General features: G+C 50.6%; 1 protein-coding gene and 1 long non-coding RNA gene across 4 annotated transcripts; one reads left to right on the top strand and one right to left on the bottom strand.

Moving 5' to 3' along the window:
* Positions 1-10,172: 10,172 nt before the first annotated feature.
* LOC119563952 lies at positions 10,173-39,938 on the bottom strand. The gene is made up of 4 exons (XR_005222746.1): positions 39,884-39,938; positions 39,113-39,179; positions 11,537-11,717; positions 10,173-11,020 (listed from the first exon to the last, which is right to left on the bottom strand). It is a non-coding gene; the product is annotated as an uncharacterized LOC119563952 (long non-coding RNA).
* A 12,835-nt stretch (positions 39,939-52,773) lies between these two features.
* Positions 52,774-220,290, top strand: EPHB2 (EPH receptor B2). 3 transcript variants are annotated; one of them, XR_006286457.1, is made up of 16 exons: positions 52,777-52,836; positions 62,204-62,888; positions 142,817-142,972; positions 145,437-145,772; positions 176,678-176,802; positions 185,755-185,917; positions 186,288-186,396; positions 186,734-186,801; positions 189,421-189,543; positions 190,251-190,498; positions 191,956-192,171; positions 199,098-199,247; positions 205,586-205,779; positions 208,282-208,437; positions 215,960-216,937; positions 219,608-220,290. XR_006286457.1 is itself a non-coding variant. In XM_027820662.3 (15 exons), exons 1-15 carry the CDS (start codon positions 52,780-52,782, stop codon positions 216,066-216,068), a joined length of 2,895 nt encoding a protein of 964 aa, XP_027676463.2. In that variant the 5' UTR covers positions 52,774-52,779; the 3' UTR covers positions 216,069-216,976. The 3 variants fall into 3 exon arrangements, 2 of the variants coding, with proteins under 2 accessions (XP_027676463.2, XP_027676469.2); XM_027820662.3 differs by lacking the exon at positions 219,608-220,290 and having other exon boundaries at positions 52,774-52,836; positions 215,960-216,976; XM_027820668.3 differs by lacking the exon at positions 219,608-220,290 and having other exon boundaries at positions 52,774-52,836; positions 186,737-186,801; positions 215,960-216,976.
* Positions 220,291-286,809: the final 66,519 nt, after the last annotated feature.

Raw genomic sequence — 286,809 nt, forward strand, 5'->3', positions numbered from 1 at the left:
CCTGCAGGAGCAGGATTCTTCTCATGCACACTTTGGATCACTGCTGCTTGGCCCTCCCAGAGTCACCTGCCCCCATGTGCCCTCGTCCTTCAGCATGGGGAGCTGGGAGCGAGTGGAAAGCTACAATCTCTCTCATCCCCTTGAATACGCAGCCCCTTCCCCAGGAGTCCTTTCCTCCCCCAGGGGAACGGGCGGATTCTAGATGGGAAACGCTATCCTGGTTCGAAAGAACTCTCCTTTCATTATTTGGCCCAACGTTCCTTCGCTCTGCTGCTGTGCCACGAGCACTGGTGCGCCCCCTGTGGTGTATTACACCTGCAGCAAGGATTCCACTTGCCCCCGTATCCCCAGTGGTGCCTGGAGATGTCCTTCTGGTCTGGGAAATGAACTGTCTGAGGGGAGGTGGCTCATGAGAACACCTCTTTTTCTGAAGTGGAAATGCTGGAGAATCCCTCCCCTGAATAGACTGTAATTGCCTGGCAAAGGTCTAGGACAGTGGTTCTCAACCAGGGGTATGTAGAGATCTGACAGGGTGACATCAGCTCATCTAGATATTTGCCTGGTTTTACAGCAGGCTATGTAAAAACACTAGTGAAGTCGATACAGATGAAAATTCCGTACAGACAATGACTTGATTACCCTGCTCTGTATACTATCCACTGAAATGTACGTACACTATTTATATCAAGTTGATTTATTTTATAATTATATGGTATGAATTAAAAACTCAGCAGTTTTTTAGTAGTAGTGTAGCTGTGCCACTTTTGTATTATGTCCGATTTTGAAAGCAAATAGTTTGTGAGGTGAGACTTGGGGCTACGCCAGACAAATCAGACTCCTGAAAGGGGTACAGTAGTCAGGAAAGGTTGAGAGCCAATGGTCTAGGAGACTGTTGCAGGAACTACTCTAAACTAAACAATCCTTTATTTCAAAGCTGCTCTCCCTTTGGAGTGATCATTTGCATTCCCATATCCACTTCAAAAGACCGTCTGAGCCTAATGGGAATGACTGCTGTGGCCAGTCATATCTCCTTCTGCAGCCCAGCATCATGGATGGAGTAGTTTGCGGGAGAGGGAGGATTGCATCTTGCTACGCTGAGAAGGCAGTGACACCATTAGCTGCAGGTATGACATATACCCAGAAAGGCCCACAGCAGGTTTGTACGTTTTAGCAAGAACATGAGCTTCCAAAATTGCAAAAGTAATTAAAGATGCTCCCCTTGGCCTCATGGCTTTACCTAATGGAGCAATCCAGATGCCTTGGCTGTGACAGCTGCTTTAGTGGACTTTTTCAACTGTAAAATCGGAAGCATGGTTGTGGATAAAATGGCACATACTGGATACTGTGCAATGGATTCCACTCTGGCTTGTGTTCACACTGTTTGTTACTATTGAAATAAATGTGTCTACGGGGGAAATGCATGTGACCCAGTGATAAATAGCAAATGCTGGATACTATGGCCAGTGTGTGTGTGATGCCCTGCACCCTTGCTGACCAGTCCTTGCAGGAGGATAAAGGCAGCAGGAGCTCTCATAAGAGCTGGCCACTGTTAAAGCAGCCAGGCCTGATTTGGGTGGATTTGATTCCTGTTTGGAAACATCAAATACTAAACTGATACTGATGTGTAACAATGTTCACTCACCCTTGGAGTGCCTCCTTGTGGCTGCATTTAGGGATTAGCCCCTTTCAGGTCAAAAGCCTCGCTCTTCTAACAGTTGCTCACATCGTAACCCCCCACTCCCACCCTGTTCTCCAGAACTCTGTGCTCCTTCATGACTCAGCCCACTCGCCAGATCACTGTATAGTCCTCCCCTTCCAGGGGATCCAGGTGCCACTGGATCTGCGGTCCGCATGCCATTCTGGACAGTCTTCCAGCCCAAGGCCAGGTCTTATCACTTTCCCATTGGCTGGTAGGGGAATCTGGGCCCAGGCACAGTCTGCTTACTCCCAAGCCTTGTCGCTATTTCCAGGGACTCCATCCTACTTCCCTGCTCTGTCTTTTGTTTCCCCTACCGCTGGATTTACCAGTCCAAACTCCCTTCTCCCCAGGAGTGCCTGCAGACTACTTCCCCTGCAGCCCCCTTCTGTTCTAAGCTTCTCTCTTTATACAAGCCCATCCTGCTCCTCCTAGCTGAACTTCATTCTCCATTAGGCTTTATTAGTTCCTGGTTCTCCTTCAGGTGTTGCATATAAGGTTAATTGACCTAATATAACCTGCTCTGCCTTGTTTGGGTGGACACCCCATTGCATGATGGTTACCAATTAACAGTTATGACATGCACACAGTTGGCAAGGGAGGCTAAAGGTATCAATGAAAAACATGGCCAGTGGAGTAAAGGACAATAAGAAGGATTTTTTTTGGGGGGTGTATATCAGGAACACAAAAAAAAATCCTAGCAAGGGGGTAGGTCTGTTACTTGTTAGAAATGGTCAAATTGTCAATAATGATGCAGAAAAGCAAGACGTGCTCAATAAATTCTTTATATATTCATAAAGAACCTGGCTGGCGTGTACACATCTTGCAGTAATAATGAAATACTTTATTTCCTGATAGTATCTAAGGAGGATGTGAAACAGCGACTACTAAACATCTTTAAATTGGCAGGACCCAGATAACTTGCATCTAAGAGTTTGATAAGAATTGGCAGAGGACCTCTTTGAGCCATTGATGTTGATATTCAACAAATCTTGGAATCCTGAGGAAGTTCCAGAGGACAGGTTAAAAACTAATACTCTGCCAATATTTAACAAGCATAAATGGGATGTCCCAGGTAACTATAGGCCAGTTAACCTGACATAGATACTATGCAAAATCATGGAACAGCTGATGCAGGATGCAGTCAGTAAAGAATTAAAGGATGGTAGAAGAATTAATGCCAGTCAGTATGGTTTTATGGAAAATAGGTCTCGACAGACAAATTTGAAATTGACTTTGATATCACAGGTTTAATCGATAAAGGTAACACTGACATACTAGTACTTCAGCAAGGCACTAGACTGCCTACCACGAGTGTTCTGATGAAGAGTTAACATAAAATAAATGCAGCATATGTTAAATGGATTAAAAACTGATATCTTAAGAAATTACTGTAAATGTGGAATCATCATTCAGCAGGTATGTTTCTAATGTGGCTTGAATTTGCAGGCAATACAAAAACTGGCAGTGTGATAAACAGTGATGAGGACAGGTCATTTATACAGGATGATGAGGGTCACTTGGTAAGTTGAGCTCACTTTAACGACACGTGTGTTAATACAGCCAAATGGGATGTCATTCATCTAGGAATAAAGCTTACTGGATGCGGGCTGTATCCTGGAAAGCAGTGACTCTGAAAGGGACTTGGGTCATGATGGGTAACCAGCTGAGGATGAGCTCCCAGTGAAATGTGGTGGCCAAGAGGGCTAATGGGTTCCTGATCTGTAGCAGGAAAATACCGAGTAGAAGCGGGGAGATGGCATTACCATTGTATATGACATTAATGAGACCACAGCCAGTTCTGGTGTCCACACTTCAAAGGGGATGTTGAAAAAATTGGAGAAGATTCAGAAAAGAGCTACAAGAATGACTCAAAGTCTGGAAATCCTGTCTTATAATGTGGGTGAGGTAATATCTTTTATTGGACCAACTTCTGCTGATGAAAGACAAGCTTTTGAGCTTATATAGAGTTCTTCAGGTCAGCTGGTCTCTTTCACTAACAGAAGTTGATCCAGTAAAAGAGATTACCTCATCCACTTTGTTTCTCTAATATCCTGGAAACAACACTGCAAACTGCCTTAAAATGACATACTGAAGTAGCTTCTCCAGAAGGTTAAGTGATGACGTGATCATGGTTTATAAATACCTACAGGGGAAGAAGGTTGCTGATGGTAGAGGGTTCTTTAATTTAGTAAACAATGGCAGAACAAGATGGAGTAGCTGGAGGCAGAAGCTAGACGAATTTGGGCAAGTAAAAAGGCACACTTTTTAACAGTGTGGATAATTAACCACTGGAACCTTTCCAATAAGTCTGGGAACACTGAGGAAGGTCCCAGAGATTGGAAGATGGCTAGGTGTTGTGCCAGTGTTTAAAAAGGGTAAATGGAATGACCTGGGTAATCATGGGTTTGCCAGTCTGATTACGACCCTGGGTGAGAGGATGGAGCAGCTGATATGGGACATTTAATAAAGTATTAAAGGAGGGTAACATAATTAATGCCATGGATTTATGGGAAATAGATCCTATCAAACTAACTTGATACCATTTTTTGACAAGATGATGGGTTCGATTGATAAAGGTCCTAGTGTTGATATAATTCTATCAGATGTGTAGTTGCCTAGTCAAACAACATTTTGTTTAAAATAGGAAGATATAAGATGAATATGGCACATGTTAAATGGATTCGTAACTGGTAGGTCTTAATGTAATTGTAAACAGGGAATTGTCATTGGAGGGGAGGGCTTGTAGTGGGGTGCCAAAGGGTTTGGTTCTTGGCCCTACACTATTCAACATATTTATCAATGCCTTGAAAGACTATGTAAAATCATCGCTGATAAAGTGTGCGGAGGACACAAAGATGGAAGGAGTGGTAAATAATGAAGAGGACAAGTCATTGCTACAGAGTGATCTGATCGCCTGGTAAGCTGGGTGGGAAGCAAACAACGTGTGTTTTAATACAGCCAAATGTAAAGTTATACTTCTAGGGACAAAGAATGTAGGCCATGCTCTATCTGGCGAAGCAGTGACTCTGCCAAGAAAAAATAGGGATCATGGTGGATAATCAGCTGAGCATGAGCTCTCAGTGCATCACCGTGGCCAAAGGGGCCAATGCAATCCTTGGATGTCTAAACAGGGGAATACCGAGTAGGAAGGTTCTAGTTGTATTTGGCACTGGTGCTGCTGGTATACTGCATCCAGTTCTGGTGTCCACGGCTCAAGAAGGATGTTGATAAATTGGAGAGGGTTTAGCGAAGAGCCATGACAACGATTAAAGGATTAGAAAACCTGCCTTAGAGTGATAGACTCAAGGAGCTCCATCTATTAGCTTAACAAAGAGGAGGTTAAGAGGTGACTTGAACACACTTGGCTATCCAAGGCCAGACGGGATCATTGTGATCACTTAGTCTGACACCCTGTATGTCATTGGCCAGAGACCTGCCCCAAAATAAATCCTAGACCAAGTACCTACAGGGGGAACAAATATTTCAAATGGGCTCTGTAGTCTGGCAGAGAAAGGTATAACACGATTCAATGGCTGGAAGTTGAAGCTAGACAAATTGAGTGGAAATAAGGCATCAGTTTTTAACAATGAGAGTAAGCATTGCAGTAATTTACCAAGGGTTTTGCTGGATTCTCCATAATGCAATTTTTGAATGAAAATTGGATTTTTTTCCTAAAAGATCTGCTCTAGGAATTATCTGGGGGAAGGTTTATGGCCTGTTATACAGGCGGTCAGACTAGATAAGAGTGGTTCCTTTTGGACTTACAAAAAATAATCAGAGATTCTCATATTTTATCAAATATAATTCCAAGTCATGACATGTCACTCAAATTGCCTAACATAAAGAATTTACTGGGAAAAGAATTCTGAGTTGAATTTTATTTGCTGCATTTCAACTGTGCATGTTCTTGCTGGGAGGAGTGTCTTACAGAACTAATATTTCAATAGAAATACGCATCTTAAACAAGATATTTTGGTTTAAAAGTGTTCACTAATAAAACTATTGTAGTATGGCTGTAAAGTGCTTGTAAAACTGCAGCCAAGCAGGGTGAGACTTTTCTGTGAACAGTTTACATGTTCAGGTCAGCTGAAGGCATTCATGAATTTTCAGAGTAGCAGCCGTGTTAGTCTGTATTCGCAAAAAGAAAAGGAGTACTTGTGGCACCTTAGAGACTAACCAATTTATTTGAGCATAAGCTTTCGTGAGCTATAGCTCACTTCATTGGATGCATCACTTCATCCGATGAAGTGAGCTGTAGCTCACAAAAGCTTATGCTCAAATAAATTGGTTAGTCTCTAAGGTGCCACAAGTACTCCTTTTCTTTATTCATGAAGTTGGCACACAGTTTTGGCTGGGAAAAAGGAGGGGGAATTTTTCTGGAAAAGTCAATGGTTTTTTGTTTTGAAATTTAGCTAGATTCAGGGGGGGTGGAGGGAAACGAAAACAAAATGAAATGTTTTGTTCAACCCCAAAACCTTTTTCCCTGTTTGGTCAGTTCGAGGGCTAAAACCGATCTGTTGTTTGCCCAGCCACAAACCCTCCAGCGTCTGCTGTCGGATGCTACCTCCTATTTGCGACTGAAGGAGCCTCTCAGAGGGGATGATGCAGATAGGGTTGCCAGGCATGTGGCTTTTGATCAGAAAACTGGGCTGTTAAAAGTCCGGTCGGCAGTGCAGCGGGGCTAAGGCAGGCTCCCTGCCTGCCTGGCTTTGTGCAGTTCCCCAAAGCGGCCAGCATGTCCGGCCCTTAGGTGCAGGGATGATCAGGGAAGCTCTAAGTGCTACCTCTGCCCCCAGTGCTTGCTCTGCATCTCCCATTGACTAGGAACTGTGGCCAATGGGAGCTGCGGGGGCGGTACTGCCTGGCTGTGCCTCTGCCTAGGGGCCAGACATGCTGGCCGCTTCTGGGAGCAGCGTGGAGCCAGGGCAGGCAAGGAGCCTGCCTTAGCCCTGCTGTGTCACCAACCTGAGGTAAGTGCTGCCCGGCTGGAGCCCGCATCCTGAACCCCCTGCCCCAGGTCGGAACCCACTGCTGACCAGAGCCCGAACCCCCGCCTCAGGTCAGAACCCCCTCCTGCACCCAAACTCCCTCCCGGAGCCCCCTCCTCATCCTAACTCCCCCAGGCCCCAACCCGCCCCGCTACCCCAGCCCAGTGAAAATGAGTAAGGGTGGGGTAGAGCGAGCGATGGAGGGAGGGGGGCTCGAGTGAGTGGGGGCAGGGCCTCAGAAGGAGTGGGGCGGGGAAAGGGTGTTTGGTTTTGTGCAATGAAAAAGTTGGCAACCCTAGCACGCAGAACCAGGTTTGCAAGATGCAGAAGCATGACGTCATTGTGCTGCCGCCACTCCAGAGGGCGTCCGTGGCGTGGTGGGCTAAGCGAGGTGCATTGCCGGCTTGATCTCAGTGGTTTTGTGATCCGGAGTCGGGAGCAGTCTTTTCTAACGGCTCTATATGGTTGGATTTCTGTACAGAGCTGGGTCGCACGCTTTGCTTCTCCATCTCTGGTAGCTGTATTGGTCTTTGGCCAGGCTGCATGTAAAGCCTCTGGCAATGTGTTTGTAAGGCGCAGAGCTGAAGGGGGAAGGGTTTGAACTGGGGCTGCTGCTCAAAGCTTTGGACTCCTTGTCAGTGAAGAACTCCACCAGTGGTGTTGGAACAGATTGTATACTGGGGGTGCTAAGAGCCATTGAACTGAACTGTAAACACAGTCTGACGGAAACCACTGGAAGTAGGGGTGCTGCACCCCTAGTTCCAGCCCCCCTGCACTCTGAGATAGAAGCGAAAAGGGCTGTAGTTGATTCTCTGTCCCTCGGAATGGTTACGTCTTTCTCAAAAAGAGCTGCTCTAGTTTAAACAAAGCTATTGGACTGGAAACAGGAATTAATTCAGGGAAGTCCTGTGGCCTGTGCTAGGTAGGAGGTCGAACAAGGTGATTGCAAATCATAGATTTGTAATTCCCAAGCCAGAGGGACCACTATGATCATCTAGTCTGCAGTGCTTTATAACACAGGCCAGAGACCTGCCGCAAAATAATTCCTAGAGTAGATCTGTGAGGAAAAAAGTCCGGTCTTGATTTAAAAATGGCCAGTGCTGGAGAATCCACCGTAGCCCTTGGTAAATTGTTCCAGTGGTTACTTAACCTCCCTGTTAAAAACTGATGCCTGATTTCCAGTCTGATTTTTGTCTAGCTTCGATTTCCAGCCACTGGATCATGTCATGGCTTTCTCTGCTAGATTGAAGAGCCCAGTGAATGGTCCCTTCTGGCCTTAAAACCTATGAATCTGTGAATTGACCTTTGTTCTCTTGATACCTTGGTTGGGCACCTCCATGCTTGGGTGGCGAGTTAGAGTCTTGACAGCTGGCACGACCCCAGATACACCTGTGCTGCTGAAGCTTATCCTTGTGTGTCCGGGTCTCTGAAGCTGGATCCCGAGGCTCACATACTTCCAGGATCTCTATCTGCACAGTCCCAGGGAGTCTGGACCCATGGGCAGATCAGCTCTGGGGATTTGTCCACCAGAGCCAGCTGTACTGTGCCCCTCCAGCCCTGTCTTGTGGGACAGCTGGTCTGCTGTGCCTTGTGCAGAGCTGTGACCTCCACTTCCTCGGAGCAGTAAGGGATGAGAGCCTGTTCCCCAGCGCCTCACCCCTCTGTCCCTGTCTGGTGGTAGGGCTGGTCATTGTGAAGGCCGTTGCTGGGTCTGACTTGTGCAGATGGCAGGCAGGATGCTTAGAATTGCTGACCAGCTTCTGAGTGCCCATGTGCATGTTGCACAGAGCCTTGGTTTAATAAGCCGCTGCTAGTGCAGAGCGGGCAAAGCGGCTGTACCTGGTACAGTGTCTGGAAGCACTCACCATGCCGGTGGCACCTTCTCAGAGAGCCACACCCATGCTATGTCTGGCACCGGGCCGTTCCCCCAGCACATCCTCACACCCAGCTTGTGGATGTGCTTTGGAGATCTCTGAGGAGCCAAGCGGCTCAAGGCAAGCCTGGGCAGTTTCCTTTGGGAACACGTTTCTGCTCTGCCTACCAGGCTGTGGTCTGTGTTAGCACCACTGTCCCTGTCAGGCAAACTTGCTAGTATTTGGCTGGGAAGTTACTGGAGGGAAGCTGTAACTGAAGTTGAAAGCCTTACTAGTTGCCAAGGTGCAGTTACCTGGCTGTCGGTGGCTGTCATTCTCCACAGCAATATGGATCTTACCTTAGGAGACTTGTCCCTCCGCAGCCCCCTCTGCGCTCCCTGCTCCCCAGAGATCCCTGCATGGCTTGTGGACTGGACTGAACTGAATTCTGTGTACACAGTGCTGCCCCCCAGTAGCCCTTTCCATGAAGCTTTCCCAAGCTCCCAGGTGCCTGTTGTGAATGTGTTTTCTCATAGCTGGTCCAGAATAGCTGGATATCTCTGCCTCTGCTTGAACAGGGCTCACTGCTATCTGGGAGGGTGGATTAATGTGCAAGGTACCTTCTGAGGCTCACATACTTCCAGGATCTCTATCCACACAGTCCCAGGGAGTCTGGACCCATGGGCAGATCAGCTCTGGTTTGGGGATTTGTCCACCAGAGCCATCTGCGGTGTGCCCCTCCAGCCCTGTCTTGTGGGACAGCTGGTCAATGGCCAGCCTGTGCTCTGTGCAGCCCTCCACTTGCAATCGTGAGTTGGGGGTTACCAGTTCAGTTTCACCCTTGCTCCAGTTTTACTGGATTATTTTTATAACCACAAATTGCAAACCCGACCTGCTTAAATACCAACTCGCTCTAGGCGAGAAGAGTCACCCTTTAGGAATATTCAGCTAGTGGATTTTTATGATCTATAAAGCTGTGGCAACGTGTAACAAACAGGTGAAGTGATTAACCAGCCACCCAACATCTGTTTACTTGTTCCACGAGATGCAAGGAAGTGAGTGATCACTACAGTACCGTGGTGCAGCCTTCAAAGGCGAAGGGATTGTTTCAGTAGCAGAGGGTAACCGAATGCAGTCACAAGTTTGTATTCATTTTAAAAAAAAATATTCAAATATTCTGGCCTTGATTCCCAGCCATTGAATGTGTGTGTGTCCACAAGTCTGGGCGTGAGCATGTGTGTGTACACACAAGCATATTGCGTGCATGTGTGTTTGTACATCAGTGCATGTGTGTACGTACTTGTGGTAGTGTGTGCTTTGGTACTGTGCAAGTACTCCTGCCTGTGTGTGTCTGCATGTGCACAAGCGTGTGTGTGTGGAAGTGAGAGTGCATGACTGTGCATTAGGGCATGTGATGTCCCTCTGCGTCTACGTGCCCTTTCCTTGAATCCTCCCACTGGCTCCCTAGAGCTGACTGACTCTCCTCTCCCTGCTCAGTTAGAAGCTAGTGTGTGTGGAGAGATTATGGGAGGCGGTTAGGCCGGTGACACCCCCCCCCCCCCCCAGAGCAGCTTTCAGGCCCCAAGGGTTCTCCGTGAATAGCCAGGTAGGGGTTATGACAAGAGGGTTTATTATGGTGCTTAATGAACCAGGGAGCTGCCCAAGCAGCTTCTCCTCCTGTAAGTCTCTCCATTCGGGCCTTGTAACGAGAGCGCGACGCAGGCACCCTGATCTCCACTGCACTGTAAAGCCACCTGGGAAGTTACTTTCCCAGCCGCAGCTTCTCCGTGCAGCTGGCTTGGCATAACTCAGCAAAGCCGTCTCCCCGGGGAGCCCCATTCTTAGCGTGGCAGCAGCCGCATTCCAGAGGCAGTTCGCTTTATGTGCAGACAGATTCCGCCTGCTCCGGGGAGGAGCAGCACGCGGTCGTAGTAAATCATGAAGTGAAAAGCTGCCGGTGGCTGGGTGGCTCTTGCAGTGGGTTTGGTGGCTCTGAACTCTTCCCTCCACCTGACTCCACAAGTGTTCCTACACTTCTGATGTGGATTGCGGGGAAAGAGGCTTTCCTGTCACAGCACACCCACATCTCCCAGGTGTGGGCAGTGGTATTCTCTCCCTTCCCCCCCCTTTGATTTCCTGCAGCCGAAAAGCTGATGGGCAGGAACTGGTAAGATGGAGCTGTTAAGTTCTGGAGAGCTCCCAGTGCAATGCCAGGAAATAGCCCATGGATAGGCAGGTCTGCAGAACATGAGGGCCCCTAGCTCTTGCCCTACAAAGCTGTAGGGGGAAGCTCCAGGAGCCAAGGGCAGGGTGTACGTGGGATGAGCCCTCACTCGGGGAATCCATGGGAGCTGCAGTGTGGCCGTTCTCCAGGTGAGAGAGCCACGTTTCTCCATTCAGGTGGGCTGTGGGCCTTCTGAGATTGAATCTTTCCGACTCTTTCTTCGTCTCCGGTTCAGAGCAGCAGCGTGGAGTGTGAGCTGAAGATGGTAATTGGTGTCAAGTAAGCGTAGCTCCCATAGAAACACATGATCATAGGCGCCAACTTCTCCTGGCGCCGGTGGGTGCTCACGGCCCCCCGGCCCCACCCCGACTCTGCCCCTGCCCCTATTGACTCCTTTCCCCAAAATCCCTGCCCCAGCCCTGCTTCTTCTCTACCTCCTCCCCTGAGCGCACCATCTTCCTTCTCCTCCCCCTCCCTCCCAGAGCTTGTTATTCCGCGAAACAGCTGGGATGAGAAGCAGGGATGGCGCACTCAGGGGCGGAGGCAGTGATGAACTGGGGCGGGGAGCTGCTAGTGGGTGCAGAGCACCCACCAGTTTTTTCCCCATGGGTGCTCCAGCCCGGGAGCACCCACAGAGTCGGCACCTATGCACATGATCGCTTTGTACACCCCTGTGCAGAGCCCAGAGTCTGTGCTGAGCAGGATTCTTATTCAGTCTGTTTACCCCAGTATTCTGGCCAAGCTTCCCTTTGGGCAAATGCACTCTCCTTACCTGCAGTTTCAGTTGGGTACAGTGCTCTTTACTTCTGTCCTAAACTCTCGTGTAGTCTTGGCATGCCTGATAAAACTGCTGCCATGCTCCACTCCAGAGGTGGCTGCATTTCAGTGGTGGATGTTTTCTCCCAGAGGGATTTGGCACTGGATATCATGATGATGGGTGCAGTACAAGGAGCCTGAATAGAACAAAACAGAATGAAATAATGGAAAGTACTAAATTAGTGTGAAGTCTTATTATTTCCCTTGCAGGCTGTCTGGTATGGAGCTCAGCATGTCCAAGGAGAACAGCTAGATGCTCAAATGCAGCACCTGGAACACACCTGCAGGGCGTGAACAAAGAGCATAATGCTTTCTCATCTGCTTTTATAATGCAGAACTTGATATGCAGAGTCTGGTTAGCTCTGAGATTGTGAATGGTGTCAGTGAAAGGGGAATTGTATGTGAGGTGCATTCTCTGGCATGCTCTGAGAGCATAAACTCTTTCGGTCTTGGTCAGATTTACAGCTGGTTCCAGAGTCACGGCTGAAGTTCTAAAGGTCACTGGTGGGTGCCTCAGTTTCCCTGTCTGTAAAATGGGGACAGTGGTCTTGCCCTACTTTTGTGTCATGCATTGGATGGAAAGTGCTAGATCAGTGACAAGTCTTGGCTGGCGTTAATGAGCATTGAAGTGGGTTTGAAAATGTTGGCAAAACTGTTTTCTTGATTGAAAATTTCCGCAAGTGTGCAATGGTATTTCCAGTCAGTGAGAGAGATGCCCAGAATAGCCTGGTGATTAAAGCATTTATCGCCGATATGGGGGTTCAGTTCCCTGTGATGAACAGGGGTAGAGCAAGGGTTTAGAAGGCTACAAATCAGACTCTGGCTTTCTGGTTGGAGCCGTTCCACTTTGTATCACTAATTATTCGCTGACCAGGGAGACAGATGGACTCTCTGGTCTGGTGGTATGGGGACTCACCGGGGATGTGGGAGACTCATTTCCAAGGCCTGGTCTACACTACAAAGTTAGATAGACATGTAGCATCTTACCTCAACCTAATTATGTCCACACTACAGCCTTGTCCCGCCAATGTAAGTGCCCTACTACACCGACATTACTCTACCTCCACGAGAGGCGTAGAGCTTATGTCAGTGTAGTTAGGGCAGCACAGTGTCTGTCTAGACACCGGGGTTATTTACATCAGCTGTTGGGTGTCATTCTGGTCAATTTCATGGCTCTAGTATGGATCTGTGAAATTGACAAGAAAGCTGGGCTGTCACCCTGGGGTGTGTTGGGGGCTCCAGCTAGAGCCCGGCTATCCCCTGGGCTCCCTGCTCCAAGCTGGGCTGCACCCACCCCGCTCCCCACTTGGATCCAGGCTCCCCTCCCCCCCGGATTCTGGTTCCCCCAGCCACTGGGCTACCAGCGGAGGGGAGCTGTGGACCCGGGCTCTCAGTGCCCTCTGACTGCCCCTTTTAAGTCAGTGGAAGCGCTCCTGGTGAGGATACGCACCACCGACAGAAGAAGGGCAGGGGGGACAAGAGTTAAGTCTAACTATGTTAGGTCGACTTAAGTTCCTAGTGTAGATGTGCCCCAAGTCACTGCCCCAGAGCAAAGACTTTGAACCTGGGTCTCTCTCATCCTAGGCGAGTGCGCAGACCACTGTTCTGAGGACTCTCTTGTGCTTTTTTTTAACTTTACACACAACATTTCAAAAGTCTAATTGTTGTTCAACATGGGGATGAAAACAAATGTTGGGACCTCAGACTTTGTCACAAAACAGAACTGTAGTTTTCGGGCCTGCCCTCGTCACCATTGCTTTGTGCTCTGGGGAGCTGTGACTCTTCACTGGTCTTCTCTATGACACAATCTGTGCTTGGAAAAGGGGGAGGGGTGGGAAAGTGGAGCTGCCAGACTGGTTGGTGGCTCCGGGGAAGGGAGACATTTCTCTCTCGCAGATAGAGGATCTGCTGCATTGCTCCCTGTTCTGGAGAAGGGCATTGTCTCTAGGTGTGCGTCCGTAATCGTTGTTGGGTTGGTACATGTAGGTATGTGTTACACTGTGTGCTGGGGGTTTCTTTGCACTGAGGTGGGGTGGCTGTTGTGGGAGGGTCATGCAAAGGCATGTGAGGATTATCTAACAGTTACGTTGATAATTTATTGCTGTTATTACTCACAGCGCCAAGGGAGTGCCTGTCATTGACAGACCAACGGTGCAGACAGGCACAGGGGCTGATCAGTATGTATAGGTTGACCAGTTTATGGCTGGTGGAGCCTGTTCTGCCCTGGTGGCGTGTGTTATCTGTAAGGAGAGGGATCCTAGGGAAGATGAAGTGACATCTGTCTGGGGCAGACACCCAGTTTGAAGAATGTGGAAATCTCTGAAAGCTCTGCTCCTGTCCCTGAAACTCGCTGTCCCCCCTCACAGAACTCTGCTTCACTCCTTCCTACGTGACATTCTGATAAGTTAGATGGAGAAATGCGGGCTCGGCAGAACTGCCATGAAGTGGATACATAATTGGTTGAACAACCACAAACAAAGAGTAACTATGACTGGAATGATGTCGGATTGGAGGGAGGTGTCAAGTGGGGTTCCACAGGGATCTGTTTTGGGTCCAGTGTTTAACATCTTTAGTAGTGACCTAAATGTAGGACTAGAGCACGCTGATCAAGTCTGCAGAAGACACAAAGCTGTGGGGGTTGCCAACCCTTTGGAGGGTAGAGCTAAAATTCAGAGGGATCTGGATAAATTTGAGAACTGGGCTATAGACAACAAAATGAAATTCAGCGAAGACAAATGTAAGGAAGAAAAAACAAATGCACAATGGGGGATAACTGGCTTGGCAAGAGCAGGGCTGAGAAAGATCTGGGAGTTGTGGTGGATCACAACCTCAACGTGAATCAGCAATGCGATGCTGTTGCAAAAGAAGCAAATGCAATTTTAAGTTGCGTTAACGGAGGCATAGCATGTAAGTCCTAGGAGGTGATAGTACCATTCTGCTTGGCGCTGGTTAGGCCTCCGGTGGAGTACTGTGTCCAATTTTGGTCACTAATGAATAGAAAGGATGTAGAGAAACCGGAAAGGATCCAGAGGCAAGTGACAATGATCAGAGGGATGGAATGCAAACCATACGAGCAAAGGCTGAAGGAACTGGGTATGTTTAATTTGGAAAAGAGGAGATTAATGGGGACATGATAGCGCTCTTCAGATATTGAAAGGCTGCCATAAAAAAGATGAAGAAAAGTTGTTCTCTCTTGCCACAGAGGGCAGGACAAGAGGCCATGGGCTCAAACTCCAGCAGAGCAGATGTAGATTGAATCTCAGGAAAATCTTTCTAAACTGTAAGAACAGTCGGCCAATGGAACAGACGCCTCAGGAAATTGTGGAAGCTCCTTCACTGGAGGCTTTCAAAAGGAGGCTGGATAGTTACCTGCCTTGGATGGTTTAGACACGACGAGTCCTGCGTTCTGCAGGGGGTTAATTAGACTAGATGACTCCTGTGGTCCCTTCTAACCCCATAGTTCTAGGCATCACTCTCTTTGGACTCCGACCTGAGCAGGTACTGTACCCTTGTCCCACCATGTTACAGGGTCCACTTGCTGTAGGTGGCGCCTCCTGCTGGTCACTCTGGGGATTACCTTTTCCAGACGTTGCACTCTCCTCTGGTGGTTTCTCCAGCTGTCTCGTCTCACCCTGTGGCCGCTCTTGCTTCAGGAGCTGGAGCTTGCTCTTTGTGACTTGTCTGCTCAGGCAGTCTTCCTGCTCGCTGCCCCATCAGTGCCACCTCATCAGTGGCTGGTAGGGGGACCCGGGCCTGCCCTCTACCCTGGGTCCTGGCTCAGGGGCCCTCTTAACAGCAGCCAAGGTTTGCACTCTTATTCCTTGCTGCTTTTCCCCGGAGCCTTCTCCTGTCCTCCTGGCTCCCCCCTCTCTGGGTTCGCCTGCCTCCCTCTTCTCAGGGAGTGACCACAGCCTCCTTCCCTGCGGAACAGTCTCTTGCCAGTTTCCTGGCTTATAGAGGCCCCTTCAGCTGAGCCTGCTTTCAGTCAGTTCCCTGCTCCCTGGCTGCCTGCTCCTCCAGGTGCAGCCTGGGCAGCTAATTGGCCCACTTAGCACTTGTAACCTGTCAGGCCTTGTGTGGGGTAGACACCCATCACACGTCGGCTCATTATTTTCTGCCATTGTGCACAACCGTGCTGCGCTCTTGACCTGTGCGATCACCCTGCCATCACCCCAATGCTGAACACTGCCCTCTGCCCTCTCCTTGTGTCCCTGTCCGTATTGTCCTGACCTCTGCTCTGCTCCTCTGGCCCCTACCTTCACTCGCGGTGGTTGCACAGGCCTGAGGCTGCAGGCTCTGCCGTTCCTGGGTGCACAGGGATTCCTTTGGGTTCATTTCAGCCACATTTCTGTATGCCAGACCCAGACACTGAGTGGGCTCCTCTCAGTCCTTCATTTCATGGCTCGGGGTGGCTAGCTAGTACTCCCCAAAGCAGCCAGCCAGCTGGAAGGAAGGAAGAGAAAGATGGGGAGAGCAGGGCCTGTGTGCCTGTAAAGTAGCTTACACCTTGCTTCTTTAGGAACAGGGGCCTCTCTGCCTCAGCTTCCCCACTGCTCAATGGGGGGCCATGGGCCTGTCCGCCTTAGCACAGTGCTGTGAGGTGAAAGGGGTGGAGAAAAATGCCATGGGGTGATATATGTAACAAGGTCAAGGCAGTGACACCAGATTCCTTTGAGGAGAAACCCAGCGATTTTCTGTGAGGTAAACACTGCGCGTCTGTATTAGAGGGGTAGCCGTGTTAGTCCGTATCCACAAAAACAACGAGGAATCTGGGGGCACCTTAAACACTAACAGATTTATTTGGGCATAAGCTTCCGTGGGTAAAACCCCACTTCTTCAGATGCATGGAATAAAAATTACGGATACAGGCATAAATATAGAGTAACTCCTCACTTAACGTTGTAGTTATGTCCCTGAAAAATGTGACTTTAAGCAAAACGATGTTAAGCGAATCCAGTTTTCCCATAAGAATTAATGTAAACGGGGGGTTAGGTTCCAGGGAAATTTTTTTTGCCACACAAAAGACCTCTCTCTCTCTCTCTCTCTCTCGTTTTAAATAAACAATTTAATACTGTACTCAGAGATGATGATTGTGAAGCTTGGTTGAGGTGGTGGAGTCAGAGGGTGGGATACTTCCCAGGGATTGCCTTACTGCTAAATGATGAACTAGCAATTGGCTGAGCCCTCAAGGGTTAACTCATTGTCAGTGCAGCCTCACACTCTACAAGGCAGCAGGAATGGAGGGAGGGGAGACAGCATGGCAGACAGAGATGCACACCATGTGTGTGAGAGAGAGAGATGCGCGTTTCCCCTTAGATATGCTGACACCACTCTTAAATACACTACCTTGTTAAGTTAATCAGCAAGCTGAGACCGCAGCAGCTGCTTCCAGGAAGCTCCCTCTGTCCTGAGCCCTGCCCTGTGTCCCCCCTGCTCTTTGGAGATGGGGTAAGCAGGGTGCAGGAGCAGGGGGGAGGGGGACACCCTGACATTACCCCCCCCTCCCAGCAAGCAGGAGGCTCTGGAGAGCAGCTCCAAGGCAGAGGGCAGGAGCAGCACATGGCAGTGGGGGGAGGAACAGCTGAATTGCTGGCATTTGATAGCCTGCTGGGGGGCTGCTGCACAGGGAACTTAGGGGAGCAGGGAGCTGATGGGGGGGCTGCTGGTCCACCCTGGTTCCAAGCCCCCACCAGCTCGCTGCAATGGGCTGCTCTTCCTGCAAGCAGTGGACAAAGCAGGCGGCTGCCAGACGACCTTATAAGGGCGCATTGCGCAACTTTAAAGGAGCCTGTTCCCTCATTGATCAACAATGTAACAGTGTTAACTGGGACAACTTTAAGTGAGGAGTTACTGTACTGACACATGCAGAGAAGGGAGTTACCTTACAAGTGGAGACCTGGTGCTGACAAGGCCAATTCAGTGAGGGTGGATGTGGTCCACTCCCAATAATTGATGAGGAGGTGTCAAGACCAAGAGATGGAAAATTGCTTTTGTAGTGAGCCAGCCACTCCCAGTCCCTATTCAAGCCTAAATTAATGGTGTTAAATTTGCAAATGAATTGTAGCTCTGCGCTTCTGTGGACTGAGCAAACCCATCCAATTCCTGCAGGCACTCTGACCCCACAGGAGTGTGCGTGGGCACAACCGGCCCAGAGCCAGAGCAGCATGGAGGCCTCCACTTCCCTCTCCTTATATGAAGAAAAGGAGTACTTGTGGCACCGTAGAGACTAAGGTGCCACAAGTCCTCCTTTTCTTTTTGCGAATACAGACTAACACGGCTGCTACTCTGAAACCACTCCTTACATACGGATGAAAGTCTTCCTGCCGGCCCAGCGCAGTGTGTGTGAGGGTGGCTGCCCTGAGAGCAGGCGGGGCTGAGCCAGTGTCTCTGCAGTGCAAAATAAGGCCGGGGTGTGAGCGAGCTGCCTGTTTCTTTAAGGCCATCCTCTCCCCAGCAGAGCGAGTCTCTTTGCTGGGGGGTGGCAGCAGGATTTCTTGTGGCGGCAGCTGCCACGGGGAGTGAGGCCGAATGATCTTGTCCCAGTGAAATTTCATTTGAGTTGCTGTTTACAAGAATTGGCCTCTCAGGGCTCTGCAGTAGCTGGGAGCCAGCGCCCAAGCAAACGCTGGGCAGTGGGATTCCACCGCCTGTGGGGAAGGAAAAACAGAAGAGGATGGAGCGTGTGCACTCTGGCAGTGAGAGAGGGAGAGCTTTGCTCACATGCTGCAGCTCACTCCGAGGAAGTCTGAGTGGCTGGCCGGCCTGGGGGGGTGAGTGCGTGTGGAGGTGTGCATGCATGTGTTGCCGGCACCCAGTGGCCATGCCCCAGTGTCCCCAACACATGCGCTTGCCTTCCCAGACTACTCTGTAGCACCGATGCATGAAACTCAATTACCCGAGACGTAGAGGTTAAGGAGCAAATTTTAAATGCAAAGGTGCTGGCCCAATGACTTCATGTGTCTTTGGTGGTTCCTGCCTGGTCCTTGCAGCTGGGTGTTGCTGGGCTGTTCTGCTCCTACAGGGGCTGGCCATTGTTTCCTTGACCACGTTGGGTGGAGACGAGGAGCATCCTGGTGTGCAGGGAGGCCAGAGACTGGGTCACATGGTGCTGAGTTTGTGAGTTTAAAGAGAAATCGCATAGAATTACAGAGTTAAGGATGAGCATTTCCTGTGACATGGCTGGATTGCCCGGCCCATTTCCTTGGCAATCTTTGTGATGTTCCTTTTTATACTTAAAAAAAAAAAAAAAAAAAAAAGTGTTTGCTGGAGCCCCAGCAGTTGGGCCTCCACCCCATTGCTGGGGGACAGACCCTTGCCACACCACACCTTGCTGTCTGGGAGTTTTCCCTGCTAGTTAGCCCTGGTGTCCCTTTCTGAATTCTGTCCTCGTTACTCCCAGCTCTGCCTCGGGTGGCAGCCCAAACAGGTCCCCTCCCTCCTTGGCATTTACAGCGTCTCGTCCCTGCAGCCTCTTGTTGGGGCTGCCTTGCCCTGGGTTATACCCACTGGGAAGAATTAGCTCTTAATCATCCCTCATAACATATTTTTGTCACTAAAAGATGTGCTGGTTCTTAGCTGTCCATCAGCGGGGCCCAGGCAGCAATGTGCCCCACCCGCCCTCCTGTGTCGACCTGACTTCTCCATACTCGTACAGGAAGGGCACGGTGTTTGCTCCTAGAATGATAGTGGGGGAGAGTGCCGCTCCTGTCGGCTAAACACACTGGTCACAGAGAGCCTGGAGTCCACTTGGACCTGAGTGACTGAAAGCTGGAAACGCAGAACCGAGTCACTGGGCCACCGCCCCAGCGTGACTTCCACCCCTTCTGATCTGCGCTGGGAGCAGGGAAAGATCTACACATCCACCTTAGCCCCATGAATGGTCCTGTCTGCCAGGAAAGGGTTGCGGGGATGCAGAGTGGGATGCTCCATGTTTCCAGCCTAACTAAGGGATCATTTTCTTCTTCTGTTTCTGTCTTCCCCTGAGTCATTTATTATTGATCAGCCCCCCACGCTGCTGCTTTGCTTAGTACGTTTTCACTGCATGCCGACGAGGCCATTCCATATGGCAGACAGGATGCAGGAGCTTAATTTCATGGTGAGCCCTAACTTCCTGCTCCTAGGGACGGTTCTCTAAGCGGGGCTAGCCCGGCCTGGGTCAGTCCCAGAGGAGCCCATCTGCTACATCCCTGTGGAAAGTGTGAAGAAATGCCTCAAAGCAGGTTGAGGAGTTCACTTGGGCATGCAGGAGAATAAGAGGCTGAGTTGTTTGGGGCTGTTCAGAGAGGAGCTGGACCAGGCTCCTAGTTTGCCACACTGCAAATCACATCTTAACAGCCAGGTTTACAGGTCCCTTTCCGTGTGCCACTGTGTAGAATGCTTTCCTCCCCTCCGCAGTGGAACTGGCTTTCCCTTTACCCATTTGCCGTCAGAAGGGCAGCCTCTGCTCCCCTTCACCATTGCATGAGCCTTCCACCCCTGCCCAGGTGGCTGGATTCTGTGTACGGAGCGATCATCTCAGGAAACCCCTCCTTTGTTTTTTGAAATGCTGTCTAAATGTGGGTGCGTAGAAGTGCTGTTTCGGGTGTGCCGCTGAGGTTCTGTATGTAGTGCCCCTCACACAAGCCTATAAAGCAAGGGGGGAGGGATAGCTCAGTGGTTTGAGCATTGGCCTGCTAAACCCAGGGTTGTGAGTTCAATCCTTGTGGGGGCCATTTAGGGATCTGGGGCAAAAATTGGGGATTGGTCCTGCTTTGAGCAGGGGGTTGGACTAGATGACCTCCTGAGGTCCCTTCCAACCCTGAGATTCTATGATTCTATGAAATGACAAGTGAAGGCAGCCAGCAGCATAGACTCCCTGTCATAAATATAAAGGGAAGGGTAAACCCCTTTAAAATCCCTCCTGGCCCCTCTCACCTGTAAAGGCTTAAGAAGCTAAAGGTAACCTCGCTGGCACCTGACCAAAATGACCAATGAGGAGACAAGATACTTTCAAAAGCTGGGAGGAGGGAGAGAAACAAAGGGTCTTTGTCTGTCTGTATGCTGGTTTTGCTGGGGATAGAACAGGAATGGAGTCTTAGAACTTTTAGTAAGTAATCTAGCTAGGTATGTGTTAGATTATGATTTCTTTAAATGGCTGAGAAAGGAACTGTGCTGAATAGAATGACTATTCCTGTCTGTGTGTCTTTTTTGTAACTTAAGGTTTTGCCTAGAGGGATTCTCTATGTTTTGAATCTAATTATCCTGTAAGATATTTACCATCCTGATTTTACAGAGGTGATTCCTTTACTTCTATTTCTATTAAAAGTCGTCTTGTAAGAAAACTGAATGCTTTTTCATTGTTCTCAGATCCAAGGGTTTGGGTCTGTGGTCACCTATGCAAATTGGTGAGGATTTTTACCAAACCTTTCCCAGGAAGTGGGGTGCAAGGGTTGGGAGGATTTTGGGGGGAAAGACGTGTCCAAACTATGTTTCCCAGTAAACCCAGTTAGAGTTTGGTGGTGGCAGTGGATATTCCAAGGACAAAGGATAAAATTAATTTGTACCTTGGGGAAGTTTTAACCTAAACTGGTGAAAGTAAGCTTAGGAGGTTTTCATGCAGGTCCCCACATCTGCACCCTAGAGTTCAGAGTGGGGGAGGAACCTTGACACTCCCCATTGCCCTGCCTAGAGAGTAACCTTGTCACTTGTACAATGGCTGTGCCCTACAACCCTAACTCTGCCCCGGGCGGAACGGTAGCCCTTCCACTTGCCCAAATTCTGCCCACTCACCACCAGGCCTGTTAGCGTGACATTGCTACAGCTCTCAGGGGTAGGGAAAATCCATATACAGGCAGTACCGTGCTGCCCTAACTCTAACTCCTGTGTGGACCAGCTAGGTGGTGGACTGAAAAATGTTTCTGTGGTGTTCAGAGCGGTGGGGTTCCTACAGCAATGGAAAAGCCCCTTCCGCTCTGCCTTTGTAGTCCCCGTCGTGTAGACATGGACCCAGACTCCCCCTTTCCTGCTGTCTCTGCTGCACATTGCTGTCAAACTATACCCACTCCACTGTCGGGAAGTCTCTGGGTATCTGGTGTGTGTGATCAGCTTTCATGACAGAAAAAGTAACTGTCTGACCCTCCCAGCTGTGAAGAAAGGTTGGAAAGCCTGATGCCTAAGGGCTCAGAAACCAGAAGGCAAAGACAGGCCCCCAGTTTTAGCCTTTAAAATCTTTTTAAAATTTTGGGGGCCTGATTCATAGCTTGGGGCCAGCAGCACTGCAAGCTCTAAAAAGTGAACCAGCAGCATCACCCGGGAAGAATAAATTCACATCCTCTCTGGTTTCCATGTTAGCAGCTGGACCCTCGCTTCCTCACTGTTCATACAAGAGGGTGCACTGGGCATGCTGCCCACAGGTGGCAGGGTATGATCCTCTGTGCAGTGGCCAGCTCCACTAGCTGGCACTGATGTGGAGGGGACCCCGTGAACCCGCCCCATAGGTCATGCTAACTTCTGGCGAGTGGAAGGACTGCAGTTGTGCTTGGCATTCAGTGTCCCCTCCCTACATACTCATATCTGGGCTTTCTTGCAGGGTCAGGGCACAGGTGGGGTCACTGATTTCAATGAAAGCAGAGGTAGTGAGCCTGATAGAAAATCACCCCTCCCCCGGTGTTCTCAATAATACAGGGAAGGGGGTGAAATTCCCAATCACCAAGCCTCTGATGGTAGGAAGAGAGCGCTGTTTAAAGGCACATATCCTGTTTAAAGGCACATTGCCAGGTCAGCAACACTGCACCAGGTTTATGTAACATGCGAGCTCAGGTGTCATGTCTTCCTCTAGCGGCCGGCACACATTTGCAGAATTATAACCTACTACTACTACCAGCCAATGGAATTACTCCTTTAGCTCAAGTAGGAAGACCTGGGGTGAACATGCAAGGTTCTACCCCCACCACCAACCTTTGCAGGAGCCTTACGTTTATCAGTAAGGAATACCCATGCCGGGTGGGGGAGAGAGGGTGCCCTCTCATACGCCAGATGTAGAAGATAGAATTCATCCATAGCTCCCAGAGGAGCAAACTTCTGCAACTACACTGGAAGCAGCTATAGCTTCCAGCTGGCACATACACCGTAGCCCTCCGTGCAGCACACCTAGGGGCCCTTGTACATGCATACAGCGCGGTGCTTACAGAGCACAGTAGTAGCAGGACCTAACTCACATATAGCGCTTTCCCTCAGTAGGTCTGACAGCCCTTTGTAATCTTCAACATGGGTCTGTTTAGTTTGGAAAAGAGGCGGGGGGCGGAACATGATAGTGGCCTTCAAATACTTGAAAAGCTGCCATAAAAAAAATGGAGACAAGTTGTCCTCTCCTGCCGCAGAGGAGAGGACGAGAGGCAATAGGTTCAAACTACAGATTAAATCTCAGGAAAAACTTCTTAACTGTAAAACCAGTAGGACAACGGTCCAGACACCTATGGAGGTTGTGGAAGCTCCTTCACTGGAGGCTTTTAAAGGAGGCTGGATGGCCGTCTGTCTTGGATGGTTTAGACACAACAAATCCTGCATCTCGGCAGGGGCCTAGACTAGATGACCCTTGTGTTCCCTTCGAACCCTGTGGGCCTGTGATTCTAGCATGCTTAGCCTCACATCCCAATGCCCTGGGAGCCAGGGCAGTGCTGTTATCCCCACTGGGCAGGTGAGGAACTGAGGTTCAGTGACTTGCTTGAGATCACACAGAGAACCTGGGGCAGGGCATGGATCTGAACCCAGGTCTACCAAGACCTAGGCTACTGTCCTGAGCACCTTAGCAACAGGACCATTAGAAATTCAGGCAGATTGGGTAGCTGCAGTAATATATAGTGTAAAGTGCTCCTTCAGATTCTGGCTGAGGATCGTGTGTGGAGGAGCCCTTAGAAGGGGCCCCGCTGAGGAGTCTCCTCTATCAAGTCACTCTCAGCGGCTGGCGTCCTGCATAGTCTGTGCTGGGAATTTAGATCCTTGTAGCATTTGTGGTGTGGAGTCACTCCTGTGGCCCTGAGATCTAGTCCTGGACTTCCGTCATTGCCCTGCCTAGTCAGGGCACGGAGCGTTTCTGAGGTAAGAAGCCCTAATGTCTGCACTTTCAAACCTGCATTGGCTCTTCAGTTCCTCAGAAGTCGATCCTGGGTGGAGCTGCCAGCCAGCAGCAGAGGCACAGACCATCCATAAAAATATAGAAAAGCAGGAACATGGGGCTGTCAGCGAAATGTCAATAAAATGGGGAGAATCTGGCCGTGCTCCTGCCACATGCTGTGTATTTGCAGGACTCGTGCATGGGCTCTGTTAGTGAAAGGACCTGAGCCCTCACCCAGGGTGTAGTGGCACCTATGGATATTGACACCTAGGTCCCAAAACCGATGCTGCGCGGGGCAGATTGCTCACATGGTGCTGTGGGATTCTCCTTTCATCCAGCGAGCCCCTGTGCAGGACAGTTTCTGTGCTTTGCAGTGCTCAGCTGAAAGCTTGCCAGGCAAGGGCTGTAGCGTGGGTACATAATGTGCAGGTACATTTCTCCCCATGGGGTTGGCAGCCCTGACACTCGGCTGTCAGGGTCTTGGATCTGCTGGTCACTGGTGCCCACTTCAGTTAGTGGAGTGACAACTTGGAAGATGGAAATGTTCCCTTGGGCAGCCTAAATTCTGATACAAACAAAAGGACGCTTGAGCGATGGCTGGTCCGTTGGTGCTGTGACCTTCCTGCACCTTGCCCTGAACTTCCCTCTCCCTCCACAGCACTGCACTAGGGGGCACTGAATGTGCCCCTCCCACGGCTCTAAGAAGGCCACCAGAGAAGCCAGGAACCAAGCTCACTGAGTCCATGGTGCAGGCTGGGGCTGCCTAGTGCCCTTCACCAGCTCGGCCTCCTACCTGCATCCCCACCGCACCGCAGACGAGCTGGGAGAGGCAGTGTCGCTGGGATGCCATGCTGGCAGCCAGCCTGCAGTGGGGAGCAATAGGGAGTATCTGGGCCGTAGTGCTGAATGTGGCTTGCCGTGCTATGCACACTCTACCCAATACACCCAACACGGCTTCCTGAGGGGAAGGCTCCCCACTTGCTCTCAGCAGCTCCATGGAGCTGTCCTGTGCTCCTGCCCCTGTCCTGCACCCCTCTCTGGGCTGTTCCGTCAGGTCCCTTGGGGAGCTGCCACTATCAGGGAACCCCACTGGGCCTTAGGTGCATCCTATGTAGTGTCCTCAGGGCTGGGGCAGCTCTGTGCAGGGCTGGGAGCCGGAGGAACTGGTGTCTATTCCCAACTCGGTGATCCTGGGCAGGTCACCTGCTGTCTCTGCGCCCGGGCAGTGACGCTGCCCCACTCGCATGGATGTGCCTGAAGCACATGGGGGCTGCTGGGGGCTGCCTGCCGGGGCGTGTGACTGCGCGGCACCTCCTGCGGGTTGGGAGCCTGGGCTCTGTCCGGGGACTGGGCTGTATCGTGCCAGGGCCAGTGTTTACCCTGGCTGTGCGTCTGTCTGCCCGGCGCTCGCTCGCTCGCTCCCCCCTCACAGCCCCTGCTGAGTGCAATCTGGCCTGATCCAGCCCCTGCCCAGCTCCTGGGAGCTGCTGTGGACCCGTCCCGCTGCTCTGGCTGGCAGTGGCTGCTGGCTGAGACCATTGATTCAGGTCAGGGAGCCACTGGGCCTGCCTGGAGCCAGATCTGCGCTCTGGTTTCCTCCCCCTGTCCCGTCCCCAGCTGACAGTCACCAGCCATTTTAATTAGATGCATTTTTAAGAACAAGTGTCAGCCTCAGAGGCTTATGGGATTGATCACCCAGCATGGCTCTTCTCTGCTTGGGGCGACAGCTCTGTGCCCAGCCGAGAACTAATGAGGTGTGTGTGTGTGTGTGAGAGAGAGAGCAAAGGGGATGGGGCTGCCACTGCTGCCTCTGGGGGTGGGCGGGGAGTGGGACCAGGCAGAAAGGCCCCTTGCGGCAGCTGTTCAGGAGACAGAAGATAGGTGGCCTTAGGTGGCAGTACCAGCCTGCAGGCTGCCCAGACCCACTGCTGCCGAGGCTCCCGCCCGTGCCCAGCACAATGGGGTCTGGTGCCGTGAGGGGGAGGGGAAGCAAAGCCGCTGCTCGTGTGGCTGCCGGTGTCGCTGGTGCTTGCTGGGCCCTTGGGTTGCCTTGAACTCTCGTGCTCAGAGAGTCCAGGTGCCTCAAGCTCCCTGCCCCTGCAGTGCCCGTGGGGCCAGCGCTACGAGCCATACGCCGCTGTCCGGGGGCAGCAGCATGGCGCTGCCGGCTCTGGGTTTCCGTCGGGGGTTGGCCGTACTTACAGATAATCTTTTCCTTCGAAATGTTATTGCCCTGTGTGCATGCAAGGGGAGGGGCGCCGGGGGGAGGAGGTGGGTCACCATCTGTGTTTTCCAATAAAAAGAAATTAAAATGGAAGCCCATTAAGGGGAACTTGATTGGGATTCTGAGCAGGGCTCCAGAGCCTGCTGAGAGCGAGGAGCCGCTTCCAAATGACCCCACCAGGCAGGGCGACAAATCTCACTGAGCCAGGCCTCTCTGGCAAGCAGGCTCCCCTTGCACACCTGGAGTCACACCAACCCCAGTACCGGCAAGGGCTAGCTCAGCCCCTTGGCTGTGGGGTTTTGGTGGGGGGGGTGGCCCTGCCTGCCACTGGGAAGAGCCCTCTGTCCATCTGCTGGACCCCTGGGTCAGACAGGAGAAGGGGCTGAGGGCAGGGTCACAATGTTCCCCGTATATCCGGCTGGGCAGTGCAGCCCTGCTCATCCCATCCTAGGGAGCTCTGGCTTGCTGCCCACCGGCATGGTCAGGTGGCAATGGGGACTGCACAGACAGCCCCGCACTGGGCCTGGCCTGTGCTGAGAGCGCAGCTCCTAGATTTGCTGGTCTCGCTGCGGGCCTGGCCCTTGGCACTGCCCATTGAGCGGGCAGCTGGGGATGGCTCTGCTCACCAGCACGCGCCCCACTGGGGCCCAGCTGAGGCCCAAAGCTCGGAGGGGGCAGGGAGGCTGTTTCCATGCCTGCGTTAGCAGACGTGACTGGCCCTACTCGGAGCCCTGCTGGCTGATGGGTGGGGATTCGCTGGGCGTATGGTGGCTGCTGGATCACTGAGCAGAGCTGGCAGAGCTCACCTGGGCCTCCATGGCTGCGCTTGGTGGGGAGAAGGGGTTCCTCCAGCACCCCCCCCCCTCGCCTTTTGTGCCCCACCTATACCAGTGCTAAGGGTGTTAAAGTGCTCCTGGCTTGGGGTGTGGCTACACCTGCAGCGGAGCAGAGCTCAGTGAAGATGCTTCAAGCGAATCCCGCTCCCCGAGAGGCAGGAGCTGTGTCGACAGGAGAAGCCCCCCAGTTGACACAGCGCTGTCCGCACCGGGCGTGTGGTTGGTGTAACTGCATCGCTATGGGGGGGGGGGGGAGCGGGAGTGTAAACCCAGGCTCAGGGACGCTGCACTGCAACTGAAGGCGTGACTGCAGTGTCAGTAGCCATCCCCCGGTAGCTTTAACCGGGCTAGTACAGCTAACAATAGCAGTGAAGGCTGGGAGCGCGGCACCCTGACTATGTGTCCAGCTCCCCTGGCAGCCTTGTTCTCGGGGGGCTGGGTCCATGCTGCCGTGGCTTCACCTGTGCTAGCTAGTTGAAAGCTAGCCCAGGGCTGCCTACTCACGCTGCAATTACACCGCCGCCCGCGGCGTAGCTAGATCTTCCAGCTGGTTTGCAGTGTGCCCCAGGGGCTGGGCAGGAGGGAGCAGGCCCTGGTGGGGATCGATCCCCTTGACACCTCCGAAAGGAACCAGTGTGGGGAGGCCAGCTCGGGAGAGCTGGTTGGGAAGTGACGGGATGAGACTGGCCGCTCAGGTGACTGGCTTTACCTCCTGGCTGGTTCCCACAGTGATGGCCTGACAGGGGTGGCCTGGTCCCTGCTGTGCTCAGAGGGGGCCGACTGGACTTTGTTCAGAGCTCAGGGAGAGGCTGTTCAGGGCAGCAGCTAAAGCAAGACCCCCTCAGAGCCCTCCTCAGTCCATGGTCTTCCCCGGGGGGGCTGGGGAAGCCACCGTGCCTGAGAGGCTGCTCCTGGACAGATCAGGCCCAGTTGGCACGGTGCACCCGGCTCGGGGCCCGCTCGCCTACAGGTAGTGGCTGCTCGCTGGAACTCGGCAGCAAGACCGGTCCTGTTACCTTAAGCGACGAGCCCCATCCCTGCCCAGGGGAGCCACTGTGGACTGTCTGGTCAGCTGCCTCTACACGCAGGGTTTGTGTTAAGGAAAAGACACAAAAGCAAAGTGTCACATACCACTCCCCCCCGTAGCAATCGAGCGGCAGAACCCAGCTAGCTCACTGGGCCAACACATCCTACTCAGACTCAGGAGGCCCTGCCCTGTACAATGAAGGTGCTGATTCTTCCTTTCTCTCGATGGTGCTTGTCTGTTGAGACTGTGAGCTCTGGGGGCCCGGCTGGGTCTCCACTGGGGACCCTGATCTCAGCTGAGAACTACAGGGGTCACTTGAACACACACGATAGTGCAGAACAAGCACGTGTGACAAGGAGAGTATTGGAAACCCGTCTCCCCAGTGCCATAGCGCAGGCAGATGGTTTGAAATCAGCAGTGTCCCTTTAAGGCTGGGCACTGAACCCTAAAGGGTTGCACTGGGGTAAGAGTGCCATGCCAGGGTGCGACGTGCAGCACCAGCGCGCGTTCCGGCTGGGATTCGCCACATCCCCGGGAGTACGGTTGCTCGTGGAAATGGGGACCCTTGTCACAGCTCAGCCCCTCCGTGCTCCCAGAGAATCTAATCTGCAGGGCGCAGCACTTCCCCATCGGGTTGGGGATTGGCAGCCTCCACCCCGTCCCAGCGAGAGAAACGCACCCTGGACCAGAGCGACTGAGGGGGGCACGGCCTTGTCATGGTGCCAGCCAAGCCCCTGGGTCGCGGAGCGAGAGTGCTGGTGCTGTGGGGTGGCAGGCGCAGCTTCGGTTCCAGTCACTACTCCAGGCCTCTGGACGTGGCGGGGAGCAAACAGCATATCCGAGCGCTTCCTGATCCCAGAGCTGCTGCACTAGCCCCCCTGGGGCAGAGGGACAAAGGTTGGCCCAGGGTACCGAGTGAGTGAGTGCACCTCCGGTGGAGTCCATGGACCTGCGTCTCCTCCCATCAGGGCTGCTGAGCCAGAGCTGGACCCAGCCCATTTGAGGTGTGTATGCGCACGTGCTGGAGGAGATTCTACCACATGCAATTGACTTCGCCATTAATTTTCTTCCTGTCCCTGGCGGCTGTTGCAGTCCCCCAGTGTCTGTCTGTGAGGAATTGGTGCCCTGCACCCTGCAGCACCGCCGCCACCACCTGCTGTCTCGAGCAGCCATGTTGTTGGTGCAGAAATGAACAATGTCACCGGTGTAGCTTACAGCTGGGCTGAGGCTCAGGTACCAGGAGCTCACGGGTGTGGAGAGGAACATCAGCCCTTCTTGGCTTCATGGTGTCCCTCCTGCCCCTATCGGTCGTGAGGTGGGAAGGTAGGACCCTGGCTATGGGCCAGAGACTGGAAACGATGGGGCTGGAGTTTCAGCCTCTCGGCCAGGACTGTCATCAAGGGGACAAGTTATTCTGCTTAGGCTGGGGAACTGAGAGAGACCCACCCAACACTTAGGCAACCTGTGGAACTTCCTGCCACAAGATATCTTGGAGACCAAGTATTTCACAGGGTTGCAGAAAGGTTTAGCCATTTATATTGCTCTGATGGTTCTTAGGTTTTTTGTCAGACTGATGGGTAGCATTCGCTAGGATCACAGAGCTGGAAACCTTTCTGTAGCAGGGCATGCACCCGCCATTGCCTGCCTGGGGGGTTCTTGCACCTGCCTTGGAGGCAGCTGGGGCTGGCCACTTTTGGAGGCAGGAGACTGGGCTGGGTTGGCTCCTGGTCTGGCAATTGCTAGATTTACTGAGTGCACGTGCTAATGGGAGCAATGGGGGCAGCTTTTAGGACCCACCGAGGGGCAGACTGGCATCTCTCGTGGCACTTGGAAACCTGCACCTTGCAGGACTGGATGCAGGGGCTATGCAGATGGCTCGGATTCGAAAGGATTCAATGAGTGGAGATGGCAGATGGGAGCCTCCCTGCAGCCTAGGCAGTCATGTGTTTTCTGTCCCAGACGCATAGAATATCAGGGTTGGAAGGGACCTCAGACGGTCATCTAGTCCAACCCCCTGCTCAAAGCAGGACCAATCCCCAAATAAATCATCCCAGCCAGGGCTTTGTCAAGCCTCATCTCAAAAACCTCTAAGGAAGGAGATTCCACCACCTCCCTAGGGTTACCTAGGCATTCCAGTGTTTCACCACCCTCCTAGTGAAAAAGTTGTTCCTAATATCCAACCTAAACCTCCCCCACTGCAACTTGAGACCATTACTCCTTGTTTTGTGATCAGCTCCCACTGAGAACAGTCTAGAGCCATCCTCTTTGGAACCCCTCTTCAGGTAGTTGAAAGCAGCTATCAAATCCCCCCTCATTCTTCTCTTCCGCAGACTAAACAATCCCAGTTCTCTCAGCCTCTCCTCATAAGTCATGTTCCAGCCCCCTAATCATTTTTGTTGCCCTCCGCTGGACTCTTTTTTTCCAATTTTTCCACATCCTTCTTGTAGTGTGGAGCCCAAAACTGGACACAGTACTCCAGATGAGGCCTCACCAATGTCGAATAGGGGGGAACGATCACGTCCCTCGATCTGCTGGCAATGCCCCTACTTATACATCCCAAAATGCCATTGGCCTTCTTGGCAACAAGGGCACACTGTTGACTCATATCCAGCTTCTCGTCCACTGTAACCCCTAGGTCCTTTTCCGCAGAACTGCTGCCGAGCCATTCGGTCCCTAGTCTGTAGCGGTGCATGGGATTCTTCCGTCCTAAGTGCAGGACTCTGCACTTGTCCTTGTTGAACCTCATCAGATTTCTTTAGGCCCAATCCTCCAATTTGTCTAGGTCCCTCTGTATCCTATCCCTACCCTCCAGTGTATCTTCCAGGGAAGAATTAGTGGGAGAAGCAAAAGTGGACGGAAATCTGGGAGGCAGTGACCATGAGTTGGTTGAGTTCAGGATCCTGACACAGGGAAGAAAGGTAAGCAGCAGGATACGGACCCTGGACTTCAGGAAAGCAGACTTCGACTCCCTCAGGGAGTGGACGGGTAGGATCCCCTGGGGGACTAACATGAAGGGGAAAGGAGTCCAGGAGAGCTGGCTGTATTTCAAGGAATCCCTGTTGAGGTTACAGGGACAAACCATCCTGATGAGTCGAAAGAATAGTAAATATGGCAGGCGACCAGCTTGGCTTAACGGTGAAATCCTAGAGGATCTTAAACATAAAAAAGAAGCTTACAAGAAGTGGAAGGTTGGACATATGACCAGGGAAGAGTATAAAAATATTGCTCGGGCGTGTAGGAATGAAATCAGGAGGGCCAAATCGCACCTGGAGCTGCAGCTAGCAAGAGATGTCAAGAGTAACAAGAAGGGTTTCTTCAGGTATGTTGGCAACAAGAAGAAAGCCAAGGAAAGTGTGGGCCCCTTACTGAATGAGGGAGGCAACCTAGTGACAGAGGATGTGGAGAAAGCTAATGTGCTCAATGCTTTTTTTGCCTCTGTCTTCACTAACAACGGCAGCTCCCAGACTGCTGCGCTGGGCATCACAACATGGGGAGTAGATGGCCAGCCCTCTGTGGAGAAAGAGGTGGTTAGGGACTATTTAGAAAAGCTGGACGTGCACAAGTCCATGGGGCCGGACAAGTTGCATCCGAGAGTGCTAAAGGAATTGGCGGATGTGATTGCAGAGCTGTTGGCCATTATCTTTGAAAACTCGTGGCGAACGGGGGAAGTCCCAGATGACTGGAAAAAGGCTAATGTAGTGCCAATCTTTAAAAAAGGGAAGAAGGAGGATCCTGGGAACTACAGGCCAGTCAGCCTCACCTCAGTCCCCGGAAAAATCATGGAGCAGGTCCTCAAGGAATCAATCCTGAAGCACTTACACGAGAGGAAAGTGATCAGGAACAGTCAGCATGGATTCACCGAGGGAAGGTCATGCCTGACTAATCTAATCGCCTTCTATGATGAGATTACTGGTTCTGTGAATGAAGGGAAAGCAGTGGATGTATTGTTTCTTGACTTTAGCAAAGCTTTCGACACAGTTTCCCACAGTATTCTTGTCAGCAAGTTAAAGAAGTATGGGCTGGATGAATGCACTATAAGGTGGGTAGAAAGTTGGCTAGATTGTCGGGCTCAACGGGTAGTGATCAATGGCTCCATGTCTAGTTGGCAGCCAGTGTCAAGTGGAGTGCCCCAGGGGTCGGTCCTGGGGCCGGTTTTGTTCAATATCTGCATAAATGATCTGGAGGATGGTGTGGATTGCACTCTCAGCAAATTTGCGGATGATACTAAACTGGGAGGAGTGGTAGATACGCTGGAAGGCAGGGATAGGATACAGAGGGCCCTAGACAAATTGGAGGATTGGGCCAAAAGAAATCTGATGAGGTTCAATAAGGATAAGTGCAGGGTCCTGCACTTAGGATGGAAGAATCCCATGCACCGCTACAGACTAGGGACCGAATGGCTCGGCAGCAGTTCTGCGGAAAAGGACCTAAGGGTTACAGTGGACGAGAAGCTGGATATGAGTCAGCAGTGTGCCCTTGTTGCCAAGAAGGCCAATGGCATTTTGGGATGTATAAGTAGGGGCATAGCGAGCAGATCGAGGGACGTGAGTGTTCCCCTCTATTCGACATTGGTGAGGCTTAATCTGGAGTACTGTGTCCAGTTTTGGGCCCCACACTACAAGAAGGATGTGGATAAATTGGAGAGAGTCCAGCGAAGGGCAACAAAAATGATTAGGGGTCTGGAACACATGACTTATGAGGAGAGGCTGAGAGAACTGGGATTGTTTAGTCTGCAGAAGAGAAGAATGAGGGGGGATTTGATAGCTGCTTTCAACTACCTGAGAGGTGGTTCCAGAGAGGATGGTTCTAGACTATTCTCAGTGGTAGAAGAGGACAGGACAAGGTGTAATGGTCTCAAGTTGCAGTGGGGGAGGTTTAGGTTGGATATCAGGAAAAACTTTTTCACTAGGAGGGTGGTGAAACACTGGAATGCGTTACCTAGGGAGGTGGTAGAATCTCCTTCCTTAGAAGTTTTTAAGGTCAGGCTTGACAAAGCCCTGGCTGGGTTGATTTGATTGGGGATTGGTCCTGTTTTGAGCAGGGGGTTGGACTAGATGACCTCCTGAGGTCCCTTCCAAACCTGATATTCTATGATTCTATCTACCACTCCTCCCAGTTTAGTGTCATCTGCAAATTTGCTGAGAGTGCAATCCACACCATCCTCCAGATCATTAATGAAGATATTGAACAAAACCGGCCCCAGGACCGACCCTTGAGTCATGGTGGGCCTGAGATTTATTACTCCTGCACTGCCTGTGCCATGCTGAGAAACAGCTGTTCCAAGTGTCTATCCCTTGATCAAGGGGCAGGATACCATGGGAGGAGCAGAAACTCTCACTGAGCAGCTTTGAGAGGCAGATTTACTTTCTCCAGAACCTCTCTCCCCTCCCCGCAGCCATGTCCTACAGGAGATGGAAGGACAGGACAGAGGCAGGCAGGGAAGCCCTGGCACGCTCTGCACATCAGAGAAATTGTGTGTTACTTTCCCAAAAAGTTGGCCGTCTTGGATTCCTGAGGTTCCAGCTCCAATTTCTCAATTAGAGCTGGAATTTCTGCCTTTGCTCGCAGCGCTGGGGGGGTCTGACACAGCAGGCTGGTTCCTTGTAGTGATTATAGGGACAATGAGCCGGCGGGGGCTTTGGGACGTGGAGTCTGGGCACAGGCCTGCGAGGGGGAAGAAACGAGCCATCTCTGCCGGGCCCCGATGGCTGCCAGGCAGGCACCCTCCCTCTTGTCCCTGCCCATCAGGCAGAAGGAGAGCGGCTTTGCTGAGGACAGAGTGTGGAGTGCTAACCACAGGCTTTGCCCGGTTCATTCCTCATGAACCTCCACTCCCTTTGGTAGCATTGCCCCAGGGGTGAAGTCAGTGCTTTGAGTTTCTTGGAGGAAGGGTGTCCTGGAATTCAGGGCTATCCCCAGAGTAGAGCAGAAGGTCCCAGCCCAGCAAGGGATCATTGCAGGAGGGATCATTCCTCCGCTCTTGTTGCTTGTTTCTGTCAGAGTCCATTGGGCCATCAGTCGGTGCCCCAAAGGACTGTGTGTCTGGAGCACTCCTAGGAAGTGTCGTTGTGTTGGGTCTGCAGGAGCCATGGCCCCAGCCATCCCACTGCGTGGCTAGTACTGCCTTTAAAACCCAGCCAGATCAGTGGGAGGGTCTGTAATGGCTAACAGGCTGAGGAAGGCAAGCAGGCAGAGACACTGCTACCCAGGGAAGGGGCCATCTGGTATCCAGCCAGAGATACCCATCTCCCAGCCAGAGCAACCTCTGGGCACACAGAAATGCCAGGCCTCCCCTTCCAGATCAGATGCTGGGAAACCGTGCGTGTGTGCACATGTGCGTGTGCGCACTGACCTAGGCACTGGCATATCCGTGTGTGGTGTCTGTATTGTGTGACTGGGATGTGGGCGGTCATGCCTAGTGGTTAGAACTGGAGTTGGTAACCAGGAATTGGAATTGAGGGGCAGAGCTGGAGCCAGAGCCCAGGGTCAGAACCAGTTCCCTGGAGTGAGGCAAGGCTGGAGCCAAGGCTGGGGCTGGGAACAAGCCAGCTATTGCAGCCATGGGCCAATGCTTTGCGCGGCCGCTGAACTGCTGCTGGGTCTAAGAGCCAGTCTGTTGAATCTTCCAGCCAGTCAGGCAGCCTGCCACTCGTTAGATTGTCTGGAGACTGGCTCTGATGCAGGCCCCGATTCCTGACAGCATCCCCTCTTCAAGGGCATTTCCTAGGGGCCTCAGGGGCTGGTTTCTTGGGGTACTTCTGATGAAACTCTCGCAGTGGGTCTGGGGCATGGATGTTCTCTACCAGGTCCCAAGACTGCTCGTCCGAATCATAGCTTTCCCAGTCCACCACGTGCTGGAGCCTTCCCCTAACTCTCTGCGAGTCAAGAATTTGATAGACCAAGTACTCCTGCTGTCCATGGACTGTTATGGGTGGCAGTGGCAGACTGGAGAAATTTGGGTTCTTGCTGTACAGTTTTAAAAGTGAGATGTGAAAGACGGGGTGGATCTTCAAGAACTCAGGCAGCTATAACCTGAAGGCCACTGGGTTTACCTGTTCTATGGTCTTGAAGGGGCCCAGTATTGGTAGTCTAGTTTGGCAGATGGGCAGCTTGATTTGGGGCAGAGAGCCGCACCTTGTCCCCTATGGCCAGATGGGGGGCACCCTGACAGCCTTGGTCTGTGTGGTGGTGTTAGGATGACCAGATGTCCCAATTTTATAGGGACAGTCCTGATTTTGGGGGTTTTTTTATATATAGGCTCCTATTACCCCCTATCCCCTGTCCCGATTTTTCACACTTGCTGTCTGGTCACCCTAGGTGTTGATAAGTTTCTCTGACGGATGACAGGCGTTCTTTCAGGTCCTGGTGCACTGGTATAGGTGGGAGGCTAAATCCGCAGTGGCTGGTACTGGGGAACTCCTGGAGAAGTCCAGATGGAAGCAGGGGAGAAAGTTTGCGAAGAAGGGGCTGTGTCGGGTCGGGGTGTGGATTGTATTGTTATATGTGAATTCGGCACAGCAGGGGATGCAGAACATCAGACTGCCGTTGCTCATCCCGTTGACAGTGGCAGAAGGCGCACCACGAGATTCGAGAAATTCGTCTTTGGGGGATAGGGCCTCTGCTTTCCTGTTTCTTGTCCCTGGGTGATAGGTTACAACAAAGCTGAAGCAAGCAAAGAAAAGGGACCCGCAGATCTGGCGTCGGCTAAGACGTCTGGCAGTTTGTATGTACTCCAGGTTCTTGTGGTCTGGCAGGACTTGAATCAGAACTCGGCTCCTTTTTGGATGTGGTACCACTCCTCAAAAGCTGCCTTGATAGCCAATAGCTCCTTTTCCCAAATATTTTAGGATTTTTTCCTGCTTGGATCTTCGTAGGACATCTTGATGTAAAGTGTCCTCGTTCCCTGCAGCATAGGCATAAGCCTGATGCCCAGCATCGACTCTTCTCTACGTCAGAGAGGTGGGGCCAGGCTTGACTGACTTGTATGGGTTCTGTTGATGAGGGGCCGGAGCTGGAGGTGTTCAGCCAGGTGGTTGACTAAGCCTCCAGGCCGGGTGGGGATTCCACCTGGGCCAATTCATCTTTAGTATCATTGAGGCTGAATTGGAAATAACAGTGGGCATCCTCACTCCATTTGATGTATGTGCCAAGTCTTGGAACTCTGCTGCTTGTGTAGCGACTGGCCAGTGTCCCTTCTGCGACAAGTGATGGACAGCTTTGGCTGCGTGCTCACGGGCTGAGTCGTCAGCAATCAGTGCATAGCGCTAACCTAGTCCTCAAATTGTCCTAGAAGTGGGCTTGATTTTCCAAGGAGTGTAGATGCTCAAGCCAAGGCCTTCCCAGTAACCGGGCTGATAATCAGTCCCCTTCAGCTTGGTCAGTGGGATATGACTGTGGTCATGGCAGAAATAGGAGCCAACACTTATTTAGGAACCCACAAAATTTGTCACGATTGCAGGAACTATCGAGTTGTGTGCACTGAAAAGCCATAGGAAGGAATTGATTATGGGGAACACACTGGCTCGAATGACACTCGCTCTCTGTTGCTGAGGGCGATGCAGAAGTGGGGCACTCTGCACAGGGAGGGGCAGAGCTGTATGGGGGACTCACCCTTCTCTGTGAGCGGGCGTTCCCAGCTGGCACTGAGAAGGTGCGGAAACCTCCACTCCATTTGGCCAATCCATGTGCAGCGGGATAGGAGTTGTGTTGTGGAGAAGGAAGCATTACAGTCATAAGGGGGTGCGGGAGCAGCCCAGCCCAGCTCAGCTCTGCTCTGTGCAGACACCCCTCCACGGGGTCAGGACTCCCGGGAAAGATTCAGAAGCTATCATGAGAGATGGAGCCCCGGAGCTGGTGGGCATAGGCAGAGCAAGAACCCCTGAGTGAAATCGTCTGCCGCACAAGTGCAGCAGCCCCTTGATTTCCTCCCCGGCCTAGCACGGTGCCCTACACAATGCAGTCCGATCCTGCTCCCACGGCTAGCCTTCCACTGACTTGCGCGGCAGGAGGGGCAGACCTGGGACCCATCAAAATCAGCAGGAAGCAAGGCCAAGGGCAGGTGGGAGTCACTCTGAAGCCATAAAGAACCCAGCTAGCCAGGTGGGGCGGGGGGAGCCCGCGGGAGTCACGAAGCCAGAGGGAGGGTGGTGTGTACTGGTTAAGGATATCGGCACCATCCGGGGCCCTTTCTGATCCACACAGTGTGTGAGCAGACCGCTTCCCCTCCCCTTCCTGCTGGGCCCCTGGCCTGTCACAGGCAGATGGCATGCATGCCTCATCCTCCCCAGGGCTGGGAAAGTGGGCTCTTCTCCTGATATCCTGCAGCCTGGACTGAGTCCTCAACTCCAGTGATGCCAGCGGGGTGTCGGACTGCCCCTCCTCCGTGCATTGTTATTGCTGACAAGGACCCCACTCCTATGGTCTGAGCTGTGGGGCTGGCCACGCACATCCCACTGCAGGGTCAGGCCTGGGCCCGATGGTTACTGGGGTACGTGGAGTACTGCTGCATGGGCGTGAGGCATGGGCGTCGTTCTGTACTTGGTGTTTTCAAGGGCCCGTGCAGAGAAATTATACTGCCCCTGGCTGCCTGCTCCCTGCTGCCCCAGAGCGAACACTAACACCGCCAGTGCTCCTGCCAGTGCAGTAGTGCACTGCCACACCATGCCCTTGGCTTTCCTTGTTCCCTGAGGGCGTGTGTGTGGGGGCGGGGGGGATCCCATTCCAGATCAGTCATCGTTCATTCCCTTTCCCTATCAATCACTCTCTCCCTCTTGGAGGTTAAGTGGATCCCTGAGCAAAGTATCCCAAGTATCCTGTCGCCCCGGTTCACAATGCAGTGTGCCGTTCTGTGCTGACTGGTCGGCTGCGGGGATTGGGTTTCAGTTTGTTCCGCTGGCCCCAGGCCAGGCAAAGCAAAGCCTGGTGTTGTCGTGAAGGGCAAGCAGCTGCCTTTGGGTTTGCAAGACCCTCTTAGCTCTGACTGGTGAAAATATTATATTAGGCCCCAGTAAAGAGCAGGAGGCAGATAGGGGGCCTTTCAACTGCAGGGAGGATAAATACATCTGCAGGAAAGCTCCTTAGCCAAGCCCAGATGGATTCCTCATTAGCTACCCCTCCTGGGCAGGAGTTCGTGGCTGTGCACAGGCTGGCCTGGAGCACGCGTTCCCCTGTTTTGATGAGGGATTTTGTGCCACATCAGCATATCCGTGTGTCTGTACATCATGGAGCTTGCCACACCGCGGGAGATCCCAGTGCTCTGCTGAGAGGGAAGTGCCTGAGCTGGGCCAAGGGACGTCACTCAGCTCCGCTCATCACAGTGGGAAAGGAACCGGGAATGGGCCCCGTCTGTCCCTGGGGAACTCCACCACGTTTATGGGGATGGCCCAGTGTGTTGGGGTGCTAGGCCCTGGGGATTCCCAGGACATCCTTTTGGGTCTCGGGACAGCCCACCCTGCCCAGTCTATGTCTGTGCTCAGGGCTCAGGCCTGCATTCTTGTAGCTGTTTTTCTTCGGTCACTTACAGCGTTGCCGACTCTCGCCATTTTAATATGAGTCTCATGATATTTGGTGCATCTCTTAAAGCCCCAGCTCCTGGAGTCCTGGCACTCCGAGGAAGCCTTGCCTTTCATTTCTTTTTTTTAAAGGAAGTTCCCAGCCCTGCTAACTGTGGAGAAAAGCTTGAAAACGTCCCCCCCCCCGTCCCCCCCCGAATCAGAAAGCAAGTAACGAGAACCCCAGACGTATTGTTTCAAAGATCTCCTGAGCTCTAAGCTGATCTCGTGATGTCGGCGCTGGGTGTTGGCAGCATGGCACAGGCGGGGCCAAGGGCAGCTTTGGACTTGCCCCTCCTGGGAATGGTGGCGTCCCTCTCCCCACACACCTGCACCCCTTCCTGGGTGTAACAGCTCCCGCTAACCTGCTCCTGATTGGAATATGCTCAGGCCCACCAAAGGCCAAACTGCACTATGTCAGGGCAAAGCATGGCAGTGTGGGGTCGTTGCTCCCTTGGACAGGGCCTTGCTGAGGAGGGAGCATCACTGCAAGGCCGTTCCAGCACAATTCAGAGCCAGCCTTTGAGCCCAGTTCGTCTGCACCGAGGTCTTGGTGTTGGGCACGGGAGATGTCTGCACTGCCTGGAGGGCAGCCTGGAACTGGCCTGACAGATGCAGCTCATCGGCTACGTGCCCTCGTGCAGTGAGGTGCTGTAGGTCAAGTTTAGATTAATTTTGCTGCCTGCAACTCTTGGGCAATGCACCTTATGAGCTTTATGCTCCAAGGGCTGAGTTACCATCGATTGCAGTTGAGAGCTTTGATATCTTAAAAAGGGGCATTTAATTATATAGGCAATTACTTACCATCCAGCACCAACCCAGGAGGGAGTCCCTTCCAGTGTCCATGCAGAGGTCTATGCAGTCAGTAACGCTGAAGTGGGAGAAACTTTGGTTTATTCCCTACCCTGAGAAATAACTAGAGAAGCAGAACGAGGAAGAGGCTGCAGTGAGGAGGGGAGGGAGGGGAAGAAGGGATTAGAGATGTGAGAGGAGAAATAAAAGGGTGAACTCCAGCTGTTTGGTGCACTTTGCATCTGGACGTGAGTGCTTGTGAATGAGAAGTGTTTGTCACAACTGGTGAGAAACACAGGGCCAGATCCTCAATGTTTGTGAACTAGGCCATAGTGCGCACACATGCTCTGATGATCCCCTTCCCCTGTTTCCCCCCCCTTGCCAATGCCCCTTAATTTTGACCTTTAGCATCCCCTGCTAGTCCTGTCCTGCCTTCTCCTCCAAGCTCTGCCAATGACCCTCAATCCTCAACCAGCCAGCTGGGGAGAAGTGAGTCCCAAGCTCTTTTCACTTGTGACTTAAGTAGCAAGAGGCTAGTGTGCAAAACAAGGTGCCCCCCCCCCGAGGGTATCAACACGGGTGTGATTTTCACATGGTCCAGAGTAGGTTCTGGACCAGCTGGCGGCTGTGTACCAACGGTGCTGACCTGCGACTAACCGAGCACAGGCTTGTGTGGCAGAGTGGCTGTAATACTGTGGAAGTCCTTACAGGCCAGCCCCGTCAGCAATGGGCAGAAAGTTGCTCAGTGAAAGCATCTTCAAAGTGAAAAGGACAGGCACTTACCGTAACAGTGCCATGGGGAGCTGTGCGGTTTATGGTGGGAAGGAGTCCAGAGTTGTGTCTGCGAGTTCTGAACAGCTGCAGATTTATTTATAATGCCAGGTGTAGTGTGTGAGTCTGCAGATAAACACACGGGAGGGAATAACGCAAACAACAACATTGATAACAGGCTTCTTCTGCTAGAGGATCTCACTGAGCTGCAGCTATCGCCAGCCACCAGCGATGGGCCAGCAGCCAGAGACCCACTCCCTCCTGCTCCCTGCGGGCCCGCTTCGTACCCGGCATTGGCAGAGCACTGCTACGGCCAGGATGCAGGTCTGGGCTCTGCATGAGGCAGGCGCTTCCGGGCCTGCCAGGGCATTGCGACGCATCCAGCACCCACCATGGCATTCAGGTGGCGTCAAAGGTACTGAGCTGCCACTGTGCCGTGGGCCTTCCGTGAGCTCCCTTGTTCTTCTGGGACCCGTGTGACAGCAGCTGCCAGTTAGCAGGTGCCAGGCTGCTGCCGCCACACGAGGCTTTGGGGAAGGGTGAGCAAAGCAGCGAGTCTCGCTCCTGGGTGGGTAGAACGCTACCCGACCAGCCCCTCTGCTGAGGCAGCCAGTCGTCTGTATCGACACTGCCCGTGCTCCATACACTGTGCAAATAACCGGAGTTCACTCATCTAGCCCCTCAAACCAGCTGACAAAGCCAGGCCATGGCAGAGATTGAGACCCAGGGAAGGGACGAGACTGGCCCAAAGCACTCAGCAAAGCAATGGCAGAGCTGGCACCCTTATTTGCTGCTCTAGCCGCTAGACCTACCACCTCCCTTAGTTTGAGGCCCTTTCCTCTGGGGATCTCAAAGCACTTGACAACAGTTAGGCCTTGCACTCCCTTAGGAGGCAGGGGAAGATGCTGAAAATCTCACAGCAACTGAGGGGCAGAGCTAGGACTAGAATCCAGGAGTCCTGAATCTGGTCTGTCTGGGCACCACTTGGCTTTCCTCCCGGCCGTTCTGACCAGGCGTTAAGCCGGCGTTCCAGATACGGCCTCTCCTTCGTCCCCATCCCCGCGTGGCCGTCTCATTCCCACTCAGGGTCTCTTGGAGCCACTAGCAGCTCACCAGCTGTGCAGGCTGGGGAGGGGAGTGTGCTGGGTGGCAGGCAGTGCTGCTGGCCAGGAGCGCTGGGCTGGGCTGCAGGAGGCCATGGGCCTTCGCTGTGGATGGCATGCAGCGGCACATTGGGTGCGGGGCTCTCTGGCACAGTGCCCATGGAGTTGGCAGTCAGCCTATGCCCAGGAGGCAGTGGTGTGGCATTAGCAAGGATTGATGGCTGGGGACAATGGGGGATGGGAATGTTTGCTGTTGTCTTGCGAGTTCGAATCCTGCTGAGGGTAGGAGTGATTGCCGGTTGTTTGCGGCTGCTCAGCGGTCCCCTTGAGAAAGGAGCTGAGATCTCAGTCCAATTCCCATGAGCCGTTAGCGCCACCACACAAACACCCAGCTTCCCCAGATCAGTGGTCTGAAGGGGCATAACCCCACGTGCTTCAGGGGGTGAGCAACCACTGACTAGCTGAGCTCGGGAGGAAGCATCCTCTGGATCAGGCCACTGCCTGGTACAGGTTGCTGGGCTCATAGGCTGCTGGTCTGATCTCATCTGGCAATTCCTGCCTTCAGAACCATCCTCAAGTCACCTTTAAAACCTTGTCGTTGGCAGCTGTGGTGTTTGACCTCTGTCCAGTGGAGCGAAGAGCAGCAAGCCCCAAGGAGCGTGAGAGGCCAGGGCAAGCAATGCTGGGTTTTAGTGGGGTCCATGTGGATTCTTTTCAGATAACCTCTGGTTCCTTGCTGGTGCTTGCTGCGTCTGCACAACATCTAGCACAGTGGGGCCGCTCGGCACGACTACGGTGTGAGCTAGAGAGAGAGCTGGGGGCAGCAGCCTGGCAGCAAGACCCTGGGGGAAGTGTGCCTTGCCTGGCGAGAGAGGAGGGGCTGCTCCAGTCTGAGCCCTGCTGCTGCCCTCAGCCTTACCTTTTGCCATTGTTTCCTGCCAGCGCTCCATTGGTGCTGGTCCAGGGTCGGGGGGGAGCCCCCCACCAGGGTTAAAGAATCACAGTTTTAAACGTTAATTTATAGGACTGAGCCCAGGTCCCCCGAGCAGGAGTGTGTAGGGGCAGGCAGCCTGACCTGGCCGCCTCATGGCAAGCCAGGAAGAGCATGGTGAAGACCTCAGGGCTGCCAGCGGCTCCTCAGGACCTGACAGGTCGGGTCTGGTCAGGCCACAGAACTGCTGCGCTGATCCCACCATGGGTGGGCAGGGGGCCATCTTGGTTTTGGGGTGGGAGTCTGGCATCAGCCTGAATCTGGGAGTGAGCATGGGTCAGCAGGAAGATGGGAGCCCCAGTGGGGCTGGGGTGTTTACAGGAGCCCATTCAGGGTCGCTGTGGGTAAGGGTCCATGTCACTAGGATGGGCAGTGTACCCAGCTCTGTGCGCTGGTCAGAAGTTTTGCATCCCTGCTGCAGGATGGCTTGTGAAGATGCAAAAACATGCAGCCTTTCTGTGGTTTGGGGGCAGAAAAACTCAAAGGGAGGGGCAGGAGCCCTGCATGCTGTAGCTTATCGGGAGACATACTGCCCTGCAAGCCCTTATCTCAGCTCTGCGACTGAGTGCTGTTAACGGGGCTGTGGCTTGCCAGCCTCTCTCGTGCATTAGAGTCACACTCGTAACTGTCGTTCACCCATTCCACAGAGCAGGTAACTGAGACCTTACCCAAGATCACTCCAGACAGAGCTGGAAGTTCTGATGTAATAGAGCCATGTCTCCTCCACTTTGCCATTGTCTTTTAGGAGGAGAACGTCAAATAAGGTGCTTGTGTAGCCCACCTGACCCTGGTGGTGGTCTGTGTTACCAGATAGACTATATTGTATTGACTCAGGTACTGCTTCCCTGCTAAGAAGGTGGGTTCTTCAGCTCAAGTTGAAAACGCTCAGGCATTTATGCCCTCAGGTTGGTTCCCCGACTGTGATGGTTCGCTGGGGTGCAACCTGGAACTGGGGTACTGGTGAGTCCTCTGTCTTACCAACGTGGGCTCCCTCTCACACTGTGACATTGTGGCAAGCTGCAGACCCCTCCAGGTACTGCACTTACACAGCCACCCACAGGCAGGGATACACCCAACTGAGTTACATGAATGCTTTCGCCAGCCACCCATGAGCCAACAATATAGAAACTTCAGTCAATTCTCCCCAGCCTTGCATTCCAGAACTGTACCGTCTCGCCCTGGTCAGAAGCCTGACCAGTGTAAGTTTATAACCTAGTCTGCCCCTCACTCAGTGTGGAGAGGACAATGCACCAGCTCTTGTTTCTGAGCAGATTCCCCAAGCATTGCAAACAAAACCCACTGTTTTAGGTAGAATATGAAACAGGTTTATTAACTACAGAAAGATAGATTTTAAGCGATTATAAGTAGCAAGCTTACAGATCGAAGTTGGTCACCTAAGAAATAAAAGTAAAATCTCAATCTGAGTTCTATAATTATCCAGGATTTGAATCCAGCAGTATCTCACCCTGATGGTATAGCTCCTTCATACACAGGCTGGGATTCCTCTTTTCAGCCTGGAACCACCTCCCCCATTCAAAGTCTTTGTTCTCCAGATAGGTTTCCAGGTGTCGAGTTGTGAGGAGAGTGAGGACAAGCGACGATGTCACTTGCCCCTTTTATAGCTTCTTCCAGTTTGCTGAAAAGATCCTTTGCTCTGAGGTGAGTCAAGCAGTCTCCATTGTTATTGTGCTCTCTCTGAGAGGTCTCCATTGTATACAGTTCCTGCGGTAGTCCTTGTGAGTGTAGATTCCCCTTAATGGGCCATCAACACATCTCACTCCTCCACTGTTGCTCCTGAAAGGTTGGTTGTGGGTGTTTCCAACCTTACAACACATTTCAGTAACATACACATAGCAAAACTTTATAACTTCCCATCCAAAGACAGCACACACAATCCAACAGGGTATTAATGTTTAATGGATCAAGATGTTTAAAATGATACCTCACAAGGTATACTTTGTACAAAACATATTATAATTAAATCACCCTGGTGAATAGGGGGGGTTCCTGGCTGTTGCTTTGGGGTACAGGGTGTCACACACACATGCCCCAAACAGGTGTGGTGTTATATTCATTAGACCACAATCTGCTCCCAGAGTGAGGAACAGAGCCCAGGAATCCTGATGTCTAATATTGCACCTTGGCTCACAAGTCACCGTGTAACCTGCTGGCCGTGTGTTTGTTGCAGCTCCAGTTGGGGCGAGGCTTCATATATGACAGCAGCATGTAATCCTCCCCCCCCCCCCCCCCCGCCCTTTCCTGTTATTTGCTCCTGTAGGCAAAATGAAAGAGCTCTGTGTTGTAGCCTTCACGGACGTGGGGTCAGACACTGCCACTGGCCAATGCAGGAGTGCAACAAATATGCAACAGCCTGTAGTTATTTAGGGTTGCAGATGAGTGCTGGGTTGCACAATAGTTTGTTATTGGAGAGTTGTCTAAAGCACTTGGCTACTGATGCAGATCTTTTTACAGAGAAGAGCATTATCACTGTGGCACAGAGAGAAATCTGCCCCCTTCGCAAACAGATTATGGAGCAGGCTGGGAGTGTGGCTTTGTGGCGGAGCCTTTCCCGTTCAGAGATAATTAGCTCCGGGCTCAGCCTGGCAAGCCGATACCCAGCTCCACAGCAGACAGGCGCAGAGCATGGGGGAGTGGACTTGCTAGGCAGGATGGACAGTTTTCTGGTGCAGGTAGAGGATTATTAATAGATTCAGACTTTCCAGGACAAGGGGGACCTCTAGGACCATCTAATCCATTCTGCTGCCTAGCACAGGCCAGGCAACCTTGCCCAGGGCTTTCTGCATCCAGCCCAGAACTGCTTTTCTTTGAGAGAGACGTCCTTTTGCGATTTAAACTCTTCAAGTGCTGGGGGATCCATCATCTCTCTGGGTAAATCTCGGCACTGGTTAGTTACTCTCCCTGTAAAAAACTGGGTCTGCCTTCCAGTTGGAAGTTTGCCACTTTCAACGTCGAGACGCTGCCTCTTGTTCTGCCTTTCCCTGCTAGGTTGCAGAGCCCTCTGCTCTCAGATGCTTGATCTCTGGGCAGGTACTTACAGACAGTGATAAGTCACCTCTTAACCTCCTATTTGATAAGCTTACTCTGCCCCCGTGCAGCAATAAGACCTGTCCAATTTAAATAAGAACAGACCCTGAGGGACATTCAGGGTGGCTGGCTGGGGAGATGGGGTGGGGACAGGTTACACTTTTTCAAACCTTCACCGTTTTTTTGGTCACTAGTTTAGACTCCATGCCAGCATTTCAAGAAGAGACTCTGAAAACAGGGCCCACTGTGCCTTTAACTAGCTTGGTGCCTGGTATGTGGAGTGTCCTCTCTGGAGCAATCTGGCCATGCTAGCCTCTCACCAAGGATCCCGTTGTCGATCTGATGTGGAACCCGGGACGGAGGCAGAGCTAAGCCCTTTGCAGCCTAGGGATGCATGAATGGATTGCAAATCGCTCCTGATTCCATTTGCTGGAAATCAGAGAATTAACACCGTTACTGGGTTTGGAAGGAAACAATGCATAAGGAAAGAGTCGAGCGTGCTGCCCTGGAGTGCTCAGATGAGTGAAACTGATCCGGGGAGTGGAGCAGGAATGTACGACAGGCTGTACCCCTCACTGCAGAGCTGTGGACAGCAAGAAATAGAAGAGTGAGTGCTCACTGATCCCAGGTAGGGAATGCCTTCCAGACAGTGCTCAGCAATAGCAAGGCAACAAACGGGAAAATCAGAGGCTTGGAGCCAACTAGTTATTTATGGTTCCATTTTTGATTCACGTGCCAGAGAGGAGAATGGGAGAGCAGCATTTCAGCCAGTAAGCAGCCTCCCTCAAGGTTGCCTTCCCGAGCTGTTGATTGGTCTGATATTCTGCTGTTGCAATGGAAAGCTCGGATTGCCTAGCAAGGAGGTAATGCTTCCAAAGAGTTCTTCCTTGGTCCTCTAGGGCCAGTGTCTTCCCAGTGAGGTGTTTGACTTGATACCGCATGACACTTGGATTAAAAAACTACAAAGATATAATGTTAACATGGCACACAGTGGATTAAAAACTGGCTGATAGGTCTCAAAATGTAACCGTGAACAGGGAATCATCATCAAGCAGATGTGTTACCAGTGGGGCCCAGTGGGGGTCGGTTCTTGACCCTGCACTATTAACATTTTTATCAGTGACCTGAAAGAAGACATAAAATCATCCCTGGTAAAGTGTGCAGGTAACACAAAACTTGGGAGAATGGTAAATAATAAAGAAGACAAGTCACTGCTACAGAGCGATCTGGATCTCTTGATAAACTGGGCACAAGCAAACTGTACATTTTAATATGGCTAAATGTAAGCATGTACATCTAGGGACAAAGAGAGTAGCCCACAGTTACTGGACGGGGGACTCTATCCTAGGAAGCCATGACTCTGAAAAAGATTTGGGGAGTTATGGGGGATAATCAGCTGAACACGAGCTCCTGGTGTGACGCTGTGGCCAAAAGAGCGAATGGGATCCTGGGATGCATAAATAGGGGAATCTCGAGTAGGGGGAGAGAGATTATTTCACCTCTGGATTTGGCCCTGGTGGAATCCTGTGTCCAGTTCTGGTGCCCGCAATGCTAGAAAGAGGTTGATAAATTGGAGAAGGTTCAGAGAAGAGCCGTGACAATGATTAAAGGATTAGAAAACCTGCCGGATAGAGAGAGAGTCAAGGAGCTCCATCTATTTAATGCATGGACGATTAAGTGGGGTCAAAGTTCTTGGGCTCCTGACGGGTGCATCCTACTGTAGGGACACCAAAAAATCCTTAGGACACTTCCATCTGCCTCAGTAGGGATATCGAATACGCACTTGAGTTATAGTTCCTTGCCCATGTATAAACTCCTATGCCCCGAGTCCCTTTAGTGTGGAGCTGTGCTACCTGGCCAGTAGACCAGGGTCCTTTTCCCCCTGTAGGCCCGGCGGTGGGGATCTGGTAAATGGCCTTTCTGAGGGCAGTTCCCCGAAGACATTCAGGAGACTCCTTTTGGAGCTGTAGAGCCACCAACTGCTCTCTCCAAGAGCTGCCAGGCAGCTGCCGGGAACTTCCTCCTTTTCAGCCCTTATTCCACCCCGACATGATTGACAGGGCCAGAGGGGCGGGACCAGCCTTGCCCACACCCCTTCATCACTGGTTTGGGGTTTATAAATCCCATCATAAAGGGGTGACTTGATTACTGTCGGTAAGTATCTACACTGGGAACAAATATTTAATAATGGGGGGCTTGTCTAAACTATCGCTTAAGTTGATGTAACGTACATCACTCGGGTGTGAAAAAACCACCCCCGAGCGACGCAAGTTACATCGACTTAGAGTGCTGTCCACACCGCGCTGTCGGTGGGAGATGATCCCCCGCTGACACAGCTTCTGCCTCTCGTTGCGGTGGAGTAATTGCACCAATGGGCGAGTGCTCTCCCGTTGGCATAGCACGCCCTCACCAGATGTGCTGCCATAGCACATCTGCATTGATACAGCTGTGCCGATGTTGTGCGGTAGCGTAGACTAGCCCAGGCTCTTCGTACTAACAGAGAAAGGTCGAGGAAGTTGAAGCTAGGCAAGTTCCGACTGGAAATAAGGTCTACATTTTGAACAGTGAACCTTTGGAACAGTTTACCAAGGGATGTGGTGGAGTCTCCATTGCTGACAATTTTTAAATCTAGAGTGGATGTTTTCCTCACCGATCTGCTCTAGGAATGATTGTGGGGCAGGTCTCTGGCCAGCGTTCTACAGGAGGTCAGACTAGATGATCACAATGGTCCCGTCTGGCCTTGGAACCTCTGAGTAGCTGGGGGGTTAAATAAAGAGCGTTGGAGATGTCCAGAGGACAGCTGCTGGGGAGGATGCGGTGGCTGGTGTTAATGAGACAGTGCACCCTTGTGGCTGTGTTTGTGTAAGCCTCTGACTTTTTTCACCTTTTTGCTGCACATGGTGAGACCCTCTGACCACCTTCCCCCCTCTCCTTATGCTGGGTGCTAAAAGCAGAGAGGAATCCCATTGTCGGTGTTTGCCGCAGGGTGCTTTGATTCTTCACCTGCCAGGATCAAGCAGTAGGAGGCAGCATCTCTGCGATGCCTCCCAGGGGTGCTGGATTGTGGTTCCCATGTGACTGGCTCAGACTCTGCGATGAAATCAGTGCCATCTGCTGAGGCTGTAGAGTGGCAGCCTGCGATCTAGAACATGTAGAGAGTCATCTAACCGGGAGCTGACAGTGGGTGAAATAACGATTGATCGGTATCTCTGGTACAATGCCGCTGCATTTCCATGTGCAGCCACCCATGAGTCAGACGATGGCCTGAAATCACTGGTAGAGCAGGACAGAGATGTCAGCCATATGGCTGCTGCTAGCATAGTTTCAACCTTAGTGTAGATGGGGCTGCTGAGGTAGACCCGCTCTGACTAGCTGGACATGTTTTTAATTTCCTGCCCCCTTCCCCATCTATCCTGTCATGTCGCCTCCGCTCTCTGTTTTTAAGCTTTCGTTTGCTAGCCAGACCAGGGAGGGGACTAGGTATTTGTGATGCTGAGTGGGCAGCTGTGGAGGGAGGAGGAGTTGTGTTCTGCAAATATGGATATTATCAATGTGACTAGAGCTGAACAAAAAGTGACTCCAAAGGCCACGGTGCTAATGAATGCTGGGGGCTCTCTGTTGAGTGTCTGCCCTTCCTCTTTGCCGTGTCTAGGCAGTGCAAGCAGGAAAGGCAATGTGCCAGTTTCCAAGCAGAATAAGTTTCCCATTATAGCCAGTAAAACCAGCAGATCAAATAAACGTGTTAGTCTCTAAGGTGCCACAAATCCTCCTTTTCTTTTTGTGGGGGAGCTAGCGAGAGGGGTTGCATGGGGCTAAGGGAGTGAGGCTGGGGAGGTAGGTTGAGCAGTAGGACAGGGGAGTGCAGGCTCACTCCTACTCCAGCCCTTCGCTGCCTGGGCTTTGAGCTGGCTGTGGTGTGAAGGAGGCAATCTCTGTCAGTGTCCTTTGGCAAAAGTCACATAATGTGTCTCCTTTTTAATATAAAACTTGCTGGTATTGGGAATTCAGACCCTGGTCCAGCACCGTTCCAAAGCACTTGCAAAACTTCAAGCACGTGCTAAAGTGCTTTGCTGGATGGGGGCCTTAGTCTGGAGATGCGGGGGCCTAAAGTCTGAAGGGTCACTTCCCAGCCCTTTCGGAGCTGGAGGGAGTGGAGGAAAGGAGAGATCCCAGGCAGTGTTTCATGTGTAACTGCATCCAGCTCCTAAACTCCTCAACAGCTTGACTTCGAGCGTCCCTGAAAATGCACTCTTCACCGTGCGTGTGCGCTGTACATTAGCGCTGATGCACATTACTCAGACCAAAGAAAGGGATCTTATCCCTGCTATAACCGCAAACCTCAGTGCAGCCTTAGCCATAGACTCTCCGTCACACGCTGTCACAATGGACTGTCTGGGATGCTCTCATTAGGGGTCAGGAGGTATTTTCATCCAAAGCCTGTTTTCAGGCAATTAGAGCTTCTGCAGACAAGTCCCCTTTGGGCAGCCGTTTCAGAGAAGGCTGTGCACTAGTTAAGATACAGTCTGTCGTGGAAGCATCAGACTTTCCCTGAACCCAGCCCTCCAAGCGGGCTTTGAAGTTGGAGGAAATTTGTTTAGAAATAATGTAATTAAAATATTTTTTCCAATACATTTTAGCATAAAAGTTGAGCACAACACAGAAAGATACAGAAAGCACAGAGGCCAAGAGCAAACACAGCTACTCATATCTATGCTAAGGAGAGGACTCCTCCGAAGAAGAAATCATTGTTAGTACTGTCTCATCAGGAACCCATCTCATCATGGGTTTTAAGTCCTGCTTATACGCTGGGGTGACTAGATGCAGTTACGTTGCCAGTATTGTAAGGTATCTGGTTAATGCTTATAATACAGCGGTTTGCTAATATACAGTGCTAATAACACAGAGGACTGCTAGCTCTCCCCTACAAAAGGTATTAAGGAGAAATGGACAAGAACAAACCTTGAAGCATAAAATTATATTGTGTGTGGGGCATAGGCCCTGCGTTTTACTTTTCCCCACGGGGGAACGCCCGAGACCCCGCCCCACTCCACCCCCTCCCCCGAGGCCCAACACTTGCCCCATCTCTTCCTGCCCCCACTCCGCCCGCTCCTTGAGGCCCCCGCTCGTTGCTCTCCGCCCTCCCCCAAGCCCCTCCCCAAGTCGCCAGGCAGCTGTGCCTATGGTATGTGGCATGCTTGTCTGGTAACACTTCCAGAGGCAAATGGCAGCAGCATGGTATCTGGATCCCCCAGTGCAGACCAGTTAGCCTAGCTGTCCCTTATTGAGCTCTGTGGGTCTGGGCCCTCGCTGTGTCTCCCCCACTCACCCTCCCTGGGCCTGACTGCATGTGTCGTTGGGAGGCCGCCTGGAGGGAGCGTGCGTAATTCCACACTGCTAACCCGGAGCGGAGGGAGGGAGCATCTCTCCAGTTGGGGCCCCACCAGGGCCACAGCCTCAGATGCCTCTGTCTTCCCTGCCAGGACCACTGCATCGGAAGGTGCCCAGCACACCTGGCAGTGTTTAACGCTGCCAGCCCGTCCCCTGCTTTTGCCTTTGGGGCTCACCTGTCCCATGTTGTGCGTTGTGTGCGGGTTAACAGAACCCGTGCTGTGTGGTTCCATCACACAGGCTTCCAAGCGTACCTGAACCTAGCCTATTCCTAAACACAAAGAAGCAAAAATCAAAGGGATTCTGTGTTTAAAAATAAATAAATCCCTGAAAGAAAGGCTGAGATGGTAAAAACCCTGTGACCCATGTCACCCCCCAGCAGCCCCAAATCCAGCCCTCCCTGCCGTTGCCATGCTTGGCCCTTTGCAGTGGATGGGGGTGGGGGGCCCAGGCATGGGACTTACCTTGCATGCATGCAACTCTGTGTGGTAGAGTGCAGGGTGTGGGAGAACCTGGAATGGGATGTGGGGGTCTTCAGTTTCCCAGCTTCCCCACTCTGCAGCCGGGGGGGCGGGGGGGCACTGTGGAGGCTCCTGTGTATGCTGCAGCATCCCCACCCCATGTCCCACGGAGAGCGCTTGGTGTGGCTGTTTTTAACATGGGCACAGCAACAAAATTTTCCTAATTTTGTTCAGAGGAACGGCTGGACCGTTTTATCTGAAACCTCCCAGAACACGTCAGGCTGAGGCAGACACCTGGCAAGGAACGTTTCAGACTGAATGGTTAAATGTTGGCAAAGTTATAAGAAATTGAAAGAAGGATCTTATAATGGAAAGTATCTGGCAGCCTTAACGGTCATCATTGCTACCTGCACTGTCTGTAAAAGCTTGGTCTATTTTTTTCTCAGTCCTGATGGGCTGAAACATCATCTGACCTAAAGCCTTTGGGCCCAGATTGCCTGGAAAATCAGCCTTAATGTTAGTTTAAAGTTTAATGTTGTTTAAATCCTTAAATCAGGGTTTTTCCCTGTGCAATACAACGTGCTTTTTGGCAGTGCTGCTGACTATTATTCTTACTGTGCAAAGTGGTGGGAAAAAGTCATGTTCTTTTACATTTAAGCAGCTCTCTAAGCAGAGGTTAGCAGAGAAGCCTCTAGTACCGCTCGCTGGGCTGCAGCTCCTGCTCTGCCGTTTCCGAGCTGCCGCCACGTAGTCCATGAGGATTGGATATTTTTGAAGGGGAAACTCGCCCCTTGAGGAGCAGATTTCACCTGGGGATGGTGTGAAACAGCGGGGCTGCAGCCCCCTTCTCCGTACAGATTGTGGGTGAAGCAAGGCTGGCAGGGCCATGCTCAGAGGTGGACCAATGGCAGGGCCCTCCAAGGCTGAGCCTGAGCACCAAGACGGCTCAGGTACCTGCCGCTGCTTGTGCACACACGGCACTTGGGGACAGGTGCTGACCCCCAGTGCAGAATGGAGGTGTTCCTCTACGCAGAGGGGCAGGGTTGGCAGCACAATAACACTGCTGGACCCCGCTACTTCAGCACTGCCTGCATGCATGGAGTTTAGCTCCTGTTTGGGGCAAGGCAGACCAGGGAAGGGGTGGGGCAGGGGCCGTTCTAGCTTTAGGGAGACTAAGCAGCTGCCTAAAGCTGCAGATTTGGCCCAGCTGCCCCTCCGTCATGACAGAGAGCAGCTAGGCCAAATCTCTGTGTCATTGCGACCCTGTGTGCCAGGTCACAACACCACTCACTCAAATTTGGCCTGGCCACCCCTCCATCATGACTAGCTGCCCTAGGCCTAGGAGGAGGGGTGCAGCACACTGAAGTTTTGTCTACCACTCCAGATTGTCTTGAGTGGCCTCTGTCTTCCACTCTGTGGATCAGCCCATTATCAGCCTGAGGGAGGGACTGCAGAACAGCTCCTCATGCCACTGGAGAATTTCTCCCCAGCCCATGGTCCTGAGGGAGATCCCCAGTGCACGAGCTGAGCTGGGGCTGGACCTGGCGCCAGGCAAAGGGCAGGCTCTCTGTGGATCAGGCCCTACGTGAGCGTGGGCCCTCCTCCTTGCTGAGAGCTAGTGGAACTCCAGCTCTGGCGGAAGCCCTAGGCTCTGGAGTGGGTCATCAGTGGTATGTGAAGAGACAAGATGCTAACCTGGGGCGGACGCTGCTCGCTGCCCAGGATCATAGCTGGTTTCTGCACCAATCTGCTTGTTAAGGCCTCTGCCCTGAGCCGTGACTGGAGGCCTTCCTGGGGTGCGTGAATGGCTCTCCTGGTCCGGATCTTGCTGTGCTGCCCTCTTGGACCTGCCTGCTGAGGTTGCCTCCTGGTTCTCTCCCCTTGACGGCTCTCTTTTGTAATCTCCCCGCAGAAACGCTAATGGACTCCACCACGGCGACGGCAGAGCTGGGCTGGACAGTGCATCCTCCCTCAGGGGTGAGTTCTCTGTTCTTCTCGGGATTGAAGGGAACAGTGGTGTAGGACCCAGATTGGGGCAGATTAACAATCCTAGATGTTACTGTTTACTAAAAGAGATTCACTGAAATAGGGCCAAAACCAAAACAAGCAGACGGCAAAAATGTTCCCCCCCAAATTCCTGAATTCTGAGATTTTGAAAATGTTTGATATGGGGTAAGATTTTAAAAAGCATCTGCGTGATTAGGAGCCGAATTCTCATTGGCTGTCAATTGGACTGAAACGCCTAAGGGGCTAAATCCCTTTTGAAAACAGCGGTCAGGTGCTTTTGAAGCTGTAGCCCACTCTCCGTAGTCGCTGAAATGCTCAGAGCGGGGTGGGAGATTCAGCAAATGCTTCATCACAAAATTTCCCAGAACTTTTTTTTTTTAATTGTCAAAATGTGAGAAATGTCAGTTGTTCGGGTTGGAAAAAGGCGTGGCCAGGAACACTGAACCCAGACACATCCGCTGCAGGCCCAGGGCCTGGCATGAATTGGTGAGAATGGCAAGTGAAACTGGCCTGGCTTCTCTGGCTGGTCGGGAAGCAGCCAGAGCTAGACAGCTCAGCTCCTGCCAAGTAGCTGCAGAAGGCGTGGCAGAGGGGTCCTGCCTTTCCCCTCTCCATAAGGGATCATGGCATCTCCTCCTGGCAATAAGTGCTGCAGTCTTAGGAAATTAGCACCAAGGAAGCCAGTCACTGTGGGCCAGATCTGACAGTGGTGACGCCCTGTCTGCTCGCAGCAATGGGAGCTTGCTGGAGGAAGTACTGAGTAACACCCAGTAAGGGCCTGGGCACTTGGGTCTTTAAGTGGCGCACACGTCCAAGGAAGTTCAGTGGGGTAATCTGGACTCTCCCTACACTCCACTCCAACCAGACTACTCTCACGGTGAACCAGATCCTGGGGGCCTTACTCAGACAAACTCCATCCGACTTCCAGGGGTGTATGACTCCAGACTCAGCCCTGGCCTGGAGGTTGTGAAGGACACCAGAGAAGCGCTGGGTCTGTTCTGTGCTCTCCCATAACACAAAGATCCATTTGAAGAAATGAAGAGAAACACGGCGGCGCAGGTGGGCCTGCAGGGTTTGAGCACCGTGTTCACTTGTCCCTGCCTGGCAGCTGGGAGCAGCCCGTGTTCACTGCAGATGACTCTCTGGGGCTGGGGCGAGGTGTTGTCAGTGGAGGGCCCTGGATTCTGGGCTGTGCTGACTGAGCCCAGTTTGGTGACTGTGTGTGCGTTGAGAGACTCTATTCCGTCGGGTCTGTGGGGCTGAGCTGGCAGGCTCCAGGAGAAGTATGACAGGCACACGGAGGCCAGGGTGTGTCTGCATGGCAAGTGCAGAAGCTGTGCACCCGCCCCAGGGCTCACCCCAAAGCCATGGTGACAGAGACACCACGCCGGAGTACACATCCCTCGGCCATTTCCCCTTGCCTGGGGGAGGAGGAATTTCCTGTCCCGCAGCAGCAAACTACAAGACCCCCATGTTGGCAGTTGGCTCAGCTGTGACGGCAGAGCACTTTGGAGGAGAGCTCCGACTAAGGCTCTCATTCCCACCTGCTCCTGTGTCCTCACACCCAAGCAGTGTAAGGGGAGTTCTTACTACCGTGACTGGCACCTGGTGCCAGTGCTGTGGGATCTCAGCTGGACCGAAAGCCTCAATTCGAACCATTTGGCTCAGTGCAGGAAGTGCAGAGGCATATGACAGGCAGTCAGGGAAGCACTGGATGGTGACTCGGGAGAAGATCCAGATCTGAGATGTTGTTACTTAACCACCCAGTTCCTGGGGCTGTGCTGAAGGCCAGAAACCCTGCCACACCCAGACTGAATTCCCCTGCTGTAGTGCGGAAGGTCTTGGCGCTGACAGGAGGGAGTATGCTGGTGTGGTTAAAGCATGGGGTGCAAGGTGGGCCGATGTGGGGTCCATCTGCAGCGCCACCACAGACTGGGGAAAGGCGCGGCCCCTCTCGGCACCTCAGCTCCCTGGCCACAGGGCCCTGCCTCCTGTGCGGGAGGCTGCGTTGCTACGGAGGTGCTGTACCAGGCATGGTGTTATTGCCCAGCATCCACTGCAGTCTCCCACCTGCCTTGGGCACTGACAGGGCTCTCTGAGGGTGCGGGGGGATCTGCCCTAGAGCCAGGGGCCTGGCCTGCAGCCACAGCTGGGGCATTGCCAGGCCACTCGAGGAGCCTCACTAGGGATTCTTTCTGAAGGCGCAGACAACCCGCACTCTGGGCTCTCCAGCCCCGCGTCCCTGCTCCCCCACAGCTCTGGGATCACCAGGGACTGGAGACGGCCTGGGGAACACCAGAGGCACAGAGAGCTTGGCGGACCCCAGAGATGCAGGCGGCTTGGCTTCCCGTTGGCCTCAATTGCCCTGACCTGCTTTGCCCTAACCTGACATGTTCGATCACAGGGGCCTGGGCCAATACACACCCAGCATGTGTGAGGGGATGGGGACCGGGCCAATACACTCTCCTGCAGAACCCACCTGTATTTGTTGTGATTTTTCGGTTGCTTTTCTGTGCTACTTGCCCCTGTGATTTGGTGCCACTGCCTTTGTAAGACACCGGGACAGTTTTCTTCTGGATGATAATGCTGGAAGAGCTGTATTTCATGCAGGGCAGGGAAGTTCCCGTCAATAGATTTTGTGACTGAATGTTCATCTGCTTCCTCTTTATCCCTCCTGGCCACTCAGCATTGCTAACAGCCAGTGACTGAAATGTGTGGCAAAACCTGCTGCAGTTTTCCACTGCAATATAGATGATAGTGAGAAATAAAATCTGTGGAAGCAGATTTGTGGACAGTGCAAATGAGGAAAATTGGAACTATGTGAGGATCATGTGGCTGCCTTTATGTGAGTGCCTCCACTGGGTATTTAGCCTAAACGTGCGCGGCGCAATCTCGGTGCCTAGCACTGTAGGGCCTGAATGTCTCTCGTGAGGCTTTTCATAGCCTGAAGGGCCAGGGCCGTCGGGCAGGTGTGCTCTGGCAGCTCTCCGAGAGTTAGCATTGAATTTCTGCTGGCGGCAAGCGGTGGAGGGGTTCGCTCTGGGAATGATGAGAGCTCTGGCTAGTGCCTTGTGCTGGGTAAGGCAGTCCTGTTTTCAGGGAGGGCGTCTTCCCAACACATCAGGTTTCACGTCCATGGGAAACTGTTTGTTTGGCTTCTCAGTGAGCAGGCTTATGGATACGCCATTCCAGCTGCCTGGGATTTTGTCACTAGTGCCTACTAGATTCCCCCTCTTGCTGCACTCCAAGCTGTAGCTCACGAAAGCTTATACTCAAATTTTTTAGTCTCTAAGGTGCCACAAGTCCTCCTTTTCTTTCTCCAAGCGGAGTGTGCCGCTCAGCGTTTCCAAAGACTCTCAGTGCCTCATGCAGCTCCCCGCTTGCAGCAGGAACCTGGCAACCCTGGACCCCGCTGCTTCCTGCGGCTACAATCCATGGTGCTGGTTCCTGCCTGTGCCATGGGAAAGACGCTGGCTTAGGTGTTGTGGGTGGGATGGGGCCACCGCTGGATGCTGCACCCTGTCTGGCCTTGACAAAGCCATGGGAGGAGCTCTGCTTTCTTGGGACAGCTCAGTTGATGGCTAAGCCTCCTCCCAGCCAGTGTCCCTCTCACATCTGTGCACACCACAAATGAACAACTCGTGTGCCTGCCCCAGCCCCGGCCTGCTGGGTAGCCATGCGTTCCTGCTCCAGGGTGTGCTCAGCGCCACCTGTGCCGAAGGGAGACGTCCCCAAATGTTGACCGGTTTCTCCCCTGAGAAGGAGCCTTCAGGCCCCTGCAAGGATCCGGGAGCCAGGGGCAGCAGAGGGGCAAAGGGCTTTCTTTAGCAAGCACAAGGATTTGGGGCGTGTCCATTCACTCTGTGGCAAGGAGAACCGTGTCTTTCGCTTGCCTTCCACCTGGGCTCCATTGATGGCATGTTCAGCAGCAGCCTGGATATTCAGCACTGGGGTGGAGTTTTGCCACATCCAAGGCAAAGAGAACCTTTCTTTTGCCCTCTCTCTGGATGTACTGGGCTCTGTGGAGGGGAGGGAGCCCCACGCACAGACGAGGGAACATTGTTTGCGGGGCTCAGCTTTGTCAAATCAGTGCCTTTCCCAGAGCTGAAAGCCAGGCCTCCACTGCAGCATTGGTTCCACATTGGGAACCAGAGGCTGGAGAGAGCTTGGAGAACAACAGGTGCCAGGGGTTGGAAAACAAACCTTGCCAGGTGTGGAAGGCTCAGGGGACTGGGCAGGGTCAGTCTGGAGAGGAGGCAGCTAAGGGAGATGTAATAATGGCCTTTAGATCTGCCAGGAGACCTTGTGCAGGAGACAGACTCAGCTATTGCCGTTAGTCCCCAGGGATGGTGCCACAGCATGTGGATGAGCCTGCCACAGGGAAAGCCCAGGGAAATAGCAGGGGAAACATCCCAAATATGACTGCATAGGGAGACCCTGGTGTCCTCTCCACCACCAAGTCCCAGTCCCTGGGGGAGCTTTAGAAAGCATGCCATCAGCCCTGCACCCAGGCCCTGAGCAATGGATCAGTCACTAGGAGCCCAGATGTATTTCCTGGGTGTTACCTGGGTCCTGGGTCTCCTCTCTCAGCCCCTGGAGTGAGTTAGGAGGTGCTGAGGTGCTCGTCAAGCCAGCCAGCTCTGCTGGCTGTTGGGGTCAGAGTTTCAGCAGCCAGCCTCTTCCCTTGAGAACATCCAACCTGCTGGGCGCAGAAGGTCTTGACTGTCTGCCCCAGTGGGCTTGAAAACTGGGGACAAAGAACTGTTTTCCTGTGCGTCAGTGTAGCGTGTTGCCCAGACTGACCTGAGGGGCTGTGGAAAGAGGGAGCAGGGACACAGGACAGGGTGAGGTGAGGTCGGTGGGCAGTCAGTCTTGGTCAGGGTATTGCTGTTATTTATTTGGATTACCATCATGCCGAGGACAGTCCTGGCCCAGGCCCCCATGGAGCCAGGTGCTGTACGAACGTAGAATACCAGCAGGTCCTGGGCTCAAAGAGCTGCCTATCTAGATGAATTTGGTGGGTTTGGGGGTGGGGGCATGAGAGGTGGGGAGATTAGGGGAGGGGGATAGGAAGCAGCCATAAAACAAGAAGGGACCGTCCCAGTCACACATGCCAAATGTCTAGAGAGGTTGTTTTCCTTGTAGGTTTGTTCCATGTCCGATGTGAGGTGAGTTTGTGGCTCTCAGTCAGGGCAGTGGTCCCCAAACTGTGTGTGGGGGTGGAGGAACATCCGGGAGCACATGGTAGGACTCATGCCAGCCCCCATGTGGTGGCAGGGGCGGGGTGCACCACCCAGCCCCGCTCTGTGCCCAACTCCACTCCAGCCTAGCCCCCAGCTGCAGCTCTGGCCCCTGCTCAGCTCCCAGCCCTTGGCCACGGCCCTGCTCCTGGTCACAGCTCGGCCACTGGCCCCTGCTACTGGTCCCCGCTCCTGGCCGCGGCTCCACCCCCAGCTGCCGCCACCGGCCACAACTGTGCTCCCAGCCTGGGGAGGCGCGAACACATTCCATTACTGGTAAGAGGGGCGCGAGAGGAAAAGTTTGGGCACTGCTGGTTAAGGGCTCAGTGCCTTTTGCACAGGTCGGCCCTGACTCCCTTCCTTGCTGGCAGCCTCAGGACAGAGGCTGAGGAGTGACTGAGCTCCCCTCTCCTCTCCGAGGGGCCCCCCTGCCTCAGCCATGTGCTCAGCGTGGGGAAGCTTGGCTGCCCCCTCTGCTCATGTTGCTGCTGCTAAACCAGACACTTTCCATTTCCTGGGCTGCTAATCGGCGCCTTCCACTAGTGCTGACGGCCCTGGCCTCTCGGCCAAGGTTCAGCCTGGAAAAGGATTTTACCTCCAAGTTAGGAACTCCTGAGAAAGCAGGTTCCCGTGGAATGTCTGCCCCCTTTGTAACCACGGTGGGACCAGTGGGAGATATCTGCAAAAGGCATCGTGTTACTTTACTACGAGGCCGGACCGTTAACAGGCCCCTGCTGGAGAGGATCCCTGGTAAAGACATGACCTACTCGCAGATGGGATTCACGTCCCTGTCGCAGCCTCACCACACAGCCCCCAGAATGCCATGCACACACCACCCCCGATCCATCTCCTGGGAACCGAGCATGGGGCTGGGCATTAAACCCTATTCACAAACCAGAGCAGCTCCCTGCGGACAAGGCAGAGGCCGGGCCTCAGCCCAGGGGCTAAGTGTTTAATTAGGGTTTCTGCTACATTTCAAGCAGTTAAAGGAGCCCTGACAAGTAGTTTGGAGTGAATAGTTCTCCTTCAGCACCTTAACACTGGTCTAATCTGGATGGCGAATGCCCTTTGTGATGTGTTTGAACCCTACCCAGCCTGGCACTGGGATCAAAACTCTAGTCCCTGTTTGGGTTGGACCTACCCTGCCTAGCCCAGAGCTTTCCTGCTGGTGCAGCGGGAGCAGCATGTCCCAGGAGCTGTGCAAGCGTCCCGGGAATGCTAGCGCAGAGGCAGGGAAGCTTGGAAGGGGGAGCCGGGTGTCCCAGAGGGGAGAGTGAGTGATGTTCACCAGCCTGACCAGGCCAAAGCCCAGGTGGGTGGCGGGCGTGGGGTAGGGTGGGGAGGGGAGGGGAGGGATCTGTTTCAGCTTCCCAGGTGATGATCTCCCAGCCAGCGGGGAGCGAAGCTACAACAAACAAATGCCTGGCCCGGCTGGCCGTGCCCCTTGAAGGTGAGCAGGGCGGCCCCTGCTGACGGGTCCCTCTCCTCGTCAGGAATGGGACACACTCTGCCAGGCTCACTAGTTCTTGTCTCTGCAGAACGGGGCGGAGGCCTGCTCTCCCCCACCCACTACTTTGCAGGCTGTTCTTGGAAGGCTGTCCCAGAATGGGGTGTAAGGTGCCCCCGCCCCCCCATGGTAGGTCCTGCAAAATCTCAGGCTGCCTTTCCCGGCAGAGCGGGGCTGCGAGCGAGAAGGAACTACTGCACTGACATCCTAATGGCAAAGGGGCTGGCGGGGCAGCTCATTCCTTTAGCAGAGCCCACTTCCTGGGGGCACGGGGCCTCCTAAAACGTGTATCATTGTAACCCACTGCTGTGTGTGTTCCAGGTTCCCCTCGGGGAATCTGCAGAGGACAGGAGTCTGCTGCAGCCCGAGCCAGGAAGCTTGGCTCTTTAGTTCAGGCTGTATTTAGTTTTGGAGGGCCACAGTTCAGCACCTATGTGCTGGCCAAGAGAGCAGCCATCACATGCTGTTCTTATTGACTGTGCTATTGGGCCAGGGATCAGTCAGGGACTCTGGAGTTTCTCACTTCTTGGGTGCTGGGTGAGTCCAGCCCAGGCTGATGCCTTGTGTAAAATGAGCCAACAGGTCTCAATCTAGTTCCTAGTATCCCTGTTATACAAGGAACTGTCCCACGTGGCACTAATGGAACCCTTTATGGAAGGCTTTGAAGAGGCAATGGGCCCCGGAGCCCAAATTCCACTGTCAACCCCAAGCTTCAGGCCAAGGTTGCAGGCGGAGTGGGAGCTTGCGCTGCCCCCGTGGTGTCTGTTCTGTGTGGAACAGAGCCCTTTGGTCTGCACGGGCCCTGCTGATGCAGCACCTGGCACAGCGCATGCACGTTCTCTCACTCAGCTTCAGAAAAGGAAAGTAGACAATGATGCATTAGTAGCAGCATTGCCAGCAGATCGAGGGAAGTGATTATTCCCCTCTATTTGGAACTGGTGAGGTCCCATCTGGAGTATTGTGTCCAGTTTTGGTCCCTCTCCTACAGAAAGGATGTGGACATATTGGAGAGAGTCCAGCGGAGGGCAACGAAAATGATCAGGGGGCTGGGGCACATGACTTACAAGGAGAGGCTGAGGGAATTGGGCTTGTTTAGTCTGCAGAAGAGAAGAATGAGGGGGGATTTGATAGCAGCCTTCAACTACCTGAAAGGGGGTTCCAAAGAGGATGGATCTAGACTGTTCTCAGTGGTAGCAGATGACAGAACAAGGAGTAATGGTTTCAAGTTGCAGTGGGGGACGTCTAGGCTGGATATTAGGAAACACTATTTCACTAGGAGGGTGGTGAAGCACTGGAATGAGCTACCTAGGGAGGTGGTGGAATCTCCATCCTTAGAGGTTTTTAAGGTCAGGCTTGACAAAGCCCTGGCTGGGATGATTTAGTTGGGGATTGGGCCTGCTTTGAGCAGGGGGTTGGTCTAGATGACCTTCTGAGGTCTCTTCCAGCCCTAATCTTCTATGATTCTGTGTTACAGCCACATTTTTCTCTCTGGACCATGCAAGGCGCAGTGCTGGGTTGGGGCAGCGTCCTCTACAACACAGCATCCTTCCCATCTCGGGGTGGGGCCAGGAGGCAGAGTTACGGATGAGTTTATTCACCAGGCCCCCAGGACAGACAGGGAGATGCAGAGCTGAGACGGCATTTTACTTGGAGAAGAAATATGGAAACACACAGTACATTTCGGAGACATCTGTCTCCATCATAAAGGAGCATTGAAAGGCACAAATACACTGAAGTCAATGGGAGTTTTGCCATTCACTGCAGTGAAGCCAGGATTTCACCCCTGGAGTCTGACCGTCAGTTGTACCTGTGTAATGGTGAAACAGTCATTCACTCCCTTTGCCCAGCTGTAAGTGACGGCTCAGGGTGGAAGTAATGGAGACTCTGGCCCTTCTTGGTTTTCTTTGCAATTTACTTTTTAAAATATCAAGTACCCTTTTCCCTGTGACAGTGGAATGAGCCAGGAGGTGAGAGCCCTTCTAACAGAGGCCCAGGCTGTGCTAGACACATGTAGGTACTTTAATGACCTTGAAGAGTCTCCTCTGCCAATCAGTGCATGTATTTCCCACTAACACGAGTGGAAACCAAGTAACCACCCGGGAGAAGAGAGCCCCTAGCCAGTGTGGTGGCTTTGTCCTGTCCCAGCAGCGGCAGTGTAGCCTGAGTGCACCACGTATCCTTTGGCTGCTCCCTCCCCAGCTCCCTCCTTTACTGCATCAGCCATTCCCAGCACCTGGCTGCGCAGCGCGTTAGATGAGCATGAAGCATTTGAGGCTTGTGCCCTGGCTCAGGGAGCACGGAGACTGGGAGGGACCCAGTGTACGCTGGCATTGGACTCTGGGGTGGCTGCACCTAGCCACAGCCCTAGTGTAGATACAATTGACCCTGGTGCAGCGCAGTTTGTACCGATGCAGCTGACCCCACATTGAAATGGGCTTCTCCTCTACCTCCAGGCAGCCTGAGTCTTTGTCTATCAGGGGGTGGGGAGAGGCAGAGATGTGCCCCCACCGGGTATGTAAACGGGCGTAAGCCGACTGCCAGTGAATGTAAATGCAATGCAGCCCAGTGACTCTTTGTGTCCCATCCATAGTGGGAAGAGGTGAGCGGATATGACGAGAACATGAACACGATCAGGACGTACCAGGTGTGCAACGTCTTTGAGTCCAATCAGAACAACTGGCTGCGGACCAAGTACATACGGAGGAGAGGAGCTCACCGCATCCACGTGGAGATGAAATTCTCCGTCCGGGACTGCAGCAGCATCCCAAACGTTCCTGGCTCCTGCAAGGAGACCTTCAATCTCTACTACTTCGAATCTGACTTTGACTCGGCCACCAAGACCTTTCCCAACTGGATGGAGAACCCCTGGGCAAAGGTGGACACCATCGCGGCCGATGAGAGCTTCTCCCAGGTGGACCTGGGTGGCCGCGTGATGAAGATCAACACCGAGGTGCGCAGCTTTGGGCCGGTCTCCAAGAATGGATTCTATCTCGCATTCCAGGACTATGGGGGCTGCATGTCCTTAATTGCTGTCCGGGTCTTCTACCGCAAGTGCCCCCGAGTGATCCAGAACGGCGCTGTGTTTCAGGAGACGCTCTCTGGAGCAGAGAGCACTTCACTGGTGGCGGCCAGAGGGTCGTGCATTACCAACGCAGAGGAGGTCGATGTCCCCATCAAGCTGTACTGCAATGGGGACGGGGAGTGGCTGGTGCCCATTGGACGGTGCATGTGCAAAGCTGGCTATGAATCGGTGGAGAACGGGACCATCTGCAGAGGTAACCATTTTTCGTTGCTTTTGTTAGGATGCTGTGTCCTTAGCATGGGAACCTGTGATTGCGCCGGGCCAGGGCACATAGGCCACAGCCCCCTGGCTCTTGAAGGTGCCTCATCATGCTGCTTCTCCTGCAGCCAGAGGGAGGTTGGCTGCCACAGATTCGTTCACATGATGTTAGCAAACCTACCCTGCGCAGTGGCTTTGTCCTGCCTCTGCAGTGGCAGCATAGCCTGAGTGCACCATGTATCCTTTGGCTGCTCCCTCCCCAGCTCCCTCCTTCATTGCATCAGCCATTCGCAGCACCTGCCTGCCGGGCAGTGGCTCTTTGGCAAACTGTTGGTGACTGGGATTTGTAGGCGATATTGTAGGCCCTGCTTCCTGGCACTGGAGGCGGGTGGGAGAACCTGGGTTGCTCAGGGTGAGAATTAGGATTTGTAGCTTTAATCTGCAGCTCTGTCAACCTGACAGTGTCCTCCGCAGCCAGGGAGGGGAACAATAGGAGAACAGCCCAAACAAAGGCCCAAGGGAGCACACGCTCTGCCTAGAGCAACAGATGGGCCTCGCTGTGAGGGCTGAAGCAGTGTGCGTGTGCGGCTGGTCACTTCCCCTTTGTTCTTCCTATGGAGAGCTTTCCCTGCTCTTGCCTGCACTGGGCAGCACGATCCAGTCCCTTCCATTCATTCTGCAGGCTCTTCATGATCTCTGTGAGAGCTGGCCATTGGTTCTAAACATGCATCTGGCTGGCTGATCTCCATACACCTCTCTGTCGTTGGCTGATTTCCCATCACTATGGTCCCTGTTCATAGCCTGCTTGGACTGCCTGTCCTTGTGCCTCGGGACACCATGAACACATGCTCCTTCTAGCTAAGCTTCTGCTCACACCTGTGCACTCCTGTCTTTCTGAGCACGCCTGCCCATTTGTGCCTGAGTCGGGTGCCCGCTGGTGTGTACGGTGGCCAGGCTTGCACTCCCGAGCCATTTGAGGGACACGCACACACAGACATGGCGTGTTCCATGTTCAGTGCCCGCGCCATGCATGCTGATCTCCCAGATAATCTGCTGTGCTTCACCTGGGAAAATGCCAAGTGGAAGGCTCACCCTCGACTGGCTAGGGGGTCCTGGCATTGCCTGATTACAGTACCTGTGAGTCGTGCAACTCAAGGATGCCAGTAGCTCTTAGCATTGCAGGGCTGGGTTACGCTAGCCAATCAGAACAGGTGGCGAAAGGATGGGTGGCCAGAGTCCCTCCCTGCAGCAGCAGGATCTGAAGGGGAGTCCATTCTTAGGGAGAATTGTGATCCAAAGGAATTATGTTTAGACTGTAACAGGACATCCAGACTATGGAGCAATGTCTAACAGAGGTACTGCTAGGAGTGGCTGCAATCTGGTCCCTTACTGTGGCGGGGAGGGGAGAGCAGCAGGAGAGGGTCACCCAGGAATGAATAACTTTCATTTGCTCCCCCCGTAATTCTTTCTGGCCTTCCAGCCTCCTCCCCCAGTTCCACTGCTCTCTTCCCCCCATGTCTTCAGGTCCGCTCACACTCCTGGTGCCAGCTCCCATCTTAGCTGCTGCTTCTTGGAGATAAAGTTTCACTTGCAATTGCCTGGAGGCTCAGGGGAATCACACATTCCTCAGCAGATAGGCAGGCCCTGGGTGAACCAGCAAGGTACAAACACAGTAGAGACCACCAGGACTAGGGCCTCCTGCAGGCACAGAAAGTCAAGGTCTGCCAGTCCCACTCACTGCTCAGAGGAGAACTCTCCCTCAAGGTCCCAGCCAGCATGATCCTCCCTCGCTCTCCGCTGGCACTTTGTGTATCCCTGAGAACTCCACAATTCGCCCCTTCTGCCCCATGGGAAGGGTACTGGAGAGGGGCTGCACTGCGACTGGAATACAGCTGAATCAGCGTGACTTCCACTGGGGTTTGCTGAGGGTTCGGGCTGGAGCAGCTCTGCCTTCCCCAGTCCTGGGGTGTGGCAGGAAATGGGCTCGGGGTCACCTTGGCCTTCCCAATGGTCCGACAGAGCCCGGGTCTTGCTGCTCACAGCTCCTGCTAAAGGAACCTGAGTCATGTGCTGCAGGTGGGGTGGGGGCAGGGTGGGTGCTCTGAGTTACCTGGCTGGAGGCGTCAAGGATTTGGATGTGGTTGTTCACTGTTTTTCTGCTGTAACACAATAAGTGTAAGTCAAGTTTTTCTGTTCTCTGTCAGCTGTGGTCATTGAAGGGCCCAAAAGATCTGAGGGCTGGTTCTTTGGTTAATCACTGTGGGCATGTCTGGATTAACTCATCAGTTAATGGGAACATTCTACATCCTGGTCCTCAGTGCAGAACCCGCCTTTGTCTGCAGCGGAGGACTGAGGCATCAGCAGAGTTGTGCGTGGAGCTGGGTGGGCAGCTGCACGGCAGGGTGAGGGGCTTTGGTGGAGGAGCAGATGTACAGGGGAAGAGTGCAGAGTGTCCTTGCACTGTGCCAAACTCCAGCCGATTGTTTTGGTGACCAGGTGGAACCGTGGAGGGTCACCCCACTGTGTGCTCCCTTGTCTGTTTCCACCAGCCCCTCCAGAGTGCTGCCTAGAGCCCAACCATGGCGTAGAGGTGACAGTGCTGACGTAATAGACTTAGGCTTCTGCGAGGCGTTTGACTTGGTACCGTGGGACATTTTGATTTAAAAACTAGAGAGGTATAAGAGTATCATGGCGCACATTAAAAGGGTTAAAAGCTGGCTAACTGATTGGTCTCAAAATGTGATGGTCAGTGGTGAATTGTCATTGAACAGGTGGGTTTCTAGTGGGATCCCATAGGGATCAGTTCTTAGCCCTACATTACTTAATATTTTTATCAGGGGTCTGGAAGAAAACAAATTCATCACCGATAAAGTCTGCAGATGACACACAATTTGCTGGGGTGTGTTAAATAATGAAGAGGACAGGTCACTGATTCAGAGCGATCTGGATTGCTTGGTAAATTAGCCTCATGCTAAATGTAAATGTAGACATCTAGGAACAAAGTGGGTAGGCCATGCTTACGCGATGAGGGACTCTAACCTGGGCAGCAGTGTCTCTGAAAAAGCTTTTGCGGGCAGTGGATAATCAGCCGAACATGAGCTCCCAGTGTGACACTGTGGCCAAAAGGGCTAATGGGATCCTGGGGATGCATAAACGGGGGAATCTCGAGTAGGAGCAGAGAGGAGATTTCACTTCTGTACGTGGCACTGCTGCAACCGCTACAGGAATTCTGTGCCCAGTTCTGGTGTCCTCAGTTGAAGAAGGATGAGGCTAAACTGGAGAGGGTTCAGAGGAGAGGCAAGAGAATGATTAAAGGATTAGGAAACCTGCCTCATCCTGATAGACTCAAAGAGCTCAATATTTTTGTTAAGCTGGGACTTGATCACAGTCTATAAGTAGTTACCTGGGGAACAAATATTTAATAATGGGCTCCTCAGTCTTGCAGAGGAAGGTCTGATGTGATCCAATGACTGGAAGTTTCAAGCTAGACAAATTCAGACCGGAAATAAGGCGTATCATAGAATCATCATAGAAGATTGGGGTTGGAAGAGACCTCAGGAGGTCATCTAGTCCAACCCCCTGCTCAAAGCAGGACCAACACCCACTAAACCATCCCAGCCAGGGCTTTGTCAAGCCGGGCCTTAAAAACCTCTAAGATGGAGATTCCACCACCTCCCTAGGTAACCCATTCCAGTGCTTCACCACCCTCCTAGCATCCATTTTTGACAGTGAGGGTAACAAACTGTTCCAATGGCTAATCAGGGCTGTGGTAGATTTTCCATCACTGTCCATTTTTCAATAGAAGAGTGCATGTTTTTCTCACAGATCTGCTCTAGGAATTACTTTGAGGCAGGTCTCTGGCTGGTGTTATACTGGACGTCAGATGATCACAATGGGCCCTTCTGGCCTTGGAATCTGTGAATGTCTGACTCACTACCCTAGCCGTCACTATGAAGGAAATTGGTCACAGGTCTGTGCCCAAGGGACACAGTGACTTACCAATGGAGCAGGGCCTGGAGACCAATATTCCTGTTAGAAAAGGGACCGTCAGGAGAATTCAGCCCTGCCTAAGCCAGAGGAGGGGCAGTTATGCCCCCTGCTCTGGTGCTCATCTCAGTCCTGGTGCAGGGTAGGGCAGTCATCTGTGGGCCATTGATGTCATAACTTTCCAGCCTGTCCCCTCCTGCCTGCTCTCTTCCCGCCTCACAATGTCCCGTGCAGGGGGACCAGGTGCAGGGATGTTGCTGCAGAAGGTACCCTCAGGGCCATGCGGCTGCCAGATAGCCCGTTTGTACTGGGTGTGCCAGCACAAAGGTTCTGCAGGGCACAGTGACTGGGGCACACCATCTCTGTGATACTGTCTGTGCACCTGGAGAAATGAGGCTGTTCTCTCCCTCTTCTGCACGCTCATGTCCCTGCCCTCTCCTACCCTCACTCAGGCCTGCTCACACTGAAAAATTAGATCACCCTAGCTACGTGCTGGAGTTGGGTCGACCTAACCTTTGGTGTAGATGTGGCTAGGTCAACAGAAGGATTCTTCTGTCAGCTTAGCTACTGCCTCTTGGGGAGGTAGGTTACCTGCATCAATGGAAGCCCCGCTTCTGTTGATGTAGGAAGTGTCTCTGCCCCAGCAGCACCGTAGTTGTGCCGCTGATGTGGCCGTAGCATAGACATGTCCCAGGGTCAGCCCGGAGCCTGCTCAGAGGCTGCTGGAAAGGGAATGCTTCTCTCTGATAGACTTGGAGATGATGGTAGTAGCTGGGGTGCTAACAGGATGCAGCTGAGCGGCAGGCCAGGGCGGAGGTGTGGGAAGGGAATGTGACAGTCTGGTTGGAGAGAGAAGTACAGTTTTGCAGCTGTGTAATACACTGACAAGGGAACTCCCAGGCCCAGGAGCAGGATGGATGGTAGGGGAGAGAGAGCCAGGGAAGCTGCTGAGGTAACGGGAGGGAGGAAGAAAAGCGTGCGAGCCTGTGAAAAGGAGTGAAAAGAGGCAGCGCAGCCAGGGGGATCAGATTGGCTCCTGGGCAGACACAGTTATTGAAACATTTCATTCCAGCCAACAGAGCCGTCCCTTGTCCAAGCTAAATATAAAAATCCCATTACAGCCCCGATAGCATCTTGGCAATCGGTGTCAAGACGGTGTTTCTTCAAGATCAATTATAGATATGGTGGAGGGGATTGTGAAGGGAAAGGTGCATCCTAATGCACGCGCTGCGGGGTGGGGGAGTGCGTTGCCTCCCAGCGGGGAAGGGAGGGGAAGGACAGCAAGCCGGCCTTAAAATCCCTGAATCTCTGCGACAATTAAAGGGATGAACTGCCCTGGGATCAGAACGGGCCCTTTTGGGTCTGCAGGAAAGGCTGGCCCCTGGAGCACCCCGGGGCAGGCGCTGTGTTGCGCCATAGGCCTCCCCCACACCCCAGTGCAGGGGCCAGGCAAGCATGGGGCAGGGCAAGAGCAGAACACTGGGGAGAGTCTCTGGGGCTCTAGGTGGTGAAGTGGCTCCTGGGAAACTCCTGCGGGGGGCTTGCCTTCTGTGTTGCACTGTAAGCACTGCACCCTGGCAATTTGGGGCTGTCCTTGAGGCTGCTGATGCCCTTGGCAGAGATCAGTGCAGCCAGGACCTCTAATTACAGCAGCCTCCTGAGAGTGCCTGTAGGTTGCTCCACAACACCACAGACTGTCCTGTAGCACGGCCTCACCTGACATGCCTGACATGGTGTTGGGACTTGCATGGAGAGGGTGTGGGGGGGCCATCAGTATAAGGTGGCCTGGGACATACCAATGAAGTTCCTGCACTTGGGAATTCTCCATCAATCCCTTGTGTCTGTTTACAGCCTCTGTACCCTGCCACATCTTCTTGTAGGGGCCGGGCAGGGGACCTGAAACCTCAAGGCTGTGCCAGCCTCTCTAGGACATTATACCTCTCCCAGGTCCCTGGCTTTGGGCGGGACAGCGGGGTAAAGCTTTCTGTGCCAGCCTTGGACAGATACGGTGGGATTTGCTGGAGCCCCTACAGTGTGGGCAGAAGCCAGGAGGAGATGGAAGGGTTGAAGAGGACATGCAGGCAGATTCAGAGGCACGTGTACAACCCCCGTCTCAGGGAGGACAGACAATGAGTGAGGGATAGCAGAGGGAGATCCCTGTAGATATGAATGGTGTTGGGAAATGGACCTTCCAAGGAGGAATGTCCAGGTGTGGTAGTGTAGGTGCTTGTGATCACAGGTACCAATGCTCTCTGGGTGTCTCAGGGTCAGTGCTAGTGGTCATGGGGACCAGTGACCTCCAAGGGTCAGACATAGGGGCTCTGAGGACAAAAGAATGGGTAGGTTCTCCAGGATGAACCACCCAGCCCTCTCTCGTAAGTGGGTGGAGGGGGACAGTGGGTTGTTAACGAGACTCCCAAGGGACTGATGAGCACAGAGCCAGACTGGCTGCTGCCAGCAGTGACACACACTGTGTTTATACAGTTCCTAGCATGGGGGGGTCCTGGTCCACAATGGGTTCCTAGGTGCTTTGGTAACATAAATAATACTACAGAGCTGGAAAAGCCGCGCAAGGTATTGTCCAGCCTGCTCCAGAGGGCAGCTGGACATTGTTATGTCTGTTCTTGGGAAATTCTGAAAAAAATCTTCAATCTGAATCGAAACAAAAAACCAAAATTTCCCATGGAATGAAAATTTTAAAAAATCCTGTTGAGAACCATCAAAATATTTTGTTTCAAGTTGATTCCTTTTATTTTGACTTTTATATTATACAAACATATTAAATATAATACATTCTATGGATTATTAACTAAACTATAGAAATAGGATGAAATGTGATATTTTAATGTAATATAAAAGTCAAAACGAGGGCAAGTCGGATGAGAGTCAAACCCAGACATTTTTGCCTGATCAGAGTGAAATGTTTCGCCGCTATCCAATGGAAAGTAGGAATGATTCCTGTTGATTTTCTCTCGTAAAGAATTGTGTCAGCATCGACAGGCTTCCGGGAAATGTTTTGGGTTTGATGGCGCTGCAGTTCCCAATGTCAATGCTGGCCCAAGCAGCTCTCGCCAACCAGTACTGCCGGCACCTTGGTACAGTGACCTTAGAGTGTCAGGTGCTCGGGCTTCCGCCACTTGCCTGGGAGACTCATGAAGCCCGTGGCATGGCAGCCACAGGCTGCAGCCCAGTCTGATCTGGCTGAGAGGAGAGGAAGTAATTTGAAAGTGATCTAGAAAGTGAGTGAACCAGAGGAGGGGGAAGGAAACCAGAGTGGGGAGAGCGGGAGTGAGATGGGGGAGAGCCGGGTTGTGTCTTCTCTTTGTTTTCCTAGCAGCAGGATTTGGCGAGGTGCAGTGACTCAGTGCTGGTTAATAACATAGCGGCCTGCAATCCAGTCTTCTTGGGGCAGCTGGCTCAAGATCTGCACCACAGCAAGTGGGGGGCGTTCCCTTGGGCGCCATGCTGGCAGGGACTCAGTGACAGGGTGGTGGAGGGGTTGGAGCTGGAAGGTGTTTGGGGAAGGTGCCAGGCCTGACGGCCCAGCTTTGGATTCCCACGGTGGGCTGGGCTCCTGGAAAGTCCAGGGGGAATGGGAACAGGAGGGTGGCCAGCCACAGAGAGAGAGTGTGTTTGCAGGGATAACCATCCCCACCAGAGTCTGAGACCCAGGACTGCCCCATCCCCATGGGGCTGAGCAGAGTAGCCTGTGGGCAGGGTAAAATTTGGCCTAGACACCAATGGGAGCAAGGGCCCAGTCCTGCTTGTGTCTACAGAGCTGTCTCACTGAACAAAAAGGGCATGGGGGGGTCAGGGAGGGAGGGGTGTGAGGTGGATGGGGTTTGATGTGGGGGTTTGGGAGGGGAGGATATAGGGTACAGTGGTGAAGACTGAGGCAGAGGCATATGGCTTTGAGGCAGACGGAGGGGGCTGTGAGACCTCATGGGAAGTTGAGGATGGAGGGGGCTGAAAGAAGGGGGCTGGAAGAGAGAGGGAGGGAGTCCAGGGCTGTGGTCAGTGGGATCTGACCCATCTTGGGGAGGGGCTGTGTGTGTGACTCGGGGCGGGAGGAGGTTGTGCATGTCCGGCTGAGATGTCCTGGGAGCCTCTGTTTGCCTGGTGTCCCTGTCTCAGATCTCTTCCCCTGACAGAGCCACTGTGGAGAATACGGGATACAGGATCCCTTCTCTCCTACATGACGGCACACCAGAGCCTCTCCCAGGACTCCCTGGGGCAGAGCTTGGCCTGTCCATACCAGGTGCCCAGGCACAGTGCAAGGCAGGGAGGGCCTGGAAGAGCTCACAAGCCTTTGCTGTGGCCGTAGCCTGCCCCAGGAGCAGGCCTGCCACGGGCCTCACCCTTCTGCAGGAAGGTGCTGAGTGCTGCCAGCCAGGACTGTGGGGTACTGGGTCTGTGAACATGGGAGCCTCCAGGCCTGTCTGCCAAAGCCCGTGGCTGAGAGAGCTGGGCAGCGCAGCTGTCCCTGGGCTTAGTCACACCTGAGCTCTGGAAGGGCTGTAGGGAGAGCCCTTTGGGGTAGCTCCCTCCCTGTGGGGCACAGCTCAGCCCTGGCATCCCCTTCCTCTCGGCAGCCCCATTGCTGGGCCCCCACAGCAGGGGAGAGGGAAAGGATAGGTGATGGCACAGTGAAAGGGTCTTTGGTTCCCAACCTGCTTCTCTTATAGGGATCTGGGGAGCTGTGACCCCCTCTTTGCTTTCCCCCTGCTCCCCCCCCCCCCCCCCCTCTCAGTTCCCTCCTTAGCCTTGCCCCATCCCTGAGCAGCCTGGCCCAGAGCACTAACCCGCACATGTGGCTGGCAGGTTTTCCCATGTTTCCAGAGGTGGGAGGAAGTCTGGGCCTCTTTCCAACAGCAAAACACAAGCATATAAAAGCCGGCCCTCAGTGTGAAGTACTATCAGATGGCCCGGGCAGCCTGCACGGCACCCAGCCTGCAGAGGTGGAGCACTCCGCTTGCCTGCGCTGTATTATTAATGCGTTTCATTTGGAAGATGCAGCCCAAGTGATTAAAAGGCTCCAAACGTTGCTGAAAGAGCTGGGAAAGTTGCAAGCTTTCTCTGCTGGGCTTTTCATCTGGGTAATACAATGCAAACCTGCTTGAGGCACCATACAAGAGATATTTATTGAGGAAGTTCATGCATCTAACAGCTTAAGCTCTTCTAAGCTTGCAGCCATGGCACAAAAGGATTTGGGAGCAGTTAACAATTCTGTGTGGTTAAGAGATTTTCATTTCCCTGGGTCCTGCTACCCAATCCCACAGGGCCCCACAGGGGAGACTGAGTGAGTAGCACCGCTTGTCTCCTCCGTCCAGACACAATCACTTCCCTGCTTCTTCCCCTTGTGTTTGCAAGGGTCTCATTAACATGCTGCAGCCGAACGCCCCTCCCCCAGGCCTTCCCTCCAGAGACTCTGCATCCTGGCTTCTCCTTCTTCCTCACTTTCTCCTTCTCTCCGTCTCTGCCTCTGCGGTTTTTCTCCATGCCCCGTCCCTTTGTCTGCTCCCGCCCCACCCCATGCACTGTATTAAGCGCGTCTCTGTGTCTGCCTCTCTGGTTTATTGGCTCTGGGCTGGGATGGCAGAGGCAGTGCTATTGTTGTGCTCTCTGCTAGGTCTGGTTGTACCAGACTCTAAAATCAAGCGCTTCCTTTGATAGCAGTGTCCATCTGTCTGCTCGCAAAGGCTTCTGGCTAAACACTAAAGCCAGGCGCTAGGGCAGAAGCAGCTGCCCATGTACCCTAAATGGCATGAGCTGTGCGTGGTCCGTTGGCCTCCCCTTTGGATTACATGGTGTGTCTCAGTGTATACGTAACACTTCAATAGGCCTGGTGTTTCCATTCACGGAGACATGGCTCTTTGGGGCATGGACTGTCCTTTTGTGCTGTCTTGTACAGCGCACTGGGCCCCAGCCCAGCACCACTGCAGTAATGCTCCTTGCCCCATTGGAGTTAATAGGACATTCCCCTCAAGTTCAGCAGGGCTCGGATTTCACCCAGGGTCCACAGACTGTTCCCATGGCTCTCAGAGGTGTTTCTAGAGGAAGGCAAAGAACTCTTCTTTGACTGTCCCCGGGGGTGCTATACTCTGGGGTCAGATGTGGGCTCTCCAGAGTGGGATGCTGCACTTGGGGCAGGCCTCAGTCCCAGAGTTTTGTGTCAGAACCATGTTCTTTAACCCTTGACTGAGTGATTAGCTGCTTAGCCAGACACCGGCCAGTTGTGTTTGCTGCGTGGCTGCGGCTCTGGATTATGGCCCCATTCATCAGGCTGATCCACACAGAGACGAATTGTTGTGCCAGGCTACATGGCTGCTGTTGCTTCCTTGAGAGCCGTATGCAGAGCATTCTCCCCATGCATGAAGCCCCCCTAGCCCTCTTGAGGGAGGGACAATGCCACAAAAGGGTGAGCATTTCTCCCATGTCGGTGTGAACTTCCTGACACAATCCTGACATGGACAGGGACCCACGATGCTGCTGGGTACAGCTGTGTGCCCCCTGTGGCACAGAAGATCCTTGGCAGGTTTGTGTCACTTTGTCTTCAGACTGTTCTGTGGAGCCATACGCCAGAATGGGATTCATTCCAGGGTACTGGATGAGAATGGCATCGGGACATGGAAAGCATTCACCATGCACAGGTGGTGTTGTGCCCTGCGGACTAGCTATGTCCTCTGTGCATGGGCGCATATTAGCCACGTCCTCGTGTGGTCCCATCTGTGTGGACTGTGGTTTTGGCTACGTGACTCCTGGTGTGTGCTGGTTCTTGGGCTCTGGCGCTGCTGGAGTCTAGTGATGCGGGTCCCGTTCTCTGTGCTCCCCCCTTTGTCTCTGCAGGCAGAATGCGGCTCCGTTCTTTCCTCCTCCTCCAGTCTGGTCCCTCCTGTTTCTCACTGACCCCTGCGTGTTGTGAATCCAATTAGCACCGCGATGGGGATCACAGCTGCACAGCGTCAGGCTATTAACTCCACTGAGCATGCTCAGTGCCTCAGAGCCATGGGAGGTGCCAGCCTCTTCTGCTTGTAATTCTGGGGCAGCACTTGGGCTCCTGGCGATGGGAAAGGGGCTGGGGGAGGGGCAGACACACGAGTTAGGTGGCGTATGTCCCCTGTAAGTTCAGCTCCTAGCCAAGCCTGCGACGGGGATGTCCCTGAATAGTGAGGGCGCTCCCGGCTAGGGTGCAGGTTGCCCCCTGCTCACACTGTGCGCTGTGATGGGGGAGGGGAGGATTCACTTTCCTGGAGGGGCTTGGTCCTTTTCGATGGGGCGTGGGAGGCTGCTCGGTGAGGAACACAGCACTCTCAGGAGCGGAGGCTCTTCCCCAGAGGTTATACTGACCTTCCCAAACAGCCAGGGAAAGCAGGGACTCTTCAAGGAACTACTCTGTCAGTTTGCCTTTAAGATGCAGCATGTGGTCAGAGTTTTTCCAGCAAGGCGTGTGTGCAGGGCGAAATGGACCGGAAGAGCTGTTCTGGAATATCTCCCCATGCAGACACTTACTCTAGAATGCTTCTAGAGCTTTACATCCCTGCCCATCTTCCTGATGAGTTCTGGAGAGAGCTCTTCTCGATACCTGTTCTAGCACCACTAAGCTCTGCCCTCCTGCTGCATCGCAAACGGAGAAACCAAGACCTGGAAATCAAACCCAGAACAGCAGCCGTACAATCACTAAGAAAGAAACAATGTGAACGTAAGCATGGCTGGAGCAGGGGACTGACTGGGTGCTATGCCTGTGGGTGCTGCCACTGACGCTGATCTTAGACTAATTGTTTAACTTCTAACTCCCTGTCTGTAAAATGGAGGTGATAATACTTCCCAGACACCAGGGTGTGGGTTTGTTTGTTGTAATTCATCACTGCGTTGAAGCACTCTGAGATCCTCAGACGGAAGGTGCAGTGTTCTCTTCTGCCAGATGTATTCCCCTAGAAATGGACAGCACCACATTTGGGGAAATAGGAAACTCCACAGCTTGGCTAGTTCCCCCCAGGGGCTAATTTTGGGTGTGCTCGTGGGGGAGGTGGCTCTGAGGAAGCTCTGGAGATGACTATTTGGTGCTGCCACAGGTAGGTCTAAGGAGGGGTGCCTAAGGTGATGCTCAAGGGGCCCATTCTGTCACTCTCAGCAATGGACAAAGGACCACGGCCAAGAAAGGTGACTGAATTAAAAACAAATCAAGGCGGGGTTTGTTTCTACCCATCTAAGCCAGGACCTGGAGACTACAGCACAAGGGCCAGCCAAAGGCCCAAGATAGGGGCAGTCCCAACACTCACTAACAGGAGTCAGAGGGAATGGGGTAGGCATGTGCTGCAGGTGGGTGTCACAGTTCATGGCAGATGCCACCTGTATTTCCCCTCCATTCTTCACCAAGGGCACTCATTCCAGGCTCCTGGCTCTTCAGCCATCACCCTTCTTTGGCATAGACCCACGTCCCACTCCCGTCTTGGTTTTTCCAGGCTGCACCATAAGAACGGCCATACTGGGTCAGACCAATGGTCCATGTAGCCCAGTGTCTTCTCTCCAACAGAGGCCAGTACCAGAGCTTCAGAGAGAGTGTACAGAAAAGGGAAATTTTGGAGAGATCCACCCTTTTCTTCAGCTCCTGACTTTTGGCAGCCAGAGGTTTAGGGATGCCCCAAGCATGGGGTTGTCCCCCTGACCATCGTGGCTAATAGCTTTTGATGGACCTGTCCTCTATGAATTTATCTAATTCTTTTTTGAACCCTGTTACACTTTTGGCCTTCACAATATCCTATGGCAGTGAGTTCCAGAGGTTAACTGTGCACTGTGTGGAAAAAGTACTTCCTCTTTGTATTCAGCCTGCTGCCTATTAATTTCATCAGGTGACTCCTGGGTTCCTAATAGTTGTTAATAGTCTGTTAGCCCTTTTTGACCACTGCTGAGCACTGAGCTGAAGTTTCCAGAGCACGATCCACGCTCCAAGATCTTTCTTGAGTGGTATCAGCTATCTTAGAATGCATCATTATGTATGTGGAATTGGTATTATTTTTTTCCAATGTGCATTTCTTTCCACTTGCCACTGTGGAATGTCATCTGCCATTTTGTTGCCCTGTCACCCCGTTTTGTAAGATCCCTTTGTAACTCTTCGCAGTCTGCTTTGTAATTAACTCTCTTGAATAATTTTGTATCATCTGCAAACTTTGCCACTTCTGTTCACTTCCTTTTCCAGATCATGAATGAGTATGTGGAATAATAGCACAGGTCCCAGTACAGCTCCTTGGGAGACCCTCTTGTTTACCGGTCTCTATTGTGACAACTGGTCATTTATTCATGCCTTTGTTCCCTATTTTTCAACCCTTTACTGGTCCATGAGGGGATCTTCCCTGTTATTTCCTGATTACTTAGTTTCTTTAAGAGCCTTTGGTGTGGACCTTGTCAAAAGCTTTATGAAAGTCCAAGTACACTACAGCAACTGGATCACCCTCATCCATATGCGTGGTGATTCCATCAAAGAATTTTAATAGATTGGTGAGGCATGACTTCTCTTTCAAAAACCCGTGTTGACTCTTCCCCAACAAATCATGTTCATTTATATGTCTGATCATTCTGTTTTACTATAGCTTGTACCAATTAGCCTTGTTCTGAATTTCGGCTTACTGGCCTGGGATCGCCGGGATCGCCTCTGGAGCTCATTTTAAAAAATTGGCGTTACATTACTATCCTCCAGTCACCTGGTACGGAGGCTTGTTTCAGTGATAGTTACATACTATAGTTCGTAGTTCTGCAATTTCATATTTGATTTCCTTCAGAACTCTTAGGTGAATATCATCTGGTCCCGGTGGCTTGTTACTTTTTAATTTATCAATTAGTTCCAAAATCTCCTCTGTTCACAAATCAATGTGGGACAGTTGTTTGGATTTCTTGTCCAAAAAGAATAGTTCTGCTGTGGGTATCTCCCCCATATCCTCTGCAGTGAAGACCAATGCAAAGACTTCATTTAGCTTCTCTGCAATGGCCTTGTCTTCCCCAAGTGCTCCTTCAACACCTTGGTCATGTAGTGGCCCCACTGCCTGTTTGGCAGGTTTCTGGAGTCCTTAAAAAATTCTTACTGTTAGTTTTTGTATCTTTAGCAAGTTGCTTATCAAATTCTTTCTTGGCCTTATTATACTTTTACACTTAAGCTTCCAGGCTTTGTACTCCTTCTTCTTATCCTCACTAGGTTTTGATTTCCAAATTTTAAAGGATGCCTTTTTCCCTCTAATGACCTCCATTACTCTGCTATTTAGTTCCCTGCCTAAACTGCTATTCCCAGCAACCAGAGTGCCTACACAGGCCAGTTCTGGAAACCCTGGCACATGATCTTTCTAAAACAAAAATTGCTCCCCAGGACCCCATTCTTGTCAACAGTGACTGGAAGGGCCTGCAACTCCACCTTGCAGTTTGCCTCGGGCTGGGGACCCCAAAGCTTCTAGGCCAGCTTGGCTCCATGGGCTGTTCAACTACCAAGTGGGATCTCTGGCCTGAGGCACTCAGGAGTCAGAGCCCCTGGAAGCCTGTCCCAGGACTTCCATGGCAGGGGGCATCCCAGCCCCAGGCAGCTTGCATGGTGGGGCTGTCCTGGAGCCATGGACCTTGGAAGGCCCACCTCCCTAGTAGCTCCCCAGGTGAGCTGGCAGTGAACCAGGCAGCTCTTTTGGAACCCTGCCTGTGAGTCAATGAAAATTCGTTCAACCTGAACGGTCTTCGTGGAACATTTCAGGTTTGAGGAATTGGCAGGGGGGAACTGTTGCCTCCTGGTGTCCGCCTCAGTCCAAGTTGAAACGTACGTGCGGGCGTTGGCGAGGTTGGTAGGGCCCATAGCCATCGTGGCGGCCTCCAACATGTACGGTAAGGTTGTGTTCTTCCTAGCATCGGAGGCCGCCGCTCAGGAGGCGGTAGAGAAGGGCATGGCGGTGGGGGGCGTGTTTGTTCCCTTTGAACCCCTCGAGGACTTGGGCCTACGGGTGGTATTGACTTCCATCCCGCCCTTCCTGCCCAATGCTGCCCTGTCGCCTACCCTCTCCACCCTGCGGAAACCCATCTCCATCATCAGCCCTCTCCCGCTGGGCTGCAAGGACTCGCCCTCCACCATGTTTTGTCCTTCCGCCGGCAGGTGCAGATTCAAGTGCTGCTGGCAACGAGTGGCGGGATGGCGCTCGAGGGGTCCTTCTTGGTGCCCTATCAGGGGGCCCATTACTGGGTCCACTACTCAACAGGGGAGGCCTAGTGCTTCCTCTGCTGGGCGACTGGGCACGTCCGGAGGGACTGCCCCCTGGCCCGGCCTGGAGGAGCGTCCGGGACCCCCGAGACCCGGGAGGGTGCCGGCCCTGTCACCACCGGCGACCCTGGCAGCCCGGCTGCCACTGCCCCTCCTCCCGTGGAGGAGAGGGCAGCGAGACCTCTGCCGGCTGAGGGAGAGGGCCTGCCCCAGAGGGAGGTTTCCCTTCCTCCTGTTGCCCCGCCCTTGCCGCCCTGAGCCCTGAAACGATCATCCCTGGCCCTGCCCCTGCTGACCGGCCCTCCACCTCCACCTCGGAGGGCTGGGTGCTCGTCCGGGGGAAGCGCGGCGCCCGTAAATCGTGGGCTCGATCCCTCCCCTCTGACGAGGAGGGAGAGGAGGCCCCCCGAAAAATGCTGCAGGGGGCTGACGCTGTTACATCTTCTGCCGCGCCTCCGGATGGAGCTCAGCAGGGGACGCCGGCTACAGCAGCCATGGCAGCAGCCGGAGATGTCACCGCCTCCCTTGTTGAGTCCCCTCCCGAGGAGGCCTCTGTAGGAGTTCCCCCAGCCCCTTTGCCATCTGCGCCCCGTGCCGTTGTTGATACCGGGGCTATTACTGCCCTGGCTCCTGACGGGGAGGACTCTGGGGCCGCGGGGACTGGATTTACCTCCATATTTGAGGAGATCGAGGCCCTGGGTCTGACCCCGGTCACCCAGGGGGAAGACGACCCCCAGTCAGCGGGCCTCGATCTGGGTGGTGGCTCAGTTCCACCCCCCCCCCCCCTCCTTCTCCCTGCCTCTCACTCCCAACCGTAGCCCCTGCTCTGGTCCTGGGAACGCCCCTGGCTCTCCCTCTTTGCCCGGCCGCGGATGGCACCTCACCTGAGGCCGCCGAGCCCCTAGAGGCGATGGCCGATGCTGAGCGGTCGGGCCCCGAGCCTGTGGGCGTGCCCTCCAGTGCCCGGACGGAGCGGTTGGCTTCCCCTCCGGAGGGGGGCCTCACTGAAGTTTCCGTAGTGCCTGACGCCGTGGCTGTGGTGACGTACTGTCCACAGCTCCCATGCCCGGCATCAGCGAAGGCCCCTCTCAGACCCCTGTCACGTTGTCCCCCAATCCCGGCCGAGAGGAGCCGCACCCCGATAACCCGGCTACCGGGGACCATGAATCTGTCAGTGTCCCCACTCCTGTTCCTATCCCTGCTCCCAGCCCTCTTTCTGCCCCGGTCCCAATGTTGGCCCTCGTCCCTGATCCTGCCCCTTCTTCTGTCCTCGTCCCTGACCCCACCCCCGTCTCTGATCCAGTTTCCACCCCCGATGAGTCGCCCCTTTCCCTGCCACCGCCCATATTATTGCCGCCCCCGAGGTTGTCTCGTTTCCTCCGTCTACGGACAATTCTCAGGGGGCAGTTTTCGTGTCCCCTCTTCCCAACATCATGGGGGCTGCACTATTCTCTCCGCTGCCCCCTCCTGTGCCGAGGATGGGGACGGGCTGCCCGGCGCAACTGCGCCGGGGTTCCGCTCCATGCTTGCCCATCTCTACAGGCTGCGAAGATGTTTCAGGGGCCTCACCGGAGGACGGCAGCAGGTTGGCTGCTGCGTCCCCCTCCGCGCTGAGGGAAGAGCTGCGCCGTTTCCTGCAGAACACCCATGGCTCAAAGGGCAAGGTGCAGCTCGCCCTCCAGCACCGGGGGCACTTCCATCACGTCCTCCGGGCCATGAAGGGCCTTTTGGGAGAGGGGAGAGGGACCGGGAGGCAGGGCCTCGCAGCCTACCGGTGGGCCCGTAAATTCCACGACTCCCTGATGACCTTTGGGGCCGAACATGGGTTGTTGCGGGGCCTGCTGGAGGCCGTCGATTCCCCTGCCTGTGAGGATTCACCCTAGCCCTCCCTATGAAGGATACGATCTTTGCCACGCTGAACACCAGGGGCTGTAGCGTGGGTCTCCGCAGGAGCCAGGTGCTCTCCTTCCTTCGGGGCGGGGGGGTACTCTGTGATCTTCCTGCAGGAGACCCGCACGGCTCCAGCCGTCGAGGCTAGCTGGTGGCTGGAGTGGGGGGACGAGGTTTACTTTAGCCACCTCGGCGACTGTTCGGCTGGGGTGGCCACCTTGTTCTCCCCCGAGCTACGGCCCGAGGTGCTGGGGGTAGCCAAGGTCGTGCCGGGTCGCCTGTTGCACGTCCGGGCCTGCGTGGAGCGGCTGAGAATAAACCTGGTCAATGTTTACGCCCCGAACGCAGGCCCGGAACGAGTGCAGTTCTATCGGCAGGCGTCGGCCTTCCTCGGCACCCTGGATCCTCACAAGTGCCTGGTCCTGGGCGGGGACTTCAACACCACCCTCGAGGAGCGGGACCGCTCAGGAGTCGAGACATCCCAGGCAGCTGCGGGCGTCCTCAGGGAGATCGTGGATCATCACTCCCTGGTGGACGTCTGGCGTGACCACCACCCGTACGACGATGTTACCTTTACTTATGTCCGGGTGGAGGGGGATTGGTCGCGCCACTCCTGGTTGGACCGTATTTATATCTCACGTTTCCATCTGGCACGAGCCTACACCTTCGGCATCCGGCCGGCCCCATTCTCGGATCACCACTTGGTGACTGTGACAGCCTCTCTCAGTCTGGAGAGGCTGGGGCCAGCCTATTGGCATTTTAATAACAGCTTGCTGGAGGACGTGATCTTCGTGGCATTCTTCCGGGAGTTCTGGCTGGCCTGGCAGGGGCAGCGGCATGCCTTTCCCTCAGTGAGGCGGTGATGGGATGTGGGAAAGGTACGCGCACGGCTCTTCTGCCGCAACTACACCCAGGGCACCACCCGGCGGAGGGATGCGGTGATAGGGCAGTTGGAGCGGGAGGTTTTAGACCTAGAGAGGCGTCTTGCCTCTGGCCCCGAGGATCCACCCCTCCGCGCAGTGTACTGGGAGAAGCGGGAGGAGCTCCGGGCCCTGGAGGACCATCGAGCCCGGGGCACTTTTGTCCGATCCCGCATCCGCCTCCTTCGGGAGATGGATTGCGGCTCCCGCTTCTTCTATGCCCTGGAGAAAAGGTGGGGGGCCAAAAAGCACGTCACCTGCCTCCTGGCAGAGGATGGGACCCCCCTCACGGATCCGGAGGAGATGCGTGGAAGGGCCAGGGCCTTCTACGCTAACCTTTTCTCCCCGGATATGACCAATGCCAATGCCCGCAGGGTGCTCTGGACCGAACTCCCGACGGTCAGCGCGGGCGACCGGGACCGGCTGGAGCTGCCTCTCTCTCTCTCTCTGGCCGAGCTCTTGGAAGCCCTCCGTCACATGCCCACTAACAAATCTCCGGGCATGGACGGGCTGACCGTGGAGTTCTACCACATGTTCTGGGATGTCCTCGGCCCAGACCTTGTCATCGTCTGGGCCGAGTCCTTGCAAAGCGGGGTCCTCCCTCTCTCATGCAGGCGAGCTGTGCTCGCCTTATTGCCAAAGAAGGGGGACCTCCGTGACTTACAGAATCGGCGTCCCGTCTCGCTCCTCAGCACAGACTAGAAGGTCATAGTGAAGGCCATCTCGCTGCGGCTGGGGTCTGTGCTGGCGGACGCAGTCCATCCCGACCAGACCTACACCGTCCCGGGCCGGACCATCTTTGACAACTTGTATTTGATCCGGGACCTCTTGGAGCTGGGGCGTAGGGATGGTCTGTCGTTCGCCCTCCTGTCCATGGCCCTGGAGTAGGCATTCGACAGGGTGGACCACGGGTATCTCCTGGGCACCCTGCGGGCGTTGGGCTTCGGACCCCAGTTTGTGGGCTTTCTCCAGGTGCTGTACGCTGACGCGGAGTGTCTGGTCAGGCTCAACTGGACCCTGACCGAACCGGTCGGCTTTGGGCGGGGAGTACGGCAGGGGTGCCCCCTCTTGGGCCAGCTGTACACTCTGGTGATCGAGCCCTTCCTCCGTCTCCTCCGCTGGAGGTTGACGGGGTTGGTGCTTCGGGAGCCGGAGCTGCGGCTGGTCCTGTCGGCGTACGCCAACGACGTGCTCCTCGTGGTCCAGGACCCGGACGACCTGGTGCGGGTGGAGGCTTGCCAGGCCGTTTACTCGGCGGCCTCCTCCGCCCGGGTCAACTGGGTCAAGAGCTCTGGCCTGGTGGTCGGGGACGGGTGGCAGGCGAGCTCCCTCCCACCCGCGCTTCAAGCCATCCGGTGGAGCGCGGGTCCGCTGCTCTGTCTTGGCGTTTATCCGCCACGCATCCTCCTCCACCGGAGAACTGGCAGGATTTGGAGGCCAGGGTGGGTGATGGAGAGGACTGTTCCGGTGTCTCTCCCCGCGAGGGAGGGCGCTGGTGTTGAACCAACTGGTCCTGTCCATGCTCTGGCACTGGCTCAACACCCTGAGCCCAGCCCCAAGGATCCTGGCCAGGCTCCAGAGGGTGGCTCTGGATTTCTTCTGGCCGGGGCTGCACTGGGTCTCTGCAGGGGCTTTGAGTCTTCCCCTGGAGGAGGGAGGACAGGGCCTGGTCTGCTTGCTCAGCCAGGTCCATGTCTTCCGCCTCCAGGCCCTGCAGAGGCTCCTTTATAGTGCAGGTAGTCCGGCGTGGAGCACGTTGGTGCACACCTTCCTGCGCTGCCTCCGAGGGCTCCAATATGACCGGCAGCTCTTTTTTCTCCATCTGAGAGGCCTTCCACGAGACCTCTCCGAGCTGCCGGTCTTCTACCAGGACCTCCTCCGGACCTGGAAGCTTTTTTCGGCGACCAGGTCATTTGTGGCCACTGAGGGAGCGGACCTCCTCACGGAGCCCCTGCTACACAACCTTGACCTCCATGTGCAGGTGGCGGAGTCTCCCTCGGTGTGTGGGAGGTTGGTCCTGGCAGGAACCACCAGAGTTGGAGACCTCCTGGACTACGACAGGGGTGATTGGGTGGAGCCCCGCACACTTGGACGACGCATGGGCCTTTCCACCGTTCCGACCCCTAGGCGCGTACTCCGGGAGGTGAAGGCCGCCTTGTCACCCGATTCTCTCGCTTTCCTGTGGCGAGCCCTGCGAGAGGGCGTTCCCCGCCCACCCTTCACCCCTGGCCCTCCGGACATTCTTCTTGGGCCCCTGTTCCGCGAGCCCCCCCGGCCTCCCCGTTCCCACACTCCAAGCCGGCTGCTTACCCTGCAGCCGGTCTGGTTTCAAACTGCGCCCAGAAACCATCTGTACATGCTCGTGCTCCATACGTTACATTTCCTCACCCTCGTGTCCCGCCCTGACACCAAATGGCGGGACTATCTTCCACCTAAAGAGGGTGAGAAGCCCCGGTGGGCCAGCCTTTACTCCACCTTGGTCCCACGGCCCGCCGGGGACATTAGTTGGCGGCTCCTTCATGGAGCCATGAGCACGGGCGTGCACCTGGCGTGGTTCACCCCTACACCTGAGGCCTGTCCCTTTTGCGGCGTGAGGGGGAACCTGGCGCACGCCTATCTTGAATGCACCAGGTTGCAGCCCCTATTCCGCCTCCTCCAGAACCTCTTGTTGAGGTTCTGGCTGCACTTTTGCCCACACTTGTTCATTTTCGCACACCCTATCCGTGGCCCCACGGAGTCGCGAGACCTCCTCGTCAACCTCCTCCTGGCTCTGGCCAAAGTCTCCATCTACAATACCAGGAGGAGGATGTTGGACGAGGGGGTGCTCTGCGACTGCAGGGCCTATTTCCGTCCCTCCCTAGTTTCACGCATCCGGGCAGAGTTCCACTGGGCAGCGTCCGCTGGCTCCCTCAACAGCTTTGAGGAGCAGTGGGCGCTGTCCAGGGTTCTCTGCTCGGTGTCCCCATCCGGTATCCTCATTTTGAACCTTTGACCCTCACTCCGGTCCCTGTTTTTCATTCGTTGTCCCCCGTAATCAGTTGGTCCCTGGGTCCAGTAGTCCCTCCCACTAGGCTGGGGGAGGGGCCTTTAGCAGTGGGTGGGCTTGCGCCCACCCACTTCCTGGGTTTTCCAATACGACCCCGCTACAGGGAGGCAGTTGGGAATAACCATTCCCTTAAATGCAAACCCAAAGAGCTCTTTTAGAAGAGTGGCTGATCTTAGCAAAGCAACTCAAACCTTGTCAACAGCTGATTGCTGGCATTGCCTAAGAAACAGAAGCTCAAGGTGAAGAAATTTAGTTGCAACTTGAGAGCGTTTTCATATCTAAGGCTCAAGAAACTCACTCATGTGGCCAATTTTTGGAATTGGGCAATAAAGTTAGCCGCCTAGCTTTCAAAACCACGCCATCCCCTCTTGCTCTGTCCATTACACCTGCATCTGTAACAGAGGGCACGTCTACACTTAAAATGCTGCACTGGCGCAGCTGCACTGCTGTAAGGAGATAGGAGAGAGCTGTCCTGTCGGCCTAGCCAGTCCGCCTCCCGAGAAGCGGTAGTTTTGTCAATGGGAGAAGCTCTCCCACTGACATGGCGCTGTCTACATGGGGGGGTTAGGTTGGTATAACAATATTGCTCAGAGGTGTGGGTTTTTCACACCCCTGAGTGATGTAGTTATATCAATAGAGGTCAGTAGTGTAGACCAGATCTGAGACAATAAAAGGGCAACAGTTAAATAGCAGTAACATTTTTAAAGTTGTACAGAAAAAGTTTATTCCCCCTAAATGAACTCTTGCTACAATAGAAATACATAGTGGTATTGAAACCATCCACATCTTGGAGATTATTGAAGAACAGAAAGTGCAATCTGAAGCAGAGATATCAACAGAGAAACTACAAAATGCTATTCCAAAGGGTAATTCTCCAGGGCTGCTTGGCTTTAGCAGTGAGTTCTAGAAATCTGTTCAGGAGTTAGAATCATAGAAGATTAGGGTTGGAAGAGACCTCAGGAGGTCATCTAGTCCAACACCCTGCTCAAAGCAGGACCAATCCCCAACTAAATCATCCCAGCCAGGGCTTTGTCAAGCGGGGCCTTAAAAACCTCTAAGGATGGAGATTCCACCACCTCCCTAGGGAACCCACTCCAGTGCTTCACCACCCTCCGAGTGAAATAGTTTTTCCTAATATCCAACCTAGACCGCCCCCACTGCAACTTGAGACCATTGCTTAATCGTGCCTTGAATACGTTAAACATTCAGTCACTCCCCTGGAAAAGGAAAATTGCCCAATTCCTGTTTGGAAGCCCGTGTAACTGAACTCCTGAAAAATGATAAAAATCCAGAAGACTGAATCTCACACAGGCTAATTTTATCAATTAAACTAGACAATAAAGCACTGAAAAAGCCTCAGCAAACCAGCTGCCCCTAGCCCTGTCACTGCTGATTTTTACCAAGCACTCTCGCTTTATTTAAGGCAGAGCTACACATCACATTTGTCAAATGGCAAATATCGTTAAAGAAATGCAAACATCACTGCCTTTTTCTGGCATTGGCTATGGAGAAGGCATTCTACAGAGTGCTCTGGGGCAATCTCTTTGTAGTACTGGAGAGATTTAGTTTCAGACACCAACCAATTACCTCCATCAAACTGTTCCACCGCTCTCCACATGCCTTCCTTTATGTGAATATCTGCAGAGCAGAGAGATAGGGCCAGGTTCGTAAAGGCATTTTCGTTTAGAAAGATGCTGATAGGCACCAAGTGGGATTTTCAAAAGAGTCTAAGCAGTTTAGGTGCCTAACATCCATTGGTCAATGCAACAAGGTGCTTAAAATCAATGCAAGTTAGTGGCTGCACCTCCTTAGGTTCTTCTGAAAATCCCATTGGTGTCTTATCTGTATCTTCTGCCACCTCAGGACCTTTGAAAATCTCTAGCCTTTTCTCCTTAAAGAGCAGTGCAAAGCAAGGGGCCCTGGTTCCTGTGTCCATTGTGTATCCAGCTCCATCTCCTGTCTCCAGACAGTGCATCACAGTCACAATAAAGAACATAAAATGGTGTCTTGGCAGATGAATCCTATGTTAACTCAGTGAAATTGAACCTTCCAGGCAGCCGCGAGGCCTATAGCACTATAGCCAGCTTTCATGTAACTGTGACCAAGTCAGAGGCTTAGGCACCCGTCCAACAAGACTCTCCATTTCCATTTTCATATCTCTCATCCCCTGACAGATTCACATGCTCGGAGATATGAATCTGCAGCCCTTTCCATACACCTGCTGTCATGGCTTTCAGAGGTCTACCACTACTAGGAACTGGAGAACCTTTTGGGAAAGGAGAAGTCTACACAGGAAGGATGGGCTCCACCTAAAGCAAAACAGGACCAGACTGGTGACACACAAAATTAAAAAGGTTGTAGAGAAGTTTGTAAACTAAGAGCTGTGGCAGGAGAGCACACGGTTTGGACAGAGACATTCCTTAGAGCAGTAGTTCTCAACCTGCGCTCCGCAGATCCCAGAGGATCCACGGACTCTGTTTAAGGGGTCCGAGAAAGACTTAGACTGAAAACGGACTGAATAGAATTCAGCTATATTTACAGATGGTAGATTTCCAAAAGGGTCCACATCTCCATTCGAAATTGTGTAGGGGTTTGTAAATGAGAAAAGGTTGAGAACCACTGCCTTAGAGGAGGATTTATTAAAGGGGACACTCGATATCCCCAGAAAGTTGAGAGGATAGAAGTTGATAAAGCACAGGTAGGAACTGAAGAGAAAGTCAAACGAAAGAGAGTCACCATTCAGTTACATCACATAAAGGCAAATGTTATCCGTACTTGTATACAAATGCTAGAAGTCTAAATACTAAGATGGGTGAACTTGAGTGCCTGGTATAAAATGAAGATACTGATATAATAGGCATCTTAGTAACTTGGTGGAATGATGATAATCAATGGGTAATACCAGGATGCAAAACATATAGGCAGGACAGAGCAGGTTGTACTGCTGCGGGAGTGGCACTATATGTGAAAGAAAGCATAGAGTGAAAGATAGTAAAAATCTTAAATGGCTCAAACGGTATCATAGCATCTCTGTGGATGGAAATTCCATGCTTGAATAATAAGAGTAAAGTAGTAGGAATATACTACCGACCCCCTGGCCAGGATGATGATGGTGATTGTGAAATGCTCAGGGAGATTAGTGAGGTTACAAAAACATAAAACTCTGTAATAATGGGGGATTTGAACTACCGCTACATTGACTGGGTACATGTCACCTCAGGACGGGATGCAGAGATAAAGTTTTGTGATACCATAAATGACTGGTTCTTGGAGCAGCTAGTCCTGGAGCCCACAAGGAGCGCACAGGATCCAGTCCAAGAGATGAATAAACCTGAACTGCTCAGTAACAGCAACTGCAGTGTAATTAAATTTAACATCCTTGCGGGTTGCGGGGGGGGGGGGGGGGGGGTGAAATACCAAAGAAACCCACCACAGTAGCATTTAACTTCAACAAGGGGAACCACACACAAATGAGGAAGCTACTTAATTGGAAACTAAAAGGAACAGTAACAAGATGAAATGCCTGCAAGCTGCATGGAAACTATTTAAAAACACCGTAATAGAGGCTCCAGCTAAAATAATAAGAATAAAGCCATTAAGCCTAGGGCCAAAAAAAAATGCCAGAATGGCTAAAGAGCAGAGGGAAAGAGATGGTTAGAGGCTAGATGGTTAGAGTAGGATTTGACTTCCAATTTTTCCTTTAACAATTGGAAGTCAGATCCTACTGAGGAAAATAGGCACATAAACTCTGGCAAGTCACGGGTAAAAGTGCAACGAGCCAGGCCAGGAAAAGAATTTGAAGAGCAAATAGCAAAAGACACAAAAACTAACAGCAATTTTTTTTAAGTACATCACAAGCAGGAAGCTGCCAAACCGACAGGGGTCAGAGGAGCAGCCGTGTTAGTCTGTATCCGCAAAAAGAACAGGAGGACTCATGGCACCTTAGAGACTAACCAGTTTATTTGAGCATAAGCTTTCGTGAGCTACGGCACACATCCGATGAAGAGAGCTGTAGCTCACAAAAGCTTATGATCAAATAAATGTGTTAGTCTCTAAGGTGCCACGAGTCCTCCTATTCTCTTTTTGAGGTGCTAAAGGAGCACTCAAGACAGACAGGGCTATTGCAGAGACGCTGAATGGATTCTTTGCATCGGTCTTCACTGAAGAGAATGTGAGGGAGATTCCTACACATGAGCTGTTCTTATTGGGTGGGAGATCTGAGGCACTGGCCCAGACTGAGGTATCAGTAGCGAAGATTTTGGAACAAATTGATACATTAAACAGGAATAAGTCATCAAGGCCAGGTGGTATCACCCAAGGGTTCTGAAGGAACTCAAATATGCAATTGAAGAACTACTAACTGTGGTATGTAACCTATTGCTTAAATCAGCCTCTATGCCAGATGACTGGAGGATAGCTAATGTAATGCCTATTTTTATAAAGTGCTCCAGAGGCGATCCTGGCAATTAGAGGCCAGTAAGCCTATCTTCGGTACCAGGCAAATTGGTAGAAACTATAGTAAAGGACAGAATTATCAGACCTATTGATAAACATGATTTGTGGCGGAAGAGTCAAAACAGCTTTTGTAAAGGGAAATCATGCCTCATCATTCTATTAGCATTCTTTGAGGGAGGTCAACACGCAGGTGGTAAGGATGATCCAGCTGGTATGCTGTTCTTGGCCTTTCAGAAAGCCTTTGACAAGGTCCTTCATCAAAGGCCCTTAAGCAAAGTAAGCAGCCATAAGATAAAGAGGGACGGTCCTCTCTTGGATCAGTAACTGGTTAAAAGGCAGGAAACCAAGGGGTGAATAAATGGCCAGTTTTCACAGTGGAGAGAGGCAAACAGCTGGATTACCAAAGGGTCTGTATTGGAACCAGTGCTGTTCAACATATTCACTAATGTTCTAGAAATAGGAGTGAACAGTGAGGTGACAATGTTGTAGACAATACAAAATTACTCAAGATAGTTTAGTCCAAAGCCAGTTGCAAAGGGATCTCACAAACCTGGGTGACTGGGCAACAAAATGGCCAGTGGCATTCAACATGGATAAGTGCAAAGTAATGTACATTGGAAAACATAATCCCAACTACCCATACAAAATGTTAAGGGTCTAAACTATCTGTTACCATGCAAGAAAGAGATCTTGGAGTCGTCATGGATAATTCTCTGAAAATTTCAAATCAATGTGCAGTGGCAGTGAAAATAGTTAACAGAATGTTAGGAGCCTTAGGAAAGGGATCAATAAGACAGAAAATATCATAATGCCACTCTATAAATACATGGTATGCCCACACCGTGAATACTGTGTGCAGTTCTGCTTATCCCTGCTCAGAAAAGCTATGATAGAATTGCAAAAGGCACAGAGAAGGGCAACAAAAATATTTGGGAGTATGGAACAGCTTCTATATATGAGAGGAGATTAAAAAGACGGGGACGGTCCAGTTTAGAAAAGAGACGACTGTACTGGGATGTGACCAAGGTCTATAAAATCATGACTGGGTGGAGAAAGTGAACTGGGAAGTGTTATTTACCCCTTCACAAGAACCAATGAAATTAATAGGTAGGAACTTTAAAACAGACATAAGGAAGTACTCCTTCAAACAATGAACAGTCAACCTGTGCAGATCATTGCCAAAGGATGTTGTGAAGGCCAAAAGGATAACAGGGTTCAAAAAAGAATGAGATAAATTCATGGAGGGTAGGTCCATCAATGGCTATTAGCCAAGATGGTCAGGGAGGCAACTCCATACACTGAGTGTCCCTAAGATTCTGACTGCCAGATGCTGGATTGGATGACAGGAGATGGATCACTCAATAATTACTCTGTTCTGTTAATTCCCTCTGAAGCTGCTGGCATTGGCCATGGTTGCAAGACAGGAAACTGGGCTAGATGCACCATTATAGTCATACTTATTTCTTCACTATCTCTGTTTGGCTAAGTCAGCTTGATAAGAAACCTTCCACAAGCACCATGGTTCCTCCAAGCCTTCCCAGTACTCCGAGCTTCTTGATGATATCAAAATGCTGTGTGTGGTGCTATGGAAAATACTGAGACTCAGGCTTCAAAGACAGAAAGATTTGGAACTGATATATTTTACAAACACTCAAAACAATATCCTCATATCCCAAGCACAGAAGCTGTATATTGTTTTCCTTTTATTCTTTCCAATCTGATTTATGGACAAGATGCTTTGCATCTTCAGGAGATCAGATAACATCCTTTTCATGGGACGATGTGGCAAGTATGGAAAAACACAGTCAGATATCTTGGTTCAATGCCAAAATTCTCTCTGACTCCTTGGATATACAGGATCCCAGCTTTCCTGCAGGACAAGAAGATACCAACCCTAAAAGATGAGACATCAAAGAACTATCACCCTTTAGAGACTTCATCCAGGGCTTAACACTGCTGAACTTCGAACAGATCAGAATTCAATTTATATTGCCCTTTTGGGGTTTCTATACATACCTATCATTTGTACACTTCCTAGACATTGTTACTAAAGGAGAAGCAGCTCAAATGGAGAAGAACCAATTAGAAGAAGCGCTTGGTGAATGGTCTAACCCAAGTAAGCCCTTAACTCGACATCTTAGTTGAGAAATACTCTGAAGTGTGAGCTCCAACTTTTGTACCTGCGACTTGTGTTCTCCACATTCCTCTTAAGCATAATCAATGACAGAAATTATGTGAATGCCTTTAGGAGTTTCTATTTGCAGTGCTTACAAGTAAAAGTAAACATAGTATTTTCTGCTTTGCCATTTTCATTCCGTTTTAAAGAAAGCAAATGCAGTTCTGTATCTATGATGCCCTAACTGTGGTTTTCAATCACCCTGATTCATAAAGAGGTTATGGAACTGCCCTTCCACACTCCCATTTTGGACACTGATTCACTGCTTCATACATTACAAGTCAGCAATCATTTTGGTGTTTAACTCTTTATTTCATAGTAGCAGCCGTGTTAGTCTGTATTCGCAAAAAGAAAAGGAGTACTTGTGACACCTTAGAGACTAACCAATTTATTTGAGCATAAGCTTTTGTGAGCTACAGCTCACTTCATCGGATGCATTCAGTGGAAAATACAGTGAGGAGACTTATATACACACAGAACATGAAACAATGGGTGTTTACAGTGTGCATGATAAACGCCCATTTTTTCATATTCTGTGTGTATATAAATCTCCTCACTGTATTTTCCACTGAATGCATCCGATTAAGTGAGCTGTAGCTCACGAAAGCTTATGCTCAAATAAATTGGTTAGTCTCTAAGGTACCACAAGTACTCCTTAACTCTTTATTATATATTCTGGGGACAGACCCATGGGACCAGCTCTCTGGCACTGACTTTAGAGTGCAGAGCACAATTCCTATGGTGAACAAAAAGCCCAGCTGAAATCTCCTAACTACCCCAAATAAAACACCAACATTCCAGATTTGGCAAGGAAAAGTCCAAAGCTACCTTAACCTACTGAAAACACTACATTGGATTGGCAACACTGAAGTATCTTCTATAGACAGTGGAGTACATAGATCTGTCCTGGGGCTGTGCAAAGCAAAAAATCAATTCACTAACATAGACTTTAGAGAAACCTGAGTTATGTTCTGGTTAATCCGTCCGGTGCCCAGAATATTAGTATTTGGTGTTCAGATTTATAATGAAGATCAGTTGGCTAGAAGGGAAAGTTTATCATTTATCATTTTTAATTACTGTGCTACCATAAATATTAGGAGTTTGCAAAATGAACAACAACCTAAGTATTTGTACTTCTGGGGACCTTATAATATTGAACTGTTCTCTGCTTACTTGTGGGCTGGATAGAACCTCTGGGACTCAGCTTGGAAAAAAGATGACTAAGGGGGGATATGATAGAGGTCTATAAAATCATGACTGGTGTGGAGAAAGTGAATAAGGAAGCGTTGTTTACTCCTTCTCATAACACAAGGACTATGGGTCACCCAAGGAAATTAATCGGCAGCAGGTTTAAAACAAACAAAAGGAAGTATTTCTTCACACAACGCACAGTCAACCTGTGGAACTCATTGTGAAGGCCAAGACTATAACAGGGTCCAAAAAAGAACTAGATAAGTTCCTGGAGGATAGGTCCATCCATGGCTATTAGGCAGGATGGGCAGGGATGCAAAACCATGCTCTGAAGTGTCCCTAGTGTCTGTTTGCCAGATGCTGGGAATGAGCAACAGGAGATGGATCCCTTGATTGCCTGTTCTGTTCATTCCCTCTGGGACACCTGGCATTGGCCACTGTTGGAAGACAGGATACTGGGCTAGATGGACCTTTGGTCTGACCCAGTATGGCTGTTCCTGTGTTGTTGTTAATCATGAATTCAATAAAAATGAAAATGACCAGAATGAGAATAGGGTTCCGACTGAAAGGAAGCATGTCCTACCTCCTAGCTGCACATTTCTTCCCAAAGAAGACACCGGGTAGTTCTATATTTTTCTGTGATGGCAGAATGATTGTTAGGTCTGGGTACAAAAATGAGTAAGACTCCAGGATTGTCAGGGCAGCCCCCCATGCTTCCCAGGACATTGTCTCTGCTAGAGGCAGGGTCACCCTCATTCTCTAATTTGGCTTGATCCACACAGAAGACTCTTGGGTAAAGGGCCTTAATGTAAAAGAGAATCAGGCTTCCCCTGCTAATTAAATGCCAAAATAAAGCTGTTGCATCTGAAAGTCTGAGCTGTGAAATGCGCAGGCATCAGATGCAAGTCCTTGCAGCAGTACCAGCCCTGCCGTGTTGCACACATGTATTAAGGCAATAAAGCTACTGCTCGAGACAGGAATAGGGAATGTTCTGTACACAAAGGGGGCTGAATTACAGTTACTATGGGAACAAGAACTGTGAATTTCCTGAGGCTTGTGTGATTAAAATCTCGGTGTAGTGGGGCATTCCTGGGGCTCTCTACTCAGCAAATACACGAGCAGAGGAAACGGGGCGGAGTGTCCATAGGCAACGCAAGGCACCTTTCCGGGTGAGGCTTACCCCTGCTATGCCTGCCTGTGCCCTGGGGGCAGGTGGAGTGAGGAACCACTCAGTCCCAGGGAAGGAGGATGAAATGCTGATGCCCTGATCCTGTTCTCACTCATGCTGGGCTAAATCGGAGTCATGCCCTTGAAGCCCATGGCTGTCAGAGCACTGTGAGCGAGGCCAAAGCCGGCTCAGGGGCTCCAGGAGGAAGGGTATCAAGAGCAGACACAGATGTCTAACACGGAGGAGGGGGGTGATCAGCCCTTTCAATAGCAAGCACTATAGATCCCAGGCTAGCTGGTCTTTTGTGATGCCATCACAACGACAGAGAGGGCTTGGGGGAAGGAGGGAACCTGTGAGGCAGGGAGGGGCAGGATGAGTCAAGGAGGATCCAGATATCTAGAGTCAGGGTCAGATCTCCAGACCAATGCTTGTCACCAGCGGCTGGCCTGGGACAATACATGGAGGAGACATCACACACACATCCTGCCCCCAGCCATGAGAAGGGCTGCAGTTTTGCTCTGTGGAGGCCTGGAGTAGCCCTGTGCACTCCTAAAATGGCCCTGCCATAGGGAGAGACCTGGGCAGAGATGGGTCCTCTGGGGCTGACCCTCTCTCAGCGACCTGGGCCCTGCCCCACCCCCTGCTCCTTGCCACAGAGAGAGGCCCCAGCATCCAGCACCCTCTTTGTGCAAGGGAACCTCACTGATTTCCTGCCAAGGAGGCCCTTGCAGCCACAGTGGGGGCTGGAGTTTGCCCCTCAGCGAGCCCTGCCTGTGGTCAGGGGAAGTGGAGCTCATCCCCCAGCTGCAGGCCCCTTGCACTCATTCATAATGTCTCCAGTCCACAGCCAGTGTCTCTGCCATGCCCAGCTCAGCGTGGGATGGGGACCTGAGCATTGAACTCCACATGCTGTCACTGAGGGCACATCTACATTAAAATACTGCACTGGGGCAGCTGTGCCACTGTAGCCCTTTAATGAAGACACTCTACGCTGACGAGAGAGAGCTCTCCTGCCAGCGTCGTTAATCCACCAGCCCGAGAAGCTGTAGCTACATCGGCAGGCGAAGCCCTCCCGCTGACGTAGCACAGGGGTTAGGTCGGCATAATTATGTCACTTGGGGTGTGGATTTTTCAGGTCTGTAGAGTAAACCAGACCTGAGAATCAAAGTGCCTCTTGCCCTGGCCCGCAAGTCACAGCAGGGGTCTCTGCCCAGCTTTGGGCATGGCAGCAGGTCGTTTCTGTTCCCGCCGCTTGCTGCCGCCTACTGACTTCTGGCAGCGAGCTGCCTCCTAGTATTGCATCCCTTGGCAGGCTGACCTCCTTGCTGACATGTGGCACAATCTGATATCATCTCTGTATGAACCATGGAGGGGAGGGATGGGGCTCTGGGTTAAGGCGATGAGCATTTCCCATCGGAAGAGTCTCCAGACCATGGGGCAGTGTGGGGCAGGGAGCTTGTCCCAGACAGTGTGGTGTTGGGGAGAGTAGAGAGACGTGAATGGAAATACAGGCAGGTGCACAGCTCTGCAGTTCAATCATTCTGGGATGGGCTCCCGGGACACATCTGTCCCACTTCACCCGCCTGAGAGGAGTGGAAGAGACTGAAAGGGACCCGTGCACAGCTCTTCTCTCTGTAGCTGGGCCTTGTATGGACAGACACACAGACTCCCAGGTCCCATTCACTGGGATGGGTGGAAATTCTGGGGTTGTCATTATATTTTTATTTTGTGATTAGTTCACTTGCTAGAGGCCCAGGAAAGGTGGAAGTTACTCCCAGCTGCACTCACGACTTCTGAGTGCCCTGGCATAGGAGCAGCTGTGCCCTCTGGGTACCCTGGCACCAAATCCCCCTGCCCTCTCTCAAATGTTCAGCTGCTGAACTGTCAGGCCTCCTGAGGGAAGGTCTGTTTTGCGGCTGTGGCAGTGCTCAGTGCTGGAGCTGCTAGCAGGCTGGAAATGTCTTTTGTCAAAGCCTGAGATGCCTCCAACCTCCTTTAATTAAAGACAATTACTGCTTTCAGCCCCTCTTCACAGCTCAGCCTGGTTGTTTGCAAACACACAGCTGCAGGAGCCTTTGTGCCCCTCTCTGAGTCCCGCTTCCTTGGAGACACACAGAGATTTCTTTATTGTCGGCATTATGGCAGAGGGAAAGGAGGGGCGGGGGAGCCTCCCATTTGGGGACATTATGAAGTGCATGAGGGAGATTATACCCACTGTCCCATGAAACTCAGAGCAGCCCCAGCTTCCCTTTGCATCGGGTCTCTTCTTCCTAGCCCTCAACAGAGTTAAATAGCAGATGGCGACTGAGGGACCAAGCAGGTCCCCAGTGCGGATGGAGGGGTAAGAGCTGCGAGATATGAAGAGCCACGGAGCATGCAAGATCCAGGGAGACTTTGTTGCTGCAGAGGAGAAGGCTCTTGCCCCATGTGCAGTGCAGTTGTGTGAAGGGCCAGTGAGGCGGCTGGAGCAGGTGGGGAGGGAGGAGGGATGGGAGGGGCGTTCTGGGCATGACCTTCGTTCTGTCAGCGTAACAGGGCTGCTGGCCCAGTACCAGGCAGGCCAAGGCTGTGCTTTTCCACCCAAACCACTCTGGAGCTGTCAGACCCCTCTCGGAAAAACCTGAAACCTCCTGTAACCAGTAAACCCCTATTTCTGTGCTCAGATAACCCTGAGGCAGCCAAATGGAGCTTTACCAAACCTTCCAAAACAAGCAGCCCTGGCGCAAGATGAAGCAGGATCCGTTGCAGCCTTGTGGGATATTGTTTCCAAAAATGTGTGTGCCTGAGCATGAAAGTGTCTCTCAGGCCTGAGTTTCATAGTGCTCCAGTGTGGCTCTGAAGTGGAGTGTCCAACTCCAGATGCTCTGTCCAAGGCTGTGGCTCCTCCATTTTCAGGTGCTAATAGTTTCCTCGGGGAGAAATCGAGGAGGAGTTCTCAGCAGCTGAAGCGTTTGGTTGTTAAATTCATTGCAGAGGTTTGAATTGTAAGAGCTCAGCGCTTGGCCTCGGGGGAGCCAAGATCCTTTCTGAGCTCCTAAAGAGCTGACACTGCTCTGTCTTATAGTCATTTTGCAGCCATGAATCCCTGGTGAGCACTAATCACTGTATGAGGGGAAACGTCCCCCACAGATGGGAAGCCCAGGAGCTATTTCCTCTTAAACAGCCTGTCTCTGGCCATCTTTGCTCTGCTTCAAGGCGGTTTCTTATTCCACAGAAGGATCTTGCAGGCCAGCTGGAGAAGTGGGGAAGAAGTGCTAAAGCAGCTCTGATACCCGGCATGAATCTCTGATCTACCCAGACACACAAAGGGTCTGTTTTCACTGCAGAGTTAACCTGGGTGATTGGCACCTGGGTCTGAGCACCCAGGTTGGCCTAGCCCCCGCACTCCCTGTGGGTGAGTCAGGCCCCCGTGCTCCCGACAACTGACCCTGTGGGCGACTCAGGCCCCCGCGCTCTTGACAACCGACCCTGTCAGTGACTCAGGCCCCCACACTCCCGACAATCAACGCTGTCAGCGACTCAGGCCCCCGCATTCCCAACAATCGAGCCCTGTCGGCGACTCAGGCCCCCGCACTCCCGACAACCGACCCTGTCGGCGACTCAGGCCCCCACACTCCCAAAAATCGACCCTGTGGGCGACTCAGGCCCCCGCGCTCCTGAAAATCGACCCTGTTGGTGACTCAGGCCCCCGCATTCCCAACAATTGAGCCCTGTTGGCAACTCAGGCCCTCGCGCTCCCGACAACCGACCCTGTCGGCGACTCAGGCCCCCGCGCTCCCGACAATCGACCCTGTGGGTGAGTCGGGCCCCCGCACTCCCGACAATCGACGCTGTGGGCGAGTCGGGCCCCCGCGCTCCCGACAGTCGAGCCCTGTGCGTGAACGACCACACTGCAAAACCAGACTGAAATTACTGCACCCTCATAGGTGCTGTGTTCCCCGTGTGGGTTGCTCAGACTCCTGGAGGCACATCCCATGGTTCATAGCATGGCCCTGAGCAGTGCTGCTCTAGGGATTCTCTGGCAGCGTATTGTGGAGAACTTGTCTGGCCTTTCTGTCCCGGTGTGAGAGTTGCTCTGAACCTGCAGTGAACACACTCTAGATCTCTGTCTGCAGCCTCTGTTCCAGCCAGTGCCAAGGCCAGGATCCTGCTCAGGACGATGGCCTGTCCAGCTGTTAATGCAACTCTCATGTTGGCAAGAGGAGGTAGATACAGGTCGTGCAACTGGGTGGGGGACATGTTGGCACACTGCTCTATTTTCTATATCGATATCTATATCTGTGCTTATGCCTTGCCCTGAAAGGGAGGTTCGGGTTTATGCAGTGAAACATAGACCATAGCTATTTATTAGAAAATTAACGAGTATAAGTAACTAAAAGTCTCTTAACTCCCCTGCTGTCTCTCATGCAGAGTGACCTAGATCACCTGATAAGTTGGGCCCATTGAAACAAAATGTGTTAATACTGCCAAATGCAGTTATACATCTGAGAGCAAGGAATGCAGGCCATCCCTACAGAATGGGGCCTGTATCCTCGAAAGCAGTGACCTTACAAAGGATTTATGGGGTCAGAGAAAAAAGCCAGTTTGGGGTCAATTGAAACATTTCATTTAGTTGCAACCTTTTTTGTTTTTAAAAAAATTTAATATATAAAACAAAGTAAATTTTGAAACAAAACGTTGTTTTCAAATGAAACAAACACGTTTCCAATTTTTTTCAAAATGAAATTTGATTGCAATGAATATGATTTCATGAAAAATTACCATTTTGTCGAAACAGCATTTTTGATGGAAAACTGTTCTAAAAAATTCACACTCGGCTCTGCTGTGCAGCGCTGCTGAGAAAGCAGCCAGATGTGCAAAGCGGGAGCCCTCCATTTGCCGTGTGCTGATTTCAGAGGCTCCCCTTTCCTGGGCAGCCCACTGCGGGTGGGAAAGACTTGCATACTGTGCTGGAAGCTTCTCACTTGGCTGGAGAGACTATTGTCTTACAGGTTCCAGTTGAACTCTGTGAGCATTAACCCCTCAGTCCTTCTCACTATCCTGCTAAGCACAACAGCCCGTCTTTCTCAAAGCAATCTGCTGGCCGAGCTGCAGGATTTCGTGCCTAGAGAGCAGGACAGTGCGTGGAGTGTGTGTGCGTAAAGAGGATAATAGGGATATTTTGTGTTGGAGGTATACAGCATTGTGTAAATCCAGAGGGTTCGTGGGGTAGTGTATGCTATGGCCTGGGGTAAATTGAAGAGGTTTCAGTGTATGAAGGAGTGATTGGGATGGCGGTGTATAGTGTGGTATTGATGTATGTAGTATGGTTGTGTGTAGGTACAGTGTGCCGGGGTTGCAGACAGTACAGGATATATACATGAGTGCGGGGATGCATGGAATGTGTTTTCTAGGAAGTAGCCATGAGCAGCCCCAAGTGACGCTGACTCCTCCGTGCCTGAGTGGTTGGGGTAGCTTGGACGTACACGAACGCTTCCCTGCATATCATCTGAGGCAGCAAGGCCAGTGACCCCCGACGTTCCCAGCCTAGCCCTTTCCAAATAGAGTTTGGGGCTGTACTGCTCGGCCTCCCCAGTGAGCACGGCCCCAGCCTGTCTGAGCAGAGTTTGATGCTTTATGGATGTGCTTCAAAAGCCCAGCTGTAGGCTTCTAGCCCGTTGCCATGGAAATAGCTTTGGGTGGCCGGTCCCTCTGGTGTGGCTGCCACCTTGCAAAGCTTGCCAGGTGTGCTGGCTGCAACCCCTGCCCCCACACAGGATGCCCTGGAGGGCTGGGGCTCCCACCAGGCAGGCGGTCACCTACAGACAGGGGACAGAAGTCTCAGTGGCCTGGGAAGGTTGTTTATTTCTATGGCATTATGGGCTAATGAAAGGCTAGAGGTCAGCAGAGCAGTCCTGCATCTGTCCATATGTTTGCAGCCTGCCAAGTCCCCCCCACAGCACAGCGCCTCCTAGTGATGGGGACACTGTCCAGGTCAATGAGAACCTGTCCTGCCCTGTGCCCACGTCTGCCTGTGTCTGGGGGACGATGGCTCCCATCCTGCCTTCTGCCCTGTCATGCTAGTGGAGCTGGTGTAACGGGACTGTAAAACTGGCTGTGCTGGTGCCAGGAGACACCTCCTCTGCCTGGGGGAGGGTTCCCTGCTGGTGAAAAGTCAGTGGAATGGTGCTGCACCAACTCCCCAGTGGCCATGAGGAGCATGGTTCTTGGCAGGCCAGCTTTCGGGCTCATGCCCAGGACTAGACTGATCCTCAGCAAGCCCCAGGATGCAGTGGGGAGTGGGAAGGGGGCTGCAGAGGGCCATACAGCTGCCCTGCGCTTCTCCCTCGAGCTGCACTGCATGAGTTGCCCCCTGGCTGCAAGGCCATGTGTTGGAAGGTCCTCTACCAGTGATGCCCCCTGCCCACAGGCTCCCAGCCGCCTTCCCAGAGAGCAGCTTGCCCCAGCCATTGGGGAGTGGGCTGTCAGGGATTCAGGTCTTGCAGTAATCCTGCCAGTGGTGCTCCATATGCCAGGTCTCTCATGCTTGGCATGCTCTGTGCTAATGCTCAGTGGGTGGATGCCTGGAGAGAGCTGGGCTGATTCCAAACAGTTATGATATTAGAGGAATGCTGTTTGCTAATCCAGCTAGGGGACAGGGAGCAGATGGGCACGTCCCACACCCAGTCTCCCATCTCCTGCCCCAACATTAAAGAAGCCCCTTCTCCGACTTGTGCTGCAAGTGGCCACTGGAGCGGGACGTGACTGGGACTGTGCTTCGAGAGATAAAGATCAAACAGACACTTGCAGTCAGAAACACCTTCGCCTTCATGTAAAGAACAACAAAACAAGGAGGAACAAAGATAAAATCTTCAGGAGAGAGCACAGTCTGTGCATCTCTTCTGTAACAGTCTGCACTGCACTGAACACAGAACAGCTCTGGACAGCTAAGCCCCCAGAGTGTACCAGGAAAGCAAGGCATAACCATTTTACAGCTCAATATTCCACCCTCTAAGTTAATGCAGGTCTCCCTGGGGGTCAGAGGTTAAAATGTGGTTGTCAGGCTGAGTCATCCCTCCTCAATTCCTGCCCTCCATGAGGGTTCTTTAATTTTTACCTAATGGCAGAGTCCCACGTGGAAGCTCAGGTGTGAAAACTTCGCCAGAGACTAGAGACTGTTCATGGGCGATGGGATTTGCATGTCAGAGGTGAACAGAACGGTGGAGATTTCCTTTACAGTGTGTGCTTCTCCCTATGTTCAGAGCCTTGTACTAAAACTAGCTGGCTGGAAACCTCTCTCCCATGGAACCAGCCTGGAAACCCACGGTGTCCAGCAGAGGGGGGGAATCAGGGGCAAATGGGAGCCCGAGAGAGGGCTGGTTAGGAAAAGAATTTCCCTAAATCAGTAAAAACCTCAGTGCCTGTTACCGGGAACTCCAGCGCCTGCCAGACCCAACTGGGGACCACAGAAGGTTAGGCTGCTGCACAAGGAAAGCAACCAGCGGTTCCCCCCCCAGGAAGCTGCCATGACCTCTCCTCGAGGTGGGAGGTGGGGCCTCACTCTGTGCTGGCAAAGCCCCGGCATTGCCCCTCTTCTCAGGGGTTCTCTGGCTTCTTTGGGGCAGGGAGGGGAAGCAAGTATTCTGCTTAGGGCTCAGCTCTAGGTGGCAGGAAGCTTTGGGTTGTGTTACTGGCTCTGCTGCAGACTTGTAACAGGGAGCACAAACCATTCATGACAGTTGAGCCCTGTCAGTGATTCAGGCACCGGCACCCCTGACAGTAGGGCCCTCTCAGTGGTTCCGGTGCCCCTGACAATCGGGCCCTGTCAGTGACTCAGACAGTGACACACCTGACAGTCGAGCCCTGTCAAGCCCTATGAGCTGTAGGGAAAAAGCTGTGTGATCATGGGGGACTTCAATCTGAGAGTTGTGTTGGAGCTCTCGTGCTGCCAGTACCAAAACATCCTTTGTAATTTCTAAATATTATAGATGGCAATTTCCAAATTCAAAAAGTCTTGCACCCTACATGGGGGAGTCCTGTATCAGACCTTGTCTTGCAAGTGACAGAGGAACTGATCACAGAACTGAAAATTACTGGTAGCTTAGGTACAATGATATATATATCACAGGTACAGACCTGTCACATATAGATGTTTCACAAAGCTGAAAACAGTTATGAGCCAAATAGTAATTTTATCAGAAAAATGTGAATGATAATTAGGAAATAAGAGCACTTTATTAGATGCCCAGAGGTTAAGCGGAGACTACAACAGGTCACACTGAAAGGGGAACTGTCAGGCAGGAGGGAGGTTACTAGTGCAGTTCCTCAGGAACTGGTCTTGGAATCAATCTTATTTAATAGATTTATTACTGACCTTAGCACAAAAGCGGGGGTGTACTAATAAAATTTGCAGATGACACAAAGTTGGGAGATATTGCCAATATGGAGGAGGACCGGAATATCATACAAGAAAATCTGGATGGCCTTGTCAACTGGAGTAATAGAAATGGGATGAAATTTAATAGTGCAAAGTGCAAGGTCATGCATTTAGGGACTAATAAGAATTTTTGCTATAAACTGGGGACTTCTCCTTTGGAAGCAACAGAGGAGGAGAAAGAGCTGGGTGTATTGATTGATCACAGGATGACTGAACCGTCAAGATGATGCAGCCATGAAAAAAGGCTAATGCAGTCCTAGAATGCATCCAGCACGGTATTTCCAGTAGAGACAGGGAAGTGTTAGTATCATTATACAAGGCACTGGTGAGACCTCATCTGGAATACTGTGTGCAATTCTGATCTCCCATGTTTAAGAACGATGAATTCAAATTGGAACAGATGCAGAGAAGGGCGACTAGGATGATCCAAGGAATGGAAACCTACTTTAGGAGAGGACACTCGAACAGTTTGGCTTGTTTAGACTAACCGAACGAAGGCTGAAGGGAGCTATGATTGCTCTCTATAAATACATCAGAAGGATAAATACCAGGGAGGGAGAGGAGTTATTTAAGTTAAGCACCAATGTGGAAACGAGAACAAATGGATATAAACTGGCCATCAGCAAGTTCAGGATTGAAATTAGGTGAAGGTTTCTAGCCATCTAGGGAGCGAAGTTCTGGAACAGCCTTCCATGGGGAGCAGTGGGGGCAAAAAACCTAACTGGCTTCAAGACTGAGCTTGATAAGTTTGTGGAGGGGATCATAGAATCATAGAATATCAGGGTTGGAAGGGACCTCAGGAGGTCATCTAGTCCAACCCCCTGCTCAAAGCAGGACCAATCCCCAACTAAATCATCCCAGCCAGGGCTTTGTCAAGCCTGACCTTAAAATTATCTAAGGAAGGAGATTCCACCACCTCCCTAAGTAATGCATTCCAGTGTTTCACCACCCTCCTAGTGAAAAAGTTTTTTCTAACATCCAACCTAAACCTCCCCCACTGCAACTTGAGACCATTACTCTTTGTTCTGTCATCTGCTCCCACTGAGAACAGTCTAGATCCATCCTCTTTGGAACCCCCTTTCAGGTAGTTGAAAGCAGCTATCAAATCCCCCCTCATTCTTCTCTTCCGCAGACTAAACAATCCCACTTCCCTCAGCCTCTCCTCATAACTCATGTGTTCCAGTCCCCTAATCATTTTTGTTGCCCTTCGCTGGACTCTTTCCAGTTTTTCCACATCCTTCTTGTAGTGTGGAGCCCAAAACTGGACACAGTACTCCAGATGAGGCCTCACCAATGTCGAATAGAGGGGAACGATCACGTCCCTCGATCTGCTGGCAATGCCCCTACGTATACATCCCAAAATGCCATTGGCCTTCTTGGCAACAAGGGTACACTGTTGACTCATATCCAGCTTCTCGTCCACTGTAACCCCTAGGTCCTTTTCTGCAGAACTGCTGCTGAGCCATTCGGTCCCTAGTCTGTAGCGGTGCATTGGGTTCTTCCGTCCTAAGTGCAGGACACTGCACTTGTCCTTGTTGAACCTCATCAGATTTCTTTAGGCCCAATCCTCTAATTTGTCTAGGTCCCTCTGTATCCTATCCCTACCCTCCAGTGTATCTACCTCTCCTCCCAGTTTAGTGTCATCTGCAAACTTGCTGAGGGTGCAATCCACACCATCCTCCAGATCATTAATGAAGATATTGAACAAAACCGGCCCCAGGACCGAGCCTTGGGGCACTCCGCTTGATACCGGCTGCCAACTAGACATGGAGCCATTGATCACTACCCATTGAGCCTGACAATCTAGCCAACTTTCTGTCCACCTTATAGTCCAATTCATCCAGCCCATACTTCTTTAACTTGCTGGCAAGAATACTGTGGAAGACCGTGTCAAAAGCTTTACGAAAGTCAGGGAACAGCACATCCACTGCTTTCCCCTCATCCACAGAGCCAGTTATCTCATCATAGAATTAGATTAGTCAGGGATGGTATGATGAGACTGCCTATGATGGAATGTAGCCCATCCGTGACTTCCAGTAGCAAAAATCCCCAAAGACTGAAGATGGGTCACTAGAAGGGTAGGGCTCTGAGTTACTAAAGAGAATTCTTTCCCAGGTATCTGCCTGGTGGGTCTTGTCCACATGCTCAGGGTCTAATTGGTTGCCATATTTGGGATCAGGAAGGAATTTTCCCCAGAGACCCTGGGGGTTTTTTTTTGCCTTTCTCTGCAGCATGGGGCATGGGTCACTTGCAGGTTTAAATGAGTGTAAATGGTGGATTCTCTGTAACTTGAAGTCTTTAAACTATGGTTTGAGGAGTTCAGTAATTCAGACAGAGTTCAGCGGTCACAGGACTGGGTGGATGAGGTTCTGTGATCTGCAGTGTGAAGGAGGTCAGACTAGATGATCACTATGGTCCCTTCTGACCTCAAAGTCTATGAGTCTATTTAATAACAGGCTCTCCAGTCTAGCAGAGAAAGGTCTGGCATGATCCAATGGCTGGAAGTTGAAGCCAGACACATTCAGGCTGGAAATAAGGTGTACATTTTTAACAGTGAGAATAATTAACTGTTGGAACAATTTATCCAGGGGCCTGGTGGATTCTCCATCAGTGATAATTTTTCAATCAAGAGTGAATGTTTTTCTCACAGATCGTCTCTAGAAATTATTTTGGGGAAATCCTGTGATTTACAGGAAATTGAACAATGGACGGTCCCTTCTGGTGTTGGAATCTATGAATGTGTGACTCAGGCACTGCTGCCACTGTCAATCGACCCTGTGGGCGAGTCAGGCCCCCGCGCTCCCAACAATCGACCTGTCGGCGACTCGATCCCCCGCGCTCCCAACAATCTACCCTGAATCATAGAATATCAGGGTTGGAAGGGACCTCAGGAGGTCATCTAGTCCAACCCCCTGCTCAAAGCAGGACCGATCCCCGACTAAATCATCCCAGCCAGGGCTTTGTCAAGCCTGACCTTAAAAACTTCTAGGGAAGGAGATTCCACCACCTCCCTAGGTAACGCATTCCAGTGTTTCACCACCTTCACAGTGAAAAAGTATTTCCTAATATCCAACCTAAGCCTCCCCCACTGCAACTTGAGACCATTGCTCCTTGTTCTGTCATCTGCTGCCACTGAGAACAGTCTAGAGCCATCCTCTTTGGAACCCCCTTTCAGGTAATTGAAAGCAGCTATCAAATCCCCCCTCATTCTTCTCTTCTGAAGACTAAACATCCCCAGTTCCCTCAGCCTCTCCTCATAAGTCATGTATTCCAGTCCCCTAATCATTTTTGTTGCCCTCCGCTGGACTCTTTCCAATTTTTCCACATCCTTCTTGTAGTGTGGAGCCCAAAACTGGACACAGTACTCCAGATGAGGCCTCACCAATGTCGAATAGAGGGGAATGATCACGTCCCTCAATCTGCTGGCAATGCTCCTACTTATACAGCCCAAAATGCCATTGGCCTTCTTGGCAACAAGGGCACACTGTTGACTCATATCCAACTTCTCGTCCACTGGAACCCCTAGGTCCTTTTCTGCAGAACTGCTGCCGAGCCATTCGGTCCCTAGTCTGTAGTGGTGCATGGGATTCTTCCATCCTAAGTGCAGGACTCAGCACTTGTCCTTGTTGAACCTCATCAGATTTCTTTAGGCCCAATCCTCCAATTTGTCTAGGTCCCTCTGTATCCTATCCCTACCCTCCAGCGTATCTACCACCCCTCCCAGTTTAGTGTCATCTGCAAACTTGCTGAGGGTGCAATCCACACCATCCTCCAAATCATTTATGAAGATATTGAACAAAACCGGCTCCAGGACCGACCCCTGGGGCACTCCGGTAGATACCGGCTGCCAACTAGACATGGAGCCATTGATCACTACCCGTTGAGCCCGACAATCTAGCCAGCTTTCTATCCACCTTATAGTCCATTCATCCAGCCCATACTTCTTTAACTTGCTGACAAGAATACTGTGGAAGACCGTGTCAAAAGCTTTGCTAAAGTCAAGGAACAACAAGTCCACTGCTTTCCCTTCATCCACAGAGCCAGTTATCTCGTCATAGAAGGCAATTAGATTAGTCAGGCATGACTTGCCCTTGGTGAATCCATGCTGACTGTTCCTGATCACTTTCCTCTCCTCTAAGTGCTTCAGAATTGATTCCTTGAGGACCTGATGGCGAGTCAGGCCTCTGTGCTCCCGACAATCGACCCTGTCGGCGACTCGGGCCCCCGCGCTCCCGACAATCGACCCTTTGGGCGAGTCAGGCCCCCGTGCTCCCGACAATTGACCGTGACGGTGAGTCGGACCCCCGCGCACCCGACTATCAACTCTGTCGGCGAGTTGAGCCCCCGCGCTCCCGACAATCAACCATGTCGGCAAATCAGGCCCCCACGCTCCCGACAGTTGACCCTGTGGGCAAGTCAGGCCCCGGCGCTCCCGACAATGGAGCCTGTCGGCGACTCGAGGCCCCGCGCTCCTGACAGTCGACCCTTTGGGCGAGTCGGGCCCCCACGCTCCTGACAATCAACCCTGACGGCGAATCGGGCCCCCGCGCTCACGACAGTCGACCCTGTCGGTGAATCGGGCCCCCACGCTCCCTCACTGAGTCCCCCAAATTCAATGGTCACTTCTGAAAATGTTGCGAACCCTCCCTGCCGCCTGTCCCAGGCCTGTGCCACGGAGGGGTAGTGATGCTGACCTGCCGCGGGCTGTGAGCAGGGGCTCAGGTTTGCTCTTCGATGGGCGGTGGTGCAGACGTTGCCATGCTTATTGCACACCGGCAGCCGTGCTCCCCAGAGACACACTCCCCGCCAGAGCTGCCCCCTTGCACTGCCTGTGAACGGAGCTGGATCCCTCCCGCCTCAGGCTCTCCCGCTCTGAACATTTGACCAAGTGACCTTGCTGCCCTGGGATCAGATCTGCCTGGCCTCCGGGCACGGTGTCCCCAGCCCTGGGCCACGACTCTGGCAGGCATGACGGACCTGGCTAATTTCCTCTTGGATGTGTCCAGAGAGGAAGCTGGCAGCTTCTGCCGAGCGCTGGGTGCAGACTTGCACGGCCTGTTTGCCTCATGCTCCTGATCAGGAGGTGAAAGGCCAGGCCAGGAGCTGTGGAGTTGCCTGAGCAACGGAGACCTAGTTCAGTACTTGAGGCCTGGCTGGGAGCTAAAGGCACCTAATAGCGATGGAGAGCTTCGCTCCCCCAGCGACCTGCTGCCCCAGCGGAGATGAGAGAGGCTCATTCAGGCTGATTTGCTTTCATTAATTAGATTTGTTATTTTAATCTGTTAAAGTAAAAGCTAGTTGAACCTGCCTGAGACCCCTTGGAGTGGGGTCTGTTGGGACATGGGCTGAGGCAACAGGGAAGCCAGCCAGTCAGATAGGGAGAGCCCCCTCCCGCTTCTGCGTGTCCTGCCCCACCCCGCCTCCCTGCTGCTCCTCAGCCTTCCAGCCGCCCCTGCACCTTCCTGTCCCACACGCAACCTCCCTGCCCCCTCCGTCTCCTGCACCTGCCACCCAGCCTTCACTGAGTAGCTGCTGAGCTGCTTTTCTAAACGGGGTTATTTCCCATGAAGCACCATGATGATGCAGAAGAAGAATCTGTAAAAGGGGCCACTGCTGCTCTCGGTGACACTGCTGACATCCCAGGCAGCCCATCAGCTTCCGCCGAGCTGCCGTGGCTGCGGCTGAGAGCAGTCGGTGCTGCCATGCCCACGCCAGGCACAGATTCACTGCTCAGGCTGCTCAGGGTGGGGCATCTGCCACTGGAGTTTTGGTGGGTGAGGATTGTGCACAGCCTCTGTGCAGCTTCCCAAGAGGCAACAGGGAGAGCTCTGCTTTCTGCTCTGTGAAAGCCCTTTGGAAGGCGAGAAAGTCTCTGCTCAAGTAGAGCAGTGAGAGCAAACGCCCACAGAGACCTATGGGTCTGTGCCACATGTTCTCACCCTGAGAGCAAGCAATCCGGTTATGCCCCTCTCCTCCCATGACTTGCCCTTCCTTTATGGCCAGATGGGAGGGGTGCATTGAAGATGAGGCTGTGTAGGAGGAGAGGTTGGGTCCCTGCTCTATAGCAATCCCCCTGCATTCCCTTTATAGGCACCCATCGTTGCTTCTCTGTGCATGTCAGTAAAATGGACACATACCTATGGGGTATTTTCTGCACATTTCTATAACCCAGTCTGCAGCCTAGCCGCATGATGGATGGTGAAGGGGCCATCCTGGCAGAGCCCAGCTGTTTGGGAAGCACTTCTCAAATACTAGGAGAGGATCTGCCTGTCCTTCCCAGACACCCCTCATCAGGTTGGTATGTCACTTGGCTTTCTCAGAGACTGATTCTTCTGCCTAGGAGTGTAGCTCACGGCAGTGAGAGTCCATGTGTGCAGCGTGGGTCTCTGTCTCCTCATGGAGTCCCTTAGTTCTGAACTCCACATGGGAGTAGCTAATTTGTTGCCCAAAGGGTGACAGTGTGCTCCCATGGGCACCCCAGAGAGGGAAGGTGGTTTTGTGGCTAAGGTGCTGGCCTGGCACTCAGAGGTTCATGTGTTCAATGCTTAGCTCTGCCACAAACTGCCTGTGTGACCCTGGGCAAGTCATGTAATCTCCCTGGACATGGTCTTTAACAGTCTTTTTGTAGCATGAAGGATCTGGCTCTGGGTCACGTCAGCATCCAAATGGAGAAGAGCAAATGAACGGAGTTAGCATAGCAAGCTAGTGGAGTATGGCAAGAGTTGGGATCTCCTTGTGAGATCCTCCTGTAGGCCTTGGCCGCCGTGAGCAAGAACCATGCCATTGACCTGTACTTCTGACTTTGCTTTTACGTTACAGTCCAAATGCAGCCTGGGGAGCGTCAGGCAGCCTGTGGAGCTCATGAGTGCTGCCCAGGCCAATCTGCATCTTATTACTGAGCCCACCAGGAGTACAGGTCCCAGCATGATTGGAGAGGTCATGCTGCATTGCATGCTGGGACCTCTGCCCCTTCACCTCTGCAAGCAAGATGAGGGCAGGTGCAACCAACACCATGTTATGTAACTTACGTGACGGGTTGAGTGGCCAACGCACTCCACTGCTGGTGGAACATACAGAAGGATGGGCACCCAGGCATGGCAAACCAATACATAGCAGGCAGGCTATGCAAGATCAATAAACAGCCAGCCAGGGAGATCACATATGTCCATGAAGGATACAGGCTTCAGACAAGGTCTTTCTACACTGTTCTCTGCATCTAATCAGAAATATAATCAGACTCTTCCTATTTCTAGCACCTTTCATCTGAGGGCCTGAAAGGAAGATAAGGATCAGTAACCCTGTTTTTTTAATGTGAGGTAAACTGAGGCACTGAGGGGGTAGTGGTTTGCCTGAGGTTACCCAAGGAGTCAATGGCAGAGCCCAGAACAGAACCCAGGAATCCTGGGCCTCGGCCCTGTCCTCTAACCCAGGGTTCTCAAACTTTATTGCACTGCAACCCACTTCCAACAACAAAAATTACTGCTCTACCCCCATACCCTGTGTTACTCTAGATTCTAGAGTCTAGGATCAGGGCTGGCGTTAGGGGGTGGTAAGCGGGGTGATAAGCAGGGCGATTGCCCAGGGCCCCATGCCACAAGGGGCCAAGCGAAGATAAGTTGCTAAGGTGTCGGCTTCAACCCCGGGCGGCGGAACTCGGGCTTCAGCTTCAGACCCGGACTGCAGGGAGTCCAGCCCTGGTGACCCCATTAAAACAAACTCGCAACCCACTTTGGGGCGTGACCCACAGTTTGAGAACCGCTGCTCTAATCACTACACAGGCTGCCCTCCATTCCGTAGCATGGGTTTTTTGATTTCTTGGTGCATTAAAGCTTTTTGCCCAAGGAAAAAGGGATCATGCAAATGATTTGCCCCAGGGGGTTTACAGAGGTTGTTTAAGCCAGCAGATTCCGCCTCCTCCCTAGCTGTGCCATGCAACGCAGTATTGCTTATGAGTTCTCCTCCCCTACATGCAGAGTGCGGCTGACAGATGTGGACATGCAATCACTGTCCCAGGAGAGAGCAATTAAAGCTACACTGGACCCTTCTAAGTCACGCATTAGTGTCAGGAATTTCTAATCAATCAGCTCAGTGCCTTGTGGGGTCAAAAGTCTCTTTGAAATTCCAGTGCGGAACAGCTCCTAATGGGTTTTATGTTGATTGCTATAAACTGATTTGTGTTAAGAAAAGCAAGTTTTGTTTCCTTCTGAAAGCCCTAAATACGCTCTGGGGGCAGGACGAGCAGTGGAGTCAGATCTCTTCCTGTCTTCACTTAGCTTCTGTCCCTCGCCAACATGCACCATACACATACAGAGTCCTAGCTCCAGAGCCTGCTAGGGAAAGCTCAGTCTTCAGCACTGGCTGTTGGCTGAGATCCCTATCTGGTCACTGCTTGCAGAAGGCCTTGCAGACTAGGGGCTGAAGAGGGATGTGCCATGTTGTCTCTAGCTCTGTAGGGCAGGGTTGTACTCAAAGGACCTATGCATTGGAGCGTTTTGCTGGGAAGTGGTGTTTTGCACTCGAATGCACTGTGGTGAGACACAGACGTACATGGCAGGCTAACACACTAGAAACCTCCTTTGTGAGACATCAGAATTCTGGTTGTGCTCAGATGAGCGGTGGTGCAAATGGTGGTGCAAATGAGCGGTGGAGCTCCGTCAGAGGATGCAGGTGTATATGGGGGCCTGTGGCTGGGAGGGGCTGTTGTGCGCCACAGCTCCCGGTGTAGCCATGCAATGGTGGTTAGTGCTGTGGTAGTGTCTGTGATGTGGTTGCGATCAACACATTCTTGTGTCAGGTTTCATTGTGCTGGCTGGCCGGCCCCCTCGGCACAGCCATGCACAGCTGGGGAAGGCTCTGCTGTCCTTGAGCTGCAGGTTTGTGAGGGTCCTGTTACACTGTGGCTCCTCGCTATCACCTGGGCCTGGGTTTGGTATGTGCCCAAGGGGACTGAGTTGGTGCCTGTTGTCCTGTGAGTGCCTGCTGGGGCCTTGCTGCCCATTTGCTATGCCACTCGGTTGGCACTGCTGCCTCCTCTGCAGAGGGCAGGGCAGCGGCCCTGGCTGGATGCCCACACTGCTGTCAGTTGTTGTTTCCAGCAGGCTGCAGGAATCAAACATTTTGACGAGAGGCTGCAGCCTGTGCCTCTATCGAGGGGGCTGGCTGCTGGGTGAGAGCAGCTTCCCCCTCCTGGCAGCAGTTCACACTCCATGGCCCTGCCCTGCCCAGGCTAAACCCCTCCAGGTGTCCAGTCTGGAGACGGGGGAGGCCAGGCCCCAAGGCAGGATGCTGGGTGGATTCCATGCCATCAACACTGCGTCTCTACAGACACCAGACAGCTCCCTGCCTCCCTGGTGGGTGGCTAGTGTGTCCCAGCTATTGATCCGCCCGCAGGCCTGGATCCCACCCCAGAGCCACAGCGTAAATCCAGGGTAAGGCTGCTGACCAGCCAGGGGTAACCCTCGTGCACTGAAGTAACTGAGAGCAGGGTCTGCCTGCTGCCATGCACCACGCTAATGTGGGAGACAAAGGGGGACAGGCAGCGGCCAGGGGCTCTCTGGGCTGTGGCGGGCAGGGGGGCTCCCTGCTGGATCCCAGCCCACGCTCCAGGAAGAGGCGACCGTAACATGGCTGTTTGCTCTGCCGTGAGTGAACCCAGGAGCAAGGCTGTTCATATTTCTGTACCGAACAGGGAGCTGACATTAATGAACAGCTAATTAACATCACAGGCCTTGATGGTTCCAGTGTCAGTGTCCCTAATTAGTCTCGCACTAATCTGCTTTAATTAACTGTCCCTGTCGCGCTTTTAATTTAATTTTCAGCACTAGACCAGAGATGGCAGCCCTTTGAGTGTTTCGGTCTGAGTACGGTGGTGCCACTCGGATTGGGCAGACTGGCAGCTCCCTGGTGCTGTGATGGGGTTTCCTGGGAAGGGGTCCTGGGGAGGGGATGGCAGTGCCAGGGTGGGTACAGGCGGGGGAGGAGCGGTGACTTCGAGGGCTACACCACCAGGCTGGGTCCCCATCACCATCTGAAAAGACGTGGCCACATGACTGCAAGGTGGGGCTGAGTGACCAGGGGTCACACCTGACACCGCAGCTAACTGAGTCCATGGCAGGGCAACCACAGAGATGCAGGGTGTGCCCAGGAGCAGGATAACAGCCAGTCCTCCCTGATGCCCTGAGCACACAGACCAGCACTGCCTGGCCAAGCTCAGGGACACACAAATCCCCGCAATGCCCCCAGGCACACAGACCAGCACCGCCTGCCCACACGCAGGGACACAGAGATTCCCCCCATGCCCCAGGCACACAGACCAGCACCGCCTGCCCACATGCAGGGACACAGAGATCCCCCCAATGCCCCCAGGCACACAGACCAGCACTGCCTGGCCAGGCTCATGGGCACAGAGATTCCGCCCATGCCCCAGGCACACAGACTGGCACTGCCTGCCCATGCTCAGGGGCATAGAGATCCCCCCAATGGCCTGGACACACAGACCAGCACCGCCTGCCCCGACTCTCCCCCACCCTCATGCCCCAGGCACACATGGGTGTGTGGAGGGGATGGCTAGTGCACTGGATATATGGGGGGGCAGTCAGCGCACTGTGTGTGTATGGGGGGTGTGGATGGTTATTGTACTGGGTGTGTATAGCGGGGTGTTAGGGCACTGGGTGTGTGGGGGGCAGTTAGCGCACTGCGTGTGTATGGGGTGTGTGTGGATGGTTATTGTACTGGAAGTGTATAGTGGGGTGGTTAGTGCACTGGGTGTGGGGGGGGCAGTCAGCGCACTGCGTGTGTATGGGGGGTGTATGTGGATGGTTATTGTACTGGATGTGTATAACGGGGTGGTTAGTGCACTGGCTCTCCCGTCCGGGAGTGTGTGAGATGCTTGCACACACTAGTGCAGCCAGGGACAGCTGCTGGTGAGCCTGGTTCCCCGCCCAGTGGGCAGGGCTGGGGGTGATCCAGCCATGCCGGAGGAGCTGCCCGGGCTGGGGGCTGGTTCCTGCAAGTGGCAGCCCCGCATGCTGCTGCTTTCACTGCTGTGGTTCCTGGTAGAGCCCTGCAGCTCCGCGGATCTCCACGTTCCATCCGTGGGTATACGTTTCGAATCCGCTCCACTTATAGGTTTACCCTCTTAACCTTCTTGTGGGTAAAGAAAGTAGACTGAGCTGCTTTCATCTTTAATTATTCTTGTAGTTTTTCCTGATTTTTCAACATCCTTTCTGAAGTGTGAACACCAGAACTGGACACATCATTCCAGTATGATTTTACCAATACATATACAGAGGTAACACACCACCTTCCTCCAACATTCCCCTGCTTATACATCTCAGGATTGCTTCACCTTCTTAGCTACAGCATCGCACAGGGAGCTTATGTTCAGTTAGCTATCAGCCATGACTCCTAGGTCCTTTTCAGAATTTTTTAATTAAAATCGTATGCAATATTAGATAAAGTGCCTTACAGAAGCCTAAGCATTCTATGTCAACACAATTACCTTTATCAACCAAATTTGTGATCTCATCAAAAAATAGCATAAAGTTTGTTTGATAAGACCTGTTTTCCATAAAAACATGATGATGGGAATTAATTCTGCTTCCACCATTTAATTCTTTATTGATTGTGTCCCATATCAGCCTTTCCATGATTTTGCCCAGGATCAATGGCAAGCTAGCTGGCCTAAAGTTACCCTTTTAAAATATGAAGTTGATCCAGTTTTAGCTTTTTCCAGTTCTCTGTAACTTTCCCAGCGTTCCAAGATTTGTTAAAAATCAATATCAGTGTCTTGGAGGGTTCTTCGTCCAATTATTTTAAAATTCTTGGATGCAAGTTACCTGGTTCTGCTGATTAAAAAATATCTAACTTTAGCAGTTGCTGTTGCTAGTCTCTGATGGAATAGAAAGTATTTCATGATCACTGTACATTGTGAGTACATCATCCTGCTCCTTTCCAAACACAGAACAAAAATATTTATTGAACACTTCTGCCTCTTCTGCATTGTTGTGGACAATTTGACCATGCCGGTATAGTAATGGATATACACCATTGCTAGGATGTCATTTGTTCCTGATATATTGAGAACATTCCTTCCTATTGCCCTTTAAACCCACACGTCATTGATTTTTCAGTGATACCTTTAGCTTCCTTTATCAATTGTCTGAATTTCATAATGCTAATTTAGAGTCATTGGTATCAGGTTCCCACTTTTGCCAGTTGCTGTATGCCTTTTTTTTTTTTTACTGCTGCTTTCATTTCCCTTCTTGACCAGGGTTGTTTTTTAACTGACAAAGCCTGCTTTTGTACTGTGGAATTGTGGGGTTTGGGGGCTCTAGAAACTCTTCTTAAGAACTTTCAATTATCCTTTCCATTGTTTGGTTTACAGTTTTTCTTCCAATCAGTTTTGCTCATAATTGTTTTCAGCTTTGGAAAAGAGGCCCGTTTTCTGCATCAAGCCTATATGTTAAAGCAGTGGTACTCAACCTATTTACCATTGTGGGCCACATCCACACAATATATATACTCCCTGATGGTCCGCAACTGTGTACTGATTGGGCTGCAAGTGGCCCACGGGTTGAGAACCACTGTATGAGAGGCTGGCACTGTATTCTGTGTGCACATCACAAATGTCATTAGGTCATGATCACCTGAACCTAGGTAACCACTTATTTTCATTAAGTGATCAGTTCGTCTTTTTCTGTCACAGATGAGTGGAAAACCAGTGGGCTGAGGCAGACAGGGCCAGGCTTGGCACGCAATATTTCACCTGAATGTTTTCTCCACACTGACCCTTCCCAGCCCCCTATGTCCCTTGCATGAGCCCAGAACTCAAAGGGTCACATTCACTGCTGAGCTCAGGGAAGCTGCACTTCTGTAGGCCAGCAATGAGCTTAGTTCAGAATGTGAGGCAGGTCCTGCCACCCAAGGTCAGCTTTCCAGGCTGGCTGCCTAGGGCCTGCAGGAGTTGGCCCTAAGCTGAGCAAACATTTGTTACTGAGCTGGATGGCAGTGGGGCTGATGTCCAGGACAGGTTTGCAGGCCGAGAACATACAGCGGTTGTGCCGGATCCATCCTAGCTGCGGTGCCACTATGAGCTGGGGAAGAGAGGAACTGCAGGCCTGGGAGAAAGAGGGGTCAGCACCACTTGTGGAAATGAGGCTCCTGAGGTCCCAGAGTGAGGTGAGTGTCTGGGATTTGCCCCACACAGGCATTTTCCGCCTTGTGTGGGTTACACTTAGTGACAGCCATTCGACCATGCAGCCCCTTTCTGTTCACCCAGACACGCTTCATGCATGGCTGGTGGGGTCAGCCAGCTGTGAAACCGAATTCCCTTCCCCCAACCACACACACAGTGCACATGTGCAGACACACATGCCGGCACACACAGATACAAACTCACACATGTATGCGCACACACATATACAAACACACATGTGCACACTCCTGCGTACACAAACACAGACACCTATTGCTTAGCTGCATTCCCTCTACCCCTGATCCCTGGGGATGCCAGCAGTAGTGGACAAGGTTGAATCAAGTGAATGCAGAAGGCTTAGGGTCAGTGTCTCATTGCACAGAGCTCTGAGCACAGCTCCAGACCCTGGAGAACTCTTCTGCCCATCTGCAGTGTTGTCAGGGAGCCATGAGGGCCAGTCCCACCAATGACCTGCATCCCAGGAGAGCTCCTTAAAAAAGCTGCAATTTGGAAGCTCCGGCTATTTCACTGAGCAGGAATTGGCCTAGAAGGGTTTGGTGGGGGGTGAGCTATCAGCTCAAATGGATCTGAGACCGGGCTTGAGGCTGAGAACTGACTGATGGGGTCTTCTGGGCAGCCTGATGAGTTGGATATGTCCTTTGGGTGTCCATTTGCAAGCATCACCCTAACTTCCAGGGCTGAGTAGCTGCTGTGCGCGCTGTCAGTGAGTGAGTGGGGTCAGACTTGCATGCAGAGAGGCGAGTGAGGATGTCATATGTGTGGAATGGTGTGTCCTTTCTGCAGCACTGGGTGAGGTCAGCCTCAGCCTCGTGGGATCTCCGCAGCTTTCACTGTCTTGTTTTCTTAACCCTGACCCTGGGATCTGTCAACACCTTATGCTGCCTTCCAAGAACATCTCCTGTGCCCCACGTCCCTCTCTCTTTTTTCTTCTCCCTCTATGTGTATCTGCTCTTAACTTCTCCGTATATCCTTCACCTTCCCCATGCTATGCTCACCTCTCCTGCCCAACCGCCCCTGGCTAAATCACACACAGGGGGCCTGGGATTTTTGTGGAGAGGCAGAGCACCAAGACAGAACACAGGAGATGTATACAGAGAGCTGTGGAACAACAGAGATTGCAAAGACAAGTTTCATAGATATTTATTCTTAAATGCACACAGACTGGGCCATAGTTCAGCACTCAGGCACCCTGGTGCCACTCACATTGAAGCCATTGGGGACCCCCATATTTAGCTTGCCTAACACGTTCCATTCTAAAATTACTTATGTTTTTTAAGTTTAGTTTATTTTAAAAACCCCCAGCTCTAACACATCTATAGTTTGCAGCAAGAGTTTGAAATTTGGTAGGGGAAAAGCCCTCAGGTCAGGGAGGTGCCTTTTAATGGCCCTGCGTAAATCCATTCATATTTGAGCAAGTTAAGATTATGAATTATTGAAAATTGCTGTTTCCCATCTGTCTGTTTTGCTCAGTACAGCTTGTTTCTGAAAACCCCGAACGTTCTATATGCATCGCACCGGCGTCGTGCCACGTAGCACTGCTCTGGGCGGGACATAGACAGAATTATTATTACCGGTGTTGGTGCTGCTTTCCCCAATTGAAGCTTCCTTTGGCCTGGAGGAAAGTGCACTGAAATGGGGACTTAAGTTCAAGTCTCATTTAATCTATTGATTAGTGTTAGCCCTTCACAACCCTTGTTATTGAATAAGCCCTCTAACCCAGTGGTCTCCAAACCGTGGGGCGCGCCCCCCTAGACGGGTGCAGAGAAATGTTTGGGGGTTTGAGGGGGTGCATGACAGGGCCCAGGCCAGCTCAGCATGGGGACAGGGAGGGAGCACAACTCAGTTCCGCTCCTGCTCCAGACACAGCTCAACTCCATCTCCAGCTCTGCCCCCAGCCACAGCTCCACTCCGCCCCTGCCAAGCTCCGCCCACAGCTCCACTCCGCCCCTGCCAAGCTCCGCCCACAGCTCCACTCCACCCCCTGCCAAGCTCCGCCCCCATCCGCAGCTCCAGTCCGCCCCCTGCCAAGCTCCATCCCCAGCCGCAGCTCCACTCCACCCCTGCTCTGCCCCCAGCCCAGCTCCAGCCATGATTCCACTCTGTCACCCACCCAGCTCTGCTCTCGTTCTCTCCCTGCCCCCAGGCCAGCTCCGCCCCCAGTCTCGGCTCCTCCCCCATCCACGGTTTTGCCCCCAGCTCTGTGATCAGCCCAGGCTCCTCTGCTGAGCCAACCATGTAGTAATGGAGGGGAGTGCAGGCAGATTCCATTACTGGTAAGGGGGGCGGGGGGGTGACAGGAAAAGTTTGGGCACCACGGCTCTAATCTCACCGAGAGATTATACAAACCTAGACTAGAACCCAGCTTTCCAATACGTCTGAGCCAAGTCTACTCCATCCTGCCCCAGCCCCTCTGAAAGAATCTGCCACATCTAAGGGCTTGTCTACATGGGGATGTTCAGGAAAGTTGGGTGAACCAACTAACGGTGTGAAGTCAATGCATTAACCTCCCCTACCCATCTCCTGTGGATACTTATCCACTAGTCTGGGGTGCCTCAGTGATTGGGCACCCACCTTTGGGGGGGGCCAGATTTTTCAGCAAACTCAACTTTTTATAGTGCTTTCTATGTTCAACTCGTAGGACTGACAGTAACTAATCACTCTTTGCAACACTGCTTTGTGAGGCAGGTGAGTTAGGATCCTCACCCCATTTTACAGAAGTGGAGACCAGGGACTGAAAGACTTTCCAAGGCCCTATAGTGAGGCTGTGGCAGAGACTGGATCCGATGTCAGGACTACCTGGTTGCTAGCCAACCATAAGACCAAGCAACAAGGTGCAGTTGTGAGTGCTCAGCACTGCTAAGAATCAGGCCCCCCAGTGTCTCACATTGGGCACCCAGAAAATGAGGAACACACACACTTAGTGGACACCTGCAAATATTTTCATTTTAGCAACCTGTGCAACATCACCTAGGAACTCTATGCTAAAAGCAGAGCCAGAAAATTCTCCTGGCTGGTATTCACCTGTCTTACCTGTAACCCCCTGCAACCCCCTCTCATTCTCTATGCACCTTCCGGCTCATACAGTGACTGAGGTGCTGTACACACAACTGCCTTCTTCACAGCAAAACCCCGGTGCATTTCTGGAGCATGCTCCATCCTGTGTACTGAATGAGGCAGGGGTCTCAAGGAAAAAATAATATGAGATAATATAATTAAAGACTGTATCATGCTGTATATGCACAAGGGGCCAGAATTAAAGTTGCACGGATGACCATGATACTCGCATTTCCTAACTTTTGAGTGCTTGACTTTATTTACACTGGTTTTTTTAACCTAGTTTTAGTGTGTGTAATATAAATATCGGTCAGAACACTATGCTGCTGTTGTGTACTTCGGTTTTGTACAGTGCTTAAATACCTTAGTGATTGCTGTTATGGAAAGTGATAGATTGAGAATAGATAGCATAGAGTAGACTATATGTAATGGCAGGCATTGGAATTCTAGTTATGCCTCACTTGGGGCGGGGGAAGGGGCCACAACTCAGTTCTCTGAAAACATCTGCTCACTGTGCAGCGGCAGTCAACAAAGTGAACAGAACATTGGGAACCATTAGGAAAGGGAGAGATAACAAGACAGAAAATATCCTAGTGCCACTGTATAAATCCATGATACACTCATGTGCAGGTCTGGTCATCCCATCGCAGAAAAGATAGCCTGGAATTGGAAAAGGTTCAGAGAAAGGCAACAAAAATGATTCGGGATATGGAACAGCTTCCGTATGAGGAGAGAGTAAAAAGACTGGGACTTTTCACCTTGGCAAAGAGACGACTAGGGGGATATGAGGGAGGCCTATAAAATCATGACTGGTGCGGAGAAAGTAAACAAGGAAGTGTTATTTACTCCTTTACATAACACAAGACCCAGGGGTCACGCAATGAAATCAGTAGGCAGCAGGTTTAAAACAAACAAAAGGAAGTATTTCTTCACACAGTGCACAGTCAACCTGTGAAAATCATTGCCAGGGGATGTTGTGAAGGCCAAAAGTATAACTGGGTTAAAAAAAGAACTAGATAAGTTCCTGGAGGATGGGTCCATCCATGGCTATTAGCCAGGATGGGAGGGTTGCAACCCATGCTCTGAGTGTCCCTAGCATCTGTTTGCCAGAAGCTGGGAGTGGATGACCGGGAATGGATGACTTGATGATTGCCTGTTCTGTTCATTCCCTCTGATGCACCTGGCATTGGCCACTGTCGGAAGAGAGGGTACTGAGCTAAAGGGACCATTGGTCTGACCCAGTGTGGCCGTTCTTATGTTCTTAACTCCTGAGAGCTGGAGCATCCATTCCTTCCCCAACCTTTGCTAACATTGATTTTAGATTGGCCACCATTTCACATAGCCTCATATTCTCAGAAGGTTGGCCTGCCTTTAGCAAGTACTGCTTTTGCCTGTAAATTTGCATCTTCAATGGATTATGGGCTCCAAACCGTGCCGTGTATCAGCTGGCACACATTGGGTATCTGAAGGCACAAGTATTCTGATTTGTGTCTCAAATTCATTTTGCAGGGTCAGAGATATAGGCACAGAATTCTGCAGGTATCCATTGCGCTGGCAAAGGGGGAGGCTGGCTATCAGCCTGGGTGAAGATGTGAATCCTGGGAGACTGGCAATTGTGAAGATCTGCTTGTATCACTCCCTGCCTCTGTGGCACCTGCTCTCTCCTGCATGGTGGTGATGTCGCTGAGTCCTTATGATTCTTTCTGTGTCTTTCCTCGGTGGTTTGTTGCTAGCTAGGGCTATTGAGGCAGTTTGTGATCAGGTCATTTTTAAAGTTTTTAACATGTTTGAGAGCCAGAAGCTTGTCTATAAAAAGTAAATCAAAGATGGCAGAAAAGGGCAGGCTTTCAAAGTAGAAGTGAAGAAGTGGATTGGCTTAGCACCCTGTCCTGACTGAATGACAGCCCTTTGGGACCGCTCTTTGGAGAAGTGGACTGTCGTGGTCAAGTGTGATTGATCTAGTGCAGTCAGTGAATTTAGTGGGAGAAAAATCCAGTTCGTTCCCTCAGCTGTTTATACAAACAATGGTGTGACTTTTGTACTCCTGGTATAAATGACTCTTTTGACACGCAGGCCAATAGTGCAGCAGCAGCATGTTTGCATAACCTCATTTCCAAGGGCATGTTTACCCACCTCTCCATGGGCTTATGCACAGTCCGGAGTCAATAACCAGGGACTCAACAGAGCAGGAGTGAGCTAGGAACTCATTAGAGGGGGCTTGCAAAATGGGAATTCCAACCATCAGCATTCAACTACCTCCACAAGATAGATGGGAAAATGTGTGTTGGACCATTGGGAGACAATGCAGGAAAACAGAGCAGCCGACATACAGGATCCGACCCATTAGTACTCTCTGCCTGAGGAATGAACCCTCTCGGACACTGCTGAGCTGTCATGTGACTTCACGTTTATAGCGACAATTGAAGCAGTCTGGATTGTAATGTGTGACAGACTTCATAGATTCGAAGGCCAGAAGGGACCTTGTGATCATCTAATCTGACCTCTTGTATAACACAGGCCAGGGAACTTCCACAAAAGTATTGCTAGAACAGATCTTTGAGAAAACCTTCCAATCTTAATTTAAAAATTGTCAGTGATGGAGAATCCACCATGTCCACTGGTAAATTGGTCCAATGGTTAATTACCCTCGGTGTTAGAAAGTTATGCCTTATTTCCGGTCTGAATTTGGCTAGCTTCAATTTAGATCATGCTAGACCTTTTCCTACTAGACTGAAGAGCCTATTCTTAAATATTCCCCATGTAGACACTTATAGATAGTGATCAAGTCACCCCTTCACCTTCTCTTTGTTAAGCTAAATAGATTGAGCTCCTGGAGTCTCACTGTAAGGCAGGTTTTCTAACCCTTTAATCATTGTCATGGCTCTTCTCTGAGCCCTCTCCAGTTTATCAACATCCTTCATGAATTGTTGGCACAGAACTGGACACGGGATTCCACCAGCGGTTGCACCAGTGTCAGATATAGAGGTAAAATAACCTCTCTGCTCCTGCTTAAGATTAATAGTGGAGGCAGAGATAAATGGCAAGGTCTATCTCTCTGTCTGTCTAATCTGGGCACTTAGGTGGCCCCATCACAGTAGGGATACAAAGGTAAATTTTCATCTAAGATTTGCAAATAATCAGTGAGTTTTCTGCAGAGTGGTTGTCCCAATGGCAGGAGATGCAGAGAAGGTTCTGACCCCGAGAGTGCCGAGAGAGGAATCCAGCACTACGTGAGGAGAGCAGTAGTGGGATCATAAGAATGGCCATGCTGGGTTATACCAGTGGCTCATCTGTCACAGTATCCAGTCTCTGACAGTGGCCAGTGCCAGGTGCTTCAGAAGGAGTGAACAGAACAGGGCAATTATCCAGTCCCGACTTCTGGCAGTCAGAGGTTTAGGGACACCCAAAGCATGGAGTTGGGTCCCTGACCATCCTGGCTAATAGCCGTTGATGGACTATTAACACCTAGTGGGTGTTGGTCCTGCTATGAGCAGGGGATTGGACTAGATGACCTCCTGGGGTCTCTTCCAACCCTGATATTCTATGATTCTATGACCCCAACATTTTGTATGTAGAGTTGGGATTATGTTTTCCAATGTACATTACTTTGTACTTATCTGTGTTGAATGTGACCTGCCATTTTGATGCCTAGTCACCCAGTTTAGTGAGATCCCTTTGTAACTCTACACAGTCTGCTGTGGACTTAACTATCTTGTATAATTTTGTATCATCTGCAAATTTTGCTACCTCACTGTTCACCCCTTTTTCCAGATCATTTATGAATATGTTGAACAGTGCAGACTCTTGGTGGACCCCACTATTTGCCTTTCTTCATTGTGATAACTGATCATTTATTCCTACCCTTTGTTTCCTATCTTTTATCCAGTTACTGATCAATGATTGATCAGTATGGGATCCCTCTTATCCCATGATTACTTAGTTTGCCTAAGAGCCTTTGGTGAGGGACCTTGTCAAAGGCTTTCTGAAAATCCAAGTACACTGTATCCACTGGATCACTCTTGTCCACATATTTGATGATGCCTGGATGCGTGGTTTGTTTGTTTCATTGATTCATTAATGCTCACGGGCAAGATTCACCGAAGTCATTCTGAGGTTTCCATAGTGTATCAGGGTCTTAGTCCAGCCAAACTCTGTCCTGGGTGCAGGCTCTGTTCCCAGAGACCTCATGGTGTAGGAGGGTTTTATATTCTATAGGTGCTCTAAACATAGGGTTCTGATTTTCAGTTTTAACTGATGAACGCTGATGGTACATCCCCAGTGAAATCAGTGTTTATCCAATGGAACACTAGAAAGACACCAAAAAAGGTTACTTATATGTGAGGGCTTATCTACACAGAGCAGCAATGTGGACTTTGGGGGTGTGATTTCTAAAGCAGCCAGGCTTTCCTGTGTGGACGGCTCTGGTCCGGCCTACATCGCAAAGTCAGGTTGATGTAAGTTGTCTTGCGTCGACCTGTCTGTGCACATGTCTACAACCCAAATTTGTCTCTGGGTGATATAAGCGCCCCTTTACAGCAACACAGCAAGACCCCCTCCCCAAAGGGCATGGAGCCACGATGGGCCTACTGAGGTTGACACAGTGCTTGTGTAGACACTGCATGAGCAGTGTCGACCCTACCAGTTCTCCAGCAGCTCTCCCACAGTGCCTCATTCCCTTCAACAGTGACAGCTCTGGTCGCTATTGTAAGCTCCTCTGTCCAGGGGTCACGGAGACCAGAAGCCATCCCCACTCCCCTTGAAAATTCCCTGCATGTTTTGGAAATGTCTTTTCCTGACTGCCCACCTTGGCGAGCACAGCTCGCAGCTCTAACTTGTGTCTGACTGCCCAGCTGACCTTGCTGCTCCATGCATTTGTGCTGCTGTCTGGAATAGGCAAGAGGTATGGGCTCTCCTGGGCCCGTGGGGAGAAGAGTCTGGCAGGCACAGCTGTGGACCAACCACAGAAATGAGCAGATTGCACAGGGGATGCAGGCAAAGGGGTATGTCAGGGACCAGCAGCAGTGCCGCGTGAAAGCAAAGGAACTTTGCCAGGAATACTACAAGGCCAGGGAAACCAACAGTAGATCTGGTGCTGACCCACAGACCTGCTGCTTTTACAATGAGCTGTAGGCTATGCTTGGCAGAGGCCCCACCAGCGCCATGCAGACCATCATGGTCACGTTGAAGGAGCCAGAGCCAGAGACTCCTGATGTAAACAGTGAAGAGGAGAAGGAACAGGAGGAAGAGGAGGAATGTGGAGATGCAGCAGGGGGCTCCAGCCCTGCCACAAGCCAGGTCCTGCTCAGGGTTCCATCACAAGCTAGCCAGACCTGCCAGGTGAGCGAGGATGAGCCCGATGAAGGGGAAGGTAAGTGTGCACGTGCAGTTTTCTTTACAATGTTTAAATGTAAAGATTCTGCCTGGTCCATCCCTGAGTTAACAAGACACAGATGTCGACTTTTCATTGATTTTCTTATATGAGAAGAGACAGCGGTACAACAGAGTTGGCAGAGTTGGCATCTGCTTTTCATTCCCATATTGGCTGGGGTGAGGGCGACAGGGACAGAACACTTTGTTTATGTGCATAGGTATCCCTTATATCCTCCTGAGAGATCTCGGGGAACCTTTCATGGAGATACTCTGCAATCCCCTCCCAAGCTTTCTAGGGATGGCTGCCTTATTTCTTCACCTGTTGTAGGGCACTTTCCTATGCGACTCTGCAGTGAGTTTGACTGGCACTATTGCAGTAAACAGACTAGTGGCATACAGGCCTGGGCAGCTTTGGGATGCCAGTAGCAGCTTTGTGACCCTCAGGAGTGAGATGTCAGCTGAAATCACCACTGCCTGGGGGAAACTGTGCCAGTATTCAGTGCCTTTGCCCCATACTCCTATCCATGGAACAGGGACTGATACTTTATAGATTCATGCAACAGAACATTTTTCCCTCCTTGCCCTTGGTGGACCATGTGCACCATGGCTGGGGCTGGAGAGCGGTGCTGTTCATTGGCACTGCGTGTCTTATTGGCAATAAGGAAAGGGAGTTTTAAAACTTCTCTTTCCCTTTCCATTGTGACTGCAAATCCAGTGGTATATCTGTTCCATTCTACCAGCAGCTTCTGGTGTGATGGCCTTGAGGAGTGCCCCCGCCACAGAAAACTTGACCCTGCTGAGGAGGAGAAAGAAGAGGACTAGGGAGGATATGTTCCGAAAGATATTGCAAGCCAGTGCTGCCCTGAACCACAAAGAAAGGGCCTGGAGGGCCAACATGACCAACAGTAGCGAGAAGGAAACAGAAAACAGGAAAAAGGCCCAGGAGTCCCAGCAAGACAAGGAGATGGAAATGCGCCAGGACATAATGGGACTTCTCAGGCAGCAAACCCAAATGCTGCAGACCCTGGTTGACCTACAGGTCGAGAAATCCCCAACTCTCTGCCTGTCGCAGTTGTTTCAGAATTCCCTGGTCACTGCTCCTTACACCCCACAACATTCCACGTGCATCATGGGCTGCATCCTTTCGCCTACTGCTCCACGCTGGGACAGACAGCAAGGGAAACCACAGCTTCACAAACCCTGAGCTGCATTGGTTTTCTCATTCAATAAAGTTCTATTTTTTGAGCCTCAAAGGATCTTTATTAGTTTACAACAAATACTGTTGAATGCGTAGTAGTAGTGAAAGCAAACAGGACTTGTGGCTCCTCTACGGGGGAACTTACATTGGCAGAGCTACGTCTCTCAGGGGTGTGAAAAATCCACATCCGTGAGCAGCGTAGTTAAGCTGACCTAACCCCCTGGCATAGGGAGCGCTAGGTCAATGGAAGAATTCTTCTGTCGACCTAGCCACTGCATCTCAGGGAAGTGAATTACCTTTGCCAATGGAAGAATCCCTCCCGTCAGTGTAGGTAGTGTCTACACTGAAGCACTACAACGCTGTAGTGGTTTAAGTGTAGACAAGCCCTTGTAAACGCACACCAAGCACCATGGGACACAGCTTCAGGAAAACACCCAGTCCTATTTATAAATGTACAGCTAGCATTATAAATGTATAGCTAGTCCTATTTATAAATGTACCGTGCATAGCAGCACCCATAGCTCCAGGCCCAGAGAACACTCTAGCACAGAACTCTACTGTGGCTGACCACTAAAGTGTTCTTTCAAAGCCTCCCTCAACACATAGCTACATACTGAGATCTTGCAATGGTTCTTGTGTCTGGCTGTTCAAAGTCAGCAGACAGCCACTCCACCTCCACCCTTGAGGCAGGTTTCCCCCCTTTGCCTCTCAGATATTATGCAGGACACAACAGGCAGCTTTAACCACTGGGACATTTTTTTTTACTGTGATCCCATATAGTGAGTAAACACGGCCACCGTCCTTTCAGTCAACCAAAAGCACGTTCAACAGTCAGTCTGCACCTGCTGAGCCAGTAGCTGAATCTTTCCTTGGTCCTGTCAAGATGGCCGGTGTATGGCTTCGTGAGCCAGGGGAACAAACGGCAGGATGGGTCCCCCTGAATTCCTGTAATCGTTTCCATATTGCCGATGATAATCTGCCGGTTGGGAAAGAATGTCCCTGCCTGCAGCTTTCTGAACAGTCCTGTATTCGTAAAGATTCATAGATTCCAAGGCCAGAAGGGACCATTGTGATCATCTAGTCTGACCTCCTGTATAACACAGACCAGAGAACTTCCCCCAAAATAATTCCTAGAGCAGATCTTTTAGAAAAAAGCATCTAATCTTGATTTAAAAATGGTCAGTGATGGAGAATCCACCCCAACATTGGTAAATTTTTCCAATGGTTAATGACCCTCACCGTTAAAAATGTACACCTTATTTCTAGTCTGTATTTGCCTAACTTCAGCTTCCAGCCCTTGGATCGTGTTATACCTTTCTCTGCTTGACTAAAGATCTCATTAAAGATGCGAGCATCATGCAACTTCCCTGACCTAGCCACATTAATAGCAGCAGCCCCAGAGATCCACCGATACTTGCATAACCATAGAACAGTATCCCTTTCTGTTGATGTACTTTGTGATAAGGTGGTTCCAAAATGGGGATATGTGTGCCCTCTGTCATCCGACTGCAGTTCAGAAACTGCATTGCTGAAAATCCGTCCACTACGCCTTGCACATTGCCAAGAGTCATAGGCATGTGTAGGAGGAGACAATTAATGGCCCTGTTCACTTGCATGACAACAACACCTAAAGTGGATTTTCCAACTCCAAAATGATGTTCCGCTGACGAGTAACAATCCAGTTTGCCAAGTTTCCACTGTGCAATCGCCACTTGCTTCTCCAGTGACAATGCAGCTCTCATTCTGGTGTCCATGCACTGGACGGCGGGGGCGAGCACAGCACACAGGTCCAGAAATGAGGCTGTGCGAGGGTCGGGGCTCTGGGGGAAAGGGTGGCGCAAGGGTGGGGGTTCGGGGGGAAGGGGTGATGCGGGGGCGAGGCCATGGTTTGGGCGCCTGTTCCCCCCCCCACACACACACTTTTAGGGCGCTTCCGCCACTCCTCTTTTCCACTCTGGCCACTCCTGGAGAGTCATGACTGTCTGCTCATCTGCCTCTGAGGCTTTCAACAGTGGTGAACCCTCTGTCCCATCTGTGTGGAGTCAGTGGGGGAGACAGTGGACACTAAAATGTGAGCAACATGCAGATGACTTGCTGCGATAGCCACCACGTTGCACTGGGACAGTGGCACTACCAGCCTCCAGCGTGTGACCCGTGTGGGCAGGATACAGAACTTCCTGCGGGACTGGCCAACAAACCTGGCGCTCACTCCTGGAGGGCATCAGGAGGGAAGGAACCTCAGTTCCTTCAGACCCAGCTACAAACCCCGCGTCAGCCAATCTGCCCATGGCACTAGCATGGGAACCAGCCCACCAGACACCCAGCGAGAGGGGAGAGCCAGAGACATCCTCGCTGTGTGCACCATCATATCGGGACGTGATCAGACACTGCAGGGACAGAAAAGGGACAGGGAGCGTGGGCCGGCTGACTGACTGACTGACAGACAAATGTCAGGTTTCAGAGTAGCAGCCATGTTAGTCTGTATCCGCAAAAAGAACAGGAAGACTTATTGCATCTTAGAGACTAACAAATTTATTGGAGCATAAGCTTTCGTGAGCTACAGCTCACACAGCTAATCACCCACAAATCCAGTTTAAGGCACTGGGAGCTGCAGATGCTTAGCCCAGCGACCAGTGGACCTGTACATCCTGACACCATTTCAATGTCTGTGTATCTAATTGGCAGCATACTCCATTTTGGTTTTGGTGTCAGCCTGTCTCTTCCCCATCTCCCAGCGTTGTGCCAGACCACGCTCTGCCCTCAGTCACACCTATGTATCAAAACCCTGCCTGAGGCCTTGTCTTCACTTCTAAGGAAGGGGTGTTTTCACCTGGTTAAAAGCACCATGGGATCTTGGCCCTTTTGTTTTACTCTGAGGGAAACTCTGCAGGGGTGCAGGCCTGGGCCTCAGACCTCAGGATAGCTCACGTGTGTTAGTTACCCCCAGGTAAAAGCCGGGAAGGCAGTGCCTGTCCCTGTCTGTCTCCCCCTTTGTCTGTCTGTCAGTCTGTCTCTGTCTTTCCAAGGCATTGGCTGAGGGATGGAAGCTGGAAGAAGGGCAGGCGGTTTTGAAGGGCTCTGTTTCAGGAAAACTCCTTTTATAGTTTTATGTTTCCTTCAGGATTAAAGCTGGTTCCTCAGGGCTCTGGACATGGAATGTTTGCCAATTTTATGAGGGCTTTTAGAGGGGCTTTTAGAGAGTCCATCCTATCCCCTCTTTTATAAGGGCTGAGATAAGATTATCTTTGTTTTAACACCAATTAAAGCAAGAAGGGTTTATGGGCTTAGGGGCTTTCCATCAATCCAACTTTGATGTCACCACTGGCTTGCTTGCCTTCTTTTCAGTACGTTAAAAGGTTGGGAGTCATTTCCTTAATGGTTAACATCCCAGCCCAAGGAGACACAGCTTTTAGGAGAGGAGCTTCGGGAAACATTTAAACAAGACCAAACAAAGAAACAAAATATGAAAGTCCTAAATTCTTCTGGAGGCCAGTTGGACACAGAGCACTTACTGTCCAAATAACCCACCCTGTAAGAATGTCATCTCTCAAATTTTCAATCCTTTTAAAAACTTAAAATCAAGATGCTGTTTGCCCTTTTAAATCTTTTTTGAAGTACCAAAAAAAAATAAAATAAAATCATTCCTTATTGTGTAGGGAATCTGTCAGACACAAAAAGCAAAACTTTTGCAACCAGTAACTGGGGAACAGATGAGTCCATCCTCTATCTTGAGAGGTTGAAGAAATAGAACATGCTCGATTGATGCTACTAGAATTCTTTGAGGGGGTCAACCAGCATGCGGACAAAGGAGATCCAGGGGATATAGTGTATGTAGATTTTCAGAAAGCCTTTGACAAGGTCCCTCACCAAAGGCTCTTAAGCAAAATAAGCAGTCATGGGATAAGAGAGAAGGTTCTCTCATGGATTGGTAACTGGTTAAAAGGTAGGAAACAAAGGGTAGGAATAAATGGTCAGTTTTCAGAATGGAGAGAGGTAAACAGTGGTATCACCCAGGGATCTGTCCTGGGCCCAGTCCTATTTAACATATTCATAAACGATCTGGAAAAAGGGGTAAACAGTGAGGTGGCAAAATTTGCAGATGATGCAAAACTACTGAAGATAGTTAAGTCCCAGGCAGACTGCGAAGAGCTACAAAAGGATCTCACAAAACTGGGTGACTGGGCAACAAAATGGCAGATGAAATTTAATGTTGATAAATGCAAACTAATGCACATTGGAAAACATAATCCTAACTATAAATATACAATGATCGGGTCTAAATTAGCTGTTACCACTCAACAAAGAGATCTTGGAGTCATTGTGGAGAGTTCTCTGAAATCATCCATTCAATGTGAAGCGGCAGTCAAAAAAGTGAACAGAATGTTGGGAATCATTAAGAAAGGGATAGATAATAAGACAGAAAATAGCATGTTGCAGCTATATAAATCCATGGTACGCCCACATCTTGAATACTGCGTGCAGAAGCGTTCGCCCTATCTCAAAAAAGATATATTGGAATTGGAAAAGGTTCAGAAAAGGGCAACAAAAATTATTAGGGGTATGGAACGGCTTCCATATGAGGAGAGATTAAGAAGACTGGGTGGGACTTTTCAGCTTGGAAAAGAGGCAACTAAGGGGGGAACATGATAGAGGGCTATAAAATCATGAGTGGTATAGAGAAAGTAAATAAGGAAGTGATATTTACTCCTTCTCATAAGACAAGAACAAGGGGCCACCAAATGAAATTAATAGATAGCAGGTTGAAAACAAACACAATTTACAAACCATACAACTGTTAGTTAGTAAATAATCTAGCTAGAAATGTGTTAGATTTCCTTTTGTTTAATGGCTGGTAAAATAAGCTGTGCTGGATAGAATGTATGTTCCTGTTTTTGTGTCTTTTTGTAACTTAAGGTTTTGCCTAGAGGGATTCTCTATGTTTTGAATCTGATTACCCTGTCAGATATTTACCATCCTGATTTTACAGAGGTGATTCTTTTACCTTTTCTTTAATTAAAATTCTTCTTTTAAGAACCTGATTGATTTTTCATTTTTCTTAAGATCTAAGGGTTTGGGTCTGTGTTCACCTGTACAAATTGGTGAGGATTCTATGATTTTTATCAAGCCTTCCCCAGGAAAGGGGGTGTAGTGCTTGGGGGGATATTATGGGGGAAGACGTCTCCAAGTGGGCTCTTTCCCTGTTCTTTGTTAACATGCTTGGTGGTGGCAGCATAGGGTTCAAGGACAAGGCAAAGTTTGTACCTTGGAGAAGTTTTTAACCTAAGCTGGTAGAAATAAGCTTAGGGGGTCTTTCATGCAGGTCCCCACATCTGTACCCTAGAGTTCAGAATGGGGAAGGAACCTTGACATGGTGTATGGTAACACCCATTGTTTTATGTTCTCTCTGTATATAAAATCTCCCCACTGTATTTTCCACTGTGTGCATCCAATGAAGTGAGCTGTAGCTCACGAAAGCTTGTGCTCAAATAAATGTGTTAGTCTCTAAGGTGCCACAAGTACTCCTTTTCTTTAAACACAAGAAAGTATTTTTTCACGCAACGTACTGTCAACCTCCGGAACTCCTTGCCAGAGGGTGTTGTGAAGGCCAATACTATAACAAGGTTCAAAAGAAAAGGAGTACTTGTGGCATCTTAAAGACTAACCAATTTATTTGAGCATAAGCTTTCGTGAGCTACAGCTCACTTCATCGGATGCATTTTGTGAGCTGTAGCTCATGAAAGCTTATGCTCAAATAAATTGGTTAGTCTCTAAGGTGCCACAAGTACTCCTTTTCTTTTTGCGAATACAGACTAACACGACTGCTACTCTGAAAGGTTCAAAAGGGAGCTAGATAGATTCATGGAGAATACTGTTAGCCAGGATGGGCAGGAATGGTGTTTGCCAGAAGCTGGGTTTGGGTGACAGGGCATGGATCTCTTGATGATTACCTGTCTGTTCATTCCCTTTGGGGCACCTGCCGTTGGCCACTGTCAGAAGACAGGATACTGGGCAAGATGGACCCTTGGTCTGACCCAGCGTGGCCACTCTTACGTTCTTATGATGCATTTGCTAGTAAGTTATGGTGTGAGGTTTAGGTGATATAATTGGGCACGGCTTCTCCCGGGATGGGGCAATGGTGTAAATCAGCAGAGCTCCAGGGAGCGGTGCCAGTTTACATCACTTGAGGATTTGGCCTTTTGTGGGTATTTGAGCTGGCTAACGTGGTTAGTGTAGTACCATTAGCTGAGACAGGGTCACACAGCCCTCCACCTTCATCTGGAGACTGCGTATAGTGCCTCCTGCAGAATACGTAGGGCACCCACATTGCGGGATGGTTGTGATAATGGAGAGTCTCAGGGCTTGTCATCACTACCACTGCGATCGATGCAGCAGCGTTGCTTTAGAAGGTCTGGTGAAGACGCACTTCATGGGAGGGAGAGTGCTCTCCCATTGGTGTAATTACTCCACCTCAACGAGAGGGAGAGCGCGCTCCCGCGGACAGTGCGGGGTACACACGGCGTTAAGTCAATGTCAGTTACATCGCTGGGGGCGTGGGGAGTGATGTAACTTACAGCAACTTAAGGCCTCAGTTTGACGGGGCGGACATCTCAGACCAGGCGACCCCCATTCCATTTGCTCATCAGTAGTTTTCAGTAGAAGCCTCAGGTCCGGTCAGTGTGTGCTGTGTGTGTTTTGTGTGACATGTGGGAGTGGTTCCGCGTCCCTGTGTACTCAGGGCTGGGGCTTTGGCAGAAAGCCTGTTATTTCTCTTTCAGGGCTGGTAAGGTGAGTCCCATAGGCAGCCGTGTTGGTTTAACTGGGCTTGCTGAGCAGGGAAAGAATTCCATGCATGCTTCTTACTGACCCCCTAATCCCCTACCCTGGAGTGGCTGTGCGCAGCCCTCCGTGCTGGCTGCGGGGGGGTCACGATGCACGCTCACAGGTGTGCCTTTCCCACAAGTGGGGCAGTCTCGCCAGATGCTTGAACTTCCGAGCCATGTTTGCAGAGCAATGACCTTGTGAGCCCAGCAGAGCAGGAGAGCTGGATGTGGGAGAGGGTTCACAGCCCAGGGTTAAGGCTTGCGAGCCATGACAGGCAATGCTACAGGGACATGGACATTGTGGTTAAATGGGGGTGGGGGGCGGGTTCTGAATGGTTCTCAGTGATGTCATCCCTGAGCTTGCCATGCCCAGTAAATACCAAGTCTGCACTTTCCGTAAATATTCCATTTCAGGATCACACCAGAGGCCATGGGCCGGGGGGAAGGCCAGCCCTGCTGGGGTAAACATAAAAAGCAGACAGAACTCCTGCCCTGGCCACTGGAGGGGAAGGACTAGATGGGGCCTACTAGGGTTCTGTCCGCGCTAATGCCTACCGTTCTCATCACCCAGCTGTGTCTTACACGCCGCACCCCATCTGTGCAGTGAACCCGTGTTCTGACCAGTGTTTTACAGAGCAGTCAGAGCCTGGCCTGTGAGACCAACCAGGAACTAACCAGTACATGCTGTTAGCTCCGTACATCTGAAATGGATAGACCTGAAACAGAGCATGGGACATGTGGAAGCCTATTGGGAAAGGAAACAGCTTGTATCAGAAACTTTCCAGAGGTAGTAACTGAGTCCGGGAGTGCCAGCTTTGGAGGGGAGGCCTGTTCTTACAGCTAATGCACGAAACTAGGGTCAGAAATCCTGGCTTCTCTTCCTGGCTCTGTCACAGGCTGGCATTGGGCAAGTCACGTGCCCCCTTTGCACCTCAGTTCCTCTACCCACAACACTGGAGTAGAAACGCCTGCCTGACGGGGAGATCTACTAGTCTTGGTTTATTATGGATTTGAGATCCTGGGATGAAAGGTGCTGTGGAAGTGCCAGGTATTATTATTATTGTTATGAGCTGGGTGAAACGCTGTTTGGGGTTGAGAGAAAACCCCATTGAGATTGATAGGTGTGAACTCACCTTCAGTTAAGATAACTGTAAGCATAAGCGGTGTGTGAACCTGACCAGGAGCTTTTGGCTGAGCATCGTTTTGGGCAGGTGTGTGCGTGCGTGTATGTATGTGAAAGCCAAGACGCTGAAATTGCAGTGTGACCCTGGGAAAAGCTAGAGGGAGAGCATTTGGGTCTGGTGTTGGCTAAAGAGGCCTGGGGCTGTAAGCTAAGAAATTGCTTCTTTTGTTCTTGGTTCCTTGTGTGTTCGGAGACACAGGTCTTTGTACACTCCTTGTAAATAAACAAGATTGCATCAAAGAAAATACCAGACTGCGTCAATTTCTGATTCCAGGTGGAACATCCCCAGGGCCCTGAACTTTGACTCACTGGTCCGGTCAAAAAGGGGTAATATTATGAACAGCAGCGAAGGAGCCTGAATCTAGGGATCCTGTTAAAACTCCTATTAGCAAACTGCAGGATGCTCTCCAGTGTCCTGAGGGATCAGCTTCTGTTTCTGTCCTGTGGAGAATCACTGAGTTAAACTGCGAGTATTTGCATTGTGGATTTTTCCTCTTTTAATGACAGTTGTTTAATCCACATTAAAGAAGCTGGTTGATCTCCACATTTCCCTTCAGTTAATCTCATTTAACCTTGGGTTCCTCTCAGCATGTCCATGCACTGCTGTCGGTGTGGCTGGCAGGGACAGCACCTGGCAGTGGGATTCCTGGTGTCGCTTACACACAAGGTAATGCTGCAGGCTGGTTATTAAAAAGTTCTGGGCTTGCTTATTGGGGAGGAAACTGGAGGAACGGGTGGAAACAGGCAGGAACAGCTCACTTAGCCTCTCTCAGGAAGTGTGGCAAGTGTGTAGAGCGAAGGGCTGGCACCAGAGACCCGCCAGCTCACTGTAGCCCTGCTGACCCTGGAGAGTGCTGGTGTTCCCAGGACTGGCTCAGGCATGTGCGTGGCCTGAGAAGCACATGTGTGCACACTCAAAGATTTCCAAGTGTTCCCAGTTGCACCAGCACCCGGCAGTGCCCTCACACCCACCAGTTCCATGGGACTCATGTTGGTGCTAGTGTTGATGGAAACCAGTGGTGTTACAGCCACACTCATCCAGTCAGTTCCCTCGGCACAGTCCCACAACACTGCCAGCCACCCTTCAGTGACAGCTGAAAGCCCTGGCTCTGTCACTTGTCTGCCACCCTGCTGCTAGTTCCAGGCAGCCTGAGAGAGGGAGTGCAGGACAGGACCACCTGGAGATGCACAGGTGCAGATAGAAGCAGTGTATTCTTGTGAGAGATGCCACTCTCCAGGTTTTCTGTATGTGCCACAGGTGTGTCTGCATATAGAATAACTTGGGGATACTGGGGATACTGCCAGGTGGGCACCTGTGCTGAGGTGCAATCCTGACCGCGGGGACGTGAATGGCAGAACTCCCACTTACTCCAGGGATTTCACAGCAGGTGTCCAAGGCAGTGGCGGGAGGGACCCTGAACCACTTTACATTACCCAGGCTGGCAAGGTTAGACTTGCAGGAGGACCAAGCTGCTGCCCCATGTAACCTCACAAACCTGCCGTCCCTAGTGCAGATGGATGGGGAGGGCGGGTGCGTGGTTGTCACATGTCAATCTGGGTATAAAGCAGGAATCTCACTGGGCTCTTGAGGTGCGCTCAGTGCTCCCCCTTCTTCCCCAGCACCCGGTGCCTTGGGAGTGTTCAGATCTGGGCCTGAACTGGGTAGCGGGGACCCATCTCTGCAGAGATCCCCACCCTGCCTCTGAGCCAAGCTTCCCCCAGGTGTGGATGTGGATGGTGAAAGGGCAAATTAAGCTGACTGCAGGACCCAGCCTGCCCACTGCTGGATGTGGCTTTCTCAGCCACGAATGGGCATCCTGACAATCCCAGCAGCCTAGGCAGACGTGCACACCCAGGCCCCAGGGAACTGGGACATGGCTCTCTTGCATTGCCAAGGCCACAGCTAATGGAGGCAGTTGAACTGCAAAGCTCTTGGTGCAAGGGTGTCAGGCCACCTCCACACAGCCTCTGGATTGTGTTGCTCCTGCATGTCGCCCAACTTGCATCTGCAGAAGCATGGGGGGAGTGGGAGATCCCAGTCAGAGACCCCCTCCCCATTCCCAGCCCTCAGCCCTCCAAGGGGGGATGGGATCACTTGTATTTGCAGCAAGTAAAAGGCTCAGCTGGCTAGAACTCTTCAAACGTGTCTGTGCAGTAATGGCTACAGGAGAGCTGGGTGGACTTTCCAAAGGCCTTTGTTAAGGTCCCTCACCAGAGGCTACTAAAGAAACTAAGCCAAGCTGTGAGGGTCTTGAAAAAAGGGTGAGGAAGGAGCAGGCAAAATTTGCAGATGATAGAAAATTATTTAGGTTAAGCAAGTCCAGAGACGCCTGTGAGGAGCTCTAGAGCAGTAGCACTCAAACTCTTGTACTGGTGACCCCTTTCATATAGCAAGCCTGAGTGCGACCCCCTTTATAAATTAAAAACACTTCTTTATATACTTAACACCATTATAAATGCTAGATGCAAAGCAGGGTTTAGGGTGGAGGCTGACAGCTCGCGACTCCCCGTGAAATAACCTCACAACCCCAAGGGGTCCCGACCCCCAGTTTGAGAACCTCTGCTCTAGAGGGACCTAACCAAGCTAGGGGAAGGGGCAACACTATGGCAGAGAAAGGTCAGTGTTGGTAAGTGCACGCTGGAGGGAACAATGTGAACTATTCCTGCAGCTCTCTGGGTTCTGAATGAACGGTGTTAGCTCAGGGAAATGATCGGGGCGTGATTGCGGGCAGCTCCATGAAGAGCTCTGCTCAGTATGCAGCTGTTGGCAAAAGAGCAACAAGACATTAGAAAGTGTGAGGAATAAGATGGAGGATAATATAGGAAACTATAAAAAGAAAAGGAGTACTTGTGGCACCTTAGAGACTAACCAATTTATTTGAGCATAAGCTTTCGTGAGCTACAGCTCACTTTATCGGATGCATCCGATGAAGTGAGCTGTAGCTCACGAAAGCTCATGCTCAAATAAATTGGTTAGTCTCTAAGGTGCCACAAGTCCTTCTTTTCTTTTTGCGAATGCAGACTAACACTGCTGTTACTCTGAAACCTGTCATAGGAAACTATGTCAAGTGCTGGAATATGCCTCGCTGGAATGCTGTGTGCAGTCCCCGTCACTCCGGACAGCAGAATTAGAGAGGATTGCTGAGATGAGTGATGAGGGCCTGGAAAAACTCCCATGTGAAGAGAGATTGAAAAGGTTTGGATTGTTACCTTAAAGGTGATAAGAAATGATCTGATAAAAGAGTAGAAAAATAATGTCTGGTCTAGATATGGTCATCAGGAATTTATAGTCATAGAATATCAGGGTTGGAAGGGACCTCAGAAGGTCATCTAGTCCAACCCTCTGCTCAAAGCAGGACCAATCCCCAATTTTTGCCCCAGATCCCTAAATAGCCTCCTCAAGGATTGAACTCAGAACCCTGGGTTTAGCAGGCCAGTGCTCAAACCACTGAGCTATCTCTCCCCCCATGAAGTCTCCCTGTCCCATAGCATGAGAACTGGGGGACATGCAATGAAATGGAAAGGTGGCAAATTCAGACCTGGTCAAAGAGAATACTTTTCACACAGCACAATTGCCCTGTGGAACTCAGTGTCACCAGATGTCATTGCGGCCCAGAGTTTAGCAGGATTCAAAACCGCACTAGACACTTGTGCAGATTACAGCTATTTGCAGTTATAACAGTAAATGCTAAAAATAATGACAGATTTTGGAAGGCGAGAAACCCTGCTGCACGAGCCAGCCTCTAATTCTTGGGGTCAGGAGGCAAGATGGATTTGCCCCGTCCTCTGGGGCAGCTGGCATCATGCAGTGTTGGTGATGGGAGACTGAGCTGGATGAGCCGAGCTCGGCACCAGCCTGGCTATTCCTATCAGCTTATGATCCTATGAGGCACATTCTTGTTCCCAGCCACAACCTCTCCTGCTAGTGAAGGGCATTTGTCTGCTAAGAAATGAGGGTGCAGGGAGTGGAGCTGAGGTGCCTGTTGTAATTAGGAATTCACGTCGGTGAGGAATTGTGCGTCCCCAGTGCAGCTCCGGGGATTAGCTTTCAGCAGGAAAGCATGAGGCGAGAGTGAGCGCAGGAGACACGGGAGAGAGACAATGGGAGCTTTCCATGGCGCATGCGAGGCGCTGAAAGACAGTGAGGCAAGGGAGGGCTGATCCTGATTTAATCCCCAGTCTCTGCACCCTACGGGTGCTGGGCCTGCCCAGCGTGGTGCCTCCTAGTCAGTGGCATTGCCAGGTGCTGGGCACTGGCAGGATCGGGCTGCAGAGGCCCTCTGCTCTTCCCCCTCCCTGCGGAGAGGTGAGGAGGGCAGCTGAGAGATAAGGCTGGAGGATATTAAAGGGTCTCTGTTAAACTTAATTGACAGAGCCGGGGCTGGCTGCTTTGTGTCAGACAAGTGAGAACAGCCTCTCTTGTGCAGCAAAGGGCCTGTCTGGAGAAACAAAGGCAGGCAAACAAGGCAGAGGAGAGCCCTTCCTCAGAGCCATGAATGCGGGGCTAGGGCTGCCATTTTGGAAGCTTTTCTCCCCGGGAGAGCTGCTTGACATGAGCTGTTTGCAGAAGTGATCTGCAGGGAGGGGAGCTCCGGAGGCCTGTGCTTGAGCAGTTTTCAAGAGACACTCTCAAGCTTCCCTCGGCCTCCGTGCAGCTCACGGGATTAACTCAAGGGGCTGGCTTGAACCAACATGGCCAGGCTCTCCTGGAGATCAGAGGCTGCGACTCAAAGGCTCTGCCACTCGAGTGGAAGGGGTTGGAAGCTGGTGGCAGGAGCCTCGGTTCCCTCTGAGCCTGGTGCACTGGCCCAGGGTGCACACACCAGCCACTTGCCCTGGCTTGGGAGATGGGGTCTGTGCAGGAAGCAGGCAGGACAGGTCCTAGGGGCCAGGGGCGGATGCTGGGGCCCCTAAATGTTGCTATTTAGAAAACAACCAACGTGCCAAGGGTCCATTAAACCCCTGCAAAATCTTGGATTTAAACAGTAAAATTGGGTTTCTGCATCAGTATTCTGCTGCTGTTTATAATTCCTGTGGCGAGTCTCTGGTCTGCCGCTGCGCCGCTGGTTAACACGGGACAGCTCTGCACACAGTAGGCGCTTCTGAAAACAATTTCTGGCCCTTGATAAGCATTGGCTGGTGCTGGGCCTGCAACATCAACTCCCAAGGACTGGGTGGGAAAAGAGCTGGACCTATGCGGCCTATGCTGCAGGGAACAGCCCAACCCACCCACAGAGTGTAGACGGCAGGGGACAGGGCAGCCCCACGGCTGGGGTACAGATGGCAGGGGGCAGCCCCACAGCTGGGATATAGACAGCAGGGATGATGCTAGGTGTGGTGTCTCCTAGATGGGATCTAACAAAGCATTTCTGATCTCTCTCTCCTGTGAGTCCAGCCAGCAAACAGCGCGCACCAGCCAGCCTGTTCCGACGCAGCCTTGGGGCAGGAGATGCCCCAAGGAGGGGAGGGAGCTGGTACCAGGGAAGCCGCAGGGCAGGTGGCAGGAGGAAGAAGCTGCAGAACCCTGATTTCCACCCAGCTCTGTCCAGGCCCAGCTGTGTGAACTGCCCAGAGTTCTCCATCGCCAAGGGGAAGGGAGAGGCTGCTGGGGCCTGGCAGAAGCCCCCACTGAACACTGAGCAGGAATCTCCCTTCCCAAGCAGCTCTGCTCTCCCCGAGCCAGGACAGGGAGAGATTGGACGGCAGCCCCAAGAGAGGTGCTCGCTAGGCTGGTGCTAAAGGAGTCAATAAATCCTCGGAGGATTCTCCCTGGGAGTCCCAGCACCTGTTTATTTACACATGCTCCCATCACATGCATCATGTGCCCCAGGCTGGGGCCACCCCCGGCGGGTCTCATGCATGTAGCAGGCACAGTGGCCGGAGCGGGCACTGGAGCTCCTGAAGGCTGCCTGCCCCCGGGGGCCGGTGTGCACTGTGGAGCCGACTTGGCAGGAGCGGGAGCAGCATCGGAAGAAGAGTGTGTTCTCCCACGCCTGATGCTGCCTAGCCAGCGGCCCCCTCCCCTTGTCCCCTGCTGACTCTGCTTTTCAGAGTGCGCACCGCTCCCAGCCGGGGAGGGAGCGCCAAGAACCAAAAACCGGGCCTTGGCCATCCCTGTATCAGCGGAGCCGGGCCTGTCAGCAAACGGCCACCGTTCCGTGCCCCCCGTGCATCCAGCCGCTGCCATGCACTGCAACGGGGCGATGAAAGGACTAGCCTCGGGGTGGCACTGGAATTAGCGCACCGAAGGCTGTGAGCTATTGCAGCCCCAGCAGGCAGGTCAGAGCCCCTCCCGGCAAGGTAATTTCTCCCCCTTTCCCTGGCTAACAGGGGTTTTGAGAAATAAATCGGTTCTGCCTTTGGAGCCCTCTGTGCTGCAACCATTCGCTCTTCCCCCGCTCCATTCTGGTGTCTAGGCACAAACTTTGCTCCCGCCTTCCCCGTCACTGAGGGAGCTTCTCACAGGAACATCCTCATCTGTCTCCCACCACCACAGCCCCTGCTCAGCGCAGGGAGCTTGGGGTGACCGGTCTCCATCCCCCACAGACGGGACTTACTCTGGGGTCTGCCGCCTCTGTGCCCCCTCTTCATTCCCACAGCAAGGCCCAGGCGGTGCTGGCTGTGATGGCGCCCCATGACGATGAGAGGAGGGGGAGACTGAAGGGAGGGGGGCAGCTTTCCCCCTCCCCATCCAGATAGGGCAGACAATGATGAGGTGGAGAGGGGCACAGAGATCTCACCCTTGCAGCCTCAGGTTCTGAGCGAGGGGATTCAGAGGAGCAGGTCTGCAGTGATGGGAGGTGAGTTTCCCATTCCCTGTGCCGTGGCTGCCACAGGGGCTGCCTGTGGAGATTGTGCCTAGGAACCGGCACAGAATGAGGACACATTTAAACTAACCAGTGCAGCTGCTGGGTCACAGGCGGATAGATGCTGAGCCCCTGCCTCTCCCCCTGGAGCCAGGGTGCCCAGTCTCTCTCCCTGGGGCTCATGCGGCTTGCTGGGGCTCAGCACCTCCCAGGTTTTGGCCTCCTTTTCATAACAGGTACAATTAATCCTCACTCCACGCCCAGCAAGATGGGCTTTGATGCTCTCCTCTTGAGGCAGTGATGTGCCGAGCTGCCCGTCTGGGCCGCATCGCTAGGCACATGCAGGAACCATTCCATGACGGCTTGTTCGTGAAGATTAGCAACATTATCTGATGCCTGGGACTTCATACAGGATGCAAATGACTCAGCTGCCTGATCTGTATGACCTGGGGAGCTACCAGCTTCGTGGCTTAGCAGTTGAGGGGCGGAAGGCATCTGGGCTTGTGAGTCATCCAGCAGGGTTAGCTGGTGCAGGGCAGAGCTGCCAGCCTGGCCATTTCTGAGCTCAGCCAACCAGGGGAGGGGGCAGCTCCCTCTTTTCCAGGAGTCAGAGCCTAGGAGGTGTGTTGCAGGTAGGCCAGGTTGCTTTTGCATAGCACTTTGAACATCAGAACATGAGAATGGCCATACTGGATCAGACCAAGGGTCCATCCAGCCCAGTATCCTGTCTGCCGACAGTGGCCAATGCCAGGTGCCCCAGAGGGAGTGAACCTAACAGTTAATGATCTAGTGATCTCTCTCCTGCCATCCATCTCCACCCTCTGACAGACAGAGGCTAGGGACACCATTCCTTACCCATCCTGGCTCATAACCATTAATGGACTTAACCTCCATGAATTTATCCAGTTCTCTTTTAAGCCCTGTTACAGTCCTAGCCTTCACAAACTCCTCAGGCAAGGAGTTCCACAGGTTGACTGTGCACTGAGAGAAGAAGAACTTCCTTTTATTTGTTTTAAACCTGCTACCCATTAATTTCATTTGGTGGCCCCTAGTTCTTATATTATGGGAACAAGTAAATAACTTTTCCTTATTCGCTTTCTCCACACCACTCATGATTTTATTTACCTCTATCATATCCCCCCTCAGTCTCCTCTTTTCCAAGCTGAAAAGTCCTGGCCTCTTTAATCTCTCCTCATATGGGACCTGTTCCAAACCCCTAATCATTTTAGTTGCCCTTTTCTGAACCTTTTCTAATGCCAGTATATCTTTTTTGAGATGAGGGGACCACATCTGTACCCAGTATTCAAGATGTGGGCGTACCATGGATTTATATAAGGGCGATAAGATATTCTCCGTCTTATTCTCTTTCCCTTTTTTAATGATTCCTCACATCCCGTTTGCCTTTTTGACTGCTGCTGCACACTGCGTGGACATCTTCAGAGAACTATCCACGATGACTCCAAGATCTTTCTCCTGATTAGTTGTAGCTAAATTAGCCCCCATCATATTGTATGTATAACTGGGGTTATTTTTTCCAGTGTGCATTACTTTACATTTATCCACATTAAATTTCATTTGCCATTTTGTTGCCCAATCACTTAGTTTTGTGAGATCTTTTTGATCTTTTTTTATCTTCACAGTCTTCACTCAGCTTCTCTGAGTGCTGGGCTTATGGTACAGATGGGGAAACTGAGGCAGGGAGGGGCAGAGGCTTGTCCAAGGTCACACCGTGAGGCAGGGTCTAGCCTGGGAGGAGAACCCAGGAGAGCCTGAGGCAGCAAAACTGTGTTTGGAGCCTTGGTTCCCCCCTTTCTAGGGATCTGGGATGGGGCAGAGGCAACTTGTGTTGCTTCTGTGTTGTGGTAGATAAGGTGAGACCTGCCCACAGGGCACTGTCCACCCTGTCTGTTCTCTGCCGCCTCGAAGTTTCTTGGCTCACCTGCTGCTTGCTCGAATCATTACAAGGGAGCTGGGGGTTCCTTACCACCGCTGGTGCTCCTCCCCTAAGTACCAGGGCATTTGGGGGTGGGAGAGCTGGCTCTGTGCAGCCGGGAGCCAGCCAGGACTCGGAATGGGCCCTTTGCCTTCACCACAGAGCCAGACCCAACCTCCAGGAATGTTTTCATTTTCAGCTCTTGGAGCTGGACTAGATTTCAGCAGACTCAGTCAGTGGCCTGGGTCTCCTGTGGATACTGCCCTTTGCATACTGTCTGTAGGGGAAGGGGCCTGTATCTCGGGAAGTCTTTGATCAGATGATCACACATTTCCACCACAGACTACCCTGGCCCTGGAATTTCAGACTGATCGAACTCTGTGTGTTGATTGCAGCTTCAAAATGGGGCTAAAAACAGAAACTCTGCAGCAACCTTAGCTATGGAGCAGGCATTGCTCCTCCATTACACTGAGAGCTGCTTGGCCATCCCTGCTCCTCACAGCTCAGCCCTCTCAGTGATGGGTTTGCAGTCCAATGTGTGCTGGAAGTTGGATCAGCAGTGGAGCTGCTGCACTAGGGGGTTTGGGAGTGTGTGAAGATCCAAGAGCATGGAAGGAGAAGCCAGCTTCTCACTGGCGATGCTCAGACGAGTGAAGAGAAGGGGTTTGGTAACAGAGATCACTGGGAAAGGGGTTCATTTTCTGTGGAAAACTTTGACTTTTTGTCAAAAAAAATGAAAACTGAAAATTTTTGGTTGAAAATCGTTGAAACCCAAACATTGGGGGGGGGGGTTGGTTGGTTTGCTGATGAAAATGGAAATTTTTTGAGGAAAGCAGAAACCTTTCACAAAACCTTTTTCCACATTTTTCCACAGAAAGAATGTTGTGACAGAAAATTTCTGACCAGTCCCAGGCTGTAACTTCCTTCTCAGGCTGTTTTTTCTCACCCTTCCAACCCTTGGCAGAGTGGAAGGAGATGTTCTGCAGAAATCATTGATTTCAAGAATTCGCTCTGATAAAGTGAAATGGGAAATGGTTTTATTTATTGTATTTCACTGCACACAGCGTCTGCCATCCCCCTTGCTACACAACACATTAACAACATACAATCAGCAGCGGACGCGGAGAGCAATACAGACGGATCACTACAGTCCACATTTAGGAGCCTGGGGCCAGGGGTGCAGGAATCAACCAGTGGGGTTCCATGACCTACAAGGGCTTTTTGTTGGATAAGACACTTGGCAGTAATTTCTCGATTTCCATCACAACTATTATTTGCCATAATTCACATCCCGGTCCTCAACCTTCAGCCCACCATGCATTCCCAGGAACCATTGTAACACTCCTCCCACTAGGGGCTGGAGACCTGACGCAAGGCCGTCACCACTCCTAGTGCATCTCCTTTAGTTCCAGTGGGAGAACTCTTGCCTCGGGATCTGCAGGTTCAGGTCTCAGCTGGGGGCGTCACGGAACATAACTGCAACATCCAGGCATCAACAATGTCATAATGGGCAGAAGCAAGGAGATGGAGTTATGGAGTCAGCTCCTCTTTAAAGTTCTAATCGTACTGCCGAGTAACTGGGAGCCTGTCCTGTAATCATAGGTAGGGACTTCTCTCTGGCTAGCAGGCACTTTGTCTTCACGGTCTGACAGAGCAGCCGTGCCTGGTTCCTGGAAACGTTCAAACCAGCTGCTGCTTCTGCTGCTTGTTTGTTTGTTTTAAATTGTCAGATTTTGGCTTTGGACCCTGAAATCCCCTGAATGGTGTTGTCCAGCAGCTCCAGTAGAAGTCAGGCAGCCCCCTCCCTGCCTATCTCCCCACCCCACTGGGCTTTCCTCTCACCACCTGTTGTTCTCACTTCTTTTCCAGGCTGCCCATCAGGGACGTTCAAGGCCAGCCAAGGGGACGAAGGGTGTGTTCATTGCCCAATTAACAGCAGGACTACTTCGGAAGGGGCCACCAACTGCGTGTGCCGAAATGGATATTACCGGGCTGACTCCGACCCCCTGGATATGCCATGCACCAGTACGTAACCACCCGGCTAGGCGGGAGAGGGGAGCGGGGAAAGGCCATGGGATGGTACAGACCCTGAAGCAGGGATAAAACTATTTCAAATTGCCTGTTGGTGTCTAACAAATTGTCCCAGATTGGAGCTGCACATCCCCCCTGTGGCTGCATGTGAAGGTGTTGGTGCCGTCAGGGACTGTCTCTGGAGACTGTAGCCAAGGCTCCTGACTCCAGTGGGATCAGATGGGCAGGTGGCACAGATACCTTCATCTCATTAGGGGCTACAATGCCTGGAGCTCTCAAGCAGCGGGAATTGGTTGGAGTTAGGGTTTGGTTCAACGTTAGCCCTAAGTTTGGGGTTAAAAATAGTGTCAGCCTTAAGTTGAGGTTGTAGTTAGAGTTAGGGGTAGGTTACAGTTCGGGCTAGTGTTATTGTTAGTGGTGGGTTCGGGCTAGTTTATAGTTAGAGTTAGAATTAGGGTTACTGTTTGTTTAGGAATATGTTGTATTTAGGGTTAGGGCTAGGCTCTGGTTAGGGTTAGCACTGGGCTAGGGCAGGGCTCTGGTTAGGGTTAGCATTGGGCTAGGGCAGGGCTCTGGTTAGGGTTAGTGTTGGGTGAGGGCTAGGCTGTAGTTAGGTGTAGCGCTGGGTTAGAGCTGGGCTCTGGTTAGGGTTAGCGTTGGGTGAGGGCTAGGCTGTAGTTCGAGCTAGCATTGTGTTTGGGTTGGGTTGTGATTAGGGATAGGTTTTGGGTTCCTGCTGAGGGGTCTATGAAGGAACCACGTTAGAAACTCTTTGGTGAAAGTGCCTCAGGTTAAATGATTTAATGCAAAAAAACTCAGTCCAGCAAATCCCATTAGGACAGTGCACGTCTCCTGCCTGCCTGGAGCTGAACATGCTTCTTGAAGGAGGCCAGTGTCATCATCTCTTCCTGCACTGGGGGAATCGGAGCCAGTGACTGCCTGCTCTTGCCCAGTTGTCCTGTCCCCTGCTCTAATGACTGCACTAAGCATCTCCACTCGAGGCTGCAGAGGGCCAGGCAGCCCCCAGCTCAGGGGGGTGCACATGGTGAGGGTGAATTGTGCTGAATGTTTTTTTTTCAGGAGCTGCTCCTGGAGTTTCCCAGTCCCGCTTATCCCATGAAATGCTAGGGTCCTGCACAGCTGCTTCAGTCCTGCCCTGTTCCCACTCCGGCAGGTGCATAGCGTGTGCCTACTAGGATGGATTTCCTAGTTGTCTTCACACTTTCTCATCTTTCCTTCTATTATTGGGAGAAAATTTCCTTCTTTCCCATTTTTTATTTACATTTTTGGGAGCACAGTGCATGGCCCCTTCTCTGGCTGATGTTGCCTCCAGTTAGCCTAACGAGGATTCCTTCAAGAGGTTAACACCCCACAAGCCCAGCCCCAGAGGGCAAACAGCAAATGCACAGAGCTGTTTTCATCCTGAGCCTTAGGAGGCACTGGCCACCTGGGACCAATGTCACTTTGATAACCTTCCTTTTTGAATGTATCCGGCAGAGTTAAGGTCGTTTTACTTCGCTAATGTAAACAATTTTGTATCTTTTTAATTGAATTCCAGTTTCCAGCGAAATGCAGCTTGTCACAACTCCAAGTAAACAGTTATCATGTAGTAAATAAGAAATGTGTCATTCACCATTTTCTAGCTTGTTAACAAATGTCAAAAGAATCTGAAGCAATATATGATAAGTGATCGTCATGTAAATAAACGTGGTTAGGGCAGCATATCATCCTGGTCAGCAAAAAGAAGCACCACCTTTAGTGTAAAGGCTGTATTTGCTTGCAAATCAGCACGTCTTCATGGTTATGTCAGCAAGTGGGAAAGAACCATTTTTAGGAAAATAACTAAAAAGTACAAATGCAAAACCAGATTAAAATCACTGATTTAAATTAAGGTTTCCTGCTCGCTGATTTAAATCAACGTCCCCTGAGAGTGACTGAGCTGCAGGGTGGGTGGGGGTGCTAACAGTGGCCTCTGGGATTTGAGGCGTCCCCTCCTGTTCATTTGCCCACTCCCTTGGGGTGGGGCCCTTGGCCCTGGAGCTGTGGGCCTGGGAATTGCACATCACTCTGTGGAGGGGGTGGAGCTGGTAGTCCATGGATGTTCCTGAAGCAGCCAGGCCAGCACAGGGAAAACAAAGCTTTGGCAGGTAGCAGCTTCCATCTCCCTTCAGTCTGGGCTGATCAGAAACATGCTGATGAGCATGTGGGGAGGGATAGCTCAGTGGTTTGAGCTTTGGCCTGCTAAACCCAGGGTTGTAAGTTCAATCCTTGAGGGGGCCATTTAGGGATATGGGGCAAAAATTGGGGATTGGTCCTGCTTTTGAGCAGGGGGTGGGACTAGATGACCTCCTGAGGTCCCTTCCAACCCTGAGATTCTATGATTCTATGTGTGCACCCTGCCCCATGGGGACGGGGGTCACGGACTCTCACTCACTCTCTCTTTCCCTCTCCCGCACAGCCATCCCGTCTGCCCCGCAGGCCGTGATCTCCAGTGTGAACGAGACGTCGCTGATGCTGGAGTGGACCCCGCCCCGGGACTCCGGGGGCCGCGAGGACCTGGTGTACAATATCATCTGCAAGAGCTGCGGCTCTGGGCGCGGTGCCTGCACCCGCTGTGGGGACAACGTGCAGTTCTCCCCACGCCAGCTGGGCCTGACAGAGGCCCGCATCTACATCAGCGACCTGCTGGCCCACACCCAGTACACCTTTGAGATCCAGGCCGTGAACGGGGTCACTGACCAGAGCCCCTTCTCCCCGCAGTTTGCCTCCGTCAATATCACCACCAACCAGGCCGGTAGGGAATTGCGCTCGCTCTGTTGTTGAGCCAGGCTGAGGCTCGGGGTGGGAAGGGAGTCAGGGGCCTCTCACTTCCTGGTCACATTGTTGCTGACCAAAAGCCCGTCCCACCTGAGGGGTGGTAGTGACCTGGGTGGGTGCCAGCCCATTTCCCCGGGCACAGGGAAAATATCCCTTGTCCTAGCAAAGAGACTCTTTTGTGTATGTTTGTACAGGGCCTAGCACAGTGGGGTCCTGTCTGTCCCTGGACTCTGAGGCACTACAGTAATCCAAATAATGGGCTGCAGATGTCACCTGGCAGGAGCTTGCATTGCCACTCTCTCTGGTCCAGCCTCTCTGCAAGTGCTGCCAATGCTCCAGTGGCCGGAGCTGGAGCGCTAAGGCAGAGGGGCTGGTGGGGAGGGGGAGGGTGCACAGGACATGCCAGTTCCGCACTCAGCAGCTCTCACAGGATGATGTCACAGGGGGACACGGCCACAGATAATTGCTAATAAGAAGCACTACTCCAAGGGCAGTTCCCTTCTTCTCCCTCGGGCAAGAGTCCGGGAGTCCCCAGGATCTCAGAGCTCAGAGGGGTTGGTTTGGGTCTGTTGGACTGTGGCTTGACCTCATAACTCAACGGGTGGGCACCAGGTCAGCGTCCGCGTGCGTGAGCATCCAGATCTGTGTGCTGGTATGCATGGCTGAGCTGTGTGTGTGAGCCTGAGTGTGAACGGTGTGTCTGTGTGCTGGGAGAGAAACAGCAGGCGCACGGCTTGGCTGTGCAGGGGGTCTTTCTGTGTAGGACTCTGAGCGTGTGTCCATGTGGGCTACGTGTCTATTTCTGTTCTAGTTAGGAGAGATCTAACCATTTCCCTCACAGGGGCTCCTCCCGCATTTAGAAGCTGTTTAACGCTCTGATTTCACACCTTGCAATTAAGCGCTGCAGTCGCTACATTAATGCCCCAATCGTGAACTTTTCCACCTCTGCAGAACAAGCAGCTGAGGTGGCTGACATTGCGAATTGAGTTTTTTTAGTTGCCTCCTTTCAGAGCCTTGGATCCTCCTCTTGTGCCTCCCTTGTCTGACACTCCCTTATTATCGGGGCTCACACTTCTCAGGCTGTGTGATGCCTCTCTTAATGTATCCATTCATTAGCGCTAAACAGTAACTGCCTGCTCGCTAATTCCTCTGTAATTAGAGGCTCTGAATTCTTTTGCTTACACTCAGCCTAGTCTGGCAGCCTTGGTGTATCTCATTAGCAGTTGGTAACAGAAGCTGTATCTACAAAGATACAACAGGGAGCTGGGAAGACGGGGAAAGGGGGGAACACAGGGAAAGGAGAGTACTCTGCGGCAGGGAGAGGAGAGATGGGGAAGGGGAGAGGGTGGCTCAAGGGCAGCAATGGTTGGATACAAGAATGCCTGTTGAATGGCTCAGGGGTTGGCATGTCTGCCTTTGCGAGGAGAGCTCCAGGCTCAGTCTCCACCTGGGGCTTGTTCTCAGCTTTCCTGGGAGCCTAAGAGGAGGGCGGGCTACTCATGAGGGGCTATTCCCCGCCTCCTGCAGGGGCTGGGCAATGCTTTCCTAGCGAACATGACACCTACCTGCTCTCCCTCCTTCTTGCCTCAGCAGCTCTTGAGAAAGGACCACCAGCCATGTGTTGCTTTGGCCCTGGAGTCATTTTCGGCTCCCCGCTGGTGCAGCTCAGAGGGCAGGAGTGGGAGCTGGATTGCTTCCCTTGTTGCCTTGGTATCGATAGTTCGCTGACACTCCTTGACGTGATAATATCAGGTGCTGGGCAGCGTGGCACAGTGCTCACACAGCAGTCAGGCAGGGGCAGACAAAGCCATGAAACTGCTGTGGCTTGAATGGCACAAGGAGAGCCAGCCTTCTCCAGGAGACTCTGAAGGCAAGCAGATGGTGCTGGCTGACTTCAGGCATGGTGGCTTCTTTAGCATCCCAGATGGGAGAACAGCCCTAGAGGGAATGGAGGAAACACCCCTGCAGAGGAAGCAGGGTGTGGGCTGAAGACCAGAGCCAGAGGAATGGCATCGCAGGAGGAGATGACATCACAGTGACCATGGTGTGAAAGGGGTAGCCCAGGAGCAGGGGAGCTGGTTTGGAGAAGGGAGACACCTGTTGTCTCTCAGGAAGGTGTTGAGTCAGAAAGGGGTGGGAGAGAAGCAACCGTGCTCTGGGTCCTAGGCTGACTTTGGGGCAGAGGGGAGGGTGCCAGGCTGAGCAAAAGCACAGGCAGGGATTGGAAGAAACGTCCGAGAATTCAGCTGCGGCTGAAGATCCACCTGTGGCTGCAGAAGATCGTGAGAGAGGAAGGGTTTAAGACAGGTTTTCCAGACCTTGAATCATTCTTGTAGCTCTTTTCTGGGACTTCTTTGAAACATCCTTTTTGAAGTAATTGGACACACTGTCCCAGTAATCGTCTTGTCAGTGCTCTGTGTGCTGGCAACATCACAGCCCTACTCCTACTCAGTGTTCCTCGGTTCTTCAGCCCAGAATTGTGCTGTTCTTCTGAGCACAGAATCACACTGGGAGCTCATGTTCTCTTGGTTTCCATCTTAACCCCTCAGTCCTCTTGGGTGCCATTCCAACGCCAGCCGGGACTGTTGTGATCGTCTCATCTGACCTCCTGTAGAACACACACAAGTTCCCCAGAATAACTCCTAGTGCAGAGCTTTCAGAAAACCACCCAATCTTGATTTTAAAATAGCCACAACCCTGGTACATTGTTCCAGTGGCTAATTACTCTCACTGTTAAAAGTGTACACCTTATTTCCAGTCTGAATTTGTCTAGCTTCCAGCCATTGGATCATGTTAGACCTTTCTCTGCTACAGTCCCCCATTCTATAAGTATGACCTACATTCTTTGTTCCTGGATGGATGACCTTCTGTGTGGCTGTGTTAAAACATACAATGTTCAAATGAGCCCAAGCAATTTAGGTTGGTTTGTATAACTCTCCTGTCCCCATTGTTGTTTACCAGGCCACCAATCTGTGTGTCATCTGCAAACATGACCACCAGTGCTATTGTATTTTCTTGAAGATAGTTGATGAAGGTCTTGAATAGCACTGGGCTAAGAATAAATTGTAGGAGCATTCCAGTAGAAACACAATGCTGATTCCCCATGTAGTTACTTTTGGAGATATATCGGTCAGCTCGTTTTCAATCCATTTCATATGTGTTATATTGTTTAATAAGAACGTTGTGTGGTACAGAGTCAAAGGGGGTTGGGTATGTCTACACAGCAGTGCTTCCCAGTGTGGATACATAGACACACACTCGCTGTGCTCAAGCTAGCACATAACAATAGCCGTGTGATTGCAGCAGCATGGACAGCGGCTCAGACTAGCCATCCAAATATACAGAGAGGGGATTGGGCAGGTTTGTACTCAGATGGCTAGCAGCCACCCTGCTATTTTTAATGTGCTAGCTCATGTCTGTCTATCCGCACTGGGAAGCCCACTTCCAGCTGCGGTGTAGACAGAGTTTATTTATATTATGTCAACACAGTTACCGTTATCAACCAAACTTGTAATCTCATAAAAAATATATGTTAGTTTGGTGAGATGTATTTTCCATAAAACCAGGCTGATGGACATCACTTATGTTACTATCCCTTAATTCTTTCCTGACTGCATCCAATATCAGCTGTTCCCTGATTTTGCTCAGGATCGATGTCAGGGTAACTGGCCTGTAGTTAATCCCATTTACCCTGTTCAAATAATGACACATCAAGAGTTTTTTTTCTAGCAGTCTCTGGAGAGAGAGACTCAAAACTCCATCGTGTGGCTCATATGTTAAGGTAGACATTATCTTGAGAACACTTTCCCTCTGACTCACAGTCGTGCAGATCCACCTCCCTTCTCATTTGTCCTTCACCCAGACCCACCGCCCCGTCCGTTTTCAGGAGAACAGACTCACCTCCCCTTCATCCATCTGCAAGGTGGCTACGTCCCTTCGGGATTGGCCATGATGAAGATGATGATGGCCTCCCCTTCATGCTCACCTGACCTCCCTGGGGTAATGACACCCCTAGTTTACATGGAAAAGCTACTTTAGGAAATTAGCTTCTTTTAATACAATTTGGTGATTGAAGCAAAGAAGTGAGTCAGCACCATGTGACCTGCCTGCCCCACTCTGCAAGGACACCCAGAAACTTCCTGCTGACCACCAGTGAGCCAAAGACTACTGTTTGGGAACAGCTGCCTTAAGAAGACACAGGGCCCAAAAGAGCATGCACAGATGTCTATAAGGACCCGGAAATTTGTCACCACCAAGGTTCCCTGTTTTGCACAGGATGCTGCATTGTCAGCAAAGGTTTGCAAAGGCCAGGACCAGATTCTGTCTGCTTCTTCGCTGGAGTGAAAGCTGAAGAGAGGGCACCTTCCCCCAACACCCCTTAGGGCTCCCAGAACCTTGGGGCTCACACTCTTACAGTGGCTGGGGTGGAGCCATGGCCCTGTGCCCCTTCTGCACTGGCCAGCCCTGGGTGGATTGCAGGTGTTACTCTTATGTACATGCACGGCTGTCAACCCCATACTTTTCACCACCATTTTCACGCCACATTACTCTTAGGAAAGATGTCAAGTAGGTACAAAAACATGGACCAAACAAAGATATTTAATGATCCAAGAAGGTCTGCAAGTTTCCTGCTGAAAGATGAACCAAAATCACAGTCACAATGTCCCTGGGATTTCTTAGGGGCTTTGCAATGGGAAGAACCACTCAACAAGCATTTCTGAAACTCCCATGCTGGGTTGCCCTGCTGCTCCATCTCATTCTGTTTATAATGTACTGTGGGGACTCTGTCTGTGATGTGCCACGGGGCTGCTGTGTCCGTGATGTGCTGCAGGGACGCTGTGTCTGTGATGTGCTGCAGGGACGCTGTGTCTATGATGTGCGGCGGGGATGCTCTGTCCGTGATGTGCCGTGTGGACGCTGTGTCTGTTACGTGCCCTGGGGACGCTCTGTCTGTGACTTGCAGTGGGGACACGGTGTCTGTTATTTCTGGGGGACACTGTGTCCGCGATGTGCCACGGCAATGTGTCTGTTATGTGCCATGGGGAAGCTGTGTCCGTGTTGTGCCAGGATACGCCATGTCTGTGATGTGCTGCCGGGATGCTGTATCTTTGATGTGCCGCAGGGAGGCTATGTCTGTGATGTGCTGCAGGGACGCTGTTTCTGTGATTAAAAAAAAACGAGGAGTACTTGTGGCACCTTAGAGACGAGAAAATTTATTTGGGCATAAGCTTTCGTAGGCTAAAACCCACTTCATCGGATGCATGCAGTGGAAAATACAGTAGGAAGATATATATACACAGAGAACATGAAACAGTGGGTGTTGCCATACCAACTGTAACAAGACTAAGTTGGGCTATTATCAGCAGGAGAAAAAAAACTTCTGTAGTGATAATCAGGATGGCCCATTTCAAACAGCTGACAAGAAGGTGACACTATATCCGTGATAAGAAAAGGAGTCCTTGTGACACCTTAGAGACTAACCAATTTATTTGAGCATGAGCTTTTGTGATAAATTTCAAATAAATGGGTTAGTCTCTAAAGTGCCACAATGACTCCTTTTCTTTTTGCGAATACAGACTAACACGGCTGTTACTCTGAAACCTGAAATATATCCGTGATGTGCCATGGGGACGCTGTGTACGTGATGTCCCAGGGGAGTACTGTGTCTGTATCTGTGACGTGCCACGGGGGAGTTGTGTCTGTGATATACCGTGGGGACGCTGTGTCTGTGATTTTTGGGGGTGCTGTGTTCATGATGTGCCGTCGGGACACTGTGTCTGTGATATGCCGATGGGATGCTGTGTCTGTGATATCTCAGTAGGACACTGTATCCATGATGTGCCAGGGGGACGCTGTGTCTATGTTGTGCCATGGGGAGGGTATGTCCATGATGTGCCAGGGGGACAGTGTGTCTGTGATGTGCCATGGGTTCACTCTGTCCGTGATGTGCTGCGGGGCGCTGTGTCTGTAATGTGCCACCAGGACGCTGCGTCTGTGGTTTGCCACAGGAACATTGTATCTATGATGGGCCATGGGGACTCAGTGTCTGATGTCCCAGGGGGATGCTGTGTCTGTGATGTGCCTCTGGGACGCTGTGTCCAAGATGTACCATGGGGACACTGTGTCTGTGATTTTGGGGGGACGCCGTGTCTGTGATGTGCTGCAGGGACCCTGTGTCTGTGATGTACCTGGGGGACGCTATATCTCTGATGGGCGTAGGGATGCTGTGTCAGTGATGTGCCACGGCGACGGTGTCTCTCTTATGTGCCACGGGGACACTGTGTCCGTGATGTGCTGTGGGGACGCCGTTGTGACGTTGCACTCCATATGTTTTATAGAAATATGCTTATGAGTGTGAATATGATGTCACTGGAATATGCTTTATGCAAAATGTCTCTTATAAGGTATCATAACAAAAGTTATAACCGACTAAATATTTTCCTCCTATTTGTATGTATGTATCATTCTTGTATCTGAAACTAGAAATATGAAGTATAACTCCTAGGTCCTATTGTAATTATGCAAAGTGTGGGCCATTAATTGTGGTTTAGAATCTTGATGGCTCCCGTTGACTAGGACAATTGGTTGTAAATGGTTTAGTTAGCTGCAAACCTTACTGTGTACATGTGGGCCAACCCAGGAAGAATGGAGACTAGGGTTCTTACAGTGACATGTGGCCATGTCACATGACACTGGAATCCATCTTAATCCTTGTACTTTTCCATTGATGAGGCAGGGGTGGGGACAAGCACAGACAAAAGATTCTCACCTTGTGCCAGTGCTATAAAAGGGGGTGAAGCAGGACAAAGGGGGCTGCCAGTCATGAAAAAAACCCTGCTTACCACCTGAGATGTCTGTTGCAACTAACAAGGACTATACCAGGGGAAAGGATTGGGCCCAGACTAGGAAGGAGTCTGGTCTGTGAAAAAAGCTTATTAGAACATCTTTGAGGGAGAGATATTACCTGTAATCAGTTTCTTAATGTATTAGGCTTAGACTTGCATGTTTTCTTTTATTTAATTTTGTGCCTTGCTTTGTTCTGTCTGTTATTACTTGAAAACACTTAAATCCCATTTTTTATACTTAATAAAATCATTTTTGTTTATTAATAAATCCAGAGTAAGTGATTAATACCTGGGGGAGCAAATAGCCTTGCATATCTCTCTGTTGGTGTTATAGAGGGCAGACAATTCATGAATTTACCCTGTATAAGCTTTATACAGAGTAAAACAGATTTATTTGGGGTTTGGATCCCATTGGGAACTGGGTGTCTGGATGCTGGACACAGGTAACCTGCTGAGCCATTTTCAGTTAAGTCTGCAGCTTTTGGGGGCGTGGACCAATCCCTAGGTCTGTGTTGCAGCCGGCTAGCGGGTCTGGCTCAACAAGGCAGGGTTCTGGCGTCCCAAGCTGGAAGGGAAAACAGGCTCAAAGGTAATTTCAGCACATCAGGTGACAGTCCAAAGAGGATCTCTGTGACTGAACCTGTCACAGCCGTGTCCATGATGTGCCACGGGAACACTGTCTGTGATGTGCCAGGTGGATTCTGTGTCTATCATGTGCCACGGGGACACTGTGTCCGGTATCTGCCGCGGTGACGACTCTGTGTTCGTAATGTGCCGCTGGAACACTCTGTCTATGATGTGCCGTGGCGATGCCATGTCCGTAACGTGCAGCGGGGACACTGTGTCCGTGATGTGCCACAGGAACACTCTGTCTGTGATGTGCCGTGGCGAGGCCGTGTCCGTAACATGCAGCGGGGACACTGTGTCCGTGATGTGCCACGGGAACTCTCTATCTGTGATGTGCCGTGGCGAGGCCGTGTCCGTAACATGCAGCGGGGACACTGTGTCCGTGATGTGCCACGGGAACTCTCTATCTGTGATGTGCCGTGGCGATGCCATGTCCGTAACGTGCAGCGGGGACACTGTGTCCGTGATGTGCCACAGGAACACTCTGTCTGTGATGTGCCGTGGCGATGCCATGTCCGTAATGTGCAGCGGGGACACTGTGTCCGTGATGTGCCACGGGAACACTCTGTCTGTGATGTGCCGTGGCGAGGCCGTGTCCGTAACATGCAGCGGGGACACTGTGTCCGTGATGTGCCACGGGAACTCTCTATCTGTGATGTGCCAGGGGGATTCTGTGTCTATCATGTGCCACGGGGACACTGTGTATGGTATCTACTGCGGAGATGATGCTGTGTCTGTAATGTGCCACGGGAACACTCTGTGCTGCGAGAAGGCTGTGTCCGTAGCGTGCTGTGCCGTGGGGAAGCAATGTCCGTGATGTGCCGTATGGACACTCTGTCCGTGACGTGCTGCGGGGATGCTGTGTCCGTGATGTGCCAGGGAGACACTGTGTCCGTGACGTCCAGCAGGGACTGTTATTTCTGGGGGACACTGTGTCTGTTATATGCCTCAGGGATGCTGTGTCTGTGATGTGCCGCTGGGACACTGTTTCCGTGATGTGCCGTGCGGACACTGTGTCTGTGGTGTGCCATGGGACGCTGTGTCCATGATGGGCCGCGGGGATGCTGTGTCCATGATGTGCCGTGGGGAGGCTGGGTCTGTGATATGCCGCAAGGACGCTGTGTCCGTGATGTGACACGGGGACACTGTATCTTTGATGTGCCAGGGGGATGCTGTGTCTGTGATATACTGCGGGGAGGCTGTATCTCTGATGTGCCACGGGGACGCTGTATCTCTGATGTGCTGCCGTGACGTTGTGCCAATGATGTGCCGCAGGGACACTGTGTCTGTGATGTGGCTCGGGGAGGTTGTGTCTATTATGTGCCTCGGGAATGCTGTGTTTGTGGTGTGCCGTGGGGACGCTGTGTCCCTGATTTGCTCTGGAAACACTGTATCTGTTATATGCTGCAGGGATGCTGTATCTGTGATGTGCCACGGGGATGCTGTGTCCGTAATGTCCGCGGGGACTTTTATTTCTGGGGGATGCCATGTCCGTAATGTGCCAGGGGGATGCTGTGTCTGTGATAGGCTGCAGGGACGCTGTGTCCGTGATGGGCTGTGGAGATGGTGTGTCCGTGATGTGCTGCTGGGATGCTGTGTATGTGATGTGGCATGGGGAGATTGTGTCTGTGATGTGCGAGGGGAATGCTGTGTCCTTGGTGTGACAGGGGGACACTGTGTCCGTGATGTGCCATGGAGATGCTGTGTGTGATGTGCTGCGCAGACGCTGTGTCTGTGATGTGCAGCGGGGATGCTGTGTCTGTGATGTGCAGCGGGGATGCTGTGTCTATTATGTGCCTCGGGAACGCTGTGTCTGTGGTGTGCCGTGGGGACGCTGTGTCCCTGATTTGCTCTGGGGACACTGTGTCTGTGATTTGCCATGGGGGCACTCTGTCTGTCACGTGTCATGGAGACGCTGTGTCCATGATGTCCCAGGGGGATGCTGTGTCTGTGATGTGCCGCTGGGACGGTATGTCAGAGATGTGCCATTGGGACGCTGTATTTGTGATGTGCCAGGGGGATGCTGTGTGTGATTTGTTGCGGGGAAGCTGTGTCCATACCGTGCCGTGGGGAGGCAATGTCCTTGATTTGCTGTGGGGATGCTGTGTTCCTGATGTACTGCAGGGATGCTGTGTCTGTAATGTGCCACGGGGATGCTGTGTCTGTGAAGTCCCAGGAGGACTCTGTGTCCATGATGTGCCAGGGGACACTGTTTCCTTGGTGTGCCTCTGGGACGCTGTGTCTGTGATGTACCACAGGGATGCTGTGTCTGTGACATGCCAGGGGGACACTGTGTCCGTAATGTGCCACTGGGATGCCATGTTCGTGATATGCTGTGGGGAGGCTGTATCCATGATGTGCCGCAGGGACTCTGTGTCTGTGATGTCCTAGGAGGACACTGTGATGTGCCGTGGGGATGCTGAGTCCATCCTGTGCCGTGGGGACGCTGTGTCTGTGATGAGCTACGAGGACGCTGTCTCCATGATGTTCCATGGGGGCTGTGTCTGTGATGTGCTGCGGGGAACCTGTGTCCATGATGTACTGGGATGTACAGGACAACAGGCCGCTCTCTCGTGATGTTGCAGGAGCCACCCTTTTACGTGTCCTGGTTTCCTCTTGTTTTTAGCACCTGCAGAACCCCAGTCCTGGTGCACAGTCTGGGCGGTTTGGGGTGGGTTGTGGAGCACCAAGGAGGAACGGCCCCTTTCTGGGATGTGTCCCAAACAGCACTTTGTAGGGCCAGAGGTTTATCAGACCCTGGCTCGGTACTGTGGGGGAATGGAGTGAAGAATACGGAAGAGAAAACAGGAGCTCCCAATGATCGGGAGAATGAAAACAGCTAGTTCTTCTGGAACACATCCCTTTAACGTGCCCCTCTTGTGTCGCTCCGAGCAAGAGGGCAGGAGTAACTCTGGGGCTAGGGGCTCTTGGCTGCAAACAGACGTCCAGGAAGAGCTCTGGGACAGGCAGCAGCCCAGACTGCAGCTAGTGTGTCACAAGTGCAGCCCCGGGCACATCCCAGCTTGCTTTCTCATAGGGTATCTGGCCTCTGGGAGCACACTTCCCTGCCTGGGAGACAGACACATGCTAGCTCTGCTGGTGCTAGAGCGCTAAAAATAGCAGCGTGGCCGTGAGGGCACAGCCTGGTCTGTGCCTGTCATGGGTCAGCTCCCTGGCTCCACCAGCCACGGGCAGCACATGCCTCTCAGCCTCTAGAGGCTCTGCCGTCCTTCTGCCAGTGAGCGACAGGCACCTTCCAACCCTGGAGCCCCCCCAGCAGCCCCTGGAGTGTCCAGCCCTGGTCCCATGGACACTGTCAGAGTTCCCAGACCCGCTGTTCTCAGAGCAGCCGTTCTCCCCCCTCAAGAGCTCTGCTCAGCTCCCAGCACTTAGCTTTGGTTATCATGAAAATAAGTGTACGTGTAATTAGCAAAGAACAGAGATTTGGGAAGTAGCAAATAAACACGTGGCTACATGTAGAATAAAATCATAGCGCTGCCCACGCCTAGACTGAGCTAACAAGACACTTCCCTCTCTAATAAAGTTTAGCTCACCCGAATTCTTTCTCCCTGTGTTTGACAGCCAGGCTTTCTGTGACCCTCCGTCCATAAGACAAGCACGCTGGCAGCTTGTCCCCCAGATGAAGGATACTGTGTGTCTCCTTGCATTCTCCTGATATACCAGATGACTTCTTTGATCATAGTGAGAAACAGGACACCCTCCTGCTGTGTGTCCTTTCCTGTAGATTTTGTGATCTCTTGTTGACTTCGCAGTCTAGATTAGCTGGGGGCTCCATAGGCAAATAGACTTACCTTGGAAGATACACAATAAACAGCCAGGGAGAAATAAACATCTGCTATCCCCTGCCTGAGCAGAACCTGTTTATAACCTTCTGGTGACCGATGTTAACTTACTGTTAATGGCTTACTCTGGTGACTTAATCTTAACTTCAGAACATAATTTTCAGCATAGATGCCTAACTCCTTAACTATCACCATATGTAATGACCAGTGTCTTACTGGATGTTGGTAGAGACCTCACATGCTACCTTTTGGCACACTGTTATGTAGACATCAGACCCAGGAGATCCCTATAAAACCCTTTGCTCCCTTTGTGCCCTCTGCCACACAGACACTGGGGCCGGCTGAGGTGGTACTGGGACAGCCAGCCCGAACCTCCCCCTAGTCCACCACGGCCAGACTGCTATTTGTAGCATGCTAGCTCCAGCAGAGTTCGTAGGTCCGTGCATGTCTGTTCACCCAGGCTCGGCAGCACTCTCCCAGCTGCTGTGTAGCCAGACCCTTCGTGCCTGGAGACCGTGGTGATGAGTGCAGCGTAGACACTTGGGCTTTGTCTGCACTATGAGCTAGGAGTGTGATTCCCCAGCTCGTGCACACACACGAGGCTCCATGTGAGCTAGTGTGAGTCTAGGTAGCAGTGTAGCCACGGCCGCGTGGGTGGGGGCAGTGCAGGCGTGGCTGAGCCATGCCGAGTATATACCGTCCTTTTCGGGCAGGTATGTACATCACACGACTCAGCCATGGCTCTGCTGCCATTGCCTAAGCCACCACATCTACACTGCTATGTATCCTCCCACTAGCTCCCATCCAGCTACCAAGAGTATGTGCACAGCAGCCGGGGAAGCACAGCCCTAACTCGTAGTATAGACGTAATCGTAGACACACAGACGGACAGATCAGCATTGCCCACTGGAGACTGCCCAGAGCCAGGACTCCCAGATGGCAGGAGCTTTGCAAGCTGCTAGCACCTCAGGACTCTTGTTTCTGTTACTGTAGCTGGCAGTTGGAGGAAGTTGGCAAACCAGGGTGTGAGATACATTGCTAGAGCTTTCCTGGCAAATTCTGTAACCCTCCTGTCACCAGCTATATGGGATCCCCCCACCTCCTGATCCCGACTCTCCCCATCCTATAAATACCTCCAGGAGTTTAAGATTTCCGACACTGGTCTGGGGCTTGAGAAACCTGTTCCAAAGCGTGTGCAGAAAACAAAAACCTGTCCCTGACGGAGAGGGGTGGACGTCTCCCGTGCCTGCTCAGTGCAGCTCCCCCTCCCAGAGATGGGCTTGTCCCCGCTGTGTGTGTGCACAAGGCAGACGGAGTGACCGAGGTGCTAGCCCTTGGCTAATGGGTATGTGAGATGTGGCTAAGCCTCAAGTCTCAGGCCACAAGCCGGAAGTTTGGCACGGCTGAGGAAGGGGCTAGCTGGGGGTCAGTGACGCAGTCGTAGCCAACTCTTCGCCTCGAAAGGGATGCACAAGGATTTTAAAAATGAAGGGCCCCCTTCTCCCCTCCATTGCCCCACTGTCAGTGGGAATGGCAGAAACTGAGCCCTCAACTTCATACAGTAGCTACCGGTGCTGGGGAAACTAGTTACAAAGGCCCTCGTCCAGTATGTCAAAGCTACACAAGCCCATTGTCTGACTCTAGGCCCTTGAATTCGGAAGCTAGCCCCCTTCTTCTTCCACAAAATGGCTCTGGGAAATGCCTCTGGATGGTCTCTACGTGAGCCAACAACAGCTCCCACCCACATTCCTGGCAGGGCAGCACGGTGCTGCGGGACGGGCTCTCTGGCTCCTCTCAAAGCTGCAGGCCATATCCAGTTCTGCCATGACCTGGGGTGATGTGCTAAGCTCTGCCAACCCAAACGGCTCAGGGAAGGAGCTGGGTGCAGGACAAAGGAAACTCAAGGATTGGAAGAGGAGTCAGGAGCAGTTTGTGAAGCTGTTGCAAAGTGGGGTGAACGTAGAGAGCATCTACTGTAACCTTCCCCAGGTAGAAACAGGCCAGGGGCAAACTGCGTCTGGGCCTACCCCTGCGAGTGCATCCCCTGTGGCTAGGACCAGTTGAGCCGTAGGTGAGGTTCTCCCCAGACATGATGGCAGCTCCAGAAACAGAGGGAGCTCTCCATGGGGCACATGAGGCTAGATCAAAGTGGCCCAAAACAAATGCAAAATCCCCAGACCTTCCTTCCGTGCTGGAGAAGGAGTTGAAATGGTTTGTCCCATGCCCTGTGCTAACAGCAGGGCCCCCTTTGCTCCAGCCGCATGGCACTGGAGCAGGGCGCATCCAGGTTTGGGCTGTGGGGGAGGAGACAATGTCAAACCTGCCCCAGGATAGTGCATTGACACGCACGCTGCGCTGCCCAGCCGGCATCTCTGCCCAGTGCCACCAGCAGAATCCCCCCTGCTCCATTGGCGGGCAGCAGCGAGGTTTGTAAACTCAGCTGAACAAAGAAACAGAAGACGGCCAAAAGCTTCCATCTGCCTGAGCCAAATTACTGGCCTTGCTGCATTAGAACCTGCTTTAAAGCCTGTAATCCAATCCCAGTGGGGCTTTCGTTCATTTAAGCAGGGCCAGAGTCCAGCTTTGGACTCAGCTGCTGGGGTTTTTTTAAGCTCGTCCAGCATTTGCGAGGCCTGAGAGCTGGGCCTGTTGTGAAATTTTCCAGACGCTCTGTGCACACAAACAATGCGAGTGTGAGCTGGAGGGGGCTACCTTGCCAGCCACAGGCCGGCAGCCTTTGAAATGGAATCCGGCAAGCTGTAAAATGCCAATCCTTTATGGCTGCAGACAGTGAATTCCCTGGCCCGAGGCTGCACTGCATTACAGGAAAGAGTCACTTGTTAAACTAGCCCCAGTGCCATCAGCTCTGCACCTTTCCATTGCTTCCTCCACTTCCACTTGGAGGCAATTGATTTCCAAAGCGTGTGCCCCCAGCTTTGCCATCATGGGGGGCGGGGACAGTGGCACTGAACTGGCCAGCAAATTGAGCACTGCCAAGTGTTCGGTGGGTACTGGCCCTGTTGCTAAATGCCCAGGCTGCCTTCTGGAGAGTCCCAGAGTGAGGATGGGGGTGCAGGCTCCCTCCATGGGGCACCGAGGGAAGACGGCTGTAAAGGCCACATGTGACACCCAGACCTCACTGCACACACCTGGGGGAGGGGGGTGTTAAATATTTCACAAAGGGAAGTCCCTGCCCTGCCCTGACTCTGCTTCCCCCTTTAGTTCCGTAGGGCCATGGCCCTCACCTTGTTCCCACTGCAGAGCTGGATCCTGCCTGCATCCTCCAGCACAGCGTGGCCCCTCTGCACCAGCTGCATGGTCTCTGCTGGCACCTCGTCAGAGTGCAGTACCCTCAGTGTGGGACCCCGTGGCACACACAGGCTGCTTCAGAGCAGTGAGGAGACAAGGCCACACCAAAAGGGAGAAAAGCAGCAGATGCCAATGAGGATTATCCCCAGTGAATGACACAGGCAGTGTTAGCTTGAGGAGCATTGTCCAAGCCCCAGCTCTCAGGGTGTGACCTGCTACCGGGTCCGAATGGTGGTGCATACCCCAACGTTAGTACTCACAAGGTGCTGGCAGTTAGAGGGGAGATCCCGGGGTCCAGGAGGCATTCTGCTCCCCGGGGGCAGTGGAGGGGAGGCAGGGGGAAAGCAATGGAGGACATTTGCCAATAACAGCCAATTGATTTGGCTACAGAACCTCAGGAGGACCGTGAAAAGTTGGCTATGGCTTTGAGCACAGTGGGGCCAGTGAGTGTGAGGCAGGGAACTGACGAGGGGTGACTTGAAGGCAGAACCTGGAGACAAACATAACCCGGCATCCCTCTCAAGCAATGCAGCCCAGCCCAGTCCTTTTGTCTGTGTCGGGAAGGGCCCTGGCAGGCGAGAGACTAGAGGCTGTCAGAGACTAGAGGCTGCCAGGAAGGAAGCTACAGAGGCTTGGGGCGAGCTATTAGAATGATGGGGCAGTGACAATGAACCATCCCTGCTCTGCAGCCAGTCCTGTAATCTAAGGGAAAGGGGGTGCTCCATCCATTTCAAGGGGAGCTAGTTGTGAACAAATAGAGGCAGCCCAGCCCTGCTGCGAGCCTAGCAGAGGATGGAGGCCCAGAATGTCAGAAAGACAGAGAACATGGCTGGCGTTTGTAGGGAAGGCTCCTTGTTCGACCTCATGCTCCAGGAGTGGGCTAGTCGCCTATGGGACTCAGACAGGACCCTAGGCGCTGACTTACTCAGAGCCCGGGGGTTGCTCGACTCCCGCTCCACCCCAGGCCCTGCCCCACCTCTTCCCACCCCTCCCTTCACCTCTTCCTGCCACTGCTCCCCCGCTCCCTCCAGCACCTCCTGCACGCCGCTGAACAGCTGATCGCTGCGGGTGGGAGGCACTGGGAGGGGAGGGGTGAGGAGCCGATCCACGGATGGGTTGCTGGTGGGTGCTAAACCCAGAGCACCCACGGAGTCAGCGCCTATGGACAGGACTATTCCACCAATGGGCAGCCTTGCGTGATTGGACAGGGACATTGTGGGGCTCTTCCCTCCAAAGCATTGGGTATTGGGCACTGCCAGAGTCTGAATTCCAGCCTTGATAACCAGCTTCTTTGAGCCCAGGGCCTGGGAAGCCCCCAGCTGCCGTGCGGTGAACCTAGGTGCCTTCCTCTTTGCTGCAGAATGGTGAGGCTCAGTTTCTGATTGCCCCGGAAAGTTAGAAGAAAGGGATCCTCTGGCCGTCTAGCGTTTGAATCCCAAAATGACCATGTAGGAGCTTCCCAGGAGCACTGTCCTTTTAAGGGTTAGCTGCTTGGATGCAAATTGTGATCTCATTACTCATGTAAAGTAGTTCCATCAGCTTCACTGGGGCTACTTGAGCGAGTAGAGGAGTCACAGATTTGCCCTTTGGGAGCAGCAGTGAGAGCAGGCCAGGCAGGGGGGTGCAGTGCATGTTGAACAGACGGGCTGCAGTCTCCAGTCCCCGAAGGTGAGTTGTCAGGTCCTGCCCTGGCAGTTCAGATCCCCCGGCAGAGCTGGCAGGGCAGAAGGGGACACTTTTGGCTGCCCTCCCACTGCATTCTTCACCATGCCTGCCCACCACCACCTTATCCCTTGGCCTCCGGACTAGCCAGCGCCTGCATCTCCCTGGTATGTTCTTCCCCTGCCGCTTCGTCTCCAGCCCGAGGTCATGCCGTTAATCCTGACCCCGAGAGCACAGCCGTCTCTGCATGCTGGTAATTGAAAATGTCAGAATTCCCCGCTGACCAGCTCATAATAAAAGTGGTTCCCAGTCTGGTAAGCTGACACTCCAGGGACTGTGATCTGTCAGTGGGGCTCTGAGAGAGGCTGGAAAGCGCCCAGCTGTTCACCCCTTCATTTCCATGGTTAATTTCAATGTGCTCTGGAGGAGAGGACGGGGCCTGGCTTTGCTCTTTCGGTCATGACCATTTTCCAGAGCAAATGTTGCCTCTGTCTGACACGACATGAGTTGCTGGGATTAAAGTGATCAGAGATGGGGGTTATGCTGCCTGTAACATGACCTTCCCAGCTAAGCCAGAAGGGGGAAGGAGTGCCTTTGATTATACGGGGACCGAGATGGAGCCAACCTCCTGACAAGTAAGGAGTGAAAGGTTCACCCAGTAGTCATGGCAGCTGGGGCAGTGGGGAACCAGTGGTAACGTGGATGGATTGGAACTGGCATGGTTGCCAGTGGAGATACAGTCATGAAAGAGAAATCAGACAAGGACTGTGGTTTCCTCCATTGCTGGCATGTGGTCCCAAGTCTAAGGCGATAGGTAAAGTCAGTGAGCCACCACACAGCAGCCAGGAGACAATGAAGAGGACTCCCAGGCTGGGGTGTCTAAGGCTCTGTTTAGCTCTGTGCTGCTCCTTAGGGTCTCCAGTCTCTTCCACCAACCATTTCCCTGTTGTCCTGGGACCCACAAAGGTAATTGTGGGTCTTTGCGTCTTCCCCTAAGTGCCACGTCTGTGGAGGCTCTGAATGGCCAGGGAGATTGTCTAGCGTGTTCCTGCAGCTGGGACTCCTACAGGCCAGGCCAGAGCCCAGCCCTCTGGGAGTCTGACTTTGTCATAACAAAGCATGGCAGGTCCCTGACAGATGGGATGGTCCTGGAGACAAGCAGCCCTCTGTTATTGAAGTGTGTTGAGGACAAGGCCAGTCTGGGTTCCCACGGGACAGTGTGAAGCCAGTGGTGAATGGGTCATGTCACAGGGTGACAGGCTCTGTATTCATCTGTCCAGGGTTGGGAGCACAAATACATAGTCACAGACATGATATCAGGCAGTCTCATTCTCCACCGTCAAGTGGATGGTAATGTGTCTGCTCACCTTTGTCCGGCTCTGTGCAAAAAGCCTCTTAGCACTGATTGCAGTTTACATGGAAGGTAGACAGAGACCACCGGGGTGAGAGCATGTTTCCCTGCAGGCAGGTGGCCTCTGGGGGGCTAAGTACGCAGCAGTCCCCGGATGGAGAGAGAGCTCCCACTGGAATTCCTGCTCTCTATGTGATTAGAGGCAGGTGGCAGGGCACGCACTCGCAGTTAGCTTGAGGACTCTGGCCTGCTGCTGCTAGAAAAGCCCTGTCCTGCTGCTGGTAGAGTCAGGGGACAAGTTAGAGCGGGGATCACATCACAGCTTCCTCAGAGCACCTATAGTGCAGCCACAGATAACCTCCCCTCCTGTCCCAGCCAAGCAAAGACTCTGCATATCTTGCTATTTTATGGGAGGCGCAGAGCCCGCGAATGGGCCTCTTTTGTCTGCTTTGCCTGATGCAATTCTTCATAGTCTGATGATTCCCTGCTGATTTTTGTCAGTTTTATCATAATGAATTGCCTTAAGCATCATACAGCAGCTTCCCCAATTACCCTCATTTCCAGTACAGCCGAAATCTCTCGGCCCCAGATCACAGCACAGTGTGGTGCATCTGGTGGATATTGCAGAACTTCAGGGAGGCGGCTGAGGCTGGGGCCAGGAGGAGTTGGGTTTGGTCCTAGAGAAGCGGATGGTGGGAATCAGACAGAAAGCAGGTGGAGGGGATGCAGGGACCGTCTTTGTATTTGGTGTTTGCACAGGGTCCTGGTCCCATGATTAAGGCTCCTAGGTGCTACAGTAACACCAATTAATCAAGTGCAGTGCTCTTCCAAATGGAGACTAAAAGTGGCTCTGGGGGCCTCTTTGTTTATAGGCTCTTAATAATTTCCAGATCAAATGGGCTCAGCTTACAAGTCAAAAGATGCTTTTCGAGACTCAGCCAGGGATCTGTGCGCCAAGTTCATGCATCATCACTAGTGATAAAGACCATGCAGAGCAAACTCTGCTGTCCCTGACATCTGCAGTTTTTGAGTGGGTTCGCACAATTTGAACATGCACTCCCAGAGCGATAGTGTTCCAAAAAGGGCTGCTCCTGGGATAAACAAACGAGGGGAATCGGACGTAGAAGAAGGGAGGCGGCATTACCTATGTAGACAGCACTTACAGCATTCCTAGGTGCTGTACCCAGTTCTGGTGACCACACTTTAAATCTAAAGCTGAAAAATTGGAAAGACCTCAGCAAAGAGCTATGGGAATGATTCAAGATCTGGAAACCCTGCCTTATAGTGGGAGACGAATGGAGCGCAATCTAGTTAGCAAACTGAAGAGCAGGTGACGAGGCAGTTTAATCTGAGGAAAAGATTTCTGAGTCTAGACTCCTTTCACCTAGCAGACAAAGGCAGAACGAGATCCAGTGGCTGGAAACTGAAGACGGTACAGTTAACACTGGAAATAATAGGCATACATTTTAAGAGGGAAGATAATACTTAACCACGGGAATAACTTCCCAAGAAGCGAGTGGATTCTCTCTCACTGGGAGGCTTTAAATCAAGACCAAGTGTGATTCTAAAAGATATGCTCTAGCTCAGCCACAAGTGTTTGGGTTAGATGCAGGAGTCACTGGCCTGTGTTGTTCAGAAGGTCAGACTAGAGGGTTGTAATGGTCCTTTCTGGCCTTCCTATGAAACCTACAAACTCTCTCTTTCCCTTTGAAAGGACTGTACTGGGACTCAGTGTTTCCTTTAGGATATTGTTGCATTTGCATTGACCTGCCTCATTTAAAAGGCATGACACACTTTCTCCTTTATTTTAGCTTAATTGTTTTTATCATCTTCCACAGGCAAACTGAAAATATACAACAATATATTGTATAATTAGGGAGGGAAGCCAAAAACATGCTACAGCCATCATGGAGACATCATAACAATGCTGCTTTGCACATGCCTTAGTTAAGCCATATATTCGATTATAGGAACCAAAACCTCTCGGAAGACAAAGGAGGGAATGTTTGGTTGTCTGCTGTGTGTTCCATCTGACAGATCTTCTTAGCATATGCGCAACATGCCTCGGGTGGCACCTGAGCAGGAATCAGAAAGTGCTGGATAGCACCTGTAATCGGTCTACCAAGAATCAGGTGCGTTTTCTAGTGGACCAGAGTCAGGTCAAAGTGTGTATATTGCTGCTGTGAAAAAATGGTCCCTTCTTACACCACAGATTTTCTGCCTGCTTCTCTCTTCAGAGTCAGAGCTGCCTGGCGCTGCAGAGCTGAACACAGACCCAAACTCTTGGATCTTAAGAACACTGAAAGAGCAATCAGGTTCTTAAAAGAAGAATCTTAATTAAAGAAAAAGTAAAAGAATCACCTCTGTAAAATCAGGATGGTAAATACCTTACAGGGTAATTAGATTCAAAACATAGAGAATCCCTCTAGGCAAAACCTTAAATTACAAAAAGACACAAAAACAGGAATATACATTCTATTCAGCACAACTTATTTTATCAGCCATTTAAACAAAACAGAATCTAACGCATATCTAACTAGATTGTTTATTAACCCTTTACAGGAGTTCTGACCTGCATTCCTGCTCTGGTCCCGGCAAAAGCAACACACAGACAGAGAGAACCCTTTGTTTCCCCGCCCCTCCAGCTTTGAAAGTATCTTGTCTCCTCATTGGTCATTTTGGTCAGGTGCCAGCGAGGTTGTCTTAGCTTCTTAACCCTTTACAGGTGAAAGGGTTTTTCCTCTGGCCAGGAGAGATTTAAAGGTGTTTACCCTTCCCTTTATATTTATGACACCTTGATTTAAAGCCACCCCCTTTGTTGATTTTAATTCCCTGTAAGCCAATCCTGTAAGCCATGTTGTCAGTCGCCCCTCCCCCTGTCAGAGCAACGGCAGACAATCGTTTCGCGCCCTTTTCCCTGGATTGCCTGAGCAGACGCCATAACACAGCAAGCATGAAGCCCGTTCAGCTCACCTTAGCAGTTCTGACCATTGTAAACGCCTTGCGCATATCGTGCAGTTTATGCAGAACCAGCACCTGAAAAACCAGGTGAGGAGGCGACGGCAGCGCTGTGATGAGGACATGAACACAGATTTCTCTAAAACCGCGGTCCCCAGCAATTTGGAGATCATGGTGTTACTGGGGCAGGCTCATGCCGTGGAACGCTGATTCTAGGCCCGGGAAACAAGCACAGAGTGGTGGGACCGCATAGTGTTGCAGGTTTGGGATTATTCCCAGTGGCTCCAAAACTTTCGCATGCGTAAGGGCACTTTTATGGAACTTTGTGACTTGCTTTCCCCTGCCCTGAAGCGCAAGAATACCAAGATGAGAGCAGCCCTCACAGCTGAGAAGCGAGTGGAAATAGCCCTGTGGAAGCTTGCAACGCCAGACAGCTACCGGTCAGTCGGGAATCAATTTGGAGTGAGCAAATCTACTGTGGGGGTTGCTGTGATGCAAGTAGCCAACAAAATCACGAAGCTGCTGATATCAAGGCTAGTGACTCTGGGAAATGTGCAGGACATACTATACGGCTTTGCTGCAATGGGATTCCCTAACTGTGGTGGGGCTATAGACGGAACGCATATCCCTATTTTGGGACTGGACCACCAGGGCAGCCAGTACATACCGCAAGGGGTATTTTTCAATGGTGCTGCAAGCACTGGTGGATCACAAGAGATGTTTCACCAACATCAACGTGGGATGGCCGGGAAAGGTTCATGACGCTCACGTCTTCAGGAACTCTGGTCTGTTTAAACGGCTGCAGGAAGGGATTTACTTCCCGGACCAGAAAATAACTGTTGGGGATGTTGAAATGCTTATAGTTATCCTTGGGGACCCAGCCTACCCCTTAATGCCATGGCTCATGAAGCCATACACAGGCACCCTGGACAGTAGTAAAGAGCTGTTCAACTATAGGCTGAGCAAGTGCAGAATGGTGGTAGAGTGTGCATTTGGACATTTAAAGGGTCGCTGGTGCAGTTTACTGACTCGCTCAGACCTCAGCGAAACCAATATTCTGATTGTTATTGCTGCTTGCTGTGTGCTCCACAATCTCTGTAAGAGTAAGAGGGAGACGTTTATGGCGGGGTGGGAGGTTGATGCAAATCGCCTGGCCGCTGAATACGCGCTGCCAGACACCAGGGCGGTTAGAAGAGCACAGCAGGAAGCACTGCGCATCAGAGAAGCTTTGAAAACCAGTTTCCTGACTGGCCAGGGTACTGTGTGACCCTTCTGTTTGTTTCTCCTTGATGAAAACCCACCCCCTTGGTAACCTCTAAATTCCCTGTAAGCCACCCGCCCTCCCCCCTTCGATCACAGCTTGCTTGCAAAGGAAATAAAGTCACTGTTGTTTAAAAAACATGTATTCTTTATTAATTGATTATAAAAATAGGGAGATAACTCACGAGGTAGCTCGGGGGTGTGGTAGGAGGGAAGGAAAAGGCCACTTTAAAACTTCTTGAATGACAGCCTTTTGTTGCTTGGGCTGTCCACTGGGGTGGAGTGGTTGGGTGCCCAGAGCCTCCCCCGCGGCGTTCTTGGGCATCTGGGTGAGAAGGCTATGGAGCTTGGGGAGGAGGGAGGGCGGTTAAACAGGGGCTGCAGCAGCAGTCTGTGATCTTGCTGCCGTTCATGAACCTCCACCTTGGGGAGGACGGAGCATGGCCGATTGATCCCGCAGTAGCCCCAGCGTTGCCTCATGCCTCCTCAGATCTTCCTGCCGCCACCTCTCCTCACATTCATCGGCCACTTTGCTGTACTCTTCTATTTTGTCCCTCCACACATTTTGCTGAGCTCTGTCAGTGCCGGATGACTGCATAAGCTCAGAGAAAATTTCATCGTGCGTGCGTTTTTTTCGCCGCCTTATCTGAGATAGCCTTTGGGATGGAGGAGGGAGGCTTGAAACATTTGCAGCTGCTGGAGGAAAAAAAGGGAGTGAAGTATTTTAAAAGATACATTTAACAGAACAATGGCTATACTCTTTCACGGTGAACAACACTATTCACATTACATAGCACATGTGATTTTGGTACAAGGTCGCATTTTGCATCTTATATTGAGTGCCGGCGGCTTTGGTGTTAGAGATCACACACGCAGTGCCAGGCAACAGAATTCGGCTTGCAGGCGGCCATGGTAAGCCATAGTCTTTCGGCTTCTGCAACCTTCATAACAGCAGCGCCCTCCTCTCCCATACCAAGCAAAGCCCGTTGAGTTGGCCATTTAGTGCTGCGGTTTTCCTGTTAACGTGCAGCAGCAGAAACCAAACTAACCCCCACCCCCACCCCATCCAATTCTCTGGGATGATCCCTTTATCCCTCTCCCCACCACGTGGCTGGTATCACGGAAGATCCCTCCTAGCCAAACGCGAACAGCTCAGCGCCAATGCCCACCCCTCCCCCCCCCCCACAGGATTTCTTTTCAGCCACGGGCAAACAGCCCAGTAGGAACGGCCACCTCTGAATGTCCCCTTAATTAAATTCCCCTATTTCAACCAGGTTACCATGAACGATATCACTCTCCTGAGGATAACACAGAGAGATAAAGAACGGATGTTGCTTGAATGCCAGCAAACACCGGGACCGTACGCTGCCAGGCTTTGTCATGCAGTGATACCAGATTACCTGCTACTAGCATGGCGTGGTAAAGTGTCCTACCATGGAGGACGGAATAAGGCTGCTCTCCCCCGAAACCTTCTGCAAAGGCTTTTAGAGTACCTCCAGGAGAGCTTCATGGAGATGTCCCTGGAGGATTTCTGCTCCATCCCCAGACACATTAACAGACTTTTCCGGAAGCTGTACTGGCCATGAATGCATCCCAAGTCCTCAGGGCTACTTAATCATTAAAAAACGCTTGCTTTTATAACATGTATTATATTTAAAAAAGTACATTCACCAGAGGTCTCTTCTCCGGCTTTGTTGGGTTGGGAGGGTATTTCAGTCAGGATGATAAAAAGATCCTGGCTGTCGGGGAGAACGGTGTGCTGTGTGCTCTCCTCAAGCTCATCCTCCTCCTCCTCATCTTCCCGGTCCGCAAAATCCTCAGGCATGGCGGAGATGCAATTCATGTAATTCTGGGGGGGGCCGCCACCACTACCCCATCATTGGCGTCCACGGACAGGGGTGGGGTAGTGGTGGCGGCCCCCCCCAGAATTGCATGCATCTCAGCATAGAACCGGCATGTCTGGGGCTCTGTCCCGGAGCGTCCGTTTGATTCTTTGGTTTTCTGGTACGCTTGTCTGAGCTCCTTAAGTTTCATGCGGCACTGCGTTGCGTCCCTGCTGTAGCCTCTGTCCCTCATGGCCTCGGAGATTTTTTGAAATGTTTTGGCATTTCGTCTTTTGGAACATAGTTCTGATAGCACGGATTCCTCTCCCCATACAGCAATCAGATCCAGTACCTCCTGTTCGGTTCATGCTGGAGCTCTTTTTAGATTCTGGGACTGCATGGTCACCTGTGCTGATGAGCTCGCCTGGCCAAACAGGAAATGAGATTCAAAAGTTCCCGGGTCCTTTCCTGTACACCTGGCCAGTGCATCCAAGTTCAGAGTGCTGTCCAGAGCAGTCACAGTGGTGCACTGTGGGATAGCTCCCGGAGGCCAATACCTTCGAACTGCGTCCACACTAACCCTAATTTGAAACAGCGATGTCGATTTCAGCGCTTATCCCCTCACTGGGGAGGAGTACAGAAATTGGTTTTAAGAGCCCTTTATGTTGAAAAAAATGGCTTCGTTTTGTGGACGGGTGCTCAGAGTGCTTTGCCGATGCTGGCCTGTGTCATTATCCCTCTTTCACAGATGGGGAAACTGAGGCACAGAGCAGGCATGTGACACAGCAACTTACTGGTCTCCTGACTCCCATGCCTGGCCCCTAAGCACCAATCTATGCTGGAGAATAACCCATCATGAATGTTGCAAAATAGTAAATGAAGAAAATCAACTGAAAAGCCAGGATAATGCATCATGAAAGTGTACTTTCTTTGTTCATTTATTTTGACAATTGCAGCTTCATTTTAATTATTTATGATTCTGCTTTGTTATGTGCTGTGGCCAAGCTGGTCAAAGTAACTAAGTCTTAGAAACAGCCTGTTACTGGAGACCTGGGGACAGCAGTCTGTCGTGAAGTCTTTGTGGAGGTGCAGTGAGAACCCTGGGAATTTTGCACAGGGGATGAGTGAGGTGCTCGGCACCTCGTACATCGGGGGATGCCTGGCTGCTCTCCAACGCCCGTTCTCAGGGTTGTTTAGTGAATTGCTTTTACATCACAACATATTTAAAAAGCCGGGCCTAGTAAAAGCCCCTTTGAGTGTGAGTCTCTCTTTCATGCGGAAACAGACCTGGAGAGTTAGTGACAGCGGTGCGATGGGATCCTTGGGATGCAACCTGGAACTGGGGTACAGCTGTGCCCCCTTAACTCTCCCGCCTGGGCTGTCTCTCACAGTGCTTTGCTAGTGACAAGCAACAAACCCCTCCAGGCGCTGTGATCACTCAGCACCACAGCATGTGGAGCCCCACACCCAGCTACATTGCATGAGTGCTCCCTGAGCCACTGACAAACCACACAAGGAAAGGCACCAGCCAGTTCCCCCTAGCCCCCTACCCTTACACCCCAGAGCTGTACCGTCTTGCCCTGGTCAGAAGCCTGACCAGTGTACGTTTATTACCCAGTCCATCCATCCCTCAATGTGGAGACGACGCACACACCAGCCTTTGTAAACTGAGCTGTGATTTCCCAAGCACTTCGACCAAAACACACTGTGTTAGGTCAAATATAAAACAGATTTATTAACTTCAGACAGATCGATTTGAGTGATTATAAGTGGGAGGCATAAAAGGTCAGAGCTAATTATCAAAGAAAATAAAAGGTAACTGCAAAATCTAAATCTTAAGCCTTATTACACTAGACAATACTTGGATCAAGCAGGTTTCTCACCCCACTGGATGTTACAGTTCTTAATACACCGTATTCTCCCTTAAGCCTGGACCAGTCTCCTCAGTCGAAGTCTTTTGTCTTTCCAGCATTCTTGTTGTTTTTAGCGTAGGTGGGGGAAGAGAAAGGCAAAACCATGATGCCCTTGTCCCCTATTTTATAATCTTAGTCCATGTGCCTAGAAGACACTTGCCCAGACATGCCCTGGTGGGCTTTGCCGAGTCACAGCATTGAGCAGTCCCGTCCCCCCCGCCCACCCCGGTGATCTTGTGCAACTGAGTCATTGAGCTGAGCAGTCCCCATTGTGTGGTGCTTGTGCAATGATCATTGAATTGTAAACCCCTTCGTTACACCTCTCCTGCTGATTAATGGTCATTTGACACCCTCCTGGGAGTGGTTCACCTCCTAGCAATGGAGAATCTCAAATTTACAGCATATTTCAGTAACAACCATAGAATCATAGAATAACAGAGTTGGAAGGGACCTCGGGAGGTCATCTAGTCCAACCCCCTGCCCTGAGCAGGACCAATCCCAACTAAATCATCCCAGCCAGGGCTTTGTCAAGCCTGATCTTAAAAACTTCTAAGGAAGGGGATTCCACCACCTCCCTAGGTAATGCATTCCAGTGTTTCACCACCCTCCTAGTGAAAAAGTTTTTCCTAATATCCAACCTAAACCTCCCCCACTGCAACTTGAGATCATTACTCCTTGTCCTGTCATCTGCTATCACTGAGAATAGTCTAGATCCATCCTCTTTGGATCCACCTTTCAGGTAGTTAAAAGCAGCTATCAAATCCCCCCTCATTCTTCTCTTCCGTAGACTAAACAAACCCAGTTCCCTCAGCCTCTCCTCATAAGTCATGTGTTCCAGTCCCCTAATCATTTTTGTTGCCCTTCGCTGGACTCTCTCCAATTTATCCACATCCTTCTTGTAGTGTGGGGCCCAAAACTGGACACAGTACTCCAGATGAGGCCTCACCAATGTCGAACAGAGGGGAACAATCACGTCCCTCGATCTCCTGGCAATGCCCCTACTTATACACCCCAAAATGCCATTGGTCTTCTTGGCAACAAGGGCACACTGTTGACTCATATTCAGCTTCTCGTCCACTGTCACCCCTAGGTCCTTCTCTGCAGAACTGCTGCCTAGCCATTCGGTCCCTAGTCTGTAGCGGTGCATTGGATTCTTCCGTCCTAAGTGCAGGACTCTGCACTTGTCCTTGTTGAACCTCATCAGATTTCTTTAGGCCCAATCCTCCAATTTGTCTAGGCATCTGGCCCCATGGACTTGTGCACATCCAGTTTTTCTAAATAGTCCCGAACCACTTCTTCCTTCACAGAGGGCTGGCCACCTCCTCCCCATGCTGTGCTGCCCAGTGCAGTAGTCTGGGAGCTGACCTTGTTCGTGAAGACAGAGGCAAAAAAAGCATTGAGTACATTAGCTTTTTCCACATCCTCTGTCACTAGGTTGCCTCCCTCATTTAGTAAGGGGCCCACACTTTCCTTGGCTTTCTTCTTGTTGCCAACATACCTGAAGAAACCCTTCTTGTTACTCTTAATATCCCTCGCTAGCTGGAGTTGATTTAGCCTTCCTGATTCCATTCCTACATGCCCGAGCAATATTTATATACTCATCCCTGGTCATTTGTCCAATCTTCCATTTCTTGTAAGTCTCTTTTTTGTGTTTAAGATCAGCAAGGATTTCACTGTTAAGCCAAGCTGGTCGCCTGCCATATTTACTATTCTTTCTACACATCGGGATGGTTTGTCCCTGTAACCTCAATAAGGATTCTTTAAAATACAGCCAGCTCTCCTGGACTCCTTTCCCCCTCATGTTATTCTCCCAGGGGATCTTGCCCATCAGTTCCCTGAGGGAATCAAAGTCTGCTTTTCTGAAGTCCAAGGTCCGTATTCTGCTGCTTTCCTTTCTTCCTTGTGTCAGGATCCTGAACTCGACCATCTCATGGTCACTGCCTCCCAGGTTCCCATCCACTTTTGCTTCCCCTACTAATTCTTCCCAGTTTGTGAGCAGCAGGTCAAGAAGAGCTCCCCCCCTAGTTTCTCCTCCAGCACTTGCACCAGGAAATTGTCCTCTACATTTTCCAAAAACTTCCTGGATTGCCTGTGCACCGCTGTATTGCTCTCCCAGCAGATATCAGGGTGATTGAAGTCGCCCATGAGAACCAGGGCGTGCGATCTAGTAACTTCTGCGAGTTGCCGGAAGAAAGCCTCGTCCACCTGATCCCCCTGGTCCGGTGGTCTATAGCAGACGCCGACCATGACATCACCCTTGTTGCTCAGGCTTCTAAACTTAATCCAGAGACTCTCAGGTTTTTCTGCAGTTTCATACTGGAGCTCTGAGCAGTCATACTGCTCCCTTACATACAGTGCAACTCCCCCACCTTTTCTGGCCTCCCTGTCCTTCCTGAACAGTTTATACTCATCCATGACAGTACTCCAGTCAAGCGAGTTATCCCACCAAGTCTCCGTTATTCCAATCACATCATAATTCCCTGACTTTGCCAGGACCTCCAGTTCTCCCTGCTTGTTTCCAGGCTTTGTGCATTTGTATATAGGCACTTGAGATAACCCGCTGATCGCCCCTTGTTCTCAGTATGAGGCAGGAGCCCTCCCCTCTCACACGCTCCTGCTCGTGCTTCCTCCCGGTATCCCGCTTCCCCACTTACCTCAGGGCTTTGGTCTCCTTCCCCCGGTGAACCTAGTTTAAAGCCCTCCTCACTAGGTTAGCCAGCCTGCTCGTGAAGATGCTCTTCCCTCTCTTCATTAAGTGGAGCCCATCTCTGCCTAGCACTCCTCCTTCTTGGAACACCATCCCGTGGTCGAAGAATCCAAAGCCTTCTCTCCAACACCACCTGCGTAGCCATTCATTGACTTCCACGATTCGATCCCTACCCCGGCCTTTTCCTTCCAAGGGGAGGATGGACGAGAACACCACTTGTGCCTCATACTCCTTTATCCTCCTTCCCAGAGGCACGTAGTCTGCAGTGATCCTCTGAAGGTCATTCTTGGCAGTATCATTGGTGCCCACGTGGAGAAGCAGGAAGGAGTAGTGATCTGAGGGCTTGATGAGTCTCGGCAGTCTCTCCGTCACATCGTGAATCCTAGCTCCTGGGAAGCAGCAGACTTCTCTGTTTTCCCGGTCAGGGCAGCAGATAGATGACTCAGTCCCCCTGAGGAGAGAGTCCCCCACCACCACCACCCACCTCCTTCTCTTGGGAGTGGTGGTCGTGGAACCCCCAACCCTAGGACAGTGCATCTCATGCCTTTCAACTGGTGGAGTCTCCTTCTGCTCCCTTCCCCGAGACGTATCATCTGGGCCACTCCCCGCAATGGTACCTGTGGAGAGAACATGAAAACGGTTACTTACCTGTGTCCGCGTTGCTGGTACATGGACATTCCCCCTTCTTCTTCTAGAGGTCACATGTTGCCAGAGTTCTTCACCGTCCTCCTGTCCGTGCTGCGCAGCCTGCTCTGAATCTTCAGAACCTTGTGCCTGTAGAAGCATATCCTGACGTCTGTCCAGGAAATCTTCAGTTTCTCTTATGCAACGCAGGGTCGATACCTGTTGCTCCAGACCTTGAACCTTCTCTTCCAATATGGAGACCAGCTTGCACTTTGTACAGACAAAGTCGCTTCTGTCCTTTGGAAGAAAGACAAACATGGCACATCCAGTGCAGGTCACAACAGTTGAACACTCCCCATCCATATTACCTTCCTACTATGAGCTTCCTCAGGAGATGCAGTAATTACTCAGAGAAGTCGTTAGGGTGTAAGCCTCAGTGGGCTCACTCCAGGCGAACTCCCAGGCAAACTCCTGCTGTTTGCTGCTCTGCTGTCCCCCGCTGCTCAGCTGGTTCATACAGCAAAATCTCATAACGGCATACACACCGGTGCTACACATATTTGGACAGAACAGTGGGTTTCAGCAGATCATGACCTTTCATATGATATCTCACCTGGCATGCTTTGTATGAAATATCTCAACCATATAGGAATGATGAATATGGGGTTTACAGGGTGCTGTTTTGAGGTACAGTGTGTCACAGGGCGTGTTACCTCATTACCTTTTCTGAGAATTCAAAGCCTGGTGCTGCAGATGTGGGGAGTTTATTCTCTTGGCCATTCTCACTGGGTCTCTCTCCCCGGCCCTGACGTAGCTCTGCCTGAGACTGGTTTTGCATCAGTCGTGCACACTGGGATTACGCCTGTTTACATCTGTGTGAGAGCAGAATCCAGCCACGTGTCCGTGGTGCTTATTGAGAGGGATAGCTGCACTGTGCTGTGAGTGAAGAGGAATGAATTAGTCTGCCTCTGCTTTGCTTGTGAGCCCAGCCCTGGGTGCCAGAGAATCTCACGTGACCATGGAAATGGGGTAAGAATCTGTAGCTGCATCATTCCTAGCAGGCTACACGTTGAGCCACGTTGGCAGTCAAGGGGAATCTCACTGCTGATCAGCTGGTGGGCCAGTCTGAGCCGTAGCTGGAGGGATCCGTCGGGTGCAGGAGAACTAGTGGTGTCTGCATGTGTGACATTTCCAGGAGGATTGTGATGGGGCGGAAGAGTCACTGTTGTACATGTTTCAGAGTAGCAGCCGTGTCAGTCTGTGTCCGCAAAAAGAAAAGCAGGACTTGTGGCATCTTAGAGACTAACAAATTTATTTGAGCATAAGCTTTCGTGCATCTGATGAAGTGAGCTGTAGCTCACGAAAGCTTAAGCTCAAATAAATTTGTTAGTCTCTAAGGTGCCACAAGTCCTCCTTTTCTTTTTACTGTTGTGCATGTGTCAGGTCAGTTTGCGCTTTACGCTCAGGCTGATGGATGAACCTCTCGCACTCACATCTGCTGCCTGCAGACCCAGCACACTGAAAGCAGAGGGGAAATGTGCACTTCTGGTGTGTCCCTGGGCCCCAGGCATGACAAATATTGGGGGTGGAAAACGGATTTTTGCATGTTCCTGATGCAATGGCTTCTTTGCTGGGAGACACAGCAGGTTTTGCTCAAACATGAGCTCATTTTGCCTGTGAATTAGGGCCCATTTCACTTGAATAGAATCCAGATCCCCCCCTGAAATACTGCACTGAACTGCTCCCAATTTCACACTCATAACAAAATGCAAAAGTCTCAAACCCTGAATAACTTTCCATGTTCCTAGGAATATTTTGCTCTCCTCTCAGACTCTAGGGATTGCAAGGGGCTGGCCCCGGTAGCTGTGCAGACCAGTGGCCAGTGCTGGAACTGAAAGCGATGGCAACGACGGAGTAATGTTACTGACCTGCCCCCTCCAGCGTCAAGTGCCATCTGCTCCATGCAGTTGATTTACAGTTCTCTCCTCTCCCTCTTCCAGCCCCGTCTGCTGTGTCCATCATGCACCAGGTCAGCCGGACCGTGGACAGCATTACCTTATCGTGGTCTCAGCCTGACCAGCCCAACGGAGTCATCCTGGATTATGAGTTGCAGTACTATGAGAAGGTATCAGCAGAGCCCAGGGCTGCCCACGGTTAATGTGGACATGGGGAGAGGCGGCTCAAACCTTGGCCATCCTGGGTGGAGCTGCTTCGGGGGACTGAGCATCACAGCCAGGGATGGCATGTGCCCCGGGAGCATGTGGCGGCACACCAGGTGCCAGACGCAACTGAAGAGACTAACAGACAGGACGGGCACTGAGGCTGATACAGAGTCAGTCTGGCAGTGCGTGTTAACCCTTCGGATCCCAGCGATCGCATGTGTCGGGCGGGACACACTGCAGTCTCCATGCAGCTAGCTCTGGTTGGGCGATATAGCTGGGTTTGAAAGGGAATGGGAAGCCACTGAGGAAAAGTTCTTGAGGCCTTGGGAGGAGCGTCCCAACCTTCCATAATCAAGAGCTAGTGGCTGTCAGCGCCATTGCAGGCTGGCCCTTCCCTCCAGTTTGCGAAAGCCGAGGTCCCAGGGACTTGTTAGTCCCTTTCCCTGGTGCAGCGATGGTGCCTCCATGGAGCAGGAACAGTGCTGTCTGGAACCTCGCAAATGGAGACACTAGTATCTTGGGGCTAAATTCATGCTTGCTGGAACTCTACGGAGTCAATAGTTTTACACCAGGGATGAATTTAGCCTCCAGTGCCAGTCCTACGGGCTTCTCTGCATTAGCATTGTTAGCACCAGTGCAGCCTCCAGTGTGCATGTGTTGCACTGGCAAAAACTGGGCTTGCACTCCCTGGTGTATACACGTTGCACAAGTACAAAGCTGAGCTTGCACTTCCCACTATGTATGTGTTGCACCAGTAGGAAGCAGGGCTTGCACTCCCCCGTGTGACTTATCCAGGGATAGAACTGTGATAAATGGTGCTGGTGCAAGCTCCACTTTACACGAGTGCAGTGCATCTGTGCTGGGGGTCTACACTGATGCAACTACCCCAGTGCAATGCCCTAGGGGACAGGAGCTGATGTAAGAGACTGGAAGAGGTCCAGGTGGAATGGCCCTTGTGAGTGAGAATCCATCCCTCTCCGAAACACGCCTCATTCCAGGTGCCACCAGCCCAGCCAGAGACGAGAAGAGGGATTCTGTGCTATTCAGTTGAACTCACCCTGCACAACAGGAGGAAGTGCAAGGGCCAGGACTGTAACTTCCTTTGCATGGGGATGAGGTGTCGGAAGGGCTGGCTTTGTGCTGCCATGGCCTGCAGTGCTGGGGATCTGGCCGGAGTGCAGGGTCGCAGGAGAAGGCCCAGCCTCAGTGAGTGGTGCTGAGGCTTTGGCAGGATAGACCCCGCTGGGAGCGGGAAATAGGGGGCAGGAGCCTTCTCCTCCCAGGAGCATATCTCTGCCGCAAACTACACATTAAAAAATAAACTTAAAAAATCCCCACCTAATTAAAACACTTTATGATTTAAATGAAAAGGAAAATATTTTCCCAGCAGCTGCTAGAGGAAATGATTAATCCCCATTGCTCCCTGCCCATGACCTATTTTCTCAGCACGAAGAGCCAGAGGGAGAGTGGGGAGGGGAGAGCTGCTTTGTAAGCTGTAAAATAGGTCCTGACCTATATTGCATATATCTGAGCCATTTACTTGACCCCTGGAAATGATCCCAGAGAACCTAGCAAATTGGATGGGGAGATAACCAGACAGATCCGGAGAGGGGTCCCAGCCCAGAGACACTCTAAGCAGCAACAGAAGATCTGGGGGAATTTATTCGCTCGTTCTCTCTCTCTCTTTTGGTGGGGGTGTAAATACAGGGAAATAGTTGTAAAGCCAAAGCTGTGTCATACGCCCCTGTCCGCTGGGCTGTGGCTGGCTGCTGGGGGAGGCTGCTCTCCTCCTTGCTCTTAGAGATTATTGCATAAGAGGCAAATGGTCTTGGTGACAAATGGCACAAATAATGCCAAGATGTAATGGTTCCTACAGCTTACGATGCAAAAGGCATTGGGGCTCTGCAGAGGAGCCTGGGCTGGAATTCGCTGCCAGCATTAGCAGTGGGCAGAAGGGAATATTCTAACCCCAGCCCTCCTTTGGCTTGCAGAGGGAGGGGCTGGTGTCGATACTACAGTGACACTTGCTGGGTGTTTTGACATTTGGACAAGTTGGTCCTTGTCCTGGCCACTGTCAGCCCTCCACCCTCCAGAAGCTGGGAATGGGCGACAGGAATGGATCACTTGATGATGACCTGTTCTGTTCATTCCCTCTGGGGCACCCTCGTAACTAGGCCAGACCCAGAAAAACCCCTCTTCTCCCTAAGGGATCTCTCCTTGCTAGATTTCAGCTCCCGACCCTAAGCGGCTTGGACACCCAGAGCTGCTTAAAAGTGGCAAAGTTATTCTCATCATGGAAAAAGTGTGCTTGCTTCACTTGAAAAGCCCAGAATTGTTTTTGCTCAAAATTTCAAAACAAATTCCCTCCTGGGTAGTAACAAGCCCTGGAGAATTTCAGCCCCAAAGGTTGTGAGCACCTGAAAAATGGGGGTTTCCAATGGAAAAGCTTAGGGCCCCTTAAAAGACTCTGGACTCCATAGGGAGCTAAGAGAAGCAGAGGCCAAAAAACCTTTCCCCAAGCCACACTGGCACTTGGGGCAGGTTATTTTGCATTTCCTGTCAGTGTCACACAGGGAAAGGACAAAGAATAATGGAAGAACAGTTGGGCTTGGCATGCACAGAAAGATGCCAGTTGTCAGCCCTGTGCAGACCCTTCTGTAGATGTGTCTGCGCTGCCCTCGGGATGCAATTGCAACTCTCCCAGCTGGCTGTAATCCAGCTGGCACACGGAGCAGAGCCGTGCAGCCCAGGCTAGCCTCACAAGTCATTCCCAGGGGTCCAGGAGGGCTCGTCCAGCCCCCATTGCAGCCAGTGCTGCTGTGGCTTCACTGCCGACAAGATTAAAACTAGCCCAGCTTTGCCTGCACAAGCGGCACTCGCCCCCTGGTGCTGCGGTGTCGGCGTGCCCGCTGTGTCGGTGGTGCACGTGCATTGGCAAAACCAGGCTGCAGAAGCGAGACTGAGCAGGACGGGGCTGGCTGGGAGGGAGGGTGGGACGGGAGCGTTGGGGCCCAGGGCTGGGAGAGCGAGGAGCAGTCCGTTTGTTCACTGAGGGAGGGAAGCACTGGGAGGAGCAGGGAGCCCTGCTTTATATGGCACTCAGAGTTCACGTGCCAATCCCAGCATCCCCAGGGCAGGGGATGTCCAGACTCAGGGTGTAGTGGGGTCTGCCCCAACCTGTGACACATCTCCCCCAGATCCAAGGCTGGGAAAGAAACGGAGAAGCATTTCTCAGTCATTTCATATTATCTGGGCAGCTCTGGAGTGGGGTTGGGCAGGGGGAAACAGTGTAAGCTCATCAAGTGCTTGTTGCAAAAGGTGATGGACAAAAGGCTGCCAATGGGCCAGTTCCAGCACCCATTGTTGGCGGGGGGGTGGAGCTGAGGTGGACCTAGATCCAGCCCGCGATGCCACGGTGCTGCCCACGTTCCAAAGCCTGCCGCATCGGACAGAGAGGACACTGCCCTAGGTAATGGCCTAGCTGGCCTGGCATGGGGACAGTCTCTTGGAGCTTGGAGCTGAAGTCTTCCTTACTTTTCTGCTGGACTGATTCCTCCTGGGAAGAATGTGCTTCTTCTCCTACCAAGTGAGCTGGTCCAGCTCCTCCTTGCAGGCTGACAATCCCAACCCCCCGGATTGTTAGGAACCCCACCCCCTGTGCGGCGCAGTGCCCTGAAATGCCTGAAGGCAACACTCCTGGACTAAGGCAGTGACCAGTGTAAAGCAGGTTTAAGAGGGAGATTTTCCCTCTGGCCTGGGGGGTCTGACGCTCTTTCCCTGCGGATCAGGGGCCTGCTCAGGCTGAGTGGCTTCTGCCCAGCGCTCAGATGTCGTGCGTGAGGCGCTCGGAGCACTGCGTAAATATTGTTGTAAAGTGGTTCGCCCTGCAGGCGCAGGCTGGTTGGCTGCTTCCTTTCCTTAAGGGGCAGATTCACCTGACAATTGCAACGTTTTCATTTGGGCTCAGCTGGCAGGTTTTGATGTATCCAATGTATTTATACAGCCTGCACATCACCCCCAAACCAATCCCAGTGCCCTAGTGGAACAAAGGAGAAGCGCAGACCTGTGGAGATCAGCACGCCCCTCACATGCCCTAAAGGCCCAATTACCCCAGGATACCTCCACCACACCGGGCATGCACCTTGCTGGGAGTGGAAAGGTTCAGAGCTACAGTCCTCAAAACCCCATTAGTAAACAACATTTCCTAGGAGAGCCGCGCCCTGGTTATAACAGCGCTTACCTTATTAGAAGACTGTTACCAGGTCCCCGCCTAATCTTCCTTCTCGGGACAAGACATGCCCAGCTTTTTTAACCTCTCCTCAGAGGCCAGGCTTTCTAACCCTTGGCCATATCTGCCTTTACATGTGGTGCCCAGAACTGGACACAGGACAGCAGCTGAGGCCTCACCAGTGCTGACGAGAGTGAGACAATTGTCTCCTGTACCTGACCGACGTCGCTCCAGTTAATACACCTCAGCATGATATTTGCCTTTTTAGCAACTGCATCACACCGTTGACTCTCATTCAGTTTGTGATCCGCTATAATCCGCAGATCCTTTTCAGCAGCACGACTGCCTAGCCAACTACTCCCCATTTTGGAGCTGTTTGATTTTTCCTTCCTAAGTGAAGTACTGTGCACTTGTCTTTATAAAATTTCATCTTGTTGATTTCAGACCAATTCACCAATTGTCAAGGCTGTTTTGAATTCTAATCCTGTCCTCCAAAGTGCTTGCAACCCCTCGTAGCGTGGTGTCATCCACAGATTTTATAAGCATACTCTCCCTTCAAGTCATTCATGAAGATATTGAATAGCGAGACCCAATACAGACTCTGCCCACATGAGGTAGAAGGGGAGCGATTGCCCCACAGGGGGTAGGAAGGGAGCAACTGCCCCACACTGCCCCCCCCCACAGAGGGTAGGAGGGGCGATTGCCCCCACACTGGCCGTGCCCACAGGGGGTTAGAGGGGAACGATTGTCCCACACTGGCCACACCCACAGAGGGTAGGAGGGAAACAATTGCCCCACACTGGCCCCGCCTACAGAAGGTAGGAGGGGCAATTGCCCCCACACTGACCCCGCCCACAGAGGGTAGGAGGGGCAATTGCCCCACACTGGCTCAGCCCACAGGAGTCATGTATGCTGCTTGGAACATTTCAGTCTGCTTTATCGAGAGAGAGGCTATTGTCCGGTTTAAGTCCCTGCTCATCAGGAAGTGGCAGGGGATTGTTCACTGATTTGAATGCCAGAAGGGATTCATTGTGCCCACCCAGGCCAGAGACCCTCGCCCCATGATTCCTGCAGCCCGCCCAGAACCAGCAGCTGAGCTAGGCTGTATCTTAGAGAATATATTTTTCCTTCTGAGAACTGCCCAGCCCTGTCTGCGGCTCAGAGCTCAGCTCTGAAAGCTCTGGACATGGGCTTGTGATAACCTTGCAGTTAGGTATGGAGGCCTCTGTAGGTCAGCCTTTGGGGTCCCTTCTGTAGAGCTGGGTGAGGGAGTTTGGGGGTCAGGAATTGCTCCATGGGAAGAGCACTTGGACAGACAGGTTTATTATTATTGTTATTCATTAATCTTATAGTGGCCCAAATATGCCGGGCACTTCCCAGAAAACTCAGAAGGATGTGGTCCCTGCCCCATGATGCAGTAACTGCAGGTGACAAGCAGTGGGGAGGTGCTGGGGGCAGATGGTGAAGAGGGAGTTCATGACAAGCACCTCCAGGTAGTTCTGTTTGATTTGATATGCCTGGTGGGAGAAGGAAAGAGGGAAGGGTTGAGCTGGCAGGCCAGGCAGTTTGTCCCGGGGAGAGGTGAAGCCATAAGTGATCCAGACAGGCAGAGAGGTTAATTCTTGTAAGGCCTGAGGCAATGGAGAACGGGAAGCCAATGAGGAGGCTCAAACAGTGGAGAGACTTGGTCAGATCCACCTAGGAAGATCATTTCAGCAACCACATTTTGGACATCTTGAAAGGGGTGGTAGGGAGGTCAGAGTGACAAAGTGAATGGGAGCAAGGGAAGGATAGGGCAGGGAGGGGAGGGGATGTGTAGGGATGGTGGGGAGGCTACAGAGGGAGTGGGGTTGGGTAGGATGTAGAAATGTAGGGCTGGAAGGGACCTTAGGAGCTCATCTAGTCCAGCCACCTCTGCTGAGGCAAGACCAAGTAAACCTGGATCTTCCCTGACAGCAGTTCTTTTTCAACCTCTTCCTAAAAACCTCCTATGATGGAGATTCCACACCCTCCCTTGGTAGCCTTATTCCGGAGTTTAACTATCTTTGTAGTTAGAAAGTTTTTCCTAATAGCTAATCTAAATCTCCTTTGATGCAGGTTAAGCCCATTGCTTCCTGTTCTACCTTTAGTGGACAAGGAGAACAATTAATTCTTTATAACGACCCTTAACATATTGGAAGACTGTTGTCAGGTGCCCCCTTATCTTCCTTTCTCAGGACTAGATATGCCCAGAACCTTTCCTCTTAGGCCAGGCTTTCTAAACCTTGTCCATATCTACTATAAAATATGGTGCCAGAACTGGACACAGGACTGCAGCTGAGGCCTCACCAGTGCTGACTAGAGTGGGACAGTTGCCTCCCATGTCTTACGTACGACACTCCTGTTAATACACCCCAGCATGATATTCACCTTTTTAGGAACTACATCACGCTGTTGACTCCTGTTCAGTTTGTGATCCATTATAATCCCCAGATCCTTTTCAGCAGCACGACTGCCGAGCCAGCTACTCCCCATTTTGGAGCTGTGCATTTGATTTTTTCCTTCCTAAGTGAAGTACTGTGCACTTGTCTTTATAAAATTTCATCTTGTTGATATCAGACCAATTCTCCAATTTGCCGAGGCTGTTTTGAATTCTAATCCTGTGCTCCAAAGTGCTTACAACCCCTCCCAATTTGGTGTCATCCACAAATTTTATAAGCATACTATCCCTCTGTTACTAAAGTCATTCATGAAAATATTGAATAATACGAGACCCAGTACAGAGCCCTGTAGGACCCAGATTCCACATGGAAGGGATGGGGATGGAAGTGGGTCAGATGTGGAGGGAAGGGGCTAGGAGTGGGTAAAATGGGAAAGGGATGGAGACAAGGAGTGGGTAGGCCACTCTGCATGGTATGAAGCGTAGTGCCCCAGGGATCGGTCCTGGGGCCGGTTTTGTTCAACATCTTTATTAATGATCTGGATGATGGGATTGATTGCACCCTCAGCAAGTTCGCAGATGACACTAAGCTGGGGGGAGAGGTAGATACGCTGGAGGGTAGGGATAGGGTCCAGAGTGACCTAGACAAATTGGAGGATTGGACCAAAAGAAATCTGATGTGGTTCAACAAGGACAAGTGCAGAGTTCTGCACATAGGAAGGAAGAATCCCTTGCACTGCTACAGGCTGCGGACCAACTGGCTAAGCAGCAGTTCTGCACAAAAGGACCTGGAGATTACAGTAGGTGAGAAGCTGCATATGAGTCAGCAGTGTGCCCTTGTTGCCAAGAAAGCCAATGGCATATTGGGCTGTATTAGTAGGAGCATTGCCAGCAGATCGAGGTAAGTGATTATTCCCCTCTATTCGACACTGGTGAGGCCAAACCTGGAGTATTATGTCCAGTTTTGGTCCCCGCACTACAGAAGGGATGTGGACAAATTGGAGAGGGTCCAGCGGAGGACAGTGGAAATGATTAGGAGTCTGGGGCACATGATTTACGAGGAAAGGCTGAGGGAACTGGAGTTATTTAGTCTGCAGAAGAGAAGAGTGAGCAGGGATTTGATAGCAGCCTTCAACTACCTGAAGGGGGGTTCCAAAGAGGATGGAGCTAGGCTGTTCTCAGGGGTGGCAGATGACAGAACGAGAAGCAATGGTCTCAAGTTGTAATGGGGAGGTCTAGGTTGGATATTAGGAAACACTATTTCACTAGGAGGGTGGTGAAGCACTGCAGTGGGTTACCTAGGGAGGTGGTGGAATCTCTATCCTTAGAGGTTTTTAAGGCCCTGCTTGACAAAGCCCTGGCTGGGATGATTTAGTTGGTGTTGGTCCTGCTTTGAGCAGGGGGTTGGACTAGATGACCTCCTGAGGTCTCTTGGTCTGCAACTGAAGGGGCTTAAATGGGAACCTGCCCCAAGGGCTGGAACCATACAGTTGGAGTCTGTGTAACCCCTCCGCTGGCCCCACTCCAGCAGGAGACTGCTGGGGCCTTGTGCAGGCACTAATGGTCATTGTGCTCTTCACAGTGCCTTGAAGCTAATGTCTCTCTCATTAGCTAGTTGCATGTCTAGGTATTCACATGCACATATATTCAGGACTGGGGGGTTTGCTTCCTCACTAAGCAGGTTGTATTCCACTGGGTTGTTTTGATAGGGTTGCTTATAAATTCTAGGGGCTAATGGGGAAAGGGAAGAGAAATCAAAGGTGTGGGGGGCACAGATGGCCTCACTGCGGAAGCATGGACTTTGCAGCACCATATTTGCCCCCCAGATCTCCCCTTCACAGCAACGCTGAGCTCAGGCTGCTCTCCCACCCACCCAGCAGTAGAGGGACTAGCATTTAGAAGTTCGTTTCTGATGTCGTTCACTGCTGGCGAAGCTATCTTGGATTTGCAACCAGCCCCTCAAGCAGAGCGCTCCTGACCCCTGGGCACTGAGCAGCGTGCTGTTAGCTGTCACTTTGCATGGTTTCCCCAAGGTTCTCTGCTGGGCTCAGAAGCGAGGAGCTGCTGCACTCAAGCACCACTGAGCCCCATGGCTTCACCAATCACTGAGTTGTTGCCCCCGCCGGAGAACCCCCTGCAGATGCTCCCTTCTCTCTGGAGCCCTGCTGGGAGCTGTCCAGGCTGCAGAGATTGCAAAGCTCCTCATGCCTGACAGGGGCCAGGAGCCCAGGCTCGGCTCTCTGACAGCATGTGTTGTTTCCTTGGCAGGATCTGAGTGAATTCAATGCCACGGCGGTGAAGAGCGCCACCAACACCATGACTGTGCAGAACCTCAAAGCCGGCACCATCTATGTCTTCCAGGTGCGGGCACGCACCGTGGCCGGCTACGGCCGCTACAGTGGCAAGATGTACTTCCAGACCATGACCGAAGGTGAGACAGGCAGGCAGCTCCCTCTGCGTAAAGGGGCAGAGACCAGGATCAGGGCTTTAGCAGGGTGGGCCTGCTCTGGCAGGAGTGCTGGGGCCTTCTGCTGCAGGGCTGTGAATCCCCCCCACCTGGCAGGGCTCAGGTGAGCAGACACAGAGGGATGGGCACAGAGTTCCTCTGAGGGTTCCCACCAAGCTGCGACCCGCAAAGGGTGCTTTATTCCCCCCTCACCCATAGCCAGGGATGGGGCAGAAGACTCACGTTCCCCCTTCCCCCTGCACTATGGGGAGCTGCATCCCCCACCCGTGTGTGAGCTTGACACCTGCAGGGGTCTCACGGCGCAGTAACTGGTTCCCTTCATCCTGTGTGCCAGCTGAGTACCAAACCAGCGTCCAGGAGAAGCTGCCGCTCATCATTGGCTCCTCAGCAGCGGGTCTGGTGTTCCTCATTGCCGTGGTCGTCATCATCATTGTGTGCAACAGGTGGGTTACCAGTGAGCATGCCACGCGCTGCCCAGGGACAGCCCCACCACGCTCGGCCTGGCACGGTGGTGGGATAGGTGAAGGGTGACAGGGCATGTGGGAGTGGGGGAGGTGAGAGGCAGAGGGCAGGTGGGGGTGAGGGCAGGTGTGAGGGGAGGGGAGGGCAGAGGCTAGGTGGGAGAGATGAGGGCAGGTGGGGACAAGGGGCATAGAGGGTAGAGGTTATTGGGACTGTGTGGGCACGGTGGGATGGTGCTTACATGCCCCATGCTTGGAGCACCCTGCCCTGCTGTGCCCATCCCTTCCCTGACCCTCTCAGTGCTCGCTTTCCTTTCAGAAGACGGGGCTTCGAGCGAGCCGACTCCGAGTACACTGACAAGCTGCAGCACTATACCAGTGGCCACAGTACGTACCGCGCACCCGTGCCTGGCCTGGGGGTCCATTCCTTCTTCGGTTCGTTCTCTCATTCACTCTTTCCCTGGGTAGAGTGTGAAAACCCCACTGGGCCCAGCCAGGCTCCGGGCCCTTAGTCTGAACAGGAAGGCCCCCCCCTGTGGTGGCTAGTCCTGCCAGGAGCACCCTCTCCTCCCTTCGTGTCAGTTACCTGGGATATGGGGCACCATGGAGCCAGCGGGTCATTTTAAGGAGCCATTTGAGGAGTCTTCACCATGAACCCAACTTTTGGATGTAGAGGCCAAACTTAATCTGGAATTTATTTGGCAAATTTATGGTTGCTAGCATGAAATTAATGGCTCAGCACGCTCCGTATCCTCTAGAATCCCACCCCATCTAGAGCATCCTCTAGGACCTCGGACCTCCTCAGAGAGTATCCTCTAGAACCCCACCCTCACCTAATTGTAGACCTCACCCCACCTCATTGTGTGTCCTCTAGAACCCCACCACTGACCTCCCTGTATGTCCTCTAGAACCCCATTCACCACCTTGCTGTGCATCTCCTAAAACCACATTGCCACATCCCCTAGCCTCCCAGTGCATCCTCTAGAACCCCACCACCCACCTCACTGTGTGTCCTCTAGAACCCCATTCACCACCTTGCTGTGCATCTCCTAAAACCACATTGCCACATCCCCTAGCCTCCCAGTGCATCCTCTAGAACCCCACCACCCACCTCACTGTGTGTCCTCTAGAACCCCATTCATCACCTTGCTGTGCATCCTCTAGGGAGAAAGGAATAAGCTATATCAATATAAGGCATCTTTTTACCAGTATAATTGTGCCCATCCCAGGGATTGTACCAGTACACCAGTTAAAAATTACACCCCTAACAACAGAGCTATGTCCAGATAACTTTCTAGTGTTGACCAGGCCATATAAGGTGTACAAATCTGCATTCACATTTCCTACTAGCAGGTAGCAAAGACTGTCACAGCTTGGCTGGCCTTAATGAGTTAATGTCTGCACAGCCATTGAATGAGCTCCAGTGCTGTTGTTGTTATTGTGCTGTTGTAACTGTGGTTGTCACTTTGCCGACCAATAAGAGCCCCAGACGCTGCTCAGTGTCCCAGCCGTGCCGCCTTAGCGGCGAGTGTGGCTTTGTTTGAAGTGTCAGAAACCCCTGAAGCGCCATCCAGCCTTCGAATGCCCTTGGCTTGCACTCAGGATAGAACGGCCTTCCTTGCAGCCTGGCTCGCTGGCTGGGTCCCATCCCCGACATGTACCCAGTACTGGCACTTCTGGGTCTGGTGCTCTAATGAAGCGCTGTGCGGGACCCCACTGTACGCTCTGCTCCAAGGCTTGGCTCCCAGGAGCAGCCCAAGTTCTGTGGCAGGCTAGAATACAGCTTGTGAAAGGCTCTGGTGGGCAGAGCCAAGGTATCTGGTAACAGCTGGGAAGTACGGTGCTCAGTGTTGGCAGCCCGGCCCCCAGCAATGAGTCCAGTGTGCACTGGGGCATTCAAAACCAGTGGTGAGTTCCAGACAGGCTCCCTCTGGTGTGTTCTGCTCCATCTGGTAGGGGGAGCTTGGCTCTTGCAACTGCCGTGGTGTCTTCAGCCTCCAGGCCTGGCTGTGTCTAGGCCACCAGTGCTGGGTCCCTCCCCGCCTCTGGGTACAGTTATCTGTGGGGAGGGCACCAGACTGGATTCTCCATCTCCCTGGCTCTGCCACTGACTTGCTGTGTGGCCTTCAGTAAGTCATTTAGACCAGCATTTTCATGGTGGGGTGGAAGGTTGGGAGCCCAAGTGCATAATGACATGGCAATGTAAAAGTGCCCGGCTAGTCATGGATGCTAGGCGTCTCTAGCTCCCACTGCCTGAGTTACTGGAGGTTTGCCCGGGGAGGCTGAGAGCAGAATCTGGCTGCTTTCTATCTCAGTCTGGTCTGCTGGCTAACATCTGGATTCCCCCATATTAAACTCCAAAATGACAGAGCTCCGGGGGTTTTTGGATCCCAGGCTCAGGTTCTGCGGCCTTGGTCACTGCGGTGGCTGTCTCACTGTAGCACAGCCTGGCATGAGGTCCATGATACCTGTACCCTGGGGGTGCGATGGGCAGACTGAGGCAGTCTCTGCAGTGCTGTCACTCTCGCTGGGGAAGCCAGAGGGGTTGGGTCAGGATGTGTCTGCTGCCCGAGCTGCAGGAGCGTCTATTGTGGAGGAATTGTACTTAACCATTTTCGTTGTTTGCAATTAGCTCCTTTGGCCTAGGATCCAGGCTTCTCCGTGGCTGATGAGCCCTGTGTTCAGGAGGGGCCTGCTGACGAGGCTCTGTGCTCAGCCAGCGAGAAACTCTGCTTGGATTGTGCTCTTCCTATGAATGCCACCTGCTTCTCCACATCCCGCTCTCCTGCACATGCTCCCACTGCCTGCTGGGTTCAGAGCCTGCCCCTTGCCCACAGCAGCATTTCTCCCTTGCACACACACACACACGCATGCACACAGACTCGGATACACACACACAAACAGGCATGCACGGGTTCTTCCTTTCCTGTGTGTACTCTTCTTGCTGTCTGGCTGTCATCCCATGGGCCTCTCTCTGTCTGACTCTCTCCCTCCACCTATTCGCAGTGACTCCTGGAATGAAGATTTACATTGACCCCTTCACCTATGAGGACCCCAATGAGGCCGTGAGGGAATTTGCAAAGGAAATCGACATCTCTTGTGTCAAAATTGAGCAGGTGATAGGAGCAGGTAGGCTGGGCCACACTGGGCTGGGCTTTCCATCAGCCCCACAGCCTCCTTGTGGTAGCCACGCCCAGGGGCTAGTAAGGAGCTTGCTGAGCAGCTTTCGCCTGTGAGACAGGGGAACTAGCTGTGGCCAGTAACAGAGGGATGGGGCCAGCCCGTGCATGTCCTGCTATGTGGGGTGCCCAGCCTCAGCAGCAGGCTGCCTGTGTCAGCTGGCACTGGGTGCTCTGCGGGCAGCACACTCAGCCCCGCAAGGCAGGAACATTTCACTGCGCTCTTGAATGTTCATGCCCAGCTGGCTGACCCCGAGGGAGCAGGGTTTAGCACTCCTCAGCTGGAAGGATGCGTGGGCCTGAGGAGAAGCATTTGGCACAAAACAAGGGGGAACAGCAGTGAGATTCCTGATGAACTCAGCTGCCCCCAGAAAAGAGGTGGGCAGGTATTATGTGGGTCCAGAGTGCTTGGGTCATGTGCATGGGCCAGCATGCAAGGAGATGAGTTTGGGGGTAGGATGTGTGTGGGGCTGGGTGCATGGGAGGAGCATGCATGGGGCTGGGCGCATGGGAGGGGTGTACATGGGACTGGGTGCATGGGAGGGTGGGTGTGTTTGGTAGAGTGGGAGCAGCAGGGTCCCTGTACAGAGGGTCTGAGTGGCAGGCAGAGCACTGGGGAGGCCAGCAGTTTGTAACCTGTGCCCTCTCCCATCTCAGGGGAGTTTGGGGAAGTGTGCAGTGGGCACCTCAAGCTGCCTGGCAAGAGAGAGATCTTTGTGGCCATCAAAACACTTAAGTCGGGTTACACGGAGAAGCAGAGACGGGACTTCCTGAGCGAGGCCAGCATCATGGGGCAGTTCGACCACCCCAATGTTATCCACCTGGAGGGTGTGGTCACCAAGAGTGCCCCTGTCATGATCATCACCGAGTTCATGGAGAATGGCTCACTGGACTCCTTTCTCCGGGTATGAGGTGCTGGGAAGTGCAGTGGCAGAGGAGATGCTGGGACCGGGGTGGGAGATGGCAAGCGGGGCCCGGCCCTTGCTGACTCACCTTTTCCTATGGCAGCGCTACACCCCTCCAGGCCAGCAGCATTCATCCTGCAGGCTGAGAGCAGCCTCACTGTGCTCTGGAAGGCTCTGCCCCAGGGCTGTGCACACAGGCAGAGGGCATACACTGCTCACACACCTGTGCACACACACACGTGCAAATACTGCTTGCACGCTGTGCACACATGCTTCACGCATACACATGTGGCACTTAGCTCACAGGTAGGACACACGTTTCAAATGTGCTCAGGGTCAGACATCGGAGTTCTGAGCCCCCAGCGGCTTCCCTGGGGCCACTGGCACCCAGCCGTTCCCAGTGTGCCAAGCTCTTGTGGGATCCAGCCACAACTGTGAACATCCCATGTCAATTAATACAGTGTAGGCTCTACATAAACATGTCTTCCAGGACACAGACATTGGTGCCAGGCTGCAGCCTACTATTTAACTTAGTGAGGAACAGATGCCCGTGGTCTGTCTACACTGCAGTTTACCACCGTGTTAGCAGCATGGATTACATAACACGGGTTACCACATGACAAAACACAAGTGCAGACACATCCACACACACACTGCATACCAAGGCACACAAGGACAAATGCACGACTTGCCCAGCGCACACATTCACGATGGCCAGAGCACACGTGCACACACTGCCTGCCAGTGCACGTGTGCTCACACAGTGCACAGGGCACATACATGTTCAAGGTGAAATCCTGGCTCTGTTGAAGTCAATAGAAGTTTTGCTTGTATAGGGGCAGGATATCACCCTCAATCCGCTTGATCTAAACCTTTGTGTGCCTCAGCCCAAGGTGAATAATTCGTTGTGCTGAAAGGAATAACCCACTTAGCTGAGTGAGATACTAGTGCCCGAATCCTGGTGTGCAAGATGCATCTCTGTATGGCAGCAGCTCCCTGAGATCACTGCTCTGAAGGGGACGTGTCCTTCCACACCCTTGCCCCCCCCCCTCCACTTGTCAGGGAATTGTTGGTGTGGAAAGTTCTCTGTGGTGCATATACTTGGGAGATGCTCAGCTGGCGAATGCTGCGATTGTTGGGCAGGAATAGGTGTGACAAGGTGCCCCTGCACCTCGAAGGCCCATTCCTGTGTCAGAGCACTAGGGCCCACAGCCCCCCTCATAGGCAGCAACACCAGGCCTCTTATTCCAACAGAAATGGCTGACGACTCTCCTTTGAGTGTATGAGAGCAGCTGAGTTCTGGGGCAGAGACTCAGGACTCCTGGGTCCTAGTCCTGAGTGCTGCTGACTCCTTGTGTGACTATAGGCAAGTCACTCAGCGTCTGCGTGCCTCTTTCCCTGGCCTCATGCCGGCATGAAGTGCAAACCCATATGGACTTTTCCTGTCTCCCCCTAAGCAAAACGATGGGCAGTTCACTGTGATCCAGCTAGTGGGCATGCTGCGGGGCATCGCTGCGGGCATGAAGTACCTGGCCGACATGAACTACGTACACCGGGACCTGGCTGCCCGCAACATCCTCGTCAACAGCAACCTGGTCTGCAAGGTGTCCGACTTCGGCTTGTCCCGCTTCCTGGAAGATGACACCTCGGATCCCACCTACACCAGTGCACTGGTAAAGCTCCCATCTCCAGAGCTTGGGGGGAGGGAAGGAGATGATCAAGGGGGAGGGAGAGAGAGGAGAGGTGTGGAGAGCGAGAGAAACACGGGAGGGGGGCCAGTTGGCGAGCCCTCGGCCTGGTGGTGAGCCTGTCAGACTCGGCTCATTGCTGTTGGTGTGAGCACTTCCCAAAGGGCACCACACACAGGGCCTGAATAGGGAAAGGGCAGAAGGGCTCAGACATGAAAAGCCATGAAATGAGAGCCAGGCAGAGCCACAGAGAAGGGGAAGGGTCTTGCATCCGGACGGGTTCATTCATATCGGGCTGAGGATAAGCACCCTCTGTTTCACACCCACACTCCCAAGATGGGGACGATGCATTTTGTCAGACAGAGCGGCCCAGGCCGCATGGTCAGGTGCACTGCAGGGCAGAGCTAATGGCTCACAGGAATGCCAGGGTGAGGGGGCGGGGTGGAGCTGGCGGCAGGGAGGTCTTTCATAACGGGCGTGTAAGAAGATTCTGGAATTCTAGAATTTCTCATTCTGTTTCTGTCTTTGCTTCATGGTTATCCACTTTGCTGCCCCAACTATTCATGAGGCCGCACACATCAGTTCACATCCCTGCCAGTAGCTAATGCCCTAAAGCAACAGACCGGTGTATGAAACCCAGTGCTGATAAGAAATCCGGCAATAACAAACCATGAGCTTCTTCGAACGACAGCTTCTTCTAAATAGCTTGGGGAAACCAATGACAGAAGAGTATTCACCGAACCACGGACATGGAGGGCTGGAAGGGTCCTCAAGAGGGCATCCAGTCCAGCCCGCTGTGGTGAGGCAGGGCCAGATATACCTAGACCATCCGTGACAGGCATTTGTCCAACCTGTTCTTATAGACGTCCCATGACGGGGATTCCACAACCCCCCCTGGGAAGGCTATTCCAACACTTAACTATCCTTACAGGCTACCTCTGCTCAACAAGCTAGGGGTGTGCTTCCCTGTTCACACAGACACATTTGTGCTCGCTGTCATAGAGCTAGAGCACTAAAACCAGTGTAGCCATGGGAGCACAGGGAGCATGGCACAGGCTAGCTGTGCCAAGTGCAAACTCATCTGAACCCTGTGGGTATGTCTGTGGCGAAGCTAGCCCATGCCGCTGTTCACTGCTGCCCATGCTACCAAGGCTGCACTACTCTGGTTAGCACGCTACCTCAATGAGAGTTAGTGTGAGCATGTCTACATGAGCTGGGAAACACATCAACTCCGGGTGTAGACATACTCATTGTTAGAAAGCTTTTTTTAATAACTAACCTAAATCTACCTTGCTGCATATTAAGCCCATTACTTCTTGTGCTACCTGGAGTGGACATGGAGATCAGCTGATTGCCATCCTCTTTATAACAGCCCTGAACAGATTTGAAGACTGCTATCAGGTTCCCCGCCCCCGTCTTTTTTTCTCATGACTAAACATGCCCAGCTTTTTAATCTTTCCTCGTAGATCAAGTGTTCTTGCTCATTTTTGTTGTTCTCCCCCAGACTCTCTTCAGTTTCTCCACATCTTTCCTAAAATGTGGCGCCCAGAACTAGACACAGGACTCCAGCTGGGGCCTCACCAGTGCCAATTACAGCGGGACAGTTACCTCCCATGTCTTACATACAACACTCCTGTTAATACACCCCAGCATGATATTAGCCTCGTTAGCGACTGCATCACACTGTTGACTCCTGTTCAGTTTGTGATCCGCTATAACCCCTAGATCCTTTTCAGCAGCACTAACACCTAGCTAGTTATTCCCCATTTTGTACTTGTGCATTTGATTTTAACTTCCTAAGGGAAGTACTGTTTACCTGCCTTTATTAAATTTCATCTTGTTGATTTCAGACCAATTCTCCAATTTATCAAGGCTGTTTTGAATTCTAATCCTTTCCTCCAAAGTGCTTGCAGCCCTTCCCACCTGCACGTCACAAATTTTATAAGAATATTCTCCATCCAAGTCACTATGAAAATATTGATTAATCTGGATCTATGACAGACCCCTGTTGATCCCCACTAGATATATACTTCCAGTTTGTCAGTGAACCATTGATAGCTACTCTTTGAGTACAGTTTTTCAACCAATTGTGAGCACCTCTAGACCACATTTCCCTAGTGTGCTGATGAGAATTTCATATGGGACTGTGTCAAAAGGCTCACTAAAATCAAGATAGATCATGTCTACAGCTTCTCCCCATCCACTTGGTTGAGTAACCCTGTCAAAGAAGGAAATTAGGTTGGTTTGGCATTTGTTCTTGACAAATCTATGTTGGTTGTCACTTCCTACCCTATTATTCTCTTGGTGCTTACAAATTGTTAACAATTTGTTCCAGTCTCTTTCCAGGAATTGCAGTTATGCTGATTGGTCTTTAATTTCCCGGGTCCTCTTTGTTCCCCTTTTTAAAGATAAATACTATGTTTGCCCTTCTCCAGTCCTCTGGTACCTCACCTGTCCTCCATGAGTTCTTGGAGATGATCGCTAACGGTTCTGAGATTGCTTCAGCTCCACTCCACTAACCTGCAAACCAAAAATTCCCCACAAATAACCCACCAGTTTCTTCCAACTTCTCAGCAAAGGCTTGACTAGCAGAAGCAGCATAATGCTGACATCTCACAGTACAAAGGCCTCGTTGCTGAATGAGACTACAGCACATTTACTAGGACTCAGAGAAGGAGAGTCATGAATAATTAAAACTTCACTGCACTGTTAAAGTCAGTGAACAAGGTACAGTTGTTAGTGAAGATGTTTGCTTTTTGCTTGCTAGTTTGCAGAATTCATTACTGTGCTGTAAGTCTCCCAACTGTTGGCTGAAATGCATTTTTCATAGATTCGTGGATGCATGGATCATAAGGACAGAAGGAGCCATTGTGATTATCAGTCTGGTCTGATTCCTGTGTTGGGCCATAAGACTTCCCTGAATTAATTCCTGTTTGAATTAGATCAGCTGTTTTAGAAAAAACATCCAATCTTGATTTAAAATTTTCCAGTAATGGAATATCCACCCCAGCCCTTGGTAAATTATTCCAGTGTTTAATTACCCTCACTGTTAAAAATGTATGCCTTATTTCCAGTCTGAATTTATCTAGCTTCAACTTTGAGCAATTAAACCTTTTATATCTTTGCCTGTTAGAGTGAAAAGCCTGCAATTATCAAATTTCTGTTTCCCATGTAGTTAAATATAGACTCTGATCAAATCACCCCTTAACCTTTTCTTTGTTAAGATAATCAGACAGAGCTCCTTGAGTCTTTCATCCTGTTAATTCCTTTTAAATATTGGCTCCACATTAGCTTTTTCCAGTCCTCTGGAACTTCCCTATTTCCCCAATACATTGAAAATCAACATTAGCAGTTCAGAAAACTCCTTTTGGATGTAAGGTATCAGGACCTGCTGATTTTTAAATGTCTAGCTTTAGTACTGCTGTTTAACATCCTCCTTAGTTACGGTTGAAATGGAAAGTATTTCATTGTCTTCCTATCTTATAGCTATATCATCTGGATATTTTCCAAATTCGGAACAGAAATATTTATTGAACACTTCTGCCTTTTCTGCATTATTATTGACAATTCTACCATTTCCATCTAGTAATATTCCTATACCGTTGTCAGGATTCATGTTGTTCCTAGTATACTTTAAAACCTTCTTATTGTCCTTAACTTTGTTGACCATAGAGTTCTTGTATCCTTTGCTTCCCTTATCAATTTTCTACAGTTCTCAAATTATGACTTATATTCATTATTATCAACTTCCTTTCCTTCCATTTGTTATATATGGGGGGTTTATATCTGATTTCTCTTCTTCTCTAAGCCAGGCTGTTTGTTTAACCAGTGTGGGCTTTTTTCTAGATAGTGAGATTGTTGGCTTTTTGGCATCTAGTAAAATATTTTCAAACAATTCCCAATTATCATTCACATTTTTCTATTTAATGTTTTTCTCCCAGCTTGCTTTTTCTCATTAGTGTTTTCAGCTTTGTGAAATATGCCCTTTTAAAGCCTCAACTATAGCAATGTGGACTTTATTCTGTTTGCCCATAACAAATATAATTAATCCATGATCAGCTGTACCTAAGCTATCACTAATGTTTAGTTCTGTGATCAGTTCCTCTTTATCTGTCAAAATAAGGTCTAATATAGGATGCCTTCATGGTGTATGCAACACTTTTTTGAGACAGAAAATTGTCACCTATAATATTGAGAAATTCCAAGGATGTTTTACTACTGGCAGAATGAAATTTCCAGCATACGTCACTCAGATTGAAGTCCCCCGTGACACCACAGGGTTTTTTTCCTACACATTATAGATGGGTGGTTAAGGAGGCAAATCATCTTGTTCTCTATTGTGCTTTGGTGGTCTGTAGCAGACACCAATTAGTACCCCCATCTTATGCTTTATCTGTTAGAACATTGATCCACAAGCATTCAAGATAATTGCTTCCAAGTTGTCAGTGACTCAGAAACAGGTAATGCCATTGTTTATATAGAATGCCACTCCCCATCCCCTTTGAGCCTTCATAAATAGGTTACAACTATTCATTTTAACATTCCAATTATGTGAATCATCCCCCCAGATTTCAGTAATACCAATTAAATCAAATTTATGCTCATAAATGAGCAATTTAGATTCTTCCTGTTTATTGCCCAGGCTCCTAGCACTGGTGTATAGTCAATTCAGGAATTTCTCCTCTTCGTATTCTTTGGTGTCTTGACTGATTTTGTTCTCAACCTCTTGGTTTTGTGTTAAATGAATATTCATTTGTTCCTCCCCTTTTGTTACTAGTTTAACACCATCCTGGCTACTCAAGCCAGCCTGTCCCCTTCAGGATTGGTTGCCCTTCTACTCAGGTGGAGGCCATCCAAACTGTACAGCTCCCTCTTCCACAGAAGGTAGAAAAATGTGCCAGAAAACCCAAGCCCTCCACCCTCCACCACTTACCTAGCCAGTGATTCACTTCCAAAATCTTCTGCCTTTCATCGCTCCTAGGACAGGAAAGATCTTTGAGAAGACCATTTGGACATTCCTCTCCCTCAACACTCTTCTGAGTTCCCTGAAGCCATGTATAGCCGGGGAGGTATCGCGTGAAGCAGCATTGTTAGTACCTATAAGCACCATCACAAATGGATCCTTCCCGCTGACTTCAGATGCACATCGAGTCTTAGAGTCACAGCTCCACTTTCACTCTCTTCTTCAAGGAGCGATCCAGCGACAGTCCTTTAGAGATGGTGGCCATGGTTGTAACCATCTGCCTTGGTAACAGGAACCATTCCATCCATCCAGAGTTTGGGGAGCGTTACTGCTCTCTGTGATTCCTCATGCAGCGAGAGAGACAGCCAAAGGGTCTGATTGCCAGAGACATTCAGAAGACCGCCAGCGATTGGGACTCTTTCCTAGAAGGTGTGCTAATGTAAGCAAGGCCTGTTTCCCTCCGTGTAGAGATGCAAGCACAGGGGGACGGATCAGACCTGGTCTAAGTGGACTTGCACCCGGTCATGAATTCCAGGCGCAAACTCGAGTGCCCCATGTAAGGGTGAGTCTTTGCCATGCTAGCGGAGGGACCAGGGAAATGCTCTCACTCGGGGCAGTGGCTCATGCTTGAGTAACAGCCACCCAGCCGAGGTTCACTGCCACGCTCTCCTGCTCTGTGTGGCTGGCGCACCTGTGGGAAGGGAGGGAGATGGCACATGCAGACCCCACGCCTGTGTGCCATCGCCTCCTGGCACACGTAACAGCTGGATTGGAGAAGTGCTGAAATGGACATGAATTGGGCCCAGGGTGACTCTGCTGGGGAACAACAGCCCTGAAGCATGGGAATGTCACCTGCCCTGCAGAGAGGAGTGTTGTGTTTTATAGGAATGCAGTGCTGGCCAATAGTATTTGCCTTTCATGGCTGGACTGGCTGGAAGATGCTGGGATGAAGTTCTCTGTCTAGGCCTCTGGAACTTCCTCGTCCCCAGTCTGGGTCCTTGAGCACTCATGCTGCATCTGATCCCTCTTGGGGCACCTTCTCTGCTCAATCCAGACCTGGAAAGCTTCTCATTTTATCTGAAGTTCAGTGGGTCTGATCAGACCACAGAGGGCATTTAGGGTAATTGCACTGTTACTGTGTCTAGCATCTGTAGTGGTCTGAGACTGTTTCACCTAACAGGAGCCCTAGTAAGAGGGAGTAGATAATTATTCTTCACGTGGACCAGATCTGTCTCACCTCAACCAGCTTAAACCAATAGTGACTCCAGTGCATTTACTCTGTTTACATGAGGGTAACAGCAGAACGTGTACCTATATGACCCTCTATAATAAAAAGATAGCCACAAATCTTCCAGCATGGGAACTCTAGCCCCAGGAGTATCATGCATCCCACAAATGTTGAACAATTAAACAGGGCATCTTTTAAATATCAGCATTTATCCTTCCACTGGGATAACTAGCTGACAGCAAGAGGATGGAGAGAAACTCAAAAGAGAAGAGTCAGGATTTTCTATATTTTTACATACTAATTTTTCTTCAAATGAATCTATTGGCACAAGTGGCCTTAGGTATGGGAGTCCAGAGATCACAGCAGTTTGTAGGAGAATGGTACTCATATAAACCCAGTCTGTAGGCAGCCTGCAGTCAGAGCAGCTCAGGGTTTCATCCTTCTTGCAAGACAGGGAGGAATAAATTGATTCATGTCCAGGTAGCCCACTGGTTCCAAAAGGGCAGTCCTTGTCTAACCCTGCATAGGAGTACTGATTTGTGTAAGTGTGGAGAGGGGTAAATTCTGGTCAAGGAACTTTGGCATGTTAGTAATTTCATTGCTCAGAATTCTAGTTATCTGCCCAGTGGCTCCATTTCACTGGTTCATTGTATGCAAAGACTCCAGATCTCATCCTTCTCTCTTTCTCTCACTCTCCTTCTCTCTGTTCCTTTCCTGCAGGGTGGGAAGATCCCGATCCGGTGGACGGCACCTGAAGCAATTCAGTATAGGAAATTCACATCAGCCAGCGACGTGTGGAGCTACGGCATAGTCATGTGGGAGGTGATGTCCTATGGGGAGCGGCCGTACTGGGATATGACCAATCAAGATGTAAGTTATCAAGAGAGATGTGGTGGAAACATTGAAATCTGCCGTAGGCATGGAAAAGGCAAAGGCTCCCTACATGGTTAGGCTGAACTCAGCCTGAAGCATGCTGGGGGGATTCTCTGGCCATGAGAGTTATCTTCATGGCCATATCCTTTGGCAGAAATAATAGGGCTGGCTCTGACCTCCTCTCAGGCCCATATATGTCTCTGTGGCTAGGTGCAGGGGCCATACAGGAGGTACAAGGGGCCAGAGAAGAATTCCTCCAGCTCAGAAGTAGCATAGGGCTGACATAAGCAGCCTATACCACTCCCCCTTGCAAGCTGTAGGGTAGGGAGCATGTCAGAGGTGAGAGGGGGCCCTTTGGGGCTGGGGGATGTGCTCTTTTAGTGCTGAGTGCTAAGGGGGATCTCCCATAGGCAGTCCAAAGGAGGCCCCCGGGGCACTGGGGAGGGTTTCAGTCCCTGCTGCAGCACAGGGTATGGGGGGTGCCACGGTGACATAAAGCCACTATAGCAGGCTTCGCTCAGGCACCAGCAGGCCTAGTGGTCAGGCTGCAGCCAAACAGCCTCTCCGCTGCTGGGCCCCCAGGCTCAAGGTCACAGTTCATTGCCCCCATGGTGTCCTCCACGATCTCTCAGGCAGCCAGAGGAAGAGGGAAGGACAGCGGAACCCAGGCCCTCCCCCGCAACCAGGTCCTGGCTCAGCGCCCTCGGGGAGAGAGGTGGCTCCGTCCCTTGTGGCTGCCACACCTGATCAGCATCCCCTGGGCTGCTTCCTACCGTCCCTCTTTCCTTTCGGTGTTGGGTGTGGCCCCAGCCTTCTGTTTACACAATCTCATTAGTTCGGGGCTTCAGTCGGGCGGTGGGGGGGTGCTGCTTCCCAGCTCACCCTCAGAGTCTAGTTGTGAGTACCCCCTTCGTCAGAGGCAAGGGGGATCCCAGCCGATTCTTACTCACAGTCGTGGTTAGGGTTGCCAGGCATCCGGTTTTCGACTGGAACGCCCGGTAGAAAAGGGACCCTGGCGGCTTCGGTCAGCACCGCTAACCAGGCGGTTAAAAGTCCGGTCGGCAGTGCGGTGGGGCTAAGGCAAGCTCCCTGCCTGCCCTGGCTCTGTGCAGCTCCCCGGAAGCAGCCGCCATGTCCGGCTCCTAGGTGCCTGGGTGGCCAGGGAAGCTCTGGGCGCTGCCCCTGCCCTGAACGCTGGCTCTGCAGCTCCCATTGCCTGGGAACTGCGGCCAGTCAGAGCTGTGGGGGCGGTGCCTGTGGGTGTAGACACTGCACAGAGCTGCCTGGTTGCCCCTGCACCTGGAAGCCGGACATGGCTGCTGCTTCCGGGAGCCACGCGGAGCCAGGGAGGGAGGGAGGGAGGGAGGGCGGGCAGGGTGGAAGCCAGTCAGCCCTGCTGTGCTGCTGACCAGGAACCACCTGAGGTAAGTGCCGCCCGACTAGAGTCCGCACCCCGAACCCCCTCCCACGCCCCGAACCCCTGCCCCAGATCGGAATCCCCTCCCACACCCTAACTCCCTCCCAGAGGCCGCACCCCTCACCTCCTCTTGGCACCCCATTCCCCTGCCCAGCCCTGGGCTGCCTTTTGGAGCCCACACCCTGCACCCCAACCCCACCCCTGCACCCCAACCCCAGCCCTGATGCCCCTCCCGCACCCAAACTTCCTCCTGGAGCCCGCACCCCCTCCTACACCCCAACCCCAGCCCCGATGCCCCTCCTGCACCCAAACTCTCTCCCGGCACCTGCACCCTTTCCTGCACCCCTAACCCCTCATTCCTAGCCCCACCTCAGAGGCCACACCCCAACCCCCTGCCCCAACCCCCTGTTCCCGCACTCCAAACCCCTCAGCCCCAGCCTCCACCTGCACCCCAAACCCCTCATCCCTGGCCCCACCTCAGAGCCCACATCTCCAGCCAGAGCCTGCACACCCTCCCACACCCCAACCCTCTACCCCAGCTCTGAGCCCATTCCCACACTCTGAATCCCTCGGTCCCAGTCCAGAGCCCCCTCCTATAACCCAAACCCTACATCCCCAGCCCCACCCCGGAGTCCTCACCCCCTCCCGCAATACCAACCCCCTGCTCCAGCCCAGTGAAAGTGAGTGAGGATGAGGGAGGGCAAGCGATGGAGGGAGGGGGGATGGAGGGAGTGGGTGCAGGGCCTCTGAGAAGGGGCGGGGCGAGGGCATTTGGTTTTGTGCAATTAGAAAGTTGGTAACCCTACCCTTCCCCTGTAGATTGCTCTGCCTCAGCAGCTGCAGCCAGACTCTCCTCCCCCTGCCGGAGCTCCCTTGTAAGCAGGTCCTCCCTAGGGAGCATGCCGGGCAACTGCTGAGGGCCAGGCCTTCTTGGCCCAGACGACTCCACCACTCCTTTTACCTTAAACCCCCTCACAGCCACCTTGCCCCTTCTTCCCTCTTGGGAGGTGCAGCAGAGTCTAACCCTCCATTGAGACCCATCAGCTCCATGGAACTAGCATGGGCTTAGCAGTAAGGCTCTGCCTTGTGAAGGATCCACAGCTGGGGACAGTCACTATCAGGCAATGTCGCTGAAGCTCAGGAGAGCCCCTGCACAGAGCACCGGAGAATGGAAACATTCTGCACTGTAAAGGCCTTGTCGCCTGGGACATTCCCTCGCAGCAAGCCTCAGGACTCAGACACCCTTCTGTGAGAGACCCCGACCCGTTCTTTCCCTGCTAGAGCCCATTTTCAGAGCCTTTCCTCACAGGCCATCCTTGTAGCCTGCGCTCTCCACAAGCTGGGCATGGTTCTGGCTGGTGACGCAAGACTGTTGTGTGCAGTCAGCTGTTTCCATCCTTGGGGGGCAAACAGGCATTAGTGCAAAATGGAGGCCCCAATGTGTGTGTCACTTACTCTGGGACCTGGAGATTCCCCTGGGCTCTGCCCCCTTATCCCAGTGCAGGCACATAGCTGTGATTTACACCTCCTCGTGGTGGAAATGCAGCCACTCCCACAGTTCCTCTCTTCCAGGCAGAATAGTTCACCGAACGCCACCCCTTTGGGGTGCCCCAGGAGTGCTCCATGAAGGAGGGTTATCTGTAGATTTGTGAATGTGTAATCAGCTAATAGAAGGAGCACCAGCAAGTGGCACTTAAGGATATGTAGCATTGTTCATCAGTCAGGCGTGGTAAAGGGGTGTTTGCAAATGGCTTCCTAGTTAACACTAGTGTAACCAGCATCCAACTGCACCGATCCAGTGCATCCTTCTGTGCCCAGCATTTCTCTCTCCCTGGCGGCTGCGTAGGAATGTAGGCGTAGGTGCTCACAAGAACTCCGTTAGGTCTGGAGGCCACCGCCCTCCTTCTCAGGGAGAGAGACCCCAGCTCCCTCCCCCTTCTCTCACCTGCTGAGGGACGGGCGCAGAGGTGGTCAGAATATTTTTGACAAAGCCAAAACATTTTTCAGAGGCATGTCAGTTTTCACCAGTCCAGAGCTCTATAAAAACTTAATAACGTCCCTACTGGGTCAGACCAATGCTCCATCTAACCCAGTATCCTGTCTCTGACAGTGACCAAGGCCAAGTGCTTCAGAGGGAATGAACAGAACAGGGCAATTACCAAGTGATCGAATCCCTGTCGTCCAGTCCCAGCTTCTGGCAGTCAGAGGTGGCTCACTTCTGACCAGGCTTGTGGTTAGGGCACTGGCCTTGCATGTGGGAGACCAAGGCTTGAGTCCTTGTTCAGCCCGACTCAGTATAATCTGTGACAAAAACTCAGCTCTGAACTGGGAAGAGTTTAGGCCTTTGGAGCTGGGTCTGCCACATCCCAGGCTAGCACCCTAGCCACCTCGCTATAGAGTGTGCGAGTTAGTGTCTGTCTGGTCAGACGTGACCGCAGAGCCTTGGACCCAAAACTTCCCACTGCAGATTAGCCTCCTGAGTCCAGGGTGTGAGAGTCGGAAGGAGCCAGGAAGAGGAGGTGAGGCAGAGAGCGCAGGGCTGGCAGCTGGGTAGGTGGGGATTTGCTGGGTCAATGCCAGATCCAAGATCCTGATGCCTGTGTGATGACTGTCCCCAGCCCCACTCCCCCGGTGCGCCCCCTTCCCTCCTTTCTGTCTTGGATAGATCTGCCAGCCGGAGAGAGAGCGGGGAGAGGGGACAGTTCACATCTCTCAGGAGAGGGTTTTCTCCAGCCCTTGACCAGGAGCCGAGAGCCACACAAAGCACACTAGGGATTCCTCAGGTTAGGCCCGGACAGGCTGAGCGGGGCACATCCTCACTGGCCAGTGCTGCTGCTTGGAATGGTGGGCAAGGGGCTTGTGGGATCCACAGTTTAGCACTTGTGAGGATGTGGGCGTGTCCCAGCAGCATTGTAGTGAGTGCAGAGCTCTCCCTGCACGCAGCTCTGTCAGTGCACCTCAGCACCACCCTGCACCCAGCCCTGGGCTCTGCCAATGTCCCTCAGTGCTGACTGGCAGCCCCCCGCGATTCCAGTCCTTGGCTCAACGCAGAGATGTGCGGCTCCGTGGTACCCCTCCATCCTGACCAGTAGCCCACCTGCTATTCCAGCTTTGGATTCCCTTTGCACACCCTCAGCTCTGCCAGTGCCCCTCAGTTATGACTGGCAGCCCCCTGCTCTTCCAAGCCTCACATTGCAGGTCGGTACATGCACACACGTATTTTACCCTATACCTTGGACTTGATCTCCCACCTTCCGCTGCTATTCCAGTTCTGGGCTCCCCACACGGTTCTGCCTGAATCCTGACTCGCTGTATCCCTGTTGTTCTCATTCAGGGTCTCTCTCCACAGCAGGGAATGAGTTGCACTGTATTGTACTGCATTGTATATGGTGAGTTGCTGTTCTCATGTAGCTAAGCAATCCTGAGGGTTAGGTGTGTGACCTTTCCATTGCCACCTTCTCTGGGGTGAGCTCTTCCTTCTCTCTCATTGCTAGGCAAGTGCCGTAGCTGACTGCAGTCTCTGAGACTCTGACATTTCATTTAGTCGGCACAAGGGGCTCTTGTCTGGAGCCAGAGCAGCCTGCTCTGAAGTGCCCACCGCTTTGTCTCTTCTTCCTGTCGCGCTGGCGACCAGCTAGTTCTGTGCCCCAGGGCACAGCCCAGGGGACGCCCAGGGGGATGACAAGAGAGCTTCCCAGAAGCTTTCCTCGCTGCATGGCTCTGTGTGAGGAACAGGCTGCCCTCTGAACAGACCATACCACATTCGAACAGCCTCCTGACTCTGGTGCACCCGCATCATCCTGGCCAGGGCGGCAGCTGCACGGTCCAGACACTGCTAATGGTGGCAAAGGAAAGGGGCAGGATGTTCCTAGGGGAAGCCCTGCTGGGCGTGGGGATGCATGTAGGTACTGTATGCATGGAGAGGCCAGCATCCCCCAGGCATACATGGGGGCATGGAGAAGCCAAAGAGGCAACCGAGCAGCAGCTCCTAAGCACGAGTATATATGCCAGCATAAGTCTATATGCCAGCTGTTTTCTTGCAGGCTTTTGTAAAAGGTTTTCTAGCGTCCGCTCCATGGGTGACCCTGCTGCCTCCCCCTCCCCATTCTGTTATCCACGCTGGAGCTTAGGTTGCTCCTGCAATCGGGGCAGTGGTGTGGACCTGGCTCAGGGTGTGTCTGCACTGCAAATAAAAGCCTGCAGCTAGCCTGTGCCAGCTGACTTGGGCTTGGGCTGCAGGGCTCTTTCATTGCAGTGGAGACTGCCAAGCTCAGGCTGCAGCCCTGGCTCTAGGACCCTCCCATCTCTGAGGGTCCTCGAGCCTGGGATCCAGCCTCACCCTGGAAGTCTGAGCCCCGCAGCCTGAGCCCCGCAAGCCAGCCCTGCAGCCCTGAGTCGGCTGGCATGGGGCAGCCATGGGTGTCGAGCTGCAGTGTAGACATACCCTAAGTACACACAGCTGCCTGGGAGGCCGTGGTCAGTACAGCCCCATCTGATGAAATGGCACCAGTGCACAGAAAGGCCGGGGACCATTAGGATGGAGGGAGCAGAGAACACTGCCAGTGGGGAGGGGACATGCGGCAGAGCTGCCCCATTAGTAACCCAGGTCTGCCCCTCAGGCTCCATTCCATGGATGGGGCCAGGGAGCAAACTAGGTTTTTCCTTCCCACTGTGGGTGTCATTACCATAAAAATAACTGACCTGCCCATGCTTGCAGAGGTATGTCACCAGTGATTCAGTGCGACAGAGGGACCCAGCCTCTGTGGTCTAAGGTTGTCCATGCCCGGTACTCCCTGAAGACGAGATGATGAACAATGCGACTTCAGCGGGCACTTCTTTGGCACACGATACTTGCGCTGTCCCACCCCTCCTTGCTACTCCCACTGCATTGACCTTGTCACTGCGGTTTGTCTTGCAGGTGATAAATGCAATAGAGCAGGATTATCGGCTGCCCCCTCCCATGGACTGCCCCAACGCCTTGCACCAGTTAATGCTCGACTGCTGGCAGAAGGACCGGAACCACAGGCCCAAATTCGGGCAGACTGTCAACACGTTAGACAAAATGATCCGAAACCCCAATAGCCTGAAAGCCATGGCACCCCTCTCCTCCGGGTAGGTATCTCTTCTGTCGCCTCTGAGCGTCTCTTTCAAACTGAGCTCCATCAATGCCAGGTACAGTGTGTCCACACCAGACTGTGAAATCTGAAGGTATGCCTGGGCATTTCCATTATTTACAGGTGGCAGTGCCTTCCGGCGGTTGAAGCAAATGCACCTCCCTTTGGTCGGGATTAACAGTGCGTGTGTCCTCCTCTGTAACATGTCCCGAGCCATGCGTTACAGAAAACTGGGAGAATACAAAGAGGTTTCTACAGGCTTCAGCTCACTGGGCAGCATTTTTAAGTTCTCTTAGAAAACCAAGTACCCAGGTTCTAGTCCAGACATTGACCTTTGCCAAGTAATGGATCCATTACACGGCTCAAGTTCCTGGTAAGCATGTGTAGAAGATATCCTGGGGAGGAGAGAGTGTCAGAAATCCAGATACTGTTTGTGACAGTGGGCTGCCTTTTCAACCTGTCACGGCCCCGGTGTCGGACGAAAGGCCCTTGATAACAGGGTGGATTTGCAAAAAGCTGAAAAGGAAAAGGGAGGGTTCGTTTCTTTTACAGAAATAACCGAACTTTCCCAATTCTGATTTTGTGTCATGAGGGAATAGCTGGTACTGGGGCTGGGTGTCTTGCTTGGGGAGGAGAGGGAGGTTGGCCCGGAGCTCTGCGCTGGGTCAGAACCAGGAGGAAACCTGAGCTGGTTCAGTCAAGGAGCTAGAGCATCCCAGCCGCTATTTGGGACTTCTGCAGCTCCCTTACTTTTGTTTTTTCTTTCTTCCCTGTGCCCCAAGAGCCCCCAGCTCCCGTCCCTGGGAGGAAGTGCTTGGATAGCCCTCCTCGTAGCCACCTAGCCACTTAACCTCACCAGGCTCCCTGAAGGAGCAAAGAGACTTTGGCACTTCCCAGGCAGACCTGTTTGTCAGTAACAATACGGACTTCACAGGCACTTGGCCCCTTCTCAGAGCAAACCAAAGGGAGTGAGCCCAGAGAAAAGGCAGATTTTAATGAGCTGAGGACATCTGCAGCCCTGCAACATCAGTCCTCATTAGTGATTGGCCCTGGAGGGAGCTCGCTTAAACGCAGCCGCGGCCAAACGGCTAGCAGTGAGGGCTGGCACCAGCATACAGTCAAGTGCAGCCTTGCTGCTCTGACAAATACATCTGTGAAGAGCTAGAAAGAGGATGCTGGCGCCACAAGATATTGTGTAGACGGGAGACGGAAGTGTGGGTAGGCAGTAGGATGTGAGTGACTTTACAGATGCTACTGACTTGTCATTATGAATTGTTATCCTCACAGGTCTGCTTTGTTACAACTAAAACTAGGGATCCCCTTTAGGGGTACAACAATTCTATTAATTTCTACTGCATCTCTGAGCTGAGCTCCCCAGAGCCCCGTGCAGACATGCCTCTCAACCCCACCCCCTGGAGTTCAGTATTATAGAATCATAGAACATCAAGGTTGGAAGGGACCTCAGGAGGTCATCTAGTCCAACCCCCTGCTCAAAGCAGGACCAATCCCCAATTTTTGCCCCAGATCCCAAATGGCCCCCTCAAGGATTGAACTCACAACCCTGGGTTTAGCAGGCCAATGCTCAAACCACTGAGCTATCCCTCTCCCCCTAAAAGACTGGTGCCATCATAGAATATCAGGGTTGGAAGGGACCTCAGGAGATCATCTTGTCCAACCCCCTGCTCAAAGCAGGACCAATCCTCAGTTTTTGCCCCAGGTCCCTAAATGGCCCCCTCAAGGATTGAATTCACAACCCTGCGTTTAGCAGGCCAATGCTCAAACCACTGAGCTATCCCTCCCCCACAAGGGATAGTGTCCCCATTTCACAGATGGGGAAATTGAGAAAGAGAAGGGACGCAATGTACTCACGACCACATAGTAAATCAGGGATAGAACTGGGGATAGCACCCAGATCCCCATCATATGCTTAGATTAATAGAGTTATCTATTCCAAGGCCAGAAGAGACCACTGTGATCATCTTCTCTGACCCTCTGTGTAACACAGATCATAGGTCATCACCAAAATAATTCCTAGAGCATATCATGTAGAAGAAAATCCAGTCTTGATTTTAAAAGGGTCAGTGATGAAGAATTCACCATAACCCCTGGTAAATTGTTCCAGTGGGGGTTAATTACGCTCACTGTTACACCTTATATCCAGTCTGAATTGTTCTAGCTTCAACTTCCAGCCATTATGTTCCATCGTGATATATCGTTCTCTGCTAGATTCAAGAGGCCATTGTTAAATATTTGTTCCCCATGATCGATCTAAATTTGAGCTGCTAAGGGGAAGGGAAGGGTAACATTTTATCCAGCCCCACAGCTTTCTGTACTGTTGGTCCACACTTGGGTAAAGTCATCTACACAGGGACAGATGATGAATGAACTTGCTGCAGGGGCATTCCAGGGTTTGCCCCACCTTCCACAGTCAACAAAGGGTAAAGAAAGCCCCTCACAGGCTGCCACTAACTTCTGCTCATTTTTGGTCTCTCTTCTTCAGGATTAACCTCCCTTTACTGGACCGCACAATCCCTGATTACACCAGTTTCAACACGGTGGATGAATGGCTGGATGCCATCAAGATGGGCCAGTACAAGGAGAGCTTTGCCAGTGCCGGCTTTGCCACCTTTGACATGGTGTCACAGATGACCATGGAGTAAGTGCCAATAGCAGTAGTTACAAACCAGATGCAAAGACCTCAGGATTCTTGCAACAATTGGCCATTATCAGATTTGAGGTTTCTGAGCTTTATATTAATCTTATCGTTACGCAATATTAATAATTTTTTGCCAGAAAAAGAAAACAACCCCCCCAATCATTTCTAATCTTTTCTATTCCTGCTTTTCCTCATTAATCCACGGGCTGAGTATCTGTCTACTAGATATTTCTACACCATTCATCTCCATGCTATCCGATTGGTTTTCTCCCTCCTATGAAGGTGCAGTTCTGCATGGGGTTCTCCAAACCCCGTAATTAGCACAACAATGTCAAGGGGGAACAGTAAACATTACAGGCGGGCACAAGGCAGTTCTTCTGCCACTGGAGGGCACTTTGGGATGCCATGATCCCAATGGATTCATTGCTGACAAGACTTGCATATTGCATACAAGTCGCTCCCTGAAGAAGGACTCTGAGAGTCAGGATGGTCTCCCGTTCATTCCAAATAACCCTGCACACATCTGAAACAATGGTATGCCCCCCACCCCCATCCAACAGTAACAACAATATAGCAGGCTCTCCGGAGACGAGCAGGCTGCTGAAATGCCAGCTCCAGTGGGCTGTGGGCTGCTGGAATCCCTTAGGGCCTTGATGTGTCTATTAAAAGATTTGTGGCCAGGTGCATCAAACTTTGGAAGCCCTGCCCGAGACAGTGGAATTAATGACCCATGCGGTAAGGCTGTCTGTAAGCACTGGAATGCTTTGTTTTCTTATGGGTCTGGGGCAGGGCAGCCTTCAGGTGAGCACACGTACAGCTGATGGTCAATCGAAACCCATTCAGCCAAACAGCCAAACTGACTTTTTTTGTTTTGTTCTTTGCCTGGAAATATCTATGGGACCGTTCTGAACGTGTCCATGTATCCACAGCAGCTCCACGACTGCTAGAGATGGCTTATGAAGCCTACAGGCTGAGCTTAGAAACGACAGTAACAGGTGCCCTAGGACAATCAGAGCAACTGAAGGAGGGCGAGAGGGAGGCTCTGGGTAGGGAAGAAGCACTGGTACACAAGCTGGGGAACACAAAGTCAGCACTATGACCCCAAAGCTCTGCCAAACAGGTGACTGGTGTTTGCAGTGTTTCCAATAAAAACATACCCAAATTCAGCCTTCTCCAAGTCTCTGGGCTGAGAAGCTGCAGATGACTGTATATACAGAGCTGGTTGCTGAGTGAGTGGATTTGAAACGTTTCTTTGGGGATGGTTCAGTTTTGCCGAAGTTCTGACTTTGCCCAGGCAGGTTTTGAAAGCTGCCAAGTTCCCCACCAGGTTCGCCTCCTGGGTCCTCAGCAGCCTGCCTGCCAGGTTGCTGGGGGGGGCCGTGCTTCCAGATCCCATGGCTCCAGGAAAGCCTGCCCCACCCCTGCAAAGACTGGGGAGGCTGGGAGCTGAGGGTTTTAGAGATGCCTGTTTTGGATCTTGTGGTGCAGTAAAGGGTGCTGGGAGTCTGAGCAGTATCTGTCTGTGCAGAAAGGGAGGGAAGGTCCATGCAGAGCTAGCACCCAGAAGTCATAGAATCATAGAATATCAGGGTTGGAAGGGACCTCAGGAGGTCATCTAGTCCAACCCCCTGCTCAAAGCAGGACCAAGCCCCAATTAAATCATCCCAGCCAGGGCTTTGTCAAGCCTGACCTTAAAAACTTCTAAGGAAGGAGATTCCACCACCTCCCTAGGTAACGCATTCCAGTGTTTCACCACCCTCCTAGTGAAAAAGTTTTTCCTAATATCCAACCTAAACCTCCCCCACTGCAACTTGAGACCATTACTCCTTGTCCTGTCATCTTCTACCACTGAGAATAGTCTAGAATCATCCTCTTTGGAACCCCCTTTCAGGTAGTTGAAAGCAGCTATCAAATCCCCCCTCATTCTTCTCTTCCGCAGACTAAACAATCCCAGTTCCCTCAGCCTCTCCTCAGAAGTCATGTGTTCCAGACCCCTAATCATTTTTGTTGTCCTTCGCTGGACTCTCTCCAATTTATCCACATCCTTCTTATAGTGTGGGGTCCAAAACTGGACACAGTACTCCAGATGAGGCCTCACCAATGTCGAATAGAGGGGAACGATCACGTCCCTCGATCTGCTGGCAATGCCCCTACTTATACATCCCAAAATGCCATTGGCCTTCTTGGCAACAAGGGCACACTGTTGACTCATATCCAGCTTCTCGTCCACTGTCACCCCTAGGTCCTTTTCCGCAGAATTGCTGCCTAGCCATTCAGTCCCTAGTCTGTAGCGGTGCCATGGATTCTTCCGTCCTAAGTGCAGGACCCTGCACTTATCCTTGTTGAACCTCATCAGATTTCTTTTGGCCCAATCCTCCAATTTGTCTAGGGCCCTCTGTATCCTATCTCTACCTGCCACCGTATCTACCACTCCTCCAAGTTTAGTATCATCCGCAAATTTGCTGAGAGTGCAATCCACACCATCCTCCAGATCATTTATGAAGATATTGAACAAAACCGGCCTCAGGACCGACCCTTGGGGCACTCCACTTGATACCGGCTGCCAACTAGACATGGAGCCATTGATCACTACCCGTTGAGCCCGACAATCTAGCCAACTTTCTACCCACCTTATAGTGCATTCATCCAGCCCATACTTCTTTAACTTGCTGACAAGAATACTGTGGGAGACCGTGTCGAAAGCTTTGCTAAAGTCAAGAAACAATACATCCACTGCTTTCCCTTCATCCACAGAACCAGTAATCTCATCATAGAAGGCGATTAGATTAGTCAGGCATGACCTTCCCTTGGTGAATCCATGCTGACTGTTCCTGATCACTTTCCTCTCTTGTAAGTGCTTCAGGAGAGATTCCTTGAGGACCTGCTCCATGATTTTTCCGGGGACTGAGGTGAGGCTGACTGGCCTGTAGTTCCCAGGATCCTCCTTCTTCCCTTTTTTAAAGATTGGCACTACATTAGCCTTTTTCCAGTCATCCGGGACTTCCCCCGTTCGCCACGAGTTTTCAAAGATAATGGCCAATGGCTCTGCAATCACAACCGCCAATTCCTTTAGCGCTCTCGGATGCAACGCATCCGGCCCCATGGACTTGTGCATGTCCAGCTTTTCTAAATAGTCCCTAACCACCTCTTTCTCCACAGAGGGCTGGTCACCTCCTCCCCATGCTGTGCTGCCCAGTGCAGTAGTCTGGGAGCTGACCTTGTTCGTGAAGACAGAGGCAAAGAAAGCATTGAGTACATTAGCTTTTTCCACATCCTCTGTCACCAGGTTGCCTCCCTCATTCAGTAAGGGGCCCACACTTTCCTTGGCTTTCTTCTTGTTGCCAACATACCTGAAGAAACCCTTCTTGTTACTCTTAACATCTCTTGCTAGCTGCAGCTCCACGTGTGATTTGGCCCTCCTGATTTCATTCCTACATGCCCGAGCAATATTTTTATACTCTTCCCTGGTCATTTGTCCAATCTTCCACTTCTTGTAAGCTTCTTTTTTATGTTTAAGATCCGCAAGGATTTCACCGTTAAGCCAAGCTGGTCGCCTGCCATATTTACTATTCTTTCGACACTTTGGGATGGTTTGTCCCTTTAACCTCAATAGGGATTCCTTGAAATGCAGCCAGCTCTCCTGGACTCCTTTCCCCCTCATGTTATTCCCCCAGGGGATCCTACCCATCAGTTCCCTGAGGGAGTCGAAGTCTGCTTTCCTGAAGTCCAGGGTCCACATTCTGCTGCTTACCTTTCTTCCCTGTGTCAGGATCCTGAACTCGACCAACTCATGGTCACTGCCTCCCAGATTCCCATCCACTTTTGCTTCCCCTACTAATTCTTCCCGGTTTGTGAGCAGCAGGTCAAGAAAAGCTCCCCCCCTAGTTGGCTCCTCCAGCACTTGCACCTGGAAATTGTCCCCTACATTTTCCAAAAACTTCCTGGGTTGTCTGTGCACCGCTGTAGTGCTCTCCCAGCAGATATCAGGATGATTAAAGTCGCCCATGAGAACCAGGGCGTGCGATCTAGTAGCTTCTGCGAGTTGCCGGAAGAAAGCCTCATCCACCTCATCCCCCTGGTCCGGTGGTCTATAGCAGACTCCCACCACTACATCACTCTTGTTGCTCACACTTCTAAACTTAATCCAGAGAGACTCCGGTTTTTCTGCAGTTTCATACCGGAGCTCTGAGCAGTCATACTGCTCCCTTACATACAGTGCTACTCCCCCACCTTTTCTGCCCTGCCTGTCCTTCCTGAACAGTTTATAACCATCCATGACAGTACTCCAGTCATGTGAATTATCCCACCAAGTCTCTGTTATTCCAATCACGTCATAATTCCTTGACATCACCAGGACCTCCAGTTCTCCCTGCTTGTTTCCAAGGCTTTGTGCATTTGTATATGGGCACTGGAGATAACCTGCTGATCACCCCTCATTCTCAGTATGAGGTAGGAGCCCTCCCCTCACAGATGTTCCTGCCTGTGCTTCCTCCCGGTATCCCGCTTGCCCACTTACCTCAGGGCTTTGGTCTCCTTCTCCTAGTGAACCTAGTTTAAAGTCCTCCTCACTAGGTTAGCCAGCCTGCTCGCAAAGATGCTCTTCCCTCTCTTCGTTAGGTGGAGCCCGTCTCTGCCCAGCACTCCTCCTTCATGGAACACCATCCCATGGTCAAAGAATCCAAAGCCTTCTCTCCGACACCACCTGCATAGCCATTCGTTGACTTCCACGATTCGACGGTCCCTACCCCAGCCTTTTCCTTCCAAGGGGAGGATGGATGAGAACACCACTTGCGCCTCAAACTCCTTTATCCTTCTTCCCAGAGCCACGTAGTCCGCAGTGATCCGCTCAAGGTCATTCTTGGCAGTATCATTGGTGCCCACGTGGAGAAGCAGGAAGGAGTAGCGAACCGAGGGCTTCATGAGTCCCGGCAGTCTCTCCGTCACATTGTGAATCTTAGCCCCTGGCAAGCAGCAGACTTCTCTGTTTTCCCGGTCAGGGCGGCAGATAGATGACTCAGTCCCCCGGAAGAGAGAGTCCCCGACCACCACCACCGCCTCCTTCTCTTGGGAGTGGTGGTCGTGGAACCCCCAACCTCAGGAGAGCGCATCTCATGCCTTCCAACCAACGGAGTCTCCTTCTGCTTTCTCCCCCCAGACGTATCATCTGGTCCACTCTCCGCAATGGTACCTGTGGAGAGAACATGAAAACGGTTACTTACCTGTGTCTGCGTTGCTGGTACCTGGACATTCCCCCTTCTTCTTCTGGAGGTCACATGTTGCCAAGCTTCTTCACTGGCCTCTTGGCTCCGCTGTGCAACCTGCTCTAAATCTTTAGAGCTTTGTGCCCGTAGAAGCATATCCTGACTTTTGTCCCGAAAATCCTCAGATTCTTGTATGCAACACAGGGTCGATATCTGCTGCTCCAGACCTTCGATCTTCTCTTCCAAAATGGATACTAGCTTGCACTTTGTACAGACAAAGTCGCTTCTGTCCTGTGGAAGAAAGACAAATATGGCACATCCAGTGTAGGTCACAATAGCTGAACTCCCACCCCCCCTTCATATCACCTTCCTACTATGAGCTTCCTCAGAGAAGCTGGCAAGATGTAAGCCTCACTGGGCTCACCCCAGGCGAACTCCCAGGCAAACGCCTGCTGTGTGCTGCTCTGCTGGTTGGCCGCCGCTCAGCTGGTTCGCGGAGCTCTGGCTATTTTTAAACAGCCAGGCATCCCTGAAACAAACAAACAGACACTCCCAATACCCACTCCCTGCAGGCTACCACCCAATCAGGCACTCGCTCAGGCTTTCAAACTGCCCTCCCAGCAAACACACAGTCGGATACTCACTCAGCAAACACGCACTCGGATACTCACCAATCCCAGATTTCCTTCGGGAGGTTAGTGCAGAGGATGCTGTCTGGGAGTCTGGGGAATACCAGGGCTGCTGGGGCCTTGGGTACTGCTGTGTTGGGAGTCTCCCCATCGGGCTGTCTCAGAAGGCGCAGGCAGAGGGCTGCTTGAGTGTGCGCAGCCTGCTCAGCTGGCTGCTCTCCTGCCCCCCACTCACCCTTGGCTTGTGACTGGAGGTAGCAAAGGGCCAGTGCAAGCTGCCCTACTTGGCTCCTGTGCTGGAGGAATGGTCCTGCAGTCCCTTGCCTCTTGTGTTTGGCCCCAACATGTCCAGGCGGTGGTGTGACAACAGTCGAATGGAGAGCATCTGATTTACAACAGGGAATTCACCATCTACAGTAATATGTCCTTCGTAGTGCCAGCCCCCTGCTTCCCTGGGACTTGTGTAGAGCCTCAGGCATAGAATTCACAAGCATGACTTTTTCTGATAAAACCAATCCCCTAGTAGCCAATGGTTCAGGCCATGGAAATCCTGGCCAGGAGAAATAGACAGGATTAGCCGGGGGATAGGAGCCTCCTTGCCCCCACTGGGGATGCAGCAGCTTGGCAGTGACCACAGATGGTTCCTGTCCGACAGCCAGCCGTGCAGCAACCTGTGTGAAATGAGCTGCTGGCCCCAGTCCTAGTGGGAAGGTCCTGGGTGCCCACGCACAAAATCTTCACCATTGGCACTAACTTGCCATCCTTGCTGGCACTCCCCTGAGAGACGCTGAAGAGCAAAAGCCCGGCTGTCTTAGTGAAGGATCCCTTGCAATATGAGGCACAGCCCAGGCAGCTTCCATCAGATTCATGCATGCGATGGCAATGGGACCCATCAGAATACACAGACCATAATAAACATGAATACCAATGTAATGTTTTCCATACAGAGACCCCAAAGTGCCTTGCAAACAAAGGTCAGTGTCATGATCCCCATGCTACGGATGTGAAAACTGAAGGACCAAAATGTGATGAGAGAGAGAGATGACATAAGAACAGCCACACTGGCTCAGACCAGTGGTCCTTCTAGCCCAGTGTCCTGTCTTCTGACAGTAGGCAGTGCCAGGTGCTTCAGAGGGAATGAACAGAACAGGGCAATTATCGAGTGATCCATCCCCTGTAGTCCACTCCCAGCTTCTGGCAGTCAGAGGCATAGGAACACCGGGAGCATGGGGTTGCATCCCTGACCATCTTGGCTAATAGCCATTGCTGAACCTGTCCTCCAGGGCTGTCAGTCCTCCACCTTCCATCAGCAACAAATTCACGTCATTTGTTGCAGTTCAGTGATTTGCAGAGCTCTGAACATGGGAATGAGCTGTTAGTTGTCAGTTCTGAATATAGTGTGTGGTATAGACCATCTTGGGCATACTGCAGCTACCTAACAGGAAGTGCAGAGGCTAGGAGAAGTAGGCTAGGGAGAGACTTAGAGACAGACAAAGTACCGGGGCTCTGAGTGAGAGACAAAATCCAGTTTAACCTGTTACATTTCTGTAGTAATAGTTTAATAGAAGCAACCCTAAGACTCCCAGCTTCCTCAAGAAAGCTCTGCAGATGCATGTTCAGCGTATGGGTTTGTTCTGTGTCTGAACAGGGTTCCTTACTGGCCTTTATTGTGTATTTGTTTTTATTCCAAAGGGACATTCTGCGAGTCGGGGTCACTTTAGCAGGCCATCAGAAGAAAATTCTGAACAGTATCCAAGTGATGCGAGCACAGATGAATCAGATCCAGTCTGTGGAGGTTTGATGTTCACACGTCCTCACACTCCTCTTCCTCAAGGCCCTTCTCCCCTTTGCCCCTGTACGTCCAAGCTCCAGTTCTTGAGTGTTCTGCATTCACCAGAGACAGGCAGCTGCTCTAAGGATCATGACAACAGGAAGAAACATCCTGACAACAAAAGGTTGCCAAGAGCTTCTAGAATTTAAGCAATGGAAAAAGGGAACAAGGAAGACAAATATTTTGGGGGGAAACTATGAAATATTTTTTAAAAATAATAATAATAAAGCAATGGCATTTTTGAAAAGGGCTCTGAGATCCAAAGGGAGATAAAAGAGCAGATCCTTTCATTTTCTTCCTGCACAAGGCTGCTTCAGCAGGCCTCAGACACCTCTGGAGCAAAGAGACTTTGTCAAGGAGATGAAAGCCAAGTGAAGACATTGGAAGCGCTCCTCCGTTTCTCCCTTGGGATGGTGACTCTGGGGACATCCTGCAGCCAGCAGTCGTCCCCGAAAGCCCCCAGCTGGCAAATCACAGGGGGAGAGAGAGCTGAGAAGTTCTTGCCATGTAATGGACCAAGCGCATCTGAAAAGTGGCAAACTTTTGCAAAGCTGAAGATTTTTGTAAAATAAACAAACTGAGACAAGAAGAGTCTTTTTTTCCTGCAGATGAGAAGGAACCTTGAACCCACTGGGAGTGGGGGATGGGGAAACCAATCCTTTTTAGACCTCTTATTTTCGCTTGACATGGAACGGTTTAGTGAGTGACGCGTTTTCCAGGGGTCTTCCCATCCACCCCTCCAATGGCATCATTGTCTCATACATATCATATGCACAAGACTTTTAGTGATCGCCTCACTAGTTGCCAATGACCTTTTCTCAGAAGACTTCCCAAGTACAGTATGTAGTAGTTTTTGATTACAAATGCTGACGTGTCCATTTATTTTTCTGTTGTCGTTGTTTGGAGATTTGTCCTTTGACCTTGTTTGTTTACAACAATTTGTGGTTTGGGGGATGGATTTGGTTTTTTGGTTGGTTGGTTGGTTGGGTTTTTTTATGAAAAGGAACTGACATTTCCAGGCTTCGTATCTCTCAAGAACTTGAACCTTCTCCCTGTGGAAGGAGAATTGCAGCTTACCGACTAGACAATACGCCAAGGGCAAGATTTTTTATATTCACATTTCCTCCTGTTTGCTTGTTAGTTATTTTGTAATTTCCATTGCCTGACAGCTGTTTCTAGCTGCTGGGTGTTTGGCTGAAATAATCACCTGCCCAGCTGGGGCTGCTGCTGCAGGGCAGGGCAGGGTTATGGAGGGGTTTGTGGATGAGGAAAGAGGGGTCATTCCACAGCTCATGATCAGAGCCCTTTGGAGACGCAGGACTGTTTAGGGAGGTGAGACCCGAAGAGTTATGCTGGTCCTACCAGCTGTGAGAAAAGAAGGGGAGGGGGGATGCACTAAGGGCAGCCGCCAGTATCCTGGCAGAAGGTTTCTCAGAGTGGGGACGCTGTCACAGGCCAGGCTGTAAATCATTCACTGTGATACCTAACGCCATGTGGCTGCTCTCTATGCACTCAGATGCTCAGCCCCTGCCTCAGGAGCTGCTTCACGTGCCAAAGGCTTCGTTCTCAGCCACATCTAGGGGAGGCCAAAACAGCAAAAGCGAAAACTCGTGAACAAATAGGTCTGGCCAAGTGCCCACAGCAGGCAGGTCCCTCCCCAGACCAAACCAGCCGACCAGTCAGTCAGGGGGGTTATAAAGAACTGACACAGAGGCTTTAGTTACAGAACAAACCCCTGGACACTGGACAAATCGTAGGGCAGTGCATGAGAGCAAATGCTTGCATTTGCTCTTAGAGCTTTCATCATCCTGTGTCCTTCTGGGCATGTGCGGTGTCACTCGGCATTCCTCGGGCTGCACCCAGGGTCACCACGTCTTTCATGCAGGAACACCTTTGCTTTGCAGCAGGACAGGGCCTTGAAGACGTGTTCTCAGGGAGCTGGTCTGTGTTATTTTCCAGTGGCTAAAGCCAAGAGGGCAAAGCATGTGCTGTGAAGAGAACCCTATGTGTGGCTCACCCTCCTGGGCCACGCAGGCTTGTACTGGAGTCTTTATAAAATATGTAAAGCCCTGTACAAAATACTTAACGTTTTCCCCTTAAGGTTTGACTGGGAGACAAAACATGGCTGAGAGACAGGTCCCAGTGAGCTTTGGGTCACCCCTCTGCTCAGCTCTGTTCTCTCTGGTGTGTCTGGTGCACAGGTACAGCAGCGGGAGCCTGAAATGCAAAGCCTGCCTCTCAAGGGTCCATTCGTCGGAAATGTGTCTAGATACTGGGGCTGGTTTTTACATGGCCTGATGGCCAAACAATCACTGGTATTCTGGGGACCTCTGTAACTGGGCCAGGCCGTAGTTCTCAGTGACATCCGTGTCAATTCAGAGCAAGCGCTCTGAAATGAATGGCACCGCTCCAGATTTCACGGAGAGTAGAACTTGGCCCAGTCTCTGATGATTGGGGTGAGAAAGAAGCAATGGAAGCAGACTGAAGTAACGCCAGGCGTGCTTAGGCTCCTGGGGGCCCGGGGGTGTCAGCTGGCTGTTCTGCGTTCTGACACACAGTCCAGTCAGTCTTTATCTGTGTATTCAACTGGTGTGTGTGTAAACGGGCCCCGTGTTTAACAAGCAGCAGACCTGAGAACTGTGTGGTCTAGCGTTACAGGATTGGCACACAAGAGACAGTGTGTCAGCTGGAACATTCCTAGTGCTTGCCAGGGGCATACTGGGAAAATGGAGGCCTCCCTGCACAGACTGTGATAGATGGGTGAGCAGAGCAGCAGAGAGAAATGCTTCATTACTGCAGCTCTCTCTTCCACTGCAAGCGCTACGTTTTAACACGGGAGAGCTCATCAGTGTTGCCCAAAGGTATCGGACGAGGCTGCTCAGTGCCATCCCCAGGGGACGGACGCACAGGGCTGTACTAAATCGTGTAGCCATAGTCAGCCAGCTGCTATGTGCACAAGGCACGCTGTTGAGTGCGAGGAGAGCTGCCTCTGTAGAAAACCCACCAGCAAATTCCAATGGGGCAACCATCTGGAATGATCACATGATGCGCTTGCGTTGGCTTTCCCAGACAATGCTTGACTGTTCTGGGCCACCCATTACATGCTTCCATGAACTCAGTAGGAGTGATGGCCATGCTGCAGCCCTCAGAGTCGGTCACCTTCGGACAGGGCTCTGGGGATCGTGTCCACTGGGCGATGTTCTGCCTTGATGCACTAAACCTGCTCTTCACCCGCCAACTGGCATTATGCACATCTAACTGCCTGACCCCACCCACTGTGAAAGAAGGGATTGTACAGAGCAGTGGATGCCGGAGTTGGCATGGGCGGTGGCAAGGCAGAAAGGTGCATCGTCATTTCTTCCCCGGACCAAAAATCACACCGTGTCAACCCAAGAAGTGCATGTTTTCTGGTCTGTTAATGCCCGGCGTCACGGTGACCGCTTACCTGGGACGAGCGGAGAATGAGACAGAAATGGAAAGAACGAATAATGCACCATTTCTCTCTGCAGCTCTCCAGCTGAGAACATGAGGAGCCACCGTCCAACATTCCTCACCCGCCCCCTTGCCTGGTAATGCTTTCGGAGGTAGGGTCTGCTCCTAGGAAAGCAGAGAGCCACTGGGGTGACTTCAAAACAGTTGCATTTCATGGGTATAAAACATACTATTGTGAAACATTCTTATAGTGGCAAAAATCAGCTTCATACAGAGAGCAGGTAACAAGTGAAAAAGTAATGTGGACACTGTGACACAATGGAGTGGGGGTGTGTATATCTTTTAGCAATTTCATCTTGCTGAGTTTGTCAGTCAGCTTGTTGCAATTTGGCTGTTCCCCTCCAGCCGTCCAGCCCAGCTTCCAGAGCTAGGGTTCTCTTCCTCCAGCTTCTTACAGTCCATCTTCCGGCTGCTACGGCCTGCCTTGCATCAGTAATGATGGTGTCTGGCAGGAGAACTTAAGTTGGAATTCCAAAGTTATGTTGAAAATAGCAATAAAAATGTCAAGCAATGACCCACCCATGGTGTCGATACCATAACTGAGCAGCAAGGACCAGAAAGAGTAGGATGGAGGGTGCTGATGCCAGGGTACCAGAATCCCAAGGGTGTCATATTTAACAAGTTTCAGAGTAGCAGCTGTGTTAGTCTGTATTCGCAAAAAGAAAAGGAGTACTTGTGGCACCTTAGAGACTAATAAATTGGTTAGTCTCTAAGGTGCCACAAGTACTCCTTTTCTTTATATTTAACAAGCAACTCTTCGCTTTCACCTCCAGCTCTGTAAGTTGAATTAACGGCTAAGAGCTACTTTGGAGTAAAAGAAAAATAAACTCGGAAGCACTTTCATTATAGCTCTGCCATGAGCACTTGCTTCCTCTCAGCCACAGTGGAGGATGGAGTTATAGGGGCCGTTGGGGGTGGGTTCACCATTCAGGGATTCATCTTTTTGTCTCATGTCTCAAAGATAAGAAACTGTGGGCCAGATCTTCAACTGCTGTCAATAGACAAAACGCCATTGAAATCAAAGGGGCTGTGCCAACTTACGTCAACTGAGGAGTTGCTCAGTTAGGTTCTTTATGTATTCTGAGCACTCACCCACCAAATAGTGACCAGTAACTTCCAGTACTGGGGCACCCCCAGGAACTAGGTGCGTGTTGCTCACAACAGCATTAATTCATTGTATAGTGGTATCAGTTAATTGTCGTAGTGCACAAGTGAAAGGGCTGATTCCTGCTCTCCCTTACACTTGTACACTAGGGTAGCCCTGGTGGCTTCACTGGACTAGCTCAGATTTACACCAGTGTAAGCCAGAGGAGACCCATTTGCAGTAGAGCAGATAAAGTAATCACCAGTGCAAGGCAAAGAGGAAAGCAGTGATCACCTTGTCACTTACACAGTCACTGCATGGAAAACTATTGTAGAAGATCACAGTCTAGCTGGGGTGGCAGGAGTAACCCGCAAGGCTGGATCCATCTAGAGTGTAAAACAGAGCCGGGGAAGAGGGAGGAAATCACCAGTACGGGGTTGTTCCAAAGGTGAGGTATTTTTACAGCTGAAAGGAAGAGGGTGTTTTATCAATGTTTGGTCCTAAATATGGCAGGAACGCATCCACCCATACGGCAGTGCGTCTCTTGGGTCTGGGCTGTTCTGCCAGCAACAAGGGATCACGTCTGCTGTAGAGGTTAGCTTCGCTGGCCGTTCCTGGGGAAACACCCCAGAGAGGCTGAGGAGGGACAGCTTTTCCATTCCTCTCCTTTGCTCTGTATTCCGAAGGGGGCCTGTGTGGAGCCAGAGTCCTCACATTTGGAGAGCTCGGTTGTGCCTGCTCCTGATTCCCTGCCTGAGATCGGGCATCAGAGGAAGCCCGATCTGTGGCATCGTAATCATCTCCACAGCCACCAGCAGGTGCTTGCAGCACGAAAGTCGATGCTGACTTGGGCGAGTGGGGGGAGTGATGGTGCTGCAAGTTTCTCTCTCGCTCTGGTGTCCTTAGTAACAAATAACGCAGGGAGAGAACTAAAGGAATCCTACAGGGCAGGGTGGCAAGCGATTTGGAGCATTTCCTAGGTCGTCTCTGGGGAGTGCAGGGGTGAAAGATGGTCATGGAGGCAAAGCCCATCCTTCACCCATCACACAAGAGTGCCAATGCCTATCAAAGCGCAGCCCCTGCCTTGGGTGGGTGGCTGAGCTCACTGCAGAAGGGACTGGCCCATGTTTGCCTCTGTCCTATCGTAACCTGCAGCTCAGGGCATGAAAATGCAAAACGAGGCCTTGGGGGAATTCCTGAGGGAAGCAAGAGGCTGCCCTGTCAGTCTGTGTGTGACCTCCCTGGAGCTGGTCTGAGCCAGGGGCCCAGTCCAGAGAGGTGAGGAAGGGTGGGCAGTGAGGGGGTAGTATTATCATTGTGTCTCTGATTGCTGCACACAGATATTTTCTTTGGGATAGCTCTGTGTGCGCTTGTGCAGAGACCCCTGCAAGCTCCACGTGGCGAACCAGCTGCAGGCAGCGCCCCCATCTGGCAGGTTCACACAGGTAATGCTGCGCTGTCCTGCAGGGCGTGACGGGCTCACCCTGCCAGCTGGGGAGATTTGAAGGCGCCAGGCCTGGCTGCTGGGAGGCGGTGAGTGCTGGGGTGGAGCTGTGAGCTGATCTGGCACTGAACCCCTCCCTGGGGGAGGAGCCAGGGAAGGAGTTAGGGGACTCCTCGCGGGGTGTCACTTCTGCCAGATCCCATCTGTAGCACCCTGCAAGGGGCTGTGAGGTAGAGAAGGGAAATGGTGCTGCCTGCCACCTCCTCCATCTCCAGGGCAAAGGCTGGTGCCGTTTACATCCCCAGGCACTTTCTTGCATTTCCTTTTAGCTTTGACTGGTCCCGCTGTTGGGCAGTCTGAACCCCCCCCCCGCCCACCTGCCCCTGTCGTCACTCCAGCCAGCCAGGCACTGAGGTGCTGCCCAGCTGGGTGAGGAGCCCTCCTTCATTAACTCTGCAAAGCCCTGGCGCTGGGAGCGGTGGGTGGGAACAAACCTCGCGCTTTAACAGTGTTGCTAGCTCATGAGTTCAGTGTGAGTCTCACAATATCTGGTGGGTTTTTTTAAAGCCCCAGCTTCTGGAGTGCTGGGATTATGAGAGAATCTGGGCTTTCCTAAAAACAAAGGTGCAATTCCTAGCTTTTATCTGTGGAGAAGCATTATGACAGGTCACCCCAAAGCCATGGAGAGAGACCCCAAAGCTGTGAAAAGGGACCTCAAAGGCACCACGCTAGCAGGCAGAGACAGACCCAGCCCTGAGCATTTATTCTAATCTCAGGATTGCTTAGGGCCCATCTCATGAGGTTTCACCACTTGGGACTGGCAGTGCTACTCCAGCAACGGGGACAGGTGAGCTCTGCCTGGGACCATCGTGCCCAAGGGAATTGGGCAGGGCGGGTGGGGCACCAGCCCAGGGAGTGGGCAGCACAGCATCCCTAAGCAGGCATAAAGGGGGTCTGGTAGGAAAGGGTTTTTCTTTTCTTAAGGAAATAATTTCTAAGGGGTGAGGGCAGAGAGGGCCAGTTTGAGCATGAGGTGGGGCTCCCAGTCAGGGAAGGGGTGAGCAATTCAGAGTGACACCCCCGACCCCCAGCCATTCTGACATGTCAGAACTATACAAGGGACTGGGTAAACCTGGACAACAAAATTCAATTAAACTTTTTTCCATTGAATAATGGGGTGCTCCAAGGAAACTTACTGGTTTCAAGAGAAATTTTGTTGTGAAGGTTTCTCAGGTCTAGGGTCCAGCTAGATATGAGAGCGAGTGAGTGACACCCCAGAACAGCCAGTACCCCTCACCTAGCAACTGGGAGAATAAGGCAGAACCAGGTTTGAAAACAGCTGTCCCACAGCCCAAGCAAGTCCCTAACTGCCATTTTATAAGGGCCTCATTTACATTCAGAATTGGAATGAAATCAAAATTCGAACCCCCAAAATGTCTTGCAAAGCGGAGTGGTTTTCTGCCCAGCCCAGTGTCTGAGGCTAACCATGAGTCTGGCTTCTCTGGGGTGGATCCTCTGCCACCGAGCTCCCTGCAGCTCTGGAATCAGCTCCAAACTTTTCTCTGCCTTGGTTAATTTCTCTTTATGGCCTCTCCTCCCTTTATAGCGCTACCACAGAGTACACAGGTGTTGATGCAGTTCAGGCCAGGCCTGCACACCGCTAGGAAAGCAGATGGAAGAGTGAAGCCAGGTTGCTTTGCCCCTGAACCATAACAACCTCCGTGCCCTGGCTCCCTGCGCTGCCCATCCTCTCTGGGAGCATGTTGCCCTGGATGACGGGTCTGCAAGGAAGCTTAAAGGGGTGTCAGGATAGCAGGGCTGATGCAGCTTATTTTAAATATTATGCACCTGTTGGCCCTTCGCAGCCACTGCTGTGCCACAGGGAGGGGCCCTATCCCATCAGGCTCCCCATGGACAAATGAGCAGATTGTCCCAGCCACCTTGCAAACAGTGATCCATGTTCTTGGGAGATGAATTATTGAGCACTCCCAGCTCTGTAACATGGGCTTCTCCTGCGTGACCCCAGCACAGCTAAGCCCTCTTGCTTCCCCACCGCCTGGTCAGGAGCAGCGTGTGGGGAGCAAGCATGCTGCAGGACTTGGTTAGTCCCAGGGTGAAGGATCCTGGGATCAGGCCCTGCATGCTCGTTACTGTGGGATGGGTCGGTGGAAAGGGCAGCTTGCTGGCCGAGCAAAGAAGCACAATCTGTGTGTATTTTCGGGAAGTGATGCAATCCGTTCCCTGAGCCCAGGAGAGTGGGGAGCAGTGCGAGTGATTTAATAGTTAAACCTAGGATTAGGTGTTAGGTCCCTGGGTCTTGTCCCGGCTCTGTGACCTCGTGCAAGTAATTTCTCCTCCCTGTGCCTCCAGAGTGCATTGAGCTTAGTTAATTAACCATGTTCTTTGCCATCTTCCATTAGATGCTTTAGAAAGGCAGAATATTGTACTAAGAGCCTTGACTTGCTTTGTAGCAACCATCTTCTAGACATGAGCACCTTGCTTTGAGCAGCCACAATTCCTGCTGATCCCAGTGAGAGCTGGGTTTCAATGCACCTCTCAGGGTGAGGCCGTCAGACTTGTCTTGAATGGTCCCCAGCAAGTATTGCGGGCTCCAGAGGGCATCGTTGTTCTCTGGGATACAGGTGAGGAGCTCAGTGAAGGTGAGCAATAATTATGAGCCTCAAGACCTCAGTGTAACGTAGAGTGGGCTGGGTTGGGTGACTCAACGTCCTTTTCTGTAGCACTAGACACAGTCTCATATCTCAGTGCGCGTCTGAGAAACCGCAGAGAGCAAACATCCCTCTCCATTTACCAGAAAGGCAGCTATTGCAACCAATATCATTCCAGCAGAATCTGCAGCTGTCCCTGCTGCTGGACTTCTGCGCCCAGAGCCAGGGTTGGCAATGCAGAGGGGAAACTACCTGCCCTCATATAAGGAAATCCTTCAGTGCATATCTAGATAACACCGTAGGGAGGCGAAGAGCCATACGGTAGTGGAAAGGCTGGCTGAGTGTAATGGCAATGTCTCTGCTTGCCTGTTAGCATTTACATTCAGCAGATGCTTCCATATGATCCGTACTATGCTGGGGATTTTCCCTTTCAAAGAGAGGTGCTGAATAGCTCTAACCTGTGATATGTTTGAAAGGCTTACGAAGAGGTGCTGACATTATTCCGGAACAAGGTGTTTGTGGCTGAAAGTCCATTTTGCTGTGTTCCTAGTTCATCTGTTGGCTCACAAGGTGGTTAATAGTCTTTGTTTCATCACAGAACCTCATGGCTCGGTGTGCGAAGCCCTCACTGGGAGGGAGAGGGACCCTTCGACTGCCCAAGACAAGTAACTAATCAGTGTTCCATCTGCCCATTAGCCACCCAACATTTGCCTCATGGAGTGACCTTGTTATCTGGTGGGCCCAAGGGGAGTCCCAATCCTGATTACTTGCTCCGTCTCGCCCTCGTACATTGGCTGTGGCCCTGTGGACAATGTAATGCTTTTCATGACAGTATTTGTATTTTTTTAAACGTGAATGGGGAGATAGCGTGCAGGTCCTTGTAACACAGGGGTGTGTGTCTTCCATTCCGACCAGGGCTTCCCCTGGCTTCGTCAAATATCTTTGGATGTTCCTCAGAAAAAATAAAATAAAATAAATCGGATGTATTTATAAACGAAACAGAAACCTGCTGCTCCAATGCCTTTGTAGGAGTATTTTTAACAAAACATTTTTTCAAAATAAATGTGAATTGTAACGTTTGAAGCATTTGCTCATGGTTTTCCTTCCTTGCTGCCTCTTCCAACTTTTGCCCTCCTCAGTAATATTGCTCCAGTGTAAATGCTGAACTAGGAAACCACAAAAGGTATTGGTCCATTAAGGAGACACACACAGAATGACTGCACACTGCATGCCTGGGAAATATCCTTATGATCGATCGATAGATTAGATTAGATTAAATTAAAATTAGTAGCACCATGCCCTCGCCTAAGTGTAAAGTGATGTAGGCTGTTCATTTGACAAATTCTACTATTTTCTCTGCGACTTTTCCACAAACAGACTTTGATTTTCACAAATTTGTTTGTTACTCTGGAATGTGCCACAAACCCTTTATGAGAGTTTGAGTCAATGGATTGTTTGTAAACTAGTGACTTTGACAGCTCACTGTTCATTATTCCTGGTATGCGATTGACCAGTTAAGTCACATGGAGGTTCTGCTTCCTGCTGGGATGACTGAAACATTTATAAACAGCAGGAGGAAAATCAAGGAGAGCCCAAACGGTCTGAGTGGACATGTCTGACGTGAACCTCCACATGAAAAGGGCTGCATGCGCGGTCATGAGATTTCACTCTCCATCAACATCCCTGTAATCAACAAAAGTGGCCTGTACTAAAGTTCACAGTAAATTAGTGACAGGTTCACAAATTTAACAGAAGTGAATTCGCTGTTTTTATTTGATTGAATGCTCAGAAATAGTTCTCTGCAGTGTTCAGCACACAGGAGAAATAATGCACACGCTAAGGCCTTGTCTACACTACAGAGTTAAGTCGGCTTAAGTTACATCGATGCCGGTATGCTGCTTTAATTATATCAGTTGTACACATCCACACAACGTTCCTTGTGTCGGTGGAGTGAGTCCACAGTCAGTGCTCTTGCATCAACAGAGAGCACGTTGAATCGTGGGTAGCTATCCCACTGTGCAACTCGCCCCCCGCGGCCGCTGGGAGATCTGGGAATGGATCGCAGTGTATCACGAGGGCGTGCTCACCGTCCCATGATGCAATTCTTTCCGTGGCATCGTTCCATGGACTTCCGACTTCACTTTGTGTCATTTTATATCAGTCCCTGTAAACTGTGCACCCACCATCTCTGCCTGAAAGCATGGATCCTGAACTGCTGGCCAGTCTGGTGATGAGCGTTATGAACACAACGCGGCTGGTCCTGCAGTATTTCATGAGCTGGGAAATAGAAAGTGAATCTGTATTGTCTGTCCTGCTGCGTGCAATGGAAAGAAACAAAGATTGCTGCTGGCATTCACGGAGCAGCTGCACACAGTGGACTGTCCGTACTGGGCTCAGGAAACAAGCGCTGAGCAGTGGTTGTATCCTATGACTGGAGAATTGCAAATATAGTTCTTATATCTAAGAAAGGAAAAAATTATCTGGGAAACTACAGGTCCATTAGGTTGACCTCAATTGTATGCAAGGTCTTAGAACAAATTTTGTAAGAGAACGTAGTTAAGGACATAGAGGTAAATAGTAACTGGGCTGAAATACAACATGGTTTCACAAAAGGTAGATCGTGCCAGACCAAGCTGATCTCTTTCTTGTAGAAGATAACTGATTTTCTAGACCAAGGAAATGCAGTAGATCTAACCTACCTGGATTTCAGTAAAGCATTTGATACCATTCCACATGGGGAAGTACGAGTTAAATTGGAGAAGATCGGAATTAATACAAGAATTGAAAGGTAGGTAAGGCACTGGTTATAGGGTACACTAGAAAGGGTCATTTTAAAAGGTGAACTGCGAGGTTGGAGGGAGGTCAGTAGTGGATTTCCTCAAGGCCTGGTACTGAGACCAATCATATTTAAAATTTTCATCAATGACTTTGGCATAAAACTTGAGTGTGCTAATAAATCTGCAGATGACACAAATTGGGAGGTATTGCCAATATGAAGATCTGGATGACCTTGAAAACTGGAGTAATAGAAAAGGGATGAAATTTAATAGTGCAAAGTGCAAGGTCATGCACTTAAGGACTAACAACAATAATTTTTGCTATAAACTGGGGATTTATCAGTTGGAAGCGATGGAGGAGGAAAAAGACCTCAATGTATTGACAGGTTTCAGAGTAGCAGCCGTGTTAGTCTGTATCCGCAAAAAGAACAGGAGTACTTGTGGCACCTTAGAGACTAACACATTTATTTAAGGATAAGCTTTCGTGGGCTACAGCTCACTTCATCGGATGCACAGAATGGAACATATAGTAAGAAGATAGATAGATATATATATACATACAGAGAACATGAAAAGGTGGAAGTAGCCATACCAACTGTAAGAGGCTAATTAATTAAGATGAGCTATTATCAGCAGGAGAAAAAAACTTTTGTAGTGATAATCAAGATGCCCAACTGTCTAACCCATTCCAGTGCTTCACCATCCTCCTAGTGAAATAGTGTTTCCTAATATCCAACCTAGACCTCCCCTACTGCAACTTGAGACCATTACTCCTTGTTCTGTCATCTGCTCCCACTGAGAACAGTCTAGATCTCTTTGAAACCCCCTTTCAGGTAGTTGAAAGCAGCTATCAAGTCCCCCCTCAGTCTTCTCTTCTGAAGACTAAATAACCCAAGTTCCCTCAGCCTCTCCTCATAAGTCATGTGCTCCAGTCCCCTAATCATTTGTTGCCCTCTGCTGGACCCTCTCCAATTTGTCCACCTCCTTCTTGTAGCATGGGGCCCAAAACTGGACACAGTACTCCAGATGAGGCCTCACCAATGCCGAATAGAGGGGAATGATCACGTCCCTCAATCTGCTGGCAATGCTTCTACTTATACAACCCAAAATGCTGTTAGCCTTCTTGGCAACAAGAAGACTCATATCCAGCTTCTCGTCCACTGTAACCCCTAGGTCCTTTTCTGCAGAACCGCTGCCTAGCCACTCGGTCCCTAGTCTGTAGCAGTGCATGGGATTCTTCCATCCTAAGTGCAGGACTCTGCACTTGTCCTTGTTGAACCTCATCAGATTTCTTTTGGCCCAATCCTCCAATTTGTCTAGGGCCCGCTGTATCCTATCCCTACCCTCCAGTGTATCTACCTCTCCTCCCAGTTTAGTGTCATCTGCAAACTTGCTGAGGGTGCAATCCACTCCATCCTCCAGATCATTAATGAAGATATTGAACAAAACCGGCCCCAGGACCGACCCCTGGGGCACTCCACTTGATATCAGCCGCCAACTAGACATGGAGCCATTGATCACTACCCGTTGAGCCCGATGATCTAGCCAGCTTTCTGTCCACCTTATAGTCCATTCATCCAGCCCATACTTCCTTAACTTGCTGGCAAGAATACTGTGGAAGACCATGTCAAAAGCTTTGCTAAAGTCAAGGAATAACACATCTACTGCTTTCCCCTCATCCACAGAGCCAATTATCTCATCATAGAAGGCAATTAGGTTAGTCAGGCATGACTTGCCCTTGATGAATCCATGCTGACTGTTCCTGATCACTTTCCTCTCCTCTAAGTGCTTCAGAATTGATTCCTTGAGGACCTGCTCCATGATTTTTCCAGGGACTGAGGTGAGGCTGACTGGCCTGTAGTTCCCAGGATCCTCCTTCTTCCCTTTTTTAAAGATGGGCATGACATCATCTGGGACCTCCCCCGATCGCCATGAGTTTTCAAAGATAATGGCCAATGGCTCTGTAATCACATCCGCCAACTCCTTTAGCACCCTCGGATTCAGCGCATCCAGCCCCATGGACTTGTGCACGTCCAGCTTTTCTAAATAGTCCCGAACCACTTCCTTCTCCACAGAGGGCTGGTCACCTCCTCCCCATGTTGTGCTGCCCAGTGCAGTAGTCTGGGAGCTGACCTTGTTCATGAAGACAGAGGCAAAAAAAGCATTGAGTATATTAGCTTTTTCCACATCCTCTGTCACTAGGTTGCCTCCCTCATTCAGTAAGGGGCCCACACTTTCCCTGACCTTCTTCTTGTTGCTAACATATCTGAAGAAACCCTTCTTGCTACTCTTAACATCCCTTGCTAGTTGCAACTCCAATTGTGATTTGGCCTTCCTGATTTCACTCCTGCATGCCTGAGCAATATTTTTATATTCCTCCCTGGTCATTTGTCCAATCTTCCACTTCTTGTAAGCTTCTTTTTGGTGTTTAAGATCAGCAAAGATTTCACTGTTAAGCCAAGCGGGTTGCCTGCCATATTTACTATTCTTTCTACAAATAGGGATGGTTTGTTCCTACAACCTCAATAAGGATTCTTTAAGGCCCTCCTGGACTCCTTTCCCCCTCATGTTATTCTCCCAGGGGATCCTGCCCATCAGTTCCCTGAGGGAGTCAAAGTTGACTTTTCTGAAGTTCAGGGTCTGTATTCTGCTGCTCTCCTTTCTTCCTTGTGTCAGGATCCTGAACTCGACTATCTCATGGTCACTGCCTCCCAGGTTCCCATCCACTATTGCTTCCCCTACTAATTCTTCCTGGTTTGTGAGCAGCAGGTCAAGAAGAGCTCTGCCCCTAGTTAGTTCCTCCAGCACTTGCACCAGGAAATTGTCCCCTACACTTTCCAAAAATTTCTTGAATTGTCTGTGCACCACTGTATTGCTCTTCCAGCAGATATTGGGGTGATTGAAGTCCCCCATGAGAACCAGGGCCTGTGATCTAGTAACTTCCATTAGTTGCCTGAATACCCCAGTTACAGTTCAAAGTGTGTGAGATCAGTTCCCATTTGGGCCTTGGAGCAGTCCAGTCAAGGCTCTTCAGGACTAGTGCCTGGGGTGCCCACTCTACTCCAGTCTCTGTTCCAAGTAATAAGGCACTTGCAGGTTTCCAGGCCAGGCTCAGTTAGTAACTGTCCTGGGGCCCATCTGCACTGGCTCCCTGCCCAGCCCCTGCTGCTCCCCCGTAAGTCCCATACAGACCCTGTCCCACGTGGTCATATCGGGCAGTCACAGCCGGGTCCACAGCAGCTGTGCGTCCATTGCTGCTCCCAGCTTCCCTCCAGCTCACCATGCAGCCATGTGGCTGCTTCCCCGGAGCTCCCTGCTGCTCTCAAACAGAGCCCGGCCTCTTTCTGGTTCTGGACTCCTCCCACAACTTGGCACGGGGAAGGCGTGTGCAGCGGGGAAGTGGCTGATAGAAGTCCCCCACTCTGCAGATCCATCACAATAGTTTAGAGGGGGCATTAAAGTGGCTCATACGGCCGAGGAAGAGGCTGTGGATATATTGAGTGACCTGATGTTCAAATGCCTGTTCCAACATACAGCAGCAATAAAGAAACATTGGCTTGTAGCGAAAGGAGATAACAAAGGTCTTCAGTCATTAGGTTCATAGCCATTACGTAGCCTACTTTTGTCACCCCACTTCTCAGATGTCAAAAGACTAAGCTCTTCTTGGTTATACCATTAGCAGGCTCTGGAGCAGAAGAACGGTTCTCCCAGCATTGCAAATTTACCAGGCAAAGAGTTTTGCAATAACAAGAAGTGACCATTTAAAGTATTTTGAAACCATGTCTCCAGATTTTACAGCCCTGTCTCCCTCACCGCTGCACCCTGGCCAGCCCCTGAGCTCAACTCTCCCTCCTGCACCACAGCGTTCATCAGAGAACTGGCTTTGATGGACTGGAGCTGTTTTCGATGTGCATTATTACTGCCTGCATCACCCTCCAAGAAGCCTCCATGTCACAGACTATGCAGCTAGAACTGAAGACCTTTGTTTGGCTCCTGGATCAGCTGCTCTGTCTGGTACCACAAACCTTTAAGAGCTACATAGGGCCAGTGCTTCCCCCTAGCTCCTAGTGCCCTGGGATACTTAGCGACTTTCACTGCCCCAAGCCCTCCAATACCCCAGGGCACCCAAGTAACCTAGGGACCCTGTGGGGCTAAGCAGCTCCCCCATAACCTAATCTGTATAAAAGGAAATCAATTTACAGCTGAGCCACGAAAACGTGTCAGTGCAAGTACTGCTAGGGGCTTTCAGCACATAAAACACTGGCCACTGACATGCTGAACTAGCTGCGGCTGCTACAGGCCACTTCCCTTTTCCTACCAGAAAATGTCAAGGCTCTAAATAGGGTCAGGGACTAGGTTTGCTCCCAGTGCCTTGGGAGAGCAATTAGGAAAAGCAATGGCCACTCCAGGGGAGGAGGGCAGAGCGGTGCAAATTAGCATCAGACCCTGCCACCCAGTAAAGAGAACAGCGTCAGTGAAGGGTAAATGGGACCAGCTCCCATAGCACACAGTCCCAGTAGATCCCGCCAGTGCATACAAGAAACCGGGCCCAGTCCAGCACCCACAATGCAAGAAGCCTATGGAAAGACATTTCATTCCAAACCTGCGATGTCCCACTTGCCACACTAAGGCAGGTTCCTGACTGTTGGGCTCTTTTGACTTCCACCCACCTCTGGTTCCCCAAGCACCCCTCACCCCCCGGCACAGGTATGTCTCTCACCATTGATCTGTTGGGTGTTGTAACAAGAGCTGCTCTGAAGTGATTTTATTGCCCATGAAATGTTTGGAAGAAAAGGAAATTGGGTTGCCTCAGTTAATGTTTTTAAAGGAATTTTCACTTTTTCATCCAAATCTCAACACCAAACAGTTTGCAGAACGGGAAAATAGTTGGTTTTGTGGGTTTTGCTTTTTCAGTGAACCCTTCCCCCCCCCAGAAATGTTGAGGAAAACGGAGATTTTCTTGTGAAAATGTCCATTGTTAAAGAGGCATTTTCAGCCCTCTGGAATGAGTGTTAAGGGAGGCCTGCCATGCATTTCCCTTAGGGGTACTGGAGGGTCCTGATCCTGGGATTAAAGATGACGCTTAGCACAGCCCAGCTCTAGGTGCATAATAGTGGTGCAGGGCGACAAGTGTAGTAACAGCCTTTCACCACGGGGGATCTGAGCTCACACTTCACTAGTGAAAGGTCTTGTGTTAATCGAGGGTGAGTTTTGGTCCATATCACAGACCTGCTGCATGACTGACCTGGTCATCAGCGAGTCTTCTGGGCTAGGTTCGGACACATCATAGATTTCTCAATTGCCTCCCCATGAGGCTGCAATCTACAGGGGCTCACACCCTCAGCAATTAGGGGAGACAGCCTGGTCTAGTGGCTAGGCCGCTGGGCCAGGCCTCAGGAGCCCTAGGGTCTGTTCCTGGCTCTGCCACTCACCTGCTCTGGGACCAGGGACAAGTCACTGCGCCTCTTCCCCCCTCTGTTTAATAGTAATAAAGTCATACTGAAACTCTGGGAGCCATTTGGACCTGTGCGTCCCAGTGTGGTTCCCAGGGTGGGTTTGGCCTCTGTGTGACCAAATTCGTTCTCCACCTTCAGTCCTGGCTCCCTGTCAGGCCTTGTCCACCTCTGGCTCTGGAACTTGCTGCCCTCTCAATAGACTTTGGGAAAGGGCCTGTCTCTTCCTAGACCAGTGCACGTGATCCTGCTGTGAGAACGGGAGACTCACCCCACCAGTACTGCCCTGATGCGGCTCGGGCTCTGTCTGCTGCTCGCTCCCTGGCTGTGCCTCCTCTGCCCTGGCAGCCCCAGCTCACATGGAGGATGAGCCCTGGGTTCTCAGTTTCCTCACTGCCTGCCTGCCCTGTCAATCCGGCTGACTAGGAGCACTGGCCTTTCCCCATCAGCGCTGGGGACTGTCAGCCTCAGGATCCTGGCTCCTCTTCATCCCTTCCCCTTGCTCCTGGTACTGGGAGAGGGACAACCAAAAGCCCCACTAAGTTTCAATAAGGGGCCACCAGACCCCTTACAAGTTGACGATTGGGAAATTTCCCTCACAGCAAACACGAGGGGGGGAGCAGCCGGTCCCACTGAAGTCTGTCACAATGAGCTTCTTCAGCATATTTTTCCGAGCCTGACTGAAATGCTCAGGGAGCCCTTCTGTTTGTGGGTGGTGCACGGAGGTCCAATAGCTTTCATTTGTCACCCTCTCCACAGCTCCTTCATGAGTCATGGCAGGAAGTTAATCCTTCAGCCATTAAGATCTCCCAGGTGAGAACTTTTACCAGCTCAGTTGAGTTTGTCTTTGCATTAGCTGAGTATAGAGGCATTGCCTCCGGGTACTGGATCGTGTAATCTACGATTATCAGTAGAGAGCAGCATCTCACTGCACTGGTCTCAAGGGGCCCTACCAGGTCCACCCCATCCTATCAAAGTAGGTATCCACCAATGGAAGGGGACTAAAGGGGACCAATGAGTTGGCATTTGGGACAAGAGGCACAAAAGTCTACTGCCACTTAATATATTCCCAGCCAGAAAAACTGGCTCCAGATTTGGGTGAGGGTTTTCTCCTTATCTAGCTGTCCTGAAAAGGGGACAGCATGTGCCAACCTCAGGACTTCCTGCCAGTATGGTCACGGGATCAGGAGTTAGGTTCGAACTTCTCTGCGCTGGTCACCCTTCTCAAGGCGATAGATTCTCTCTGCTAGGAGTTCAATCCCAGGATATTGGCTGGCTCGCTCCCCATTCACAACACTCAGTTGGTCATAGGCCCAGCCCAGAGTCTCATCTGACTGTTGTTCTCCAATGAAACCTGGACAGAACATCCATCTCCTGTAGGAGGGATGCCCCCGCTTCTTCACCTGGGAGGGAGACTGGGAGAGCCTCTGGCTGATCGGACCCTGCTTCCCCTGGGTCTGCCTCCTTGCCTACCTCCTCCCAACTCACAGGCCCTTCAACCCCTTCCCCTGGGTTGTCCGAGATAGGTGTAGCTGGAGCCTCGGATGGATCCAAATTGCCCCAGCATCTCCCCAGATTATTCCCAGTTCTGGCTCAGAATCATGGGGGAGGCCACTGTTGGTCCTAGTGCTATAATTAGGAACCCCACATGTTGGCCTGTGTTTAGTAGGGGAAGACTTAAGTCCGCCATGGATGCATGGTGAATAAGTTGTGTCACCAAGGGGTTCCCAGCTGGTACTAAGCAGTCCCATACTAAGATCTGACCACACCCTGAGTCAACAAGGCCTGTCACATTGGCCCCCATTTATCTGAACAAGGGCTGACAAGTTGGCCGGTATTGGTTTCTGAGCCTGGGTCTTGGCAGTTTAGGCCTGTCCATAACGTCAGATAGAGATAGCCAGAGTGGCCACACAAAAAGCAGCCTCCAGCCCTTGGTGGTCAGAGTAAACCCATGATTCTAGCCCTTGGGCAGGATCTTTGCTGTGCACCCACCCTGTCCCAGACCTCTTCTCCTTCCAGATGGGGGCCTGTGGGAGACTCCTGTCAAGTGAATATCTCGTTTTGATGAAATTACAAGTTTGGCTGATAAAGGTTTTAGTATTGCTATAAGAGCCTTAGACTCCAGTAGGGCATTTGACTTGGTACCACATGGCATTTTGATTAAAAACTGGAACAATAGAAAGTTAACACAGCACGCATTAAATGGATTAATAACTGGCGAGCTGATCGATCTCAAAATGTAATGTAAATGGGGACTGAGTAAGTGTGTTTCCAGTGGGGTCCAGCAGGGAACAGGTTTTGACTCTATGCTGTTTCACATTTTTATCAATGACCTGATAAAGTTTACAGATAATAGAATAATCGGGTTCATGGTTAATACTGAAGAGGACAGATCACTGTTACAGAGCAATCTGGATTGCTTGGGTAAACTGGGAACAAGCAAACAATATGCATTTTAACATGGGTAAATGTAAATGAATGCACCTAGGAACAAAGAATGCAGGCCATACTTACCAGATAGGGGAACGCCCTACTGGGAAGCAGTGACTCTGAAAAAGACTTGGGAGTCATGATGGATAATCAGCTGAACATGAGCTCTCAAGGTGACACTGTGGCCAAAAGAGCTGATGTGATCCTGGGATGCATGCATGGGAATATGAAGTAGGAGTAAAGAGGCTAAAAAGAGCCACAAGACTGATAAAAGAATTTGAAAACCTGCCTTATAGCGATAGAGTCAAGGGTCTCCATCTATTTAGTTTAATGACGAGAAGGTTGGGGGTGGCTTGATTACTGTCTATAAGTACCTAAATGGGGAACAAATATTTAATAATGGGCTCTTCCATCTAGCAGAGACTGGGATCACATGAGCCAGTGGCTGGAAGCGAAGCTGGACAAATTCTCTTTTTCCCCTTTGAAAAAAAAAAAAAAAAAGCAAACCCAACAATTACCATTGGTAAATCCAATCTCAATTCCTTGTAAATTGGAATCAAATATTAACAGGAAAACAAAACTCTAAAGAGCCAAAGGATAAAAGCACAACCAGCAACATGGATTTATACCGAACAAATCCTGGCTGACAAATCTGGTCATTTTTGAGACAATTACAATATGAGAGCCTGCAAGGTGTGAATGAGGTATAAAGTGCAGCACCGTGGCCTTGGCAACATGTACCTCATCCTGTCATACCTGGGGAGTAACTGCCAATTAGCTGAGGTGTGAGCTTTGCCACATGGAATGAGCGAAGCCTGAAGGATCATAGACAAAGTGCACTACTACACAGCATGGCTGGACACATTTTGCTAAAAAAAAAAATTGCTGTAAAAATGGGGTTTTGTCATAAATGAATTTTTTCATGAGAAAATGTCATTTTCAATTAACAGTTTTTCTACTGTAAATTGCAAAATGAAAAAATTCAAATACTGATTTTGTTTTATTTGGAAATCCAATTTCAGTCTGGTGCACAAAAATCCAAATACGGGCAAAATAAGGGACTTTGGTTTTTCCCCTTTTGCTGCCCCTTTCTGTCATTTCCCGCAATCGAATGACTAACGACTTTGGGCTGCACATTTTCAATATTTCTTTCTTTCTCTCTCTCTTTTCCCACTCTAACTTTTCAAAACTTGTCCCCCTTTGGGCAAGGAAAAGTGAAGCTGTCTCGCTCTGCCCTTTGGTAACATTTGAAAGACTCAGGAAGGTTAGAAAAGTTGCAGAGTGGGGAAAGGAGAACGGAAAAAAGACAAAGGGAAGTGTGAAAAACAAACAAAACCCTGGCTCAGGCCCTGGACAAGACTCCTTTTATCACACGAGGGGCAAATGGGGGCCAGGAGAGTGAGGAAAGGGGCTGAATTAACATTCAAATTTTGAAAAAATTTGAAATGTTTAAAAAAAAACCCCCACTCTTTTGGCAAATGTTTGTTTAAAAAAGAAAAGAAAAAGACAAGAACAAATTGTTCCCTTTGGAACCCTGTACAGTGGAAACAACTTCAGAATTAGGAACCTTTCACACAACTTTTGTTTCCATTTTTTGGTTAGGTTTAATTAGCCCTCCCAAATACAGACCAAGCCTGCATTCACTTTATTTCCTGCATTTTGTCACTGCCAGTTCCTAGCCCATCTGCTGCTCTCTGTCCTTCCTCGGTCTTTTTGGGCATTAATGCTTTCTAGAATAGCCCTGTCCCCCACCCATGGCTGTTGTGATAAAAGGGTGGGGGGGGGTTAGCTCCCTTGCATGGACCCAGCCAGCCAGTTAGCTATCGAATCCCTCTTAGTAGCTGTTCTCTACTTGCTTTGCCTGTAAAGGGTTAAAGAGTCTGACTGCTATGCATAGTTAAAGGAAGTGAGTGGGCACCTGGCCAAAAGAGACAATGGGAATGCTGAAACTTTTTAAAATTGAAACAAGACTCCCCTTTTGTCTGTCTGTTGTTCTCACGGGAGAGGAGACACAGAGCAGCGATGCTGTAAGAAGCTTGCGCCAGGTATGAAAAATGATCAAATCATACCTAGGAACGACTTATTTGAGACCCCCAGGTATGTAAGTAGATTAGGAAATGTCTAGGAAGACACGATTAGGTTTATTATTATTTTTTAATTTCTATAAGGCTTGCGGACTCCTCTGTGCTAAACCCCAAATGCTTTTGTTTTGCTTGTAACCATTAAGCTGGACCTCAAGAAAACCATTTCTGATGCTTAATTATTATATTTCCTTTTTTTAAATCTAGCAATAATCTAAGTTCCAGGTGTATTTTCTTTCTTTTTGTTTTTAATAAAAATTTCCCTTTTTTAAGAACAGGATTGGGGTTTTGTGTCCTAAGAGGTTTGTGCAGGTGTTGCTTAATTAGCTGGTGGCAACAGCTGATTTCCTTTGTTTTTTTTCCTTCAGCTCTTCCCTGGTGGGGGGTTGAAAGGGCTTGAGGGTGCCCCACAGGGAGGAATTCCCAAGTGTGCCTTCCTGGGTTCCCAAAGGGGTATTTTTTGCACTTGGGTGGTGGCAGCATCTACCCATCCAAGGTCACAGAGAAGCTGTAACCTTGGGAATTTAATGCCAACCTGGAGGGGCGAGTATTAATTTTTAGAATCCTTGCGGGCCCCCATCTTCTGCACTCGCAGTGCCAGAGCAGGGAATCAGCCTTGACAGCTGTGTATTCTTGTTATTCGATACAGCTGCAGTTTTCCAGGCTGTTTGTTTCAGTTTGTTTTTTCTTGACCATATTTCACCTCTCCTGTTTCTTCCCTTTTTTATCATTTCTCTGCCCTCAGCCATGTTTCAAAACACTTACAATTAGAAGTATTATTACTTGCCTTGCAGTAATGCCAAGCAGCCCCAGTCCTGTACCAGCACCACATTGCCCCAGGTGCTGGACAAACCGACAGCATTTCTCAGCTCAGTATCACCAACAGATTTCAGTAACATGCTTCCGGAGCGTTAATGATTATTGTTATTGTGGGGGTTAGGTATGGCAAGCACTGAAAGTATACAAGACTCCAAGCTAAAGAGAGATCCTTAATACTGACCCTGCAGCTCCTCAGATTCCTCAGAGCCACCTCCCCAGATCATTGCACTGTCGCGCCTCACTCCGCCAGCTAGATTTTATGCAATGCAATAGTCCTTCTAGCCAAGGTATATTACTGTCGTTTGGATCAAATTCTGGTTCCCGGACAGACACAGCCCCTCACTCCACAAGCCACTTCCATTGCAATCTACAGGTTTCAGAGTAACAGCCGTGTTAGTCTGTATTCGCAAAAAGAAAAGGAGTACTTGTGGCACCTTAGAGACTAACCAATTTATATGAGCATAAGCTCTCGTGAGCTACAGCTCACTTCATCGGATGCATACTGTGGAAAGTGCAGAAGATCTTTTTATACACACAAAGCATGAAAAAATACCTCCCCCCACCCCACTCTCCTGCTGGTAATAGCTTATCTAAAGCGATCACTCTCCTTACAATGTGTATGATAATCAAGTTGGGCCATTTCCAGCACAAATCCAGGGTTTGACAAGAACGTCGGGGGGGGGGGGGGGGGGAGGGGTAGGAAAAAACAAGGGGAAATAGGCTTGAATAGAGACTGGGAGTGGCTAAGTCATTATGCAAGGTAACCTAAGTTAATTGTATCCAATTTGCAAATGAATTCCAATTCAGCAGTTTCTCGCTGGACTCTGGATTTGAAGTTTTTTTGTTGTAAGATAGCGACCTTCATGTCTCTGATTGCGTGACCAGAGAGATTGAAGTGTTCTCCGACTGGTTTATGAATGTTATAATTCTTGACATCTGATTTGTGTCTATTTATTCTTTTACGTAGAGACTGTTCAGTTTGACCAATGTACGTGGCAAAGGGGCATTGCTGGCACATGATGGCATATATCACATTGGTGGATGTGCAGGTGAACGAGCCTCTGATAGTGTGGCTGATGTTATTAGGCCCTGTGATGGTGTCCCCTGAATAGATATGTGGGCACAGCTGGCAACAGGCTTTGTTGCAAGGATAGGTTCCTGGGTTAGTGGTTCTGTTGTGTGGTATGTGGTTGCTGGTGAGTATTCGCTTCAGGTTTGGGGGCTGTCTGTAGGCAAGGACTGGCCTGTCTCCCAAGATTTGTGAGAGTATTGGGTCATCCTTCAGGATAAGTTGTAGATCCTTAATAATGCATTGGAGGGGTTTTAGTTGGGGGCTGAACGTGACGGCTAGTGGCGTTCTGTTATTTTCTTTGTTAGGCCTGTCCTGTAGTAGGTGACTTCTGGGAACTCTTCTGGCTCTATCAATCTGTTTCTTCACTTCCGCAGGTGGGTATTGTAGTTGTAAGAATGCTTGATAGAGATCTTGTAGGTGTTTGTCTCTGTCTGAGGGGTTGGAGCAAATGCGGTTGTGTCGCAGAGCTTGGCTGTAGACGATGGATCATGTGGTGTGGTCAGGGTGAAAGCTGGAGGCATGTAGGTAGGAATAGCGGTCAGTAGGTTTCCAGTATAGGGTGGTGTTTATGTGACCCTCGTTTATTAGCACTGTAGTGTCCAGGAAGTGGATCTCTTGTGTGGACTGGACCAGGCTCAGGTTGATGGTGGGATGGAAATTGTTGAAATCATAGTGGAATTCCTCAAGGGCTTCTTTTCCATGGGTCCAGATGATGAAGATGTCATCAATATAGTGCAAGTAGAGTAGGGGCATTAGGGGACGAGAGCTGAGGAAGCGTTGTTCTAAGTCAGCCATAAAAATGTTGGTATACTGTGGGGCCATGCGGGTACCCATAGCAATGCCGCTGATCTGAAGGTATACATTGTCCCCAAATGTAAAATAGTTATGGGTAAGGACAAAGTCACAAAGTTCAGCCACCAGGTTAGCCGTGACATTATCGGGGATAGTGTTCTTGACGGCTTGTAGTCCATCTTTGTGTGGAATGTTGGTGTAGAGGGCTTCTACATCCATAGTGGCCAGGATGGTGTTATCAGGAAGATCACCGATGGATTGTAGTTTCCTCAGGAAGTCAGTGGTGTCTCGAAGGTAGCTGGGAGTGCTGGTAGTGTAGGGCCTGAGGAGGGAGTCTACATAGCCAGACAATCCTGCTGTCAGGGTGCCAATGCCTGAGATGATGGGGCGCCCAGGATTTCCAGGTTTATGGATCTTGGGTAGTAGATAGAATATCCCAGGTCGGGGTTCCAGGGTGTGTCTGTGCGGATTTGATCTTGTGCTTTTTCAGGGAGTTTCTTGAGCAAATGCTGTAGTTTCTTTTGGTAACTCTCAGTGGGATCAGAGGGTAATGGCTTGTAGAAAGTGGTGTTGGAGAGCTGCCGAGCAGCCTCTTGTTCATATTCCGACCTATTCATGATGACGAGAGCACCTCCTTTGTCAGCCTTTTTGATTATGATGTCAGAGTTGTTTCTGAGGCTGTGGATGGCATTGTGTTCCGCACGGCTGAGGTTATGGGGCAAGTGATGCTGCTTTTCCACAATTTCAGCCCGTGCACGTCGGCGGAAGCACTCTATGTAGAAGTCCAGTCTGCTGTTTTGACCTTCAGGAGGAGTCCACCTAGAATCCTTCCCTGGATTTGTGCTGGAAATGGCCCACCTTGATTATCATACACATTGTAAGGAGAGTGGTCACTTTAGATAAGCTATTACCAGCAGGAGGGTGGGGTGGGGGGAGGTATTTTTTCATGCTTTATGTGTATAAAAGATCTTCTACACTTTCCACAGTATGCATCCGATGAAGTGAGCTGTAGCTCACGAAAGCTTATGCTCAAATAAATTGGTTAGTCTCTAAGGTGCCACAAGTCCTCCTTTTCTTATTGCAATCTACGGTACCGTTTCTCAAATGCGGCCACCATAGCCACATGCGGCCACCAGGGGGTTTACCTGCGGCCACAACAGCTTCCTGGGCTGTGATGGGGGGGCACAAAGCACTGACCCCTCCCTCTCTATTGCTCCTGGATGTGCCACTCTGCACGTCTCTGGAGACAGGTGTGGCACAGCACTGAAGGAGTAAGGGGAGTTCTCTACCTGGGGGAAAACGGGATGGGGGGACAGGGGGGGACTTAGTGGGGCTCAGATTTCAGCCCTGCAGTGGTTGGCTGGTGGCGACTCAAGGAGCCTGGTTGCAGACTAGGGCTACAGCCACGGGGCTTCAGACTCCAACCCCTGGCTGCGTAGTGGCAGGCTCCAATCTCTGGCTCTGGCTGCGTGGCGCTGTCAAGGCTGAATCCCCACTCTGGCACTCCGAGTGCAGAAGCTGGAGGCCTGCAAGAATTCTAAAAATTAATACTGGCCACTCCAGGCTGGTATTAAACTCCCAAGGCCACAGCTTCTCTCTGACCTTGGCCAGGTAAATGCTGCCACCACCCAAATGCAAAAAAACCCCCAAACCCTTGGTCCTAGGAAGGAGCACTTGGGAATTCCTCTCTGTGGGGTACCCTCAAGCCCTTTCAACCCCCCCTCCCTCCAGAGGAAGAGCTGAGAAAGGAAACAAAGGAAATCAGCTGTGGCCACCAGCTAATCAAACAGCATATGCAGAAACCTCTTAGGACACAAAAATCCAAATCTTTCTTAAAAAAGTAAATTTTATTTAAACAAAAAGAAAGAAAATACATCTGGAACTTAGGCTTTTGCTAGATTTTAAAAGAGCAATTGCCAAAAATTAAGCACCCAAAATAACTTTCTTGGGGGTTCAGCTTAAAGGTTACAAGCAAACAAAAGCATCTGGTGTTAGCATAGAGGAGATCCACAAGCCAAAATAAAGAAAAAACCTGATCACATTTATCTAAACATTCCCTATCCAAATAATTCCTTCTAGATATGGAAGGTGATTTTTCATACCTCGTTCAAACTTCACACAGCATTCCTGCTTACACCATTGCTGCTCCATTTCCCTGTAGCCCAGAGAGCAACAGACAAAGGGAAACTTTTCTTTCCCCATTTTAAAAAGTTCCAGCCTTCCCATTGGCTCTTTTGGTCAGGTGCCCACTTTTTTTTTTCTTTACCTGGGGGACTTTTTAACCCTTTACAGGTAAAGCAAGTAAAGAACAGCTACCAAGAGGGATTTTACAGCTAACTGGCTGGCTGGGTGTCCATCAAAGGGAGCTATCCCCCCAATTTATTTATCACAGGCGCCGACCCCTAATCCTGCCGGAGGCCACTGGCCCCAGGCACTGACCCACATCAGTGTGTTCTGACCCTCAGCCCTACTCACTGACCCGGGTGCCAGCCCTAGGCAGCAACCCTGAGTTCCAGCAGCTGCTGGTGCTGGTGCAGATCTCTGGTGCTAGCCTTGGGCTCCTGTGGTTGCTGGCTCTGGGGCAGCAGGTGCAGACCCCAAGCACAAGCCCCAACCCTGGCTGTGTGCTCCAACCCCCAGCCCTGGCCGCTGTCCCCGGGCACTGCTCCTGGATGTCGACCCAAGTTCCGGCAGGTGCTGACATGCAGGCCCCGTCACGCAGCAGCAGGCTCCGGTGGGTGCTGGCCCAGGACACTGACTCCTAGCCCTGGCTGTGCAGCAGCGGGCGCGGACCCCAAGCAGTGACCCTGTGTGCCAGCCCCTGGCCCTGGTCGCACAGCAGCAGGTGCCGGCTCTAGATGATCCCCAGCTGCATGGCACTGGGCGCCGATCCCCAGCCCTGGGCCTGCAACCGTGGGCGCCGACCCTGGGCTCCAGTGGGTGCTGGCCCAGGATGCTGACCCCCACCTCCGACCACTCAGTGGCGGGGGCCCTGCATCCATTGCCCCTGGCTCCCTCTGCTTCATCTTCCACCCCTCCATCCAGGTCTGAAATTGCCAGGACTTGCTGTGAAAAGTGATATTAACAAACATACAAATATCACTTTTTTATCATTATTTTTATCATTGACTCTGCAAAAAAACCTACTGTACATAAATAACTTACAATGATTTGGATCTCTATACACACATATTTAGTTGTTTTTCCTAAAATTAATAAAGTGTTTTAGGGGAAAGTGTCAGAGCGGCTGCCAGCAAGAGTTGGTGGCCGCACTCTGAGGCCACCAAAAAAATGTTTGAGCGAACCCCTTATGGTACTGTCTGTAGCCAATGAGAGGCCTCAGGGTGAGCAAGGGCAGCAGACTCAGGCCCTTTGGGAGCAAGGTTTCCAAAATCACAACTTGATCTCCCTTCCCTGAGAAAGCTCATTACTGCATTTCACGGCAGGTGGCACTGACTGCTGGGAAGAGCTCCATTCACCCCAGCCGGTCTGGTCACTCCACTGTCCCTGGCAGGGCTGAGCCGTTGACATCACAAAGGTGGGGAGGACAGAGGACATTGCACTGCTTGGCCAATGGGAGACACAATAACCACAGCGAAACATGGACAGGGAGAGGAATGGTTTGGGGTGCTATGGGGATGGGTGCAAATCGGTGCGTGGGGATGGAACTGACCGAAGGATCGTTTAGTCTGAAAGCATGAAAAATCTCTCTTTCTTTGATTCTTATACAGATGCCCACAGAGTAGGGTCATTTTGTGGAAATTCACAGAGCAGGTTCTTACCAATTACAAAGCAACTGTCCATCACACGCCGTCATAAAGAAACCAACATTGCAGGGCCAAATTCATCCCTGGCACACCTCTGCTGGAGTCAATACTTACACCAGGGATGAACTTGACTGAGAAAGCTTAGCCAGGAAAAATATCAGACCAGTGAGGTCTGCTGTGAAATAGTCTCCCAGGTGACACAACCAGGCTGGAGAAAACACCAGTGACTGAAGAGAAAAGACCAACCCTGCCCTAGCAGAGACATGGGCTGTATGATCTAAAAGCTCTTAATTTCTAACGCACACCTATCAAAGCCCACACTCTGCTCAGCTTCCTCAGACCGCTAGCCGCTGGACTTCGGGGCTGAGATTAGCAGGGTCAAGCACTAAGGAGTTATAATTGCAAATATTTGAATAATCAGCTGCTAAGATGGTAGTGTATGGCCGCCAGGCCCAATGCTAGCCTTAGGACAGAGAAAACTCCAACACTTGAGTATTTTGAGGCAGAGATTTTTTCCGTCCAACTAGATTTGGGAAAAAGAAATTCATGAAAATTGGAGGTCACTGCAGAGCTTGCTAATGGAAATCTCTGAGTGGCTTGGGGTTATTTTTTCTTTTCCAATTAACGTCACCTGCTCTGACTGGGGAGTTCACACCACTCACATGTTAAGTAAATTGGTGTCTGGATTTTTATGAGCTTTGGCATGAAGGAGTAGCCAGTGAACCAAGAGAAATCCGGAGCTTTGGGATCTCGGGTGCCCAGGATTTTCCAACTTGCGTCTAAACCAAAGGATTGATTGAGAGAAACCTTTGGTGAGACTCAAGAACCCTGGGCAATCATGCTGATGCAATTTGTCATGAAATATTGTTGTGTAAGTCCATTCTTCCAGAACCTCCTCCCGCTGCTGGAGTTTCATTTGGGTTATTTATGCATCGGTGATGTGTTCTGAATGCCTCGCTTACATTGATGGATATTATACTTGATGTCTTTCCTTCTGTCCCTTTGGTGGTGCGAACGTGAGAAAGGGCACTGAACTTTCGATGACTCTCTTGTATAACTAAAAAAAAAAAAGAAAGTTTTTTTTTCTCTGGGTTCAAAAGTTCAGCGCGCGTCAAGAGGCATCAGCTTCTCGGCGCCGAGGCGTGAAGGGCGGGGGGCTTTCGGGGAGGGCTTTATAGCTGACGAAAGATAATTATTCTGGGACACAAATTTGGGAATTCTCACCCTTGCCAGCCTCGCAAACCCCTGCGTTTGGAAAATGACTTGCTGTGACCTTGGCACCCCACCGCGATGGTTCACCATGCCATGAGGAGCTCGCGGCAAAAGCAGGAATCTCTCGTCATTTCATCCAGTGCATTAGCATCGCCTCAGGGTCCCCTTGGTCTGCACTTTGCTGAGGTTTGTAGAACCAAAAAACAAGGGCCTTTGTTGGGAGAAATGGGAGGAGGGCAAAGGAAGGAGAGTGAAGTGAGAAATCCCACTAATTCCAGCCTTCTCCAGGAATTCTCACAAAAAATTCAGGACCGGGACCTTCCCAAGTTCAAACCGCCTTCCACACAGACTCACACAAGGCAGCAGAAAGGCCATTAAGTCTGAAATTGAGCGTGCTGGCAACACCAGTTTACTGTGGAAAGGAGCCATCACGTCAGGTGGCCAAGAAAAGCCAAACCCACTTCTGTGCATGGAAAAAACGTTCCTCTCTAGTTAAAGAGAGTGGCTTTTTAAAGTAAATGGCTGTCTCAGAATGAAAGGCCAAGGGGCTAAATGGAGAACTGAGCCACACAACTACCCGGGCAGAGAAACACTGATGGCTTGGCTTTATTGTCATACAGCCATTCCTTAATGCTCTTATGTGTCCTCAGGGGTGAGGGCAGGAAAACAAACTCCAGCTTTCTGCAGCAGAGTTACCAGGGGCGAGGGGCATTCGTCTCCACACCAGTGTCTCTGTTTTCAGGGCGCTGCAGAGTATTTCCGACTGATGCCATCTGTTTGCCTGGGGAATGGTGCTTTGTGGCTGCTGGGGGGCACACGCTGGTCAGGAAGACACAGGGGGGACAGATGGAGACAGAGACAAAAGATAGACTTTCCTCTCTTACTCCGCCCTGGTCCCTGACTTGCCTGTGGGCAATCTTCAATCCTTCCGCCCGGGGTCGTTGAGTTCTCACCCCCAGGAGCTCCCATTCCCTGTACTTTCCTATCAACTTGAATACTCTGCCATGGTGCCTCTGTGCCACCAGGGCTTTAACATGCCTCACTTAGCTTCCCTAGGAGAGCCCCATAGAGCTCCCAGCCCACCGGGCTTGTATAATTATCCCCATTTTCTGGCTGAGTAACCTGCGGTGCAGGGAGGGTAAGTGACTTGCCCAAGGTTACACAATGAGTTGGCAGAAAAGCCAGAAATAAACCTTTGCAAGCAGCCCTGTCCCCCACCCTTCCCCACCTGGGTGTCAGCCCTGGCTAGGAACGCACCTCCCCTCTGCGCACAGGGCAGCCTGTGACCTTGCTGCTAACAAGGGAGAGGAAAGACAAAAGAGCAGAGTGCACTTCACACAGCAGGTAGCCTCTCAGGCCTGGCCTACACTAGGATGTGAGGTCGAATTTAGCAGCATTATCTCGATTTATCCCTGCACCCGTCCACATGACGAAGCCCTTTTTTCAACTTAAAGGGCTCTTAAAATCGATTTCTTTACTCCACTCCCAACAAGGGGATTAGCACTGAAATCGGCCTTGCCGGGTCAAATTTGGGGTACTGTGGATGCAATTCTACGGTATTGGCCTCCAAGAGCTATCCCAGCGTGCTCAGTTGTGACCGCTCTGGACAGCGCTCTCAACTCAGATGCACTGGCCAGGTAGACAGGAAAAGGCCCACAAACTTTTGAATTTCATTTCCTGTTTGGCAAGCGAGGCGAGCTCACCTGCACAGGTCACCATGCAGAGCTCATCATCACAGGAGATCATGCAGTCCCAAAATCGCTGAACAGCTCCAGCATGGACCGAACGGGAGGTACGGGATCTGATCCCTATATGGGGAGACGAATCCGTGCTGGTAGAACTCCTTTCAAAAAGACAAAATGCCAAAATATTTGAAAAAATCTCCAATGGCATGAAGGACAGAGGCTATAACAGGGACTCGCAGCAGTGCCGCATGAAAATTAAGGAGCTAAACGACCGCTCCGGTTCAAAGCCCCAGATGTGCCGCCTCTATGATGAGCTGCGTGCCATTCTAGGGGGTGCAGCCACCACTACCCCAACCCTGTGCTTTGACTCCTTCCAAGGAGTGGGAGGCAACATGGAAGTGGGTTTTGGGGGCGAGGAAGATGATGATGAGGAGGAGGTTGTAGGTAGCTCACAGCAAGGAGACGGAAACCGGTTTCCCCAACAGCCAGGATCTGTTTATCACCCTAGACCTGGACCCAGTACCCCCTGAACCCACCCAAGGCAGGCTCCCGGACCCTGAAGGAGGAGAAGGGACCTCTGGTGAGTGTACCTTTGTAAATATTATACATGGTTTAAAAGCAAGCATGTTTAATGATTAATTTGCCCTGGCATTCATGGCCAGTACAGCTACTGGAAAAGTCTGTTAACGTGTCTGGGAATGGAGCGGAAATCCTCCAGGGACATCTCCATAAAGCTCTCCTGGATGTACTCCCAAAGCCTTTGCAAAAGGTTTCTGGGGAGGGCAGCCTTATTCCATCCTCCATGGTAGGACACTTTACCACGCCAGGCCAGTAGCACGTAGTCGGGAATCATTGCAGAACAAAGCATTGCAGCGTATGGTCCTTGCATTCAAGCAACATCCGTTCTTTATCTCTCTGTGTTACCTTCAGGAGAGTGATATCATTCATGGTCACCTGGTTGAAATAGGGTGGTTTTAGTAAGCGGACATTCAGAGGTGCCCGTTCCTGCTGGGCTGTTTGCCTGTGGCTGAACAGAAATCTTCCCCGCTGTTAGCCACGCGGTGGGAGGAAGGGTGAAGTGATCATCCCAGAGAATTGGGGGGGGGGGGGTAGTTGGGTTTCTGCTGCACATGAACCCAGAAACCGCAGCCTCTCCTTTTAAATTGCCAACCCATTTTTAATGGCCAACCCAACAGCTACTTCGTATGGGAAATGAGGGCGCTGCTGTTTGAAACCATTCCCACATGTTATGAAGGGGATAATAACATGTAATAACAATGGGAATATTGGTTTCATTGAGGTCTGAGCGAGTCAGTAAACTGCGCCAGTGTCTCTTTAAACGTCCAAATGCACACTCTACCACCATTCTGCACTTGCTCAGCCTATAGTTGAACAGCTCCTGACTACTGTCCAGGGTGCCTGTGTATGGCTTCATGAGCCAGGGCATTAAGGGGTAGGCTGAGTCCCCAAGGATAACTATAGGCATTTCAACATCCCCAACAGTTATTTTCTGGTCTGGAAAGTAAGTCCCTTGCTGCAGCTGTTGAAACAGACCAGAGTTCCTGAAGATGCGAGCGTCATGTACCTTTCCCGGCCATCCCAGGTTGATGTTGGTGAAACGTCCCTTGTGATCCACCAGTGCTTGCAGCACCATTGAAAAGTACCTCTTTCGGTTTATGTACTCGCTGCCTTGGTGCTCCAGTGCCAAGATAGGGATATGGATTCCATCTATCACCCCACCACAATCCCATTGCAGCAAAGCCATCCACTATGACCTGCACATTTTCCAGAGTCACTACCCTTGATATCAGCAACTCAGTGATAGTGTCATAAATATAAAGGGAAGGGCAACCACCTTTCTGTATACAGTGCTATAAAATCCCTCCTGGCCAGAGGCAAAACCCTTTCACCTATAAAGGGTTAAGAAGCTAAGGTAACCTAGCTGGCACCTGACCCAAAATGACCAATGAGAGGACAAGACACTTTCAAATCTGGGGGTGGGGGGGACAAAGGGTTGGTCTGTCTGTGTGATGCTTTTGCCGGGAACAGATCAGGAATGCAGACTTACAACTCCTGTTAAATTAGAAAGTAAACTAGCTAGAAATGCGTTAGATTTCCTTTTGTTTAATGGTTGGTAAAATAAGCTGTGCTGGATGGAATGTATATTCCTGTTTTTGTGTCTTTTTGTAACTTAAGGTTTTGCCTAGAGGGATTCTCTATGTTTTGAATCTGATTACCCTGTCAGGTATTTACCATCATGATTTTACAGAGGTGATGCTTTTACCTTTTCTTTAATTAAAATTCTTCTTTTAAGAACCTGATTGATTTTTCATTGTTCTTAAGATCCAAGGGTTTGGGTCTGTGTTCACCTGTACAAATTGGTGAGGATTCTTATGAAGTCTTCCCCAGGAAAGGGGGTGTAGGGCTTGGGGGGATATTTTGGGGGAAGACATCTCCAAGTGGGCTCTTTCCCTGTTCTTTGTTTAAAACGCTTGGTGGTGGCAGCATACGGTTCAAGGACAACGCAAAGTTTGTACCTTGGGGAAGTTTTTAACCTAAGCTGGTAAGAATAAGCTTAGGAGGTCTTTCATGCAGGTCCCCACACCTGTACCCTAGAGTTCAGAGTGGGGAAGGAACCTTGACAGATAGCATTGGCTACTTGCATCACAGCAGCCCCCACAGTAGATTTGCCCACTCCAAATTGATTCCCGACTGACCGGTAGCCGTCTGGCATTGCAAGCTTCCACAGGGCTGTCACCACTCGCTTCTCAACTGTGAGGGCTGCTCTCATCTTGGTATTCTTGTGCTTCAGGGCAGGGGAAAGCAAGTCACAAAGTTCCATAAAAGTGCCCTTACGCATGTGAAAGTTTTGCAGCCACTGGGAATCATCCCAGACCTGCAACAGTATACAGTCCCACCACTCTGTGCTTGTTTCCCGGGCCCAGAATCAGCGTTCCACACCATGAACCTGCCCAACTGACACCATGATGTGCACATTGCAGGGACCTGTACTTTGTGAGAAGTCTATGTCCATCTCCTCTTCACTCTTGTCACCACGCTGCAGTTGCTTCCTCCTCGCCTGGTTTCGCTTTTCTTGCAGGTTATGGTTCTGCATATCCTTCTGGATAACGTGTGCGGTGTTTATAGTGCTCCTAATTGCCGCGCTGATCTGAGCAGGCTCCATGTTCCCAGTGCTATGGCGTCTGCGCTGAAAAAAGGCGTGAAACGATTGTCTGCTGTTGCTCTGACGGAGGGAGGGGCAACTGACAACATGGCTTACAGGGTTGGCTTACAGGGAATTAAAATCAACAAAGGGGATGGCTTTGCATCAAGGAGAAACAGAATGGCCCCCTCAAGGATAGAACTCAAAACCCTGGGTTTAGCAGGCCATTGATTTCACAGAGGGAGGGAGAAGAAAATGAATGCAAAACAAATCTGGTCTATTTCTTGTTTTGATCTACTTCATCTATCTTTATACACCTTGCTGGCAGCAGACGGTGCAGTACGACTGCCAGCAGGACTGAATCGCCATGAGATGAAACTTAAAAGGGTAATGACCTGGCTGAGTCACTCCCATGTTTGCCCAGGTGCCCTTGATTGATCTCACCGAGATTGTCTAAAAGAGCACCCTGGAGTACGTCAACGATGGCTACCAGTCATACTGCACTGTCTGGTGACTTCTGGGTACTCTTCTGGCTCTGTCAATCTGTTTCTTCACTTCAGCAGGTGGGTATTGTAGTTGTAAGAATGCTTGATAGAGATCATGTAGGTGTTTGTCTCTGTCTGAGGGGTTGGAGCAAACGCGGTTGTATGGTAGAGCTTGCTGAAGACAATGGATCATGTGGTGTGGTCTGGATGAAAGCTGGAGGCATGTAGGCTAGGAATAGCGGTCAGTAGGTTTCTGGTATAGTGTGGTGTTTATGTGACCATCGCTTATCAGCACTGTAGTGTCCAGGAAGTGGATCTCTTGTGTGGACTGGTCCAGTCTGAGGTTGATGGTGGGATGGAAATTGTTGAAATCATGGTGGAATTCCTCAAGGAATTTCTATGGAAAAGAAGCCCTTGAGGAATTTTTTTTTTCCTCTCCTGCTAGTAATAGCTCACCTTGACTGATCACTCTTGTTATAGTGTGTATGGTAACACCCATTGTTTCATGTTCTCTGTGTGTATATATATCTTCCTACTGTATTTTCCACTGCATGCATCCGATGAAGTGGGTTTTAGCCCACGAAAGCTTATGCTCAGATAAATTGGTTAGTCTCTAAGGTGCCACAAGTCCTCCTGTTCTTTTTGCGGATACAGACTAACACGGCTGCTACTCTGAAACCAGTTCTAATGTAATCAATACTTTCTCTACTTATAGCTCAGCCAAATCTTTGTTTCAACACATATGGCCTCACACGCTTTGGCCTACAGGTGATGAAAATGTTTGAATATTCAAAATTTTAACAATTATTTTTTTTGGCAAAAAGTTTTCCATTTTTGACCAGCTTTGGGAGTGAATAACATTTTTTCAAAATAAAAATATCAGCTAATATCATTGGTAAACCTTTTATTCTTCTGCATTTTTGACCAGCTCTCTTTTGACCTTCGTATTTCCAAGGTAGCAGCGGACCAGTGCTGTAATCCACACCTGATGTACTTGTCCTTGCCTTGTACCTGCTCCTGGTCCAAATTGAGGCCTGTCTTTCAATGAGCACCACGCGGGCTGGACTCTTTTCACTGTGAGCAGCTGATTGACTTCAATATAGGGGGTCTGCCCTGTGGAACAACTTACAGGACCATATATTCATGGCGTTCATGATGTTCCTTTCTGTCCTTGATCCCTGAGGCTAACCTCCTGCATAGCCCAGGCCAGAAAGGGTCATCCAATGATCCCTGCATCCTGTCCATAACTTTTAGTAGAGCTCAGGCAGATCTTTTAGAAGCAGACATCCAATCTTGGAGGTTCTCCATTTTATTTGTTCTTTCAGGACTGGCACCTTAGAGCACACATACAGTGTTGCCAACTTCCTCAATTTTATGGTGAGTCTTGTGATTTCTGGTGTATTTCATAGAGCCCAGCACCTGGAGTCAAGTGACTGGAGGAGACTTAAACCAAGTCAGTTTCTGGCCTTGGTGGCTGCAAAGAAAATCTGGAAACATGAAGCTAGTGCAGCCTGACGAATCAGAAACCAGACGGCAAACCACTTTATTCAGTTGAGCTTAAACCCCTTCTCTAGCAACATAAACTAAAAAAATGCCTCTCTCATACTTCAATAAGTGTCCACACAGGAGTTATACTGGTATAACTAGATTGGTTTAAATTCACACCTAGGCTTATACCAGTCTAACATTCCCACGTAGACAAGCGCTTCGTGTAGGAACCTACAGCCTGATAACACAGCTGCATGTAGCCACTTCATAACCCCCCCAAGGCTGCTTCCTCTCTATACCCCACTTCAGGCAAAAGACAACCAGTCCCTCACCCAGCAGCCCCCACCTGGAGTGGGGGGAAAGAGCATGGAACCATTAGATTTGAGGGGAACAGGAAGTCTGGAAGATTGCTTTACTGAGGGGTTGTCTCCTGTGTCACCAAGTGAGGGAGAAGGTTCCTCAGGAAGTCCCCTATTAAAATCTGGGCAGAACATCCCTGGACAGATGGAAACAAGCAGCCTCAGAGATCCCCAGCATGTTTGGGGGATAATTACTGAGCTATTGGCCACTGTGCTTAGACCCCAGCAGAGCAGCCAGGTCCCCACTGACACTGAGGCTAGAAAAGTCACTCTCAGCTCTGGGTGATCTGCTGCAGATCTTGACAAACAATCGTGCTCATCTTTCCAAGCTGCTATCTGAAATGTTCTTGGCTGGAACGTTAATGTGTTTCAAGGGGCATGAGCACCAATGAAAGAGCTGGAGCATCAGTTGTCACGAGGATGAACACAACAGCTGACAGCAGATCCTTCTGATCTGGGTTGGGATCTGTGGGCTAAGATCCCTGGCTCCGGTGGGCAAGTCAGCAGCTCAGTGCAGTTATTGTGGTTTGTTATGCTGGGGGCCAGCTTTCGTCTCTGGTCATTTTTTCCCTCTTGGTTAGTGCTCCGTGACTGATGGGGATCTCAGTAGAACACAAATTGATTTGCTTGGCTTTCATGGTTGCCTCTGGACTGTAATTACTCAGGCAGGAAAAATTAATTAGTCCAGTGTGGGCTGACTGCTGCCCTCTAAGCAGTGCTGAATCTTAATTGGAGCGCTCCAGAGAAAGGCACTGATTCACACCACGGTACTGAGGGGCACAGGTTTTTTCCGGGGGCAACAGTTGGTGGGGGCTGAAGGTCACCATGAGCAAAGTGTCAGCTCTGACATTGCCAGCATCATCTTCACACCCTGTTTAGCCATGAGAATGAGCCCATCGAAACCTGCCTGTCCCTCTCTGAGATGACAGTGTAACGCTACACAGGCTCTCTATTTCTGTGCTTAAGGGAATATGCCGAACAGTAGGGAGAGGAAATTCTCCCCAAGATATTGGGTAATTGATTACTGACTATTCCTTTTCTGGTGTCTATAGTGCTAACTGCCACAGCTGTATAAATATATCTATGACACGTAGATATTACAGTGACGGGCGCTATAGAAACCCTAAGGTGGATGGAATTGAACAGCATAGGCCCTCGGTCGTTAATGCCCTCCTGCAGATTCCCAGGGGTCACTGAGCAGGGTGATACAGGGATTGGTGGCTGTGCATTCACTTGAGACAGCTGGGAAGCTGCCAAAGAGTAGGGACACTGGATGACAGAGTGGGGTCCCAGCTGAACTCCTGGGCATTCTCAGTGACCCACTCTGGAGTCTAGATCAATTACTTCATCTTCTATCATGTCTCTGATGGTTTATAAAGCAGCTTAGAGGGTGGAGGGAAGGCACAGCCAAGCTCTGCAATGCATTGGTTAGCCTCTGACCATGTACAGTCAGGAGAGCGGGTGAGAACAATCATCTCATGCATCCTCTTCTCCCCTCCCAGAAGGCTCCCCAAGTTAGATTACCCCAGGGCAATTAAACCTCCATTTGAACAGGAAATTGCTCAGGGAGCCTCCAGGTCCTCCTACTCTGCTCTGACCCTTATGATGTGGATTCATTCCTGCCTTGAAGCCTCCTGATGCCACACTGGGATGGAGATGCTTGTGGTTTCTTTGCTTTATAGCCCTGTAAATGTCAGGCCTGTTCCTCTGTAGCTGCTGTTACTGGTTTGGTTGCTCACGCTGTGTTCCTGACTCATCCTCTGCCTTGCTCCTTCATCTTTGTCCATTCTATAGAAAGGTCCCCTGAGCCTTGGACAGCCAGCTTGGTGCACTGGTGTTCAGCTCACACCACTAACATGGACAGTCCATGCTGGTCTGAATAGTTTGGGTTATTTCATAGGCTAGGACCGTGCCCCCTTCCCAACGCCCCTATCCTTTTCATCCTGTTACGTGGGTCACTCACTCATGCTTCTTCTACAGCTGATCAGAATTCTTCAAATAAAAGAGTGGGGGGGGAGGGGGGTTTGCCGAAGAATGGTCTTTTGTCAAAAATGAAACTGTTTCATGAAAAACATTGTTGATAATATTGACATCTTCTGTTTTCCAGAATTTTTTTATATTTTAAGTCAATATTTTAATCAAAATTTTATTGATGTTTATCAAATTTATTTTCAAAATCATTGATTTGTTTTCTTTACATAAGACAGTTGTCAGTAAGAAAATGCAGTTTTCAGGGAACTGAACAATTTATAAGGATTTTTAAAAAATTTTTGATTAATATTTCAATAAAACTTGTTATAAAATATTGTAAAATACAGACAGTGGTTCCATTTTGAACCTCGTGAAATGGAAACCATTTCAACCTTTTGAATTTTTTTGCGGAACCATTTCCCCAGTTTTCAGCTAGCTCTATTCTTCTTTAAACTTAAAACCATCTCCTGTTTTCGGGGCTTAACTGCACCTGTGTAGAGGGCCCTCCAGATTGATCACAGAGAGTTCCTAGCATACATCTGGGCCCTAGTTCTGTTGCTTTCAGATATTTGCAGACTGCTTTGGGACATTAAAGGTAGTTCAAGACCAGAATGTTTTTCATACAATCCCTTTGTTTCAGGAGCTGATTATTTCACCATGAACTGTTCTCCCCAGTTTGAATTTTGTCTCATTACTATAATTACTTATTGTTTGGTATCAGGGACTCCAGAGTTAAGGTTGCAGCTGAGGGGTTTTTTTTTTTTGTAAACCAGATCTGGCACATATCCCACCCCACCCGATCTGAATTCCACAGGCAATGAAATGTTGGCCTCAATTTGGGGGTTTGGATCTATATTTTAGGAAGAATTGTTCTGCCAAATGTGAAGTAGATTGGATGAAGAATCCTTTAATTCAATTATGACAGCCTAAAAAAAGAATTCTGTGCAGGCGTCAAAAAGTCTTCTAAATATTTTTTGCTGCTATGTAGTAAAAACAAAACTGTTACACATCACCCAGTTATGCAGTGTCTCTGCCCCCTTCCCCCTGTGACTGGATAACAAGATACAGTAGAACCTCAGAGTTACAAACCCGTCAACCACACAGCTCATTTGGAACCGGAAGTATGCAGTCAGGCAGCAGCAGGGACCAAAAAGGAAAATGCAGACCAGTCCTGTGTTAAACGTAAATGATTAAAAAAATAAAGGGAAAGCAGCAGATTTCTTCTGCATAGTAAAGTGTCAAAGCTGTATTAAGGCAATATTCAGTTGTAAACTTTGGAAAGAACAACCCTAATGTTTTGTTCAGAGTTACGAACATTTCAGAGTTACGAACAACCTCCATTCCCAAAGTGTTCATAACTCTGAGGTTCTACTGTATTAGTAGGTACGATAAAGGTGTCTAAGTCGCTGTTTTAGAACATAAGAATGGCCATAGTGGATCAAACCATCCACCCCAGTATCCTGTCTTCTGACAGTGGCCAGTGCCAGATGTTTCAGAGGGAATTAACAGAACAGGGCAATTATTGACTGATCTACCCAGTTGTCCAGTCCCAAATTCCAGCAGTCAGAGGTTTAGGGACACACAGAGCATGGGGTTGCACGTCTGACCATCTTGGCTAACAGCCATTGAAGGACCTATGCTCCATGAGATTATCTAATTCTTTTTTGAACCCAGTTTTACTTTTGGCCTTCAAACATCCCTGGCAATGAGTTACAAAGGTTGATTGTGTGTTGTGTGAAGAAGTACTTCCTTATGTTTGTTTTAACCCTGCTGCCTATTGATTTCATTGGGTGACCCTGGTACTCGTGTTATGTGAAGGTGTAAATAACACTTGGTTATTTATTTTCTCCACACCAGTCATGATTTTATAGACCTCCATCATATCCCCCCTTAGTTGTCTCTTTTCTAAGCTGAACAGACCAAATCTTTTTCATCTCTCCTCATATGGAAGCTGTTCCATATCCCTAATCATTTTAGTTGCCCTTCTCTGTACCTTTTCCAATTCTAATATATCTTTTTTGAGATGGGGTGACCAGAACTGCACGCAGTGTACAAGGTTTGGTTGCACCACGGATTTATAGAGTGGCATTATGGTATTTTATGTCTTATTATCTATCCATTTTTTAATGGTTCCTAACATTTTGTTTGCTTTTTTGACATTTTGAGGTTTTTTTGTTGTAATATTGCGACTTTTAGGTCTGTAATCGAGTGACCAGGGAGATTGAAGTGTTCTCCGACTGGTGAGATTACAGACCTAAAAGTCACAATATTACAACAAAAAAACTTCAAAAACAGACTCCAACAAGAGACTGCTGAATTGGAATTAATTTGCAAACTGGACACCATTAAATTAGGCTTGAATAGAGACTGGGAGTGGATGTGTCATTACACAAAGTAGAACTATTTCCCCATGTTTATTCTCTCTCCCCCCCCCCCCCACTGTTCCTCACACGTTATTTTCAACTGCTGGAAATGGCCCATCTTGATTATCACTAGAAAAGGTTTTTTTGTTTTTTTTCTCTCCTGCTGGTAATAGCTCACCTTAACTGATCACTCTCGTTATAGTGTGTATGGTAACACCCATTGTTTCATGTTCTCTGTGTGTATATATATCTTCCTACTGTATTTTCCACTGCATGCATCCGATGAAGTGCGTTTTAGCCCACAAAAGCTTATGCCCAAATAAATGTGTTAGTCTCTAAGGTGCCACAAGTACTCCTGTTCTTTTTGCGGATACAGACTAACACAGCTGCTACTCTGAAACCTGTCATTATGTACGTTTTTGCAGTTAAAGTTCCTTAGATACCTGTGGGCATGTGCACTGCTGCCTCCCTCTGAGCTCCTGGGTGCCTATCTGCTGCCTAAGCCCCGGAGTGATCCACAACCAGAGGAAGACAGGCCATCAGCAACCTAAGTCACACGCAGGGCCCAGTCCTATAGGCATGCTTAGAGGCTACCTAACTCCACACATAACAACTAGCAGATGGGCTTCCTTATACCCTGTAGCCTAGTGGTGTGGGCACTCATCTGTGTGTGGGAGACCCCAGTTCAAGTCCCCACTCTGCCTGATGGGGAGAAGGGATCTGAACAGAGTTCTGCCACTGTTCAGGCCAGGGCCTAACCACTGGGCTCTAAGATACTGTGATATAAAGCTCTCTCAATGTCTTCTGTTGAAGTTGTTCCACTTTAATGAAATAATGTAATATTTTTATTAGGAGGGATAGCTCAGTGGTTTGACATTAGCCTGCTAAACCCAGGGTTGTGAGTTCAATCCTTGAGGGGGCTATTTAGGGATCTGGGGCAAAAATTGGGGATTGGTCCTGCTTTGAGCAGGGGGTTGGACTAGATGACCTTCTGAGGTCCCTTCCAACCCTGATATTCTATGATAATTGGGCCAGTGAAAACATGAGATTGACTCTTTACCCAGAGATTAGGGCACTCAGTGCTCTCCCACGTCCCAACTGAGTGCCCTAACCTTTAAAGGCTGTAAGGGAGGTCTCCCTCCCCTCCCTGCCCCAGGCTGGTTTGTGTGGAGCTAGACAGCCTCTGAGCACACCTACCGGAGTGGGTCCTGCACACATGTTAGGCAGAGGAGCGCCTATCTTCTGTCAGTTCATGGATCGCTAGCAGAGATTGGGTATTAATGTGCTTATAGAATTATTTATCCACTTCCTCTTCCTCGTTTGCTGGTCTATAATAGACACCACCATACCATCGCTACTGTTTTTTCCCTTTTTGTCACCCAGAGACTCTCCGTAGGTCTGTGGCTCACTTCATCTTGGACCTTGGAGAAACTGTATACATCCTTGACGTGCAGTGCAACACTGCCTCCTTTTTCCCCCTACCTATCCTTTTGGAACAAGCGATACCCCTCAGTGCTTGTACTCCAGTCATGGGAGTTGTCCCACCAAGTCTCTGTAATGTCAATTAATAATTTTCTTCATATACCATGACGGCCAGTTCATCCTGCTTGTTCCTCATACTCCCTGCATTTGTATATAATCAAAGATATTTTGCAGACTGCCCTGTTGCTTTTCTTCTTGCCTTTCTAATTCAGTTGTGATTACTAGTTCCTTCTCCAGAAATCAGCCTTGTCCTCATTACTTGAGCCTAGATGTGCATTGGCTGGATTTTTGTCTTCATGTCCCATAGGACCTAGTTTAAAGATCTCCTTATCAGGTTAGCCAGACAATGTCCAAAGATGCTCTTCCTAGTATTTGACAGATGAAGCCCATCCCAGCACAGCAATCCTCTTTCCTGGAACATGAGTTTGTTGTCGAAGTAGCCAAAGCCATCTCGCTGACACCACCTACATAGCCACTTGTTTACTTCCACGATTCGACGGTCCCTTCCGGGGCCTTTTCCTTCAACAGGGAGGATGGATGAGGCCATCACTTGCACCCCAACTATTTTATCCTTCTTCCCTGAGCCAAATAGTCTGCAGTGATCTGCTCAAGGTCATTCTTGGCAGTATCATTGCTGCCCCCGTGGTCCAAGTGCTTGATGAGTCTCAGCAGACTCTCGGTCACATCCTGAATTCTAGCTCCAGTCAAACAGCACACCTCTCTGGATTCCTGGTCTGAACAGAAGATGGAAGACTCCGTTCCTCTTAGGAGGGAATCTCTGACTACCACCAGCCTTCTTCTCCTCTTGGGAGTGGTGGTCGTGGAACCCCCATCCCTAGGACAATATGTCCCAGGCCTTTGGTCGACAGGTCTCCTTCTGATCCCTTCCCTCAGATGACTCTTCCAAGGCATTCTCAGCAGTAGTACCTGTGCTGAGAGCCTGAAAGTAATTGCTTATCTCTATCTGCATTGTGGGTATATTGGTTCTCCTCCTCCTTCTTCTGGAGGACACACGCTGCCAACTTTCTTCCTTGTTCTTCGGTCCCCCCTGCACCGCCCATTCTTCGGCATGCTGTGCCCACAGTACCAAATCTTGATTTCTATCCAGGAAGTCTTCATTTTCCCTGCTGCAATGCAGGGTCAATACTTCAGTCTCTGGTTCTTTAACCTTTTCTTCCAGCATGGAAACCAGCTTGCATTTCATACAAAGTCACTCCTATCCTCCTGGAGAAAGACAAACATGGTACATCCTGTGTGGGTCACAACAGCTGATTCCTCACTATCCATATTTTCTCTCTTGTAATGTAATGTATCAAGAGCCTCTTCAGATGATGTATTTATTGCTCACAGAAGCCTGAAAGGCAAAAACTCTGTGGACTCTCCCCCCTAAGCAAATTCCCAGGCAAACACCCTCTGTTTGCTCTCACTAGGGTGGCAACTGGCTGCCTTTTTGTAAGTATCCTTTTTTAGATGTATCCACTTATCTCACAGGAGCGTTGTGAGGATCTATCAGTTAGTGTCTGCACAATACTTTGAACAGGTAGACTACTGTAAAACAATCAGGCTCGACATGTCTTAAGCTGAGTGCCCAATCCTTGAGACACCCCAAATCAGTGGAGACTTTTACAAATGTTGATTTTAATCTTCCTGTGCCGATTTTCCTGTCTGTGAAAACCCTCCCCACCGCCCCGGGGTCTCACACAGACAAACTCATTAATGTCTGTGAGATTCTCAGATACCACTGTGATGAGTACCATCGAATAGCCCAGGAGGAAATGAACAATTCCATATTCAGGGCAGGGTTTGCATGGTGAGCAGTAAACAAGACCGGGGGCCACATGCTGAACAATGAGAGTAAAAGGTAATATTGAGCAGCTGCTTTATTCCCCAAAACACCATCTCTCCTGTGCACTGAATGAGGAGGGATTCTGTGGAAACAGTAATACGGGATCAGGAATTAAAGACGGTCAGAATGCGTACGCACAAGGAGACTGAATTAAGCTTGCATGGGCGACCTTAATGCTGCCATTTGCTAATTTTTGAGGGCTTGACTTTGCAACACCAATATTTTTAACTTCATTTTTGTATGTAATAAATAAATATATGAAATAACGCTGACTCTCTGGGGCAGCCCTCTCCTCACCTCTCTCCACTCTGAGGAGCAGAGTTTCATCACAGTTCTTCGTTTCCTATCTCTTAATGAAATCAGTTCTTAATCCAGCAGGCCTTCCTCTTTATGCTGCAGCTATTTATTTTCCTTAATAGTCTTTTATGAGGACCCTTATCAACAGTTTTTCAAAAATCCAAGTAAATTACATCCACTTCGGTCACCTTTATCCACAGTTTTATTAACTTTTTCAGGTCAGCAAGGCACAAGTTTCCCTTTCAGAAGCTGTGCCAGTTTGACCCAGTCAGGTTACACTGCATTTATCTAAGTGTAAGCAGAGTCAGGATGGGCTCCACCCTGACATCTGGTGGTGAGGTGTGGCAAGTAGTGGAAAAGAACTTCAGGGGCTGATCTCAATTTGCATAGGCACACCCACCCCGCCTAGAATGAGGCCATAACTGCCCAAATGGTCACTTTGGCTGTTGTGGGATCCCCAGTGTCTTTGTTATTGGGGCAGGAAGAGTAAATTGTTATTACCCTGATTATGGGAACTGTGCTTGGAACTGTACTTGGCCTTTTGTTATGATGGAGGGACTCACCATCAACTGAGTAGCACTCGCTAGGCAAGGGACATGGGTTCCAAAACTCTGTGAATTGAGAGAGACTTGAGACAGGTATTAGTACCTGGTGGTGTGGGCCCCTTTGTGAGGGCCTGAAGCACCGATTGCACCTCTGTCTCTCTCCACTGTGGAATGTCAGAGCTAATTTTGGGTCTATTAAGAGTCTTGCTGCAGGCGCTGTGCTGCATTCACTTTGGCCTTATGGTGCACCAGCACTAAGGCCCCCACTACTATGAGCTGAAATCACTGAGAGCTGAAATCACTAAGAGCTGAAATCACTAAGAGCACTGTGTCAAGTAGTGGGGAGCCAGAAGATCTAGAGTGCAGTGGTGCTGTTCGTGAGACAGCGGCGTGTTCGTGAGACGGTGAGCTGAGCAGAGCCGTTCGTGAGACGGCGAGCGGAGCTGAGCGGAGCCGTTCGTGAGACGGCGAGCGGAGCTGAGCGGAGCCGTTCGTGAGACGGCGAGCGGGGCTGAGCGGAGCCGTTCGTGAGACGGCGAGCTGTGCAGAGCGGAGCTGTTCGTGAGACGGCGAGCTGAGCTGAGCGGAGCTGTTCGTGAGACGGCGAGCTGAGCTGAGCGGAGCTGTTCGTGAGACGGCGAGCTGAGCTGAGCGGAGCTGTTCGTGAGACGGCGAGCGGAGCTGAGCGGAGCCGTTCGTGAGACGGCGAGCTGTGCAGAGCGGAGCTGTTCGTGAGACGGCGAGCTGAGCTGAGCTGAGCGGAGCTGTTCGTGAGACGGCGAGCTGTGCAGAGCGGAGCCGGTCGTGGTGGAGCAGAGCCGTTCGTGAGACAGCGTAGCAGAGCAGAGCCCTGTGGGGCAGTCAGCTTCAGGACACGTAAGGTACCCCTTACCTCTTTCCCCCACACACAGGCATATCTTAGCCAGACTGGGGAGTAACACTCTGCAGATGAACTTTTGAACTCTGGGGCTGGACTTTTTGGATTTTGGGTGATTTGAGGATTGCTGGACTCAAGAGACGTTTGGGTTCTGGGACTCAAGAACCTGAGGGAAAGGATGTGGCCCAATTTTCTGGGGTGGGTCTTTGCTCATGGTTTGGTTAATGAACACTAGTTGTGGTGTTTCCCCAATTTAACGCTGATGTCGTTTACCTCATGTTATTAAAGATTCTCTACTACACCGAGACTCTGTGCTTGCGAGAGGGGAAGTATTGCCTCATTGAGGCGCCCAGGGGGTGTGTAAGATTTTCCCAGGTCACTGGGTGGGGGCTCGAGCCAGTTTTGTATTTACTTTGATGAGAGGGAACCCCTGTGTACTGAACCCGGCCCTTGCTGCTATCAACTTGGCCTGGCAGAAGGGTTACATAAGAACTATATTGTTTTGTTCTTAATTAGCCAGTTTCCTGAATTCTCTCTTAGACATTGGGTGAGAAACTTTCTAATCTCCTGGAACAGTTGCTGTTATTAAGGATAAAGGGCCTGATCCAAAGGCCACTGAAGTCAATGGACAGACTCAAAAATATTTCTTATGTTCCTCAATATCTCTGCCATTTTATGTCTTTCTTTCCTTTAGAACCTTTGGAGAAATCCTCTCCAACCCTGTGTTTCTTGAGTTATTCAAGTTACTCCATAGCTTTGCTCTTAAAGACTTCTACTAGTCTGAAGGTCACACTCTTCTTTCCTATAAAAAGCAGTTTTAGAGCAAAGATTTCCCCATCCCTATATATAGTAATAATAAGTATGTGGGATATTAATTGAACTTGTTTGCTTATCTCACCATTCTCTTTCCTTGCACTTTCTCCTAAGGTCGTGTGTTCACAAGAGTCTTCCTGCTTCCAAAGTCTGATTAGCTTTTGCATTCTTCTTTTTGGCGTCTCTGGACATCTATGCTTTGTATTCTCTCTCTGTCCTCCTTATCTCCCGTTTGCAGCTTAGCAGTTATAGCTATCTTCATATTCATTCTCTCAGTGACTTTTTTATCACATTTAGTCAGCCTGTAGGACTAAATTTTTAAAGGAAGCTTGAAGTCCATACCCATATGACAAGCAGCATGCTATTTGATTTGGGGCTTCCTAGTCCTTAAGTTTTTTGTTCTGTTTGGAGTTGGTGCAGATAATTCTACCTGGAGAGGATACGGGACTGATGAAGTGAATGGATGAGGAGTTTGAGCTACTGAGTTGATGACACCCATATGACCCCCTCTCTGTATTGGGGGAAAGCTCTGAGCATGGCAGAAGTCACGGCTAGCTCAAGTTGATCTGGGGACCACTGCACAACTATTCAGTGGGAGTCCCCTGCTCCAGGACCCATGAGTCCATGTGTAACTTTCTCTTAGCCATCCCAAACTCCTAGGTGATGCCAGCTGGGATTTCAGTCCCACAGGGACAGATGGAAAAAAGTAACATGATCAGAACTGGCATCTGTTTGTGAAGACGTGGGGTCACTCGAGCACTGGCCATTTCCTGTGCCCTTGCAGTAGAGCAAAAGTGTACAGCTCTTCTGGGGTATGGACCAACAGGTTTCAGGAAGGATTTCACAGCTGACTTCCCTAAGCTGGTGTCAGTGCTGCTGTTAGAGTTGTGACGGATTATTGTTCTTGGGCATTTTAATATGAATGAGGATTTAGAGTGGATTGGTCAGAAGGCCGAGAGCTTTGAAAATGTCCATATGCACAGTTTCACCTTTGAGTCTGGTTTGATGTTTCAGATATTTGGGTCATTCCTGTGGGATGGGCTGACCATCACAGCATTGTTGTAAATACAGGGCTATCCCACACCCATCTCACAGCCAGAGTCGGGTTACTCCTTGAGGCTTATGAATGTGATGGATCTCTGTAGTCTGCTCACTGGTGCTGAGGCATACCGTCCAACCTCCAGCTTGGTGTTGACCACATCTCTGACAGCTATCACTAGGTGTTATAAAAGGCTTTCAAGTTCTGGGTTTCTTGCTGTAACTTGGTCATCTTTGGTAACTGCAGGCCACTGCGGTCTAATGGTGATCTTTGAAATTGCTGAGCATAGACTGGAGAGGAGCTGGCTGGGCATTGGATCTTCTTTTGTGCCAAGAGCTGATGCAGACACACAGGAGAGCTTTGACTGAAGCCAGAAATTTTATCTGTCATGAGTCAGACATACCACAAGCAGTGAGTAATCCGATTGCTTCAGACTGACTCCCTCAGCTAGCAGTTCACTCAGCTGATCACTGTGGCAGCATTTAAAACGTTCTTTGTGGATAAGCCAAGTCAGTGATGGCTGGTCCCCTTCTGATTGTGAGAGTAGGGCTCTCCTGGCAGATTGATATCCACTGGGTTCTTCTGATTTGGTCTCAGGTGAGGCTGTTTATGGTCTCCTGGGTCCCCAGAGACTCCCCACTTGTGGCTGTGACCCCAGCTTATAGCAAGTAGTGTGACTGTGATGGAATTAATGGTAAGCATTGTCAATGCATCACATAGTGTGGGGGGGGACAGTGGGGAGTGCTGATCACGCATACATGTAGCCATTCATTCCAGTTCAGTAAACCATCTCTTGAAGCTGCAGCCTTTGCCATTTAACATGCAGACTCAAGCCACCCCTTTGTTCGGGAAAGTGATGGAGAGCAAGGTGACAACACCAAAGCCCTGGTTTGGTCTGCCCTGCAGGGTATGATGCATCACAGTAGTCTGTCAGGAATCTCCAAAGAACTAGAGACCTAGCACGTAATTGTTACAAACATGACTGCCCCTCCCCCAATATTCTACAGCCCCAAAAAGGGGTCACTGACCTACAAGACAGTGAGCTGTGAGTTCTAGTCCATTCTTCAAAAGGTGACCTGCCATCTTTGTTATTTACCATTCCCCAATTTTGTATCATCTGCAAACTTTATCAGGGATGATTTTATGTTTTCTTCCAGGTCATTGTTAAAACAATTCAATAGTGTAGGACCAAGAACTGATCTCTATGGGATCCCACTGGAAACACACCCACGCGATGATGATTCCTCATTTGCAGTTACACTGAGATCTATCAGTTAGCTAGCTTTTAATCCATTTAATGTGTGCTGTGTTAATTTTATAGTATTTTAGTTTTTTAATCAAAATGACATGCAGTACCAAGTGAAATGCCTTACAGAAGTCTAAGTATATTATATTGACCCTATTACCTTATCAATCAAGCTTGTAATCTCATCAAAAAAGATACCGAGTTAGACAGGATCCATTCTCCATAAACCCCTAAACCATGTTACTTTGCATTAATTACATTACCCTCCTAAACCCCAGTCATCTCATTTACTAACCTTATTAAAAATTGCCACTACATTCATTTTCTTTCAGTCTTCTTCATTTCAGTCTTTCAGTTCTCCAAGATTTATTGAAAATCAACATTAATGGTCCTGTGAGTTCCTCAACCAGCTCTTTTAAAACTCTTTGCATGCAAGTTATATGGACCTGCTGATTTTAAGCTTGTGTTTAATAGTCTCCAGAGGTACTAGCGGAATGGAAATATTGCTATCGTCATCGTATGATGAGACTATATCATCTTTTTTCCCAAAGTTTTCAGTGACTCAGAAACAGATGATGCCATTTTTGACAGAGTGCCCCTCCCCCTCCCCTTTTCCCCACTTGAGCCTTTCTAAATGGGTTATAACCAGTGATTGTAACATTCCAGTTGCGTGAATCATCCCACCAGGTTTCAGTAATACCAACCAGATTGACTTTATGCTCATAAATGAGCAACTCCAATTCCTCCTGTTTGTTCCCAGGCTCCTAGCATTAGTGTATAGGCAAGTCAATAATTTCTTCTTTTCGTGTCCTTTGGTTCCTTGATTAATTTTGTTCTCAACAATGGTCTCAACTGAGTAATGGTCTCAAGTTGCAGTGGGGGAGGTTTAGGTTGGGTATTAGGAAAAACTTTTTCACTAGGAGGGTGGTGAAACACTGGAATGTGTTACCTAGGGAGGTGGTAGAATCTCCTTCCTTAGAAGTTTTTAAGGTCAGGCTTTACAAAGCCCTGGCTGGGATGATTTAATTGGGGATTGGTCCTGCTTTGAGCAGGGGGTTGGACTAGATGACCTCCTGAGGTCCCTTCCAACCCTGATATTCTATGATTCTATGGTGTCCCTCTTGGATCAGTACTGTTCAACATATTCATAAATGATCTGAAAAAAAGGGATAAACAGTGAGGTGGCAAAATTTGTAGATAATACACAACTACTCAAGAAAAATAATGAGGAGTCCGGTGGCACTTTAAAGACTAACAGATTTATTTGGGCATAAGCTTTCATGGGTAAAAAATCCACTTCTTCAGATGCATGGAGTGAAAATTAAAAATACAGGCATAAAGATATATTGGCACATGAAGAGAAGGGAGTTACCTTACCAGTGGAGAACCAATGTTGAAGGGCAATTCAGTTAGGGTGGATGTGGTCCACTCTCAATAATTGATGAGGAGGTGTCAATACCAAGAGAGGGGAAATTGCTTTTGTAGTGAGCCAGCCACTCCCAGTCCCTATTCAAGCCCAAATTAATGGTGTTAAATTTGCAAATGAATTGTAGCTCAGCAGTTTCTCTTTGACTACTACTCAAGATGGATAAGTTCGAAGCATACTGTGAAAAGTTACAAAGGAATCTCACAAACCTGGGTGACTGGGCAACAAAATGGCAGATGAAATTCAGTGTTGATAAATGCAAAGTAATGCACATTGGAAAACATCATCCCAACCGTACATATAAAATGATGGGATCTAAATTGGCTGTTACCACTCAAGAAAGAGATCTTTGAGTCATCGTGGATAGTTCTCTGAAAACGTCCACTCAGTGTGCAGTGGCAGTGAAAAAAGTGAACAGGATCCACGGGAAAAGGATCGATAAGAAGACAGAAAATATCATAATGCCACTATATAAATACATGGTACTTCTACACCTGGAACACTGTGTGCAGTTCTGGCCACCCCATCTCAAAACCATGTATTAGAATTGGAAAAGATACAGAGAAGGGCAACAAAAATGATTAGGGGTATGGAACAGCTTCCGTATGAGGAGAGATTAAAAAAACTGGAACTTTTCAGCTTGGAAAAGAGATGACTTGGGGGGATATGATAGAGGCCTATAAGATCATGAATGGTGTGGAGAAAGTGAATAGGGAAGTGTTATTTACTCCTTCACATAATACACGAACCAGGGGTCACCTAGTGAAATCAATAAGCAGCAGGTTTAAAACAAACAAAAGGAAGTACTTCTTCACACAACGCAGTCAACCTATGGAACTTGTTGCCAGGGGATGCTTTGAAGGCCAAAAGTATAACTGGGTTCAAAAAAGAATTAGATAAGTTCATGGAGGATCGGTCCAGCAATGGCTATTAGCCAGGATGATCAGGGATGCCACCCCATGCTCTGGGAGTCCCTAACCTCTGACTGCCAGAAGCTGGAAGTGGACAGGAGATGGATCACTTGATGATTGCCTGTTCTGTTCATTCCCTCTGAAGCACCTGGCATTGCCACTGTCAGAAGACAGGATACTAGGCTAATGGACCATCGGTCTGACCCAGTATGTCTGTTCTTAGGTTAACTACCACAGTCCTTGGTCAGTATTTCCAATGGTTAATTACCCTGTTAGAAATTTGTATTTCATTTCCTGTCTGAATTTGGCTAGCTTCAGCATCCGGCCTTTGGATCTTGTTATATCAAAACTTAATTCTCGACACATCATTAAATGATTTTCCTCCAGTGTTACCTTATACTGAGGACTCCAAGTAGAACCTGGAAGCTGGACAGGGTCTGTAGAGTTTGCAGAGCTTTGGGGTAGCACAGTGGGAATCCTACAACAGCTTCCTCGAAGTTAAAATATGGAAGCATTTCAGGAATTAAATGTAACCCGTCTGCCAGGTGGTTAATGGCAGCAATAAGGGTGGGGTTCAATATACAGATTCATATATTCCAAAGCCAGAAAGGACCACTGTGATCATCTCATTTGACCTCCTGCACAGCCAATGCCAGAGACCTGCCCCAAAATAATTCCCAGAGCAGATCTTTTAGAAGAATATCCAATCTTGATTTAAAAATTGCCCACGATGGAAAATCCACTAGGACCCCCTCACGACAAATGACTAAACCAGCTTGAGAAGCCACCCAGGAAGCTTTGCCTGATGTGTGTGGCAGGAGGTAGCTACGTGGTGTATTTTGGGAGAGGCCTGTTTTTAAAGACAGGGAGTAAGTCAGCAGCGCTCCATAGACCATGCTTAGGGGCATTTAACTAACAAACAAAATGCAAACTGCCGCCACGAGTTACGCTGAAGAACCCAGTGAAGCAATGGCAATATGATGTCAGAGCTACAGCTGTCCAATCACTGCTAGACCCAGAGATCAGGCTATGACATCAGGGTCACGGCCGTCCAATCACCACCCAGTGCAGCCAGCTGTGGATTTCAGAGTATCCATTAGCACTGAAGTGACGGGGATAAGTGGAAATAACATCGGGGTAAAAATGTAAAAGAAAGGCATCCCCGGGAGTTTCAGCCCAACCACATGCAAGGTCAACAGTTCGGAAGCATGTCTCACTGTGAAATGTATTGGAAAATAAATATTTTAATTACTATGGTCATTCCAGAGCCCATTAGCGTCAGCCGCTGGCTTGCTAAAATGTGGCATTGTGTAGAGCGAGGGACCTCGGTGCTGAGGACTTTGAAGGAGGGCACCAGCCTGGTTTGATATGAGCATGCAGCAGAGGAGGCGTGAGTAGGGGCAGTGCCAGTAAGATTATAAATTCAGGATGGAAAGGCTTAAGAGCCCTCTTCAGTGACTTTTGGGTTGAAATGTACTAGGGCCAGATCTCTGCCAGAGGGTATTATTCAAGAGGGGGATATGTGAGTGAAAATATTACAGCTGTTTTAGAGACTGAAGGGATTAAAAACAAAATTGACTCTGCCATTGTCAACACAGTCCCGGTGGTGGCCTTCTGCAAGGTTGCAGGGAAGGAGAGAGGAGAGTTACAGTCCCTTGGTGGGATGTGGAATCGTATGCACCCAGGCTGTGCCTACCTGCACTAATATCAGCCGTTGCGGGGTGCATAGGGCTGCCTCTTTTTCCTCTGTGCTGTGCTAATTTTGGGCACTGTCACAATAGAAACAATGTTAGTAATAAGCGAGCTGTTCCCGTTTGCTGCCTTTTAGCATTTCCCTTAAGTAGTTCTGTGACACTGCACCCCATATTCTTCACAGCGATATTATGATATGATTATGACATAATCATACTGTATTTTATGCAAGATAAGTCATCTGAGGTGTCATTGGAAAGGTTCTGATTTACTGAATACAATTATCCTATTTGTATGCATATATCATTTTTATATCTGAAGTTAGGAATATTGACTATGTATCTGTATTATAAATGTGTTTACACATGGGGAACATTCACTAGGCAAAAGGCTCTCAGTGTAGATGGCTGGCTGGGAAGGGCCCATTCAGGTTAATGAGCCATGAGGAGAAAACAATAGGCCTAGAAGAAGCTTATCTGTGTGTGTGTGTGTGTGTGTGTGTGTGTGTTTCCTGAGGACACTGCAGACAGCCACTCATGGCTCCTGTGACACTCCAGGGACATGTGACCAGGTCACCTGGTACTGTACTCCATTTTGGGATATCTGTGTGTTTCCACTGACTGGCTTGGGAACCAAGCTTTGAAACAAAAAGGGTTCCTGCCAGGTGGGAAACATCATGCCTAGGAGAACTGGGAAGCACCCAGGCAAATGGAAAACAGACTCCAATGTCTTAACCAGAATCTCTGAGTCTTGGGGAAGGATCTGTAGTCTGTGATGTTTGGCCTCAGTTCTTATTTTATAGCAATCAGTTTGTCTGTCCTTACTCATTTCTGAATGAGTGGAAAGATACTTGGGGTATTCCCAAAAACAAAAGGAGTACTTGTGGCACCTTAGAGACTAACAGATTTATTTGAGCATAAGCTTTCGTGATGCATCCGATGAAGTGAGCTGTAGCTCACGAAAGCTTATGCTCAAATAAATTTGTTAGTCTCTAAGGTGCCACAAGTCCTCCTTTTCTTTTTGCAAATACAGACTAACACAGCTGCTACTCTGATACTTGGGGTATGTTTGTTGCCATGCTGAGGGCTGGCCTCACGGCCTGTGGGCACAACTTGCACCTGCAGAACAATTTGTGAGCCAGAACTGAGTGAGCTCTCACTAACTAGCTGAGATCTGTGCCTCAGTCAGGTCATTCAAGGTGCAGCCTCCAATGTATGCCTGTGAGTAAATTCCTGCCAGGATCATGTGGGTTCCAATGGCCCCCAGAAACGGAAATTGTCTTTCTGAAAAATCCGTCCCTTCATGCAGTTAGGAGACAAGCCAATGGCCCAACTGTTCTGTCAATGGAATTGTTACAAACTCCAGCCAGAGTCAATGTATGGAACCTCCTGCCTGCCAGTGCCCTTTCTGGAGTAAAGTGGACTGTGTGTACATCCCATTTACCCCAGTAACAAATTGAAAACAAACAGGGAAGCCTTCTGTGGAAATACTGCAAATTCAGTGTTTTCTTGTGGTTGTTAAAGTAATAGTAAAGCATGAATGGGAAGTGCTGGTCTTCACCCCAACCAGACAGGGAGGAGAAGAATATGGAACCTTTTTGCATGGCTGTGAATCAGACTTTAGGGCAACCCGCTCCCCATTGAGTCCTGTGGGCACTAGTTATGCAAGGCCCAGTGTCTTAGAGAGGTGTGAATAGATAAGGTGTAAACTTTCACTGCCAGGTCACAAAATGATGTGGTCAAAGGCCTTGGGCTCACACCTAATGTTGGCAAAATCTTTCTATCTCACACTTTGCTCGTTTGTGCTCTCTATCTGTCCTGTCTTCTGCATTATTTGTCAAGGGATGTGGATGTGTTACAGCTGCTTTGGGCTCTATATCCACATGGTGAATTATTTGTAAGGAGCCTATGCACTCTCAAAAGCATCCTTATAAATATATTAACTCCTTATGGCTCCAAGATACCAAGCTCAGAGAATAACAACCACCCTGCCACTTACACTTAGCTAGGTTAGGAGAACTGGCAGGCAGTGTGTCTGAATTCGCTGTGTTCTTTCTTGCTCTAAAATAAATCATGGTGACATGTATAAGAATAACCTGGTTCTTAAATTTGCAAGTAGAAAAAGAAAACCCATTTGTTCCACTATTTCTGAGATGGTATCTATTGACCCCATATTGAGAACAGTATAGGACATAACTAGTGGAGTGGAGCTACAAAATCAATTTAGCAGAGTAGCAGATGGGGGGCGGGGGGAGAGAATTATCTAGTTCTCCTTCACAAAGTGAGCAATTTATCCAACAAACATACCCATTCTCTGTTAGACAATTACTTGCAAAAACACTTTTGAAAACCCAGTCCTTTATTTGTAGTGTCTTGATGAATCATCTGCAACTGTTCTCTCTTTCCAATGCATGCTGTGGGATTGGCCACCTAACTCATGTTTTTGCTCCCTGTATTGGATGACCGAAATTTTACAAATCTGGGAGTGAACGCCTGTCTTTGTGCATGGCTGCTGTTCCCATGGGATGAGACTGAACCCTGTGCAAGGACCCAGCCCCAAGGGCCAGTCCCACATGAGCTACACTTGGAAGGATTATCAAAAGTTGAAATGGTGCCTGCACAGGGCGAATTGCACCCAGGAGGTACAACTATTCTCCACACTTGTGTAAAGTTGTGTTTTCTTTGCAAAGGCATTGAGAGGAAGGAGGAGCAAACTTAGGGTAGATCCTCCACTGGGGTAACTCAACATAGCTCAAGTGAAGTCAATGGCATTGAAGCAACGGTGCTGTCAGTTTACACCAGCCGAGGGTCTGTCCCAAGGCCGTGATGGGACTGACATAAAAAGCAATTCAGAAAGCATGAAAATGTTCTTAAGTAGTGCTGCCCATCACTGGCTTGGGAAACAAAGCGGAAAGCAGTTGTCATCACCCCCGTCTGGTCAGTCAGTGAACTCAGGACTGTTAGGAGTGAGTTGGCAGCCCAGGTAATTACATTTCACTTCTCTGGACTGGGCTTTTGCTTGTCCAGACTGCTGTTCTCGCCCTGTTGAGCCCCATCCCCTAGTCTGGTACTAGCTGCGGTCTGAGCTCCATGATACAGACTCCTTCTGGATCATGGGTTCATCATATAAACTGCCCTCTTCTTTAGAGCCCAAGTGATTTCTGATCTGTGCAGCCGAGTGGCTTCTGTTGGCTCTCCCCTGGCTCTGCTGCTGCTGTTCTCCAAACCCCAAGCAGGCAGGTACATGACCTCTATCCCAGATGGGCTGACCTTGAGGATTAGGCTTTCCAGGGGAGGGAAGGGGGTTGTGAAGATGAAGTAAGGCATGTTTGTATTGCCTCCACCCCTGCCCATGGAGTCACTTTGTGTCAGCTGTTTCCCAAGCTCTGTCTCATTTGTTAGCCACATGCATCCTTTCTGTCACTGCATGATCTCCTCTTTAGCTTTGTCCACACTAAAAGGATTAGTACCCATGTCTCAGTGGTAGAGAGTGTTTAAGTGCTAGTGTGGAAGGGCCCAAACATTGTTACTTCCATGCCAAGGACCCTACTTAGAGCACTCCTGAAACAGATGGCTGTGTATGCTGCATACATGGCATCCCCGGGGCAACACCTTTGCCAAACCTCATTCAAAAAATAATAATTTCAGTGAAAACAGATTTTGCATTTTAAAATCAATTGCTATAAAACCAAGGCTTTAAAGGTGAAGACAGGAGTTAACTGATGCAGTGGAGAAGGGGGAAACGGTGGAGGGAAGCACAGGAGGGATGGCTGTGATCAAAGCGACTCGCCAGAAAGGTCTGTTAGCCGTGGGCAAAATTGAGATGCTAATGGTATGAGAGAAGAATGAACTTGTTGCTAAAAAACACTGGACTGGGAGTCAGGAACCTCCAAGCTCTGCTCACAATAGACAAGGGGCAGCTGGAATGGCTAGAATTAAAATTACTATCAAAATGAGACTGCCAAGCTATGCAGATTTCCCCATCCCTGGCTGTAGCGTGTCCGTACTCCTCTGCACTTGCTGCTTCTCCACCTAGTGCATCTTGGCAGATCCTTTGTGCTCACAGGCTGAGTCCGCCTCTGCGTTACTCATTTGTACAGTGCCAGGCCCAACTGGGTCCTGATTTATTGAGTTCTCCTAGTGCCACAGGCGCTGACCTTGGGGGTGCTCCAGGGCTGGGAGGGACGGGGGAGGAGCGGGAACACGGCACGCTCCGGGGAGGAGGCAGGGCTGGGGAGGGGGTGGGACGGGGTGGAGGCAGGGCGGGCCTGGGGGCTGGTTGAGCACCCACCGGCACCAGCAGAAGCCGGCGCCCATGCCTAGTGCTGCCATAATTTACACAGTAGCTATCAGTGGAAGGCCAGAGCAGCCTCCCCTGCTCTGTGCGGAAGAAATCGTGCAAATGGATCTTTTGACCCTGACCTTTTTCTTTCCCTTCCTCTTAGTATCATCTGTTCACTCACACCTGTGGCTTCTGAGCCAAGCGTACCCAGGCACCTCCCAAACGCCAACCCGACCAGAAGCGCTGTCCCCATTTCATGGATGGAAGACTAAGGCCCCGAGAGGTTAGATAAGCAGAGCTGAGTGAATAATAGAATTTTTGGTCCATGGACCAAACCAAAAAAGTAAAAGAAAAACCAGTTAGATTTGAACTGAAACAAAATTTTTTGTTGAATTGAAAAGTCAAAACTATTTTGTTTTTTCATCAATTGCTGGATTCCCAGACTAGATGGGATCATTGTGATCATCTAGTCTGACCTCCTGTCTGCCACAGGCCAGAGAATTCCTAGAGCAGATCTACAAAAACCTGCTGTCCTGGTGTGAAAATTGCCAGTGATGGAGCAGCTGCAATGGTTAATTACTCTCACCCTTGAAATGTGAGCCTTATTTCTAGTCTCAGTTCGTCTAGCTTCCATTTCCAGCCATTACATCCTTCAATACCTTTCTCTGCTAGACTGAAGAGCCCAATATTAAGTATTTGTTCCTCATTTAGGTATTTATAGGCTGTGACCAATCACCCCTTCACCTTCTTTTTGTTAAACTAAATAGATTGAGATCCTAGAGTCTGTCACAATGAGGCAGGTTTTCTAATCTTTTAATCATTCTCATGGCTCTTCTCTGAGCTGTTATGGGGCACGGCTCCTCTCTTGCCTTCTTCCCTGCAGAAACTGCACAGACTCCAGTGGTTGTGCTTTCCCTGAACCCCTTTTATTTTAAGTTCCTGCCACCATTTCTGCAACAGTCTATTTACAGCACCACTGTGCTTTTTGACCCTCTCCCCAGGGCCTGAGGGGAACAGAAGTCTCTCTCTCTCTCTCTCTCTCTCTCTCTCTCTCTCTCTCCTGAAGCACCCATGTAACTAGGCTCAGCTAGCCCTAGCCCTAGCCCTAGCCCTAGCCCTAGCCCCCCCCCCTCTCCTTTTGGGGCTTCCTTCCTGCCTCTTTATCAGCCTTGGGCTGATGGGTTAATTGGCTCCTTATCCCATCCAGCCCACCTGGCTGATTGTCTAGTTACTCCCACCAGCTTTCTCATGGGGAACTAATTAACATTAACATCTGAGTGATAAGATTGCAGGCTCAGCTGTTCACACCCTGCTCTCTGTTGAATGAACCTCTCCAGTTTATCAATAGCCTTCCTGAACTGCGGACACCAGAACTGGACACAGGATTCCAGCAGCCCTAACGCCAGCGCCAAATACAGAGGCAAAATAACCTCTCTACTTCTACGCAAGATTCCCCTGTTTCTGCATCCTAGGATCGCTTTAGCCTTTTTGGCCACAGTGTTGTACTAGAAGTTCCTGTTCAGCTGATTATCCACCACAATCCCCAAATCGGTTTTGGAGTTACTGCTTTCCGCGATAGAGTCCCCCACCTTGTAAATATGGACTCTGTTCTTTGTTCCTAGATGTGTACATTTAGCCACGTTGAAATGCATCTTGTTTGCCTGCACCCAGTTTACCAAGCGATCCAGATCGCTCTGTATCAGGAACCTGTCCTCTTCGGTATTTACCACTTCCCCAACTTTTGTGTCAACTGCCAGCGTTATACAGGAGGCAGGTCGTGCTCAATAAGGCTGGACATGTGTTATACGAGCAGTGACCAACCCTGCTAACCTTCACCGGTAAGCAATCCTGCAGCTGATGCATAGGCAGTAATGGACTCCAGCTCACTCTCACATAGCTTTATCAGCCCTGCCGGAAAACAGGAGCAAATCACAGCAGAATAACGTATTTTAGACACTTAAACTAGCAGGTCTGTCTCTGGCTATAGACAAGAAGCAGATGTGTGGAGTGCAACGGTGCTATATTTACACAGGTACCTTTTAGAGTAGAACCACCTTCAGTGTTTGCTTTCCTGGCTTTTTAAAATTCTTTAGGTGCACAACTTCCATGTAGCTTTTTTTTTTCACTTAATGAATCACAGTTACAAAACTATTGGGTGAGGGAACAACCTATTACATGGGAAGCAAACTCTGAAATCAGATCTCTTTTAACATAAGAACATAAGAACATAATTAAATATTGAATGTCACAAAAATCGTACATACCAAACCCATGAATATATGTATTAATTAATAAAACATTTAGTGCAATCAGTGTTCATTTTAACCGGTTTAATTGTACACATGGGATGTTTCTGAACTTTACAAACCCCCAGTGAGGAGTGGTCTCTTGCCATTTGTAGCAAAGGATCATGTTTTATAGCAGGAATGTTTGTTTCACCTGCATTTGTCAGCCAGGGCCTCCTTCTCCTGCATCTGGGCTGTTAGAGAGAATCTTGCAGAATTTCCTCCTAATTCTTCAGTCAAAGGCAGGGTACGCCCCCTAGGGGGCGCACTCAAATTCACACGTCCTCCAAGGTTTGTGCAGATCCAGCTGTACAAATCTTCAAGATGGCAGAGCTCCCCAAATCGCAGCCACTCCTATCCTCTCTGAAGGAGTGTCCGGGTCACAGAGTGGGGGCTGGGCAACCTATTGCAGATTCTGCCTAGGGTCTAGCCTGCTTCCAGTGGCATTGAATTACCCACCAGCCTCACAGCAGGGTTTAAAAAAACTGAGGAGTCCTTGTGGCACCTTAGAGACTAACACATTTATTTGGGCATAAGCTTTCATGGGCTAGAACCCACTTCATCAGATGTATGAAGTAAAAGATACAGGAGCAGGTATAAATACGTGAAAGGATGTGGGTTGCTTTACCAAGTGTTAGATCAGTCTAACGAGATAAATCAATTAACAGCAGGATACCAAGGGAGGAGAAATAACTTTTGAAGTGGTAAGACAGTGGCCCATTACAGACAAAAAGGAAAGGAGTACTTGTGGCACCTTAGAGACTAACAAATTTGTTAGTCTCTAAGGTGCCACAAGTACTCCTCTTCTTTTCGTGGATACAGACTAACATGGCTGCTACTCTGAAACCTGCCATTACAGACAGTTGACAAGAAGGTGTGAGTAACAGGAGGGAGACATTAGTCCTGGGGAAATTAAATTTAGGTTTTGTAATGACCCAACCACTCCCAGTCTTTATTCAGGCCTAATCTGATGGTATGTAGTTTGCAAATTAATTCCAGTTAGACTGACCTAACACTTGGTAAAGCAACCCACATCCTTTCATGTATTTATACCTACTCCTCTATCTTTTACTTCATACATCTGATGAAGTGATCTGTAGCCCACGAAAGCTTATGCTCAAATAAATGTGTTAGTCTCTAAGGTGCCACAAGGACTCCTCATTGTTTTTACTGATACAGACTAACACGGCTACCACTGAACTCTGTCAGCAGGGTTTAAGTTTATCCTTTAGATTTTAGGGTGGTCTGGGCGAGTTGGGCTGGGTTTCTGTTTTACAGTTATCCTTAGTCAGTAGGGCTCAGAGGTGCTTTTAGGGTTAAACATAGAGGTTACCTATGGCAATCAAGGGTTGGCAAAGGCCTCCTCTGAACAGGACAGAAATCTAAGTAGGGAAGGGGGAGCACGTTGGGAGCCACTAGGGAATAGGTGCGGGGGGGGGGGGTGGAATGGGGTAAATTGGACTGTCATCACATTAAGCAGTTGTATATCCAGAGGAGGAATATGGATGTGCCCCTCTCCTATGACTATGGAGGAGCAGGATCGATGGCCTATTGCAAAGGGGGGGCATTTAGGGGTAATGTGTATGGGGTACGGTGTATTCCGTTGGGAATGTATGCAATCCTGCAATATAACACTAGGAGGCAAAATCCTTCCAGTGTATGACAAAATTATGAACTTCTCTACACTGCCACCTGGCCTATGGTGCACCAATGGATCAGTGGACTCAATCGTTGTAAACAATCGAACCAGCACCTACTACCCCATACCGTACCAAGTAGTTGAATTGGTTTGGACAATACCAAATTTCACTGTGGATATTCAGTGGACACACAATATGGACAAAAGTACACAAAGATTACAAGAGCAACTTGCTGCAAGTGCCAACAGTTGGACACACTTACAATACACACTACAGGATGGCGCTGACAAAATTTTAACCTTATCAAAGGAGGAGAAGCAGTGTTTTTGGTGGTGGCCAGGATGTTGGACCATACTGCAGTGGTCAGGACTGTCGATGTTGCTGTGGATTATCATAGCAGCTGGTGTGTTGTTAACTATATGTGTGTTACATTGCATATGGAAACGATCAAGGGGGGCACAACCCCCTAGCGAACAGCCACTAATTATAACCTATAAGCCCCCCCCCAAGTGTACTAGACAACCCGGACCCAACCTTCTCGGGCCCACTATACTGGGAAGTCTGGAACACTAAATGGAATAGGTGTAGTATGCCCATACGAGAGAAGGTGCAGGGCATGGTACTACACAAGGGGCAGTGGGACAGATGGAGCATCGACACCTTCCACCTTGATGCCTGGTCTATCAGGAAATGTGTCGCCATATGTCCTATGCTTTTCCAGGGATACCTGGGCAGGAGGATCCCAAAAGAAAAAGAAAAAAAAGGGGTGGAGTGTTAGGATATAGATATTCAGGCCTGTCTGTAAAGGCCTGTACTTTAAGAATTTAGGTGTGTTCTTATCACTTGGCTAGTTAGAGGTATAAAAGAAAGAATCAAAATCACTGTCTGCCAGTGTAAGGTCCTTCTCTTACTGTGACAGTCTGAGGCCCTGTTCTTAGGCTAAGGCCTTTGGCTAAGGGACAGAGGCAGTCATAAGCTGGGAAGCGACCGGTCACATCCTTGGTCACATTCCAAAGTAGTCACATTGAAAGAAGGTGCTATTGGGCTGTTAGGAATACAATCCTGTCCTGATAGTGCCTATCACCTCCGGAGAAAGGGAAGTGCCTAGAAGATGTAAAAGGAAATTGAGGTTGATAGTTTTCTGTCTGGTCAGAACTCACTTTTCAATAGACACAGCTGGGAAACTGTTATGTCTTTATAGATGTAGTTGTGAAATCCTCACTTCTGTATTGTTTTGTCATTATCGTTCCCACTTTGCTATTGTTTATTGGCATGGTCTCTGTCTGGTTCTGTGATTGTTTTTGTCTGCTGTATAATTAATTTTGCTGGGTGTAAACTAATTAAGGTGGTGGGATATAATTGGTTAGCTAATCATGTTACAATATGTTAGGACTGGTTAGTTAAATTTCAGTAGAATGATTGGTTAAGGTATAGCTAAGAATATTACTATATAAATTAGGGGCAAACAGGAAGTAAGTTGGGATTCGAAAATAAGGAAAAAGGAACTTGTATTTAAGCTTGCTGGAAGTTCACCCCAATAAACATCGAATTGTTTGCACCTTCGGACTTCGGGTATTGTTGCTCTCTGTTCATGCGAGAAGGACCAGGGAAGTGGGAGAGTGAAGGAATAAGCTCTCTAACAATTGGGGAAACGCTGGGGAATTCACCCATCACTTTCTCACCGCTCAGGATTGAAACTTGTGCAGGGAGACTGCTGGGCCACACCCCAGCTGGGCATGAGCAAAGCAGCAAGGCAAAAGGGCAACCTGGGGAAGCTAAGCAGAGAGGGAATAATGAAGGCGAAACAGAGAGAAAGGAGAGGAAACGAACTGGAAGGGAGAGAGAAAAGAGAAAGGAAGGTGAATGGGGAAGAGAAGGAGGGGAAAGGAGTAAAGGTCTGGAGGAAAGGGGAGGTATAATCTAGGAGACACAAAACTGTGAGATGTGTAAAATGTGTTTGTTTCAGAGCATCATATGCTTAATTTATTCTTAAATGCATCGTAGGGTGATGCAAATAGATGCAAGATGTATGTAAATTCATGTAAATATATATGCAACTTAGTATCTGCCCTCAGGGTCCTGGCAAGTTGCCAAAGTGGCCCTTAGCGCTCCAGTGGTTGTATATGACTGTTCGTGACAACCGTTCTGCAAACACCAGCCCTGATCTGACAGCAGCATAGCCACATGGTCCGGGCCTATTACTGGTAATGGGGGAAAGCAGGAAGTATTAATCACACCCTCTCTATGCAGCCATCTCAGCTGTCCTCTGTTGTTTTTCCTTCCTATTGATTGCAGGGCCAGATCCCTGGTAGAGTAAATGGGTAAAGCTCCATTGCCTAGAATGGTGCTGTGCCCAGTACACTAACAGGGGATCGGCCTCATGTGGTTTAATTTTATGGACTACTGCAGCTTCTCTTTCATTTTATTTCATTCTGACTGTATTTATGGAAATTTGATACATTTTTTGTTTATAAAAATATCATTAAGAGCACAAATTAAAAAACACCCCAGTACACACACACCTACACACTTTGCACCCACTGGTGCAACTGCTGCTGGAATACAGTGTCCAGTTCTGATGCCCACAATTCAAGAAGGATGTTGATAAATTGGAGAGCTTCAAAGAAGAGCCACGAGAATGATTAAAGGATTAGAAAACCTACCTTATAGTGATAGACTCAAGAAGCTCAATCTATTTAGCTTAACAAAGAGAAGGTGAAGGGGTGACTTGATTACAGTCGATAAATATCCACATGGGGAAGAAATATTTAATAATGGGCTCTTCAGCCTATCAGAGAAAGAAGTAACAGGATGCATTAGCTGGAATTTGAAGCTACACCAATTCAGACTAAAAATAAGATGCAAATTTTTAATGGTGAGGGTAAATAACCATTGCAAGAAGTTGCCAAGGGTCGTGGTGGATTCATCACTGATATTTTTTAAATCAAGATAGGTTGTTTTTGTAAAAGATCTGCTCGAGGAATTATTTGGGGGTAGGTCTTTGGCCTGTGTTATACAGGAAGCCAGACTAGAGGATCACAAGGTCCCTTCTGACCTTGAAATCTATGACTCCTTGAGACAAGATGTCAGAGCAGTAGCCCTCAATTGGATGGGAATTTCCAAAAATATCCATACAAATGACACCAAACAAAACTAGGAAACCCAGATGAAAAGGAGCTACAAGGAGCCCCAGGCCTGGATTTCAGTTGGACATTTGCAATCGTATATGTACATTTGGGCGTGTGTAACTTATGTGTGCAAACACCTGAGGAATGTGTACCTACACAGTAAAGTTAGAAGCCTAATTGCCCAAGCTCATACACAAGTTCCTGAGTTGCAAATGTAAGTCAGGCATTTGAGTGCACGTAGATTCAAACTGAGTGGCATGAGGCTAACTTTGAAAATCAGGCCCTTCATTTCTCTCCCACTTGCCAGAGTCTGAGCATTTATCCATCCCAAACTGAGACAGTGCAGCAGGCTGGCCAGCCAGCAGCTCTGGGCTTCGGCAATTCTTCTACAGGAGCCAGAAACAGGTCCAATAAAAGACATTACCTCACCCACCTTGTCTCAGACAGGAAGGAGTTAGCCAATGAAGATGTGTCCAGAGTTGCCCCTCGGTGTATTTACATGGTTCAGATCAGGCATGTTTAGGATGAGGCAGAGGCCATGAACTGCACACTTCAGCTCTTTTCAAACTGATTTGAGTGACCCCCATTCTACTTCACTCCCCGCCTCCCGGCAGTCACTGCGTTGTCCAAGGTCTCCTTGCTTTCCTTCAGCCTCTTTGCTTCCCTTTCCTTCTCTGGTAACTTGTGGGATGTTTATTCCCCTTTATATGAAGCAGTTCTGCTTAACTTCTCCATCTTTCCTCACTCTCTTGGTTTTATCCCCTGCTCACTGAATTCCTCTGATCTGAAAAACACATCCCAGTCAACTTTATTGATTCCGTCATGAGAATAAAGCCAGGGCCATCCCACCAATGAGAAGCCAGATGAGGACAGCACAGAGAGTCTGCCTGAAGCCCTTGTTCAGTGCTGTCAGATAAAATTCGAAAGACCAGGCCCCCTTGCTGAAAAAGAATGCCGAAGCATTTTGCCACGTGCCCAGCCCTTGGCTGCGTTCTCCTGGTAACGTGCCTGTGCTACGCTGCTTTACAATGAATTTTTTATCATACTTCAAATATTAAATATTTTAGAAAGTACATTTCCAGCACCGGGCTGGGCTGCCACGCTGTCTCTTGGGTAGCTGAAGGGGAGAGGGCTTCAGCCTGTCACTAAGGCTCAGAGTTTACACTACACAGCAGGTTAAGAAGTTGCTTACATTTATAAAGCTTTAGAAAGTGGAGCAATATGGTGCTGCTCCTGGCCTCCTACTGCCCGGCTGAGTGAGGTAGCTCACCCATAGAGAGGCTGGCCTGCTGTTTCAGACGGCAGCATGAAGGGAGCCAGAAGGATGCTGGCATTCTGGGACTAGAAATAGATTCTTTTAACTTATGGCACATCCACCTGAGCCCATTAAACGCTTAGTCTGAGGATGGATGCACTGGGGGTAATTTGAAGGCTAAATGAGTCTACCATCTAACCAGCAGAGGGTGCCGCAGAGGACCAGAGCAGGTGGTGGTGGGAGGTGGACTGGGAAAGAGGGAGCTGGGGAATTCTTTGTCTCCCCATGCAGAATTAAGTGCCATTAAAGGGCACATTGTGAAATTAAGTCACTTTTAAGGTACATTTACACCAGCATCTGGACAGGGGTCCATGCACATGGTTGTGCCGGAATCCCTATACCATCCACATCTAAACTCCAGAAACATAGGTTTCAAGACATGTATGGGGTAAGAATGCAGTACTAGGCAGTCATTTCCCATTTTGTATGTGTGCAACTGATTGTTCCTTCCTAAATGGAGTACTTTGCATTTGTACTTATTGAATTTCATCCTATTTACTTCAGACCATTTCTCCAGTTTATTCAGATCATTTTGCATTTTAATCCTATCCTCCAAAGCACTTGCAACCCCTCCCAGCTTGGTATCATCCACAAATACTCTATGCCATTGTCTAAATAATTGATGAAGATATTGAACAGAACCAGACCCAGAACCGATCCCTGTGGGACCCCACTTGCTACTCCCTTCCACCTTGACTAGGAACCACTGATAACTACTCTCTGGGAATGGTTTTCCAACCAATTATGCACCCACCTTATAATAGCTCCATCTAGGTTGTATTTCCCTACTTTGTTTATGAGAAGGTCTTGTGAGACAGTATTATTAACTGGAGGTAGGCAGGAAAGGTGGATAAACTTCCCTATGGGTTTGACAAAACAGATCTCAGGGAAAACAAAGTGAAGTAACTGCCATCACATACTGAACAATACTAAAACCCCTCCCCCAATGACCTCTTTGAACCATGGGGTTATTCATGGTTCACAGACAGCAAGTGTCCTGAACACAATCACAGTCGCTTGAAATCAGTTGTAAAAGCCCATCCCAACCCCTCCACCAACCGCTGTCAGGGTCCTTCAGGCGCTGAGTAATCTCTCGAAACTATGGTCTGGCTAACAGTTGTGAGTATTAACACAGAATGAAAGAACAATAAGTGCAATTTACTGAGCAGACACTCTTGGCAGAACAATCACTAACCAGGTGTAATACCTGTGGAGGCGCCTGCCCCAATTATCCATAACGAGTCATTACATAAATGACTGGCTAATGACTGTCCATAGGAGGGGAACAGAACTGTGTGTTGAAGCACAAGTGAGTGGGAATGTTCCCTGCTGTGTTTTCACAGCAAATGCATGGGGTGCACTTTGTTTGTTTGGGGCCAGGCTGAAGTCACCCCCTGCCTACCCACTGTTCCAAGATGTAGACACAAATTGCATCCAGGATTTCCCTGGTCCACAGCAGTCCAGCACCAATATGAATGCCCACTGGATCATGCTGTCTGTAAAGGCTTTGCAAGCCTGTCCTGTCCTGTGTCCACTCTGTCTTAAAGTACTTGTCTTTAGTCTCAGATGTTATGAAGTGCACAGCACTCCACAGTAAGACAGAAGGTGTTGCACAGCATATTTGGACACATGTAGTGGGTCTGGGGAAAATTGGTGAGCATACACATTTGCGTGGACCCATGGCTAGACATCAGTGTAGACATAGCCTTAGACAGTAACCTGCTCCTAGGTCCAAAAGGGAATTAGCTGCATGTGAGAGATCAGCACCAGTTCTCATGAGGCTCATGCAACTGCAGGCATTGAAGTCAGGCTGAGATGTAGAGAACAGGACTGTTCTCTGTGCCCCGGGTGCCAGACACTAGATAGTATGAAGTGTTGTTGTATGCCCCAAGGAGAAAATCTGGGATACACACCTTAACACCCTCAAAACTACCTTCAACAAACAAGGAAACTCCACCAGAGAAGTAGATTGCCTCATGGAATGGACTACCCAAATACCCCAAGAAAACCTGTTTCACTACAGACATAAAATCCCCTCTGACCACACACCCCTACTTGTCACCTACCACCTCATACTGGAACCCATATGGTGTATCATCAAGCAACTGCAACCAATACTGGAGCCCAAGATCTAGGACCTACGAGGTGGGACAGTCCAAGAGCTTGGGCTGCAGCCCAAGCCCGAATGTCTAAACCGCAGTTAAACAGCCCCTTAGCCTGAGTCAGCTGGTAGGGGCCAGCCATGGGTGTCTAATTGCAGTGTAGCCGTACCCTAAGACACTCAATAGAGTAAATCTCTCACTGTCAGGCATTTTCTCCAGCCTGGAGATGAACTGGAGGGAAAAACTGGAGAAGAAGGCACTTGGGAACCAGCATATAAGTTTGGGACAGAAGACTATTCCATTGTCCTACCGATGCAGTGACAGAGTGGACTCTGGCTGCCCCCAATTCTTCCTCAGAGCTGTCTGAAAATGGGCTGGTCCCCCTAGCTTGCAAAGACATCTCAGTAATATCTGTCCCTGTCCAAGGGAAGAAGTACCCTCAGCACTGTAATCAAGTCACCTCTCAAGCTTCTTTTTGGTAAGATAAACAGATTGAGCTCTTTAAATCTCTCATGCCAGGCATTTTCTCCAGCCCGCCGATCATTTTTGAGGCTCTTCACTCTCCCAATTTTTCAACATCCTTTTTAAAATGTGGACACCAAAGCTGGATCCAGTATCCAATATTGGTCTCACCAATTCCATCTACAGAGGTAAAATCACCTCCCTGCTCCTACTCACTACTTCCCTGTTTATACATCCCAGGATCGCATTAGTCTTTTTGCCACAGCATCACGCCAGGAGCTCATGTTGAGTTGCTTTTATATTATGATCCCCTAGATCCTTTTCAGAGAAACAGTCCCCCATTCTGGAGGTGTGGCCTGCTTCATTTGGTCATAAATATGTAACTTTGCATTAGACAGAAATTTCTACTTCTGGTAGGCTGGGGTCATTTCTCGAGTGGACAAATGCAAGGGCTTCTCTGCTTGTGGTCCAGCCAATATCACACAATGATATTCTAGGGCAGTTGAGGAATTTTGGGCCACTACACGGGAATTGTACCCAGGTCTTTCCTGGCTGGTAAAATACAGTGGAGAAAATGTGAGTCAGCTTTTGGAGAGGTACGGCACTACTTCCCTTGAGGAAGGGAGGGTGATAGTTCTTTGTGTCTGGCTCTCTGAGCAACCTCCAGACATAGATACAGGTCTAGTTTCTGCTCGCTTTCTTCCTTTCCTCGTGGTGTCAGAGCAGATACCTGGAGTAAGGGCTGAAAAGGGGGGAAACAGAGGGACAACTGTACCAGTGTCCTAAGCTCAGCCCCCCCCAACCCCAAACATCCATAACTGGGGTGAAATGTGAGGGGGGTGGGCCTCCAGCAAACAAGATGTACTAGAGCCCAAATTTCTCTTGATGGGCCTGGCTGGAGTCTTCACTTTCTTGATCTTGGTCAGCCCCACTGCTGTCCAGGCAACAGCTTGGAGCCTCCCCTGCTTTCATCAGTCAGCAACCTGCCGGAGGAAGAACAAGTCAAGTAAGGGACCCTGCTGGATTTTTTGGATTAGGAGCTATTGCTGACACAGCCAGGGACTGCAGCAGGCGCAGGCGGAGTCGCTGTAGAGTGTCTCTGTCCTTTCCATGCTGACAGCACCTATGGGTATGTGATGGAGCGAACCCCCACCATGGGCAAGAAAACATTAAAGGTCAGTTAGGCACATTCACTCTTTGGCTGACAAGTAACGTTAGATAGCTACTCATCAGCCACAGAGATTAGGTGATACCTGGATTTATAAAAATACCTGAGAGTGTTCAGACTGGGGGAGAAGTCACAGTGAGCAGAGAGGCTGGCTGGTTCCCATGAATGGGTGAAGCACCAGAGAGCACTGGAGGTCAGAGACCTCAGGAAGACACAGGCTGGGCAGGACAGTGCTTGACACCGGAGCCGGAGAAAGGCAGTGGAACCCCAGGAAAGGGCTGAGCACAGGGCCCAGCAGATCGGCTGACTCTTTGGGACCTTGGACTATACTCAGACATTTGGTTACCCCAGACATTTGGACTAGTCTCTTCTCAGCCAGGGGGCTTGGTGGCATGCAAAGACAGACTGCCTCCAGGTGCCATGGGAGGCAACCCCCCCTGCAATATTACAGCCTGACAGCAGGGCAGTTCTCAATGTGAGGACTCACCGTTCAAGGGTAGCACCAGTTAATGGCATGCCTGCCCACAGGGCTCACTCATGTGAGGCAGCACAGGGGCTGTTGTGTCACTCCCTGCTGTTCAAGTGTGTGCCAGGACACTGGGAGGGAGAACGGGGTGGCTTTGGCTGTAGTATCTCCAGCATGAAGGTAACTGAGCCCTGAGTCTGCTTCTTGCAAACAGCTGGTGCATTCCCTTTGTGCCTGGTGTTGCCCTGGCTTTCACTTTGTGCCTCAGCTCCGCGCCCCTGTGTTTGCTCCCTGAGCAGGGATATTGTGGCTCAGTGTGGGGCAGGGCTCAGTGCGGGGAAATCTTACCCTCTTGTGCCCATGCTCTGGCTACAGGACTCCTGTGTCCTGGGCTGTTAAAGGGATCTCTTTCCCAGCACTCAGGTCTCTGTGAAGATGGGAAGCAGGACCAGCTCTAGGCACCAGCAAAGCAAGCACGTGCTTGGGGTTGCACAGTTCCAGGGCGGCGTTCCGGTCACCCTTTTTTTTTTTTGCTTGGGCAGTTGCGCTCTCGGAGCTTGGGGCGGCAAACTTTTTGCTTGGGGGGACAAAAAACCTAGAGCCGGCCCTGATGGGAATGGTGTTACCATGTAACATACCCTGCAGGGAACAAGGCCGGGAGACCCTGCTGGGGTTTCTCCATTCCCTGGTACCACTGCACAAAGTCTGTACTGCTCACCCTAAATAACAGAGGGATCTGAACCCAACTGCCCTGCTGAGCTGCTCAGGGTCTGATCTGGGAAAGCTGCCAGTCCACACTTCACCACCAGTCCCCTGTCCCAAAAGGCCAGTGCCTGCAGCAATTCAACATTCAGATCAGACCGAGCCCTTTCGCACAGGCCCCAGGTACCAGAGTAGGGGGCTCAAATGTTTGCACAGCTTTGGCCTCCAGCAATCCCTGAGAGCTGTCTTTCTCCCTGTTTTCCTGCCATGGCCACACTAACCCGGCCCCATGCTCTGCCCTCTGCCTGGCTATTTGTGACAGTGTGTGGACTGGGCAGTGGTATGCAAAGGCCTGGACTCTAAATTGTCCAAGGTAATGAAA

This window comes from Chelonia mydas, chromosome 18 (assembly GCF_015237465.2).
Source record: "Chelonia mydas isolate rCheMyd1 chromosome 18, rCheMyd1.pri.v2, whole genome shotgun sequence".
Lineage (NCBI taxonomy): Eukaryota > Metazoa > Chordata > Testudines > Cheloniidae > Chelonia > Chelonia mydas.

Excerpts from the sequence above, each read along its gene's own strand:
- EPHB2 (XM_027820662.3), top strand. The coding sequence starts at position 52,780 with ATGGACTCCACCACGGCGACGGCAGAGCTGGGCTGGACAGTGCATCCT. Across the intron at positions 176,803-185,754 it reads AGTTGCAGTACTATGAGAAG|GATCTGAGTGAATTCAATGC; the intron begins GTATCAGCAGAG and ends TTTCCTTGGCAG. Across the intron at positions 208,438-215,959 it reads GTGTCACAGATGACCATGGA|GGACATTCTGCGAGTCGGGG; the intron begins GTAAGTGCCAAT and ends TTTATTCCAAAG.